The following is a 211,133-nucleotide window of genomic DNA, read 5'->3' on the forward strand; positions in this document are numbered from 1 at the left end:
CTGACCACCCACCTGACCCCAACCATGTGCAGAAACCCATCGCTCACACCAGGCCACACGGGTCCGAGGGGCCCCCCCAGGGTGGTCCATGCTGGGGAGACCCTCCACCATGGGAAAGCCCCCCCTCCCCCCCCCCCGTTGCTTTATTTCGAGAGCCCTCCACCACCAGGCTTCAAGGAAGCAGCTCCCCCAGCCCCGCTCTGGGATTTTCCATGTCCATCAGCCTTATCGGCTCTGTCCGCACGCGCCAGGCTAATATCCCAAATTACCTCCCGGAAAGTGCTGTGACCTTCCCTCCCCTCTGACCTCCCCGGCCCCCCTTGGCTTTCAGCGCCCGCCGGCCACTCCGGCTCCCATCCTGGCACAATTAATGCTCGAAAATCCTCATTACCCTGGAGAAATCTTAATTAGCGGTTCCTGCCGTTGCTCTGGGGGTGCTGGTGAGGTGGGTGTAAAAGCATCCAGGCATGAAAGCATCCGCAGTGCCAAGTCCCCTGGGGTACCCGAGCATCCACGGGTGATGGCAGGCAGCCATCCCACCCACCCCCAACACAAACCCTTCCCGGGGGGGGGGGGGGGGGGGGGGAAGAGGGGGGAGGTTCAGCCCCCCACCTCACTCCATCCTCTAGCGAGGCCTTCACGATACAGCCCCCAGCCCCACCGAGCAGCCCACCCAGCGCCAGCTCCCAGCACCGAGCCGGGGCTGCTCCAGCGCTGAGATAGACCCCGCGCTCTGGGCCCTAATTCGCTTCAATCTTCATCTAAACAGCCCCAGAAACACACACGAGCGCCGTAAAACAGACACGTTTCCCCTCCTCTGAGCCGGACCCTCCAGAGGGGCCAATTTTGTATGTTTTGTTTTTTTTTTTCCCTCCTGCAAATTTTTTTTCTCCTCCAAGCAAGAGCCTCTTGAGGGGCCAATTTTATATTTATTTTTTTTTTTTCTCCCTCTGCAATTTTTTTTTCCCCTCTGTGCAAATGCAACGCCGAACATGTGTTTTGAAAGGGAAAAGTGTGAAGTTTTCCGATCGGAGAGGAAAGGGCCGGAGAGACGCAGGCTGCCTGTGGAATGTGCAAGTCGCAACGAAAATACCTGCTCGGGGGTTTTATGGCTTTCCTATTACAAAAAAAAAATGCTGATCAGGTGCTAAGTAATGCTATAAAGTAAAACCACATTTCCAAGGTGTCGGGAACGTTTATGCTTTTCTTCCGAAGGGGCCGGATTTCATTTTATTTTTATATCAGCATTTTAAGGAGTTGGGAAAGAAAAGGGAAAAAAAAACCAACCCACCCTTGGATAAGTGTTGGAGATCATGCAGTTAAAAAAGATTTATTAAGATGTACAGGGGGTTAAAGAAAAATAGAAATAATTGCCCCGAAGAACAAAAGGAAATTTGGGCAGCCCTGAATTTTTTCTGCAAAAAAATAAGCTTTAAAATATATGTAAATATATATATGTATAAAAAAAAAAAAGAGGTCTTCTAAAGCTTGAGCAACAAGGTTTGCAAGCGGACACGGCACCCAAAACCACTTTATCCCTCCTTTCCATGATCTTTTTCCCTCCTTTCCACGATCTTTTTCCCTTTCTCGTCTCCAACTGGCATTTCTCGTGCCCATCCCTCAGCTCGAGGAGGGATTTATAAAAAGCCCCGGCATTCCAGCCAGCGCGACCGAGCTGCACCGAGGGGAAACATTCGCTCTCTAAAAGGAGATTTGGCTTCGCCTTTCCCCGGCGCCGTACGTCGAGGGGCCACGGGGCAAGCGCTCGCCCTGGTCGCCTCTACCGGACCCCGATGCTGGGAGAAATGGGGGTCGCGGGGGGGGGGAAACTGGCTGTGAGCGGCACCGGGGGTCCCCTTACCAGGGTGAGCCGAAAGGTGTGGGGTGAGCACGGTGGGGGTCTGGCCACAGTGGTCCTGGTGGGATTATCCGTGGGGAGGGCACTGGGTGGGCACCGGGCCACACCAGAACCGGCCACACTTGGGCGGCTCTTGTTAACGGCTCCTGTGGGGATCTGGGGAGCATTTGTCCTCTTCCCTTCCACTGGTGCTGCGATCCCTGCCCCAATTAGCGCTCTTGGGGACTTCCCCGCTAATGACACGCGTGGGTTGGGGGTATGAGAGGTGGGGGGCCGGGACCCCGGGCCATGGCGGGTGCCAGGATGGCGGGAGCTACAGAGCGGTGGCTTTTCTTGGCGGCCCCGATCGCACATCGGAGCGAACATCCATCGCCTGAGAAATTCCCATCGTCAGGAGAAGCCAAACTTCCTGCTGCGGGGAGCGGGATCGCGGCTCCCCTCGCTCGGGCCAGGGGGGGAACAACGAGGCAATGGGTGGCACGGGGACAAATTGGGGTGTAGGGCTCTGTGGGGAGCAGGAGGCCCCTCCCACGTGTGTGTGCGTGTGTCCCATGGCAAGGGGGGACCCCCATCCCAGTGGGGCTGAGGCCGCCCACAGCTCAGCCCACAGGTGGCACCTCCCAGACCTGCCACCGCGAGGTGGAACCCCCGAAAAGGCACCACCGCAGGGCCCCCCCGAGGGGGATGATTTTTTTTTTTTTTTGGGGGGGGGGGGGGGGGATTCATTGTTCTCCATGGGGGAGGGAGCTCCCTATTGTTCTGGGTGGGGAAAAGGGGATTCATTGTTCTCTGGGATGGGGGACTGGGGGGGGGGGCACGGCTCTCCAGGGGGGATCGGAGGTCCCCCCGTTGTTCTCAGCGCGGGGGGGGCGGCTCAGAGGCTCCGGAGGGGGGAAGAGGGGTCACGGCTCCCGGGGGTGGGAGGGGGGTCGCGTGGGGAAGGGGGTCGCTATTGTTCTCCAGGCTGAGGACGGGGGTTTCCATTGTCCTGGGTGGGGAACGGAGCCGCGGGTTTCTCCGGGAGGGGGGGCAAGGGGGGGGGAAATCACCCTTCCCGGGGAGGGGGGGTCCCCTTCTCCGTGGGGAGAGGGGTACTGGTTGCTCCCAGGGGAGGGGGGGTGTCCCTGCTGCTCCCGGGGATGGGGGGGGAACAAAAAAAGGTTCCTCTATTGTTCTCTGCGGGGAGAAGCGGGGGGGTCCCGGCTGGGCTGCGGGCACGGGGCGGGAGGGGGGGTCGCGGCCGCCTGCCGGGGGGCGTTGGGGGGGGGGGGTGTCCCGCTGCCCCCCGCCGGGGGCTGGGGGGGTCCGTCACCGTCCACGGGAGGCAACGCGCAGCCCCGAGGTGCGCCCGGAGATGCCCCCCCACGGCTCCCGGGGCCGCTCCGCATCCCGGGAGCGGGGGGGGCCGCACCACGCGGACCGGCACCGCCACGAACCGGGAGAGCCCCGCGGGGGGGAGGCTCGGTGCGGCGCCCACCCCATCCCCGACGGGACACCCCCTGGTCGCCCCGCGCCCACCTTGCGGGAGCTGCCCGGTGCCCCCGGTACTCACAGGCGAGGGGCTCGGCGCGGGGCAGGCGCGGGCAGAGCAGCAACAGCAGCAGCAGCGGCGGCGGCAGCAGCGGGAGCAGCGCGGGCAGCGGCGGCATGGCCGGCTCCGGTGCCCGTCGGTGCCCGGGGCGGCGGAGCGCACCGGCACGTTCGGGGAAGTCCCGAGCAAGTCTGAGCAACCCCCGGTTACCAAAGCCCTAAATGCCGCCCTGGCCCCGCCCCGCCCGGCCCGGGCCCGCCCCCGGGGGGGCAGAAAGGCACCGGCCCCAGGGCCCCCCCGCCCCGCTCCGGTACCGGCCCCGGGACCCAGCCCCGGCACGCCGTGCCCGTCCAGGGCTGCCGCGGGATGCTGTGCCCCCCCCACACACCCCGCCTGCCCCGGGGCCGGTGTGTCGTCCCCCCCAGCCCCCCGGTAGGTGAGTAAGGGCCGCCTCGGGGACGCCGCCCCGCGGGTGACTCACCGGGAGCCACCACGGAGCCTCCCGCGCCCCCGGGGCTGCTCCCGGGACTGTCCGCGCCGTCGGGCCGCCCCCCCCCCCCCCCCCTCCGCCTCCATTCACACTCATTAGGAGACCAAATTGAGCAGTTTTTCAGGGGGTGAAACCGGGGATATCTTCTGTAAATCCCGATGGTTTTTATCAACTGCATCATCTCTGTTTTGTTTTTTTTTAAAAAAAAAACCCAAACTAAAAAGGTGGGAACGCCCCCCCAAGTGGCTCCAAGCCCCCGCAGGGTTGAGGCTGTTTGTCCCCGGGGGTCCCCAGCAGCCTGGTGCTGGTGGCATGTCCAGTAGTACCACCGGCATGGTGGCAAAGCCGTCCACTCGAGCATCACACCCTGTCCCACTGCCTCCTCTGTGTCCCCCCAGGACTCGGTGCCCCCAAGAGCTCTGCAGACCCCTGGACGGGTGGCAGAGCCCTGGGACAGCATGTCCTGTCCATGGCAAGGCCACTGTCCCCAAGCATGGTCTGTCCCCAGCTGCATGTCCTTTCGGTCAGGGTGTGGGATGGGTGCAGGGGGGGTGCCTGGGTCATGGTGTCCCCCCAGCAGAAGGGACATGGAGGGACCCGGTGACCCTGACCCTGAGGTTGGGGCGGGGCTGGGAGCCCCAAGGCCATGGGACCACTGTGGGGCTGAGGTTTGTAGGTGAGGCTGGGGGAGCATGGGGGGGGCGATTTCCAGTCCATGGGGACATTGACCAGTGCCTTTTCCCTGTCCCTTTACTCCCTGTCCCAGCTCTGCACCCTGAACCCACTTGGCTGCAAGGATGGGGACATTGCTCCCTGAAGGGAACAGGGCATGGGGAGGGGGAGACCCGGGGGTGGCAGGAGACACCTGGGTGGCCCAGAGTGCCCCTCCCAAAGGGGTGACACCATGAGCCAGCCCCTGCCCCATAGCACAGGGCGGGGGGCTTTGCCCCGCAGCCATGCGGGGACAGGGCGGGTGACATGGTGTGGGAGTCGCTGAGGGGTTCCAAGGTATCGGGCACTGGCCAAAGGGGCTGCAGGGATTAGAAAACAAAATAAAAAAAGAGAACGGGAGGGAGGCAAAACAATGCCTTTTCCCATCGTCCTGTTTTTTGGAAGCTTCTGATGTGTTTTTGTTGAAATTTCCCAAAAATGTCAGCTCCGGGAGCCACCCAGCCTGAGAAACTCGCAGTCTGGCCGAGTGAATCACAGCCGCCTGGGGGCTGGCGGCCGCCCGCGATCCTGACCCACCGCCCGGACCCCCCCGGGAAGCCACCCTGGGGTCAGAGCCAGCGGTGGGTGCTGGGGGGGAGAGGAGGAGGAGAAATCCCCCGCCCTTGCAGCCAGAGTGGGACCAGCAGCCCACCTGCGCTGCCTGCCCACACCGTCTCCAGCCGCCTGCTTCCCCCCCGCCGAGCCCCTCCGCTTCCCACCACAGTGTGGGATTTAGCGCGGCTGTTCTGGGAAGCACGGATGGGGGGGTGACACCTGCCCTGGCGCTGGCAGAGGGGACACGGCCAGCTCCTGGCAAAGGCATCGTCAGAAGACGGCTTGAGACTTTGTTGGGGGGTCAGGGGGAAGGTGGGGGGATAGTGGTGTTGGGGGGAGAGGGGACCGTCGGTCTCCACTGGTGTCATCCCCTGGGACGTGCCCAGGTTGTCACCAGGTGGCTCAGGGACATTCACCCTTCCTGACCCACGGCAGCATCCAGACCCAACACCGCAGGATGGGGACAGGGTGGGGGGACAGAGCCCACCCTGAGCAAGCCCCTCCATGCCTGCGGTCCCCAGCGGTGGGCAGTGCCGGTGTGGTGCAGGGCTGCGGCGGGGGGCAGCGGGGGGGCAGCCGTGATGGCAGAGCCGCACTCCACTCTGAGTCAGCGCATTGCCCAGGGACAGCTGTGGTCAGCGGGCAGCTGTGGTCAGTGGACAGCTGTGGTCAGCGGGCAGATGTGGTCAGCGGGCAGATGTGGTCAGCGCTGCCCTTTGGCCGTGACCTTTCAAGGGCTGCTCCCTCCTGCCCACCAGCCGCCGCACTCACAGGCACCCGCCAGGCTCCCGGGGGGCAGGATCCGGCCCAGCAGCCCCCTCTGACCCCCGGAGCAGGCTGTCAGCGTCAGCGCAGGGGTCCCCTGGGGCTGGCGCGGTCCGGCCGCCCCCCCCGACATGGCTTGGTTCCCAGGGCCTCTTTGCCCTGTTGCAGTGCAGGATCTGGCCATGGGGCCCAGCTCCCAAATAGCGGAGCCCACATGGCCACAAGCTCCCTGCTCTGCCCAGGCAGGATGTGACTCCCCCCAGGATGGAGCCAAGACCCCGGGGTGGCCCTGGTGACATCCCCAAACGTGCTGAGCATCCTCGGTCCAGCTTCCCACCAGCCATCACCTTCCCACCAGCCCTCCGTCATGTGTCACCGGGGCCAGGCCCAGCACATCTACCCTGAATTAGTCTAATTACTTGATTTCCCAGCCAGGGCTCACTCCATAAAGTCCTTGGACAGAGACAGCATCTGGCTCAAGGGCCAGGGTGTAAAAAACAAACAACAAAAAAAACCCAAAAAACCCAGAGAAAGCGGGAGGAGAGGCGCAGCGGAGCTGCCTCTGACTGCCTGCATCCTTTTAAAGTGACCTGAGGGAAAAATAAAGAGGCTAGAAATGCAAAGAATCCAGCAGTCAGAGTTTGCTTTATATTCCTCTCAGTCACATTTCCACATCCATGGGTAATTTATAACCCGCTTAACCCCTTCCCTGCCACCCCCCCCACCCACCCCCCACACAACCCTTTCGCTCAAGAGCATCCTCACAGCGGGCAGCCACACCTTCCCGCCTCTGTTTGCTTTGGGAAGCACAAAAAGTCCCGTGATGGAGTCTGCTGAACTCTAGAGGGGGAAAAAAAATGTGGTTGACGTCGAGGGGGTGCTTGAGCACGAGGGATGGGCTCTGTGGGGTGGGAACATGGGGTGACGGGTCCCCTGCCCACGGCGGGGGGGGACCGTAGGGATGCCCCAGCCAGCGTGGGGGAAGCCTGCGGCTTCATGAAAGGCTCCAGGGGAAAAAAATGTAGGTCAGTAGTGATAAATGCAAAAGGCATCGAGTGTTTCTGGAGAAGGGAGGAGGGAGGGCGGTAAATATTTGCCAACTGGGATATTATTGCCTGGGAAAGGGGGGTTTCTATTTAAAGGTGAGTGGATGGAGCATGGGCCGGCGCCAGGCATGGCCCAGGCAGGTGCGGTGGGAGCATTGCCCACCGGTGCTGCTGCCAGTCGATCCAGTGGATTTGGGTCCCCTGGCGGGGGTCGGGGCTCCGGCTCCAGCTCCGTCCCTCCCGGCCGATGGAAACCTCACCTGCGGTGCAGAGTCGTGATTTACGGTGACAGCTCCCAATCTATCCCATTTACTTGGCCATTCGTCACCGGTGCTGGACACGAGGCCGAGGGGCTGGCAGGGCTCCAGGAGGGGGAAGGGGGGAGCGCAGCCGACCTGGCAGCCCCGCCAGCCCGGCCGGAGCACATTTTCTCCCGGCCCTGGTTTGATTAACAAGATGAATAAGCTGGCGGAGCGCAGCGGGGCGAGGAGAGGCCCCACTCCCTGCTCCCGGGGGGGCATAGGGCTGAGCTCCCCAGCCACCTCCCAGGGGGGACCCGGCCATCCCCACCCCTCTCCCCCTTCCCCAGGGCACAGAGCACCCCTCAACCCTGAGCTGGGAGTGGGAGACCCCCCTTTCCCCATGCCGGGGTCCTGCCATGTGTTCCCCATTAGGGCTGGAGGTTAGCGAAGCCCCCAGCCCCCCTCCTCCTCCTCCTCCCCCCCCCGGGCCCGCTTTGGGGTGCTGCCATAAATAAGGCTAACGGGCAGGGCAGCGGCGAGGCGGCGAGCGCGGGGCCAAGCCTGCGCCTTTTATGTCTTTTAAACCCTGGGAAATCGAAGCTGTAAATCTGGGGTGTCAGGGAGAGCCCAGCGCCCTGGCTGAGCGGGGCCCTGCGGAGCCAGGGTGTGGGGGGGGACCCACCAAGGTGGCTCCGGGAAGCCCCCAGGAGGGAGGCACGCCTGGATCTAATGCTGCCCTGGGGGGCACGGTCCCTGGAGGGGTGCTGGGCTGGGGGGCAGTGAGACTCCGGGGCTGCTACTCGCTGGTACTGGTGTGCTCCCAGTGCCAGGGCAGCCCTGTCTCTGTGCACCCCTGCTGCTGTGTGCCCCCTGGTCCCCATGGCCCCCTCGGTCCCCATGGCCCCCCCAGTCCCTCTGTGCTGCTGGTGTCAGTGTGGTCCCAGTCCTGCTGCTCCCCTAGCCCTTTGCATCCCCTAGTCCTACTGCACCCCCTTGATCCCTCTGCATCCCCTGGACCCCTGCATCCCAGTGTCCCCCCGCATCCCAGTGTCCCCCTGCCCCCCTCACTGTGTCCGCCACACCTTCTGGTCCCTGTGTATCTCCAGGTCCCCCTGCATCCTGTACCAGAGCATCTCCTGGTCCCCAGGCCCCACCTTGTCCTCCTACATCCCGTGGTACCCTCGCATCTCCCAGTGCCCCTGCACCCCCCCATACTCCCACACCCCCTGGTGCTCTGGCACCCTGCATCCTCTTGCACCCTCCAGTGTCCATGTACCCCTGTATCCCCCTGTGCCCTGACACCCCCATCTTCCCGCACCCCAGTGCCCGTGCAGCCTGCATCCTCCTGCACCCACGGGTACCCGAGTACCCCCCTCTCCTCCCATACTGCCGGTGCCCGTGCACCCTGCATACTCCAGTGCCCGGGTACCCCTCCATCCTCCCGCATCCCCAGTGCCCGTGCACCCTGCATCTTTCTGCACCCCCAGGTACCCGGGTACCACCCCATCCTCCCGTACCCCCGGTGCCCGTGCACACTGCATCCCCCGGTGCCCGGGTACCCCCATCCTCCCGCCCACCCGCTCCCAGCATCCCCGGGCAGCGCTGCCGCCGGTGCCGCTGGCGGGGGCTGCCGGTGCCGCCGGAGCTGCGGCAGGCTGCGGCGGCTCCCCCCGCCCCCGGCTCCCCCCGCCGCCCCCGCCCGGCGCACGGCGCGTCACGGCGGGGCCGGCGGCGGCGGTGGGTGCGCTCCGCTCCGCGCTCCGCGCCCCGCGCCCGCCATGGCGGCCCGGCGCCCCCGGGCCCTGCTCGCTCTCGGCCTGGCCCTGGCCGCCGCCGCCGCCGCCGCCGACCCCTTCTCGCCCCAGCTGGGGGACACCGCCGGGTGCCGCGGGCAGTGCGGCCGCAGCCTGCCGCGCCGAGCCGCCGCCGTGAGTCCGGCCGGGCACCGGGCACCGGGGGTACCGGGGGTGCTGGGGATACCGGGGGCACCGGGGTACAGGGGGTGCTGGGGGGTACCGGGGGCACCGGGTACCGGCCGTGCTGGGGGTACAGGATGTACCGGGGGTACTGGGGGCACCGGGGTACTGGAGGTACCGGGAGCATCAGGGTACCGGGGGTACTGGGGACACTGGGGTACCGGGTGTACTGGGGGTTCTGGGGGTACGGGGGGCACCGGGGTACTGGGGGTGCTGGGGTTACCAGGGTACCGGGGATACCGCAGCACCACGGGTACGGGGTGTACCAGGGGCACCGGGGGCACTGGGGTACTAGGTTTACCGGGGGTACGGAGGGTACGGAGGGTACTGAGGGCACCGGGGTACTGGGGGCACCAGTGGTACTGAGGGTGTCGGGGGCACTAGGGGCACTGGGGGTACCAGGGTACCAGGAGCATGGGGAGCATTAGTAGCACCAGGAGTGCAAGGAGCATCATGGGGGACCAGGGGTACTGGGAGCATTGGGAGGAACCGGGAGCACCAGGGGAAACTGGGAGCAGCAGGAGTATCAGGGACACTGGGAGCAGTGGGAACAGCTGGGGCACTGGCAGCAGCAGGAGTATCAGGGACACCAGGAGCACTGGGACCAGTGAGGGCACCGTGGGCACCAGCCCACCCTGTGTGGGCATTGCCGCTGCACGGCCACACACCAGCCCCCCCCCCCCCCCCCTTCCACAGGGAGCACCGTGGTGGGCACCGGGAGAGCCTCAGAGCCCCGGTGGTCTCCGCCGCCACAGCTTTGGGTGCCCCCAGCGAGGGCACCCACTGCAGTTTGGGGTGCCTGCAGTGGTTTCGCCCATCTTGGCATTGGCGTGCCCCCCAGTCTCACCTGTGCCTGGTTTGGGGTGCCCTTGGTGGTGGCAGCCACCCCACACTGGGGGTGCCCCCCAGCCCCCCATCACCAGTGGCATGGCACAGCCATCCCCAAGAGTGGTGGCATGGGGCCAGTGGGGCCAAGGACAACCGGGGTGGCGGGTGACACCGTGGTGACAGGGTGGGCCAGCACCACGTGCTGGCAGCGGGGACTGAGATGGAGCCGAGCGCTGGTGGCTGGACCCGGAGCATCACGGAAAGGCCCGGATCAGAGCTGCCGTGGCCGTGCCATGCCAGGGGCTGCCCGGTGGCCCCCATCCCCGAGCCCCCACGCGGGCAGGGCTGTATCTAGGCCAGTGCCTTGGCAGGAGCCAGTGTGGCCGCCGCTGCCATGGGTGGGATGAAGTTGTTTTCCCATCGGGGCTGGAGCTGCCTCCCTGCCAGCACCCAGCCCTGCCTGCTGGCCGGGGCACCCCGCTCCCCCCGAGCCTGCACACGCCGTGACCCCCACATAGGCTCAGTGCCCTTCCGTCCAGCCCCCCAGTGTGTTCCCAGTCCACCCAGTGCATGCACCTCCCCCCATGCACACCCCCCCCACCCCCCCGGGTGCAGCCCCCACCTGCTGCCAGCCCACGCCAGGGCCTGGCAGGTGCCGAGCTCCCTGACCGAGGCGGGGGGACCCGCCACATCCTCGATGGGGCCGGGGCCACGTGCCAACCCCACCCTTGGGTGCAAACGGGGGAGCGAAGGCAGTTCTCCCAGCCTGGGGGATGCCGTCACCTTGGGTTTTGGGGTGACAACCCAGCAGGGGTCCTGCAGGAGAGCCACGGCGCCTGGTGCCCCCCAGCTGGGTGCAGGGGGCCGCGGGGGGGGGGCCGGCACAGCCACTGGGCTGAGCTTGGTGCCAGCTCCACGCTCCCTCCTCCTCCCTGCAGGATGCTGTTCTCAACGCCTGTTACCGGGGCTGCCGGCTGTTCTCCATCTGTCACTTCGTGGATGCGAGTGCCGAGCTGAACACAACCAGAGCCGAGTGTGAAGCAGGTGAGGAGCCAGCGGCCGAGCGGCCCCTGCGCCCCAAAGACCATCCCAGGGGTCCCCCCCACATACCACTGGCACCACCATGACGCTTTCCACACTCCCGAGCATCCTGCCTCCGCTCAGCCCCACGCTGTGCCCCAGGGCTGCATCCAGAGCCTGCTGCAAACCAAGCAGGTTGCAGGTTTACACCCACTGGGTGTAAATCAGGAGGGGTAGGGGGGTGCTGGGGGTGCGGGGCTCATCGGGGGGATCGAGCCCCCCCTAAATGACCCCTCCTCCTGCCTTGCAGCGTGCGCCGAAGCCTACAGCAACGCAGAGGAGCAGTTTGGCTGCGTGACAGGGTGCCGCAAGCAGCTGCCTGAGGTGGAGAACAGGAAGGAGAAGGTGAGGGGCGGGGGAGATGGGGAGCCCCTCTTCCCCCCTGAACCCCCTAGCCTGTCCCTGGTGCCACCGGCCGAGGCTCTGCCCTGTCCCTGCATGGAGCTCCATCCTGGCTGCTCCGTCCCTGTGCCATCACCCCATGGGACTGCCGGGGACTGGTGGCATTTGCCCCCACAAGGAGCCTGGAGCCATGGAGCCTTGGGGGTGGCTTCTCCAGCAGCCTCGTCCCTTGCCTGACCCCCAGCATGGGGACGTGGGGCATCTTGGTCACCCTGAGCCTGGCAGGGACCAAAGGACAGGGCAGAGCAGGCAATACCAATGCAATGGAGACCCTGCTGAGCCCACCAGCCACCCCCTGCCCGGGACCCCACGGGGGAATGCTGGGACATGGTGGCTTGGTCCTTGGGTTCCACTTCAGGGAGGACTTCTTCCTCCCATGGGAGCTCAGCCCAGTCCCTCCTCTCCCTGGGGATGGAGGCTACAACACCCCACACATGCAGCCCATCCCTCTGTCATCCATCTATCATCCCTCCCTCCCTCCATCCATCTGTCATCCCTCCATCCATCATCCATCATCCATCCCTCACCCCTCCATCCCCAGCACAGGCATCCAGCCCCATCCCTGCCTTTGCTGCCTCCTGGCCATCCCCACCAGCAACCTCATGTCTTGGCGAGGTTGCTTCGGTTCCCCTCGATGCTTTCCCAGGGTGGCTCGGGCCCAGACCTGCTCCCTGCATGCTCCCACCACCCGGCACAACCCACGCCGCAGGATGCCTGCCGCATCTTGCTGTATTTTATGTCCCCCATTATAGGTGCCCCCACGGAGGGGTGCCGCGGGGGTGCCAGAGGGGTGCCAGGGAGACACGAGCCCGCTGCTGACCCGTCGCGCTGCTTCACCCAAAGCACATAAAATGGATTAACGGGGCTCGACCCGTGCTGCCACTGGTTTCGGCCAGGCAGGGTGATTATGCCAAATTCCCAGGGCGAGAAGTTCTGGCTGGTGACTGTTGCAGATTCCCCCGGTTTTGATCTGTTATCCTTCCCAGCAATTAGCAACGCTTTTTCCTCCTACATTTAATTAATTCAGCTTTTGCCCAATTAATTAAATTAGACTTTGGCCCAAGGAAGAGGCTTTTGGCTTTGTACACGTGCAGATGAAGATAAATTTGTGCTGTAGAAAGCTGCGGCTCCTTCAAAAAACCGCTTTGCAGCCGGTTTTTAAGACCTTCCTGATCCCATTTCCCAGCCCCTCTCCAAGGTCGGGGACGAGCCTCGGGGGGTGACCGGCTGACAGGGAGGGCTGGCACCCCCTTCACCCCCCCAAAAGCATTTTTCCTTTGGGTTCCCAGACAAGCAGGCAAAGCAGATTTAGCATAATAATTAGATACAGAATCTGACCTATTTATTTCCTGTTTGCTGGTTTGACCGTGCAAGGGGCTGTCGGAAAATGTTCGAAGCCAGTGGCAGGGAGCAGCCAAGCGGATTCCAGCAGGGATGCTTTAAAAATAACAAACTGCCGCGACGGCCAAGAATCCAGGGCACCGAGAGGCTGCCAGGAGAGGAACGCCCTCAGCATCTCGGCCTCTCACTCCTATTGTTTCAAGCGCTGGTGTGAGCGCAGGGCTGCTGAGGGCTGGGTGACGGCCCTGGGGACCACAGCCCCAAGCTTGGTGACCCTCCTGGGGCTGGAGCACAGGCCCTGCATGTCCCCATCCCCGGCAGAAGCGGGCTGAGCCCCAGACCTGAGCACCCAGCTCAGCCGGGACACAGCCTTGGGGTGGGACGTTGTCCGCTGGGGTGGGTGACAGGGGGCTGGCGGTGACACCATGTCCCTGCTCCTTTGCAGAGCCTGGAGCTGAAGGTGCCATCATTCTCCGTGTTCGATTTGGTCTCCACCTTCTGCAACGACATCGTCAGCTCTGCCCAGAGCTTCATCTCTTCCACCTGGACCTTCTACCTGCAGGCGGACGATGGCAAAGTCGTGGTGTTTCAGGTGGGGGTGTCCTGTGTCCTCTCTCTGCTGGGTGCTAAGAGGAGTGAGGACCCACTTGCTCACCATTTTCTCCCTCTTTCCCTGCTGACCCACCAGTCCCAGCCCGAGATGGAGTATCCAGTACCCGAGGTGCCGGAGGTGCAGCCAGCGCAGCCGGGACCAGGGTCCAGCCCCCGTGTCCTGCAGCCCCACACAGGTGCAGGGGGGTCCGGGCTGCTGGGGGGGCACTGGGAGCCTGCATGCCCTCCTGGCTCTCATCCCATTTCTCCAGAGCTAAACAAATTACCCGCTTCTTGGGTCTGATTAGCTTCCCACACCCCACACCCACGCAGGGGGGGTGGGTCTGGATTCAGGACCCACTCCAAGAAGCTGCTGGGATCGTCCACACCCCCACCACAGGCGGAGGGTCCCCGTGGGGGAGAGGGGACCACCCGGCACCCCTGCACCCGGTCCGGTGCGGGCAAGGGGCAGGCATGCCCACAGCGGGTGCCCGGGCTCAGAGTCGCCTCTCCCCCGCCAGGCCCCCGGGTGAAGGGGGAGAAGCCCCCCGTGAAGAAGCCACGGGGCAAAGCCAAGGCACAGCACCCGGACCCCCCGCAGCCGGAGCACGACTTCCTCGGCTGCATGTCCAAGTAGGTGCAATGGGGCTGCGCGGGGCCGGAGGGCCCTGGACCTGCTGGAGCAGATGCTCTTCCCCCCAGCTGCCTCCCCAGCTCCCTGTGCCCTGCTATAAACTCGTCCTTTTTCTTTGGTGGGGGGTGGTGGGGTGTTACAGGCGCTCGGGCCTTCCTCGCTGGATCCTGGCTGCCTGCCTCTTCCTCTCCATCATGGTGATGCTGTGGCTGAGCTGTGCCAGTTTGGTGACCGCCCCCTGAGCAGCATGTCAAGACCCAGGTATGGGTGTGAGCGGTGCTCAGCGCAGCCCGGGGTGGTCCCACGGGGGTCCCTGACACCCTGTGTCTCCCCGTTCTGGCTGGGTGAATCTTGCGGGGTGAAGATGTGGCCGTTCAGTGCCTGTGGTCCCCGGCCACCGTGCTGGGCATGCTGGCATGTCTGTGCTGTGTGGTACGTCCCCAGCCAGCCCCGCGGTGATCCCAGCCGGGGGACAAGAGGGTCCTGTCCCCTGCTCTGGGGCTGCATGGTCCCCTCTGCCTCTCTTCCAGCCTCTGAGCATCAACGGGGACAAGGAGTACCTGGAGGACCTGGATGGCCCAAGCACCTTCCCCCTGCCACCCGTCATTGCTGTCACCCTGTGCCCTGCGCACGGTGGTGAGGATGCGGGGCCACTGCCCCTCAAAGTCGACCTGGACAAGACCGTCCTGTAGTGCTCCCACCCCTTCCCGTCACCTCCACACCACCTCCCTGTCACCTTCCCCATGGCGTCATCCCCGGTCCTGCTCCGCTGCCCTGTGTCCCTGGCTCCTGGCGGGGCATCTCTGGCTCTGGCACGGAGGGGACCGGGGGTGCGATCGGGCTTGGCTCCGCTCTTCTCCCCAGGGATGGCCACTGCGGAGGAGGCTCCCAGGAGCCAGGCTGCGGCTTCGCCTCCTCCGTAGATGTTCTGTTTTCTGGGATCCTGGCTGCCAGCACTCAAGAGCCAAAAGAGGAGCTGCCAGAGTGGGGAGGCCGGGGGGAGCCCGTCCTCATGGTGGGGCGGTCTGTCTCCTCCCGACCGGAGCCCCCGGGGCCCCGCAGCCCTCCGGGCATGGGTCCAGCGCTGGGCAGGAGGGAGCCGGCTGCAGTGGGGGATGGAGAGTGTCTGCAGCGTTCTGGGCTTTGGCTCGGCACATCCCCGGCCTCCCACCTTGGGCTGAGCCTCCAAGGCGCCGTCTCTGGCCCTGAGAACTCCCTTCCGCTGGCCGGAGCCGATTGCCTTGGGGAGCCGAAACGTGGCGAATGGATTTGGTGTTGGCAGCTGGAGAGAAGAGCAGATCTCGCTGCCTCCATGCCCACGCGAGGACCCAGCCAGCCCCTTCCTGGAGCTGTGGAGGGGCCCCGGGATGGCTCCTTCCCCTCCCTGCTCCGTGATGCCTTGCGGGTGGCTGGCCCCAGTGCCGACGGGTTGCTGGGACCAAGCAGGGGACGAGGTGGCGTTTCCCTGCCTCGTGCTGTCATGGCGCATTCGAGCTTGGGCAGGAGGTGGGAGCTGCTGGGATGCCTCCGTCCTGGGCTCAGCATCCCTGCCCGGAGCCGGGAGCAGCTCAGCCTGCGGGGCTGTAGCTGATGGCAGGACCTAGCAGCAGCCAGCCTCCGGGTCCCCGGGCTCACAGCCCTGCCCTGGAAGTAGGGGGCCGGCCCTGGGGTCTCCCAGCCAAGTGGGGTCCCCCTCGGCTCACCCCAGCACAGCCCCTCGGTGTGGAGGGGTCCCTTCCCTCCCCCTGCTCCACAGGGCTCTGCCTCTGCAGCCAGGCTCAGTGCGAGCTGGGGCATCTCCCCATATCCCCACCGTTCTCCATCACTTGACTTCATGCGTCGTTTCGTGGTTTGATTTGCACCGGCATGTGGTTCATCGGCCCCCGGCCCCCCGTGGGGCCACCCCCGCGCGCGGAGGGATGGCTCGGCGGTCCCTGCCAGCCCCGTGTCCACCTAACACAGTCTGTACAGATTAACTTATTGCCCGCGACTCCCCACCCTTGGGTTATTAGGCTCCCTCCCTGTGCTGGCTGCTCCCCGGCGCTGAGCGGTCTCGGGGGGCCATGGCGTGGTGGGGTGGGGGGGCTCTGGTCCCTGGTCCCCATCCCCGCCGATTTTGTGCTGCTCCATATCACTTTAACCCGTGCAACATATCTGGGGCTGGGGAAACTGGGGGGGGGGGGGGGGTGAGGGGTCTCGTGTACATTTTGGGGTACACTTTTCATTGTTGCTTTTTGGCCGCTTGGCTCAGTGCGAAGCTCGGGGGGTCTGTGGTGGCTGTGGCCTGGGGGGGGTGTCTGTGTCCTGGCCACAGCGGCTTTCCCCGTCCCTGGGTGCAACCGTGCCAGGCTGCGAGCTCGGGGGAGAGGGCAGCCCTGGAGCCCCCCCAGCTTCGCTTCCAAAGGGCAAACCCAGCCTCAAGCTGGCTGGGCAGTGCGGGTGGAGGGGAAATAAAAGGTTTGTACCAGATTTGGATGAGTCGGTGGCTTCACGGGGTGCCCATCACCAGCTGGGGAGCAGGTTTGAACCCCCTTGTGGGGCTGGAAGGTGGGTGCAGGTCAGTTCCCATCTTGCCATCCCATCTGTGCAAGCTGAGCCAGGATGAAACCTCTGGCAAACTGGAGAGAGGTCCCCTGTCTGGGCTGTTTTGCAGGGATACGGGGCGATGCTCCCCTCTGCTGCAAGCTGCAGATTTACCGGATCGAGAGATTCAGCATCAAGCGTAAAAGGAGATGCTGTGTTCCCTGGAGAGCTGGTACCGACATCAGTGGGTGCTGGGAAGGTGCGGGGTGGGTGGGGGGCTGTGCACCCCAACACGTTCACCCAGCAGCTGTGAGGAGGAGGAGGCTGAGACAGGGCACTGCGGAGGGCTGCATGCACGTGCTCACATGTGCCTGTAAAGACAGGCTGGGGAACGAGGGCTTTTCCCTCTGGAAACTGCCCACTGAGACCCGGGCACCCGTTGCGAGGAGGGAGAGTGCAAATTGGGCTGCGCACACGCGTGACACGTCAGCGTAACACGCCGCAGCCGCCCGGGCTCGAGGGCTGGGACGTGCTCACACGTGCGTGCACCCACCTTTCCCCTGCGGCTTGTGTTTTTCCTGGCGCAGCGCCTGCGTCCACGCCACAGTCGAGCTCTCCCCATGCCAAGCACGACACAAAAGCTCACGCAAGGGCCTGGAGGCTCGTTTTTAGCACTTCAGTAGCTCAGCAGGGTCCCATCCTCGGAGCCAGCAGCGACACGGGGCCCCTGAGAAGCCAGGGCTGGTGCTGGCCTCAGCTGCTTGTTTTCCCTGGGATGTGGAGCCGGGGATGAGGAGGTGCTGCCTGACCCCTGGGAGGGCTGCGGATGGATGCTGGGGTGCGCGACACGAGTCGCAGCCAAAGAAGGATCTCCAAGGGGGATGCAGCGCCTGGTCCGCTGCCTGCCAGCAGCCTCTCCTGCCGGAGCACGGCCCCCGCCTGTCCCTAAATTGGGGCTGCGATGTCCCCTCCACGCAGCACGGCGATGCTGGGGGCTGGAGGGGGATGCTCTACTCTGCTGGGCTCAGCTCGCCAAATGGAGGGGAGAGGGATGGTGTTCTCAGCGCACTGCCTGCCCTGCCTCTGCCTGTGCCGTGCGCAGGATGCTCTGGGCAGCCTTGGCTGTGCAAGGCTGGCATATCCCATGGCTGCATTGCCCGGGTGGTGGGGTTTGGGGGCTTGCACGATGTCCTCAGCAGGTTGGGTGCCTTAGGGTGCCAGGGTGGGCAGGGGGGTGTTGGGGGCTGGCAGGACAAGCAGGAAGAGCTGAGAAATGGCAGCCCAGTGCTGGGCAGCCTTTGGGGTAGGCACAAGCTCATGACCCAGAGCCCCCTGGCCAGGGTCAAGGCACCAAGTGCCCCCTGGAAGGCATGTCAGAGGGTGTCTTTCTCCAGCATTTTCCATAGGTAGCCCAGGACATCAGCGCTGAGCCTCATTACAGGCTAGGTGGGGGTGCTGGCAGCTGCTCGCCCCCAGACACCCACTCTGCGGTGATGGAGCAGCAGTTGGGTGCAAGCAAGAGCAAGCAGAAAGACCCCAAGATGGTGCTGCCTGGGGCTGAGACCCCCAACACAGGGTTGTCTGCATCTCCCTGCCACGGGCTGGTGCAGAGGGAGGGGGCAACACACAAGATCGGTGCGGACAGCTGGTAAACCCTGCCCGCTGCGGGCAGCGCTCCGAGTGGGTCCCCTCCTGGGATGGGAGCCGGGCTACAAACCGTGGACAAGCTCCTTGCCTTTAAACTGGAATCAGATTCCGTGTTGCTGGCTCGGGGTGCAGGAAACCGTGCCCAGGAGCAGGTGAGGAGGGACCCCACTCCAACAAGAAGGAGACGCATGAAATTAGCTGGTTCCACTCCCCGCAGCAGGCAGCCGGGGTGTTTTCCATCCGACGCCTTTTCCTTCTCGCTCCCTCTTGTATTTTTTCACGGGGGAAGCAAAATTCATGGTGTGTGGCCCCATCGGCAATGGGCAAGCCAGGCTGCGGCGGAATCACACCCTTCAGCCCATGGCTGGTGATCAGGGCACGGGGGACCATGAGCCCATGGCAGATCGTGTCCTCGTGGCGAGCATCTGTGCACCCACACTCGCCTCAGCATGTCCAGCCACAGGTCAGCAAGAAATCACAGACTGGTAGGTGGGGACTGTTAGCCACGCTGCGGCAAGAAGTGGCCTCAAAAAGTGGGGGAAGGCCAGCAAGCTGCCCCCCACACCTCCACCATGGACCCCCGCAGCATCTCCCTGCTGAGGAGATGCCATCGCTTGGCCTCTGTGCCGGTAGCAGGTGCTGAGGGTCACAGGGGGTCTTGCTGGCTGTGGTTGGGGTCGGCAGCGCCCCCGACCCTCGCCGCTGGCTCTGTGGCTGCGCTGGGCTGCTGTTCTCACCTCCAGAAAATGCCCCCTCCTTTCTCCACCCCCCTTCAAATCTCAGCTGCTGGGAGCTGGCGTGGCTCCACCGCTGCTCGCACACTCCAGCTGAGGAGCCAGGCCACGCGGCGAATGCATTTGTGCACGGATTTCCCTCCCCTCTTGCCGTCTGCTCCCAATGGTGTCGTTTGCCCCTATTTCTCATCGCGCTCTCCTGTGCTGAAGATGACTTCAGGAGCACTCGCAGCTCCTTGTCCCACTGCCGGGTGCCTGGAGCCCTGTGCCGTGTCCCACTGGGATGTCTCTGCTTAGGAAGAGCATTGGGGTCCAGGGATGCCGCACAGGGCAGAAAACCCAGAACTGGGACAGCAGGACTCCGACAAGTCCCTGCCTTGTGCAGACACGCCAACCCACACTTTTATGCTTTGTGACCAGTTTCTCCAGATTCAGAGTGGACATGGTGTTGGTTCACCTGGGTCTGAACCTGTTGCTCTCCTTCGCCCTTTCCCACTGGCAGCCCAGGGAGATGCTGCTGGGCACGAAGCAGCCGGGGGGTGTTTCTTCTTCTTGCCTCATGTTGGAGGAATGAGGGTCTTTCATGAGAGTCACAATCAGGGTGAAACAGTGGGTTTGGGCCCTGCCAGGGCAGGGCTTTGAAGATGATGGAAAAAAGAGCCTGGGTTATCTCAGCTGGGGAAAGGATATTTTCTAGCTGCTCCAGCTGCCTCTCGCTGCCCCTGGCCTGGCTCCTGCTAGCACATGTCTGCAATCCGGTGTTGTCCTGACCAACACACAGAGCTGTAAATTCAGCTTTAATCCCAACGGAGGTAAGTCTCCATCCAGAGACGGAGCGAGGATGAGGATGCAGGGTGGAGAGTTGGACAGGGGTTCCAAGTGAGCTCTGGCAGCACCGCTGGCTTGCAGCACCTTCCCGACGCTGCGTGTGGGAGCTGAGCCCTTGCCCTTACAAATGCTCCTTCAAACTGTGCCGGGCACCATCCTGGAGCCAGCAGCAAAGCTCATGTGGCCTTCAAAGATAGAAATCTCATGGTGCTGCTGAAACCAGGCAGCCAGGCTGGCGGGGGAGCGTGGTGCTGTGGATGGGCACCCGGGAAAACACATCCATGGGTTTCCTCTCCCTGTCCATCTTCCTATGACCTACCCCAAAGAAGCGGAGCCACGGGTGATTCAACAACAACAAAACCAAACGAAAAACAATCTCCTCGTGCTAATGGGATTGGTTCTGTCCCTACCACGCACATTCCAGCCTGGCTCGAGGGACCGCTCGGGGCGGGGGGGAAGGGGAGGCTAATGAAGCCAAATTATTCTCCGTCTTCAAATGTCAGAGTTCAGCGCGGTGCCGCTGGCTGGACCTGGCGCAGCTGCTGTGCCGTGGTGGTGCCGTGTGGAGGCGAAGCACCCTCTCGGCAGCCGGCACGGAGCACTCGCACACATCCAGCCCACCGCCAAGTGACATACATTTTCCATTCCCTGGGCTTCATTACTTCTTGGAACGCAGACTTCGCTCGCTGGGCCATGAGGGGCTTCGCTTCCCTCCGTGTTTATTTTCGCTGCTGTGTGTTCTTCTGCCAGGTGAGGAGCACAGCCAAGCTGGTCAGGGAAAGCAGGGATGTATGGTTGTGGTTTGGCTGGATGGATGGGAATCGGGCTCCCTTAAGCACCGATGAGGCGGTGCGGTGCAGCACCTGCTCACCTTCAGGCGCTGGAGCCATCCCACTGATTTCACGGGGACGACACGTGTACTTAACACTGCAGCACGTGCAGAGGGGATTTGCTGGATCGCGGCCTTGCACCAGTGCCGAACAGTGCTGGGGACAGCCAACGCCTCCAGCTGGTGTGGGAGCCGGCTCCCGCGGGTGCCGCGTGCGTCAGCTCGCCTTGCCATGCGTGGGCGTGGAAGAAGCCCAAGATTCATAAAAGAAGGTGCGCAGCCTTCCCCCAAGGCAGACCCCACGTGGCTCTGCTGTCTGCTGCCTGCTCACGCCTGCTCCTCCTGCTCACTCTTCAGTGCAAGGCACAGCAATGCCTGTGCCTCCCAGCACATGCGCGCAGTATCTGCGCAGGATGAGATGGAACCACTGCTCCAGGGTCTGGGTAACACTGCCTGGAGCCATTGTTTCCATCCCGGCAAGGATGGTGCTCAGCTGGTGTGTTGTGCCGGAGCCTCAGCAGCAGCTGCTGTGTCAGTTCGACTCTGCAGCAGGAGATCGGGGACCTGCAGGGCTGCTCTGTGCCCTGGGATGGGTGGGAGCCTACAGTTATCTGTGTGGAGTTATCTGTGGTGGCAACTGGCAGAGGTGGTGTGCAAGGTGGGGAAGAGGGTGTCTTACCTTCACCAGCCTCCCAGGACAACGCCTCAGGGAGGTAAAACACATCCAAGCCTGAACACAACCATGGGGAGATGCAGGCAGGATATCCTGATGGGGCAAAATAAAAGGGAGGGAGAAGGACCAGTGCATGCAATGCCACGGCCCATCCTTCCACGGAGAGCCCTGGCTCTGCCAGCACACGCAGACACACCCCAGCCCGCATGCTCGATGCCTCCCTGGGCTCACACGCTTGCCGGGATTACACGGGGATTAGCAGAGAGCTGTCTACCAGAAATCAAAAGGGAGTAAAACCAGCCAGAGGCACAGGCACTGAAAAAGCCCACAGCACCCTCCAGACATGCATGACAAGCAGAGGATGGAGCAGTATGGGTTGCTGATGCTGTGCGGAGGCAGTGAGCAAGAGGGAGGTCACTCGCAGACTCCTCCATAACAATAGCAAATAAGGGAACGGAGAGTCTTTGTTGTGCTGGGGAAAATCTAGCAAGAATTGGGAAAAAAAAAGCTCGTTGCAGCCAGCTGTCTGCCTCCTCCACCCAACACAAACTGCGTGGACCGATAGAGCTGCGAGGAATTCCTGTTTCTGAGCGTTTGCAGGATGAAACGAAAAGGTCGGAGGAAAAGGCAGTGCTGCCAGCTCATGATTTTGTCATTAGTCTCACAGTGTTGGCCGCAGATTTTAAAGCCCCAGCTGTGGGAGTCGTGGGATATGCGAGAGCTTGGCTTGCAGTAAAAGGTACATTGATAGACCTCATGTTTTGGGGGGGGGGGGGGGGGGGGGGGGGAGAAGTGAAAATATGACTCAAATACATCCTGATGGCTTAAAATGAAGAAAGAAAAATGTAAATACTTTGGAGTTTATTATTTCTTTTTTTTTTAACCTAGTAAGTTAGATCTGTGATTTTACAGGCAGACCACCGCTTTCCACAGTAGGAATACCAGGACTGCCTTGATAAACTGTGTGCGCCAGATAAATATATTAAAGTTGTGCAAGTTGCTCAGATGCTGTGCTAACACTGGTCGTAAAAATCACCTTAGATATAAGGCAGGCTCCTTGGGGAAGGGGCTAAGTGCACTCAACAAATAATGAATAGAAATAAAAATAAATATCAAATGGCCCATAAAATCAAACAATAATGGTAACTAAAAAGTTCCTGGATTTGCTGCCAGAGATAAAATCCCATCAGCAGTATGAAATAACAAGAAATACCCCCTTTTGGTTCCTTCTCCACATGACAAAAGTCAGCACGCCTGGTCACCAGAGTAGTTATGGAATACATCTCCTTTCCAGCATCTTGCAAATGCATTTTTCATGCTTTGAGAGACCTTCTGGGGTTCAATTTAACTGGGATCTGGGGAACATGTGAAAGGCATTTACAGCATGCAGCACAGCCTGGTTTTTCCTGCAGGGGAAGCAGAGGTGTAACGTTCACAGCTCCCATCCACTGACCCACCTGGGACAGAGAGGTCCACAGCAAGCGGGCAGCCTGGCTGGGCTAGCTGTCAGCAGGGCTGCTTTATTACCATGCATTTACTGAACTGAAATAGATGCACTTAAAATATCTATATAGACCTAAAAATAATAAAGGGAAAGCATTTATTTTAAACGTTTTAAAGAGCGGGGCATGCCACAAAGCTAAAGCGACAGAAAGCAGCCCCAGGAGAGTGTGGAAGGTATCAAATGAAGCAGAGCTGGTGTCTGAGGAAGCAGGACAAGTGCGAGGCACTGGAAAGGAGGGGCAGGAGCCCTGAAACACCAGCCAAATGCACAGAGCAGTGGTCAAGGTGGGGGGAGAGCTGGGGTGGGGGCCATGCTCGCTTCTGTGGCTCCGTCGTGCGGGCAGCACTGCCCGGCAGAAAGGGCATGGTGGTGAAACATCGGGGATGGACTGCTGCGGGCTGTGCTGATGACTTACGGCGTTAACGTTCATCCGCTGCCTCTCATCTCCTCTTGCTCTCCCCGTTCCTCGATGCGCTGACATCTCCTCTTCTGTGTAGGTCAGGTCTAAAATAACAGGGCCCCGAGGTCCTGGCTGGGGTCTCCATGCGCTGCAGCAATACAAATAGCAAATTAATAAGTACTGCTTCCTTTTCTCCCAAAGGTTTTACAAGGCTTAATTAATGAATGTCTGTAAAACGCATTTGGAGCTGGGAATGAAATGTGCTGTGGAAATGCCAAATATTTTTAATGCTCCAGCAGATTTAGAAGATTTAAATAAGAAAAATACACAGCTTCGCCTCTGAAACAGATTGCTCTCCTTGAAGCAGAGGGCTCCAGAACATGAAGTTTTCATCAGGCTGACTTGAAAGAGTATTTTCACGGCTTTCCAAGTGCGTTTATTCTCATGTATGAATTCCCCCTTTCCCTTATACAGATGTGGACACCAAGGCATGGGAAATCAAAGAAATTTACCCCCGGTCGTTGGCAGAGCCACCGCTATGAATAATTTCCTGATTTCCACTGACGACTGGAATGCCCTCTAGACCATCCGCTCTCTCCAGATGTGTGCCGGCTTTAAAAATTACATGGACCCTGCGACGCTTGGCCTTGTCTCTCCCGGTTGTTTTGGGAAGAGCCAGGAGCGACTCTGATGCCGACCATGTGTGGGGACGCGGGGCGGCGAAGGCATCTTTGGCACCAAGACTGTGCAGCGGCAGCGTTGCGATCTCCAACGACAAGACTGCACCCTCTGGAGGGTACTGTTGCTCTTGCACAAAGCACTTATGGCAATAAAATCCTGGTCCATAATCATCCAGGTGGTTTGGTGGGAGGTGGCGCCCCCAGGACGATGGGGAGCAGGGTTGTCCCCGCAGTCCCGGGCTGGTTGCACACAGGATGGTCCCTGCAGGAGACATTTTGAGTCGCACGTGAAATGCCGAAGGCAAGCGTGGAGCGCTGGGGTGCTGGCTGCGGGCAGGGGCCGGCGGCTGCCCTTGGATGGTGGTCGGCTGGAAGGTGCTGGCATGAGGAGGCCCGTGGGGTGGTGACAGACCCATGGGACCCCTTAGCTGTGGAGCAGTGACAGACCCCCCCAGACCTCCGCAGCTGTGGGGTGGTGACAGCCCTTGGGACCCGTCAGCTGAGGGATTGGGACAGACCCCCAAGTCCTCTCAGCCACTGAGCAGTGACAGCCCGCAGCGACCCTCTGGCCATGGGGAGGTGACAGTCCCCCGGGCTTCATGGTCATCGGATGGTGACAGCCCCCAGGCCCCCTCAGCTGTGGGGCAGTGACAGACCCCCCAGGGCCCCTTCAGCCACGAGGGGGATGACAGACCCCAGGGCCCCCTCAGCCACGAGGGGGGGTGACAGACACCCCAGGGCCCCCTCAGCCACGAGGGGGGTGACAGACACCCCAGGGCCCCCTCAGCCACGAGGGGGGTGACAGGCCCCGGGGCCCCTCAGCCATGAGGGGGTGCCAGCCCCCTGGGTCCCCTCAGCCGTGGGGCAGCGACAGCCCCCGGGCCCCCTCACCGGCGGGGCGGTGACAGTCCCCGGTGGCGGCGGGGCGGCGCCAGGCCCGGCGGGAGCGGAGCCGCTCCCCGGTCCCTGCCGCCCGCCGCGGGCCCCGCTCGCTCCTGCGCCTTTAACGCGGCGGCTCCCGCCGCCTCCCAGCTCGGGGCCCGGCGGCGCAGCGAAGATGGCGGAGTCCGGCGGGGCCGAATTCACCGCGGAGCGGCCGAGCAGGTGAGCGGGGCCCGGGCGCGGCCTAGGCCGGGGGTTCGCGGGCGGGCGGCGGGGCGGAGCGCGGGGGCCCGGCCCGGCTGGGCCGCGGTGGCGGGCGGGGGCCGGCTGGGCCCGGTGGCGGCCGCGGCGCCTCCTCGCCTTCCTCCAGCGCCGGCAAGCGCCCCTCTGTTCAGTTATTTTCCCTTTACGTTCGGTGTTGCGGCTGCCCGGGGGTCCCGGCGAGGCGGGAGGCCGGCCCGGGGTGCTGAGGGGGTGCGCTGAGCAGGGCCCGGCGGCTGAGCGCCCTCTGAAAGGTAACGCCGGTAATTAGTAACCAGGCTTTCCCAGGTGGAGCTGATGAGGAGGAAAGCTGAGGTTTGAGGGAAGCTCTACGGAGAATATTGTGAAGCACACCCCGACCCCGCTTGGGCAGGCTGCGGCGCCAGCGGCTGGGGGGGTTTGTGGACACCCCTTTTGGGGTTACAGGGGCGCCCCAAGGTTTTGGTGTTTCAGGCCCATTCCATCGCACCCCCCAGCCCCAGCCTCCTCCCTGGGTCACTGGTGGTGGTCCCGGGGTGTGACTCGGCCTTCCAGGGCAGCGCGGGGTCGGAGGTACCTGGAGGGGTCTTGTGGCGGCGGGCGGCTGTAGGGGTGCCGCTTCGGGGGGGTTCTCCATTCCCAGGGCTTCCCTGTCTTTCCTCATCCAAAAGTTGCCCTGTTGGACACTTCAGAAAGTTGTGTTGTCTGTCTCTCGGGTGTCATTGCTGTCAACCTGTGACTTGGCTTCAAAGCATCGTTTGTCCTCATCGTAACTCTGCGTTCGCTCCTGAAATAACCACCCTGTATGTCGGAGAGGGAGAGCTCTCGCTGTCATTGTTCAGCACTGGCGAAGCCTGTCTGAATTCTCACCTTATATACTGTGGTGTTAAACCACGGCGTGTGTATATATATATATATATATACTTTTTTAATTATTATTTTCCTCTAATGACCCCTTGTGTAAACTCTGTGCTGTGTTCCCTGGGGCATTTCATTTTATCTCTCTGCACCTCTTTTTTCTTCCCTCTCAGAACAGGAACGGCAGCGCTTCTTTCACACGGGTGTCAGGAGGGCTGCTCGCTTGCCGCTCCAGAGTTTCTTGGTTCTGGGTGTGTAGCAGTGAGAAATGGAAGTAATTTGTTTCAGGGCTGTGATAAATCACCCAGGCTGAAGCTGCAGCCGTTTTGTTCCCTGAGCTGTAGCTCCGTCATGCTCCCTATCGCTGCATGTTTATTTTCTTTGTAAATTTTAAAGTAAAGCCCCTTGAAGTTTGGATACTGTTTCTTGTTGGTCGTTAGTCTTCTGTTTTAAAGGATGTGTTTATTGGAATATCCAAGGGGAAAACCTGATGGGGAGCATTGGACGTGCCACATAGTCTCTCTAGAGCAAGAAGAATTAGAAGGGCATTCCCTATCAACACTGGTTCCTTGTTAGGTGCTTCCACTTCTGACTTCTTTGCATTTACTGAGTATTTACTCTCTAAGGCAAAAGGACAAAGTCCTCTCTTGCTGTTACACGCATGCCATTTCGGTGGTGCACTGTTACTCAAACAGCACGGACAGAATTTCCATCTTTGGAATTGCTACTGCATGGCTGATGCTTGTTACCCGTAAGTATGCTGGCTTCCCCAAAGCAAGAAAATTAACTTGTCTGCTGGGGATCCTGTGCTTTCATTCGATAAGGAACCTGCTATGCAAGATGGGATGGACAAAAGGCTTTTGACACACTGATGGCATGAGATAAGGCTGTTGCTGTGTGTTGAAAAGCAAATGGCCCAAATCTTCCATTTTGAAACAAACTTGCCTGCCTTTTGTTTGTTTCCCTTCCTCTTTCTTCCTCAATGGATAGAATTTCATGAGTTACAAATGGGTTTCATATTTTACTCAGCCCTCCGTATCATGCTGAGGCTCACTCTGTAATACTGTGCTGCTCCTGAATATATGCTTTTTGATTAGTGAACAAGCAAATACAGAGGAAATGGTGAAATCCATTGGTACCCTTGGTAAGAGAAGCGCCCTGTGCTTTAGACTTTTTAGTGAGGTGTGTGAACTCTGCTGCAGTGGTGGTGAGGCAGGATTGTACAAAGCAGGGTGACGAAGATCTAGGAAAATCATCTCAGATGATAGAGAGGATGTTATCGTGCAGACCTTTAAGCAGGAATAAAGGTGTCCAGACGAGTTGTTGAGGAGAGCTGCGTGTCTCTCAAATTGGGAATAATCTGTCGAAGCAAGGAAGGCAGCCAGGTTGTAGAAACACTTTTCAAAAACCTCCCCAGTATTGTTACACACTGGCGTGTTTGCTGAAAGCGGTCCCACCTGTCAAAACCAGAATGAATGGTCAAGGGAGACCTGCAGGTCTTCCTTATCTCAAAGTACATATGTCTGTGTTCACATCAAGAGAAAGTCGACCTGAACTCCCCTAACCTTATTGCTTCTGAAGAAAACGGTGGGAGAGAGAGAAAACTTGCAGGAGGATGGAGTAAAACCACGTTGGGGGAAGATAATGATAAGGGCTGTGACTCTGCCTTGCCTTTGTGTTTCTGTAATCTTACATAGCTTCAGCCTTTTAGATTCACCCCCCACTCCTTTTGAAACTGTTTGAAGTTTAGTTTTGTGTGGTTTCTATGCTCTATACACTGCCACATGGCAATTTGAAAACAGATTTAGTTGTTAGATCTGGTAGACGTGGTGTAAATGTTTACACTCTAATTGAATCACTGTAAAAATAACTGCTGCTTTCTTTTTCAACGTTGGGAGACTTATGAGCTGGAGGCTTTATTTAGAGCAAAAGTAAACTTAAGTGATTCTTTAAAGGTTCCTGTCTTACCTCCAAGCGTTGTGTAGCATTAAGTGCTTTGTAAGGAAAAGCCTTGCATCAAGGGACAGTGGCTAAGGCGTCTTTTCCAATTTGGCATTTACATGGAAGATAAATGCTGAACTTGCACAGAAGTCAGTGACCTTTTAGAGAAGCCGTTGTTGCACTTCTGGTGGTCTTGGGTTATTCTGTTCAGGTGATCCAGTGAGGGTGGCACGAAGCCTGTGCAGAACTGAACTGCCCAAGGAGCCGGGAAACATAATGATGTTTAGGATGGGCGCAAGCCTGTCAGGAGGTAAGTGCAGAGGATTTAGGTAATGAGGGAAACAGGCTACAAACAGCTGCGTCAGTAAGAGGATTTGATCCTGGAACTGAATTGGAATTGGTGTTACGATGCCAGGTGCTGAGACAGCTGCTCGCATCTGCGAGAAAAGATGTTTTCTTTAGTTTGCATTAAAGGGATGGTGGGTTTTTCTTCTGTTGTCTGCTGTTTCATCATTTTACGTTGCTTTTGCTTGAGATCCCTAGCAGCTCTGAGGCAATAATCTGGAGGGTGGAGGTGCAGGGAGAGGAAAGGTGTGCTGTTGCTCACTGCACGCTGTAGTACCTACTCTGCATTTAACTAGTCCTGTCGTTTTTATTGCAACACTGCCCAGACGATGCAATCGAGTGCCGCAGAAACAGGCTGAGACAAACAAGTACCTCGTAGTCCGATTTTGAAGTTTTTTGAAGTTTCTTCCGAGTGTGGAGCAAAGAGCCCGGTATGGTTGTGTGGGAGAAGGTAGCAGAGTGATTTGCTTGGTGGGGGGAACTTTCTGCCCTGCTGGGAACTGCTAGTGGAGCTGAAATGGGCTGTCCTCAGCGGGAACAGGACCCAGGTGTTGCTGACCTGTGACGAGCCAGGAAGCTGAGACTTTTTTGGACGAAAAGCGGCGGTAGCTGTGCCACGAATCAGCTTTGCTCTGTTTCCAAAGGTGAAAACATGATGGTGGAGCGGGGTGGTATCTAGAAGGCCAGCAGCAAACAAGTGCTTGGGGCTGGGCTGAGTGTTCCTTTTGGGGTGGCCTTGGTGGCTCTGCCGTGCTTCCCCACACCACTAGGTGCCTCTCGGCCTTTGCACAGCAGCTCTGCCACGGGTGCTGCTGGGAGGTGCGCAGGGATGGCGGCAGAAAACACCCACCACCGCTTCTGCCTGCTAGAACGACTCTGGTGGTGTGTTGTAAAAGGAGGATTCTGCTTTTTGCCTGTGTTTTGTTTTGGTTTGGTTTTTTCTTCTTTTTCTGGATACAACTTCGCTGTAGTTTTCCTTTTTCCAGAGCCGGGGGTTGGCAGGGTTTGACTGTAAGGGCAATGTGGTGGGGGGAACATGGAACTGTTTAACGCAGCGCTGTCAGCAGGAGTATCGAGTGTATAAAGAGCCTGTACTTAGCCATGTACTGTGGATACACAGGCTAATTTTACGTGGTGTAAAATCCACCATCCGTCTGGGGGTCCTTGTGTGGCTGGCTGAGCTCGGGAGCAAGAGAGCAGCTGACTTTTTCATTGCTGTGATACTGCCTGTGGCTGTCAGAGTAATTTATATGCTTAGAGTGATTTTTATATTTGCTCAGTTTGTTCCTGGCTCAGTGGGATTAGGCTTGGGGCTGACAAGAATATAATAAGGATAAAGTTTGGGGTGGTGAAGTAGTATCTTCCCGTTCTTGGTTATTGTAAAAATACAGGTTGAGGTGGTGGAAAGGCAGGGTGGTGTTAGTGCTGGGTGATGTGTGTCGCCGTCGCCTGCTCCATCCTCTCTGCTGCTGGAGGAGGTTTGGGGCAGGACTGAGGGTGCCCCAGGAAAATCCCTGTACAGGACAAGGTCCCCTGCAGTAGCTCTGTATATGGGCAGAGAGAAGAGAAATGGCAGATCCTGGTAAATAAATGATCTTCTCAGCCTGACACTTTGTTTCCCTCCAATATCTTGATGCTACCAGTGTGCAAATTTGGACTCACGGGTCCCTTACCTGAGAGCTGCATTGGCTGCTTAGGGTGCTGAACAGAGAGGACCATGCTACTTTTCCCATTTGTCCTTGCACCAGCATAAAGATGACGCTGGCTCTGTGACAGAAGCGTTTTTAAGAATCTCGTTCTTTTTATTTTTTATTGTTGGTGTGTGTCCATTCCCGCCCCCCCCAGTTTGTCCTGGGTACGGCGTGTACTGACCAGTCCCTTACGTTGATACTCCATGAGGTTGCACAGAGTTTAATGTGTTCAGGTATTTCACCCTCCACTTTTTTGTTGCTCCAGTGCTCCATTTTACCAGGCCAGCCAGCTTCTGACAGCCATCCAGTTTTATTAGTGCTTTTAGCAGAAACCAAAATCCCACCTCCTCTGGCTTCCGAACAACCTACTGATTGAAGCCTGGGAGCAGCATGTATTTGTGTGTGTGTCCGTGTCCGCTGGGCCCTGTGTGAGTCCAGCTCAGGAAAAAAAGAAAAACACGGATTTGGAAATGTGTCTAGGACTTCTCAGGGGACAAAAAAATAATAATAAAAAAAAAAGCCTCTTGCTTCAACTTGCTGCCTTACCTTTGGGTTATAGGTTTTCCTTGGTTCCAACCTGGGAGAAGTGGGATGCAGATAAGCAAATAAGATCAGTAGGACCTCATTCAGAAAGCACTTAAAAATGAAACATGAAGGTACCTCTTGCCACCTGTGAAATGTCTTTAGCTGCTGGTTTCACTAAATGCAAGGCTGAATCAGGCGTGGGTTGTCCAGCAGTGGAGAGCGTGGGAGCCCAGCAGTGCCTGGTCCCAACCCAGCATCGGGCAGTCCATTTCTTGAGCCCTCAGTTCCCTCTTTGTGAGCATGACAAGCCTGTTGGGTCGCTGTAACACAAATTAAAAAAAGAGCTTGGTTTGTTGGGCTTTGTTCTTTTTTTTTAAGTAATGAATGTTACTTGTTCTCCCTTTATCAAATGTTAACTTTCCTTTTGTTTTGGGACTCAAAGTGTAAAAGACAAAAGGCGAGACTTTTCAAACTTTACGATTCAACTTCAGGCATTTTACAGAAGACCATTTTTTTCACCTTCTCTAACTCAGACCCATTTATAATATCTTATTTGAGCAGTCCAGATCGCTAGTCACTTTTAAATAGAGATATTAGTCTCAGGCTTTCTACTTGTATTTATTGCCTTTGATAAAAGAGGGGGTGTCAGGAGAGGAAAATGCGTGGAGGCCGAGGAGAGAAATAAGAAATTAAGGGAAGGAGGTGGAAAGGGGAACAAAGAAATCGATTAAATGATTTTGCTTGTATATCTTTCCGAAGGATGATTATGTTTCTCTGCAAAACATCCCCTTCATTCCCTGTGTTAATATTTAATTAGTTGCTGATCATTAAGTGCTTATTGTTGTTGCTAATTTGGACAGGGAAACCATGGTAAATGTTGTTTCTGATGGGGTGCTGGTGACGGTCTTGCTTGCTGCTGGGAATGTAAGTAGGTTAACAGGGCAGGTATTTTTAAGTCTCATTGCCTGGGAGCATCTCATCTTTCTTGCACCCAAACTTCAAGGAAACCTCTTGATGTCTTTTTGTAAGGGGGTGCAAAGGCCACGGGAGCGTTGTCCGAAAGTCCCAACAAGAGCCCATGAGACAGCAAATCTACAGGAAAGGGTTTAGCCTTTTTTGCCCTAATGTAACATTTGTTAGTGTGAGGTGCTGAAAACTTATTTTCATCATTTGGGCATGTGATATAAAGCCTCAGGATCTGAAATATTACAGTAACCATGGCTACCAGTGACTTATCTGAGGGAGTTTGACTTTTGTTTTGATTTTAAGTGTCTTAATTGTAGTTTAAAAATCAGAATCTGAATGTGTTTTTTACTTAGGCATGAAACTAAAGGCATTAAATGATTTGCATTATTAAAATATCTATAATGCTGCCTTTCAAAGGTTCTCAAAGAAGGTCCTTAATATTCATACCCTATGTTCTAAATAAAGTTACTCTTCAGCTGTATGTTAGTTCTGCTGCTCTTGCCATAAAAAATTTCTTGCAGGCTTGAGTGCTCCGGAGGTGCCTCGCTGGCTATTTTGCAATCCCAAGTCCTTTGTTTATCCACAGAAAAGCTGTGGCACTCCGTACTTGATGCATGCGAACACACACACATGCTGCTGCTTTTCCTCCCTCCTTTTTTGTACCCCAGCCATGCCCCGCGGGGTCCTACCTTTAGAGCTTGTGTTTACTGTAGAGGCTGGCTGTTGGAAGTTTGCCCTGCTTAGAAATCTTGCCAACCTCCTTGAGTTTCTCCTGTATGAAAAATTACCGAGCACCACCTGCCCAGAGAGTGGGAAAATGTGGGTGGATATTAGCAAGGATGCTGAACTGGGATGGAGAGCCAGCCTGGCTAGCACTGAACTACCCCTCCTTCCAAAGAGGGCTGTGTTATAAAAGAAGACGACAGGCAGCTGTGTAGCAAGAGATTTTTCTTATTTAATTCAATCAGTGAAATGTTATAATCTGGCGTGGTATAATTCTCTCCATTTGTACTTGTGCAGTAGTTGCAAACATGCTGAAATACGAACTCATGCTTGGTAAGCCTTTAATTCCAGCTTTGATGTTTTTAATCATCAGTACAGATTTGGTAAAAATGATTCATTAGCTTGAAACGCATCTTGGATAACACGTGATGTTGTGGAGAATCAAGGAGGCAGAGCCAGGGGACGGTTGTTCTTTGGGGTGTTCTTTGTGCCCCATCTGAACTGTTCCTTGAAGTATGGCCCTTAAATGTCTCTCAGCCCATCAGTTTTAGAGGCCTCTTGGGTGTCCAGCCCTGCGATCAGATGCCTCCTCGCTGCATCTGTTTCTGGTCAAAGATCAAGCAGCCCTTGCTCAGAAACATGTCAGCTAAGGATGTGGTCAGCGTGCTTGGGGTGAGGATGAGCACATGGCCAAGCTCCTGCAATAGGTGCAGCAGCAGAAGCAGAATTTCTGGGCTTGTTTGCTTTCCCTGGCTGCCTGCTGGCTGGAACCACTCCCTTAACCCTTTGCTTTAACATTTTTGCAAGCCTGCGACATGTGTACGGTTTTGGGCTGATTTTCTCCAAGCTACGGTCACATACACCATGCTGAGCTTTATCCTGCGGAGACTGGAGAGGATTGAAAGCAATCTGGCTTCAGAGCAGTGGCTTGGAGACAAATCCTCAATCCCATTACTCGTTCCCTGGCAGTCCCTTTTTGAAAAGCGAGTACCGGTGATGTTAGCAGCCTTTGAGGCTGCTGCCCAGAATGGATTGCCCTTTGGAATCAGCGTGTCTCTTGAGTTCCAGCTGCCCCCACCATTCGTACGATGGGTGCAGTTCCATGAATATAAAGATGCCTTTCACCACTACGGTGATTTCCATATGGAAAGTGGGATTTCTGTTGCTGTGAAGTCACCTTTATACCAATATATTCATGTTACGATCATGTAAACACTTGCAGATCCCCTTGCAGATCACTGCGAAGCCTGTGGGATGTGCAGTGGAGGTGCTGCTTGACATGGGTTTTGTTTTACTTTTTTTTTTTTCAAAGGATAAATTTGATGGGGTGCAGCCAGACACGCTTGACCCCGCTCCAAGCCAGCACGCTCAGCCCCTGCCGAAGGTCGCTCCGGCCACAGAAGCCTCTGCAGACCCCTGTGGTGGGGGAAGTACTTCACACAGTGCCGTCCTTTTGAGGACAAAGACGAAAAACTGAGGAAAATACCAGAGGCTCTCCAGCCCTCCCTCCATCAGCAAGGGAAGGGGGGAAGGAGCAGAATAAACACTTTCTCACTGTTGTGTGATGAAAGGCTTTTATCTTGAAGGCATGTTCTGAACTGCTGAGGAGGGGATGCAACTCTCCCGAAGTTTGTCTGCAAGGCTGTTTCTTCTGTAACAGATTGTTAAGCAACAAGTACAGGGCATATTCAGATCTCAAGATAGGGACAGCTTCACAAAGGCACTTTCAGATGTTCAAGGCTTCCTTTTGTGCTTTATTTTTTTTTCTTTTTTTTTTTTTTTTTAGTCTTGACATCCAGCTGCTGCCTCTCTTCTTCCTCTATTCCTAATGCAGTGCAAGGAGAGGAAAGCAAGGCCGTGTGATGTGATGCACGCCACTGCACCCTGTGCCACAGCACCCTGGTTTGAGCCAAGCCTGCTTTTATTACAAATCCTTTTTTATTAAATGCGGTGCAAACAGTGTTTGTTGTTGTTTGCTTACCTCTCCTCCTCCCGCTTTGTTTTTTTGTAAAACCTCTTGATTTCTCATGCTTTGTGTGGATTTTATTATGCTTCCAGCTTGTATGTTCTAAAAATTCTTTGCTTCCAGACTGAAAAAAACGGGACATTATTAATGCTTCTCTTAGTATTTAGTTTTGTTTTGTTTTGTCGGCCCCCCCCAGCCTTTGGAGGATTGTGTAATCATTGGATCCTTTTATTCTATACCTGTAAATAGACAAAGGAACTAGTACAGGGAGTTTTTCTGAGGTGGCTGTTCACAATTGCCTATTGAAATGAATTGCACATGCAAACACGTTTATTCCAGCACAGAAATATCTACCCGCCCAGATTCAGTCGTCCATCTACTTTAAACTTACACTCTGGTTATTAACAATGACTGTAAAAGTTAATTGAGAAAAAGGAAAAAAAGAGGAATATTTGTTCGGGTAAAGGTTGTTTGAAGAGGGACCCGCACTGGAAGGGTTGTGGATAGAGTGAAAGTGATTCTATATGGGTAAGCCCTTAGGCTGGAAAAAGGAATATTTTAAAATTGGTATGAAAAAAATGCTGAAGGAAATTCCCATGAGAAGAATCCTGCAGGAGATCGCATCTAAATGAAGTTACGGTAAATCTAGGAGTTGCCATCTCCCAGATGAGCTGCCAGAGCTGTCTGTGTGTGTATGTTACCTGTCCAGTGTGAAGCAAAATGGGTTTGCTTGGTGAGTGATACTGTGTTCAGAGGCAAGATCCATTTCCTTGCTTATGCTCAGTGTTTCCTCCTTTCGAGTCCAGCAAATCCAAGCCATTGTTCCAGAGAGGAGAGTAAAATGAGTTTGACATGATGAATATTCATGCACTCCTTCCCTCCAATCTCCTTCCTTTTTCGCCATGGGAAGAGCTGGAGCAGAGAGACGTTTCTTGGCTCGCGGAGTAATGGATAAAGGTCTTGTCATCAACTGACTTTTTGCTAATCCTTTTTATTATAGGAAGGATGTTGGAGTTTGGACTCCACTCTCTGAACTAAGATTTTTTAGTATGCTTTGACTTTAAGGTAGAAATTTCAGATCTCTGCTACAAGAAGCACAGCTGACTGGTATCAGTCATCCCAGTAGGAACTTGTATGAATATTGAGGCATGTTCCCAGGGCTGAGGAGTTTTGAAACGGATTGCAAAGATTTGATATCTGCATCCTGCAGCATCCCAAAGAGCTCTAAAGCTACTCACATAAAGCGGCTGCCCTCTCAGTGCTCTGATGAACATCGCAGATTTCCCTTAACTCGCCTCTTCTGTAAAGCTTGCAGGAAATTGCAGTCCGATAAGTTAGGCAAGTAGCAGGTCCTGTCCATTGTTCCTTATTGTTTGAGGATTGTTTACATCCCCTTTTTTGTTATCCCATCTCCCTGACTCTTCTCTGACCTTGCCTACTTTTTTCACCCATTGTGTGTGGCTCTTGTTGTTTAGGTAGTAAACTCTTAGGGACAGTTGTTAGCAAATGATGGGATTATGCAGCCCCTAGCACATGGGTAGCTAGTCTCTGTACTGCTTTTTTTTTGGCTGTGTTCATATATTCTACCTAAATAATAATACTACTCTTTAAGTACAGTACTAAGTGCACTCTCCCACTGTGGCCTTGGGAGCAAGTAATGCAGCTTTCCAGATTCGGTATGATCTGCTTGGGATTTTTTAAATGTTACGCTTCCATAAAATATTTTTAAAATACAAAGACCAAATAGCAGGATGCTTCTGAAAATATAAACCCCATCCTGAAGAGTGGTCCTTATGTGTGTTTTCTTCCCAGAAGGACCCAGATCTTGATCCTGAAAAGTAGTTCAGAATTGGATTAAATTTGCAAAGGAATTTAGGATTTCATGCTTCTGATGGTGTGAGCGGTCCCTGTTTGGTGGACAGGGTGTGCTGATCCGCTGTCGCCTTGCTCAGGAAACCTGCAGCATAATTGCAGTTATTTTCAGAGGAGCACAGAGCATCTAATAGTCTTTTCCACTTGTGCAGAGATAACTGCTGATGTTCACCTCCAAATGCAGCGTTCTCGCTGACAAGTGCATCTGAGGCCAAGTGAATCTAAGAATGATGCTCTCTGCGCTGGGGAACATGTGTGAGAGGCATTGGGAAAACCAAGGAAATATTTACACTGGGAGGGGACTGTTTACAGTGTAGTTCAAACAGCTGACGTTATTTAGAGCAGCTAGTGCTATGTAATATTTTGCTGTTGCTCTTCTCATGAGGGTCAGGCATAAGGAAAGGATCAAATAGGGCTAGCAGGGCTGTCCCTGGACGGTGCAGAGTATCTAACAGCTGCAGGCAGAATAGGTGGTGAGAAGAATAAGCAACTGTGATCCAGTCTCGTGGTTGAAGTCAAGGTCAGGGTGGACTCTGGGGTAGTTGTAGTGTGGGGACACCGATGTTCGTTGGAGGCTTTGGCCCCGCTAGCTGATGTTTGGAGGGTCTCTGAAGCCCACGTGTGCTGTGGCGTGACGGGTTGTCAGTAATGCGAGAGTATAATTTAAAAATTTGGAAGTCTCTCTTGTACTGGGAGAAGGGAATACGAGGTACTGATGTCATGATGTTCTGTGTGGCGATTGAGCTGGGAATTTGCGTTCAAACTGCTTCATGTTACAGTGTCTTCCCCAGCATGCTTTGTAGGTATACCACATATTGTTTTAATTTAAAACCAGCCTGTCTCTCTTGTTCTGTTTTTAGCATGGCTGACAAGAACAGCACCCTGAAATGCACGTTCTCTGCTCCTGGCCACAGCACCACTCTACTGCAGGGACTGGCCTCGCTCCGAGCTCAGGCTCAGCTGCTTGATGTCATCCTCACTATAAATAATGAAGTGTTTCAGGTTCATAAAGTTGTCTTGGCTGCCTGCAGTGACTATTTCAGGTGAGAATCTGACAGGGAAGCAGGCATTTTTACCTTTCCCATTGATTTTCTGTTTCCCCATCCTCCCCTACCCCAGCCTTCCCACCACTCCCTGAAATCACACCCATGCACAGCCCCTTGGAGGTACGGTTTGCCCCACTGATGTCGGTGGGGTTACCTGCAGGCACGTAGAGGCTCAGAGTCTGTCCCTCTACACGCAGATGAAGTTTGTTCGACTACAGCAGCTGGGCCAAGACCCAAGTTCAAGCTCAGGTCTTGAACCCACCTTGGCGGCCTCAGTAGGTGCTCTGCCTGTTGAAGGAAACAGGCTTTTGCCCTGGAGCTATTTGAGCTGATTGCGAAGTGGCAGCAGGGCTCTGAAATGAGTCATCCCATTGAAGGATGGTGCCCATTGTAAATACACTCCTGTTATCTTTAAATACTACTGATCTGTCTCCAGTGCTCACGGTTCTCAGCCTGAGGAGTATGAAGCGGTTTGTGTGTGTGTTCCCCAGGCTTCTGGTAGGTAGGGGAGAATTGTCCCGTCTTGTGTGGGTAGAAAAGTGAAGCACGGGGATGAGATTTCCCAGTAAATTAATGCAGAGTGAGCCATTTGCAGAGCAGGAAATTCAGTTGTAAGCGAAAATATGTATTCATCCACCTTGCCTCTGTCAAACTCTTTTGTAATGGTTCTCTGGCTTGGAATGACTTTTGAGTTAGGGATTTTTTTCTGGTGGTGCCAGCAGCAGTGTCAAGTGAGGCCCATGCTGGAGGCAGTGGGTATAGGGAAGGTTCGAAATAACAGAGAACTTGACCTGGGTGTTGTTCTGGACCGCAGGTCGTAGCAAGTCAGGGTGAAGGGCTCTTCAGCAGGGTTTGCGATCCCTTGATGTGTAGGTTCCTTACCAGAGCAGACTGGTTTGCTGAGCAGGTAACCAGTGTCCCTTGGCATATCTCTTGTATCCCTTCACCCATTTCTTCAGCTGCTCTGGTGGCACCCGTCTTACCTACACATTTTCTAGGCTGTTCCCTTCTCTCTCCCTTTGGTAACATAAACCTTCCAAGCTTATCACTCTCCCTAACAGGCATGCAATTAATGATGGAGCTGATCTCCCACCAAATGCTAATAGCACTATTTGTATTCATAAATGCTGTATGCAGTGCCACTGCTAGTGTGTTTTCACTGTTGAAACATAATTGCTGAGTAGGTTTCTTGTTATAACTTCTGTGATGCTAAGGAAGGTTGTCCTGGGGAACAATGGCAGAATAATCTAGCTTTTGAAAATACTCTGGTTTTATGCAGAAGGGGGGAGGGAAGAGAGTGAAATTGAGGCATTTATATAATCAGCATTTTAGAACCATAACACTTTTTAAAGGAATTGCATTTTGTTTGATGATTTGTCTTCATCATGGCAACAATAATGCTTTTCTTTCCTTATGCATGTTCAGCTCTGTGTAGCTAATGCATGAGTACATGTACGTCTGCATATCCTCTGGGGCAGGGGATCAGGGCAGCATGCTGTTCTGTGACATGGGATATGCAAGGGGGTTTTAGCAGAATGCTCTCATCTGCTACATGGACAAATAATTGTGAACAGTATTGCTGGTCACTCGGTTACAGAAAGCTGATTTCCATATGCAGATACTTCCTTATTTAGGTCATTCAGGATTTCTTGGGTTTATGCTGGGCGGCAGCAGGTTTTCTAGCCTGGTTTGGACAGGAAACTTGGAATTCTTGTCTTTCGACACTGTTCCCAAGATATTCCTTTATTCCTGTGTTGATGCAGAAGAGCAGGGTCTGTTCAGCATATTTTTTTTTTTATTTCTCTCTGACTAACTTGCACCTTAAAGTCACTGCAGCTTCCTAAGGCAGCCCTACATGCCTTCACGATGAATTCACCTTTCTGATGGAAAAGAGTAGGTTATCGATGGTGGAAAAACCAACCCAAAATGTGCAGGCAGCTTCCAGCAGTTTGAAAGGTCTTTTGTATGGCGGGCTGTAGCCTTGCTGTGATGTGCGTACGGTGGCAGTGAATGGCGAAACTCCGTCTCGCAGTTTTTCCAGCAACCTGTTTTGACTTTGGCTTCCCCAGAACTGCTCTGCTACCGCTTGTTGAAGACTACACAGAGCACAAACCTTTGCCCCTGAGCTACCCATATATAACAAAAACTGCTGAAATTTAATGTAAATGTATAAAAAAACCCAAATGTGCAGTTATGTCCCCATCACGCCTACAGGCCTTGTAGCTGGGAAACACAGCACCGCTCTAGAAGAGTGGTTTACGAGATGTCTGCGCACAGTCCTTGGCGTGGTATGTGCTTCCTGTGGAATTTAGAAGCCTCCCAAGGAGGTGATCTAGGGCCTAATCTCTGCGTGGCCTGGTCAACTGGTGTGCTTGCAGCTGTGCTGTAACAAAATATTTTTTTTTTTAATTGCCTGTTAGCCCCCTGCCGTCGTACTGCAACATGACAGAGGTTTTCTAAAGTGGCTGCAACTCCTATTTTCTTAAGGCGTTGCGAATGAACCTTGGAGGGCAGGTTCTGTTGTGATTACCAAAGCTGTTCCTAAGATGTGTTGCATATGCAATATTGAAGCCATTTCATAGCTAGCCCGCGATATCACAGACCAACTGAAATCTGTGCCTAAAGGCAGAGCTGCAGGCAAGCTCAGAGGATTGATGGCCTCCTAAACACAGGTTTCTTCGGAGGTGTATTTTTTGTGCTCACAAATACTGCGTACTTTAGGGTATGGTTACCAATCTCTGCTGGTACAGGTCCTGTAGTATCCTTTGGTTGTTGAATATCATGGGTTTGTTGGTGTCCGGTGTACTACACTCCATGCTCTGGTAGCTCTGCTGACTTCTTGAAGCTTGTGGTCCTCTCTTACTTATGCTGCCAACGGGATTGAAAAATTTAACTTTCTGATAGCTCTGAATGTTACTTCTCAGTGCACTGTTTCTGCATGCTTTATGTAAGTAATTGCACGCTCAAATTTCTCGTGGCTTTTAGAGATTTAGCCTTGACTTATTCCCCCCCTTCCCCATCTTCCCTAAAAGAATCAGTATGTTTTAAAAAAATAAAATTCTGAAGTGATCTGTCATTTTACATGTATTTAAAAAGGGGGAAATTTTTTGTTTGTGTTCTTGACCTCCAGGGCAATGTTCACAGGTGGGATGAGAGAAGCCAGCCAAGATGTGATCGAACTGAAAGGTGTATCTGCAAAAGGACTGAAACACATAATAGACTTTGCATACAGTGCTGAAGTGACTCTTGATCTTGACTGTATCCAGGATGTGCTGGGAGCTGCTGTTTTCCTCCAGATGGTGCCTGTCGTGGAGCTCTGCGAAGAATTTCTGAAGTCTGCCATGAGCGTAGAAACATGTCTCAATATTGGACAGATGGCCACCACCTTTAGCCTCGCATCCTTGAAGGAATCAGTAGATGCATTCACTTTTAGGCATTTCCTCCAGATCTCTGAGGAAGAGGATTTCCTCCACCTGCCACTGGAGCGCCTCGTTTTCTTCTTGCAGAGCAATAAGCTGAAAAGCTGCAGTGAAATAGACCTCTTCCGTGCTGCCGTCCGCTGGCTGCAGTATGACCCAACCCGCCGCGCCAATGCCAGCCAGGTCCTCTGCCACATCCGCTTCCCACTGATGAAGTCCTCGGAGCTGGTGGACAGCGTCCAGACCTTGGACATCATGGTGGAAGACGTCTTGTGCCGGCAGTATTTGCTGGAGGCGTTCAATTACCAGATCCTGCCCTTTCGCCAGCACGAGATGCAATCCCCTCGGACCACCATCCGCTCAGACGTCCTGTCCCTCATCACCTTTGGTGGCACTCCCTACACCGACAACGACCGCACTGTGAGCTGCAAAGTCTACTACCTGCCGGACGCCAGCGTGCGCCAGTTTAAGGAGCTGACGGAAATGGAGGTGGGCAGCAGCCATTCTTGTGTGGCCGTGCTTGACAACTTTGTCTACGTCGTAGGAGGGCAGCACCTGCAGTACCGGAGCGGCGAGGGAGCTGTGGATATCTGCTACCGTTACGATCCGCACCTGAACCAGTGGCTGCGCATCCAGGCCATGCAGGAGAGCAGGATCCAGTTCCAGCTCAATGTCCTCCACGGCATGGTGTATGCCACGGGTGGGAGGAACCGGTCAGGGAGCTTGGCCTCCGTAGAGAAGTATTGCCCCAAAAATAACGAGTGGACTTACGTGTGCTCCCTGAAACGCAGGACGTGGGGGCACGCTGGAGCCACGGTAGGGGACAAATTGTACATATCAGGTGGGTATGGCATTTCAGTAGAAGACAAAAAAGCCCTGCACTGTTACGACCCTGCTGTGGATCAGTGGGAGTTTAAAACCCCGATGAATGAACCCAGAGTTCTGCATGCCATGGTCAGCGCAAATAATAGGATTTACGCTCTGGGAGGCCGCATGGACCACGTTGACCGTTGTTTCGATGTTTTGGCTGTGGAATATTATGTGCCTGAAACAGACCAATGGACAACGGTGAGCCCGATGCGTGCAGGTCAGTCAGAAGCTGGCTGTTGTTTACTAGAAAAAAAGATTTATATCGTAGGAGGGTACAATTGGCATCTGAACAATGTTACGAGCATTGTGCAGGTGTACAACACAGAAACGGATGAATGGGAAAGGGACCTACATTTTCCAGAATCTTTTGCTGGGATAGCATGTGCTCCTGTTATACTCCCGCAGGTAACCACCCAGAGATAACTATGCATGACGGCGTCGGCCTGTGAAGTCACCTCCTGTTGCATGTTATCAGGATGCTGTGGTGTTTCTTTGTTGTTTGCAAATGGTATTGTGCATTTTGTGGGTGAGGGAAGGAGAAAAATAGCTTGCGTTCCCTCCTCCATAAAGTCCCTCCTCCTCTTATGTAGTGTTCTGGCAAGCATGTTTCATCAGAAGCACTTGTCAGCTAGTTAGACTTCACAGATGTTACAGCTGGAAAAAGCCTTTCTCTTTTTTTATTTTTTCCTTTTTTTTTTATGGGGGGGTGCATTTTGCCAGTTTTTCATATTTTTAACAATGTTATACATTGCAAACATTGACAGCTCAGGAGTAACTTAAGTACTGTGGTTTGTTTAAAAGAGTTCAGGTGTGATTTTTATTAATAGCTCCGAAAATCATTGTATGTTGCTTTGTTGTTTTTTAGCAAACAAAGAAACCAAAAGCTATATAACATACTGACCTCCAGAAGCAATAAAGGGACAGTGGGAGCTAGAAGAGCTCAGGTGCTTGGATTATGAAAGCATATTCTTGCTTTTCAAAGGTGACTTTGTTTTTGCCTCTCCTCCTAAAAGGGGAATATTTATCCCTGCACACCTCTGGTCTCTGTTGGTTCTTCATTGCTTGTATTACGCTGCAATTCCAGATCCCTTCCTCACCACCCCCAGACAGCACCGTGATGCTCTAGTCCAGAAATTCTCCCTTAATCGGGGCATTCAGAGTTTGCAACACTAAAGCCATGCCGATAGCTTGATTACATATCAACAGGCATGATTTTTAAATATTTTTTTTAATAACTGCCAAAAATTTATTTGGCTTCACTGGCAATAAGAGGTCTGGAGCTGTTCGCCTGGGCTGCCCCACTAAAGCAGAGAGCCCCCCCCCCCAGTTTCTGGTTTGGGACCCCGTTGCCTTTGCCTACCCCATCGCTGCACCAATACGCATTCATCCGAACTCTTTTCGTATGAAAAGAGTAAAGGAGGTGGGTGCTACTTGCTCATAAGCTTGAAGGTTTTCTCCCTTGACTTGTAAATAAGACACTTGGCATCATAATACGATGGAAATCCAAGTGGAATGGGTTTTTTTTGTTGTTGTTGCCAGTGGGTGTTTTAAATTAAGAGATTCATTTTAAGATGACTCTGTCATTTTTGTAAAAATCTGTGTTTACTGCACAGAATACTGTTACTTCCTGAACTTTCCTTCCTTCCAAGCCATTTTTTCTAATTAATTTGACTGATTAATATATTGAAAGTTTCTCCTTCTATCAGGTATTCTGTTTCAAGGGCTTTGTTTTGTATCTGTGTAAGTTTGATTTTGATGTATGCAGTCTTCTTTTTAGAGAAACTGTTGCATTCTGCTGTTAAATAAATACTGTGCTGTAACCTTTAGAGACAATATGTAACGTCTGTTTTGCTAATGAATCATTGAGCAGGTCTGTGTAAAGCATGAACTCCATACCTCGGATTCACTGAAAGATATTTTTTCTGGAATAATGAAATTGAAGCACCTTTGGATATTATATGGTGAGAGCACATGCACTCTCAGTTAAGCTCTGCATTCTAAATTTTAGATAAAATGATGCATATTTTCATCTGTTCCTACCTATTTGCTGGTTTGCCAATAATAAATTAATGAAAAGTACTTGTTGTTGTATAGTATGCTAAAGTCAGTGGGCAAGCTCTATGTTCTAACTCTTAGGCAGTTAATTTACTCCATTCTCTGTTCATTTGGTCTGGCATAGAAGCCAGAAACACTGAAGAACAGTCTTGGCAGATAACAAGCAAATTTTGAAAGGATGAAATGTAACTCAATACAAGCTTCAAAGTTACAAAATAATGGATTTTCTTCTTTTAATGCTTCCATATGTTTATTGAAAGGGTCCTTTCTTAGGTTAGTAACAAATAGAAGGTTACTTCCTTTCCTATTTGCAGAATACCATTCATCCTCTGATGAGCGTGTCATTCCTTCATCATTGCCTTCCTGAAATACTTAAGTATTCTTCCCTATTTTATTTAAATTTTCTTACCAAAAGGATTTCTGTGGCAGCAGTTGATGCTTTGGCTGTTCTCTAATAACCTGAGTTTTTTTGAACACGCAGCCATAGTGCTCATAACCCACACCACATCAGATGGCGGGAGAACCCATGCAATGATCATAGTTGGCATCTCTTTGTAAGGAAGCGGTGCTTTATTTTTTCACTTCAAGCTTCTAAGGTACGTGTGTGTGTCGGGGGGTAAAGGGCAAAAAAGAAAAGAAAAAAAGCAAAAATGAAAAATGAAAAAGCGTGTTTTGTATTGCTTTTAAGGTCAACCTTGCAAAACCAGACTTCACCTCTGTATTCGTTCATACTGGAATGGTAGCTTTGCAGGTAGGAGGATACACAAAGCCGTTCTATAACTGTATTTAAAAACAGAACAACTGTTGCCTGCCATGCAGCGAACTAGCCTGGTACTCGCATTCCCATTCCCTGGTGCTGCGGAGTGGGAGCTGGGAAAGGCTTCCAGATTCTTTCGCTGAGGCTTGCGACAGAGCACTGCTGTGTACCACCTCTCTTTGTTACTGGAATGTTCTTTTTATAGCAATATAAATAACTATTTTTCATAATGTTAGCTAGAAATATTCTAGCTGTTCTATCGCAGAGACTGACTAAAATATTTGTGGAAGTGCATATCATCCATATTGCTAATAAAATTTGTTTTATCCCTGTGAAGTATGTAGTTGTGGTTCTGGGCTGTTCTGTGCGTAACCCATCCGTTATTCTGAAAACAAATGGGTCTGATTCTTCTGCTCTATTGCAACAACTTGACTGCTTAGATGAGGGTCTTCACATAAATATCTTGTGCTTTGGAGCCGGGATGAAGAAAACACTTTATGGGATGCCCCACATGAAAAGCAAGTGGTCCTCTTCAAGAATGAGCAAAGCCACATAAATGTTTGATTGCACACGGAGTCATTTATTAGTCTCGGAGCAGCAATAAACGTTATAGGGGTAAACCTGATTTGGTACAATTTAAAATACCCTTGAACAGATGGGGAACAGTAAAAGTGCAGCATCATTAGTTCTAGGTATTTGCAGAGTATGCATGTCCCATTAGGGACTCCTGTCATGGCCAGGATAATAGCTTCTGTCTTCTCTGATGTTTTATGGGCCAGAAATTATACTTAAAACTATAAAGAAAGAAAGCACTAGAACTCTTGGCAGGGTGCAGAATAGCTAGAGATTGGGAATGTCTGCATCCTATTAATGGTGTCATTGACCCTTTTCCAGAGGGTCTTTCGGCTCGGCAATCTGACTGTCGTTTCTCCCTATCCTAGAACCTTGCTAATTCACGCAGACGTGTCCTAGCTTTTATACCAAGGTCTTGGAAGTTTAATAGCAGTGGAAAATTTCATTTCTTTTGATTTACAATGAATGAAGGCACTCCCGCTAGCTCTTAGTACGCTGGTGCTGATTTAAAATGATGCTATGCAACAGAACTGCTCGGGACCTCTTGTAAGCCACATCAAACCCAGTCAGACGTTTCCACTTCCATGTCTGTGATAAGGTCTTTAGTTGCTGAAACTCTGCAAACTTTAGGGACATTCATCATGCTAGGATTATTGAAGCCAGACTACTGTCAGAATAAATAAAACATGTTTCCCAGTGCAACTCTAATTATGATTTTTAGCCAGTTGTGTAATGTGCAGAACTTTATTTACAATAAATCTTCCAGTTGCTTGCATAAATGAATGAGATTTCATCACTTGTGACTTAAGGACCAGGAAAAGTTAATGTGGCTGAATAAATTTACAGTCTAGCCTGGGTGTGTTGGCATGTCAGGCGAGTGAGGGAGCGGAGCCGGCTAGCGTTGCCTTCCTAAGAGGGCTCAGCTATCTTGAATTTCACCTGGGAGCATATATATATCATATAGACATCTCTCCCTTCAAGTTATTTTTTACAAAGACAGCTTAGATTCTACTTTGCATTTTAATGGCGAGTAGGCACAGTATCATCCCACAGACTCCAGAACTTTTTGTTTCTCATTCCAAACTAATAACTGAGTTTCAGTATACACAACTTTGGCACTTTTCAGTTTCATATTTCAACTTTAGGGAGTTTCACAGAGCAGTTTTACCATTTATTTGTGGGGCAGGTACAATTTCAACTGCTCCAATGTTGAACGTTCCATTAAATGAATACAAAATGTGCTTTCTGCTTGGAAACAGCTGCTGGTTTAGCGGTGCAACCTGAAATTACCCTCAGATTGTAAGAAAAAAGGGTAAAGATTTAGTTGAGGGGGATGGTGGGGGCCTGCAGGAGGGGCAGCATTGGAGTAGTGTGTGCAGTTTGCAATGGAAAGTAAGAAAAGCTGTTAGAGCAAAAGTTTTCAGAAGGTTTTATAAGCTGTAGAGAGAAAATCAAAGGTTCTTGGCTCGGTCCCTGAGGCTTTGCAGTTGCTGTTTCACACCCAGGCCCCTGTCACGTAATTAGCTAGAACTAGTTTATATGGCTTCTTAAAAAATGAAAATCTTTTCTTGCTTGTTTACGCAGGCTAGCAGCCAGTCTGCTCCTGGCTACACTGCTTTATATCTAGAGCAATTCCTTTGAAGTCACTGGAGTTGCACTACATTAACACTGGAGTATCTGGAGCAGAATTTAAACTTTTAGTCGTGTTTAATATTTTTGATGTATATTTTCCTGTCACAGTGCTTTGAAAAATGTACTAAAAACTATTTTACATATGGTTATCTGACATTTGTAATCAGGTTGCTAATCTGTGTCTCCCTACAAAGTTTGTAATTATTAGATTTAAATCCATTCTTCCCCCCCCCCCCCCCCCCCGTGGCCTGGGGTCTTATTAAAACATGTGATCCTCCTTACAGATGCAGATTTACTCTTTGGCAGTATCTATACTTGCGTTCAGTATTACTGCCTTAAGGATAGTGGTTTACAACTGGATTTAGAAGGAATGTATGAATTTTACTGAGCTTTGGAAGAGACAAATTTGCCCTGTGGTGCAGTTAGCGTGTCTGGACCTTAATTTTGCATGCTTCAGGGTGCTGGTGTGATGAAAGCTTCCTTGTGCCAAAAGCGTGTACTTGTTATTCTTTAGGAAGAAAGGGAGAGCATGTGTCATGGAAGGGGGGTCAGGTTTAGTCCTCGGATGAATAGAGACGCTCTCCACGTGCAAGCACATGTGTGTTTGCCCATGAGTTGTGCGGGCTGGGGCAGCTGTCCCATGCTACTTGCAACAGCCTTCCGCCATGTTCTGTGGGGTTGCACCATGCTTGGGGCTTTTTCTTGTAGCATCCAAGTCTTTCTGAAAGCCTGCTGCATTCTGTTGGACTGCAGCTGTGCTGTTACAGTGGGGGTAAGAGGAGGAAGGAAGAGGGTCCCTGTCCTTCTCGCTTTTATTGGTAGTAGTAGCCTAGAAATATGTCCACCCATTGTACCATGAAGGACCATTAAAGCAAACCTTGATGCCTGGCCAGATGTTCGGCAGGTTTTCGGCTGAAGGCTTATAGCTTGCAGTGGAGAACCTCCCGTTTTCACAGTAAAAACCAAGTTGTTACATTCCTTCTGAGGCTTTTTCGGGACAGCAGTTAGAGTTCAAGCAAATGACTCACTGCTGCTATCCAAGAAGCCTGAAAGGAACTTCTTAGAAACGCACTTTTCTTGAGACACAGACCCTTCGTCTGCAAAGCCCCAAGGCTCGCAAGCAGGGCAAGGCACCTGTGAGGCACTTCAGGGGGTATTTCAGTCTGGTGTAGAGTTTGCTGTTAAACGTACGTGTAGGTATTTTGCTGAAATAAGGTATAACCATGTGTTGGAAGTTGCCGTGTACTGATGCGTTGTGCTGAATTGCAGCCTTAAAATGGCTACAGCCAGCAACCAGATCTGCGCTACAGACTTTGCAAGAGAAATCTGCCAGTGTCCCTGAAAAATAAAATTTCATTTCTCTCCTGTCAAACTGTCCCATTTGGCAGGTTTATCAACACAGCTTGTTTTGCTTCAGTAGCAGGAAGAGGGAGGGAGAAAGGAGGTGCTTCTACTTTGCGGCTACAAAACAGTTTGCAAGCACGATTGTACTGTAGAAGAAATGCTTTGCTGTTAGGGCACGCTGCTGTTCCTGTCCGGAACAGTCCTCATAGCAGTCATAATCCAGAGCAGTCCTTGTAGCGATGTAAGCTGTGCTGCATTTGCACCCCTTGTTCATTTGGTGTGCAAATGCGATCTGTGTGTGTTGGGCAAGAGAACAGTTCAGTCCCAGAAGCCACAAAACAGGGACTGCCGTGGAGGTTGCTTAGTCTCCTGCTGAGAAATCGACCTTCTGTAATGCTCCTACTTCAGAGTGAAATGACTGAAACTCGGGATGTGCCTGAATTTGGCTGGCATGTTTGTCTAACTGTTCATCAGGGTTTCATGCAAAAATTACCATACCTGCAAAAAACCCATACTGAATTCTCCTCCGCCCTTAGATAGACTGATTTATTTTTAATACCTTCAGCAGGACAGTCGAGCCTTTAACTTGTAGGTAAACATCTGTCCCAAGGCATGGAAATAGCAGAGGTTGGTTTTGCGCTGGGATGTGAAGTGGAGGAGTAGGGAGGTAGTTGACTCTGTGGAGCCTGCTAGCCACGGCTGAAGCTCATGGTTCATGGTGTTGTATTTCTGCTGCTTTGCAATTCTGCTTGGTTATAGTAGGAGAGAGCAGGACAAGGCCTGATGCTTGTGTGGTTTCACACCAGGGATTTTTGCCTACCATAAAGCTGTTTTAATATACACGAGTGCTCAGAAAATGTCAGCAAAAGAAACCTTTGGATTTTTAATCTGTCACTTGTGACCCTTTAGGCACGCATCTCTGAAGCTGAACCATGAGATTTAAAAAGAAATTATTTTCTGCTACTTTATATATAGAATATCACCAAATTCTCTGAATTTTGATTTGACAGGCGGCTATGGAAGGAAACATCTTGCTCTCTGACATGCTTCTCTGTCTGATCTACAATTTGATTTGCGATGGTGTAATCTTATAGTGGTAAAAAAATATTTCCCGGTTTCCTGTTTGTTTCAGTAAAGTGCATGATTCTTACTGGTGCCGCACTTCTTAGTGCTGACTGTGAATATACCTGCATAGAAGACTTTGCCTACCATCCAAATGTTATCTTTGGAAAGACATAAACTAGCTGCCGCTTTACCGGCTCACCACATCACCTTAGCATCACGGGAATACTTCTTGCTTCAGTGTGGCGTGAAGCCAAGCCTTGATTCTGGGAAAAATAACCGTAACAGAATCCTCTGTGTGGTTGCCAAAGTATTTCAGAGCACCAGAAGATATGACTTGTAGAAATAAGAATAATATCTTCTAGTAGTCAGTGTTTGCTTGCTTTCTGTAATTGTAGAATTGACAGGGAATGGTAAAGAAACTAAACTGGAAGGATGACAAGGGAATACTGGTACAGACAGCAGAACCAAGCCTTCTATGCAGCTGTAACTTGGTTTGCTTGGAGTTCGCGTCAGATTTGATGAGTGGTGCAGAGAGGGTAATTCAGGTGCTTTTATCTGCCCTCGGGAAACAAGGATATCTTAAAGAAGTGGTCACAGATTCAGAGTGAAACAAGAGAATGTTTTCCTGAAATACATTCCTGAAAGCACAATTTGGAGCTCAGTTCAAAACAGCACTGGAACTAGGGACTGTGGACTTTGCAGGGTATTCTTCTCTGAGAATAATGGGAACTTCGTTGCAAACGTCAGCAGGAACATTAAGTAGGAAGTGAGAAAGATCAAAATCTTTGTGTCTGTAGGCAAAAAAAAAGTCAGCTTATTTGTCGATCAAGGCATAATCTCATGCTGTCTGTTGTGTAAGTTCTGCAACCTCGCACCTTCCTCTGAAGCCTCTAAGGGAAAATACAGAAGTAGCTGGATCTCTTCTGTCCGAGCAATTCCTAAGGACCTGGAGGATAACAAACAAGCAATAAGTAAACACGAGTTCCTCCCTAAACCCGCTTGCTCTCAGGCTGCATCTGCTCTAAGAAGCTGCAGGTTGCTCAGTGAGGAGTTGTTTGCAACAAAAGCAGATGTGAACACCACAGCCCCGTCCTCCAGTGACTCTTTGTTTGCTTCAGAGCAAAGCTCTGATTCTCAGTTACAAGAAACTTTTTCATAACACGTCTGGAAGGCTGGGGGAGATAGAGCTGCTGTCTCGGGGGATCCCATCACAGCTTTCTAGTGAGATCAAGTTGTTCTCACATGGCTCCATATGTGCTCAAGGTGAAGACGGCAGGAGACATAAATAATACTTATGGTATGAGCTCATCATTTTGTCAAAAGCATGGCATATCTCCTTCGGTGGAGGAAGAAGGAAACCTGGCACTCGCCTAAAATGTCTCCTTGCCAATGCCTTAATGCAGTCAAGATTTACATTGTCTGCTGGGTCATGCACTTAGCAGCCATTCGGATCCACCCACACCCCAAAAAGTGGAGCTGTGAGTGGGTGAGACATTCCAGAGGCAATGCAGCAAACACAAATGTTGTATTGAAGAGAAAGAAGTTTGTTATGCAAACTGTTTTAAAATCAGAGAATTTAAGAACAGAAGCAGGGTCCAGGTTGCACACTGGAATTTAATCTGATAAAGCTGCACAGGCAAAACAGTAAGAAAAGGAATTTTCTTAAGGGAGGAAGCTGTAACACCCCCCGCCCCCCCACCTCCCTGGCCATCTGCATTCCTTCCCTGCGAACCAGGAGCTGTCAGAGGGGAGATTTCACTGTCTTCAATCTCGGGAGATCCAAGAGGGTAAAATCTATCAAGTTTCATCTTAGGCACTTAATCTTTTGGTGCTACAGATGAGGCAGAGTGGCAGCTGGGTCTCTAGATGTTTGATATTACCACCTATGGTATAAAATCCAGGATAACTCAACAAACTATTTATCATCGTCTCGCTTCTTGAGCAAAACCAACACAGATAATAGGTATCTTAGTGTTGAATCTTTATGATTTATATGCTTTTAGCATGACAAGCCAATTTTGCAGGTCATACGCTGTTCATGTGCGCAGCTAGAGGGTATTTAACTGAATATGTGTGCCGGTTGTTTATTCCTGGTGAAAAATGCAAGAAGTGGTTAGACTAACATCTGTCAGGAATGACAGAGGAAGGGCTGATCCTGGCAGGGCCTAGATGATCTTTTAAGTCCCAGCTCTGTTTTCTGCGATGGTATCTCATACCATGTTATAAACTTCAAGTGCAAGCTGGCAACTAGAATTTAGGGTAGGACGTGACTTTGTGGCTAATAGTAATCCTCACAGTTGCTGAACTAAGTTTCATCCATCCATCTCTAACAGTCTTGCAGTGGTGGATAATTATAAACTCTTATTTTTATGTGGGCGGGAAATGCTTATAAATGACTGGTAAGCTGACTGAACCAAGGCCACAAAGGTGATCAGTAGTGGAAGTGAGAACAGTCTTGATTTCTTTGATCTGATAGTTTAACCATGACAGGATTTGGTTACTGGAGTAAGCACCATTCAGGGGCAGAGCGATGCACCAAAAAAGGAGAGTGTCCACTTTCTCTCTGTCGCTTTGTAAAAAAAAAAAAAAAAAAAGCGTTAAAGGGCAACATGTGGGTATGGGGAAGCAGTACTGTCAGGATTTATTACTGCCTAATGCGTGTGTCCTGCATATCACAGTGCTTTGCACTCATCTGACGTTAACACAGCTGGAATCAATGCATAAGCCTAAGCTTATGTTTTGAAATGGCTGTACTCCCTAGAACTGCCCGCTCACATCCCAGCAGGGTCATCCCCGCCTGTCATCCCGTCCCTGTGGCAGATACGCTGCGTCCCACACACATCACTGGCTCGGTCAGTCAAGGTCCTGACTCCGTGGGGAGGGGGGAGCAAGTCTCTGGTGGTGTTGACGTCGAGTTGGGGTTTGCTGGGAAGAAATCTGTGTCTGCGGAAGGCCATGGGAGAGGGAGCAGGGTGGAGCTGGATGTGCTCGCAGGAGTTTGGCAGCAAAGAGTCGCTTGTGTGGGAAGACTGCGCCGTTTTGTTTCTGCATAGTTTAGAACAGAGCTGCGGTAGCATCTTCTGCTTTGCTGTACAACACACCTAAATGGTCTGGGAAAGCAGGAGACTCTCACAATTCCTAAACCTTTCTTGGAAATAATGCCTTTACTTGGTATCTTGGGATTTCTGCTGTACAGGTATGGCTCATCTTGGAGCTTCACATATCTTATCTTCCAGGAAGAGGCAGCAATCGGAAGAGTAGGAGCTGTTGCTTTCTTACAAGACTTGCTAATGAGTTTGTAAGTTGTTTCCCTTTCCCTTTCTCTGGCTGCTGCACATGCTGCTCCCTCCCTCCCAGCACTAGCAGGTGGAGGAACAGGAGCTGGATCTTAGACAGGAGCTGGACCTTTGTCACCTCATGCCTCAGCAGGGCCCGACTGGATCCACCTGAGGTGCTGGGACAATGGGTTCGTTCAGGAAATTCTCCTGCCTCCCATTTTGTGAAGCAGAGAAAAGCCCCTTTGAAACAAGCCCGCTAAGCTCTCAATGACTTAAAAAAAAAAAAAAAAAAAAAGTAAAATTGAGGATTTAAATTTGCTGGTTACAAAATACCTGGGGTTTTAGAGGTTTGGGATTTACCTCCCCCTCAGGGGCAGGCCTGGCTGTTGGTGCGCACCCCGGGGCTCAGGCCCCGCCGCATTCCGGCGGGAAGCGCCCTCAGCCGCGAGGCGCGGGGGCCCACGGAGGCGGGGACACCCGCCAGCACCAGAGGGTGATGCCAGGGCCCTAAAGGCGGAGAGCCCGGGGGACGTGGCGGCGGGGCAACGGCAGGACCGAAGGGAACGGGAACCGGCCCCGGCGACGCCGCCTCAGCGCGCCCGTGGCGTCGGGGGAAGGCCCCGCCCTGCGCACGCGCGCCGCCCGCCACCGCCTCCCGCGCGCGCCGCCCGCCGCCCCGCGCATGCGCCCCTCCGCCCCCTCGCCGCCCCCTCCCGCCCCGCGCCGCCGCCGCGCAGGCGCCCTGCGCCCCCCCGCCCGCCCGGCCGGCCCGCCCGGCGCATGCGCCTCGCCCCCTCCGGCGCGGGGAGGGGGATGCGGACGGGGGAAGATGGCGGCCTCGAACAACCCGCGGAAATTCAGCGAGAAGATCGCGCTGCACAACCAGAAACAGGCGGAGGAGACGGCGGCCTTCGAGGAGGTTATGAAGGACCTGAGCCTGACCCGCGCCCACCGGGTGAGCCGGCGTCGCTGTCCCTGCGGCCGCCTGCCCGCCCGCCCGCGCGCGCCCCCGGTGGAGGCGGGGGGGGGGGGAGGGGCGGCGCCCCCCGCGGCGGCGCCCCCCGCGGCGCCCCTCGGTCCGGGGGCAGCGGCGGCGGGCGGGGCGGCGGGCAGCGCCCCCTGGCGGGGCCGGGAGGCGCCCCCCAACCCCCCCTCCGCCCCCCCCCAGCCCCCCCTCCCGTTTCCCCGGCATCGGGCCCGGTGCCCGCCGTGGGCCGGAGCATCCTCCGGAGAGCGGCACCTGCCGTCGGGCGGGCCGGGCCGGGGCGGCGCGGCGCGGGCAGGTGCGCGCCGGGGGGCGGCGGGGCAGGGCCTGCCCGGGGGCGTCCTCGGTACCTCCGTCGGAGGGGGGGGCTCTGCCCGCGGCGGGCCCCTCACGTCTTCACGGGTGGGGACTCCTCAGGGCTGGCTTGGGGGAGATCCCCTCTCCCCTGGGATGGGTCTTGAGGGGCGAGTCTCGGTTCCTCGCCCCGGGTCTGAGGGGGGTGTCTCGGTTCCTCACCCCGGGACAGACCCGGATCTGAGGGGAGGGGTCCTTGTTTCCTCACCCCGGGTCTGAGAGGACGGGTCCCGGTTCCTCACCCCGGGGCAGACCCGAGTCTGAGGGGAGGGGTTCCCTGGTCCTTCACCCGGGTCTGAGAGGACGGGTCCCGGTTCCTCACCCCGGAACAGGCCCGGATCTGAGGGGTCCCCCCAGTTCCTTCACCCGGGTCTGGGGGGGTCCCTGGTCCCTCACCCCAGGACAGGCCCCGGGTCTGAGGGGGAGCCCCAGCTCCTCACCCTAGGGCAGGCCCTGAGGCTGAGCAGGGGGGTCCCACTTCCCACACCCGGGTCTGAGGGGATGGGGTCCTGCTCCCTCAGCCTGGGACAAGCCCAGACCGGGGCGGGGGTCCCAGCCTGCGGGGCAGGGGCTGCCAGCCTTGCAGCTGCCTGCTGAGGAGCGCTTCCCTCGGGGCCCTGCAGCATCCCCTGCTCCGTCAGGGGCAGGCAGGGCAGCCCAGGCCCCAGGGGAAGCCCTGGTTTCCCTGAGCTGCCGGACTCGGTGTCACTAATGTTGTTCGTGTTATACTCTAGTTATCATAGGTGCTAATTGCTGCGCTTCCAAATCCTCCTTGTCTTCTGATGTCTCTGCAAAGCCCATCAGCAGAAATTCCCGGCATAACAAATGCGCTTCCAAACATCAGAAGCCTTTTCTGGTTTAGATACAGGGATATCAGAGCTTTTCTCTATGATCATCCTCTCACCTGCTTGCTTGTCAACGCTTTTGTTTTTCTTTTAACCGTTTAAAGGAAATTTAGGATCTTGTTTGTGGCTGAACCTTCACAGGAATGGGAACAAGTGAACATGCAGTTGGATTTGCAGTAAAATGTTTCCTCTGTGTTGGGATAGGTTAAACATCGGTTCTGGATTGGTGCTGCTGCTTGCTGGTCAGGTGTAAGAGAAAGGCACACTGCTTCTGTCAGCTCCTGCTTGGGAAGGTGTGAGGCCAGAGCTTTTTTCGTGCTAAACTATTTGCTGATGTTTCATAGAGGATGCTGGTAGAGTTACTGTTAGTTGAGAGCAGAGTGAGGGCAATATAGAGATGTTTGCTGTCGCTGGAGTCATCCTGTTTCTTGCAGCTCTGTCGTGCCTGTGCAGCTCCATAGCGTGGGGTTTTGCCTGTTGGTGGTCAGTCCTTGGCTGCTGCTTGAGAGCTAGGCGTTCTTGAGAGAGAGATCGTTCTTGAAGTCTGCAATTACAGGTTGTCCTTCAGTTAACTCTTAGGTTTAACGTTCACCTTCCGCAAGATAAGTCAGAATCCTGTTTCAGTTTCTACTGAACCTGAGTGTTCCTACCCCAGGTTTTGCAGACGGAAACCCATCTTGTTTTCAAGAACCTGGTATTGAGAAAAGGACCCAAGATGAATAAGTTTTCTGAGGATTCTGGGTACTGAAGTGATGGAAACACTGACCAAATAGCTGAGTAAAATGTCCCCTTTGTAGACTTTTTCTTCTAAATTCCATGATTTCATCTGTGTTTAAAATGCAGTATAAAAGCAAAAAGGGGTTAAGCACAACTTTGCTGTTTGCTCTCATTTTCATTTGGCAACCAACACTTTGCTGTCAGTTTGAAAACGCGTTACTCAGTTTGTGGAAGCAGCCCAAAATTTCTGTTGCCTTTTCATTATTAGTAATTGTCTTTTTGCAATGTTTACAGTTTTGTCTGTTTTATTGTTAGTTACTGGTCCTAGCAGAGGCAGAGAACTACTGTTCCACCATTTCTTGTGCGTACACATGCTGTTTCTGAGCTTGCTTTCTGACTTGGTAATCTTCCGCCTATTTATACTGTTCAGTTCATCTGAGATTTTAAAGTCATGATAGGTCTTTCTTGCCCAGGACAAAACAGAGCATGATATTAACTCTTTCTTTCTCTCATGCCCTCACCATTCAATTGATTAAAAAAAATAATAAATCCTTTGAAAAAGAAATCGCTTTGGTTTCAAACGTGTTCCCCTATGCTCAGGAGCAGCAAGGTGCTGTTTTTCAGCTGGCAAATTCAAGAATGCATTTTAGCCTTTCTGGGAGACACAGACCTTGCAAAGAGTCATGGAGGTGGGTGGTCGGTAGAAGCACTGGAGCTGCTTAATTGTCTTGTGAGTGGGACCTTCGTATTCATAATCCAGAGATTTCTGTGAGTCCCATAGTAACAAAGTGGGTGAGAAGAGGGGGAGGTTTTTTCGCTGTGACATTGACTCTTTATATTTTGCTTGTGGTTGTGCTCCTTTCCTTTTTTTATGTGAAGCATGAAATTTTAGAACTGCACTGATTTCTGTGTTTTAAGCATGGGTTGTTTACTAGGGCCCACTCTCAATTTCTCTTGTAACATAGCCCAGTGATGCTTGCTGCGTTGCATGTATTTACTCATACAAGGCTGTCGCTGCCCTTTAAAATTGTAGTTAACAAAACATTAACATGCAGATAACACAGATAGTGCAGATCTTTTCAATGTATGACTCTCCATATGCTAGAAAGTCTTAAGAGTTTTAAAGAAAATTTGGGCATAGCTTGTGACCTGCATTTTAAAGGTGGGTCTTGTTCAGTTAGAGATGTTCTCAGGTTTCTAGGATTGGGGTTTTTTGTAATATACATTGTTAAAGTTACTCAGTTTTGAGGGATTTCATCCGGAGCTGTGTTTGAGCTCCCTCTTATGGACCTTGCAGTCTTACCTTAAAAAAAGAAAAAAAGCCCTCCCCCCCCCCCCCCCCCAACCCCTAACTCCAAAACCACACCAACTAGTGCTGTCTCCCAGCCCCACCTGCCTGGAGAGCTGCGCTGATGCTACTGGAGTGAAAACAGGGAAGAAAACTGAGGTTAATGGTGATGTTTGGAAACATTCTGCAAAATTCCAGCACCGCTATACAGTCTTCTGCACGCAAAGACCCCCATGCAGGCAGCTTGCAGAAAGTGCCTCAGTGAGCCACTACTAACAGCACTTCTCAAAAAGAGGGTATTTAGTAATGACCTGTATTCCTCAGTGATACAAAACTTATTTTCTGTGTTGCCAGGCACATAATTTAATGCTTTGTCAATCTGTACGATGGTGCTGTGACAAGGTTTGCTTGCATTTTTTTAGGTGCTACCAAAAGTTGTGTATGCCTGCATTGCTTTTCTGAGTTCTTGAAAGCTATGTGAAGAGTCAGTGTTTCTATTTTAAACCTGAATATTTTTAATGTGAAGATCCTGTTTTAGTTTATTTTTTTCAGATGGAATATATTGTAATAGCATAGCTATCCATAGGTGTCCATTTGACTGAAGCGAAATTAAATAAAATCCAAGTGAAAGCCCCATAGTTTGTGTTTGTGTGTATGTGTGTGTGTTAAAGAAACATACACAGGCACACACCTCCCTGTAACAAAACTTGTACTTACATATGAGACAGTCAGTCATTTACTTGCTCCTACTGGCTGTGGAAGAACTCAAAATGTCTCTTTGTACATTCACAGATCATCGTTCAATGTAGATAGGATGCAAAACAGTATTTAAACGCTTAGTTAAATCAGGAATGCTAATCTGTGGTTGTAAAACTGAGAAACACTAATGATGATACAGTGTTGCAATGTTTCCTAATGTCTTCAGCATGTTTTTATTAAATAATTTGATAAAAAAGGAATTCCTGACTATGTAATAGTATTTTTGAATGTTGGAAAGATATTAAAGAAATGCATCAAAATCAGGACTGAGCCATCCAAGCATGGAAGTTAATGCTTTCAACTGGAAGTAGTTTTGTTCAAGTTAATAGTATCATGAGTTTCTCTCAAAAGAGAAATGTTAGTTTTTCAAGTTCTAGCCGGTGTTTTTCTTCTTTGTTACTTTCCCAGACAGGGTTCGGGCCCTGAATGTGCACATTTCCAGACAAAGAAATAGGTCGCTTAGGCTTCATCTGTGATCTTCCTCTAGTTTCTCTGATGAAGCAGGACACAGAACCAAGTCAGTTGGTTTCCGTACCACCAGACACGCTCCCCACATCGCAGTGTCTGTACCACTGGCAGTGGGCATCTTCATTCTTGTGACAAACACAGGCTGAAATAATGGTGCACTGTCATTAATTCTTTGAAAGAATTATTGTAAATCAGGAGAGTGAAAATGCAGAGGTGAGCTACTCGCAGGCGCACAAAGAATCTCTTGTCTGTGTGCCCCACGCGGCTTTCCTTAACTCATCTGAGCTGTCCAAGGTAAACATACAAATCGGCTTCTGATAGGCCATGCTGGACAACTCGCATACTTCAGTTAGCAGTGTGACGCTGCTTCTGGTAAACCCAGTCAGGTTTTTGTTGTGGTTATTTTTTCTTTTAAGGAGACAATGACATTTTTATTATTATTATTACTATTCCATCATTGCCCTGCATTACAGCTGCTTGTTTCAGCTCTCAGTCTTTTTCTGTGCAGTGGCGAAGTCCATCTGTTTTAATGATGTAGCAAAGCCATGAAGGAGCTGTAGGCACGTGAAACTATGATTGTACAACCTCTCTGTTTCAGTGTATTAATTGTAATTCACAAGATGAACGTGTGGAACTCAGCTCAGTGTGGTGCATTTCAGTTTTCTTTAGCTTCAGCGGTGGAGAGCATTTGCAGTAATTTGCATTTATAGAAGCTGCTCATTTAGTAAGAGAATACATTCTCAAGGTTATGTACAGTCAGCTCTTCCAACTCTTTGAGGGTGATTTGGGGTTTTCCCTCAAAGAGAATTACTGAGCTGCAAAGCCATTCTTGCAGAGGTGAGCTTTGCCTGGAGTTAAGATCCTGAAAAGTTTTACATCCAGATACTGATTTTCTTGGTTTTGTATTTGCAAATTGAAGTTTTGATGCCTTTCAGTTATAGTTGCCAATATAGGAGCTAAAAACCTCCTGTAGAAGTTACAGACATGGCAAAAACATCAGTCAACAGGAGGAGTTGTTGCTGTGATGATCTGAATTATGTGCTGGCATCAGTAGAAGGGCAGAGGTAAACGAGTGTTCTGTGCTTAAGTAAAGCATTAGACCACAAAACAGTACAAGAGGAGAATATGTTATACTGAAAAATTATTTTAGTAGCAGTGTGGCTTAGGCACAAGCTTTCTTCAGTACCCGTTAGATGAAATGGAAAAGAGCGGCTCTTTACACAGTGAAAAAAAAAAAAAAAAAAAGAGAAAAAGAGGGGGAAACCCCTAAGCCCTGGAAAGCCCATAATATGATTGTGTAAGGATGTGGTGTTGAAAACCATTTTTAACTGTAGTTACGTTTCTCAATTGGATTACTTTTTATTTTAATTTTTTTATCATGTAAACTGCATTTTTATTTTCCTAACCATCTTGCATTACCTGTGCTGATTTTGAAACAACATTTATTTTAATCTGTTCATCCAACTGCTCCTTCTAGCACTAACCATGTTTTCAGTTTTATAATCAATTTATTGATGTCATTGATTTTAGTTATGAAGCATTTACCGTCCCTTATCAAGATCAAGACCCTGATTCTTTGCTGAGGCAGCAGCATTGTGCACATTTAAGCTCCTGTAAGCTTTTCAGTCAGTGCGAGCTCTGGCATGGCTCAGCGGTGGGTTGCATCAGGATTGGCCATATTAAATCAAACCGATGGGTTTGGGTTTGTTTTCAGTTTGGTTTTTTTTTGTTGTTGGTTTTTTTTTTTTTTTTTTAAGGTGAGCTTTAGGCCAGGCAGGTTCCTGCTCTGACTAGCTGTGTAAGTTTTTCTGCAAGAAATGATCAGGTATTTCTAGACACTTTCATTGTAGCGATAATAAAATACTGATTTGGCAAAAAGTAGACATCTTCTCAAAAATGATCAATAGAGATTTAAACAAAATGTCTTAAAAGCTAAATATTTTTATTTGGTTTCTATTATCTATCTCTAATTGCAAAGGAGTGTTTTCTTGGGCTGTGTTATCGTGGTTTTGTTAGTCTCCCTGACAGCATCGATCAGTCTCTAATGGTATGTTCCACACTGACATCAGTATTTTTGTACCTGAGGTAGGATCTGAAACTCAAGTGTACTTCAGGGCACTTTTCAGCAAATGTAATACTGTATCTTAAAAAAAATAAAGAAAATAAGCTTTTCCTTGTTAAAAATAACATTTCTGGTTGCGATGGCTAAAATTTTACCCCAGTGTTTTTGTAGACATGCTGGAGTAGCTGTTGCTTTGTAGTTGAGGGTATAGGGTAGCAGACAGGATTGGAGTAAGTGGGTGAAAAGAAGCAAACTGTCAAAATCTGGCAGATTTTTTTGCGTGTGTGAACATCAGCTTGCAGCAGTGTTCGTTTTGTGACAGTGACTGGTTGCGACCTCAGTGCTGCTTCCCCTTTTTTCTTTTGGTCTAAACTAATTGCGTTTCAATAAACAAACGCGGTCCCAAAGGTTTCGGTGTAAAATTGAGGTGGTATTCAAACTTGTGAGCCTTTGTTTAACTCATTAGCTAAGATCAGTGTATCTGATAGTGCATAGGAGTTAATACTTAAAATGTCACTTTGATTTGTTTTAAATCATTTGTGTAGCATGTTCAGTGCTGTGTAAGTGATATCCAGGAACAAGATTTCTGTCAAGATCTCCATTGGTACTTGTCGAGCCAAATCAACATTGCAAAAGTGCATATTTGTTGACCAAGGATGTTTTTGTATGATCTCATTGGTACTTTATAAACTATAAAGTTGTAACTGAGTGTTGATAATAGTCTTGTTTTGCAAATTATTTCTTGGGGACTGAAACTTCTTCCCCTTGTACCAGAACAAGCCTTTGCAATAAAACAACAACACACACCCAGAAAAAAATGGGTCTTAAATAATGAAGTAGAGAAAGAAATGATGCATTCTGGCTTTAGGCTTCAGTAATAATTCTGCAGCACTTCACAATCCTGTCTAAAAGTCTGTATTTTACAGGCAGATGTTCTCAATGTGTATTACTTTCTTGCCTGCTCGGTCCATCGCTTTTCTTGACGACTGGGAAAATATCCTCTGTGATATCCCTGCTGGGCTACTAACTTGTGTTTTTTAGTATGGTTACTTATCACTACGTAGTAGTAAGATGTGTTAATGGCTGACTGCAGTTCTGTTAGATGAGTTTTCAATTAATTCTGATACCCAGCTATTACTATTTATGTTAGTATTATTGTCCTTGGACAGCCGAGGTCTCAAAGGGGAAGGAATTTGAATTGATTTTCCAAAATACGTGTATTTCCAGGCAGATGGTGATAGTTCTCAGCTCAGAAAGCATATCAGTTATTTGTGACCTGCCTTTCTGTACGTCAGTGCCTCTTTTGACCTGTTGTAGAAGCAGCATCTTGTAGCGATATGAAGCTGTGCAGAAGATTTTTCTAGCTCTGGAGTCCTTAAGTGGTGTTTCGACATCTGTAAGCTGGATTAAGGGGGGAAAAACTCGGTGGCAGAAGGGAAGACGAGTGATTGTTTCATATACTGACTTCTCACCTATTCTGTGCAGAGTCTTAATGGGGATTGTATTCATGGCATCTGTTCAGCAACCGCTAATTATTGGAGTGGTGTCACTGGGTTTCTCTTGGTTTTGTCTGTACATGCAATGAGCAAGGATTGTCTTTTAATCACAATTCCATGAGACCCTGTTCCCCCCCTTGTCACCTCTGTGGCTTTTCTCCATTAGTGAGGGAGAGCAAAATAGTATCTTAAGTATTGTTAAAGTTTCCATCAGCCTACTCAGATTCAAATGTCTTATTGACCTTCTCATTGTAATTAGATTTTTCTTTTGTGCAGTGAATGATTACATTGTAAAGCCTTTTGCATTCGAAGAATTTTGACTCTAATGGCAGATATTTTTAATACCTAGGGAATTGTCTGGTGCCTCATGAGCTACAAACAAGTTCTTGAGCTGTAATAGAAGGGCTTAAGGTTGAGCTGCAGTGGGAGGAATTGTTGGGAGGGAAGAACATGCTGCAAAGGCCATGGTGGTTTTGGGGACTGGTGAAGTGTTATCTTGGTCTCATGGGCTGAAGGTCAGCGTGAGATGGCTTTCTCTGCGTGTGCACCATCAGGAGACTCGGCAGCAGCTAAATTGTGCATTTATTCTGTACAAATAGGTTTTTAACGGAACCAGCTGTGCTTGTGGCTGCTGTCAGTGCAGAGTTAGGTTCTCTCCTGGTCGCTGATAAACTCCAAAGAGTGCAAACATGCCCTGCTTGTCGCCTAATTTACGAAACTTGTAGGGTTACATAACTGAATTTTCATTCTTCAGCTAAAAATAATAAATGGAACATAAAAGCTATTTTTATCTTGCTTAATGAGGGCATCTCTGCTTTTATTTCATCTTTTCTGAGACATTTCAATAGAAGGAATGGGGTTGGTTTAGGAACTTTTATACTGGTCATTCATTGTCCATCGTTCTCTGAAGTCTTGTCCATCAACCAGCAAAGAGAGATGTTGGCCTGCTCAGAATGAGTGTTTTCTTTAAAAGTACCTTGTTAGCTAATAATGATTATTAAAATAAGTAGATTTTGAGTGTGTTATGCTAAATTTAAATACAGCAAAAAGAATTCTTTGCCTTCTGGATATCAAATAATCAATAAGCTTCAAGTATGAGGCCTCTCTGATGTATTACATTGCATTATCAGCAACATACATGCCTCCTTCTTTTTGGAAACCCTTTCAGAAAAGAAGGGTGGCATTTGCAGAAGTGACATGGGATCTGGTTTGTTTTTAAAAGCAGTGCAGATTGGGTTTGGTTCATATTGTAGCTTAGCTTGGCTCTCTGCCCGGTGATAGAGCAGAACTCTGAAGAATAGTCACTATTTTAAGTCTCTAGTTGTGCTGTATCCTGTTTTTACTTGCTACTCAGTTGTGACTGTTAAATTTTAAACAGTAAACCTTTGTTCACCAGAAATAGCAAAGTGTTTTTAAACACAGAGTGACAGCCCATGTATTAAATGTTACTATTTATTATTTATCATTATTACTTTATTTATTCAAGTTCTGCGAGGTGGCCTCTGACCAGTTCTTTGCCCTCCAACCCCCAAAATATCAAATAGTTTATATCAGTTCATGTTTTGGAGAAAGTTAGATGCAGCTAATGAGTGAAGAAGTGCCACTGTTTAAAAGTTCTGCTGGTGTGAAACAAAGAAATAATAATTTTTAAAATTGCAGCATTAAATGCTACTACCTTCTTCCCTCTCGCCTCCTTTCTCTGCAAGTTAAACATTCTGGTTTGTTCTCTTCGGGTTCACAAGAAAAAGGATTTTTGATTTCGAGTGTAATGTGGGTTTGGGTGGTTTATAAAGTGTAAGTGTACGTTAGGGGGTGAGAGCTTTTCACTTTCACATGAATTCTAGAAGACATCTGGGGGTAGAGGTCCGAGTATGTGCATAATTTTTATAACCCCGTTTCCTCACGGTTTTATAGCTGAGGCAATCTGGGGAGTTGGTTGCAGCTCCTGAAGGAGAATCTAATGGTGCCTTGGAATTTGTAGATGACTCATAACAGGACAAAACAATCCAGTTAAGCGATTTGAGGTCTTAAATAATCTCTCCAACAGGAAGGTGAAGAAAACATGAACTCATGAGTAATAATTGGCTCTCTCAGAGTGCTAGAAGTGCAGTGATGGCTAGTTGGCAGGGATTCAGATGGTTCCTCTTTAAGCTTCGCTGATCAATATATTTCTCAGCTCTTATGAATGAAATTTATTTGACTGGACTGTAGTGCTTTTAACAAAGCAGTATTACGGTTACCAGTTGGGAGAAGTTTATTTTAAGTTGGTTTATAGCAGTGACATGTTGCGCCTCAGCTGCGTGGGATAGGGCTGTATCTAATCTTTTTGGGTTTGCTTTTCCTCCTGTTCTCTGCTGATCTTTTTGGGTTTGCTTTTCCTCCTGTTCTCTACTCACTACAGGAATCGGCCAGGTGACAGGACAGTTTTTCGATGAAGAAGAGCCTGCAATAACGGCTTTCTTTCCATTTTGTGGTGCAGCCATCTTTGCCTTGGCAGTTCTTCATGGACATGCTAGCTACAAAGATTAAATGGTTTTAGATAATCCCAAAAATAAACCGATAGGAATACCTCCCTCAAATGACTAGCATGGCCATAGAAACTGGAGAAAAGAACTTACTCCATCGTCTCCTTTCTCCTTTTTGAAGCACAGAATCATTCAGGCTTGCTTTAATTTTGTAGGGGCTTTTATGCAGCTGCAAGGAACTCACGCAGGTGTTCAGTAGTTGTACACCCTTTGAGACCTCACAGTTGTACTGGTAAGCAAGTGGAACTGCAGCATATATGTAATACTATCAGGTAACCTTTAAGCTTAATCAGGTTTGTAAAATTTTAAGTTAGCTATCTTGCTGTCCCTGTTCCTCTGAGTAGCAGTTTTCATTACTCTGGTGATGAAAACCCCTTCTTCTGATTCCCAGTTTGTTTTTTCACGGCATCTGGAGAGAGCTCCTGTTTCATGTCAAGCTCTGGCTCCGTGAGATGGAGGGGGAGGATTCTGCTTCCCCTCCCCTCTGTGCAGACCCTGGCCCTGAGTTCCTGTGAGCTGGGACCATTGACAGGCTGTAGCAGAATCCCCTTGGTTCTGGTTCTTGAATATGTGGCCTTCTGTTTTGTTGTTAATTTCTGAAGTCTTTGAGAAAATTTGGGTATTTCAGTGCATTGGGAAAACCCTTGATCCTTGAACAGTATATTTGGTAGCATACTATAGCTATCCACTGGTAAAAATCGAGTGCTGGCCTTGCGTTTGCAGCTCTACTATGAGTAGAGAGTTGGTTGTGAAGTGTCTCAGTGTGGCAGGAACAACGCCATTGCTCTTTTGTGGCTGCTAAATTCCAACATATTACAACAGGTTCCTTCCCTAAAAGGCAGAAAAAATGGATTTCTTTTTCTTTTCTTGAATTTTTCTTCTTAATGACTGCGTTGGGCTGGCCTGCAGAGTTTTTCTGTTTGTGTCCTGACATGTCCGTGCGATAATGGAACAAGTGCTTGAAAACGACTTAAATGATGTTATGTTGATGGAAGAGTAAACAATGATGTAGCAGTTCTAAAAGCATGGGTTCAAATCCAGTTCATACCATATGTCTGAATTTTTTTGTCATAATTTTCACTTGGTTTGTAGTAGACATTTGGCTTCCTGTTTTGGCTTGGTAGCACTTTTCTCTGCAATATTTATTGCGCTAGGATGCTAATAGCATTAGGCCAAATATGATTGGCAGAGGCAATGAGGGAAACTTTTGCTCGGCTTGTCTGCACTTGTCTGTTCCTAGCCAGTGTTAAAATCTTCACTTTTATGAAAATAAAAACATACTAAATTTTTTTTCAAAAAACCCCACCATTGCAAACATCTTGTTACAAAGCCAATGATGGAATATTTTAAATCCCAAGTGACCCAGACAGAGCAGCTGCTATCACTGCGGATTATACCTTTCCTCTAAACTTCAGACTTCATTTCCTTTACCAGTCTTCCTGGGAGGAACAGCTGTGCCTTTGGATCCACTGCTGCGGTTGGATCAGTACTTGAAACTGCAGGAAATAAGTTAACTTTAGAAATCTGGCTTGATGGTGTTTCTTCCTGATTGTGACAGCCCAAATGAGAGAGAAATGCAAGGGATTCTCTTCTCTTTTTCTTTGATAAATTAGCCTGTGTAGTCTGTCTCCATTAGCCAGGAAGGTTTGTGAAGGAGCTAGCTATGTTTTTCTAGCGTTACTTTGTGCACCGTGTTCGCTTTTTGTTGTTGCCACGAATGGCTGATTATTCAGAAATAAAAGAATGGTGTCACTTGCTTTGCAGCAGGCACGTTTAAATGTGTTCTGATGGTGAGAGGAATGTGGCTTTCTGAGTTCCCTTTTTGTATCTACGGCGTGCATTAGCTTTAAGGGGCTGATAAAACCACCTGTATACTTGTAATTCTATATATTTTTTTATCTAGCTCTGTGGTCAAGACTTTTCCTAGAGAATCAGTGTCTTTCATCAAAGAATTTGAACAGCAGTTTCCTGATACCACATCTTTTTCTTTATATTAGGTAGAGTAGCATTAGGTGCTCTGAAAGACAATTTAAAAGAAGTGGGTTTACACCGTGAGGTTTATTTTACCCTATCTCATAGGGCATTTGTTGGATTGAGGAGAAACATCTATCCTATACAGACTTCTGTGGGCGCGTGCTCAGATGAAAGGGAAAGTATTGATGTTACTAGATTTCATCATCTAATTTTTAATTATTTGGTAAATGAAAGTAAATGGCTAAAATTTCAAGTAGACATCCATCTCTTCTTTAGCCCCCTATTCAGCTATTAGATAACATGCCTAGGTAGATTTTAATCTGTAATGTCTAAATAGGGGAAGTTTTTTTTTTCATTATTTGCAATAAATGGCTAAAAACCTGATAGAACTATGAAAATGGTCAGTATTAACTTAGCAGTTGTACTCAAACTATAGAAGCATTATATGGATTAAAAAGTCAAGCATTCCAAAAGTCTTTCCAATCTTCATTCGTCTCCTTCTGTGTGAGCAGTATGATGGTCTTTAACTCATTTATCGCATCTTCCCCCCTCCCCTAGTGAGACTGAAACCCCAGCCTCTTTCAGCACTGAAATGGATAATGGTGGTTTACTGGAGGTTGTAAAATATCTTGATTTATCCACATTGTTCCGTGTATAGCTCTGGGCCTTGGAGTGCACCCGTCCAACTTTGGTTTGCTGATAGGATAATTAAACCCCCAGAGAAGTGCTCCGCGCCTTTAGACTGTTGAGGAGCCTGAGTAGTTCAAAACCAACTTAATCTTTACAATATTCTTCTGGTGTGATTATTCTCATTTTATAGGAGGTTAACTTAGATGCGAGCGGTAAAATAGAAGGAATTGATACTCTGAATGTCCAATTTGGTACTCAGGAGGAAAACCCAACAGCAGGTCTTCAGTTTTTAAAGTGCTTTATCCACTCACAGCACAGGTCCAGCTGACTCCAGGAGTATAGTACTTTAGACCCCATTCAGTTAACCTGAAAATTAGCAGCTGCCTCTGAAAAAGTCCTTAATTGCTCAGCTGGTGTCCTGAGGCACTTTGGTAGCAGAGGGAAGACAGAAATGCCGGGGTGCTGTAACACAAGGCCTGTTCTCTTGTTATTCTTTTCATACCTTCCAGCTTCCGTGAGAGTGAAGATGAGGTTTGCTCAGGCACCACTTTCAGTAGGCAGCCCTGAATCATAGTGTGAGATCAGAGTGTCCGGCTGAGTTAGTCTGAACGTTGAAGAAATCATCCTTTTTGTGGGCTCCTACTCTTCTCTCCCATTTCCCTTCTACTATCAAAAATGCATCTGGTTGTGGAGTGAGCAAGTTAGGAGAAACCAAGCTAACCCACAAAGTTTCTCTGCTAGTTCAACCTTCTTTAACCAGATTTCTTTCAGGTCATGAGAGTTCTGGTGCAAGGAGAGGGGCAAGGTTATACAGCTTCCCTGGGAAAGAAGAGGCAGCCAGAGCACTGGGACTGTGTTCTCCACGGTGCGATCTGCTTGGTTGTGTTATAAAACTACATCCTCCGTTGCTCATGAAACTTTTTTTCTGCTAATAACTTTCTGTGTCTTCTCATTATTGATATTAATTTTAGATTCTTGGCTTTAATGAGATTGTGTCTGGGTCTGTTGATGTAGAGAGGGACTGGCAGCTGAATACCTGCTTATAATTAATGAAATTGTGGCTAACATTTAAATTTTCTTTTCCTTGGCTTACTAGGATTCTCTTTTATTGATTTATGAATCCTTCCTCGTTTAATTAAATAAATTCTAGACAGCTTTCTTGAAGGGTGGTTTTAGTAAATGAGCAGCTATTTTGATGTATATTAATTTTAGAAATTGGTTGGGTAGCAAGTGCAGGGTTTATAACATTCAAATTCTAATAAGAACTTTGGAATATTAACAGAAGAGGATTAGTGTGAGGGAAGGGAGGAGCCAAACTCTTGGTGGCCAGGGCAGTTATTTAATTGTTGGATAGTTTTTGGCAACTTGGACAGAGACATAAAGAACATTTTAAATATAATAGTTAGATGGGTAATTAGGTGATTTTTAGCTAGCGGCTATATTGCCACTAACTCTAAATGCAATAACTATGATCATTAAATTGATGTTAACTTATCTTTCTTTTTAAGACTGTGTTTGTTTTTCTTATCAACATGAGGATTGTGAATGGGAAGAAATCTCCCTTTGAAGAAAATACTTCCACTGGGATTCCATTGAGTAACTGATGTGTCTTGAGGGTTTGCTTGACTTAGTGTTTAATTTCACGTAGGAGAAAGAAACCAGATTAGTTTGGGAGACTCTCTGCCTTCTCCTTGCTCACAGAAGAGGCAGAGCGTGCACACTTAACTTGGAAAGTTTCTCTCTTGTTGCCCTACCTGTGTAACTTGAAAAATCCAGTTGTGAAGATAAAAAGGTGCTTGGTCTCTACTGTCTATCTTTGGCGATTCTGCAGAGAGGCCAGGAATGGTAATAGAAGTGCCTTTTCATTGAGGCAGAGCTTACTAGCAAGAGTTGGGCTGTGAGTTCTTTCCTAGGGAGAGACAGAAAATAGCAGTGACATACTACTGAGGATGCCAAATCGATCTGTCAGTTTAAAAACTCCAGGCAACTGTCTGTTCTTTTCTGTGGCAGGTCCTGCCTGTGGTCGATTTAGGAGAAATTTCAGACATATCCAACTGGGAAACTTTGAACCGATTTGAACAATAGGATTTACCTATAATGCAGTCTCTAAAACTTTCAGTTAATCCTTTAAACAGAATTTAATTTCCAATTAAGCTTTAATAATACATTTCCAATTTTAATCTGCACTTATTTTTGCTGCTTATTAGCCTCAACATGCTGAAAGGAAAGCTTTCTAAAGTGAAAAGCTAAAATTTATAAGAAAGCATGGTATGGAAACTGCAAGACGGCAAAAGAGCAGTTATCATGAAATCTTACTTCCTGTATTCATCAGATATCTTAGGGTTTTTTATCAAACGGACACTCCACCCTTTTATTACAGTTATGGGAATCAAATGTTTATGTATTAAAAAGGGCATTTAAAAAGAAACTTTCATAGTGGGTTTTGATTGACTTAATTCCAGTATCAGATTTGCTGTTCAATTACAGTTAAGTTCTGTCCATAAGATTGTAATTTGTCCAGAATTTTTTTGGAAGAATTTGGAGAAGTTGAAGCGTTGAATTTTAATAAATACTTCCTTTGATTCCCATCTGCATATTTTGGACACTTAGAAAGTCTGTAAGAAAACTGGATATGCTTTTAGGGATATGTTTCTCCCTCTCTCTCTTTTTTTTTTTTTTTTTTTTTTTTTTTAATGTATTGTATAACTTGAATCTCTCCCTACAAACACAGCTGTATATCCAACAAACTTTAACCCAGTCTAAATGGAAAAATTGAGGTAGTTCATAGAAATGTGTTCATATAGAAGCTAGTATCTGGAAGAATGTTCCATTGTTAGCCAGTAATTGTGTTAAATCTAATATTTTTTATTTCTTGCCAGAGTTGTGTGTGTCTTTACTTCCATTCACCAGAGTAAGATCATGTCATGTTACTGAGCTGTTAGCTGGGTTAAGAATGTAATTGCTTGCAGATTCCTAATTACTACATGGAAAAGTAATGATTCCTTTCCTGTTTGCTCTGAAGGTGCTGCTACTGCCTCGCAGGTACCTTTGCAGAAATTTATTTGTTTTAACATAACTTCAAATCTGGTGAACCAACAGTGTGTCAGCCTTTTATTTGAGAACATTTTCAGCTATTCTAGAAAACTGCTTGTACAGAAGTATTTGATTTTTAACGATCAAATTGGATTTTAACTTAAAATCTTCGGGGTTTTTTTTCTTTAAGTAGCATAAGAGAAATGCTGGTGGAGGGAAAATTACAGATTCAGTTAGGATCTGTCATTTGGGAAACATTTCTTCTGAACAAGAATGCCAAGCAGAAATAAAATGGTTTAACAAGCAAAAGCTTTTTCCTTACCAGAAGCTTTCTCAGGAAAGAACCGGAATATTTAGCAATATTTTCAACTGTCAAGGAGCTATTATCTTGGCCACATAATACATAAATGGAAAAGCTGTAATGTAGAGTTGCTAAGTTCTCATGGTTCAAGAAATTAATATATCTGGTGAACGCTAAGTAATTCATTATTGTACTTCACTGTCTAAATTCATATAGAAAGCAAGTTTGTTACTAATTGAATCTAACCCCAGGAGATAAAAGCTAGAGTTGTCATGAGACTTGTTAACATTTTAAGAGTAATCTGAATTTTTCTATTAAGAAAAGGCACTCTTTTTTTTTTTTTTTTTTCCCCTTGTAAAATAAAACCCCACAATCTCCCTCTTCAGACCTAATCCCCAAACCCCAAATTGTGCAATACACTTAATTCACCTCACTAGGTAGCTGTACAGAAAAAAAAAAAAGAGGAAGTGTTCATTATAGTCACAGCCGATGTCTGTTTTCATTTCCAGTGCTGCTTTTCTTTGTGCACAGGTCCCCTTAGTAAGACTCGAGACTCCTGAGTTACCTCAAAGCATGACAGTGAAATTTGCAGGTTTTTTTGCTGATCCTCTGCTTTGAAAAATGTGAGCTGGTTTTGCTTGAGGTCTTCCGTTGGAATGACAGTAAGATCTAACGTCGCAGTTATTTAAAAATGCTTTCTTCCCAGCTGAAAAGCTGGAATTTTGAGGCACTCAGCAAACTGGCCTGCTCAGCTTACGCTTGATCTTCATAGATTGCAAGTGGCAGTTGTTGATGGTCTCTAATAAACCGCGTAGTCTGGGGGCCGCTCGTTGTTAAAAGGCAAGGAGGCTGGAGAGAGGAAGAAATACAGATCTACACGCTGGTGTAATGATATATGATAGCAATAACAAGCAATCAGTTTTCTCATTTTTGGCACAGATCTCCAAAAGTGTTTATCGAAGGTAGCGTTACTAAAATTAATGATACAGCAAAGCCATTTAACAAGCTCATTTCTGAGAACCGCTGTAGTTCGCGATCTCTTGTGTTTCCTCGTTTCCATGTTTAACTGTAGTGGAAAGACAAATGGTCGTGACCTCCCTGTTACATTATGCTTTGAGGTAGGTATATACCGGGGAAGGCCAAACATAAAAAAACCCCAAAAAAACCCCCAACATAGAGCACCCCCACCCCTGGGTGCCTTATAGTAGGTTCTTTAAAAGAAATCAACACCTGTTGAAATAGTTACTTCAATGTTTGGCACGAATCCCAAGCAAGCCTTTTTTAACAACAAAAACATATGTATGGGCCAGGCAAAAAGCACAGCTAGTTCTGATATTGTGCTTTTAGCGATCTGCAGCTACAAGTTAGAGGGGCTGTGACTCATTAAGTGATAGCAGCGCCGAGCGTTTCTCTAATTTCATGTATGGCTTAGAGAGCGCTGGATTGTCATTGCATGTCAAAGGATAGCAGAAGGAAAGCTGGGGGGGGGGCTTTCCTGCTTTTTAGATGGGCTCTTTTTCAATTGTTTGATACAGCACACTGTGAATCTTTTATAGGTCTTGGGGCTGGGGGGATTTACCTGCCCTTTTGTTAAGGAAAGAACCATCAGCCGCTATGTGCCACATAGTTGAGGCTTTTGAGAGCGCCCGTTCCATAGAGAGGTTTCATCTTGAAGAGCCATCTTGTAAGTTTGGGATTTATTTGGTCCCTCAGCTGAAGCATAAAGATTTTGGCTGTCTGTATATTTGGAAATTGGTGGCTTCTAGGGGAGATACTGCAAATGAAAGGTACTTGAGTTGCTTTCCTAGGGATAGTTTTAAAGTCAGAAGAATGCATGCAGTTTTCCTTGGGGTTATGTTGTTTTCTCCCCCTCTATTCAGGGACTATTTTAATACATATCCCCCTAAGTGTTGGCACGATAACAAGCAGAACCGTCCCTTTTCTCTCTATCCTGTCTTGGTGCTATCAGCATGCAGCGTGGTGTCTTCGCTGTCAGCACTGCTCAGCATCCCTGCTGGTGTTACCACTGTTTTAGCAGAGGACTCTGCATAGATCATCTTGTCAACACGGAAAGTACTAGCTCTTCCTTCCGTTTGCTAGGAACATCTTCACTCAACCTCAGGGCCTTTGTGGTAAAACTGAGGAGGCAGGGCCACTTCTTTCCATCCCTCCGTTTCCTTTGCTTGAAGAAAGTGTAAAGAAAAAAAAAAACAAACACCCATGTAAACATCCCGTTTTGGGGATGCCACATTTTCTAGTACTTCTTCCAAACTTTGCTCTTCAAAATTCTGGCATTGTGAGGTGAAGGCTTTCAGATCTATTTGAATGAAACTAAACCAAGATTTGTTGATGTACACGCTAAAGTACCTTAGCAACCAACCTGCATCTAGTCCAAGATCTGAACATTTAGTCTTTAAACAATTCTTTGCTACCAATCTAGAAATGTTCTTGCATTTTAGAGTGCAAAAACAGCCAGTTGACATCTAGTGAGGAACAACATACATTATAAAATATGTACTCCTCCACAGTGGGAGGAGAAGGAGCTTATGTAAGCTCATTTCTTTGCTACTTTAATTGTAGTTTCTTGAGTCCTTGGAAGATGCATCCCTGGGAGCAGGATTGTTGTGTTCAAATGATTGCAAATTCTGCTTTTTCAGTGTAAAATAGGGCTTTGGTGGCAGTGTGTTATTAAATCTATATGTGTTTGCTGTGAACATTACAGAATTGATGGAGAAATTATTTTAAATATTGGTGCTACTATGCTAAAAAATCTATACAGGTCATTAACAAAAGATTAATCAAAAATTGTAGCTCTTAATAAGAGCTCTTGAGACAGTATAGCCTTCTGAAAGAAGTGACAATGAAAATAAGTGGATGTTTGAGTAGAAAAGAAACAACTTTCTCTTGCACACTGTTTTTTTGTACACCAGAAATGTGTACAGCTATGGGAAAGCATACTAGAATATTCTAGTAGAGAGGTGTCATTCAGAACTAAGGAATGATATCTGGCATTTATTGAAACTTTGTAGTCTGTAACGTTTATTTTCCTGTATACCTGTTCAGTAAGGAATTCTTCACTGTGGGTTTTTTTTTTTGTTGGGTTTTCTTTGAAAACCTGTGTCTCCACACTTTCTAGTCTAGAGAGCTTTTCCTGATGCAAGAAACCAAAGCAGTTATCTAATGGTGCAAAGCTACAACGTACTGTAACATCTCTGTTACCTGGGCTGCTAAAAGGTTGAATGTTTCTTTAAACAGTATCCTCAAACTAAATCAAGATGACTTTCTTATTTCTATATCACACACGTAAACAGCTGGCTAATTCTGATATTAGTGTCATGATCAGACTGACACAGGTTTTTTACATCCTGGTTTTCAGAATAGCAGCTGGTGGAAGAACGGTGTGGTTTCGCATGGTGGTTATTTGTTGGAAATTAAATACGATCGCTGACTGTGGAGTTGATTTTTCTTCCATCACTTTACACTATCACACAAGACCCAGCGTGGCAGTTTGCCAACCGTGCTTTGTGGAGAAGATCGACGTTCACTCACAGCAGTTGAATTTGTGCTGTTTGTAGATAGTATCCATTCTTGGTGATAACGGACATGGTGTCAAGTTGAGTCAGTTAAAACAGTTGAAAAATAAATGACTTGCCATAAGTGACTTTACCCTTATGCTTTCCTACTCCTTTTCTTTTAGTTACAGCTGCAGAAAACCCAATATTTGCAACTGGGACAGAGTCGTGGCCAGTACTATGGTGGGTCACTGCCAAATGTGAATCAGATTGGAAACAGTGCCATGGATCTCCCCTTTCAGGTGAGTTTAATAGGGTATTTCTTTCTTTTTGTTGATTAATGCTGTGCCTGGGTACTACTTTTTCCTCACAGGTCACCATGAACTAGCTGCTGGTTCAGAACATAGCACCACGGCCTCAGCAGCTCACCCTGTTTGCAAAATTTTTGCTCTTTTGGAGTGGAGTATAGTTGCGTATAGGATGTGTGGCTATTTTTGTATTGTATATATCCAGTGGTAGATATTAGTTCTCCTGTCCCTGGTCATGATGCATTTGTATCAAGAATACACAGAGGCGATGCAATTTCTTTTTGTCAGTGAATATTCATCGTGATTGGGGTTGTTATTTTTTGTTCAGTACCAAATTCATAATGAAATCTTCTGCAAAGATACTGTAGATTCAAAGCAAAAGTGGAAGCAGATAATGCAAGGTGATGTGGAAAGCGCTGGGAGATGGGGGTGTGGAAGAAGGTTCCCCATAGCGTGTTCCAGGGGAGTGATGTGTGGATTTCAGGAGAGGAGAAGGAGGAATGCGGTACAAACTGATATCAGAATAGTTGTTTTTCGTTGGGCTGGCTGAAAAGTAAATGTAGGGATGTACTGGCCTTTTTTTCTTCTTTTTTTTCTTTTTTTTTCTTCTTTTTTTCCTTCTTTTTTTTCCTTCTTTTTTTTCCTTCTTTTTTTTCCTTCTTTTTTCCCTTCTTTTTTTCCCTTCTTTTTTTCCCTTCTTTTTTTCCCTTCTTTTTTTCCCTTCTTTTTTTCCCTTCTTTTTTTCCCTTCTTTTTTTCCCTTCTTTTTTTCCCTTCTTTTTTTCCCTTCTTTTTTTCCCTTCTTTTTTTCCCTTCTTTTTTTCCCTTCTTTTTTCCCTTCTTTTTTTCCCTTCTTTTTTCCCTTCTTTTTTTCCCCTTCTTTTTTTTCCCTTCTTTTTTTTCCCTTCTTTTTTTTCCCTTCTTTTTTTTCCCTTCTTTTTTTTCCCTTCTTTTTTTCCCTTCTTTTTTTCCCTTCTTTTTTTCCCTTCTTTTTTCCCTTCTTTTTTTTCCCTTCTTTTTTCCCTTCTTTTTTTTCCCTTCTTTTTTTTCCCTTCTTTTTTTTCCCTTCTTTTTTTTTCCCTTCTTTTTTTTCCCTTCTTTTTTTTCCCTTCTTTTTTTTCCCTTCTTTTTTTTCCCTTCTTTTTTTTCCCTTCTTTTTTTTCCCTTCTTTTTTTTCCCTTCTTTTTTTTCCCTTCTTTTTTTTCCCTTCTTTTTTTTCCCTTCTTTTTTTTCCCTTCTTTTTTTTCCCTTCTTTTTTTTCCCTTCTTTTTTTTCCCTTCTTTTTTTCTCCCTTCTTTTTTTCTCCCTTCTTTTTTTTTTCCCTTCTTTTTTTTTTCCCTTCTTTTTTTTTTCCCTTCTTTTTTTTTTCCCTTCTTTTTTTTTTCCCTTCTTTTTTTTTCCCTTCTTTTTTTTTTCCTTCTTTTTTTTTCCCTTCTTTTTTTTTCCCTTCTTTTTTTTTTCCCTTCTTTTTTTTTCCCTTCTTTTTTTTTTCCCTTCTTTTTTTTTCCCTTCTTTTTTTTTTCCCTTCTTTTTTTTTTCCCTTCTTTTTTTTTTCCCTTCTTTTTTTTTTCCCTTCTTTTTTTTTTCCCTTCTTTTTTTTTTCCCTTCTTTTTTTTTTCCCTTCTTTTTTTTTTCCCTTCTTTTTTTTTTTTTCTTCCTGCTGTTGTGACTCCAGAGGTGAGGCACTATAAACAGAAAATCAGTGTTTTGTGTGAAAGCTTTGCTGTTAGTAAGCATGTTTGGACAGAAGATGCATAGTGGATAGGATTACGTGATGGATACTTTGGGGCTTCTGATTTCTGTAGTTAGTTGATTTAGGGGTTTTAAAATAATTAAAATTTCTGAATTAGTTTTTTTGAGCAGTAACTTTTACGCTTTTATCTCGCAAGGATGGGTTAAGAATTAAATTTTGCAGTTTGTGGTTTTCTGATGAAAGCTGGCTTTAATAAATATGGAGAAACTACTGTTGATGTCCTCTGACTAGGCCTTTTGAAATACACGTAGACAGCTGAATTTGTGGAGGTTAAAAGCTTGAATCTTGTGCAAGAGGAGAGGCAAATGTCTATTTTAATCTGGTTGCCGTAAGGGAACACAGTACAGAGGTTTGTAATGTTAGTATTATTCCACAAGCATCTGGTCTCTTCAAGATTTTCTCTTCTTTTTAAGGAGGTTCATGGTTACTGTTCTTTTAAAGCAATAGTATTCAGTATTTTGGAGCTTGATGGCCATTACTGATGGTTATTACATAGACTGTTTTAGTCCTGAAACTAATAGAGTGCTTGAAAGTGAATATTCAAAAATTTATGAATGGTTGGAGGAAGATTGTCCTTAAACTCCACCTTTCTATATATTGTTTTTCACACACACTCTCAGAAATCCAAAACTGTTACAGATAACAAATGGTGACAAGCAACAAAATAAACCCATGTATTTGTGTCAGTGATGAATGCTTTCCAGGTTTTTCACTTTTAAGCTAAAATACGATGAAATTGCCAAAAGATATTTGTATGATGTGCCCATCAGGTAAAGCCTGTCTGGTTGTCTCTGGTGAGAGCGTTAGTGTCTGAGAATCTTGGTTCTTTGCATTTACAGCACAACGGAGCTCTGGCAGAAGCCTTTGGAGCAGTTCCTGTCTCTTTGGTAAACAAGTATTTAGGTTTGTGCAAATACGTATTTAGGACTGGTGTACTGTTTGCCCAGGTAGATACGTATTTTAGCACATGTTACACTTTTTCTGGTATGCGCAGTATTTATTTGATTCACCGTCCCAGCTCCAAAGGAGTTATGGTCTGTCACATAAATACAGGTTTTGCCATGCATCCCGGTTTGGAACATGCATAATAATTCCTATACAGACTTCCTGGACTTGCTGTGATCTGCCATGTGATTATTTATGATTTATGGGGGATTAATTTGATGCAGACGGTGGTTTATTTGGCACTGTCTTGGCCTGTGATTAAAGCCATCTCTGAGCATGTGCACTTAGCCTGCATGTTGAACTCCATCGGGAAAGGCAGAATGATTACCCAAATGCTGCTTGTCACCAGGAGGCACTGAAATGTAGACTGTCAGTAGGTACTGCTCCTCTCTTTCCCCCTCACCCGCCTTGCTCGGTTTTATTTCTTAATGTCTTGATAAATCTTAAAGGGACACTGGTTCTTTAGAGCACTGAGCTTTTTCCTTCCTGTCTGTATTTAGCTGCCCCCCCCCCCCCCTTTTTTTTTTTTAATGTTTTGTGGAGTTTTGGTTCTGATCTCAGATCCCTGAATGTTTTTCAGGGAAGCAAAACAGTTCAAGTTCTTAATTTTCCAAATAAAATTGATGCTTGGATCTGTTTGGGTGGTTTGGGGTTTTTTTTGTGGTTTTTGTTGTTGTTGTTGTGGGGTTTTTTGTGGTTTTTTTTTTTTTATCACAGTTGTTTATTATAGTTAAATATCATGTGCCCTGCAGCGATGGGGTTTCTAATGAAGGCGTGTTGCCTGGTGTTTGGTCCAGAGTAAGTTTCCTTGGATAGTTGCTGTGAGAGAAGCCAGACCTGTTGGAGGTGATACCTTTTTTCTCAAGTGTTTGTATTTTCTGATTTCCCTAAGCAAGTTAGGGATTCACTTGGGGTCTTTGTTCCTGGAAAGCCAGAAAACAGCATTGCCCAAAAATTCCTTGCTCTATAAATTGTGGCCTTGTGATGGGGCATGGTCCATGTTTACTTGTACCACTGTTGCACTCAAATCAGATTTTTGTTGTGTTTTTAATGCAGAAGTTGTGCCTGAAAAAGGGAAGACTTTTTAAAAATTACTATTTTTGAGTTCAACTTTTTTGTCTGTATACTCATATGCATACTCCTTTTCAATTCCAGGTGAGGTCTGCATTCTGTATGCTTCAGGCTGGCTTCTCCTTTTTTAGAAACGTTGTGGTTGAGACCACTGGCATAGGAAATTGCTTTTCCTGTTGACTGTCCAGGCACGCATATATTTGCAAATTTTGCTGCCTTTTGGGGTAGATCTGATGTAACAGCAGTACGAGGAAGAGTTTGAGACCTTTTGTTGTTGTTTTGGAAGTATGAATATTCCTGGTTCTGTAAACAAATAGATTGCTAGTGTTTGCAGCAGAGATGAAACCAATGTGTTTTAATGTAAATTATTTAAAATTGAAGTGCTGTGACTTGAGGTTTCTAAGGCTTCGTACAAGAAAGTTATGCTTGCTAAGGAACTGAAGCAAAACACCACGATCTTAATAGCCGAGAGTACAGTAAAAAGTCACTGTGCTCTCTCTAGTCCCATGTTGACTTAAGCAATACTCTGCTGCATATAAAGTGTTGGCCCTGAAATGAGAAAATAAACACCACGGCCAGTTTGTATCCATTTATATTAACACAGGTTATGTGTGCATAGAGGGAGAGGAGTCTAATTGCTTAAATAGAAAAGAGTTTAAAATAGTAGAAAGATTCTTAAAAAAGTTACTGCAAACAGAACATTTATAAAACTTCTTAGAAATAATAATTTAAACAGCCAAAGCCAGATACTTTAATCTTTTTTTCCTTCTTTTTTTTTCTTTTAATATGGAAGCCAGATGGTTTCATGGCTTGGCAGACAGGACAGTGCATTTGCCACGTGCAGCACCTGAATGGAGGAGGAAATTTTGGATTTGCAAACAGATGGTGTTGAGGGACTCAGCAAAGCTGTTCACATTGGCAAGGAGTGGAAGACTGTGTAGCTTTTTTTTCCCCAGAGACCCATATATTGCTGTTGAAGTATGAGTAGAGGTTGACCATTCAGTACTTCCTTTTTCCCCCCCGCAGGTATATGCTGGGAAAGGCTTTTGAAAATGTAGAAGTTTTCCAGTTTAGCCTGGGAACTCATCATCCCCGTCCTTTCTCTGCCATCCTTATTCTCTGAAATCACTTGCTGACAAGTAAAAACTCTCAAGTTATTGGTGCCAATAAGATTCAAGGTGGAATCAACGCACCTAGGTTCACTGCGCAACCTAAATGAAATGAAAATCACTTAAATATCGGATACTGAAACTTTTTCTAGACAGAGGAGGAAGGAAACTGCTTTTCTTTTTCTTTTAATTCTATCAGTGTCCCCTGTTAAATAATGATGTTGAAAGGAGGGGTGAAAGGAAGTTTTGAGAGAACATGGCATATTCTGGTGAATGTTAGGCTCACCGTGCATCTTCTTCCTGCATCTCCTGCCCTTGTAGTTTAAGCTCTGGTTGCCAGCATGTTCCTTCTGGATGCATGCTGCATGTTACACCAAGGGAATGTAAACAGCAGTTGTCAGTAGGCTCCCTGGCACACTCGCTTGTGGTATTTTAGAGACACAAAGGTTGGAGAGCAGTGCTGATTTATGAGAGGGCAGGTCTAGCATGGTCTGCCTCCGCTTGTCTCTAATCTCTGCCTGGAAGAGATAGCCTCGGTAATTGCTTTCCATGGCTATAGTAAAAATGTTGCTGGGGAAAAAATTTACATAGTTACACTTGTCCATGGCTTTTTTGAGTTTCATTCCTTGGAATAATACAGCCTTGCATACAATATGAATAGGTTCTGGGCAGACTGCTTGCATAGGTATTTTTCTGCTTATAACTTCATGTGTGTCTCTCAGACTCCTTTTCAGTCATCGGGGTTGGACACAAGCAGGACAACTCGGCATCATGGTCTGGTGGACAGAGTGTATCGTGACAGAAATCGTCTCGGCTCCCCGCATCGACGCCCTCTCTCTGTGGATAAACATGGAAGACAAATATCCTTTGGTTCATGAGCTGGCAGTGAACACCTATCTTTCCAACAATATCACAGTTTTCAGTTTTTATAGTTCCCTTCTTCCTCCCCTCCTCACCTGTCAGCAGAGTTGCTTCCCATCTCAGTTAATGTCATCTGCTTTTTCTGAACTGTGATCTAGTCTATAAATACCTACTGTTCTGTAAAGTAAGCATTTACCTTTCTCAGTTTCCTCAGCTCTAATTGGGGATAATGATACACGTGAGGCTGAGAGGGATTGAGATCCTTTGATTGATTGGTGACAGCGAACACGGCTTCGCTAAGGGCAAATCCTGCCTGACAAATTTGGTGGCCTTTTATAACAGGGTTACGGTGTTGGTGGATGAGGGAAGAGCAACTGATGTCATCTACCTGGACTTGTGCAAAGCATTTGATACTGTCCTGCACGACATCCTTGTCTCTAAATCGGAGAGACATGGATTTGATGGAGGGACCACTTGGTGGGTAAGGAATTGGCTGGATGGTTGCACTCAAAGAGTTGTGGTCAACAGCTCGATGTCCAAGTGGAGACCAGTAACGAGTGGCGTTCTTCAGGGGTCCGTGTTGGGGCCAGCGCTGTTAAACATTTTCGTTGGTGATACGGACAGGAGGATCGAGTGTACCCTCAGCAAGTTTACCGATCACACCAGGCTGTGCGGTGTGGTCGACACGCTGGAGGGAAGGGACGTGACGCCATCCAGGGGGACCATCACGGTGTGAGAGATGGGCCCGTCTGAACCTCGTGAAGTTCAATAAGGCCAAGTGTAAGGTCCTGCATGTAGGTCAGGGCAATCCCAAGCACAGATACAGGCTGGGCGGAGAATGGGTTGAGAGCAGCTCTGAGGAGAAATACTGGGGTGTGTTGGTGGATGAGAAGCTCAACATCATCCAGCAATGTGCATTTGCAGCCCAGAAAGCGAACTGGATCCTGGGCTGCATCAAAAGCAGCATGGCCAGCAGGCTGGGGGAGGTGAGTTCTCCCTCTCTGCTCCACTTGTGAGACCCCACCTGCAGTACTGCCTCCAGCTCTGGGGCCCCCCATGTAAGAAGGATGTGGAGCTGTCGGAGCAAGTCCAGAGGAGGCCATTAAGATGATCAAGGGGGCTGGAGCCCCTCTCCAGGCTGAGAGAGTTGGGGTGGTTCAGCCTGGAGAAGAGAAGGCTCCGGGGAGACCTTATAGCAGCCTGCCAGTACCCAAAGGGGGGCTACAGGAAAGCTGAAGAGGGATTTTTACAAAGGCACATAGGGACAGGACAAGGGGGAATGGCTTTAAGCTGAAAGTGGCGAGATTTAGATCAGGTATAAGGAAGAAATTGTTCCCCGTGAGGGCGGTGAGGCGGTGGGACAGGCTGCCCAGAGCAGCTGTGGGTGCCCCATCTCTGGCAGGGCTCAAGGCCAGGCTGGATGGGGCTCGGGGCAGCCTGGGCTGGGGGGAGGGGTCCGTGCCCATGGCAGGGGGCTGGAACTGAATGATCTTTAAAATCCCTTCCAACCCAGACTATTCCATGATTCTATGAAAAGGCAGGGCAGTCTTGGTGAAACTGAGTTTCTTTTCAGAACTGAGTAAATCCAAACCAGAATAATTCTTTGCAGTTCATTGTGTGTTTTCTTACAAGTTGATTCATCGGTTTAGTATTTGCCAAGTGCTGTTTCTTCTTGCCGTTTGTGAGAGTGAATTAGGTTATTATTTCTGGCTGGCTTAAAATCTGCCACAATTGGATGGCTTGATGGAGCTAAAGGGAATGTATGTGTGGGAGAGTGGAAGGATGATGGCTTTTCAGGGAAGAGTTAGATGCTCAGAAAGGGAAAAGAAGGATTGTTGTCCTGTTGCTCAAACATTACAACAATCCCGATAATACTTTGAGTGTCCTTTTAAAGTCAGTGTGTTCCCTGTAGGGAATCCGCTTGCCTTTCTCTTGTGAGCTTAGTGGTTCTGACGGGGCAATTTGAATTATTCCTTGGGAAAAGAATTCAAATAAGCCTCCTACTTAAATGAGAAAGCAATGTTCTTCCCCTTAACTGATGGAATCACGTGGACAGCTGTCCGTATGGCACTGTGTATCTGTCACCTCCCTCAGACACAAGCTGGAGAAGGTTAGTGGCACAGTTGTGTGCATGTGTCTTAGTATTTGAACTGCATTCTCCGATACAGGCTGTTATTGTTCCTCACAGGAGTTGGCCATCCGAGTTGCCATGCCTTCCTGAATTTCGAAATTGGGTTTTTTTCTTCTATTATGCTTATTCTTTTAGATGACCTGCTTTTAAAATTAAGATGTCAGCTCATGTGATCTGTGTGAAGGTAAATCTTGCCAGATGGTCGAAGACATACCCCCAAAATCATTGAGTGGTAAATTGGTATTTTTGATAAATTGACTTGGATATTTCTCATGGCACAGAAACTGGGTTAGTCTGCCCTCACGAGCGTTCCAGTGGAAAGGAACAGAGTTGCCTGTTACTGCCCCTCGAGCTCCTGACACTGGAGGTTCTGGCTCGCCTAGGTGGTGGCCTGCGTTCCCGAGCGAAGGACTGTTCGTCATGAGAGATGTGTTGACCGTGGAGGTTCCCGTCTCCACGTGCATCCTGAACCAGTCATTTTCCCTCCCTATGAAACAGGGATGCTTGCTTTTCAAAGACTAGTGTAACCAAAGTATGTATAAGCAGCTTTCAAATTAAAAATTGCATTATTTGATCATGCATAATCTTAACAAAGCATATCAAATTATTTTCTAACAACGGCAACCAATTTATCCTGTATTCCTCTCAATCCCATTATTGAAACAATTGCTCTTCAAACTTGAACTAATTTGTTCTGTGAATTGATTGTTTCACAAGGAAAATTGTGTCTGGTGTATGCCATATATAGATTTTGGTTTTTTTAATGCAGAGTATTCAGGTTTTATTGAGTTGGTTACATTTGTCTGGGGTTAAGCATTCTTTTATTTAGAGAAACTGACAGTAATTTATTTTTTTTTTGCCTTCCTTTCAGGACAAATTCGGATTCTGCCTTGCACCAGAGTACTATGACTCCAGCTCAACAAGAATCCTTTTCAGGAGGGTCACAGGATATGCAGCAGAAGAGAGGTAAACAGAGAAAACCAGTAAAAATATTTGTAACTATCAAAGCATTGTACTTCAGATTACCTGCACATGTACTGGTGTTAATCTCTTTCTATAAATACACATGTACATAACACTTCCTAAATTCAGTTACACGGGAATTGAAACAAAGGACCCCATTTACTCTTCTGGGTACTGAAATCCAGAAAAGACTACAGAAATCTAAGACAGAACATTTTCCTGAACCCTGTTTTCTGTTATTCTCAGACCTATGGGGAAAAGTAATCTGGGCTTGTGGGACTCTGGCGGTTAGACTTGCTCTCAGCAGTACTAGAGGTTTGTGATAACTTCTAGACAAATGTAGAGCTCACAGGCATTTCATAGTTGGTGAAACAATATCGTGAGGTGGCAAGGCTTCATCTAGGTTTTATTTATGGCATTGAGGCCACCAGTGGATATACCCTCTTGGCTGCAATGCTTACAAACGGGTCTCTCCAGTAACATTTCCAGTTACAAGCTGGAGCAGCGCAGCCCTGCGGCACTAACAATTCGGCTGCCCTCTGCTGGCCTCTGCTCCGGCTGTCTGTTCCAGAAATACCTTAAAAGCTCTTAAATCTGTGTGGAGAAATTTAATCGTTCAATAAGCACCCAGAGACAGGTGAACGCACAAGTTGGATGCATGTACCCTGTACTGCAGCTCTTCCGTATACTTCTACAACAGCAAAATATTAAACAATGATCAACTTAAGCAGTATTACATAAATACAGATTTATGGTTGTTGTTGAGAAAGGCTTCTGTTAGATCTGACTGGGCTTCCTTTTGATGTTTCTTCGTCACCTTGATGTTAGCATGATGACACTGTTGTTTGCTTTGAACAGACATACTTGGAATATGGAGAAATAACAGCTTTAGAGCATTTCTCTTCCCAGGGGAGATGGTCTGGATTTTTCCCCGCTGGAATTGTCCTTTTGGCCACCTGTTAGATATACCAGGTGTATATATATCACTTGTGCAAAATTCAAAATATAGGAAAAACTAGGTCCCAAGATACACTTTTCTATGTAGATCTGAGCAGACTATATTGGAGGCCAAATTTTTTTTCAGTATTATTTGTTTTTTGTTTTTTTGTTTTTTTTTTTAAGCCGATAATGCCTCCTTGCTAATAAATACAATTTTGGTCTCTGGTCTTTGATTTTTTTTTTTTATTTTTTTTTTTAATTTTGATCTCGTAACAGTAGAATGCCACTGTTTCATATTCATTGATATTAGATTACTTAAGAGTTTTCAAATGGTTAGATTTCAAATCTGAAAATTTCTTACTGAGACACTTAATATTATATTATGATTCCTTTTGTTCTCATTTCTTAGTTTTATTACTGACTGTCCCTGGAATGGAGGAAACCACCTCTGAGGCAGACAAAACCCTCTCTAAGCAAGGATGGGACACTAAAAAGGTAGGGATCTCCCATTTCAAAGTGTAAAGATTTTATTTTCTGAAAGTATTAAGTAAATTAATGCTCTGAATATTGTCAACCAAAACAAACTACTTGCAGAGATTAGATTAAATGCTGTATTGGAAACAAACCACTCAATGTTAATTAGATCAGAAAGGCACTTTATATGTATGTATGCATGCACATGTTTGATTATATCAGGAGAAACTTGAATTTGAGCCTTGTTGGGCCAATAAAGCAAAAAAGGTGACAGATGTCTTCTAAGAGCTTCACAGAGCTCTTGTGTAGAGGAATAGCTCTTCTGTAGAAACATGTTAAATTGAGTAAAACTTATTAATTGAAGTATATCCTAAGCATTAATCTCTAGCAGTATCTTTGCTTTTAAAAACATCTTCCTTCTATTTTAGACTGGGTCATCAAGACCTAAATCATGTGAAGTTCCAGGAATCAAGTAAGTTTTAGCAATTTATTTTAAAGAGTATTGAGGTCTTTAAGAGAGAATGTTTTGTATTGAATGTCCTCTTGCTTGTGAGGTTTCTGAAAAGTTCTTCGATGGTGTAACACTGCAATAGATACTGACAAGCCAAGCCAGAACCTCTATAAGTGACCCACTGGCTATTACATCTCTTATTAGTTTATCCGAAATACAATATATAGTTCTGTATATGGCAACTTCCTTTTTAAAAAACAATCTTATAAAAATCTGTCCAGACTGAAATATAAATTGAGGTATGTCTTTTTTTTTTGTTTTATTGTCTCTCCCTTATTTAGCATCTTTCCATCAGCTGACCAGGAAAACACTACAACACTGATTCCTGCTACGCATAACACGGGTGGCTCCCTGCCAGACCTGACAAACATCCATTTCCCCTCCCCTCTTCCAACACCGTTAGATCCTGAGGAATCCACATTCCCAGCCCTGAGTAGCTCCAATAGTACTGGAAATCTTGCTGCCAATCTGACTCACTTGGGCATCAGCACTGCCAATCAGGGTAAGATCATAACACTCAGGTGTTTTTGCAGATTGTCCGTAATATGTCACTTGTCTTAAATTATGGAAGTTCCCTTGCTGAATATTACTGTTTTGTCTGAGAGGTAATTGCATTTTGCTGTTGATTGACGTTTCTTTGTAAACAAGTTGTATCAAGCCATTTCTGTACAAAAGAGTGAGACAGCTGTATTTAGTTATATGACTTACAAATTGTCTTTCATTTTTCTGATGTTCTTGGTGCCCAAATCTGCTTTTTTTGTTGTATTTTATGTATAAGACTACAGGAGAGACTAGCATCCAAAGTGTGCCTCTCTTGTAATCCATTGTACTTAACACCAACAGCACTTGTGTTATGGAAACATCTTAGAGTAGGGCTTTTGTTTTCGTTCCTTTGGAATGTTGGGTTGTTTTTTTTCAGTGTGAGGATTCTTTTGGGGAGGGAACACTGCTTGCTTCATCTGAAGCAGATTTTCTCATTTGGGCATTTAAGAATGATATGGAGCCATTACAAAGTGTGCTGGTTGTTGTGAACTTGACTGCTTAAGTTTTGAAAATACCCTGAATATTCAGGCAACATAATAAGCAGGGCTTTGGGAAATAATACCAAGTGCACACCTTAATTTCTCAGAGCTCTCGCTATGGTGCCTTTGTGTTGAAATTGTTGCCTTTCTAGCAGTGTAGGTTTTGTTACAAATTCTTCTCGTGTGCAGTTGCTGTTTGAGCTGTTCAGCGTGGTGAGTCTGAGTTGTGGTTGTTGGGGTTCTTGGACTTGGGCAGTACTGATAATTTTTATTTTTTACAAAACAACTCCACAAACCAACAAACGTTTGTCATGCTGGCAATTTATAATATTCATACTGATCACCTGATAATTTCAGGACACATTAACTTTATAGGCAAATAGCCTAAACTGGCGATGGCTATTTTTTAAATAATTTCACTGGGTCGTACTGTAATAGTTGTGAAGTGGGTTGCATTCTTTTGTTGTCGGTGACAGTTGCAGTCAGTTGATTCCTAGAATAGAAATGAGGCATTGTATCCAAAAAATGCCAGTGTATTTCCTGTGTTAGGCAGGATTCCCTTACCCACTTAAAAATCCTCTCATATATTGGGAAAAGGAAATAATTCTAATCACGTTAGCATAGTGTTACGACTGAGCAGTTATGTCTAAGAATGAAGCAAGAAGGTGGTTTAACCATTTTAAGTACAGAGTAGGGCAGCAGCTTTCAGCATCCTGTGACAAGTTTTCTGGTCTCAAAAGAGACTGTGCAGAGTTTCAGAGATGGGCTGTTGCTCAAGTAGAATTTAGCGAGTCTGTGCAGACAGAACTGTTGTTTGTATAAAAAGAAACAAACTACTTGCATGGAGTTAAGCCAGATCGGGTCACTAAATTTTTTGCTGTACCTATAATTAGCAGAGTAAACGGTATAAAACCAAACCGGTAAGTATATAATTGCTTTGAAAACATTTCCTGATCTATCAAAGACTAACAAATAAAAAAAAATATACTCATTGATGATTTCGCTGCTTCTCTTTGGAGACTATCCCATAGTTTAACCATTGGCATAGTCACTGTTTGGCGCTTTTTTAAACTGATTTCTTCAAGCTTTCCTTGCCCTTCTTCTAGCTCTTCAGCAGAAAGTGTAAAGGCTTTTGAACCTTTTGCAGGAGCTGTGTGCCTTGCACAGGCATGCCCTCAGCAGCCCCAAGAAAAGGTGGGGGAACAAACACCTGCCCGGTTACAAAGAACTGCCAGCAATTTCAGATTACACATCAGTGCCTTTGAGTTTGTCAGTTCGCTGACATGTTCCGTGAGACAGTGTTGATTTTGAAAACATCGCAGGGGAAGCCAGGCAGTCTTCAGAATCTGTGCCGTTTGAGCCAGTTTGCCTGCTGGCTCCTTGGCAGCCCGGACTTCCTGGCTCCCTGGCAGCCTGCCTGGAAGCCTTGAACATTTGCCAAGTGCCTAGGAGCTCACAGGCTCTTGTGAATTCCTCCTTTCTGGCAGCTCTAGAAGAACAGCTCACCAGCTAGATTGTCCTGAAATCACTTTCCAGGGTGTCTCGGTTCCTCTGGGGTGAGGCAGAAAATAGAGGAGGTTGCAAAACTTGCAGTTTTTTGTCTTGAATTTGAACAAAATTAAAATGCTTGAATTGTTTATCCCGCCCCCCTGCTAGGTCATGGATCTTTAGAGTGTGAAGGATGTTTCCTGCCTTCCTGTGCATTGGTATGCCGTTAAAAATGGAGTACTTCCTGTGCAACCAGTTTTTCTTCTGCATTTTCCATGAAATAGGTGTTTGCTTTTATAATATCTCAAGTGCCCTCTGATTATTCTTGTTATATGGTCTGTTATCTTCTTTCTGAAGTTTGAGCCCTTACGAATAGAGCAGAATGTGCTTTTCTGGGTTCAGTGCGTGCGGCCCGGGAGGTGTGCGAGAATGATACCTATTGTTTCTGTAAACCGCTGAAGCTGCTCTGCTTATTTCAATTTCAAGTCAGTGTCTGAACGAACCTGAACAACCATGACTGGTTTTGGTCCAGGATAAACCACAAGGATCTTCCACTCATCCTACTGCTCTTCAGCCTGACAAAATTAATTGCAAATTAGCTAGTGAGTTCAAGCCTGATTGGCCAAGGTGCGTTCAGTGCTTTGCATTAAGTAGTTGTCCACTCACACCGTTAATTTTTCATCCTTTAGGTAATCACCCCTGTACAAGTATCAATACACCATTGCTCTGTTCCCATTTAAGCTGGTTGGTTTGTTCCTGGCAGGAATGACAACGACGCCAGCCCCTTCCCAGCAGCACCGCCAGCCAGCCGTCAGCCCTCTCTCCTTGAGTGCAGACTCAAGACGACCACAGTCACAGCAGATGTCTCCTACGCTTTCCCCTTTGTCACCGATTACTCAGGTAGGACCTTCCTTGGAGAGCTCAAAGTTTTCAATCACAGATTGTTTACTGAGGAGAAGCTGGCTGTAACTTCATCTCTCTTTTTCTGTAATTTTCTTCTGTAAATGTGTTCGTTAATTCAGAGCCCTAACAAGGGAGAGCTTTGTAGAGGGGACAGATTTTACTTTTGCTTTTCTTGAACCGTGGTAAAAAACACCTGTTAGGACACTTTCCTGCAGCGTTGTTATCCCAGAGTTAGTTGTGAAATTTTGAAGATACTTCTCTGATTTATGGGAGAAACTCAATTAGATTTTTAAATTGAATTCCTGAATGTGAGACTGCCGTTGACTGGGTTATTGATGTCTGACCTGGACATTCAACTGGGCTTTTAGAGTATTTGCTTAGTGTACACTGGAGGTGATACTAAGCCTTTTGAAACCTGGTCCTGACTGTTTCTGAACCTTTAGGAAACGTTTCTTTAAATGCAAGATGAGATTGACTTAGTACAGTTCCCTTGGTGTGAAACTTGATGGGCTTGAAAATGAAGGGAAATTACCTGCCAGCATGGATGATTTTGATTCTTCTTTTTAAGGCCGTGGCTATGGATGCATTGTCTCTGGAGCAGCAGCTTCCTCCATATCCATTTTTCACCCAGACAACTTCCCAACAACAGCAGCAGACGCAGGTGGCAAGTACCCTGCCTCAGAATACTCCTTTAATGCAGACCTCTGGTTTACAGCGAGGAACACAGCTCCCCCCACTCTCTGTCACGGTACCTTCTACCATCCCACAGTCACCTCCTGGTAGCCAGACCCAACCATCAATGGGAATAGACATCAACTCGGTAAGCTTGGGCACAGCTGGAAATGATAGAGCTTCCATTTCCTGCAGCGTAGTGTCAGAGGTCAAGCTGGACAGCCCTTGTAATAATTATACTTTTAGGCAGAGTCTGAAGCAGACTTAGGATGGTTTTGGTTGAATCCACGTTTAAATGTTTTATAGAGGAAAATTTGGTTTTCATGTGCGCTTAGGGTGGCTGTATTTTCATAAAGTGGCGTCCCTTACCACTCCACGTTTGATTAGAGCAGCTTAAATAGATCAGCGTTTATTTAGTGCCTTGCCGCTGCCGTGGCATCGATACGTTTGCCGGCTGTTAAGTGTAATGCAGCCCCAACACATTGTATGTTACACAGTGTGCTATAGCCTGGAGGAGGTAACAGAGCTTCAATAAAGAAACCTGCTAGCAAGCATTTTCCAAAAGTTGAGAGAACCAGGTATTTTCTATACTTTTTAGAACCCTTTCATTTTAAGGAATTTTAGAGCGTACGTTATGATCTTCAAAAACTGGGTTTGTGGCTGCCTTCAGATGCCCAGAGGAGGTAGACTGTATACATACATACACCGATGATTTATGGACAGGTTTCTTTTTCTTGCTTGTTTTAACATGGTCTGTTATGAAATGTTCTGTCTGTCTCAACATAACGAAAATCTGAAATGCAGAGCAAGGTCAGAGTTCCAGGCTATCGAGGGAAGAATTTCACAGCTCGTTCTCTGCTCATCCTGCCCTGCTGTGTAGGATCTCTGGTGTTGTCTGACCTGTTGTGTCCTCCTGGCAGTGTTGTAGTGACAGCAATTGGTTTGAGAATGAGATGAAATCGTTGTCTAGTGATCTAGCACTTGATCGGGGGTTTCATTTGTGGATCTAACTTTTAACAGTTCCTGCTGATGAGTGCTTCTTGAAAGAAGTTGCTTCCCTTTCAGAATTGGAAGGGGAAGGGGGAAGGACAAACCCAGCAGTGGAAAGGATACCAATCCGCTCAAAATGTGTTAGAATTAAAACGCTGGGACGCTTCTCATGTAGCTACTAGTATAGATGATTCTGATTTTCATTCTTTGCTTTCTGTGTTGCTTTCCTCATCCTAAACTTATTTACGACCTTAACTTTTAGGGTGCTGTGCTTATCTTTTTAAAGCAACTGAAACAATTCATAAATAAATGTAAGTTTAAAGCTAGTTTATCAAAAAGCCGTTGGAGCTGTGTTACGGTCTAACTGACAACTTCTGTGCAGTTTTTGTAAAGCAATATTGAAATTCTTTTTGCTGTAGTTTGGATGTCTGCTTAAAGTTTGTAAGGAGCAATGCATAGCAGGAAGGGTTAAGACACATTTTCTTGAGATTTACAGAATTCGGTGTTGGGAAGCATTTGTAGTACAGCGTTCTCCCACGCTGCAAAGCTGTCTGATTAAATTACTCCTTTTCTTAGAACTACTGGATTGCAGGTTTTCCTCAATCATCTGTTAATTTCTAGAGGAAGTATGATGAGAAGAGCTGTACTTACTATTTATGCTAATTAGTGCAATATTCCATTAAATGCCAGTAAGATTATTAATTTGCTCAAATCCAGGGTTCTTTATGCCCCCAAAAAGGTAAATCTTTGAAAGTGTGTTCTCAAGATGACTGGGAACAATGGAAATGTTACTAATATAAACCTGCAAAACACAGTGTGAATTCTCAGACAGTGTCTGTTCCATGTCCTGGGGTAAAACGCAGCGTTGCGAAGGATTCCAGCCGGGTGTACACTTCCATCTGGATAACGCACCCGGGCTTTAAGACTAGGCAGAGTAATAGGAGAAGGATTTCTAGAGCAATGTAAACACAGGTTAAGAATGTGTGGGTATGGCAGTTGAAGAATAAATTACATTATTTTTGAGTTATTCCCAGCTTTCAAGGCTTCTTTTCCCTAAATCATTGGCTGACCAGATTTTATTTTTTATTTTTTATTTTTTATTTATTTTTTTTTAATTGAGTGTAACTGAGAACAGGGAGGAAATAGTTCCGCAGTTTTGCTTATACAACAGCGCTGCCCTGCTCTCAGCCCTTCAGTCAGACCAGACCATGCCACGCTGATACCTTAACTCTCTCCTTTTTGCGGCATTGTTCACAGTAATCGTGTCTTCATACATAGCCAAGAATTGCTGAAGAGGATGGTTTCTCCCAGCTTCCTCGAGCTGTATACGCCAGAAGTTTATAATTTTCCAACCTTCCATCAATCCCATGGTCTTTAATTCTGTGTTGTTCTGTAGGCTTCACTCCAGCAGTACCGCAGTAATGCTGGATCCCCAGCCAACCAGTCTCCCACCTCTCCTGTCTCCAATCAAGGCTTCTCTCCTGGCAGCTCCCCTCAAGTAAGGGACTCTGTGCTTCCACAGGCCTTGCTTCTTGTGTTTGTTTTTAGTTGAGTCTCTCCATTACTGACCCATAGTTGTCTCACTGTAATTGTATGTGCCTCATACATTACCGATGTCTCATCTCGTCTGCAGTTCCATTCAGTTCCAGAGTTTTTCAGTAGCTGGTGAATTGCCTTTTGATTGATCAAAGCTGCTATTTGAATGCTCTTAAAACTCAGTTACCTCTTTGGGGTGTGCCATGGACAGAACCTCCAGGTAGACCCCTTCCAATTAGCGGTGTCGGGTAGGAGCTGAGGGCTGAGGTTGGGAGGGCAGGGGGGAGAGAGAGAGAGGGAAAGGCAAGTGCCTCCTGCAGCAGGATAATTCCTGTGGCACCAAATACCCCTCGTGTGGCCAAATGCATTGACATCAGGACCTTTATTTTACATGGGAACGTAGACTTTGACAGAAAACACCAGAGAAAACGCTCTTAAAAATTAGCAGCTGTATCTTGTGGCTTGCAAGTAGTGGATTAGTAAACACGCTTTCTTGCATGGTAGCTGGTTTTTCTTCCTGTGTATGTATCTACTCATACATCCACATGTCCTATATGCAAGTCGTAGCTTGGTATGTGTGTTAATCCTACGAAGGGAGATTTTTATCTGCCCGCAGCAAGACAGTTAAGCAGCCTTTGGGGGTGCCCCTAGCGTAAGGGAGTGAGTGCATTTGCAGTGCAGAAATAATCTGACACTGCTAAAAGAGCTCCGTATGGCTGCCCTTTTCCTAAATCCCACCTGTAGAAATAAGGTGCAGGAAATTCTTTCAGAGCATCACAACAGAGTCTGAAAATACATTTTCTGTTTCATCATTTAACGTTTTAAGGCTGTAAGGAGGATCCTATCTAAATAAGTTCTGCCCCTTCATGGTTCCAAAGCAGAAGCTTCGTCTCTCCTTGCCATTAGCCAGAGACAGGTCACTGGTAAGCTCAGTAACAGATCCGAGTGTCAGGACTGTCTGGATTTTCTTAACCCTTGCTTAATTGCTTCTTAACTTCTCTCTTCTGCCTGCTTCTGTGACTTCTGCTGTGTTCTGTGTGTGGCTCAAAGAAAACAAGCAAACTTACTCCTCTAGGCTGTCATGTAGAGCAAAGCTGTTGCCAAGTCCTGCTGCAAATTCTCAGGTCCAGTTCTCATTTGGGCAGTGCATCCAATTTTGATTTTTGCATTGATTTTTCTTTCCCCCTTGACTTCTCAATAACTCCTCCTTGGTTTTGTCCCACAGGCTTGTTGCCACTGGTCAGTCCAAAAGTACTGGAGTGCTGCAAGCGCTCCCCAGTGGAGCACACACTTGGCTGTAATTTTTCCTGCTGGGCCCGTTTTATCCTGTAAAGCCTTGCTTTGGTTTTGCTATTTTCAAGTGGGATGCCATAACTGAGTGAAAGGAAGAGGTTTTATTAATGCTGCTTACTTTAGTATTGGCCACTTAAAAATACCCACACAATTCTTTACTTTCGCTAAATTAAAAATGAGACAGCTTTCCTGCCTCCGTCAATGAACCAAAAGCTAGTAGTGCCGAGCGAGCTATCTGTGGTAGTCGTTGCAAATATGAAGCGTGGAGAGAAGCAATGGGGGAAGAAAAAAACAGTTTGGAAGAAAAATTTGGGTTGGTTGCAATTATGGGGGCAGCTCCCAAATAGCAGGATCCATTAGACTGTAGAGTCATCTACTGCCAAGCATAAAGGCAGATTGGTTCCAACAGCAGAACATGCCCGTTGTGGAACAGTCTGGCACTGGCTGACAAGAGTGGAATAAAGTAGGTGTGACCGGGTAGGCGTCCTCCGCTTGTTCCTGTTTCTCTGATTAATTTTAGGTTAAATCGTTCTGCAGCGTACCAGTATGATGAGTGACACGCTCTAAAAATAGAAATCTGTCGTTCTGATTTTTATCACATACGGTTCATTCACCAGAAGTTATTTTTCATCTTTCCACATCTCCAAATCTATTTGCTCTTCTGTTTTGGATGTGTGTTTGTTATATGAAGGTCTTCCTGTTCAAACACGAATTGAAAAGCTCTGCTTGTAGTTCTCAGCTTTGTGTTTGCATGGCTTTTCATTGACAGTGGCTTGTTTATTACTACTTTGCTTTTCTCCTCTAACACCTGGCATACTGTTCCAATTAGATAGAAATCTGTTTTTTTTAGTAGACTGGCTCTATACTGGATAATATGGTATGTATTTTTAGATTAATAATTTAAGCCAGGGGTTTTGTGGTTTGGGTTTGGTTTTTTTCTTGCAGTCACCACATCATTAACCCAAGAAGATGTACTGTTGACAAAACAGACCTCATCTCGCGTTTCTGGAGGAGATGGTGTTAGCAAGATGTTTTTCACAGAGTTGTCGATAAATTATTCTAGGGCTCTGAAGTGTTGAAGTAATGACATTTCCAGTTGATTTCCTTTGGGAGTTTCAGTGCTTACAGATGTAATAGCCGGTATACTTCAGAGCTGAGGGATAAATATGGGCTTGTATGTTTTGTTAGGAGTTACTAGCCTAGACTTGCACAAATAGATTTTGGTCTCCTGTTTATTATATTTCATGTTTTCCACACTTTTTAGGATGGGAACAGTGCTTAGTGGCATGCAAAGGTTTTAGGTTTTGCCCTAGTTCTGAAAAGCTCCTCCGTGAATGAAATGTCAGAAGTTAAAGGAAGAAAAATACCTTGATCCTCGTTGGAGCTCTCAAATAGCGATTGTGTTTCTAGTGTTGGTCCGAACTGGCTTTGATTCATGTTGAGGATGTGACATCCCGAAGCGCAGATTTTTCATTAGAAATTGTTATAAAACATCACACAGCTCCGAAGCCGTGCCTTGTCGCTTAAAATAGGAACAATTTTCCTGTGATAAGAGTTAAGCCTGGCTGGTCCTGATCGGCTTGCTTGAGTCAGCTCTCACTTCTGACTCTGTTTTCTTTGTTTTTAGAAGGAAGTGTCACATGTAGCAGGTCGAGTAATGCCGAGTTTGAGTAGTTGTTCAACGTGTGACTGGTCAGCAAGCAAGATAACAGTGATTTAAAGAAGAGTGAAAAGTGTGGTGTTTTTTTATTTATTTAAGTAGTGCTTTGCCTTTTCCCTGATGAGGCATGAAGCGGCTCTTGCCTGTGATGTTTGATGACTTCCTTGTAACCTGGTCTCATGTGAGGGATAGAGCAGCGACAATAGTTTTGAGGACCAGATGATAAATCCGAAGACCCGTTCCAATTATAATCGTTTTCAGTTTTTCCCTGCCTCTAAGGAGGGCATCAAGTAGGGTGTTAAGCTGCAAAGATGCCGTTATTGTTCTGTGGTTGTAGCTGTGACAGATCATAAATGCGCAGGCAAGTGAATCAAAAATCTTAATCTTTTGCCCATAAATCCCTCTTCTTGGCTCAGGCTCTACTTAGTCAGTCTTAAGGATGAGCTTCATTTAGTCAAACCATTGCTTACGGAGAAGTTACCGTGTGACCTCTGATGAAGATCTGGAGGCAGCTGTCTGCTCCTGTTTCTGCCTCTGCCAGTGTCTTGCTCTCCCACAGCGCGGTGGTGGTCCGTCAGGCTTGTGTTTCCAGCGTTCTGATGTTACCCAGCAGCGCTGCTCCGCAGCAAATTTCTCCCTTCCTCAAGGGCACTCAAATGGTACCTGCACCCTCGCCTGCAGCCGGTGGAAAGCGCTTCGCGGCGGTGCTCAGAGCAGTTCTTGGATCAGGCAGGATCTGCTCAGCGAGGAGTTTTGTAGCACGCGCAGCGTGTGCTGACCTTTCAGCCACCTTCCCCCATGGGGTCTCGTTCTCGAGCTGTGAATTCCTCCCTTTGAATGCCACATTTATCCCAAAGCATCCATATAACGTGATAGCCGAGGATTCTGGCTGAAGGTGGGAAGGTTTTTGTTTGCTTTAAAAAGAGTATATTGTTGCTTCTTTCCTGGTAGTCCCCTCTCCTGGAAGTTGTGGGCAATTTAGTTTTTCTTTTATACGAGACTTCCCTTCTTTTCCTTGCATGCCACCTGCAAATAAGCTGTGCTGAGATATGCTGCTGATGCAGGAGGGAGAATGTTTAAAATGGGATGTTTGCTGAAATGTGGATGTTCACTGTTGTGGACATCGTCTGCTGGTTTTTTGTGTATCTTAATCTCTGGCTGCGTTTAGTGCTTTTAAGTGGTGGCTGGTATAATTCTGTTCTGATATTTCCTAGGCTTTTGTTGAATTTCATGTGCTGCTTAGGTTTTTAAGGAGAAAAATTGTAGCCTTCCTCTTTTAACGTGTAGATAAAGCAGCTGGAAAACGCTGTGCAAGGTATTGAATTATGTTTTTTAAGACTGATACAAACTCTCCGTGCAAGTTGTCTTTTAGAGACACCATCTGTTACAGCTGCTGTCTTTGTCAGTGGATGTTTTTTCAGCTGGAATATCAGGATTTGTGACAGTTTAAAATAAGAGGTGATCTCTCTGTGATTTCTGTTATATCTGGCAATTCTTTGGGACAATATTGAATAGTATTACAACTTCAACATCAAATTCTCGGTCACCTTTAGAATAATTGATAGAGAATAACTGATAAATGCTTGTTGTGCCAAAGGGGACAGTAAAATAGCAAGGCTGAGGGATGCCTCCTGAGATTCTTGCCTTCAAACTGCTGATAACATGCTTTCCCAGGCTTTCTCGTTAACTTTTCTGATCCGCAGCAAAAAGAGAAATGACTTTACACTGTCAGTTTGGCATGTTGTTGTCTCAGTGAACTGGCTGTGCCGTGAACACGAGGTTGCAGAGGCAGTGAGCTAGTCGCTACCTGCGTGCTGGTGAGCAGCTTTGCATTGCATTTTGTTTTTAACGTGCAGTTTACTTCTGTGTGGGGTTTGTCTTTCACACACCCCCTCAAAAAAAAAAACCAACCTTCACAAAAAAGCTGAAGTTGCAGCTTGATTGTGGTTTTTTCTTTGATTTATTTCTTGTGTTACCTAGCGCACTCGTCTGTTTTCATAAATCAGAAGTTTTCTGTGTTGTATGTCCTCCGTGAGGAAGTTTGTTTGGTTTACTTGACTGTGTTTTTGTGCTTACCAAAAGGCAGCGTAACATGGAAGGATTTGCGTGTTGCAGGGAAATACCGAATGTTTGATGAATTTGCTGATGGTTAGTGGTTGTTAATAATAAAGGGCACTGCTAACTAACATTGAGAAGAATCAGTTGGAAGGCTCGAGTCACTCGCACACCGTGGGTACGTCTGTTTGTGAGATTTTTGCACCATAAAGACTCTGTTTTGTTTTCAGCATTCTTCCATTCTGGGGAGTGTATTTGGTGACTCCTATTATGATCAGCAGATGACAGCTAGGCAGGCTAATGCCCTATCCCATCAGGTGAGCAAATTCATCTCAGATTTTCAGCTATATTTCGGCCACTTTCAGCTTAAAATAAATACAGATCAACTTTTGATTATTTTATGTGAGATCACATTTTGTCCATATAGTTTTACTTCTGTTATTTTTAGTTTGCAATACTCTGGGATTGCTTTTCTTCTGCCTTCCCCCCCCTCCTCCCCTGCCTTCCCCCTTGTCCCTCCGCCATTGCAGCAGATGTTTTTAAAGGTGTTCTGCCAAGTTTATTGGATTAAAAATAATGAAAATAAATTTTAAAACCCCCACGTTTCTGGCCGTAGTTGCATTTGGGAAGGATTTGCTTGTAGGTGGTAACAATATTTACTCCTGAATTTGGCAAACAGCTCGTGCACGGTACCAAAACGCAGCGAGCAGACCCGTGTGCCTTCGTTAGTTTGGCCAGGCAGCGCAGTGATTCATTCAGCTATGAAATACACGCCGCTAGCGGGAAAACCCGAGATGGCTTCTGAGAGGCAGTGCTTGATGGGCAGATACCTGAGTTAGTAGCATGAATTACGTTTGGTTTTTTTTTTTTTATTTTGTTCTAAAGCTACCTTTTCTTTTGTTGTTATGGTATCAAAAGCAACACTTTTATTTTTGCATCCACCCTCATTCCCCTGCACTCTGGATTTGGCAGAAAACTATTCTGGAAAGTTAAGTGAAAATAGACCGTATTTTGACCAACGAAACCTAAAGATGAATTTGTTTGCCTGTCTCGATATTGCTTCCCGTACTTGAGCTTTGTAAGTTGTTTTGCTGTTCTTTCCTGATGGTTAGAAGTAATAATTCCTTTGTGCCTTGGTCTTCAGCTTGAACAGTTTAATATGATAGAAAACGCCATTAGTTCCAACAGCCTGTACAGCCCTTGTTCCACCCTTAACTACTCCCAGGCAGCCATGATGGGACTTACCGGCAGTCATGGCAGCTTGCAGGACTCGCAGCAGCTGAATTACTCCAGCCATGGAAACATCCCCAACATCATTCTTACAGGTAAGAATCAGAGCCTGAACCGGCAACCAGACCATGTCGGTGTTTCTTTGTTGTGCAGTGGCTCGCTTCGAGCCGAGAAAGGAAGAGGGTGTCATTGCATGTGAAGGTTTTGTTTCACCTTGGGCGAACGCTGTTACCGGTGTGATGTGTTTCCCGAGTGCCAGCGAGCGCGATGGCTCTTGTTTAATCCCAGCAAACTGTTAGAGCTGCAGTGGCAGCGCTGATTGTCTTATAGACTTCCCCTGCCTCTGAATTTACAGGATCCTCCGCCACAGCAAAGGAGAAGCTGCAAAAGCCAAACTTCTTCCTCTGCTGCTCTGGTCGGGCTTGCCAACAAAGGGCTTTTTGGTGTCACATATGGTGGCGAATCTGGTCACAGTGGGATGTTTGGAAACAATTTCTGCGCAGGCCACTGAGAAAACCATCATTCAGTCCGTATTTCAGCCAAGAACTCTTGCTGATTAGAATGATGCAAATGAAGGTTATTCCTCCTAAAGCCAGAGGAGAGAAAAGAGACTCGAGTGATGCCACTTTGTGGCCCCCAAATGTACATATATGATTTTTGCTTTTTGTTAGGCCGTTACAATGGCTTTGAGATGCGCTGACAAATCTGTAATTCCTCCGGCTGGAAACGAGGATAGATGTTGCTCCCCTTAGTTCGATAAATCGTTCCAGAATTTTTGCAAGCTGTTTTATCCCCTGACTGCCTGGCGAGTGTGTATTTGCTAAGCCCTGCCAACACCTTTCTCTTCCTCTTCCCTGCAGTGACAGGAGAATCTCCTCCCAGCTTATCAAAAGAACTGACCAGCTCTTTGGCAGGAGTGGGAGACGTCAGCTTTGATACGGATTCCCAGTTCCCTCTGGATGAACTCAAAATTGACCCTTTAACCTTGGATGGACTGCACATGCTGAATGACCCAGACATGGTCCTCACCGACCCCGCCACAGAGGACACGTTCAGGATGGACCGGCTGTGAAGTGCGGACGCCAGGAGCGTGGGAATGACGCTTGTTCCTGGAGCCCAGCCGAACTAGAGAGTCCAGTGGGTCAGTCGTGTCAGAACAGGAGCTGCCGAGAGCAGTAGCTCTGTCCTGTACAACATGTACAATGAGTAAAGCTTGTCGTTCTAAGCTTGCAGCGCTGCAGACCCCTACTCCCTGTCGCGCCGTATTTCACCCCTTATCCGCTCATTGCCATTAATGAGTAAGGAGTTTCCATCAGCCTTTTCCTCTCCAGAGCCCCCCCCTTTCCCCCCACCAAGGCTCCAGCGTTAAGTTGTCAGTTTATCCTTTTGCACTAGAAAAGGGGTGGTTTTGGGCAGGCGAGGAAGGTTCAGAGCCAAGGGCAAAGAGATTCTGTCGAACGAACCACGCCGGTGGCTGCTGTTGGAGATGGGGAGGGGGACGTGCCGACGGCACCCCCCCCTCCCTCCCCCCGATTCGAAAGCAAATCTCTGCATTGGCACCTCTGGGAGGGGCTGGGGGAGCTTCGGCGGTTTTGACTCTGCTTTGTGACACCTGCTTTGTAGAGTAAAACGCTGCTTCTTCCCTTCTCGCTGCGCCATGTTTGTTTGCAGGTTTGTCTCCTTGACTGTTGTCCTGCACCCGCTGCCTCTTCTCGTGCCCCGAGCAAACTCGCCCGCTTGGCAAAGCGGCAAAGCAGCCTGGCAGCCCGATGGCCTTTGTAGCTGGCCAGTCATGAAAGGCGACTGTAAACACTAGTTTCAAAGCTTTTTTTTTTTTTTTTTTAATATATATGTAATATATATATTTATATATATGTATACATATATATAGCATTTCTGAGCACACAAAAAAGTACTATAATTCATTACTTGATTAGCACGGAGGAAGGATCGGAACATTTTAAAGCAGCTAGAAGAATATAGGAGACTAACGTGCAGAGCATATTTCTAATTTTACTTTGTGAGAGATTCCTGGGCAACAGGAAGGGCATTTCTATAGCAATGCCTGGCTCAAGTCACGATGACTATTTTTTATTTTTTATTCTTATTCATTACTTATTCTGTTACCATTATTTATGATCTTTTTGGTTTTTTATTTAAGTATTTGGATATTAGGAAAGTAGCTAAACTACATACAGCCAATTGAAGCACTCTACATAATACTTGTACAGTACATCTTTTTGTGTTTTTATTCCAGAAATATATTATATATATTATATATATAGGTATTTTTAACTAACTGGAATTTTAAACAGATGTTGAGCAGAAGGAAGCCTAAGGCAAGTCTAGATGTTTTCCTTTTATATAGTCAAAATAGGGTGGCAGGAACTTAGATATTCCTTCTTTCACCCTGGGGAAAAAATAGCTTGCTCCACAGCAAACAGTACTGTATCCTCAAACAGGTTGAGATTCTGTTAAATTTATAATAGACTATTTCTGTTAGTCCTTGTTAATATTCTGTGCTGCGGTATAACGGACCGGTGAACAACACTTTATCAATGGAAGATTAAAAACAAAACAAAACACCCCAAACCCACAAAACCCAAACCATCCATTGACTCCAAATTGGTGGTTTCACTTAAATGTCATGGCTGAATTGATAACGATTCCCAGTGAACTGATAATGATTCCCAGATCTCTGCGCTTGGGGCTCTCATCACATTTGACAACACAATTAAAGATTTATCGAGAGCCCACCAGGCTTACAGCAGTTGCTAAAAGGTTGTCTTTGTTACACTGGAATCTGCACAGTAACAGAATCTAAGTCCAGGACCCTTCTCTTCAGTAGAAGTTACAAATTAACATTATTTTTAGGCTTAAATTAAAAATTACGTTGGGCCTAACACCCCAAACGTGAGGTGATCGAACACCTGCTAGAGGAAGGCATTTCCACGCAGCAGGGGTTGAACATCCCCATCTATTTTTGTTAAATACAGCCTGGATAAAAGAGCCATTCTAGTCTTCATTTCAAGACGAGTTGCGTTTTGTTGGTCCCCCCCCTCTGGCATGGTAGTTCCACATCTGCTCTCTCGGCTTGGTCTGCATCAGCTGGATTTGCTTTTTCATATAAAAACCTGTCCGTTCTCTCAGCTCTCATGACTTTCAAGCAAAAAAAAACAACAAAAAACCACAAAAAAACAAAAAACCAAACCCAACCAACCCCAAACCAAACCACCCTCAGCACTTCCACCCGCGCCCTTCCCCTGGCGGCAGCTTTGCCTTGCTGTTCCCCGCTAACGAAGGTCTGCGGAGGAGCTGGGCTGCTCTTAATGAGTTATACTAGGTTTCTGTGTGCTTCCAGAAATCCGTGGGACGCTGTCCTGAGATTCGGGCAAACACTGCTGAGCAGAGTCGTTGTTGGGATCTCTCTAATCTGGGTGCGTGTTTGCTCACATTTGTGCCATTAGTTGACCATTTGCACTAAAAACGTTTTGGTTTTGTTTTTGTTTTTTTTTTCTTTTTGATCTCTTGGCTTAACGTGTGTCTTTTCTTTTCGTGGTCCTCCCCATGCGATTGAAAGTTTATCCCGCATCTTCGTTGAAATTTGGGTTGTTTGGGCAGGATTTAAGCCCAGTAGTACTGGTTAACTCCTGGTGTCTGCTTGTTTCGGATCGCTTAATGCTTTTTCAGTTGAAGAAGGCAGAAGGGAGAGGTAGCTCGGACCAGGAGGATACACCGGGAGAACCGGAGTCCTTCGGGCATGGGTGGCTCCGAGTCCTTCGCTTTGGACAGCCGAAGGTGCAGTGCGAGTTCAATCCGCTTCTTGCAGTTTGCGTAGTTCCTGGATGGGATTTCTGTCTGTATCGCGCTCTCGTTCAAATGACTCTCATGCATGTACATTCTCGTTTGTGATCTATTTTTTTAAAACCAGAGTCACTTCGGAATGAAGCGGCCAAGCAGGAGATGTGATGCCTCACTGGAGACTTTTACAGGGAGCTGTTGCTAAATGCTACCTTCTAATTTTTTTTAAACGACATGTGTATATAAGAGATCTTGTTTATTAGACTTGTAAGTAGACATTTAAAATGGCCTTAATTTAAAAATAACACGTCTGGATGCAACTGTCAAAATTAGGGACCATCTAGTGGAGAGAAATCCAGGTTTTGTTCCTTTCCTGCGGGGCGAACGGTGAAGGGTGCTCTGGGAGTGGGAAGGCGCGAGCCGGAGTCATCCCGGGAAGCAGGTGACGGTTGTGTGGGACAAGATGCGCTTCACCCCCTGCGCCCAGGAGTGGGCAGGGAGAAGCTGCTTTGGGTACCGACCCTTTGAGAACCGGAGCAGTTATGGCAACAGCGCTTGCGTTTTGCTTCCCCGGCTTCCCGACAGTGTCGTGTGGGAGCTGCGCTTCGAGAGAGACGTTTCTCCCCCTCTCCCCATCAAGCTGATGGTTTCATAACGCGTGTTTGCGCGAGGCTGATGCGGAAGCAAAACCAGGCGCTGGGGTTGTCGGAGGTGAACGGGGAGCGGGTGCCCTGGTATTTTCAGAACCTGTAATTGTGATTTGGTTTGAAAATATAGTAGCGCCGTTTTCATGGGAAACGGCGCGTGAAGGGGTGAGAGCTGTTGGGAGCGGCTGGCCCTCCCCATCCAGGGACGGATGAGTGGAAAGAAAAACGATCACTTAGCAAAAAAAAAAAAAAAAAAAAAAAGAAAAAAAAAAGAAAAAAAAGTAGTATTATTTATAACTTTTTGAGTTAAATGATATTGAAACTGTCTGGTGTCTCAAAGGGTTACTGTCCAAACATACCTGCTGAGTGAACCCTACCCCCTCCCTACAACGTGTGTTTTTATATCTCTCTCTCTCTCTCTATATATATATATAAAAAATTTCCCAAGCTAGACTGTTGCATTTGCCAATACAATGGGGAAATAATAGGAATAAACCTTCGGTGTATAAAATACTGTGACTTTCAACAGAAAACCCCCGAAGTCCAGCTGTCGGTGGCAGTGCGGGTGGGTGGGAGGGGGGAGGCTCTCGGTGTACATAGCTTCCTGCATCCCCCCCCCCCCCAGCCGCCCCGAATGAATCTGCACAGGCCGGGGTCGGTCCCTCCCGACCCTCTCGGCTCACTACTGCTTCTGCATGGCAGTGACCACTCACCCAGCGATCTCTAACTGTGCAAAACCTTCCCTGTATAGAGAACCTGTCATTATTTTTTTTTTTTTAAAAAAAGGAAAAAAAAAAGAGGGGAAAAGGTTTCCAGAAAGAGGCTGCGAATTAATTTCAGAAATTGTCAATTATTTGTACGTTGTTATACCTTACTTTGAATTTAATTCATCTTAAAAAAAAAAAAAAAAAAAGTGTGCCTGAGACCCTCGGCACGAACCCAGAACGCTTACAGACGAACCTGCAGCTCAGAGAACAATCTGCCCTCTGCGTTTGCATAAAAGCAGCATCCGATCACTTACGGAATCATTTAAACTCCCCTCAGAAATAAGGTCTTGACTGCGCTTGCTTGTAAAAGCTTGGATTTCTGTAGAAACAATAATTAAGGCTCGAGATCTTGTCCCTTAATGAGCATGGTACTCCCCCTGGAAACCCCCTCTGTACAAGAAGGAAGAGGAAAAGCCCCCTCATCATCCCGTAGGTTACAATGTACGCTGTGCTTTCAGGAGGAAAAAAAAAAAAAAAAAAAAAAAAAAAGCAGAAAAAAAAAGCGGCGTTTATTCCTCTGAAAAATGGAACCCCCGTCACTGTGATGGCAATGTGAAAGCGCAGGTAGCGTTTGTTACGTGTGTCTGTTCTTTTTAAAAAAGAAAAAAGAAAAAAAAAATACAAATTTGTAGTGTTCCTGTTCTTTGTATTTTTAGTTGCATATTATTTATACTGCGCAGTGTAGGCATGGATTGCATGTCAGTTTTCTATGCGGGCACCATGATGACATTATAACTGTGTATTATAAATCATTTTTACCTTTTTAAACAGAATCATTGTGTGGAATTTCTATACTGCAAAACAAAAACACTACATTACGTACTATATTCATTTGTGTTATTTATTTTATTATTTTGTGGGGGGGGGAGGGGGGTGGTTTTAACTGTGGTGTATATTGCCTTATGTGGGCTTGACGAATTTTATCAAAATAAAGGCCTAAAGGGGTAAAATAACGTTTACTGTTTTCTTCGGTAAGTTGACTCGGGGAGGCAGCTGTGGAAAACCACGCGGTGGAGCGCAGGAAGGGAAGGGGATCGGTAGCGCAGAGGGACGGTGCGGAAGGAGCGTGCAGCCGAGTGCCGTGTTAACTGCAAGCAGGGAGGAGTGCGCGGCTGAGGGGGGATTCGGGTCTTCGTGCCACTTGGACGTCGGTAATCGCGTCGCAAGGATGAGGAGCCTTGTCAGGCCCGGCCACGTCCCTCCTACGGGTGCCAGTGTCTGAAGGGGCCGTGGCACGGCCGTCCTGGGGACCAGCCCTGAAAACCACCTCCCACGCCCTCGCCCCAAAGGATTTCACGCTCCCAGCGCCACTTGGAGCGGGGCAGCGCAGGCGCTTCGGGGAAGATCCCGATGCTCGTTCTCTGTCGCAGGTTCCCCGCTTCTGCGAGGCGAAGGGTCTGAGTGCGGTGGCTGTCTGAGGGTCACAGGTAACGAGACCACAGAAGAGGGCAGGTGCCTGTACCCCGTGTTCCGCGGTGCTGGCGGCGGGGCCCTTGGTGGCCGCTGGGTCCTGGCGCGGGAGGTGCCGTCGCGCCAGCGCTTGGCAGCTGCTTCTCCCCGCTCGGGTTCTGGCCCCGCCGTCTCAGAACCAGCTGAACCTGTTGCTGCTTTAAAGTTGCACGTGTCGTCTCGTAACTAAATAGTAGGCAAGGAAAGGCCTAAATAGCGTTGGGTTTGGTTTATCTCAGTTCTTTTTACTTTCAATTTTGCTGTTGAGTAGCTACAGGAGAATAAAAGTAAACGCTACGTGTTGGATTTTTGATGTAGGTTTTCTGCTTGCTGGAGAATCCCAGCGATCTCATGTTCGTGTTTGCCACTGTGTACGAAGGTCCTGTTTTGTTGTGGTTTAATTTAGTAATTGGCTCAGCTTTAAGGCGACATAATTTGGGGCAGAAAACCCACGTGGAAAGTAGCACTTGTTTTTTGGAGAGACAGAGGGAGGAATGCTCATGGTTCCTGACCTGTCTCCGGCTGTTTGCTGTCATGACAGACCTGCTGGCCCTCAGGAGCTGGTTACTGGTGTCGGTTTGGCTGTTGGAAGCGGGTCGCTTTGAGTTTATCCAGCTGCTTTTCCCTGTTTCCGAAGAGCAGCCGGGTAGGGGAGCACTGGGACCGCTGGCGGTCGGCACAGCGAGGCTTTACAGCGGCCCTTGGGCTGGAGGGACGGGCCCTGGAGACACGGTCGCACCCTGAAGCTTTCCCACTGTCCCCCTGTCCTGCTCTCCCGTTATCCCGTTATCCTGCTGTCCCGCTGCGAGGCACCTGCGGAACCTGCTGCTGCAGCGCTGGGAACAAAGCAAACACCTCGGGAATCGCTGCCTCTGGCGTCAGCAGCAGCTGCTGGGGACCTGTCACTGCGCGCTCTCTGCGCGCTCGCTGAGCTTCCTGACACGTGCCGCCTGCCACAGGGATTTCTGTCCCCACTGGCGCGTACGCGAGACTCTGCTTTCCCAGTGGCAGCATTCAGATGTTTTCTCACAACGTGACAATCGGATGGGAATGGAGGTGACAGTTTAGATGATTTTACTCTTTAATTTTGCCTGCCCTCAGCCTGTACCGGCTCCCAGACGCTGCTACTTTTATTTTTTTTTTTTTTCAAATGTGCAAACAGTATTTCCCCTTGGTGGCGGTTGATGCGTTCAGGCAAAAGGGATAAACCCCTCGGTGAAAAAATGAACCATAGTGGTGGTGGGAGCTGCCTGCGGGACAGCGCCACGTTGGGGGTAAATCACCTTTTGCCATCTTTCTCGGTTTTGGGAAGCTGGGATCTGCCATGTGAAAGCGGTTTGTTGTGGAGCATGGACACGTTGACTTTTGTTGCTGGTTCTAGTCTCATTTTATTGCGCTCAAAACTAAAAAAAATCATTTGAGCTGTCGGTCTGTGCCCTGGGAATGTTAATTACCTGTTTCCGAAAGCTGACACTTCGGTCCGTGCGCGGAAGGGATGGCGTTTCCCGAGCTGGTGGAGGGATTCCTCCTCTTCAATAAATGAGTGTCCGTAATGGCAGTCGCTTTCCGTGCCAGTGTGGGCTGGAGCCAAGGGTGCTTTTGTCGCAGGAGGCGACCTGGGCTACTTCTGGAGGAGTTCGCCGGTGCCGCTGTGGCAGAAACCTCCTAGGTGGGAACTTAATCCGGGTTTATTGCGGGGAACCCGGGCAGACGTGCCCTGGCTCTGAGCGAGCAGCTGTGTTTGTGTCAGCCTGGCTTTTGTCGGTCTTAAAATTGTCAGGTTTTTAGTGTCTGTCGGATCGAGGTTTTGTTTTATAGTGTTTTTCTTCATGTTGCATGGTGGATGAGGCAGGATGAGCTGGGCTTTGCGGCGCTGGGACCTGCTGACGGGTGACGGTGGCAGTTGTGTGGCAGTCGACGTGTTTGCTCAATGTTTTCAAAACCCTGAGAGGCTGAGGGGACGCACGCAGTTAACTCCGCTCTCACCTTGCTTTCGCCTCCCAGCTTACCCGAGCCGTTAGAGAATCCTTCGATAAATAAATGGGGATGAGCAGAGCTGGGAGGGCGCCGGGGGCGCTCGGCACGTGGGTGGAGAGGCCGCGTCTGCTCCCGGCTCTTGTCTTGGAATATCCGTTCTTTGAGCAGAAGCTGTTCAAGCCTCGTGACCCCAGTTAACGAACAGGGAGGGCATCGCTCGGCTTTGAAAGCATCTTGAAAAAGGAGACAAGACCAAAACGGTTGGTGCTTCTGCTGGAGAAACGCAGCTCTCGGGGGCGGAGGTGTTGTGGAGGCTCCTGAGTCCGTTCTGGCCCCGCTCTTGTCGGTGGCAGAAGCCCAACTGCTCCAGGCACTGGCACCGGGGTTTTGCCGGAGCAGAACCGTTGGCTTGATGTTCTCTGGGGCCAGTATTTGCCGCTGCGGTGGGTGGTGCTGCCTCCGGGGCCAGGGCAGGAGGGGATCGATCCGTTTGTGTCACCGTGAGGCCGCTGCTCTCGGAGCTGGGGGACGGCGCACGCGTCACATACAGATTTCCCCGGCTATCGGCTCCGGTTCAAACTTTCGGTATCGAATAGAGCTACAGCCTCGTGCGGATAAAGCTTTGCAAGGTGTCAAGGGCGCCCTGTTCTGCAAGTGAAATGAAAGGGTTTTTTTTTAATTGCGGTTGAGATTTTTTTAACGAGGGAAAATGCAGGGAAATGTGTGTTCTGCCCCTGGGAACGTTACTCTCCACCACATGCAACTTGAGCTACATCTTTAAAGATGAGTCCGAGACCTGTGCAGATTCATCCACCCTTCAGTTCTTCCCTTAATGTGCAATAGAAGGGGGGGGCTTCCCCCTCAATACATGTAAATTTGTCACGACTGAGTAACGGCGAAGGGGAGCCTCGGGTAAGGCTTCGGCTGGTGGGCAGAGGTTTCTATTTGTAACAAATCTCGACGAAGCTGTGGAAGTAGGGCAGGGGCTGCGGCGGAGGCAGTCGGAGCAGGGGTCGTGTAGAGCGAAGGACAAAGCCAGGTGACAGAGCGCTGTCGGCTCTGGGGAGGCGCCAGCTCTCAGCGCGCTGCGTCGCCCTCCGCCTTTGGAACTGCTCCATCTGTACGGGGGGGTGTAACGTTCGTTTGTACGTGTGCTACGGGTTGTTCGATCCGACCTTTTTATACCGTGGTTTAGGAAAAAAAGGGAGGAAAGGTCTCTGGTTATAAATTAAGAGCTGGTTTCTGGAACTGGAGTCGTGGAGTTGTCGGAATTTCCTTCAGCAATTTTACAGGCTTCAACTTGCTCGTAGCAATTGAGTTGAATTATACCCTACAAAGGGCAAATTTTTTTGATTCAACAAAATCTGCTCTGGCTATTTGTCGAGAAAGAAGAGCAAGCAGCGCTCCCACAACCTTGCTTAGGTGTAATGTCCCGAGCCTCCCTTTCGAAAGGAAAAGACGAAGCTTGGGCTCGATTTTGGAATTTCTAAGACATTAAATATAGAGAAGATAAATAGGTAAACCTTCTGTCCTTGCAGAGTAGATGATGAATATAAGAGTTAGATGATAATACTTGCGGGGCACAATGTCGGGGGGGAGGGGGGGAGGGTATAGGGCTTGCTTAAACAAAACTTTCGTTACTTACGGGATCCTGACTATTCATGGCATGAGCATCAACCCCCTCGGACGATAACCGCGTGTACCAGTATACCCTGTACACATCCACCAGTCTCTGGTCGGCGTTATGCAGCGTAGTAATTAAAATACTGTATTTCAGTTAGCTAGTAACTAATAAGACAGTAGGTAATGAGGTTTTATTTTGGGGAGGAATTAGAACTTTTAGATACTTTTTCTTCAGACCTTAACGGAGCCCCCATCTGTGGAAGGATTCCTTGTAGAAGAAGTGGAAGTTAAATGTAGTAGTACTCATGAAGGGAAAGTTTGATTTTAATAAAATTAAATACAGCTGCTTTTGGCAGCTTCTCTCACAGACTGGCAGCTAAAACAACTTTGTGTAGTTCATTGAGCTTGGGGAAAAATGTCAGATTTATGCATTTTCAGAGACAGTATAATATACTGTTCTTTACAAGCTAAACTTTTTCTATTAAAATAATTTGTGGATTATTTCACTGATATATGCAATCCTATATTCAGCTACAGCGTTGGTGGCACAGGAACTCTGGAAAAGTTGTCCCTGCGACATAAAAGTTTTATTTATTGTGTTTTTCTATAGGTAAAGTGGAAAACTGAAGTTGGCTTTAAGTGTTTGCAATCTGAGAAATGATGTGAAAAAAGCAGCTCAACTAAATGTACATTCTTTTCAATCTTTTCTTTTTTGTGTGAAGGCTTTTGTCTTTGTATCTTTGCATTATTTGTAAATGAAATGTAATAAAAGTTCAAATGTTTTTGTCTCTGGCTGCTTAGCTTTCTCTTAGTTTCATTTGTCGTTTGTTTGCTTTTTTTCCTGATGGTTTTCAGTGTCGAAATATTGGTTTTCAGTGCTCGTGGTTGTAAAGAAATAGCGAAACGAGATTCTTTTGATTAGCTGGGTTCTTACAGCTAGGAGAACTGCTCTGGCTCGCTCTTCAAGAGGGAACAGATGCAAAGCGTTGTGCGAAGGCTCGGGATTTAAACCATCTCCTGCACTTTTCCCCGAGTCCTGAAGCCCCGGGTGACGCCGCGGTGGCCAGCTCTGCTCCGCTCCGCTCGGGTCAGAGCCTGGCCCCTTTCTGGGTGTCTTTGGAGCTTTCTGGGGTACGGGGAGTCTGTCTGTTTGAGTTGCTGGATTTTTGCAAGAGAAAATGAGCACGTAGACGTTGAGACTTGCCTAATTAGCCCGTCATATGTGCGTGCTTTAACGAACTGGGTGTAGATTTCACCGCATCTTGCGTTAGGTTGGTCAGCGATGAAGAGTTCTGTGTTCCTAAGGCAGCCGGGAGGGAACGGGCAGTTCCCCCTCTGCTCGGGCCGTTATTTTGAACGGAATTAATCTTTTTCTGATGCTGTTTTATGCTTGTCTGTTGGAAAGGTGCATTTGCAATCACTATTGTGAGCCGGGGCCGGGTTTGCTGGGGAGAAGCTGCCCTCAAACGCGCCACCTCTGCCCTTACCCACTCTGGCATCGGATTCTTACAAGGGATAGAAGGGCCCTGCGGTACGTACAGCACCCTGTGGAGGACGTGCTGTACTCTGGCCTGCCTCATGGCAGAAAAAAACCTCTCTGGGTTTTTTTTTTTCCTCTTGGGGAAAGAAAACTTGGTGGCTGTTTTCCTGACAGCCTTGGAAGGGTGAAGGGAGATGTGCTGGATGTGCTGTGATCACAAGCAAACAGCCTCTGAAGGAGCCAGTTAGCGAGACCGGGGTTCCTTCGGCAGATCTCTGCCTACGCTGCTGCCTCCGGAACGGGAAATTCAGATGCACGGAGCTGGGGAGACCCGCACTGGGTGAAGTGCAGCTTCTGCCATCAGCTTGCCGAGAGGAGAGGAGAAGCTATGTTCACACTTGGCTCATTTGGTAACATCAAACAGAAGCAGCGCGTCCAGTGTGGGGTATTTATCGCTCGGCCGCCTCCCGGAGCGAGCTCCTGACTCCCCGGAGCGCGCCTTCAGCTACTCAATGGGAGCTGCCTGCTGAAACCACGAGCAGGTCGTCTCCTGAAACCATGAGCAAGTTTCAGTCTCATTAAGGTGAACTGCTTACCTGCAGCATCTTGCCCAGTCTGGCCTTTCCTGGCTCTCTGGGCAGCCTGGAATGCTGCTGGGTTATTGGTTACCTGGAAGAGACGGGCTCACAGCAGCTTCGAGGCGATGGGATCACAGCCCCACTCTGCCTGCTGCTCCCAGCTCGGGAGCACCCGCGCTGCTACCGGCCTCAGCTTTCCCAGTTCCTGGGCTGTTTGTGGGAGCTCTGGCATGGTGTCGTAGGACAGGTCAAGCATAAAGCTTTCACTTATCGCTCCAAAACTGCCGCTTACAAGGAGGAGGTAGGACACTAACTAGAGGGAGGGTCTTGAATGACAAAGCGGCCCGTGCGTGTGCGCTGTGAACGGAAATGTTGATTCAGCCGAGGGCTCTCTAGCTGTGCTATCACTTTCAGCTTCTGAGAGCTTCTCTGTTACACATCTGTACCGGAAAAGTTTCAGAAGAGGAAAAAGCAACATGCATGTGACCAAGGAGAAGTCTAGTATTTATTATCCAACATTCCAAGTATTTATTATCCAACATTCCAGAACAAAGATACTCTCCTTAAAGTGCTTTTTTTTTTTTTTCATCTTTTGTGAGCAAGTCGTACACAGGCTGCTCTCTGTGTCCTTTTCAGACTAGTGCTGGGTTTGCTTTGCAGTAGGTCTCAAAATGGAAAACAACATTCACACTCGAGAGAGCCTTGGAGTAGGGAAGAGATTCCTGGGAATCAGCCACACTAAACTTACTCGAACAATTCCGGCTACTACAGGTAGCTTCTCAGCACATCTTTTTCCATGTAGCGTAGAAAACTAGTGTTTACAGCAGCACGGGCTTCTGTTCACACTTGCTGCCTACACCTCTGCCGTTCCAATAGCTTTTCGTAGCGTTTAAAGAAAGTTGCTGTTGTAGGAAAGATGCCAGATAATGCGTTGGCACGTGGTGCTGTGCGGAGGGCAGTGGTACGTTACTTACAGTTCTTCATACCAGAGCAATAGTGGGGCAGCTGAGTACAGTTTTTAAAGCAAGTTGGGCTGGACAGACGTTTAAATCTGAGGTTAGTCTTGCTGAACTCTAAATGTTTCATAGTCTTCTGGAATGGTGTCTGAGGAGGACGAGATTAAAGCAAATCGAGATTAGAAGTAGAACCAGAAATGAAAAATACTGTAAGCTATGTTGCAGATGTACGTGTAGGCTATCCATGAACTAGTGAACGTCTGGAAAGCACAACGGCAAAAACTTCTGCACCTGACTTTCCAAACTAACTCACCATTGCAGCGATAACGCAGGTTTGACCAAATAATGTTCTCTTGGGAGAAGCAGAAGACTCCCAGGCGTCCTCCTCGCATGGTTGTATCAAGGACAACTCCAGTGTCTGCTACTACTTCAGGGCCTTCATAGAAGCGAGCTCTAGGGGAGAACAAGCACATGTAGGACAGGAACAGAAGACTGATGCACCCTTGTAGAAATCATCCCTCGGTCAGACACTCTCCCTTTACCACAGGACTGCACCAGAGATGCTGCTTTTGCGTGTGAAACTTGCGCTCAGCCGTGCAAAGGTAAACCCCTCACCTGATGTAGCCAACTTGCGGCCGATGCTGCAGGAACCAGCGGTAAGATGTCTTGTCCTTCCAGCCAGAATTACGAGGGTCTTTCCACAGCAGTTTGACCTGGTCCGTGGTGTCTCCGGTGTGCCAGAGAGAGTTGCGGAGATACTCACCGGGGCCTGTTTTAGACTTCACTGCCTAAGACAGGGAAGAGACCAGTAAAATGTGCAGATAAAGGATTGACTGACTACAGCTCATGCCCCGCTGTGTGTGTCTGAGCAGCACAGCTAAGGGAAAGGCCAGAATCCACTACTGAATTCTTTTTCAGTGGCTTCTATACCTTCAGTTGAATTCCAGGTTCTGCTACTGCTCGGAAGGGGTTTGCCTGCCAATATGTCTGTTCCATCTGCTTCCACATGACCACGTAAAAGCTGGAACTGTCCTGGTAACCAAATATGAAGCCAGCGTAGTCATCATCTGTGGCAGTGTTGACGTGGAATGTGCCCTCAAAGTCCACTCCATTGAATGCCGTGTAACCTGTAAGTGGTAGGAAAGACAAATACTTTGTGTTCTAAGACAAAATGTAGATCCATTTCTTTCTGGGTTCAGATGGGGGAGATGGATTTTGCTATGCCAAATCTGGAGACTCTGCCTACTACAGAAAATATTTGCCCAGGAGGTAGATGGAATCATCAAGTAGGGTCTGAAGTATTTGTAAAAGCTGTACCGAGAAGTATGCAGTTAATAAGTGATAATTTTCCAACAGGACAATACTAAGTGCCTCACCTACAGCCAGGCCAGGATCGCTGTTCATGGTCTGGACAATTTCCATGCCCTAAGAAAGAAGAATGTTGACTCGTTAGTGTAGTTCCAGACCTACTACCTTAACTTTTGTTAAGTGACCAGGGGAGAGGCTTGTTTGGTACAGGCTTGTTCCCACTGGAGCCAGTAGCCCATCCTGGAGCAGGCTCCTACCTGGTTGAGGACAATCCAGTTGGGGTCAATCTGTGCGTCGCCCTCAGGGTCCAGCACAACTGTCTGGAAGGCCCGGAAGTCTGTGAGTGTCACTTCTGCGTTCTCTGGGCACACATCGATTCTGTCAATCACCATGTCTCTGTCAAAGTCATCTTCACAAAGGTTTCCCACGCCATCACCTGAGAGCACAGGAAGAGAAAAGGGAGTCACAAGCTTTCACAAATTTCTCCTACCCCTTGTACCCAAGTCTTACTCAGCTAGCCTTTGGCTAGCACAGTTTAAGGTAGCCATGTCTATGCAAGGTTAGGAGGTGTTCAGAGCACCGGTACAACTTCCTTTAACTCAGTTGCAAAGTAACTCTGAGGCTTCTCTTGCTTGCAGACGTGTTGTGAACAGAAGAAAGACCTCAAATTGTAGACACTTTGGGAAGAGAACTTCTCCCAAATACAGTGCTGGTGTCAGGGTTATTGGACATCTGAAAACGATGTGGGACTGTCTCGAGTCTATGCTTAATTCTAAAGTCTTAATGCTTTTTGTCTAAAGTCTAAATTCTAAAGTCTAAAGTGCTTAAAATTCTGAACTCCTCTCTAGCTCTAGAGGTCAAACCGAAAGGCATTGGCCACCAGGAATGGACCCCTCCCCCAGGCAGAGCTGATGTGCATCCATTTCCCTTACCATCTGAGTCTTCTTGGCCAGGGTTAGGGACAAGCCGGCAGTTGTCAGGACCTGGAGGTCTCTCATCTGGAATCCCATCATCGTCGTCGTCATCGTCACATTCATCTCCCAGCCCATCGTTGTCTGTGTCCACCTGGGAGCTGTTGGGCACTGATGGGCAGTTATCCCGTGAATCTTGGTGGCCGTCCCCATCACTGACGGAGAAAATTACAGGGAAAGATTATCTGCTGGCACGTGCTTTTAAAAAAAAAAAAGGCATGCAGCACCTTTCTAGGAGCTGGGATCCTCAACAGTAACAGCAGCTGGTGATTTTAGCCTTATGGAAGTCTTAAGCTATCAGTTATACCAGCAACAGATCAGAAATATTCCTGCTGTATGTGTAGCATATGAACAAATCTGCAAGCGGCAGCTAACGACAAGCAAGCCTGCTGCCAGCAAGCTTACCTCCGTGAGCTTTCGGACGTACTGGCAAGTTCCTGAGGTCTGAAGAAAATTCCACCTCCCTTAACCTCTCTTTTTATCGGATAAGGCAAGCCAGGCTGTCACAGCGTTGCCAACGCATGCCACCTTCTCCCTCCATCCCCAAGATTTCATGCAACCTAAGCGTAATTTTTGCAGCTAGCTCTCACCTGTCCTGGTTGGTGTCACAGACGTCTCCCACTAGATCGTGATCGGTATCTTTCTAGGAAAAAAAAGCAATAATAATTTACACTTTCCATAGATCAAGAGGAGGATTAGGCAGTAAAGAGAGCAGAGAGGTGTTAGCCTCAGTGCCATAGCCATTCTGATTGAGGACAGAGCTGGCAACAGTGGGAGAGTTCCTTCTGCAGGATTTACAAGCTGCCCTGATGAATTCAAGCAGCGCTATTTCTAAACACAGATGAATGGGGTAGGAAGAGAGACGTCCAGAGTGCAGCACTTCCTCTCCGAGTTATGCTTCCACATGCCAGGATGTGTGATCCCGGGGGGGGCTGTACCTTTTGTACTGCAGGCTGGCAGCTAAAATTGGCAAGAGGCCATCTTGGGTGAGTTACCAGGTACGCACGTCTGAGGCAGACGATACTGTCTTCAGTGAGAAAAATGAACCCCTAAGACTGCAAAATGGGAAGTGCTTACTTACCTGGTCCGGGTTACTGACTGTTGGGCAGCTGTCACACACATCTCCTACTCCGTCACCATCGCTATCTTTTTGGTCAGGGTTAGGAACTCTTCTGCAGTTGTCCATTGGGTTTTTGATTCCTGTAAAACATGTGAAGGGGACCCATCAAGGCAACAGGGCTAGTAAGCTCTACGCAGCCAGATCTCTTGGGTCTAAGAGATGGCAAAAATCTAGGACAGCTGAATTCATGTAATAAAGCAATTTCAATTTTTGTGTATACTTTACACAGTTTAAATTACATCTAGCAGTTACGGAGGACAGAAGAGATCAGCAGCAACTGATCTTAAAACATGCTCCACCAGACTGCATTGTGATGGAGCGCATGTGATCTGAGCGTGCTGTTGCACATGGCCCTGAGAGGAAATGTCCTTGCCTGCATTCCCTGGGGAAAGCCAAAGAACTGAAGAACATGGCTCCAAACTGGGATCCTATCTGTGGAGGAATGAGTGGCCAAGGAAGATGAAGCTGTCTGCAGTTCCCTGAACCAAGACTGTCTTTTCCTCTGTAAAGCAGATGTCTATATAATTATAAGTCAAGGTTAATCAAGGTTAATCTTGGCTATTTGACATGGAAGATGTAGACGGTGCCTTCTCAAGGCCCGAGACAGGACAGGAACAATCTAATTGGCAACCTGTATGACTTCGCTTCCTACTCCTCTGCATTTACCTACTACACCAGCAAGTCATGCCAGCAGGGAGCTACTTGGCAGGATGTAGCCAGACCCAAGCAGCCCTAGATGCACTGGAAATACTCTGTAAACAAATAAGTACATCTCAGACCAGCAGCAGTTTTGATTTCTGGCTTTTGAAAGCAGGCTTTGTGCAAATACAGCATCAGTAGTGCACAGACTGTTTTCAAAGCCAGCTAGGTGTTTTTTTGCCCCAGAAGACACCTCTGACACATACTGCCTTGAGCCAATAGCTGCTAACAACTCTGGTATTCCCATACTTCTTCATAAGTTTAAATTGCAGCACAAAGTAGTGTCCTTGTCTGGACTCAGATCAGTTTGCATGGTACATCTTTCTTAAGTCTGACACAGGTTTGATGTGATTGTGCTAATAAAAAATTGTTAGCACCATCCTGATGATCAATCTTTAAACCCTGCAAGAGCTGAACTGTGAAGGATGCTGGGTTGATCTTGGCATCTGAAGAGCTGAGCTGTGCTTCATCCCATCAGAAATTAGTTCCGCTCCTGTAGAGCTGAAGCCTCTGAAGGCTGGCACCTGCCACAAGGCTCTCCAGCTGGGTGCTGGATAGCTCTCTGGTTCTTAGGTCAGTACATCTGCTCCTCTCTGAGGATGCCCTCCAGCAGCTCTTACCATCTCCGTCCATGTCATCGTCACACTCGTCTCCCTTCCCATCGCCATCAATGTCCCGTTGATCATTGTTCTTCACTTGGCGACAGTTGTCACAGGCATCACCAAAGTTATCCTTGTCCGCATTGCGCTGGTCTGCATTGCGTGTGTACACGCAGTTGTCCTGTGGGAGAGAGGGACTGGCTGAGGGGAAACGTTTGGCAGCAAGCATGCTACTAAGGAGTAAGAAAGATGAAAGTTCTGAGGTATGTGACCAGCTGCTCTGAGAAGTTGTTTTGCAGGACCTCTGGGTACACTTAGGTATGGAATAGCTTAAACATGAGAATTCAAACCTCAGCATTCAATATCCCGTCTCCGTCAGCATCATCATCACAGGCATCTCCAATTCCATCCCTGTCTGCATCCTCCTGGCCAGAGTTGGGGACAGTCACACAGTTATCCTGAAAGGAAAGCAACAGAGGGCCTGCTGGGAAGCTCTGCATGTCCTTTAGCCTGAGTTCTGAAGGTTGGGCAGGGTCTCACCAGCACCCAAGGCCCCCCCTCAAATCAGAACTGCCCCGTTCTGGTTAGGCACTGCTTCCAGCTAAACAGGAGACAATTACCTTGCGGCACTTTTTGTCAGAGCAGCGTTGCTTCTCGTCAGGGACTCCATCAATGTCCGTATCCTTCCCACAGACATAGCCGTTCCCTGCCCACCCCACGAGGCACTGGAAGACAGCAGATAAACAAAATGAGGCTACTGGTGAGTCCCCTGATGGCAGTATGCCTCCAAAATTGAAGGCTTTCCATGAGAACCAGCACAAAGCATTGCAAATTCAGGTACGCAATGCTCTACAGGAAAAATATTATCTGGAAGAAAGATGGATGCTGTAAATAGCATTTTAAATAGCTGAGATACAAGCTCTGTGCTTGTTCCTGAGATTATAAAGACAGATGCAGCAGCAAAAGTTCTTGGCTCCAGCAGGTTGCTGAACAGTGCCTCTCCCTACTCAGCCGTGTGTAATGTTTCATGACTGACAAATATATAGCGCTTCACGGAAAAACAAACAAACAAGCAAACAAATAAATCCCAACAAACAAACAACAGTGGATCTGAGGTGCCAGGAGCGGTCCAGCTTCCCCGGAGAGCACGGAAAGAGGCCCTGCCCTGGCTCAGGTGGTGGTGGGGAGCAGGGCTGCGCAGGGAAGGCATGCTCTCCAGGAGAGGGCAGTGGCAGACCCAGGAGAGCGAGCACAGCGCGAGGGAAAGGGGAGCCAGCAGCCCCCAGGCGCAGGGAGGTTCCCCCCAGGCGCAGGGAGGTTTGGCCCTTACCACGCAGGAGAGGGACCCGTCGCGCTCCACGATGCACTGTGCTTTCTCGTGGCAGGGACTGATTTCACCATTAGGGCAGCGCCTCACTGTCTGGCTCTTGCAACCAGTGACCTGATCCCCAACGAAGCCAGGTTTACAAGCCCCGCACTTGTAGGATCCCTGCAAGAAAAAGCAATAGGGAATTAACTAGAACGTCATTCCCAGCAAACCTTTGCTGTAACCTTCCTCAGCGGCTGGACTGCCACAGCTAACAGAGGCCCCAGAGCCTGGGGAAGAGACACCCATGTGAGGCTTTCCCATAATATTTACCCGTGTATTGATGCAGATAGAGTTTGGGACACAATTTCTGGCAGCACCTGTCTCACATTCATTGATGTCAGTACAGACCTGTCCGGGAATGATAAAATAGACATTAACTTCACTCTTAAACAGACACCACATCAGATTAGAGGATTAGGGCATCACTAGATGCAGAAGCAAAGCTCCTGTCACACCTTGCTAGGACCCACAGCTCAAGGTTCTCCTTCAGACCAGCTTCAGTCAGATCCCAACAATACTCCTACCCCCCAGCAAGCTGGTCACCCTCTACAGAGTCACCAGAGATTTTAGCCTGGCAAAATAGCTTAGCTCTGAGCTGAGCTGTCAGAGTATCTCCTTACTGTAAAAGGACAGAAGAGAGTCAATGGAGCAAGAAGGTCACAGACTGTGTCCTATGACCAGCTAGCAGCTCTCTAAATAACACAAGCCACATGCCGTTCCTGCTTTTGGCAATATATTCTTATAAACCATACTAAGACTAGGCGGTTGGGTGTTTTGTTTTTTTTTACTTTAATCTGCCTACAGCTGTCAGGGAAGCGTTGGGGCAGGGGGGGCGGGCAGTAGCTGCACAAACTCTTCTGTATCCTAGTGCGAAGGATTCTCCAGTCTGGCTTCAGAGCCACAAATGTGTCAGAGACGTAACATTCTGTCCAGCATAAATTCAGCAGAGGTAAGGTCTTGGAGTAGAGGGCACACTGCTGCTGATGTGCTGGGACATCGTTGGCAAGCCTCCTCTCACTGCGTCAGGCTCCCCCCCAGCACAATGCAGTCATCTTGCATTTCCCTCCCATTTCTTTGAAGGTGCCAAGACCTTTGCATTACAATTACAGAGGGGAAAGAGTTAACGGCTTCTGAAGGATACAGAAATGTTTCTGAGCCTTACCTGTTTGTTGGCCCTGGCATAAGCTAGTCCAACCCCTTCGACCATTTGCCCAGTGAAGCCAGGAGGGCAGGGATCGCAGCGGAAGCCAGGGGTGGTGTTAATGCACTGGACCTTTGGGAAGCAGGGGTTTGCATTGCACTGTAAACAAGAAAAAGGTTGTGCAGAACTGTGAGGCAGGCTCGTTCCACGCCAGCTGTGAAGGCAGCTCAAAGCAGGCCTTGCTGGGTGAGATCCAGCTATTGTACTTTTATTTTTAAAGAATAAACCAAAAATGCATAGAAGTTCCTGGCTTTCCTTGCGAGTGGAAAATGCAGTTTCCCCATCTCAGTTGTTCTCCCAAGTTCCAGTATGTGCAGACAAGTAAAACAAATCAACTTTCAGGACTAATTCTTCTTAGGTGACATCAATTGCCCAGGCAAAGAGCTGGCTTCACTGCACACTTTCCTTCCTGGCAGTCTCTGAATCCAGAGAACTGGATAATTTCTTACACTGGTTTTGAAAGACAAGAACAGTTGTTTGTTTACTTCTCTGGGAAGCAACAGTCTTTCCAAAATTGCTATTAATGCTTGCTTTATTTTCTCCAACACTTCATTATTTTCACTGAATACTTATGCTCCGTACCAGCAGATGCATTACAGTAATACAGTGGTTCCCACATTTTGGTGACTAACAGATTATCATCAATCTCAAAATCTCTCATGGACCCTTTTAACTTCAGCAGGTTTTTGAACTGAAGTGCCATGGAGGTTGTATGGTTTTGCAAGGCACTTAAGAGTTACTTGGTGGACTAAGCAGTGAGCACAGGACTATGGTCTGGGAACCACAGAACTAAGGAATCTTATGGACACGCAGAAATAATGGTTGAGTAAAACTTTGCAAACATGCAGAGAGTAAACTTGACAGAATGCCACACGTTCTAAAAAAAACATAAATTAAACAGTATCTGCCTCACAAGGTTTAAAGGCAGAAGTAAAGCAAGTAGTGTGGTAAGATTTATTGTATAAAGGACTATTCGGGAAGCTTTGATTCCATTCCACACATAATAAATCTTATCTCTAACAACTCATCAGCCTTTAGCTCAAAAGATTGTAAGACCAAAAGGGACTGTTCTGGTCTTCCAAACTCGCCTTCCTGTGTGGCACAAATGAAAAGATTTATTTTGTTGGAGCCCATGTATCTTTTAGAAAGAAATGCCTAGCTAGACTGGATATAAACCCAACATGGAACAGAGCTTAAGGAGGGCGAGATCCAGACTTCCTTCCATTGAAATGATGTTTCTGTTGAACTTCACCTCCTAAGGGAATTGCAAGACTTTTCTTTACAACTACAAGATAAACGTGCAACACTCCAACAGGAGCGAGCCAGTTTTGTAACTCCCAGCCTGTTCTACTCGTGTTTTACCTCATTGATATCTGTGCAGTGGGACCCATTGCCTGAATAACCTGGGGGACAGGGTCCGCAGCGGAAGCCAGTGCCAGTCTCAGTGCAGGTCACTCCAGGGAAGCAGGAGTTCGGGAGGCATCTGTTAAACTGTGTCACAGTGATGACAGGGCCTGTCACCTCAGTGTGCATGCCTACAGGACAAGAGGAATGTTAAGAACAGAGCTGTCTCTGCCAGAGGCTATCATCAGGTGGTCCCATTGTTTCAGAAGATATCAGTGTGCTTCACACCCCAGACATTTCCTCACAACCTTTCTGAGAGCTGAGCAGTTGTAGCACTGTTTTGTAAACAAAAATGAAGCCAGAAGCAGCAGTTTGACAGATTTCTGAGTCAAAGCAGGCAAAAAATAGATAAGCAACCCCAGAAGTCTTAGCTCCCAGTCCAAAACTCTTGTTGTGCCACCCTCCTCATTGGTGTAATGCCCTTGCTTGTGGAGTCCAACAGAGATTGGTTCTCTCCTTGGTTCCTCTATAACTACACCTCAGTGGTGGCATGGACATTTGGCTAAAGCAGAACCCACACAGGCTTAAATCTGGGAAGCATTGTGGAGGGCTGTCAGCCAAAATCTCCGCTGTAGAAGGCAGGCATGTTAAACAGGTCAGCTTGGTTCGTAGCAGGAATGCACTCACATCAGGCTCACGGAAGGCTCTCATGCCATAATGTTATACATAACATGCTACCTGCTGTCTCCACAGGACTAGGAAACCTCACATCATCCTGACAGATGAGAAATCAATCTGTTATGCAGACATTCTAGGCTGGAACACAGCAATGTGGTCTATCTAAGCCCAAAGCATTATGTGTGATGTGTAGGAAAGTGTAACCCATGTAAAATGCTACTGTAGTCCTATCCAGAAGCACTCTGAACACATCGAGCCTGTCCCCACACTGCTGCACACCAGCCTTCCTTAAAGGTTTCAGGCCAAATGCCAGGTTTTTGTCCTTATCCTCATGATAAGGACAGCACAAGAGAACTTGCAAAATTAATCTGTATGAGATGCAGAACTTTACTGACTGTGAATAACTTTCAAGACTGTGAATAAACTTTCCCAGCATCTAGAATTGTCACGAGTCTCCCACACCCACTACTCCAAGTGGCAAGGACACTTTTTGCTCCTACTTTCTCCAGCTTGAAAGCCCAACATAAAAAACCTGAAACAAGACAAACCAAACCCCAACACTCCACCACCGCCAGCTGCAAAATCTTCACTAAAAGCAAGGCCTCCTCTCTTCATGCTTCTCTTTCTGAGAAATAACGAGAGAAGCACACAACTGCTGTGAGTCACATTGTTCAATGCATGACTAAAAAAGGCTCAAATTCTACAGTAAGGAGTACAGGAGAAGAACGCATATAAAGCAGAACAGCAAGTGGGAAAGGCAGAAATCAAGTAACAGAGAGAAAGTTCAGGACAGTTTTATGAGCAAATTATTAAAACAATTGCTGTGGATGAATGCATTTGTGTACTGCAGGTCCCAGAAGCTTTGGCTAATCTCTTTTCCAGCAGAAGTACAATCTCTCCAAATGCAGAAGTGGTTATTGCTCCACCCTTTGAGTGTACTGGCAAATAATAGAGCATCTCCAAGAACCATGCTTTCTGAAAGCCAGATACACTGGAAGTAAATTCCAGTCTAGAAAAAAACCCACACATTTATTGGGGAGCACAGGGCAAGACTTATATGGGAAAATTTATGACCCTGTTTCCTGAAACCTCTGTAAACCTCTGCTTGGATGGTGGCAGCACTAGGATGGAAGGAATAGCGCAGCAATGCCTCTTGGGGGTGATGTTCTCTTCCACTTGCAGCTCAGGAGTAGCCAACTATATCCCACAGGATACCCAGTGTGCATTCCCAGGCAGTTCTAACATCAGCCATGGGCTGGCTTATTAGGAGATGTGGTTGGGCAGCTTTCCGCACTAGAATGCGGCTACCCTGAGAAGTACAGCGTGGTATGGCACACCACCACTAACAAAGCTTACTTCAGAAATAGTGGAAGTAAGCAAATGCTGGGTTTTGCTGGAAGGAAAGATAAGCTTTTTAAGGCTACTTCTGCACCCCATGCTCAGGGAAGGGGTAACGGCTTCAGCTATTGAACCACAAGAACAGCATGGAACACTGGTCCATGTGTGCAGAATGCTGTGGGGGGAAAAAAGCATCACTGAGTATTACCCTGTGACACTCGGGATAATTGTGAAACAAGCCATTTCCTTTGGGGAGATGGTCACAGGTGGCATTTTACTTTTGTTTGGACACAACGGCACAAAGGACTTGGAGGAGGCAGCTGAACATAGGACTGGGCTCAGTAACTCACCACAGGCATCACACTCCATGACTGTATTCTTCAGGAATGTTATCTCCTTAATCTAGAAGAAAACAAGAACCACCAAAGGCTGAGTTTTGTTCCCACGCAAACTAATAGCCCCACTGTCAGAAAACAGGGTGTCTCTGTGAGACTGCACAGCTATTGACAAACAAATTAACTCGTACCCCAAAATCTGTGTTGCAGACTTTCTGGAAGCTGAGGTGGCTTGTATTCCCTGCCATAAGTCACTCCCTGGTGTAGTGTTTCTACAGGCTAACTTGATAATAATATTCTGTCCCAGATGCAGGAAACACTTGACTTGAATACACAGAAACAAGTGTCATAGAGAAACACGAATCTACTTCATTTGGTTCTTCTACTCTAGAAGATGCTGAACTAGCAGTCCTAGAGAGGTCTGCTTTATCTGCAGTCCAGGCACTGCGTAAGTCAAGTCAGGAGGAGGTTCCCCTGTGAGCCATTTTTGCAGATACATGAATAACCTAATCTGATATTGCTTATGTTATTCTTTGGCCTTAATGCCCTTGCCACGAGGAGATTTAGAATCTGTTCATGAAAGCTCCTCCCTCCAGACTTCCTCTGGTCTCCTCCAGGCTCCTATTCCTTCAAGCTTGCTTCAGTAAAGCAGTGCAAAGATGCTGTTCCTTTGGTGAAGAAAGGAATACGGGACAGGCACAACTAAGCGTGTCAGTCTCAAGCTAACATTTATCCCTAGCATCTTAAACAGCAACCCCAGCCGACTTCTGTCCTGTAAAAGCCTCACTGGCTATCTACAAGTGATGCTCAGGACCACCCTTCCACACCCTGTGGGCTTTATGTTTTCACGATTGTCATTCCAGTTGGACAAAAGCTTCTACTCACGCCTCTCTGCCAGCTCCCAGCTTTAAGGGCAAGCTTTCTTTTTATCTTAGATTCTCTCTTCTCTTCAACACCGCCTGGGGTCATGTATTTTGAATAGTTAATGCAGAGACAGATCTAACGAAAATCCCCAGAACATCTCCCATCAGAAGTGGGTGACAGAGAGCAGAGTAGAGAATTTGGAGCACTGCTAATGAATATCAGCGGTTCTTTTGTGCCAAGAATCCTTCGGCCTTGGCTCAGGAGAGTCGATCTGGCCTTTTATTGTTATGCCTTTTGCCATCCTTATTGCCAGCATCCCAAGATGCTGAATCAAGGAAAAGTAAGTTTTAGAAAACCTTTGCATAGATTAAGAACTTATGAACTGCCACCTTGGCTCTCCAGTTGTATGTGCAAGTTTGTCTTCCGAGGAAGAGTTGTCTTGAAAGTGCTGTTGACAAAAAGGCCATGGATAAAAAAAAAAAAAGAAAAAGTAGGTGGCAAGAGTGAGAGAAAGAACAAACAGAAAACCTGTATGGAGAAGCAGTGCTAAGCTGGAAGGGAACACTGGAAATCATTGCTGGAGGCTGCCAGGAACCATGTCTGACCTGATTCCTAGTAAACACTGGGTATTTATGCAGCAGCCTGAAATGTGAGAGTAACTCCATGCAACAGATGTTTTTGCAGATTAGAGGCCGCCCAGTTTGCACTGGCACAGGGACCTGTCTGCCATTCCAATTATCTGGCAGGCAGAGGCTGCTGCCCTCAGCTCCCAGAGTGGATCAAGGGAGAATGGAACCTTTTTCTATACTTAAAAGAGAGTTGACCAGACAAACCACCATCTCCTCGTTAAAATGGGAAAAGATCTCAAGCACCCAAGAAGTTCCAAATTCCCTAAGAAACTACCAGAGCCAGAAAGGCTTTGGATTAAAAGAAGAGGAAAGAGTGAATACAGAGCTTGTTTAGACTCCATATGACTTCCCTTTCCAGGACCCTAATAGATGGCTGAAAGGTCTCTTCCATCTTCCAAGTTTGGACTCTTTACTGATTTCATGAGCGCACAAAACCAAGGAAAAAGTGACTTGTTTTTTCAGTTAAATATATACCCACTGTGTGTGCGTGTCTTTATTTTTTAAGAGTTCGTGCTCCATGTACACTGTTTTACAGCAGACACAGTTCTGAGCAGCAGAATTTGGAATTCAAATGAATCCGCTGTATCTCAGAATTATGAATCTGACTAGGAGACCACCTCTCAACTCTGGTTTGCAGTGCAATAGTTCTATTGCCCATTTCACTTAACACCAGAAGCAGCCCCCCCCCAATTCCAGAACTCAGCACGTGTGGCAGAGGATTCAGAGATCTTTCTTGTGCAGCATAGAAGGAATTAGGTCCCTTTCTCACCTACCTGCTGTTTCAACAAGTCTCGAACTTCTGTAAGCACACGGTTAGTTTCTCTCATCTCTTCCAGCATTTCTGGCCCAACTTCACCTCCTAAAAAACCCAAAGTGGTTGAGAAAAACACAGAAGAGCCATTAGCAGTACAAAGCAACTGATACTATTAACTTCAGCTTAATACTAAAGACACAGGCTCCTCCACACCAGTCTCTGCCAGTTCCTAACTAGAAGATTGTTGGAATTAACCGACTTGCACATGGGGTACAATTAGCTCTGGGCGGGACAGGCAGTGATAATCAGCCATGCTTCTCAGGTAGGTAACAGTTACCCCTCCGCAAACAAATTGGCCTGGCAGTCTGGCAGTTGTGGTAGCTGTTAATCTGGCACGGTCTCTGCAGTTCGCACATAGGAAGGCTTTGCTGCCAAAAGAAGCAAATTAATAATTCAGTACTGTGGAAGCTGCTGTGAAGGGCACCACTAAAGTAAAGCTGTTTGCTGAGTCTATCCCAAACGTGCTGCCAAGCACTGAACGTGGAAAACCAGCACATCAGCCGTTGCTGGGCCTGTTCTCAAGGTACCAACTTTTTTCTTGCTGGAGAGGGGTTCTTTTCACACAGCGGCAGTTTCAAATTGCTGTGTAGTGGCTTTGGGACACAAAGGATACATCTGCTCATCCATGCAACATTGCAAAATCCTGTTTAAGCTATGCTGAACAGAGGATATAAATCATCTTACAAGGTCACCTAGAGCAGATTAACATGATTTTTCCCTCCCATCTGCTACATTCTAGACTTGCCTAGTCGTTTGTGACATGCTAAGAATCTAGTCTATGCTCCAGCTTTGCTCAAGAAGCATGAATGGAAGTAGCTCATTGTTTCTAGAATTATGTAAGTTTTAAGAGAACTTGAACCATTTAAAAACAATTGGACACGAAGTTCAACTCTGGTATTCTCCTATCTGCCATGAGAAAGTACCACCTCATTTCTCTAGTTTTTCTTAGGTTAATCCAGCCCCTAGCAGAAGTCACACCATGCCTACAGTGCAAGCAATCCTTTATGAAGAGAGAAATAACATTATCTTCTACAAACAGCACTGTGCATCCAGGGGAAAATTAACCGGAGTTAGGGGTCTGCCTCCTTGAGCATGAACAATTTGCCAGTGCTGAAGGCAGGATGGGAGTTCGTGCTACTGACTTAGTACAACAACTTCGGCATTCTCACGTAACAAATGAGCCAGAGAGCCTCATGGATCTTCTCTGCACAGAACCAAGAGGACTTCATGAATATTTGTAACGTCTCCAATACATGTTGGTTTGGGAACTAAACTGAAGCCACAAATGTGTCATTCTAAGATGGAAAGACTGAATTAAAGTGGTGTTTCTTATTTTATTGAAAACAAGGAGCTTGCACATGATTTCTGACTTCAAACAGAGGTTTTGAATAAGCTCCGCATGAAGGCTTCAGGCAGCTTCCGTTATTCTTGGGAAGAATTTTCCATCCCTAGTAGCAAGATGTAAATGAAAATAAAAGTTTGGGTTTTTTTTTAATATTCAAATTCACAATAATGATTCAACCACTCAGGAGCGATTTCCAAAGGAAATCTATGCACTTGCAGACATTTGCATTACTATGTGTCCTTCTCCACAGACTCATTCTGTCTCCACAAGCAAACACCTGACTCTCTGGTCCACAGCCTAGGTCTGCCAGATCTCACGAATGCTCTTCAAGTTGAGCATTCCCCTAACAAGCTGTTCACAGAAGTGAAACTTTTCTAATGAATTTAGTATGGCTACATTCCTAGAAGTCAAAGCTTCCCTTAGCTCTGTGTGCACAAGCAGAGACTATCTAAGGATCCTGATATAGGACATTCTGTATGGTCTGGTTTTTTAACTTAAATCACATGAAAAATGCAGATTAATGTAATGTGATGTGTCTCTTGCAGGTCATTACAAAACACAACACAATTTCCAGTTGCCCTAGAATAAATGCTTTTCTCAAAAAAACCTTCACTACACAGGAGTGGAACTGGGGAAAAATGTAAGACTGAACATTCAAACAGTTAAGCTTCGTGTTTCATATGAAACTACAAAATCCCTAAACATTGTTTTTAGCTTTCAGTAGATACAATTGAAATGTTACCTTTTTCCTATTCCCTTCTGCAAAACAAAATTTTTGTAGGAGTCTAGAAAGCATACAAGTCCAAAAAATATAGACATAATTAAAATTACTTACCTGCTCTTCTCTGCTGATATGATGAAAAAGGACAAGAGAGGAAGAGGAGAAAAACAAAGGCTTGAGCTGAAATCATCTTTGAATCTCCAGGCAGTATGGATGTATGGGCTTCTCTTGCAACGAATTTTTAACCTGCAGGTTTGCCTCTGCTCCCCATTAGTGTCTGTGGTTTGCTATTTATGAAGTTGCATTCCTTCCTCTGAAGTTCTTATTCTCTGATGCTGGACGAGGGTGGACGTCATTTCTGGCTGCTAGTCCACAGAGAACGTTGCAAAAGTAAACAATATGAGAAACTCATCAGGAGAGTAGTTTAATTTTTTTTTTTTAGACCAGCTTGCACCAAAATAGGTCAGAAAATTCCAGAATTAAATGGATTCTTTTTGGATTGGGGTTTTTATTTCTTCTTCATGAACACAGGATAGACGGATGATTCATAGCTGTATCCGCCACAGATTTTCCCTCTAAAATTGCTCACAAGATCACAAAAGCTATGAGACATCTGGACTTCACTAGAATTTCAGAAAAGGCTCTTTGAACTCCCAAAAGACAGCTTCACCACTCACTCTTGGGGCAGAATTATTGAATCATCTTCCAGCTCCAAAGAGGAGCGATCACATCCTATTTCGGAGAGGGATTGGGCAAATGTATGAGCCCTTAGAGGCTGATGTTCTTATTACCCCCCACCCAGGCTTGTTTAAAGGAAGGATACAGTGCACAAGTGACGGCATGAAAGGACGGCAAACTTTGTCGTTTCTTGTCTGCAAAGCAATGAGTCTCAATCCAGCATTTTCCATCAGTCAGTCTCAATCCAGCACTTTCCAGCAGAAGACACAGAGCGGATTGAGAAATCCATCTAGAGCAGCCAACGTAAATCTGCCCAAAGAAAATCTTAAAGCTACTACATCAAGGAAATTGCAAGTTAAACTGTGACCTGTAAAAAGGGTTAGTCTGGAGATCAGTGAAGTTCTTGATCACACATTCTCACTGTTTGATTGTGAAATCTGTCAGTATGTTGATCATACAACACCCTTGGGGACACCAACAGGAAAGCCCCAGGAAACAGTAGCTCAGTCTTAAAAGTGTTAGAGCAGCAGGATCCTTGGATATTTACATAAAAGATTTTTTTCTCATTTTGACCTCAGACCTCCCATGTTCAGGAAGAAACTTCCTATCCCTGTGGCTGTGCACAGTTCTCGAAGGTAACTGGGTGCAGTCTTGCAGGCGCTGGTGGGCATGCATGTTCGCTACAGTAAGCAAATAAATATTATTAGTTTTATTATACAGGAATGCTGCAGCAGACAGATTTTACACTTTCTTGCAACAAGCAAATTTATAATGAAAACAAAGTAAATCTGCATGAGTTACCTAGGTGGTATTTGCATGGTTCTGCTTGTCTGGCACACATGCCATCTCATGTTACACACCGCAAGTGACTTCCCGCTGTCAACCCACAGGTAAATCAGCTTTGAGGGTTTGATACTTGTGGTAAGCTGAAGTGGTTTAGCTGGAACTCAGAACAACTGAGTTTCCCAAGTTTTAGCATTTCTGAGTACTTCTGGACAAATCAAAACCATGGCAACCGATTATATTAAAGATAAAATACACTGGTTTTTGCAGTGATGTTCTGGGAAATATTATTTACAAATTTTATTTTATAGCAACAAATGGGGAGTGAATGAAAAATGCCCTGTCACACATCCCACAGAGACCAAGCCTTTCACCTGAAACAGTGACAGCTGATGTCCATCCAGCTGATGTTTGAAGATGCTGTTGGCAAGGGGTGAGAGAGGCATTCAGACTTCCCAGACTGCTCAGTCCAGGACCCTGATAGATGGCAAGCAAGGAAGCCCATTAGTACCTGTTATGGTAGCAGAGAGTTTTAAGGAAAAAGCATATTACTTCAACAGAAGCCTGATAGGTCGTTAATAAAGGAAGGTTCTTGCCAACTATGTAAAAAAAAAATATCTGGTGGTTTGTTTTTTTTTTTCAAGTAGGGAGAAGTAATAAAACTCGAGAAAGAAAGAAATGTAACTCAAATGGAATGAAGAATGGACAAGGGTCACTTGTGAGGTCACCTCGGAAACAACTGACATCATCTTTGCTTTGTATGGAGAAATATATGTCCATATAGAACGATGAGATAATCAAAATCTAGTACTACAAAAATAGAAACGGAAACAAAAAAAGGAACTATTCAATATAAGGCAAATAAAATATGTATGAGCAGTAATGATGTTTTCTGCTATCTAAGCAAAGTATTACTCAGTGCTATCAGGACATAAACCCAAACAAACCCACATAAAAGAAAACAACCCTTGAAGTCAGACACCTAATAAAAAAGTTGCTTGAAAGTCCAGTATCCAGCTAACTGGATACTTCTGTGTTTCTAAGTTTTCAGGGGCCAAAAACCTGCCAGTTTTTGATAAGAAATTGTAGGCTGACTAGAAACAACCATTTCTGAGGCCACATGAAATTGGCTTGTAAAACAATGTGACCCCCAACCAGCAAGGGAGCAGTATTTGTACCTAGGAAGAGCTCTCAAACACTATCCAGAAAAGTCCTGCTTCCTTGGTACAGAGTTCAGTGTTTTTCTGAACACTTTCAGCTGCCAGAATCACATGCCCTTTTGTAATACTATAAACTGGTGATCACATTGTGTGTAAAATTCATTATATTTTCTAATATGCCTATTATTTAACATCCAAATTAACTCATCAAAACCATTATTATAGAGAAGTTAGGTAATTTTCTTTGGGTTTGCTAGGAACTGAAGGAATCCAAATAACTGATGTTAAAAAAAAGAAATGTCCCAAGCTCCTGGAGTCACTGCAAAGGCAAAGAGTGAACCCCTTTCTTCTGAAGAATACCTTGTATTGACAAGCTGCAAGTCCCCAAAGTAATTAAAACATTCAGGGCTACCAGCAGCAAACCTGGATCTCTCCACAGGGATGAGAAAAAGAGGACTTTGGTAATGTGGACAATCTGCAAAGTGGATGATCTACAAATACGTCACCATCTCTGTTCTCCTCTGCAGGAGAGTCACTAATAATAAATTTATTAGTGGAGGCTGGAGAGTACATTAAACTGGCTCACAGGCAGCGCACGTTACTTGTAAGTAACTTTACAGTTAGCTGAGGTGTTACAGCACAAGAGGGGAAACTGTGAGTATGTACTTAAAAGATGCAAGTTCTCAAACTCAGTAAAGTCAGGAATGTTCACTGCTAAGAAATGACATTCATTTCCCTCAGCAGCAGTTAGTGTAGGGCAGCATGGTGACAGAGTACTGCTTGTTATTACTGCTGACTTATTCCAAATGAAATGAACCAAAGCATATTAAATCTGCATTACACTAATTTTATGTATCTGAACAAACAGGTCTTCTGCATATTAAGGTAGCGATCAGTAAGTCTTTACATTATTCTAGAAACCCAAAGCCATTTCTCGTTAGTCTGCAACAGTTTCTGGGATCATTTCCATTTCATTGACAGTAGCAAAATAACTGTACAAATTAAAATGTAGCTAGTTTCTACAGAGCTTTCTGTAGTTGAGCAAGACATGGTGTCTCCACAAGGTGAGGTCATTCCTACCTTTATTTTCTTTGGACTCATTTTATACCTTTCTATATTCAGATCTGGGGGCTAGAAATCCCTGTAAATCACTACTTTAACACAGCTTAAACACATAGTAGCAGATCAGAAAGTGTTTGGTTCATTATTTCTGGATGCCTGTGTCTGTCTGAAAAGGACAAATTCAAAAGTACCTGATTTATTTGAACTTGTTATTTGATGGGGAAACATCTTCCAGATTTGTCAATATCATTTTTTAAGCATTACTGATTTGAAAAAAAAAAAAAAAAAAAAAAAAAAGGTGAGCAGCAGATAGTGTTTATTTGGGCTTCAGTGTTAAAGTTTTTCTGCACTCTGTGCAGTGCCAGGTTAGTTACACCTTTTTCCCTGACTGGAGTTGACATCACAAATGAAACAAGCACACAAACAAACAACAAAAAGAAAAGCTCATACTAGTTTAAAGTTAAAATACTTTCCATCTCTGTGTTTTTAACTAATCTTTGCCAAGTGAAGGACAAAAGTCAGAAGGAAAAAGTTATTTTTCAGTCTTGTAAGGTCAAGTTCTAAAAATAAGTGAAAAACATCTACACCCTCTGAAATGGTATGCTTAGTGTTTTACAATGTTTCTTATATATTTATGGTTGTAAGAAACCAAAGTATATAAAAGATGAGCAGTGAGGACTTTTTAAAAAAAGTCTCCTTTTCCTCCCAATACAGGATCAATAGTACTAATAGCACTCTTCACAAGTACTTCTCTACCCTGTTCTTAAATACTTCCAGCAATTGAGACCCCACAACCACCCTAAGCAGCCTTCCAATGTTTTATATTCCCACTGCTAGAAAATGTTTCCAAGGGATGCTATTTATGCTATTTTGCCTCTTTTCTTATTCACCGTGGACTCAAAGAGCAGATTACTCCCTTCTTTGACCTAGCACTATGTATTTGAAAACTTGTGTTTCAATTCTATACTTTTGTAAAAGCCTGGTAATGTACGCAGCTTCCAAGTTTTATACAACCAGTATAGCAATGTGGAGACGAAAAACGATCATAGTCATTGCAGACTGTCAGCAGTTAGTTCTAAGAGAAATAAAAGTCCTGAAGTCTCAACTAAATCTTCATCAGTTGTGTTTTTTCTTAATTGTCACAATACATAAACTATGACTCAGAAGACACATCATCTATTGTGGTGAACTGCTAGATTATAACTGAAGTTGAACAAACATTTCACTCATGAGTAGATCCGTAAGAAGCCCAATACATCAGAATTTCACAGCAGTTTTTTTCAGCTTGTACTTATTTTGAATGCTATTGTCTAACGTTTGCCAATTCCAAAGATACACACTGTGAGAAGGACTGGATGCTGAAGTCTGAGGCTTAGCTGCCAGCAGAATCTTCAGCCTTGTCCTACCTTTCTACTATGTCCTTCCAGACGAAACAACAAACCTACTTTCAAAAGTCTGCAAAACATGATTTTACAGCTTGATTATGTACAAATACTTATTTCATCCGTTGCTAAAACACAATCTCAACAAACAGGATTCCTAAATGACCTAATTAGAGCTATTTGCAGTGCTGAAGTAACAAAACTAAATAATGTAAAGAATAGCACCAATGCTTTATGGGAGACAGATTCGTTACTTGACACAAACACCTAATGCAAATATTACACACAAAATCCATCAGTCAATAGGTAAGAACATTCCTATCCCCTCCCCATATACCTCATTCATTGCAAGATGGAATAATCCATTATAGGTTGTGGTTTGTTACATGTTTGAAGAGTTACAACTTGCTGCAGTCTGGTTTATGTCTCTAACTTTGAATTCCTCAGGAAAGCAAGCACTGAAGAAGACCTTTTGTAAGTATTTTGATGTTTTTTTTCATTTAATCAATGACAAACTGCAATGTCAGAGAATCCAACCCGCAAAATGAATGGACATGGCTCTGTTGTGCATGACGCTAACTTTACCATTCATTCTTCTTGTTTTCTACCCTACTAAGGGAATGTGACTAATGTTAATAAAGCCATTTACATGAGCTAAAAACACAAGTCACACAACTTGCTGTGGCAACAGGCAGAATGACATAACGCTGGGCCGTAACCACGATATCACAGCAGTTGGCACATTGTGATAAGGACGTCTCCTGCAAGGAAGCTACTGCCTTCCACCACAGAAGCATGGCGCTCCTTGAAATAAGCTTAGAGTTCCAGAGGGTCCAACTTTCCTGCTTGCTCCTTCAACGCTTCTAGAAATTTGATGACTTGTACACTTACTGCATATGAAAAGCTGGCTTTCAAGGGAACATCATTTTTATCCTGGGCATTTTCTTGGAGTTCTGAATGCAACAAAACACAAACACCATAACATTAGTGTACAAAAATAGCTGCAAACTGGTTTCTGAAAAAAGGCACAGAGATGCCTTCCAAAGTCTGAGGGAGGAATCCCACAAAAAAAGACATTGATGAGCCAAGAACACATTCAAACTCTTTGTTTTATCCTCAGCTCCTAACCCCCAACCAAAAATAGAGGGAAAATAAAGATGCTAGTCCAAAAATTTCTAAACCATCAGGACAGACTCCCTGAACCTCTGGACCTGACCTACCGGTAAGAATCGGAAGCAGCTCCTGTCCTACAAGGTTTTTTGATTCTTCATCTTTCTAACGAGACTCCCAACAAGATAACCATTTGTAGCAACCATGAGAGAGTTAAATGGCCTGACTTTTTATTGCCACATTATTCTTCTGAGGAAGAAAGAATCCTGCTCTACAGACATGGAACTGAATCACTCTGAAGCTTGAGCTGGGTCACACCATGCAAGTAAATTGAACCTGGAAGCCCAAAGCTCATGCCAGCACTGTAATAACTAAACCGTCTTTCTTCTCTGAAGAAGGGGAATCTTCATTCACAAACATTGGCAGGGAAAGATACTAAAATAAAAAAAAGCACACAGACATTCATCTAAACTAAGCGATACTACATATCGTCTGGGCAGCCTTACCACCACGCTAAGTGGCTGATCTTCCTGGAAGTGACATATTCTGCCCACACTGGCTAAGAGAACGACACACGATGACACAGGAACTCTGAGGAGCATCAGCAAGAAAGGCTGTACTTTTACAAGAGAAGAAAATATCCAGCAACTATAGGCCATAAAAAGTGTCTAAGTGCATGGCAAGAACACTGTTCAGTTTCATCACAGATGTGATAGTGCACTTCCAATACTCAGAGAGCAGCAGGAAGTACGAATGAGGCTAGCCTAGACTGTTCAGGTCACCTAGATTACTTGATTACTTGGTTACCAGTAGGTACATCCAGGGACTTGACTCAGGATCAGCAGGAGACAAGGCCAGTGACAGGACTGGTGACAAAGACACAATATAGGTCCAAGGTCTATCCTGAGACAGGGCTAAAAGACCACGTTGAACGTTGTTCTTCATTTAAAATATAGCCCAAAACTTCCCAGTGGCTCAATGAGTTTTAATACTCTAATACGTTGTCTCTAGAAAGGTCACAGCACTGTCAAATATTCCACACTCCAGGGTTCCACACTGATAAGCTGACCCCTTCCAAAATGCCTGAGACATTGTGTCAACATAATCCTGCCTGAAGAGAACTAAGACACCTGGAACTGAAATGCTTTGTTCAAAACTGAGGGCAGAAGGCCAATCAAAGGGCCCACAGATTTCGTGTTGGTCCTCATTCAGCTTTGCCTTACCTCTCATTTAAGCCTGCCAAAGACAAACCATAATGAAAGAGAAGCCCAAGGGGCTGAAAAGCAGCAGCACGTTCAGATCAAGAAGAGCTGTCTCCCATCCTTCCCGTCCTCTCAAGCAGCTCGCTGTAATGAGGCGTACAGATGGGGGTTTAAAATGCTGCCAGAGCTCCTTCTCCCCACCGCCACCCGGCTCAAAACTGTTCCCCAGCATATGTCGTAATCATACACCCAGAAGGGTTGTTAAAACCTTACAGGAAACATCTCACATTTTTTCCTTTACTATTCATGCCATTTTCTATTAGGGACAATAAAGACTTCTAACACTGGATTAAGCTCATTTGCAACAATGAGCTACTATTGCTCCAGGAACCAGTGGGAGCTCAGACTTGTTGAGGGAACTGGGAATAATTAACTGAATTGTACTGGAAAAAAGGAGAAGACTGAAGGCTGTTTTGACCAAGAGAGAAGCAAACTGATGCGATGGTTAAGCCATCATGTCTTGCTGGGAATTATTGGTGGGAGTATCGTTAGAGTATGCAGGTTTTTTCAGTAAAACTGCTTTGGCCATGGTCTCCCTTTTTGATTTTTGCTACTAAAAGACACCTCCCAGAGTCATAATGACAATAACACAGTTTTACTGATTGCTTTCACTCATTGCTTAGTATGCACTAAGTCACTTCCCCGAACTCTTAGGTATGGCAAACCTTAAAAACAAAAGCTTTTCTTAGCAGACTGGTTTTTCTTTTCCCCTAAATGATGTATATAATTCACCTCCATGGTCAATCCTTATTGTGTAATCCAGGGGTCTTCAGCAAGAGTGTAAACAGGAATTGTCTCATTACAGAAGGGACTGGAAGTGCTCAGTGCTCTGAGATCACACATGTAGGTGGGCAGACAACACGTACACTTTTTAATAGTCTAGGGACCTCTCTTAGGGAGCACTGACTTGGTTTTGATCACGGACCAAGACTTATTAACTCAAAAGAAACATCTGGCATTGACCCCTTCACAGGCAGAATACTGAACCTAAGGGACCCTGGAAATCTACTCTGATACGTTGCTGGAGCTGTCTGCACATGATTAGTTCGGTAGCTATACATAAATGCACATACTGTATGAATAATACTATTTCTGTATCACATATACAAGTATTACATAGATGAGTATTTGCTGTCCTCAAATTACTGCTTTCCAGCCACAAGTTGGCACATGCCATTAGCCTTTTGACATGCAGCTTCAAAAAAAGATTAAGTTTCCATCGTTCCTTTCAGCAAGGAGGATCCCAAGGAACTTGACAATCTATTCATACCTAATACCACCAGAACATAGACACCTTTGGGACAGAGAGCACAGCCAAATACATAACAGAGTGCAGAACAGCAGAGAAAAAGGGAAACATTTGGCTTAGGACTCCAGAGAAAACCTTGCTGTTTATAGAGAGAGCCAAGGAATGGTTAGCATCCATTCATGGGAGACAGAACTGTGCTTTCTATGGTCACATCCCAAATACCCACAGAGAAAATTTGAACTTCACAGTTTATTCTGCCTCAGCAGTATGAAGTGGTAAGTTACCTTTCCCAACAAACTGGACCAGTAGTTCTAATAACTGCGTTCAGACAGACCACAAAGCTGTCCTTTCTGCGGACATCTCAAGGGAACATCAAGAAATTTTCCATTCCAGAAGTTATATTAAGCAGACCTGTTCAGGTCTCCTGGATACATGCAGCAAAAAGTGTAGCTTTTTAATAAGTGTTGATTCAAGATTAATGGTAGTTCTCTTGACACTTCCTCTCTTACCAACTGCAACAGGGGCCATTTTTTCCTTCCCATTTTCTCTTTTTAACATAACCTTTCCATAGCAATTAGCTCTACCGCTTACATTAAAATAAAACAAACAACACACCAAAAACCAGAAGGAAGATATCTAGTGTGATTTAACAGCTGGAAATAAGCAAAACCAGCACCAAGCCATCAGGTCTTTTCAGGACACCAGTGATCAAAAGACCACTGTTGAGGTACTCTGTAAAAAAGTAATTTGCAGTCAGCTGTTTGCAGGAGACACAAACTTTTTCGCTACTGAAAATCAGAGTTAACTTGTACGGAGGGGAAAAAAGGATAGAACACTCTGTATTAATTCCCCCTCACATCTTCACTGGCTGTGGGGATGCTGAAAGCATTAGGTCAGAAGCCTGACCATTGTTTTTTCCAAACTCAACTCTTAAACATACTGGATGGAACTGAGAAAGGGGGAAAAGAAGTCAGTCACTAAATGTCACTCTTTGTCTCGTCTCAGGAAGAGGCTACACACACATTCAGCTTTCATATGAGTAGTTTAACACTTGCATGCAGAAATATGAATTTTTCTTATACAAGGGAAATGCAGAAACAAGCCTTTAGGAATTACAATGAAAATTATTCAAGTATACATGCTTTCTTCGATTGCCATGGAATCAGGATGACTAGGACATTCATGAAGGGCACAAAGATACAGGAAGCACCAGCAGATTGTCAAGGCTGTTCTCTAAAGTGGTCTCATTATCCATATGTAAAATGAGAATCCTGAATATGAAAAAAGAAAATGGGTTTATTATTATATCAGAACCTTAGTATTCCACAAAAATAATTCTTCTTCTTATGATGGTGGTAGAGCAGAACATTGTCTCGACCTTTTTTGCTTATACCCTGCTTCAGCTGATTAATAACTTCTGCTAGATTTCAAGCAAAGAAGAATGAATCTTATTCCTGGAAACTATCTTTTATGCCTTCATTAATTGTTCCCAAAATCTTGACCACAAAAGGATGCCAGCTCCTCAAGAATGACAAACCCAGTATCTTCTAGACAGACCCCATTATATCACAAGGCAGTATATTCTCCACACTGCTGTCCCCTTTCCAGTGTTTGCCTGAGGCATTCCATAGGCTTTCTGTCAAAGATAATTATGGCTGTCATAGGAATGAATAGACGGAGATGTTCACTGGGCCCACGCTCTGGGGGTGGGCAAGGACAGGTATCGTCCTCAGAAGCCAGGAGCACTTTGTCTCTCTCAAAAGAGAGATCTCATACAATATGAAGTTGAATTTTCAAACAGAAATAATAGCACAGAGCCAGGCAGCTGAGCCCTTATTCACATTTGGTTAGATAACAACGTTAAATACTCAGCTATTCGCACGCAGAAGTCTCTCCCTGCTGAGGCCTGAAAGCGCACAGGTATGACTCAAAAATATCTGAGTTGCAGCTTTCACCAAGCTAAAGGGAACGTCTGTGCTACCTCGTCCAGACTACTAGAAAGTTATTAACAGCTGCAAGTCAAAAGAATCAATTCAAGAGGCATATTAGCCTTAAACAGTTGCACTTGTGAAACTGCTTGTTTCACCAACCCCACAGATTGTGGAAACTGAGAATTCATACTTCTCCTGGTGCACATACTGTCAGCTCATCTTATCATACATCTCTTTTCACATGCACATTTTGTTTTCATAAGCTTTGAGACATTACAGATTACTGGCTTTATCCAAAAATTGTGCTTCTTTGTACGTCATTTATAAACTCAGAGGAAAATTCAACATCATCCAGACTATGGGTTGGGGTTTTTTTCACCCCAGAGAAATGGAAAAATGGCGTGTACACAGGCTCACAAGTGGTGGGAAGCTCTCCAGAAAGATGGAGCCTGGAGACTAATACAAACCTCTTGAGTTTTCAAGAAAATATCAGACCAGAAATCTCACAGGAATGAACTGGCTCTGGAGATTTCTGGCAATTCCTTCTCCGGACCCCACCCAAAGCTGAAAAACAGCCACAAAAGCAAATCTATTATTTTTCACAATATTGTTCAGTATCATGGTCTGTGTAAAGATTCAGAGTAAGTCCTTGCTTCAACTAAATTGCTCTTCTCATACCTAATTGTGATGGTCACAGCATTACTCTAATTTTAATTCCACATGGAAACTAGAAGTTTGATCCTCTGTATTTTTGCAATACTCCCTTCAATAAAGGCCAATTGCTTTTGGCTAGCACAGCAGCCAGTTTCTTCCATTAACCTTTATTCAAGCCAAAACACTTTGGGTGTAAGCAACATTGAGTTCCTGAGACAATGACGGCCAGAGAAATACCTATCATGAGAGTGGAATCCGAGAGCTCTCCCCAAACTCCAGCTGCTTTGTCTCTCCTTGACATCTTTTTAGTCTTTGAATGCTTTCTGCACAAGCCATTACACCCTTCAACACTTCTTCCAGGAAAGCGCACACAATTCCAGGAACCCCACGCCTCAGGTGAATAAATAGCAATGACAAAAGCAACTTTCTACTGGCAAGGCAGGAGACAATGTTGAAACTCTGAGCCTCTATACACAAACGCAGTAAAAGCTACCACGAAGGCCAATATTTCCCAAGGAAATCAAATATCAATGCATGGTTTGAATAGGAGATCTTCTGGAAAGAGTAATGAACATGTCTAACCCTGTACACTCAGCAAAATCTGATCTCACAGCCTGAGATCATTTGCTGGCTTCAAGGTACATCTGGGAGTTACTCCGAACACAGTGGGAAGAGAAGTGGTTTCTAGGGAGATCCAAGTTACACTTCTAAATCTCCCTACAAAACAGGAGCTTTTGCCATTTAGTGCTGCAAGTGCCCCCTTCCTTTCTTCCCCGCGCCCCCCCACCCCCCCACCCCCAAGGTTTGTGCTGGCCTCTAGCGGAATATGGAACAAATAGTATAAAAAGGAAAAAAAGCAGCAAGGCACATGCAGCCTCCTACAAAGCTGACCAGGCCTTCAGCTATTCATAGATTAATTCAGTGGGAATTCGTTTAAAGCAGTACATACTTGCTAGTAAAGGGCAAACCTTTATACCCTAGCCTGAGAGTGATCCATCAATTCAGACCACTCGCAGCACCATAATGGGTCATTCTATAAAGAAAACATCTGTAACAACACAGTTCTTAAATGATATCTTTGGTGTTTCCCGATGCTCATCACATCATCAAGTCCACAAGAACAATATCCCTTGTTTTGTTTCAGCCTTTCTGCTTCCTCAGTAACAAAGGTGGATGCAGGCTACAACTGGATTTGGTTTGGGCCCCAAGAGAACAGCTCCAGATCAGTCTGGGATCCAGCAATCAGCCTGTTCCACTACTCCAGCTACCCCAAGATTTGGCTTCAGACCTCAAGACACATGGTCTGATCATGAATGAGTACACTGTTTGACTAGTTATAATACCATCCTTCCCTCCATTTCCTAGTAAGCCCTCATACTCATAGAAAATACTGGGTTATTTATCCTGCCACTCCTTAGGATTATTCTAATCTGGCTTTTCCATCATGACCTTGCATGCTTTGGACTTTCCATGAGCTCTTTATTACACTGTGCAACTTCTCCTGCTGTAGAAGTTCTGCATCTTGGCTAGCGGCCCAGTGCTGCTCTTGATCCAAAGGAGTTCATCGTCCAATGTTTAACATCACTTTTTTGTTTAACTGACATCATTACTAAAGCGCTACTTAGAATTATTGCCCTCCAGACCTTCTTCATATCCATTTTGCAATCACCTCTTCCAGCAAAGTCATACACTAATCTGCTGCCAGGAAGGTGGCCTAATATGTTAGTATCTTGTCTGAGATTGGAATGCCACTTACTTGCCAGAAAGCTTCCCATAGCACCTTTGCTCCGTCTTTACGTTACAGCTGAAATAGAGGCTGTAGGATCTAGTTCAAAAATATTTCATTTTGTTAATAACATTTGCTAACAACTACATTAAAAAAAAAATAATCTGTGTTCTGGGTTTCCTCCATATGACATAAGGCTCATGGATTTCTGGACCAGAATTGAGAAGCTGTTTGAAAACTTCTGTTTGATCATAAATCAAGGCCAGTAATTACCTTTTTAGTAAAAACAGCCTCAGTTCACAGTTTCCAGACTTGATGGGTCCATAGCGTTGCCATGGGCTTTCCTAAGGGTCCAGGAATTCAAGCAGACTCCACTTTCATTACAGCACCTGTAGCAGCTTCTGCAACATGAATCTCGAAAATGGCATCACTTGATAATTGCTGTCTGCATGACGCTGGAAGGAACAGTATGGAAACATTCCTTATCTCTATTTTTTCACAGCTCTTCCAGCACCTTTCCATTTATTTACTCACTGTCACACTGGCTGCCTTCCACAGTGGGAACTCTGCCTCCTCGCACAGCACATGGAAAAGCCAAAAGCAAAGGCTAGCTGGGTGGTTCATTTGGAAGTGCTGTTGAAAATCTGGTAGAAGGCAGATTGGATCAGGTCTGGAGAAGATCCCGAGGTGTTGCCATCAGGGTGCTGCTGCTCCCCAAGGCAGGTCAGTGGGTCTTAAATGGTCCAGTCTGAAGAAGCCTCAGTAACCAGCACCACCAGGCTGGGGTGAGAGAATCGCTTTCAGTGTTAGTGGAGTAGAAAGCCAATCCATAGCATGGTTCCTTTTGAAAGCTAGGTCTCTGGTAAGTTGAATTTACTAAACTAAGTTAAAATCAGTTACAAAGGGGGAAAAAAGCGATAATACCCCACACTAAATCTGGGCCTGGTCATGTTTAAAAAAGTTTATTTCTTACAAAAATAGTTTCCAAGCTGTAAACTATGATGCCAAAAAATAGGTATAACACTACAGAGATCTATTAATTAAACCAAGAGTTTTCTTTTGCTAAAGCCAATGAGTAAACTACTGAGGGCAACAAAACACTGGCACACCTCTGCCTGCTTAGCAGCTGAGGAGCAAGCCATGAAACTGTACTGAGAAAGGGAAAACCAATAACCCTTAGCAAAGAAACTCCACAAAACACTCCTTAACATCAATCTGATAGTGGGAAACCTTGTTTTAAGCAAGCAGGGGCAAATTCACTGCATTTTAAGCCCATTGTGTTTAGGAAGCAGGTGTGTTATGAACTGAAAGGTTCATTTTCAGGAGTACTGTCAAAATCTGGGACCCCACTGCCCTCTTAATCTTTCCATATGCTGTTTGATGAAATTCTGCCAGTGGCCTGGGTACATTTCCAAGGAACTCATGACTTCTGGGAAGGCATTACAAAGCTACACTGGAACCATTCATGACCTGTGTTCAGTACTGGCTTGGTTCCTTCTCAAATCCACAACATTTTGCAAAGAAAACATTCTTTCCACTTCAAGCAAGCTTCTCCATCCAGAAACCAGTCTGGTTCAGGCACTCAACCTCTTCTCGCCCTGCCCTCACCCCCAGACATCAGAAACACAAGCCTTCTAAAGGAAGGGCTTCCATGATGGCAAAACAACTGCAACACCTAATACATTTGGTCTCACTCAATTCTAGATCTGGGTTTTTTTCAGACAAAAAATAAAGGAAAAGCAACTGTTAACATAACTAGCCTTACCTATAGCTGCTACTATCAAAGTATGAAAGTTCTTACACTCATTGTTCTCTGAACCTTTAATATTTGCAGTGAAAAAAGAAGGCCTAGCTGGTGAACTCTGTTTCACATCCATAGGAACTGAGATGTTCATGGAAAAGCCAGAGAAGATAATTTTTAAGAGCTGGACACCAGAAAATGAAATGGTTCATATTTCAGGACAAGGACCTTCTTGGATGCAGATGTTTAGTCCAGCAGGAATCTGAACCACTCCTGTAAGTCATGTAGCCACATTATATGGCTAAACACACATTGTTACATGTGTGTTTACAGACACACACACCCCTCAGCAAAACCCAAAGGGCAACACACCTAATAGATGGATTGCTTACATTATTTCATTTTTGAGACAAGTGCCCAATTAACAAACTTCTCCCACAGCAGGAGGAAGGATTTACTTTATACGTAGAGAATGCAAGTATGTTATTCACTTAAACAAAAAGCAAATAAAAAGATAGGGTGGGACTCAAAAAATACTGGTTTTCAAATGATCCATTCTCTTAAGATACTCTTTACAAAAACAGCTTCATATTTAACCCTGTGCATGCTACCTTCCCCAGAAGTTAAAAGCATGTTTGTAAAGCAGTAATGCTTTGAGAAGAAAGCAAGCTGCTACCACATCAGAAGTCCTGTTGCTAAAACTCAAAGTATTTATAAATTTAAATGAGACACCAGGGATAACCTGAAAACTCAGCACTCTTCTATTTTCCCCACTAAAACTGAGGGAGGAACACCAGTCCACAAGATTCAAACACACATCAAAACCCTTTGTGAAGTACTGGATTTTACATTATACCGAAATAACCTCACTGCTTCTCCATCTGCCTAGGATGACTGCCAGAAATTAAAACAAAGAGGCATATACACTCTTTGTAGTCAATCATGAACTTCAATATTTGTTTTTAAGCTCAGATACAACATCTGTTTTGAAGAAGCCCCATTTAAAGAAACGTTGATGCCCCTTTAGAAACAGTATTTTTAAAAAGTCTTCTCCTTCCAGACCTCCTACCAAAGATTTAATAGGTAACAGATACTCTCAAATATCTTTTTGAATATATCCATCAATTCCAGCAATTTTTTTTCTTGGATTTTAGAAACTATGCCTTTTTGCTTGCGATCTTTAACTTCTGTGGTCAGTTACAGAGAAGTAGATCACTTCACATAGTACTTTTGCAACCAAAAACCTACAGAAAGCCAGAAGCTCTGTTAATAAAAAGATCTCCCCCCTACATTAGTTCCTTGAATTCAGATTCTGTGCTAACGTGGCATTGTTTAGGATGAACACACACTTCAGCTGTTTTCAAGGAGTGGGAATTAGAAAGGATTTTAATAGATTTTTGCAGGGAAGGATTTCAAATTTTAGATTGAAACAAAATATTTTTAATTAGTATTTTAACATTGTTACCTTTTCATTGTTTATTAGCTTTTTAATATCCACTTACCTTAAGACAGCCAAGAAAACTGGTTTACAGCATAGAGTTTATAGCTAGTTTCATTTACTGGCTTTCATATACTGCTATTATCTTTTTATGTCAATCATCACCTTAATATATAAGTACCTTCTTCCTTCAAGATCACTGAAGAAATGTCAGTATCTTCTCCTCTTTTTCCTTCATTAAGTTATCTATCCATGACTTGTTTCAGGAATATTTTTTAAAGCCACAATTGAACCTGCAGGTAAATGAGTTGAAACAGAAATATTACACAATTTGCTGAAGGATAAAAGCATTGAGATTCCCTTGATAATGAGTAATAGCCCTTTTCTGTGAATTTTCTATACTACGTTACTTGTACTCCTGAAATCAAAGCTGGGTTGCTGTTAGATTTCTGGCACCTTAGAGAAATTCTTACATTTACACAATAATACTTTTCTGATATGCTTTTAGCTTGTGAAAATATTCTGTCCATTAAAGGCCTTTTCAAAAATGACCACTCAATCTAATACCACTCCACAGAGATCTTTTAATGTGATGTTAAAATATCTGTCATATAAATGTAAGCATTAAGACTGAAGCCATAAAATCATAATAAAAAAAAAAGGGGTTTTTTTTCCCATCTTACTCAGAACAGCTCTTTCTCCCAGTATTATTGTTCATATTCCATAAAGCAGCATGCTCAATTAATGATGCGTCTGTCTCACCACGGCTGGAAGTAAAGCTTTACTGACATTAGGGATTAATAGACTGCATATCCTTACACACACATGCTGCATTACTTTCAATCTAGTGCATATTAGGACTGTGCTTTTTAATTCCACAAGAGCCCAATAAACCCTTCAATATTTACTCAGGGAGATTTTATGGTCTTCTTGTTTCATGAAGGTATTTATATGAGCTCTGATCTTACGACATTTGCATCATCAGCCATTAATTTATAGAAATTAAATAGAAATAAACAAAAATAGATCCATAACCACCTTCTCCAGATGCCTACTCAATGCTGCAATATTTGTTGGTCCAATACCTAGATATGGAACAAAAATACAGCCAACCCAACCGCTCCCTGTCCTGACGCTACTACAGACATTCCAATAGGAAAAAACTGAGGAAAAATTACGAAGTTCTGGGAAAAGATCCATTTTAGCTATTAAAGCTTATTATCACATTTTTAAGGGCTATAAAGCTTTTTAAAGATTATATGGGATGAAGGAAGCTATAGAAATGTTATAAACCCAGAAGATCTTCCTAAACAAAAGGAAAATGTATGTTGCTATGAACCTGCTTCAAGCTGTTCTTTTGATTATTTTTTTCCCCAGCGCTACATTAGCTTTCCTTCTATGTCCCTCTTGTGGCAACTGAGAAGAATTGTAACATCCGCAATGGAATGCCCAATTCATAGCCTTCAAAAATTTTTGCTTTGTTGCTGCATTTTTGCTGTGTTTTTTTTTAATAAAAATTTTTGTTTTATTGCAGTTTTGTTGGTATAGAGGAGAATAGTTTTTCTTTAAAAAACCCAACAATAGGTATTCTTTGCTTTTCCATCTATTAGTACTCAGGCTAGGTAAACTAGGTAAAATTGTATGGAATTTTCATTTGAAGGTTTCTTTCAGGGAAAAGGCAAGCAAAAGAAAAAACAGAGACAAATAGAAAATGAAGCACTTTTAAAACAATATGAGCTATCTGAACATTCAACAACAATGAAGAAATACAGATGTGAAGTGAAATAAGAAAGTGGTTAAATATGCATAATAAATTTGCTGATTGCATTTATTGTTCTAGAATATGTTAAATGCATTGCTAACCACAGTACTTATGATACAGATACAGATGTGTAATGTGTGAGCATTCCTTCAGCATGCTTTCTCAAGAACATCTGATCTCCACTTCATACTCGTTTTCCCCTAACCTGAATCGTTTTATCCCAGGATAAAAATACACATATTTTTTTTTATCCAAGCCTGTCATTTGAAGTAGCAGTTTTGCAAAGATTCCTCACACTCAGTTTGATTGGCTCTGAACCTCTCACGTCATGATGACACTTTCCAGCACTATCTCCATGGCTTGGAGTTTGCAGAGACCAATCAGTTCATTCCTTTTCCTAACAGCTTGTTTTCAGCCCTCTCTTGTGCAGTCCTGAGTGGAGGATGTTATCAAATCCCAGTGCTAGCATGTCTTGGAATTGAAATGAGTTTCAAGGAAAGTCCTCTGGCAAAGCCAATTATTTTGAGTCAGGGCTGTTATTTCTACCAACACCTGAACTGCTGTATGCATCCCCTTTACATTCATAATGATCAGGAACCTTTATTATCACCTCGTCAAGATAATCACCTTAAACTTTATTTAGTTTGCTGGAAGCAAGCAGAAAGCATCTTTTTTTAAAATCAAATTCACCCACATTTGTTCTCTTGGATAGCATCTTATGGCTAAGTATGTCCTGCGAATTCTAGCTTCTAACTATGCATAAAAATGGTAAAGTAACAACATTTTCAGAGAATGTGTTCCAGTTTTCTGAAGTGTTACCTTTTAAAATTTCATACTGCATGCACGACAGCAAAGACCAATGAGTCAGAGTGCCATCTCTCTGCATTAGCCTAGATTTAAAGGAGAAAACTCACAAAAGATGGCTTACTCAAAAAATATTGTCTACGAGCTTTGTAGCATGGCCTGCATATGTCCCTCCATGTTTATCTTTCAAAGCACCAAAGTAGCCCACAGAGTTTCCAGCACGCAGTGCACTGCAATTAATAATGTCATGAAAGTCACATGTACCCTCTTCACAAGTCATGCTTCTACGTTGGCATAAAGACTATTTGCAGTCTCCATTTTTACACACAGTAACCAGGAGCCCAATGGCCACAACTAATTGCCAGTTTGACCCCTTGTCAAAATATATGGAAGTGAACTGCAGGCCATCCACCCGACTTACTCTGGTTTTACTTTTGCCTGGCATGACCGAGGAGCAGACCATATGGTGTGGTGGGGGATCTCCTTGCAGCCCTCCAGCTTCAGCACCTCAGACAGCAGCATCATCTTGCCCACAAATGTGGCCAACAGTCCTTGGTGCCTCCATATCAGAAGACAAATTTACCTTCTGATGGCAGAGCGAGCTAAGGACCTGCAATTTTCAGCAAGTTTTCCAAACAACTTCCCTTTAAAAGCATTGTTATGTTCTGTTTTAAGTAAGTGAGAGGGAAAGAAATCCAGCAGTGCATCAAAACTTTGATCAGTTTCCAAAACTTTTGAGGATTCTGTAAAGCAGCCAAATGGTGCAAGTACGTTCTGTTTATTAATAAGTAAGTGTTCATACCAAGCAGCCTACCTGGTTTTATAAATTTCTTCTTCAATTCCACTTTCATCCTCAAGTAGGATTTCATATTTTCTCACAGTTACACTTTTTTCTGAACTACGAAACAGTTAATTTGCTGTTTGTTTTATGAAAGCACCAGTTTAGTTCATCCATGGATGCTTTCCAACCAAACTTCTGGTGGGCTTTAATTCAGTTGTATTTCACCTTTAGGAATCTAGAAGAATCAAGACATTATAACCGTCTCGTGACACAGATGAACCTAAGTATGGGTATACACTGGCTTATCCTGATGTCACCATGTTAAACTGGAGCTGATGTGACAGTCACAATTCAACAATAAATTCTCCATTCTGCCTTTTGATTTTAGTGGCTTGTTGAATTAACCTACTTTAATCTGAATCCTGAATTAGGATACATTTTTGATAAACTACTGACACAGTCTATTCTTCCTAGAGGCTTAATGCTAAAGATGAATTCAAACAGTCTGTGTGCAGAAGTGATGACTCCTGTATTCTCTTGACTTGCTCTTTCCCTTCCTGTATTTGGTGTGCAGCATTCCTAGGACAAGGATGCTTTTCAATCTTCATCTAGATCTTTTCAGCCTACCAGCTGCAAATCTGGTACATGTTGTTTCAGTTCCAGGCTTTATCCTACACGAAAAGCAAAAATAAAATTAAAGTTACTTGTAAAAGAAGATACATATTTGCATCTTATAGTTGAAGGCTTTAGTAGGGAAGAGGGATTGAATATCTAACCTTTCATATCGATGTGTTTCACAACACACAGAAGTTATCTTAAAAGATATTTGTTGTGTGCTAATAAAAGGATGTTGAAATAAGGGCAACCAGATCCAAAACTTTGTTTATTTATGGGTAGAAACATGTGCTACTCGCCTGCTCTGCACAACCCAGTCATTCATCTTCCCTGACCTCAGAGAATCTCCATGGCCAACTCCACTACCCTCACCTCACAGCAACACAGCTTTCTGGCTCTCACAGTTTTATTAGGTATTACAGGTATAATAGGTATTACGGCTAGAACAGGTATTACTATAATACCAAATCCTTCTTAATTACCATGTCTGCCTCAAAACACTTCAAGCCCCTGCGTAACTCCCTCATCCAGGCTACCTCTCTGTTAGCCCAGACTCTAACCACTCCTTTTAATCAGGAGCACGAGGCCGACAGGCCACAGAACGAGCAGCTGCAGCTCCAGGCTCGCAGCAGCCTCTAAGGAGCTAAAGGGCCCCACACTGCCTCCACAGGGGCAACCACCACGACACCTCCCCTCACACGAACCTGGTACCACCAGCACCACACAGGCTGCAGCCTCCACAGAGCCCATCCACCACCACAACCCTCCATGGGGGTCGACAACCAGCACAGCCTCTCTCCTCCCTCCAACCTCCTCAGGGCCCTTCGCCACAGGAGGCTCAGGGGTTTACCTTATGACTCTCTACAATTACCTGACAGCAGGCTGCAGGCAGGTGGGGTCGGCCTCTTCTCCCAAGTAACAAGAGACGGGACAAGAAGAAACGGCCTCAAGTTGTGCCAGGGGAAGTTTAGGTTGGATATTAGGCAATATGTCTTCACCGAAAGAGTGGTCAAGCATTGGAAAAGGCTGCCCAGGGAAGCGATGTAACCACCGTGCTTGGAGGTGTTTAAAAACCGCGCAGATGCAGCGCTTAGTGATGGACCCTGTGGTTCTGGCTTAACGGTTGGACTTAATCTTACGTCTTTACCCACCTAAACGAATCCACGAGTCGAAGTGCCAGCCGCCTCCTCAGGGCCGCCACCGCCTCCACAGCCCGCCACCGCCTCCACAGCCCGCCTTCCCTCTTCATCTCGAGGATCCATTGGCTGTCAGAGCCGTCAGTCATGAGAAGGCTCCGCCCCTCACCGCGCGGCGGGGGGGGTGGTGTCGGTGAGGGGAGCGCCTCTGACAGGGACCCCCCTCCCCGCCCCCGCCCGCCAGGTGGCTCGCGGCGCCTGCCCCGCGCCGCCCGCGCCCCTTCGCGCCTTCCGCGGCAGCTCCTCCCCCTCGGCCGCCCTCCCCAGGTGTGTGCGTGCTACGTCACCCCTCCCGCGCGTACGGGGCGTGCTGGCGTCGCCGTCCTCCGTGCGCTCCGCGTCACCGCTCCTGGCCTGGCGCGCGGCGGCGGCAGCAGCGGCCGGACGGTTCCGCTCGCAGCGCCTCGGGGTTCGCTTCTCCGGCGGCGCCCGCCCGCCGCCTCGGCCGCCTTCCTCCGCCGTTGGCTCCGGGCCGTGCGGGACCCGCCCGAGCGGGAAGGCGGCGGGCTCGTTGGTGGCCGGTTCGCCCGCGCGGCCTGGTGCGCGCGGCGGATCCTGCCGCTCGCGTAGCGCGGCGCCCGGGCTCCCTGAGGTGAGGCCCGGCCGGCTCGGGCTCGGGCTCGGGGGTGGAGGGGGTGGGGAAAAGCCGCTGCTCCTCGTCGCCGCCGCCATGAGCGTGGAGGCGTACGGCCCCAGTTCGCAGACCCTCACCTTCCTGGACACCGAGGAGGCCGAGCTGCTCGGCGCCGACACGCAGGGCTCCGAGTTCGAGTTCACCGACTTCACTCTCCCCAGCCAGACCCAAACCCCGCCCGGGCCCGGGCAGGCGGGGCCGGGACAGGGCCAAGGGCCCCCCGGCGCGGGGCAGGGACCGCCGGGACCGATCGAAGCGCAGGTGAGTCCGCGGCCGGAGGCGGGGGAGGGGGGGGGGGCCTCAGGGCGTCTCCGCTACTGGGGCGCGGGGGGGGGGGGGGGGGGTCCGGAAGGGGCGGGCGGACCCGGCCGTGGGGCCGGCGAGGGGAAGCCCTGGGCGGGCTGCGGGGCTGGGCGCTCGGCCCCCGGCAGCGCCGCACGGGGAAGTGGAGCCGCGTGTGGCTGCTCGCCCGCCCCGGCGGGAGGAGGCTGCCGGCGGCCGGCACACGGCGGGCCCTGGCCGGCCCGGGGAGCGAGCCTGGCGGCCGGTTCTGCCCTGGAAGCGCAGGGGGAGCGCGCCGGGGGCAGGGCTGAGCCCGGCCGGCGGGCTTCGCGGCCGTGTCGTGGCAGTTGGGTCGCTTTTCCTTGCGACGTTGAAGTAAGAAATCAAAAACGCTGCTGGGTGTCATTTCAGCTTCTTTTCCTCTTTAAAACAAGTACGGCCATAGGTAGTATTTGGTTATCAAGTCGGGTACTGAAGAAATTAAACGTTACTTCTAATTTCGTCCTTCATATGACTTAAAAACAAAATAGGCTTTTAATTTGTTATTATTATTGTAATCTTTATTTCTTTGCCACCTTTTCTGCTGCACAGTTGCAGCGCTGGTTTGTTTTGGGTTTGTATGGGAGTGACGGTTGACATGGCCTGAGATTTAAGTTCAGATCTGGGTCTGGTTTCCCATAACTTAAACGGGTGAATTTTTTTAAATATAGCCTGTTGGTACCTACATGACAATTAAATTGCATTTTTTCAACAATTCACAAAAGTGAAAGTGAAGAAGGAGCTAGGGTTATGTGCTCGCAAGTGAAGTGTTGCCAGTGAAGATACTGCCTGTCACTGTGCTACATCTTGACTGTGTCTATAGTAAAAACAAAAACCCTGAAAAACTGTTCCTTTAAAAAAAAAAAAAGCCGGACTTTTCTCCATTTAAAGATCATGAAATGTTCTGCTGAGTTTCATTACATCTGGATAAATACTCATGCAGTCCCATTATTAACAATTAAATGTATGTTATCTATGTTTTAAATATGAGTGTAACAAGGAGTTGAAATGCTTTACATAGGTTTTTAACCCTGAACCAAACATAGTTTGAGTGGGCTTGATTTTGCCTTTTACTTGCAAAACCTGATGTATCAGGGCTGGTAAGTGGTACTGTGGGTGCAGAAGTGAGCAAACTGGAAACAAGCCAGCATGTCCAGGCACTGAGAATCTACAGGTGTGCAGTGCAGGACTGAAGGTGGTATTATCCCTACAGTCCTACCCGTATCGGGTTTATCCCAGGGCAAATTGAATGACTTTTTTTTTTTTTTTGGTACTTGAAAGTGCTCAGTGTGCAGCCTAGGCGTAGCTGCTGCGCAGGGACCTGCTCCAGGTAAGAGTCTGGGATAGAATTGGAGATGTGACCCCGTGGGCTGTTTGTGTATTTTCTGTTTACTTACAGCTTCTGAGTTTGGGTTTGGTAGACTTTATCCAGTTTGAGCATTGAAATATTAGTGTTACGAAGTAATAGTAAAATCTTGTCTGTGTACGGTCAGACTATACATTAATTGATTAAAAAGGCAGATTTAATAAAATTTCAGTTTTTAAAGCTTTAGTGGGTTGTGAGCATTCCAGAACTCACAGTAGAGAATATGTGGCTAAAAGAAGAAAAGGCACCCCAAAATAAGCCTCATAAGCTAAAAGACCAGACAAGAGGATTAATTTGAATTTTTTGTCTAAACATGTTTGGAAAGCCTTTGAAGTAAAAAAAATAAAAATATCTGGAGAGCACATTCAGGTACTAGTATGTCTGTAAGATTTTTATTTTTTTTAAAGTGAGTGCATTTGTGATGTTTCCGCAATTTCTTGTGGTCATCCTGATCTTCATTTTGACTTCAGAAATGTGGGTTTTGGGGAGGGTGGGGAGAGGGAATGGACCTATTGCAAACAAGAACTCTCAGAAGTGCAGTAAGTATAGTGTCCTTCTGAGCTGAGGTACAGCAAAACCCAGATCCCTGGATCTGTTTAGACTTGTACATTTCAACAGTCTCATGAGTGATAAGATCAGAAATTATGGTTTTTAAAGATTCTAGGGAAAACTTTGCTGCCTTCAAGAAATAATTTAAACTTATGTCTTTTGGCAGGGGACATACTAGATAATAACTTCTGAAGCACCAAAATTGATCACATACATTTTGCTCAATTAAAGGTGGTCACTGTGATCATAATTGAAGCGACTTAAATAAATGCTCTTTTATTAGAAGCTGATAAACGTTGGAGGTGTATACTTCTACTCTGCTGTTTCATTCTGGTACTTTATTTTGGTGTCCTAGTGTTTAAAAAGATTACTTGAGCAGTACAAAGCACCCGGTTTCTTAAAATGTGATTGATTTAGGCAGTCTACAAGAGCTTCCTTTCCCAACATATATTTAACTAATAGTTTAAAAGGATGTTGTTACAGTTGATTAGTGTCCAATTGATGAAAGATAGCAAGAGGTTAGCAGCGCAGAAACAATGTCTACTGTTTTCAGAAAACTATCTGTTGTTTACATATAATTAAAATCAAACATAGGAATACACTTTTCTAAATATTTTAAGATAGCTTCTGGTTTCTGTCTTATTTTTTCCCTTTTCAAGGCAAGGGCTTAGTTACGGTGCTAGGAAGCAGTCACAGGCTCGATGAGTGTGGTGGACGAGGCACATGGTGTTAGTGTGTTAGTTAAGCTGTTCAAGTGGTTGAGGGAGGCTGGGTCAGCTATTAGATTTTTGGTCTAGACTATGGGGGCTGGATTTAATTTCCAGTTCTAACAAAGACTGTTTGTCTTAGCAAAATGAGTCCTTGTTGCTCAGGTCCCCATCTGGAAATACAGTTTAGTGTCTACGCTGCTCTGGAGGTGTTGTGGCAGTGAATGTTCTCTGTAATATCCCCTTCCTGATTTTGAAAGGGAAAGCAAATCTTTATAAGAGATTATAATAAAATACCATAACTAATCTATAGCTTTAATGTAATATTATATACCTCTATAAACACCAAGTGCTTGGGTTACCCATACAAGTCCAAAAGTATGTATTTTTTCTAAAGCATGAGGGGAAAATTACCTAGGCTGGGACAGTGTGACTGGGTGTCCTGCAGTTACTGTGCAGTGTTGAAGTGTGTTGCCATGATTGATTGGACAGTAGTCTTGTAACGCTTACTCTTGTAGCAAAATACCTACTTAACTGCAATTAGTTTTCTTGTTACAGCTTGAAATGTGCTACTTGAAAGTAGAACTACATAAAGCTGATGTAGCTGCGTTCACTTGTGGATCAGCTTCTGATGTGGGTGGGGTACATTAGCTGGAAGCACTGGGAGAAACTGAGATGGTAATACTCTGTTCCTGCTGATTTTGGGACTCGCTTATACATGGTCAGTAGAAGCCACAACATAGTCTGGTTTACGATTCTGTAATTCAGCTCTCTCGACTTTTACTGTTGTCTCTCGACTGGTATTTTAGACGCCAGGAAAGGAGCAAGGGAGGGACCAGTACCTTGGTGGTAGTTTTGGAGCACCTCAGTGTTTAGACTGCTGTAGCTGTTAAACTTGCTGTGCTAGAAGTTTCAGTCAACACTTTTTAAAATAGAGGAGGCCTCCCCCCTCCTTTATACAACAGTTGATGGTGCCAGATTTTTAATAATATGCACATAGGCTAACATCAGAGTAGGTTTTAGAACAATAGTTGAGTCACTTCCTCATTGTGTGCCTGCCAAGGCCTAGTACTCGCTCACTGCCGGATTTTCATAGTAACAGGTGACATCATTCCTGCCTAACTCTCTGAAAGGGCAGGAGCTCCCCAGGGTGTAACTAACACAGTCACCTGGTGCAGAAGTACAGATAGCTTGCAATCATTGTAGTTTCTTGGTTTTCTGCATTATAAAAAAAAATAGTTTTATTACTGTTCAGTAATGTTAATTTTTTATGAGCACCCAAAAAAAAGTATTAAACTTGTCAACTGATGTGTATAATAATGTGTTCTGCCTCTTTGGAATAGACTGATAGAAATGCACTGGTGAATGCCTGGTATTTGTGCTTCTAAGAAATTCAGTTTAACTTAAGGCTTTGGAATTCCACCTGCTTCATGATCAGTTAATAAGTTATCTTTGTATTTTGTAAAATGGCATTGTATATTTAAAAATGGATGTTTATCTTCAAACATCAGTGCAGATGCCATTACACATTGAGCTGATTGGATTTGGGTTCATCATACTAGTGGGTTGTTGCATGCTGCTGCAGTTTCTTTCAGGTTTTTTTTAATCTTTTCCCTCTGCTGGTTTTGCACGTTCTGGGCTGACGGTTCCTCTTGGCTGATTCTTTCTATTAAAAGCCAGTACTTGGAGGTAACATCATACAAAGTCATGCTATTTAGACTGTGTTTTGCAAATGAGCCTCATTTCATTTGAAGATAATGGAACAGAGCTTGTGTCATTGAGTCCAATTCCTTACTGCTGAGGGCAAAAGTGAAGCGGCTTACACTTATTTTTAAGTTTAACTCTTGCAATTGGCTGTTAAATTTTAATGTGCAATACTGAAACTAACTGGCATGGAATCTAAATGAGACTTTCAGAGAAGTAAGCTTGTTTTGATTTGCCTATGAGTTACAGCTATAAAATGCTACAGCAACTATTTTTATCAAATTTCTTTTAATAAAGATTTAGCGTTCTTCTCGCTGTGGACAGCTTTCTCTTGTCAGAGAATCATGTTACAGATACCAGATAAATTGCATTACAGTGTCTTAAGTGCAAGAGTTACTAAAATACTACGTTGATAGACGAAGGCCTTGAGTGATTCTTATGCTGCCATTTATTAGCTAGTTTGAAAATTTTCAGGAATAAATTCATCTTGTCTCACCCAGTACCTTTAAAAACATTGTGTGTGGTGGGAGTATTAATAAATCTGATGATTTTGCTGTGATAGGGAAACTACCTCACTGGGCTCATCTCAAATGTTCTATTAATAACCACTGCAGTCACTGTGGTGGTCCCTTTCCCACCTTTTTCCACTCAAGGTTTCTGTGAATTATGGCATGCTTATCTCTTCCCACGTTTTACTGAGATCTTGGCTGAACAAGTCAAAGAATCAGGTAGCTGAGTGAACAACATTTTGGGGGATGTGAGGATCTGGCCATCTTGGGAGGTTCTTGACAGCATGGTGTTAAGGTGCTAAGGCTCTCCATGGCTGTTAGTCTGTGCAGCAGTAGAATTAAACAAGGAACACCTGTGAGGCCCAAGGGCCAGCAGCTGTACTAGTCATGTCGCAATCTGATTTGTGACATGTGTGCTTCTTGATGCTCCTTCCTGGTGGTAAATGCACTTTACCCAGTATTGCCAAAAAGGACTTATTTTTAGCATGAGAAAGGGTTGGTGTGTGAAAGTTGCTGATGCAGCACCAAATGTTGCAGGAGTTGGTGGTTCTGGCAGTTAGTGTATCCTCAGTGGAAAGAGCGCACCTGTGCTTGTATGCTGTTAGTGCACTTGATCTCTGAAGTGTGTTGCTCTGAAAACTTGGGCTGCATTACTGGTTTTGATGGACTTTGGCAGCTTTCTTGGGTAACTTAGGCCTCGTTTTTTAAAAGGAAAACATATTGTAGCTAACCCAAATCTAAAGTAACACAATAGTGACTGTCACACCGGATGTATTTTGCAAGTATGCTTGATTCTGTGTGTAATACGGTGTTGTGGTTTAACCCCAGCCAGAAACAAAGTACCATGCAGCTGCTTGCTTCCCCCGCCACCATCTTGGGTTTGGAAAGGAAGATAGAACTTGAAGGTGGAAATAAGAACAACTTAATAATTAAAACAGGAGGGAAAACCAAAACAACAATAATAACAATTATAATGAAAAGGGAGTAGGGGAGAGGAATAAAACTCAAATGGAAGGGAGAAAAAGAAACCCCAAGTGATGCACGATACAAGTGCTTGCCACCTGCTGAGCAATGCCCAGCCAGTCCCCAAGCAGTGATCAGCAGGCCTTGGCAAACTCCCCCCAGTCTATATACTGAGCATGATGTATGCAGTACCCCTCTGGCTACTTGGGGTTGGCTGTCCTGGCTGTGTCCCCTCACAATTTCTTGTGCCCCTTCAGCCTTATTGCTGGCAAGGTCTGAGAAGCTGAAAAGTGCTTGACTTGGTATGAACGTTACCTAGCCACAACTAAAACCACCAATGTGTTATCAACATTGTTCTCACACAAAATCCAAAACACAGCACTGCACCAGCTACTAAGAAAATCAACCCTTATCCCAATTGAAAACAGGACATAGAGTTGGTACATCTTGAACAAGTGATACTGCCTGGAGAGTTAGAGACTCAGCTGAAAACCAGTTTCTTTTCTTTCTTGTGCTATTTCAATCTTTTTTTTTTTTTAATTTGGCTTATATGAGAAGAGCTTTCTTGATTACCTGCTCTGTGTTGGACAAGTGGCATGAAGTTGTGCTTCTGATGTCTTTGGTTGGGGGGAAACATGGATTTGGTGGATGGAGACCTGCAGAATAGGTGGTGAAAGTCCTGTACAATAAAGATTCTGCTTTCAGGTAGATTTCTGGAGTAAAATCAAGGGTGAAAAAAACCCATGTTTGATGCTGCTGGAACTGTTTAAACAGGATTTTGTGCATTGTGTAAGACTGGGTGGAAAGACATAATTGCAGAAAAGCCATCTCCTTTCAACTTTTTTCTGCTTATCAGTTGGTGTTTAAATAATGCTGTAAGATAGGAGCTAATGAAGCAAGTATTGATTATATAACTGGTATGTGCTCCAGCTCTTACCAGCATTTTTCTTTCCTTTTGAGATTTTCTACATTGAACACAAATTTTTGCTTTGAGGAGTAGGGGTCACTGTCCTTGGCTTTATGTTTTGGAGTCTGTTTTGATTGTATAACTTAAGCACTGACCTTGCATTTCAGGTTAATGGACCTGATGGCATTCTACAGAATGGAGCTGTGGATGATAATGTGGCTAAAACCAGCCAGCTTCTGGCAGAGTTGAATTTTGAAGAAGATGAAGAAGATACCTATTATACAAAGGATCTTCCTGTGCATGCTTGCAGGTAAGGCCTAAGCTTTGCCCCAGGCTTATTATTTCCAGGGGGCAGGAGCACTTTGTGTGAGTGAAAGGTGGATGCTTAGAGGATTTTGGAGACAGCCACATTATGGGTAGGAGGGTGGTGCCCTCTGGTGAGCTCTTATAGAGACTTAGAGCTGCTACATCCAGCAGGTCTTTGAGCTCCCTTGAAGAATAAAAAGGCTAAGCCAGCCTAGGGATGGTAATGGTGGGAAGTGATAAAATACTTGTGACTCAAAACAGAAGCTCGTGTTTGATGCTTTTACCAACACTCATGTTCCCTAATTTTCTGCTTCCCCTCACTTTTGTATGCTACTAGGGAATTTAAATCTTGTGTTTGAATTTTCCTATATGCGAGTACCCAATCGCTTCCCATTTTTGCTTTTTTTAATTCCAGCTACTGTGGCATCCATGACCCTGCCTGTGTGGTCTACTGTAACACCAGCAAAAAGTGGTTCTGTAATGGGCGTGGAAATACATCTGGCAGGTAAATGGTCAAATGATGGAAATAACAATGACAATCTTGTCTTTAGAGTGTGTTGGTTTTGAAGTGGTATGATGGCTGTGACTGACATTTGGTGATAATCTAGGTCTAGTGACTTAAATGTGAACCTCCAGCTGCCTCTTTAGCTTTTCTGCTGTTCCCAGCTCAGACCTCGATTTCAGCAAAACTTGAATCACTTCTGTGAAGTCAGCTTGCTGCTGCTTCTCCTATCGTGAATTCCTGCAAAGCACAGTAGAACTGATGCTCTTGACCTGTGGAGCTTTGGGAGGCTTCTTTCAATTATCAGTAACATTGAAAGAATAGGAAACATGTAAGAAATTCTTTTACATTCATCTGCCTTTAAAGTGTTCATTCACTGAGAAACCACCGAAACTGCAGTAGCAGTGTCTTTGCTTGGATGAAAAGAGCAAGATCTTGCCAACGTCTGCCACAGTGTAAATAGATTTTGTGTCTTTTAATAACTGAGTTGACATATCAAGTTAGGACTAAATGTGGTTTTCCTGTTAACTTAATATAAATGTATGTCCTCTTTGGTTTCAGCCACATTGTTAATCATCTTGTGAGAGCGAAGTGCAAAGAGGTGACTCTCCATAAAGATGGACCTCTAGGAGAGACTGTCTTGGAATGTTATAACTGTGGATGTCGTAATGTGTTTCTCCTTGGCTTTATTCCAGCTAAGGCAGACTCTGTGGTTGTTTTGCTGTGCAGGTGAGAGAATGCCTTTGTTGGCATGTTTGTGTCAAGTCTGTTGCATAACCTTGTTTCTAAAGGATAATGCTTGCTTTCATTTGGTACCGAAATACATTTTATACTCTTAATTTGCTACCGTTCTTCCTTTAGATGATCATATAGACTTCATGCCTTGTGTAGATAATGCAATAACTGAACATTCTGTTATGTGGGGCAAATATCTTAACTCTATAGAAAATGAAGCAGTCCTTAATGGAAGAAACGTGTGGTTTTCCTTTTTTTTTTTTTTTTAAACTGCTTTTTCAGATTTGGAAGTGTAACAGATCAGTTCAGAAAATTACTCTGGAGTGTTGCTGGAGTAGTCCCTCTGTTACTTAGTGCGTTTTTCTGTCAGCACGTAGAATCATTTGAAGATGACAGTAAATCAGGAGTTGTTCTCTGACAGGTTCTATCAGAAATCATGATTTCATAATTGTATGCATTTTAATTAAATGCTGTCACCATGTATTTGACAGTAGAAGGTGTGTTTCTATGGAATGAGTTATTCTATTTGTTTAAAAAAACAGATGGGAAGTAATCCTGAGTGTTTTCTGATATATTGTATGTGTGCATAATCTTAATGGACTGTAACCACTTCCAAAGGTGAGTGTCATATATAATATTTTAGATGCTGAAACTTCAGTTCTAGAAATGCCCAAGAAATGCTATGTAGGATACTGAGCCTTCCCAGTGTTGAAGTAGCAAATACAGGAACTAAAAAATTAATTGGGCCGGTAGGCTGGGGTGGTGGTGGTTGGTTTTTTTTTTTCCTTTTAACTGAGATACTGGAGTTGTTTTAAGAGCCTATTTTTACATTTGATATGATAGACTTTTTCTTACACCTGTCTAATTTAATAATTTTTTTCAATGTTTTGGTTGTGCAGGCAGCCATGTGCCAGTCAGAGCAGTTTAAAGGATATTAATTGGGACAGTTCACAGTGGCAGCCTCTTATCCAAGATCGTTGTTTCCTTTCATGGCTGGTAAAGATTCCATCCGAACAGGAACAGTTGAGAGCACGTCAGATTACAGCTCAACAGATTAACAAACTGGAAGAACTTTGGAAGGTATGTGCTGCTTTTCAAGTACTGGTTATATTTTACAAAGTGCTAATTTTCTGGCTTTATGAAGGAGGGACAAGGCTGTTTTAACAGCTGTATAAGACAGAGGACATACTTAAATTACATGAGGTTTAAATCCTGCAGATTTGACAAGCAGTGTAACTGGAAATTGGTCAACAGAGTCAGAGTCACGAAATTGTTTGTCTCAGTAGGAAAGTTTCACCCTTGGGTTCCTCAGCTCTGTTCAAGTTGCACTGTCAAGCAATCTGAAAAAACAACTTTCCTTCCCCATTTCGAGTCTTTCACTTGTTTCTGCTTTATGTGGTGACTAGCTGAGATGGGAACAGTTAGTCCATGCTTGGTATTCAGTTAATGCTTTTTGAGAGGCTTTTCTGTACATCCTTTAAAGCATAACAGACCTGACTGGATGTGAGTGTAGTTTTAACAGGTGGTCATACCTTGATATAACTTCCCATAATAGTAAAACATGGTATTACCAGTCCATTGCACAATGAGAGCTTATCACTTGTTTGTGCTTAAAACCTTGAAACAAAACACTGGTGCTTTACATTCTAGGAAAATCCATCTGCAACCCTTGAGGACTTAGAAAAGCCTGGTGTTGATGAAGAACCACAGCATGTTCTGCTTAGATACGAAGATGCTTATCAATACCAAAATATATTTGGTCCTCTAGTCAAGCTTGAGGCAGACTATGACAAGAAACTCAAGGAGTCTCAGGTAATGTGCTTGAAGTACGCTTGTTTGAGGGGGCTTCTGGCTAGTTCTCAGGTATCAAAGCACGTGGTCATTCTCAACAGCATAGAACAAAGGCCCAAATGAAATATATGTCTTTATTACAGTACTGTCGCATCATAGTAATTGCAGTAGTAATGGTGATGTATGGTAGCAGGGAGAGGAAAGGAAAATAAATTGAGGTTTTAAAAAAGAGCTTGAAATACTTGGGAACTTCCACCTTTGTTCAAAGTTCATCTTTCCAAGAACCATGTTCTATCATAGAACTGCAGTTTGGCCACCTTCTTTTATGTTGTCATTGAATTTTGTGAGGTCATGCAAGCACTTACTGAATGTTTTAAAGTTGGGGGTGAGAGAATAATAATGCAAGTGGTGATTACAACTTCATTTCTCATTAAGTAACTTTCGTAGAACAGAATTATCTTCTGTAGATGGTGTGAACTCAGTCCGTAGGAATAAATACAGAGATTTGTCTGTACTGTGACGTTGGTACAGCACCTTTAGTATTTCTCTACTGTTTCAAAGTATAGGACAGCGAGGGCTGTCGTATCAGCAAACAGCTCTTTAAGAACATAATAGATGCTTTTTCTTTACCATTAGACACAAGATAACATCACAGTGAGATGGGACTTGGGCTTGAACAAGAAAAGGATTGCTTATTTCACTTTGCCAAAGACTGATTCAGGTAATGACAACTCGATTATGTTTTGTCGGGGTTTTTTGGGTTTTGTTTTGTGTGGTTTGGTTTTTGGTTTGTTTTTTTTTACTGCCCAGTGAATAACAAAGTTTTTAAAGAACTGTGATCTGGCCTGGGATATAAGATAGTATTGTAAGGGGTTTTTTGTGTCGGGGGATGGTTGTTTCTTGGTGAGTATTCTGAGTGTGGGTTTTTTTTCCTTCCTTTGTAGATATGCGTCTTATGCAAGGAGATGAGATCTGCTTGAGGTATAAAGGAGACCTGGCTCCTTTATGGAAAGGAATTGGTCATGTTATCAAAGTTCCTGATAGTATCCTTTACTTAGTGAGCCTTCAGGAAGGCTTAATTGAAGGTTTAAGTCTCTCCAAGAAATCAGTAATTGTGTACAAAAGTAATTTTGAGATAATTTTAATTTGTTGAGGGCGGGCGGCTGGGTGTCTGCTAAAAAAAAAAACCAAATCAAAATTGGGGAAAATAAAATTCAAATTTTTGCTATAGATTACTACTTAACGAGGTTCTACAGATTATGGTGATGAGATAGCCATTGAGCTGAGGAGCAGCGTTGGAGCACCTGTGGAAGTTACTCATAACTTCCAGGTGGATTTTGTATGGAAGTCAACTTCCTTTGACAGGTATTGAGAAAGCACTTAACCTTTGCAAATAGTGGGTGCAGTTGATGTGTATATTTTCCTTTACCTTTGGGAATTTTTGAACAAGGAAAGTTGTATTGTTTTGTGATGCTAGCAATCAAATCTGAGTATGCCCAATGTATCAAGTCTATGAACATGGTAACTGGTTCATAGAGCAACAGGCCTAACTTTTACTAGAAATGGAATTAATCTGAATGCCATCAAACTACCTTTTTTCTCATTTTGAAGGGATGCTTAGGGTTTGTTGCAAGTACATCAAGGGGGAGAAACTTACCTTATGTCTAGTAATATTTGGAACGTATGAAGAAAAATTGTTTTGTAGTTCAGCTTCCTGAACACTGCTCCATCATGAAGTATGCTCTGATTTGAGTTGACATTCTAAACTTTGAGTTACTTTAGCTGAAATTTCAAGGCATTTGAATCTGCTGTGGCGTCAGTAAGCTTCAGACATGTCTGTACTGCATTTTGTTAGGAGTTTTATTACAGTGGAAGAGTACACATTTTCTTCAAATCTTGCACCTAAAATTACTACTGCAAATTCTTTTGGAGGCTGGTGCTTCTCTGTGGATTTTTCTGGTTATAATACTTTGTAGTATTCACATAGGGAAAAACAACAGCGGTGTTCTCAGGGTCTAATGTTCATCTCTTAATTCTATTAGCAGGCATTCTACATTGTTCTTTTTCCCCAAGGCATTTGTGCCTGATGTCTGATTAACCTTTGTGTAGGATGCTTGTGGATAGTTGTATTTGAAGTCATACTGATTTTTTTTTTTTTTCTGTCCTTCCCTCGTTTCAGAATGCAGAGTGCTTTAAAAACATTTGCTGTGGATGAGACTTCAGTGTCTGGGTACATCTATCACAAACTGTTAGGTCATGAGGTAGAAGATGTAATTATTAAATGCCAGTTGCCAAAGCGCTTTACAGCACAAGGACTTCCTGATCTCAACCATTCTCAGGTAACCTCATCTCCTTTTTACTACACACAAAGAATATGATGAAGAATTTATAAATAGAGGTTGAACAACTTTGTAACTTCCTATGCATAGAATGTTAAACAGCAATAACTTTTTTTTTTTTTTAGGTTTATGCTGTGAAGACTGTCCTGCAGCGTCCTCTGAGCCTTATTCAGGGTCCCCCTGGTACTGGAAAAACAGTGACATCAGCCACAATAGTCTATCATCTGGCTAGACAAGGCAATGGGTAAGAACTGCTCTCCCTAAATCTTTATGTATAAGGTTACGATATTAATGGTCAAAGAATCAACTTGATTTTAAAAACTAAAATAACTTGTATCATTGAGCTAGTAAGGTTTTCTAGAAGTATATTTTTCTGGGAAGATTTGTGCTTATTTCAGAAAATGTTTTTCTGCAGCATGTTTTTAGGGTGTGTGTGCCATAACGCATGGTTTTATTACAAGTCCATTGGAAAAAAGTTTTACAGTGCATTGAGACTGACTTCTTGCTTTATTTTTGTCAAGGCCTGTGTTAGTCTGTGCTCCAAGTAATATAGCTGTCGATCAGTTGACTGAGAAGATCCATCAAACTGGACTGAAAGTGGTTCGTCTGTGTGCTAAAAGTCGTGAGGCAATTGACTCTCCTGTCTCCTTCTTGGCATTACATAACCAGATCAGAAACATGGATAGGTAAGAAGTGGTTGAGGGGGGGGGGGTGGGGGGTGAAAAATCAACTGAAGTGTTGTGGTGGGCACAACTGATTAACTCTGTGGTGATGGTGTGATACTTGCTTGATGTGATAACTTTTTTGCTTCTATACATGTGTCATATTTAGTTTTACAAATGAGTTCTGCTGTAATCCTACCCAGTTCTTAATTAGGCTGTAAAGCAAAATTCTGGTTTTTTTCTTTAGCATGCCAGAGCTTCAGAAACTGCAGCAGCTTAAAGATGAAACTGGAGAACTGTCATCTGCTGATGAGAAACGTTACCGTGCACTGAAACGAACAGCAGAGCGTGAATTACTTATGGTAAGGTTCCCTCGCTTCTAGCAGCTTGAATAATTGCCTTCTCCCAGTTGAGGCTTAGCTGCAGTTTGCTGGTAGAGATCAGCGTACAACTTAAATTTTGGGAGGATTCCTGGGATGGTATTGAATATACTTCGGTGTAGAAATACTGTCTGTTGATAACCTACTTGACTAATTTCAGTTCTGTTTCTGTTTCAGAATGCAGACGTGATCTGTTGCACGTGTGTGGGAGCTGGTGATCCAAGACTTGCAAAAATGCAGTTCCGCTCCATTCTGATTGATGAAAGCACACAGGCTACTGAGCCGGAGTGCATGGTGCCAGTTGTCCTGGGAGCAAAACAGGTAGGAGCCATTGGATTTCACTAAAGAAAATGTCATTGAAGAAAGAGTTTATGAATAGAGGAAGTAGCATCAAGCAGTAACAATCACAGTGTAGGCATGTAAGGATACAAAATCCTTTCCTTTCATGGAAGGTGGTTCCATAATATAGATCTAAATGATTTTATTTTGTTAGTCCTCTTAGTTTTCTGTTTCTGTGGCATAATCTTTGCCTGGAATATGTTGGTGCTGTTGGAACAATGTGGAGACCAAATAAGATCTTAATTGAAAATGATCAGCTGAAAAGCTAGTGGATGCTAAAGGTTTATAAGCCTTAAATTAGATCTGAAGCTTATTACAAGTCAGACTGATTACTTGGTAGTATATTTTATAGTAGGATACTGCTATTGTTCTAGCTGTTGGGCCAGTTTCAGAAAATAACTTGGAAATCTGCAACCTTCTTTTTCCACAGCTTATTCTTGTGGGTGACCACTGCCAGCTTGGTCCTGTTGTGATGTGTAAAAAGGCTGCAAAGGCTGGCCTGTCTCAGTCTCTCTTCGAGAGGCTTGTGGTGCTGGGTATTCGGCCAATTCGCCTACAAGTGCAGTACCGCATGCATCCTGCACTGAGTGCTTTTCCATCCAATATCTTCTATGAGGGTTCACTCCAGAATGGTGTTACTGCAGGTAAGCAAGAGTGATATGCCTGCGAATTATTTTCTTTTCCATTCATTAAGGATCAAAGGCAGGCTTCTTTAATCTAGATGAGGGGTTTTTTTAATACATTTGCCTAAAAAAAGAATTTCCACTGCACTTAGTGTTGAGTCTTTACAGTGCTTTGATATGAGAATAAGTATGTTTGCTAGTAAAGCACAGTGCTAACTGTTTTTTTTACTTACTGGTTTTGTGCTCTTCAGCGGACCGTGTGAAAAAAGGTTTTGATTTCCAGTGGCCACAGCCAGATAAGCCGATGTTTTTCTATGTTACACAAGGACAGGAAGAAATTGCCAGCTCAGGCACTTCTTACTTAAACAGGTAAACAAAATTAAATGCTGAGATATAAACTTAAAAAAAAAAATATATTTTGTCCCAGTGCATCTCAAATGTAAGGGAGATTATTAACAGATCCATTTAACAGTCTGGTGACATCTCTTGGAGACAGTCACAATTAAATGAAGTCAGGAGAGTGCAGTGTACAGTTCCTGCTGCAGACCAAATAGCTAAGCGTTTCTGTATCCTTCAGAATCTCCGCAACAAAACTCAACAGTATGCTGTATTCACTGTGACTTGTGGTGCCTTGCTGTGCGAATAAAGGCGTAACAGCTAAATAAAGGCTTGTGTTCTCAAAGAAGTTACTTCTGTTTCTGTGAAGGTGGTATCTCTGCTTCAAATGAGCCAGCCCCCGACCTCAAATGTGTTGTGTGCTGGGATACAGTACTTCAGTGTTATCGATTCTTATGTTCTGCAGTAGCTCTTCTATAATTAATAAAACGTTGTTTCCTATTAACAGCTATGATTGGAATTGCTTGTGTGCTGGTTTTTAATAAAAGCTGCCATCAGGGATAGTGCAGGCTGAGCTGCCTTTTGGAGTCGATTTGCCCTAGGCTCCCTTTACAGTAAACAAAGAGAAAAAGGCATCTGCAATGGGAGCAGTTCAGATCTTAAGTGGGTTTGAATTGTTCTGTGGAGATGTGTGTTTTCCTTCACTAGTAGTATAAGGAGCATGGGACAATTAAGTGCCTAATATGTGGAATGAATTTGGGCCAGCGAGTCAACTGACTGCAGCTGCAGCAGGAAATGCTGATCAAGTTGCATTTTGAGGCCAGAACCCAAATAGCTCCTGAAGCAGAGTCCTAATTCTTAGACTTTGGTGGGGTGCGAAAGGAATGGGAACTTAATTTTCTCTTTTCTACCCCCTTTTTTTTTTTTCCCTGCACTTTCCACGTTTTTCAGTTAGTGAGCTTAAAACACCTTATTCCTCTTATTTGTATGTGTGTGTTCATGTGCCTGGAAGGGAAACCAGCCCAACTTAAGAAAAATATCTGCTGCGATATTTTTAATCTGTCTGTTTCATGAACAGCATGTGCAAGACTGCTGAATGCAGCAAGCCAGATTGTGCACACACAAATGGCACAATAGTTGGCTGACAGGGAGACTGGCATTAAAAACAGTCTATATTTAAAACTAGAAGATAAAGCAACTGAAGGAACCGTTCGCACAGTGGGATGGAACATTTTTAATGATCTGGCTCATAAATGTACACATGTACTTTTAACTAAGTAGTTCCATCTTGGAATAATAGCCACCGTGAATTTAATTGTTCCAGAAAGTCTAGTTGTGTAGCTCTGAGAAGGTGGAGGTCTATGTAAGAAGAAATTTCTGTGTCCTTCTGAGACCTTTTTTTTGAGATGTTGGCTTTTGCTCATATTCCTCTGGCTGAGAATATCTTGTGTCTGGCCTAAGTCAAGAGGTGATTAGTGGTGAATGCTTAAGCAGAATTAATCTGAGTGCTTGAGCGGTGTAAAATTGATCTTTTTCCCGAAGTAGCCTTTCTGACAAAAGGCTAGCACAGGGTACATGGTCAAGTTTTTTAGACCCATTAACTTGCAGAAAGTTAAACCTAATGCCTTGATTCTCCTTAGATAAACAAATCTCTTTTTCTAGGACGGAAGCTGCCAATGTGGAGAAGATAACTACAAAGCTATTGAAAGCTGGTGCCAAACCAGATCAGATTGGCATTATTACTCCTTACGAAGGTCAACGATCCTATCTGGTGCAGTATATGCAGTTCAGTGGTTCCTTGCATACGAAACTCTACCAGGTATGGAGTTGTTACACAAATGAGAGCACTTAGATGCAGAGAACCTAGAAAAGTCAGATATTGTGAAACTTTACAATATTTTCATTTTTAGTCTGGCTTTTTAGGCGTCAGTCTGTGTTTATTCTTAGTCATTTTTGAATTTTTCAGTTGATTGTGGTTAAAATAGACTGGGGAGAAGAGTTTAAGAGGTATCGAGTGCCAGGAAGTGTCAGGGGAGCAGCTGGCCAGATAAAGGAGAAAGCTCTAAGGTCTCTGTTGGAACGCACTGAAGCCTTCCTTTCTCCTCCGAGGACTCACGGAGGCACAGAAGGGAGAGGTCATTAGTGCTTCAGCTATGGAAAAGCTTCAGTCAGCTTGTGCCGTAGGATAAAAGAGCCATGCCAAGAGACATGCAGGAAACCAAGCTCCATAAATTCTGATGGTCATACTATTTATTTGCTTGGGAACATGTCCTCGCATCAGTAGAACTCCTCTACCAAACATGAACATTTGTTGCTACAAACAAGATGGTTGTATGTTTAATGTCGTCTGTTTTGCAATATTGAGAACTTGGTCAGTGTTTTCACTGAAGGAAAACTTAGTGGAAATACTTTTCCTTCTGCCAGGAATGATCTGTCCCTCTGATTCGGGTTTCTCGGTAGCTGGGGGCAGCAGTGCTCATTTGGACCCATCTTACTACAAGGTTTTGGAATACTCAGAAGTCTTCTTGGCAAAATACCTAGAAAAGGAATGCTTTCCATAGTGCAAATGCCAGTTTTGGGGAGGAAATATGAGAACCATAAAGCAGTGAATATAAAAGTAATTTGTCCTAAACTGAGACTGTCTGTTCCTCTTTAGGGAAACTATTTACTGACCAGTGGAATTACTAAATCACTCATCATTTAAAAAAAAAAAATAACATTTTTTGTCAAATGATGGGAACTGCTAGTGCATGGCCCATGCATTTTGTAATGCCTGTTGGTAGCGTAACTGTTTTGCACTGTGCTTCCGTGATCTACATGTTTTCCTTCTGTTTCAGGAAGTGGAAATTGCAAGTGTGGATGCCTTCCAGGGACGTGAGAAGGACTTTATTATCCTTTCTTGTGTGAGGGCCAATGAACACCAAGGAATAGGGTTTCTGAATGACCCCAGGCGTCTTAATGTAGCCCTTACAAGAGCAAGGTAAAGTAAAATCAAGCAAACTTATCTATTCTAGACACAGAATTTGGTCTGCTAAAGCATCAATACAGCCCACCTAACAAAAGGTCTGTGTTTTGTGGGTAGCAGGCCCGTTCCCCACTCCACCTGGTTTAAGGGAACCTGAATATTTCCACATTCCCTACAATTTACAGGAGCAATCTCAACCTAATCAGTGTCACCATGTGGCATCAGTAGTTAGCAGAGGCCGCCATGTCGTTCCCCTTTGTTTGCAGGACAGCACTCTTCCCTTCATCTGCTGCTTTATCCCTTCCAGCAGCCATTTTCCCATTTTGCTTCTCTTAATGGGTTTGATTACTGAGAAGAGTACAACACTATTTGGTTGGCTTCCTTGGTTTCTGCAAGCTTGCAAACCAGTGCAGGGTGGTGGTTGGTTGGGTACACAGATGGGTTTGGTAAGCCTGCAAAAGGAAGCTTGTGATTATTGAGAAACTGACTGCAGCAATCTCCTTTCAAGTCTTTTGTCATACTACAGAAATCATCTGCTGTAAACAAAACAATTGTATCGGGGTCTCCCACTGTCATGGGCTTCTGTTATGTGCCTTGATTTACTGCAAAAGAGATTGGCTTCAAGGCTGTTCTGACATTAATATGTAGCATGGCTTTATTTTTAGTCAAAGTTAATTTTAGTTTCTCTGTCTGCTGTTGTACAGGTATGGAGTAATTATTGTTGGGAACCCAAAAGCACTGTCTAAACAACCACTTTGGAATCACCTACTGAATTACTACAAAGAACAGAAGGTTCTGGTGGAGGGACCACTGAATAACCTCCGGGAAAGCCTTATGCAGTTCAGCAAACCCCGGAAACTTGTCAATACCATCAACCCAGTAAGTTGACATCTTCTTCTCTCAGATGTTTGTGGCATGAAACAGTTGGGGATCGATTGATCAGTTAGAAATGGATGGAATAAAGTCACCTACGTAGCCTCAGCCATGACTTTCCATTTTTGTTGCCTAGTGAATGATGTGTGACTCAAGTCAGTTGCTGCTTCAGCTCTTTCCAAGTTGAGCACTCGTAGAAAAGCTGTTTTAGTGTGCTTTTTAAATTATTGCTCTTTATTTACTGCAAAATTTTATGAGAGGGTAACTTCTGAGGTGAGCGAAACAAAGTAACTGTTTTCTGTAGAAATGGCAAGCTCATTAAGCACGTATACTTAATAGCATTACACTATAATCTTCAACCTGTAAGTTTTATACTTAGTCCTTTAACATAAGATAAGTAGTCGTTTGCGGGAGGAAGGTTGTCCGCCATCACAGGAGGAGAGCGGCAGGGATGGAGCAAGGGGAGAGCTATGATCAGAACCTTGGAATGGACTGAAAATTCATCCGGTGTTTCACAGTTTGAGATCAGCTGCCTGTAGAATCTTAACTTCTTTTTCTTGTTGTCATGATGAAGTTGAAATGATCATTGGATGTTTTCTGTGTATTAGAACTGGTTAGTTTCCTCAGCACTTGTAAAGTAGGTGTGATCTGTGGAGTTTTTCTGGATTTTTACCCAAAATAACTTACATTGAAGTTGCAGTGCAAAGTTTTCTGTGCAAAGGCTTTGTCTAATTCCTATAATGTTTCCAGGGTGCCCGTTTCATGACTACTGCCATGTATGACGCACGCGAGGCTATTATTCCAGGATCTGTCTATGACCGGAGCAGTCAAGGTAAAGGAAGCCATCAGAATTAACGCTTTCATAGATAACTTTTTTTCCTCAACTAGTCCTTGGGGTGTGGTACGTTACGGACTTCAAACTGCTAAACGGTTGAAGAGCCACTCCAGAAAAATACAGAATTTGAGAACTGAGAATGTTGATGAGGTGCCTGGATTTTGCTCTCTGTGTATAGAAGCCCCTACAGTCTTAACTTGATGTCTGCAGAGCAAGTGAAAAATGAGGGGGAAGGGAGCGTGTGTGTGTCTGTGTGTAAATGTTTCAAGAGTCTTAAATTTTACAAATACAGTAAAAGTATCTGTAGGGAGGAACATGTGTTCGCCAAGTCTGAAATTTTCAAGTGTGGAATAATTGGTGAACTGGAAATACTGGTGGTTCTTGGCAGTGGTAGACTTGTCCTTTCAATTTCTCATTCTGATTTATCCTGCTTACAAATCCTGCCTTACTGTTAAAAGCAGAAATATTAATTGATTTCTAAATATTCAGCGGGCCTGAAATCACTGTGGCTTTCCTCCCCTCCTCAGGGCGCCCATCCAACATGTACTTCCAAACCCACGACCAGATTGGGATGATCAGTGCTGGCCCCAGCCATGTCACTGCTATGAACATTCCTATCCCTTTCAACCTTGTGATGCCACCGATGCCACCGCCGGGGTACTTTGGCCAGGCTAACGGACCAGCTGCAGGTATGGGGGCAAGGGTGAATGGTGCAAAACCTATAATTTGGGTCTGAAGTTGAAGAATGGGGGGTTTTGCTACTCTTGCAGCAGCGCTGATGAGAGTAGATGATGTGCTTCAGTAGTAAGTCTTAGTGGGGAGCGCTACAGCCACTAGCAAGTGTCCCTTTGCTGCATCTGCACTGGTGGTTCTGCCTTTTGGTTTCTCTGCACCTGCTATGTTGATGACCTGTAAAACGTTGTGTCTTGCAAGTGGTCAAGTCTTTCTAGAAAGTTAATTCTCACATGTTTGCATGTGTAAGACTTCTCACTGTTGGTTGGTATAAACGCTTTTCCAGGACGTGGGGCGCCAAAAGGAAAGACTGGTCGTGGTGGGCGCCAGAAAAATCGTTTTGGGATTCCTGGAACTAGTCAGTCAAACCTTCCGAATAGTCAAGCGAGCCAAGATGTGGTGTCCCAGCCTTTCTCCCAGGGTCCACTGACTCAGGGGTATATCTCCATGAGTCAGCCATCACAGATGAGTCAGCCTGGGCTCTCCCAACCAGAATTATCACAGGTAAGCAGGATTTGATGTATGGTGTGCCCTTTTCCCTGGGTTTTGTGTTGATCTTTGTGTGTGCACATCCTTGTTTCCTAGTACTAAGGAAAATGGAAACTAAAACCATTTTCAATGACTTGGCCACAGCATTTCATACTCCTCCATTTGGTGGGCTCTCTAAGTACGCCTGAGAATAAAAGTGAAATGCTGCATGTAGAGACTTGAACTTGAGCCTTAATGTTGAACTGCTTGCCTGTTCATTGGCCAGCTATTGCAAACCCCTTTATGCTTGTGGCAATTTGCAGCAAAAAAAGTAGATCTAAAAAAAAAAATAAAAAAAAATCAACAGAACACAGTTCAACAAGTCCCTGACAAACCCAAACCTCTCAGACTTCTTTATTAACCCTGGCTGCTAGGCATTCTGCTTTGTAAGGGAGGACTTGAGCTTGATAATGAGTTAAAGGCTTAACACCCACTTTCATTTTCAGGACAGTTACCTTGGTGATGAGTTTAAATCTCAGATTGACGTGGCGCTGTCACAGGACTCTACTTACCAGGGTGAACGTGCATATCAACATGGTGGAGTGACGGGACTGTCACAGTATTAGAGTGTAAGGCACTTGAGGTTCACTCCTCTGCTTCTTACTCCCCGATTTAAGTTCACAAACACAGTGTCTGTCTTAAAAGCGACATCCCTAATGCAGCTGTTGTTTTGCTTTCTTGCTTTCAGGTTGAGGAAGAAGAGCTAAGCTTGTGTGGAGCTTAGTTCATCAGCATTTTATTCTGGGTAATAAAAAAAATAAAATAAAATGGATACCTGTTTTCCACTGCTAAAACTGAAGCACCACTGTGTGAGAGCAACAGGAGAAAGAAACCAACCAACGGAGAGGAGAGAGAGAGAAAGGAGCGCGCGCGAGAGAGCCCACTGCTAGCTCACTGAGACAAGGAGACTGACCGGAGAGGAGAGAGCGCACTGAAGGACTGGCTGGCGCCTCACTGGGAAGGCAACTCACCCTGAAATGAGTGGTCAGCTGAGTCCCTGCTCCCCCAGTCAAACAAGCTCGAGAGAAGGGCCTTAAGCAGGTTTCACTTCATTCCATACTTCTCTTTGCGAGCAGGGCATTACTTTTCAGAGCAGATGGGGAGAGGAAAACCCTCATCTCAGAGTTGTTCTCGTTTTAAAGGGGTACTATATTTTAGCAGTAACTGTTTACATTTTAGAAGCAGAGTATCTGAGAGAGAGAGAGAGAGAGAGAGTTCCTAAGTGACAGCAAGCCAAGCAGAAATCCAGCAGAACATAGCTGATGCTCAACTCTGAGATGCAGGTTTTGTTGTCCAACACTGGCTCTGAAATCCTAGTGTCATCGTGTCGCCCACATTCTGAACGGGTCTTTTGTGACAAGGTGGTTTTAAAGAGATTCTTTCAAAGGAGCACTGGATTTTTAGAAGTTTGTCTCTGAATTCTTAGTGGTGGACCTGGGAGATCCTTGTTCTGAGAAGCTTACAAAAAGTTTAAAACAAAACTAAATTAGAGCACCAACCTTGAGAACTTTCAGTGTGATTTTAAAGTTGCAGCAATCAGCCTCTTCTTCCTACATTGGATAGCAGTTAGAGTGAAAGGAGCCTGCGCGCTCGAGCAGGAGGAGGGTTTCAAAGTGTTTTCTGTATGCTTTAATTGGCTACTGTCTGGACTCTACTCTGTGAAAAACAAGCCTTTCTGTAAGATGAACTTTGCGCTTGAAAGGGGATGGGTTCCTGTGCCCTTCGGCCCTGGAGGAAAAGATGCTAACAGGCCTGCTTTACTTGCTCCCTCAGACCTGGGGAAGAAGTAGTGGAAACTGGGGATTATATTGGTTTTGAAGTAAAGACTCTACAATGTTAACCGAAGAAGGTTGGAAAAAAATGGACAAAGCAGGCAGTTGTTGGAAGGTGGCCTCTGATAGCTGGGTATAATTAGAGATAATGGGTTAGGCTTTTGTGTGGCTTCTTCAGTGATTAATGCAGATAGCTGAAAGATTCAGGTGTTGAAAACCAAACCCGGAGCCTATTTTTCAGGTAGTGGACACGGCTGTGCCATCAATGCTGGCTTGAGAAATAGCTGGAAGTCAAAAACAGCACATAAGAGAAGCCATCCAATTTCTAAGTTGTACCCATGTCTTAAATAAGTCATATGGGAACACTGGGAGCATTTTATTTCTGTCTAAACCTTTTTAGAAACGGCGCAGAGAATTTAAAATTCCTACAGACCCATTTTTATCAGATCCCTAAATTAGACTAACCTCTACCTCCTAATTGGCAAAGAACAGTAGAGTGTGATTCACTAACCTCGGTGTTTTTAAAGTTTGAATTAAGTTAGCTTTATACTCAAAGGGCTCCAAGTGTTTCTAGTCTTTTTTTTGGGGGAACTCAAAATACCTCTCATATGAATGTACTTAAATGACGTAAAACCCACTTTTTGTAACTGGGGGGGAAGCCCTTTCATTACTGTCCTTTCTGTAGATTGTTGACCGCTTTCATAACCTGTATTTGCTGTAGTTTTTCAAGAGTGTCTCTCCCCCAGTGCAGACCTGGTGTAGCATACCCACAAACTGTGAGTAGCATGCACATAAACATGGAACAGGTGTTCAAAATTTTTTTTGTTCGGTCCTGCAGCGAACATAGTTTGAGAACTGCAAAAGAAACTTTCCAGAAATGAAACCCATTCTTTTCTCATAAAAAGCCTCCAGAGTTTAGACTTCTAAAATGTGAAAGAATGGAGACACAGGCCACCTTCCTTCCTTGTAAGATGGACTGTTTTATTTATTAACATTGCCGAAGGGCTTTTTAATTTTTTTCCTTCCGTAGACTGCGTAGTTGCATAGATTTTTCTGATAGGTTTAAGCTGTAACCCTCTGTGCAATGCAATCCATTGAGTAACGTAACCCCCTCCTCTCCCCTCACCCCTTTATTTCACTGACAGGAATGCTTGCCTCTGCTTTGTGCTGTTTTTTTCCTTTGTAGCAGTTACTCTGAGTTTTATAAATCCAGACATCAGTGCTAGCACGGTGTTACTCTTTTTTTTTGATTTTGTCTCAGTTTGTTTTAAACCTGTTTGTCATCAATAAAATATTAATAAACAGCTCTTGCATTCAAGGTGGCCCCTACCTTTCAATGATGAAACCATGCAATGTTCATTAAAACTTAGTCTGATTGTATAAACTTCAAGTTTATTACTTTTTTTAAACACAGACTAGTACAAAAGTGTGGTGTATGCATAGTGTACATGGGTAAGCAAACGAAGTGTGAAAACGCTGTTAGATGCCCTACCTGTCCTCCCTCAGGCTCAAAGGGGGGTACTGCAAGCCCCAGCACGGTGCTCCCAAACCCTGGTTGTAGGAGGTGACCAGGCAGGCCTGGAACATCCCCCTCCTGCTTCCCCTGTGCTGCAGTAAACGCAAAACAGGCTTTTCCCTCCATTCCAGGTGGCTCAGCCTGGCTCTGCCCACCCTGCAGGTAAGCTCAGCACAGCTACACCAGGGCTGGCTCCTGCTCCCACCGCTGCGGTGCTGGTCAGGGTGCTGGGGAGCCAGGCCCTGAGCCTCCTTTCCACGTGTTACATGAGCTGAGCCCTTCAGCCCCTTTGTCTGCTGCAGCACAGGTACAAAAAAACCCTAATACTTCAAGGTTTTCTTAATTCTGCTCATTTTAAGTAGCTGGCTCCTGCTTGCCTAATGCCGACTCTAAGCCCTTAAGTGGTTTGAAGTGCTTGAGGTGGTTTTCAGCATAGCTCTTCCCTGGCGCTGTTGGGAAACGCAGTTGGACGTGGAAACGGAGGGATGTTACCACACAGCTGAAGCACTGGAGCTGCTCCAGTCTCGGGGTTCAGCTACATGTTTCAGGGGTGTTAGAAAAACACTGTTGCAGGGGACAGCGAGACGTTTCCTCTGCAAAGCCAGCAGTGGTTAAACCCTCAGTGTCGTTCCCCCCCCGCCCCCAGGCAGGGGTCCAGCTTGGCTTGGCAATACTTCATCACGCCTTGAAGACAACACAGCATCAGTACAAAACAAACAAAAAAATATTAATCTATGCTATGTTGTCAGGTTCACATTTAAAGAAAAAAGACAAAAAATTCAAGTCTAACTCTTGATTCCTTTTCTTTCTCCCTGCCCCCACTCCCCCAAAAAAAACCAACCCAAAGCTGCAGGTGTGGCAGGAGAGCCCAGCCTGGAGCAGCTGGTGCTCAACCCCGGCCCCACGGTTTGACACGACACAGGGAGCAGCTTTGGAGCTTGGCCCAGGCTTTAGACCCCCAGCTGCTGCAAGGCCCCGCGGAAGAAAAGCAGCAATGCTCCCGTCGGTGACCACCGTGCTCGGAGGGGCAAAGCTGGGTCCCCGCTGCACAGTGCTGCTCCGCTGGCTCCTGGTAGTGGCATTAAATGAGAGCACAGTCACGCTACTGCGAGGGACTGAGCACCGCAGCCAACAAAAAAAAATTAAAATATCGCTAAAACGCACAACCGCGTGAACGTGGTGCCTGGTACAGCAGGGCTGCCGGTGCCCGATGCTCGGCTGCCATCTGGCTCCCGCTGCAGCTGCCGGTGAGCAGGGACAAGCGCACACACAGCCCCGTCTCATCAATTTGCAAATGAGGTAAATTAAATACTGACCCCCAGCAGGCTGGGAGGGAGCGAGCCTCCACCACCCCACCCCGCGCCCACCTCAGCCCCCTGCTTCACCCTTACCCTCAGCCAAAACACCCGTCGCACAGCAACTGGCCCCACAGCTCCCAGGGGCCGTTCCGGACAGAACCACGGATGCATTTGGCCACGTGGCACCTCCGAGCCACGCACAGCCCAGCCCCAAACCGCCCCATCACCAACCGCAGAGCAAAAATTGTTCCACAGCAAAAGAGAAAACGCTGCGGGAAGGGATTCAGTCACGGAGCCGCAGCTCCTGCTGTGACATCATACCTCTTCCTGCTGCACCAACTCCTCCCGCCACGGCCACGCTGCAGCTGAGCCCTGCACCCAGGACACAGGAAACCACCAGCATCATTTCACCAAAAGAAGGAATTTCTTTTTTGCGCTGAGAAAGCTGCAGCATGTAGCCAAAAAGGCGAAAAATACAGGCCCGCTGCTGCTCTCCCAAGCGGGTGCCTGGCTGGCACCAGCAGCAGCTCGGACAAGCACGAGGGGCCTGGGATTCACAACCTGCTGCTGCCATCGTCCGTGGAGAACGGCACAGACAACCAGCACCAGACCTGATCATAATCCCTCGGCCGATGGCTGCACGCAGGGCTGAGCACCCTAATCAATCAGTCACAGCTCCAGCACCGCTCCCCCCGTGCCAGCCCTCCTCCCCAGCAGCCCGGGGGAAGCTCCAGCGCTCAACGCACCACCGGGAAACCAGCACAGAGGGGATTTAACACACTTGCATTTATTCCATCAATCATTCAGTGCTTCGGGGACCCCAGGGCACGCGCTCCCCCAGCCACTCCGCTACCTGCAACCACACTCATCCACCACCATGTCCTCGTAGTGCCTCAGCACCACGTTGTCGTTGTTATCATAGTAGAGGATGGAGATGGGGGACAGCCTGACAGGGACACAGCAGGGCTGGGGGGTGCCCTCCGGGTCCAGCGAGTGCACCATGGTTTGGAGGATGGCGTGGTTGGTGCTGTTCAGCTCCGCTGTCAGGGGAAAGGGGCACTCGCCCAGGCAGTAATTAGCCATGTAGCCCTGCGGGGCGATGATCCAGTTCTCCCAGCCAACATCACTGAAGCTGATGTAAAGCCGCCGCGGCTTGCAGAGGTTGCTCGGAGTGACCGGGGTGTAGTGAGCACTTCTCCTCCTCCTGGAAGCCTTGCACTGCTGCTGGCTGAGGGTCACCACCAAAAGAGAGGTGTCCAGGAAGGAATCGATGCTGGCACAGAGGCTCTGCAGTCCCATGCTTGCCAGGGCTGATGCGCCACCGCCACTGCTCACCGAGATCTCCAAGACCAAGCCCAGATTCCTGCTGTACGTTCTCCAGTCCTTCGCCACCCCGCTCAGGTTGAAGAGGAGAGACTTGTGCAGCTGGGCGAAGGACTGCTCCACCAGCAGCTTTCGGCTGCCCTCCTGCGAGGGCATGCCCCGGAGAGACAGCTGGGAGGTTTGGTAGAGCCTCAGCTCAAAAACCTGCCCCTGGCTGGAGGTGTGGTAGGAGTTGTGGCTGAATTTGATCTCTAGCTGAGCCATCGTCAAGTGCTCGCTCTCCTCCAGCACGGAGAGGTTAAAGTACAGGCGCTTCTGCAGGCACAGCAGCCTCGGGGGCTGCCCGTTATGAATGAAGTGGCCTGACAAAGGAGAAACAGAGATGGTGGTGGTGGTGCGGGATCAGCCTCCCAACACTCCAGTTTAAGCTCTTGGCTGTGCAGCAAGAGGAAGATGGTGCGGACAGAGGCGGGCAGCCAAGCCTGCAGTTGTCGTATCAAGATGACTAGGCTGCAGTAAGGGCTACCAGCTCAATGGTCTGGAGGCACAAACACTAGCCCAGGCTCCAGCCTGCAGCACCGGGATGCTACAGCCATCCCAGCGTCTCCTCTATATGCTACTTAACCTCTTGGTGTGTTATTTTTCCCCAGCTGTGAACATCTACCCCCCCCAGCCAGGCTGTTGTGGGTGCCGGCTGTTTGGGATGGAGGGGAAAGGAGGACAAATGGCAGCAAAGTTTAGGAGCGGGTAAGCTGCCTGCTTTAGCCAGCCCAAGGTTTTCATGGAAAGCTGGAACCACAAGAGAAGCGAGCTCCGTGGTGTCCCAAGGCCTAGAAGACACCAATCAAACAGTTCCCACATAACTGAGAACATGGCTCAGAGGGGCCACAGGCTGAAGCAGCCAGATGTGCCCCAGGGTCAGCCAGAGGCATGAGGACAAAAAGGAGGAGGGGGGGACACAGCCAAATGGCCAAGCATCTCATCCCTGCCCGAGCATCTGGTCCCTGCCCTGAGCTGGGTGCTGGTCTCGCAGCTACTGCCCAGGCAATGAGTCACCTCCACTGCCACAAGCCCAACGGGCCACGCCGGTCACCCAGGATCAAACCAGCACCTCCGGACTGCTTTAAGCGACGGCAGGACAGAGCCCGACAGGGCTCCACACCCTCACCCTGCCACCTTGCCCACCGACGTGTTTCTAAACCCTAAATAATTGTATCTGCAACATCCAGAGGGACCAGAGCCTACAGAGCAGTGACTTCTCCTGGAGGGCACTGCCCTGTCCCCCCCCAGCCTCTCCTGCTGCACCCCAGAGATGGAAAAGGAAGGACTGGAGGAAAAAATCTCCCAGCCCAGAGATCAGAGGGGCTTCCCAAAGTAAAGGGCCCAAACTATGGCGTTTCTGTACCTTGGTCAGCGAAGACACGGATGATGTTCCCAGGGACGTTAAATTCCTCCACCCTACAGCCATCTGCCAGGTCTTTGTTTGCCGAAGGCATCGTCTTTCTCTTCTGGAAGATCCGCCAGAGCACAGAGGGCACAGGAACGGGGGATTTGGGGCTGGGCTTGGCGCTCAAACCCAAGGATTTTAAGAGCAAACTTTCCTGCAAGCTTAACTCGGTGGCCAGAACGGTGGCAAGCAGAGCCCAGGCAAGGCTGGCCCTGAAGCTGGGGAGAAGCCCCATTGCTGCTCTCCCTCCCGCAGACAAAGGGCAGCCGGGGCTGGGACCTGAAGCCAGGGGCCAGGGGGGTGTTGATGGCCTGATTGGAGCCTTTGATCTGGTTAGTGCTCAATTAGCACAGAGGGATTCCCAGGATTGGGCAGAGGATGGGAGCAGTCCCTCCAGGCTCCCCCGGACCTGTTAACCCTTGAGGCTGCGCGGCAGGAGGGCAGCTGCCCTCCTCCCTCAGAGCTCCCACAACCTCTCCCGTATCTCCACACCATCGAGGGCCAACGACAAAGTCCTTGGTGGCAGGGAAGAAGCCACTCTTCCCCACGCAAAAGTACCAGCAAGTCCAGCCCTGCTCCCATCCACCACAGACATCCCACCTGGACCCAGGGGGAGACACAGATCTGGGTCTCTCCTTTCTCCCTCCTCCCACATCAACTTTATTTCTTTTTTCAAAATTCCATCGCCGCATCCAACACTTCTCTCAAGGCCATCAACTTCCAGCACACCAAATCATCCGACCCTTCAGCTCCCCGCCGCACACACCGCCCTGCCCACCAGCCACACAGCCCCAGGGCCAGGACAAAAAGCCACCAGCACCCCCCTGGGCACGGGGTCCCTGCCCCAGCCAGGCAGAGGGGCCCCCCTGTCCCACAGCCCCTTTCTAGCCCTCGCAGCTGCAGGCAGCGCCACTGATGTTAGACACGCACGCGACACTGGCCAACGAGTTACCACCAAATGCTGAAGCTGGGCAAGCCAGTACCGCAAAGACTCAGTTTACACACACACGTACTGCCCGGGTGCTGCTGTCCCCCCAGATCGGTGCCGTCACTACCCCGACTGCCACGACCAAGCAGCAAGAAGCCTGGGATATCAGTTCCCTTCATTTTCTCTTTCCTGCAAACCCCGCTTGAAAGCCAAGGAACTAAAGCACCGAGATGCCAGGCGATGACAAGCGAGGTGACAATGCCTGCCACCGCTTGGGACAGCTTCCATCAGCCCCAAGTCACGTTTTCCTTTCTGCTTACCAAGGAACTTTCCCCACGGCTCACATTGAATCAATTCAACAGACCAAACAAGAAAAAAAGAACAATTAACCACCATCTGATGCCTGGAATTAATGCCCTGAATCCCCCCCGCCACCACCTGCTGCCTCAGCCGGGAGGGAGCTCCGCTTCCCAGGGAGGACCCAGGAGCTGCGGGTCCCAGCCCTGCCAGAGGGAAGCAATGGGGCAGGCTTGGTCTGGGGGGGCTGCGAGATCCACAGGGCTTCCCAGCACCGGGACACAGCCCAGCGCAGCCTCAGGACCCTGCAGGGCTCCGGGCCGGTGCTGCCTGGAAAACCAACCCTGGGAGCAGGAACTATTTATTCGTTACTTGAGCAAGCGCAGACGTTGCTGGGTGAGAGAGACCCTGCAGGACTGGGACCGGCTTTTTAAGCAACTTAAATCTCCTGGCCCTCATCCATCAGGACAGGAGGCTGGAATAATGCTCCAAGGGCTGGGCTTCCAGGGAGACCCGCTCACAGGACCTGTGCTGTGCCCCCAGACGTACGTGGGCAGCTCCGTATGGGTGACCCCTCCTGAGGGGGAAGGCTCAGGGGGGGCACGGCATCACCTCCCTCGTCCCTCTGGGCAGCTACAGAGCTGGCTTTGGGCTCCCCTTGCCTGGGACCACCCAGTGATGCCAACGGAGGAGAGGCCGCTTCCCTCCCCTGTTCGATGCTGGGTCAGAGGACCCTCCAGGGGCTGCTGAGGAAGGGTCGGCGGGAGGGTCCAACCATAAAGAGAGGAGGAATCACAAAGGGGCTGAGAATAGCCAAGGGACGGAGCGACAGAAGAAACACCAGGGGACCTAAAGCCAGCTCCAAATCCTACCTGGACCAGCAAAGTCACCAGCCTCTCAACTGAACCAGCACAGGCTGGCTACAGAAACACGGCAGCACAGGTGAAGCCTGGTCACAGGCAAGCCCCAGGAGGGGCCTGATCCTGTCAGTGGCATCTCTTCCCCAGCTCCGGGCAGGGGATGGAGGGGTGTCGGGGATGAAGTTCTCCTTGTGCCTTTCATTTGCTGGGTTTGAGTATAGGGTCCTGGGCCAGTCCCCAGATCCAGCCAGGCTGCCCAGGCTGCGGCGGCCACGCTGCCCTTATAACCGCTTGTCTTTCACAAGTCCGTTCTTCAGGTGCATCCTGCAGAAGAGACACGGCAGGCAGTGAGGCTCGGCCTCCGTGCCGACTCTCCCTCCCTTACTTTCACACATTACTACCCAGGTCAGCCCTCTCGACAAGCTCACAGTTTGTCCCCAGTCAGCCAGACCTGCCCTGTGGGATCCATCCTGCCAGACTTAGTCCTCACCCCACGAAGCGCAGGTGCTGCTCAGAGAGAACAGGCTCAAGCAAAGAGCTGGTCCTGCAGGGTGAGCAGGGGAGGATCCACAGGACAGAAAGATGGAGGGACGCACCGCGATGCCCAGGCATGGATACACAAAGCTCCTGACGCCTGCAGCAATGTTTTACACTCTGCATCAAGGCATCCTGCTCTTCTGCCTTCCAGCCCGGTGCTGAACCCTTTGACAGTGGTGCTGGGAGGTCTGCCAGCATCTCTTACCCCAGCCCGCAGATGCTGTACACGTGTCACCCCCCCACGGCCCACATACCCTTCTTTCAGAGCGTTGGGCAGCTGGAGTCCAGCCTCTTTCTTCTTGGCCATCGTGGTTTTCTTGCTGTCCTCCACGTCGTACTCGCGCACGTCATTCACCTCCTTCATCTGCCCCATCAGCACCTTGGCCACAAACAGGACGATGTACTGGTGGGGGGAGAGACACCGTCAGCCACAAACTCCGAGCCGCAGAGCTGTTCCACCCAAGCTACTCGCACCCCACTGGCTAAGGGGGACCTTCCTCCACTGTCTGTAACCCCAAGAAGGGCAGGGCAGGTCCCTCGGGATGGCCAGAGCCCTGGGACGTGGCCGATGACCCACAGCAGGGGGAGGCAGCACTCCTGCAACCACGCTTCACCGCTTTCCCCCCCCCAGATGATGAAGCCTGATGCCATCCTGCTCTACCCAGGGTCGAGCTCACCGCCCTGAGCCCTCCAAGCCCACCCCTCTCACCCCCTCCCCAAAGCTTCAGGGGATGCCGGAGCATTGACACCCATATCAAGTTCCAGCCTGCGCCAGCTGCTGTTATCGCTCTCTCCCCATGGATCCCCCGGGGGTGGGTGGGTGAGAGACAGTCTGAATTCCAGCACAGAGGAACCCCCCGGGCACTGACACCATCTCCCTCCTCCCCTCCATGCCACCCCCCCAGTCTTCTGAAGCATCCTGCCTCCCTCCAGCTGCCCCAGGGCAGGCAGGCAGCAGGCGCCCTGCAGGAGCAGCCAGGCAGGGGTCGCTGAGCCCCCCTACTCACCAGGAACCAGTAGATGTTCATCAGAGTGAGGATGAGGAGCAGAGCATTGAAGAAGAAGTAGAAGGGGATATTGGGGACCGACTGGAGGCTGGAGTAGCAAGTGGCGTAGAGCACCTTGAGGGGGAACCAGTAGAGACGGAACCAGAACCTGCCAGGGCAGAAGGAGCAGCGTGGGAATAATGGTCCACAGGGATCCCAGGGGGAACAGGGTGGGAATAATGGTCTGCAGGGATCTCAGGGGAAGAACGGTGGGATTAACGGTCCGCAGGGATCCCGGCCCACAGGGATCCTGGGGGGAGCAGGGGGGCATTAACGGCCCACAGGGATCCTGGGGGAGCAGGGGGGCATTAACGGCCCACAGGGATCCCGGGGGAGCAGGGGGGCATTAACGGCCCACAGGGATCCCGGGGAGGGAGCAGGTTCCCCTCGCACAACCTCCTGCCCCCAGCAGCCCCCCTCGCACCCAGCTGTCCCTGCTCTGGGCATCGGGCCTGGGTTCCTGGGTCCAGCTCTGGGCAGGGCTTCACGCAGCTCCCGGGAAAGGAGAATGTGATTTCTGTGGGACGCGGCACCTGAGGCAGGTCTGCACTGCAGGTTGCCTCAGCTGGATGGGCGGCAGGAGGGGAACATAGCTGGAAGGTTTTCCTACTCCAGCACCTCCCCACTTTATCACCAAACACCTTCACTGCTCTCCTTCCCTCAAACTGGGGGCTCTTGCTGCTACGCCCGCTCTTCCGAGCAGCCCGTGGAGCGGGAGGAAGGAGACCAAGGCACAGATTAGGAGCGACAACCTGTTACCTGTCTACTCTTCATCTTTTTTTCTCCTGCCTTGCCCCAAGAGGAACAGCAAGGCTGGAATCTGGGACAGCCCTGCGTCCCATTTCCTTCTTGCAAAAGCGCTTCTGACTGCTAAAACCAAGAGAGCGGGGAAATGGGAACAGCTCCTCTCCCCCGGGGTCATTTGTCATGCTGCAAAGCGACATTTCGCAGGCACTTCTGTGGTGGCAGACGGCAAAGTGACTACAGAAGGATTCCAAGCTCAGCATGGGGTCAGGCTCTGCGGGAACCTCTTCCTGAGCAGTTTTGGAAAGGGCTGGTTCCCATGCGCACAAAGCCAGAGGTGCTGGGTACCCTGAGGCGCTGGAGGGACCACAAGAGCTGGCAGGGACAGTTGGAAGTGGGATCACACAAACTCACCAGCTGATGCTGAAGGTGAGGCAGCCGATGTTGGAGATGATGTCGTTGAGGCGATGATAGACACCCCCCCGGTGCTTGAAGTAGACGTTGAGCTTGGTGAATTCCAGCTGCACGTCATTGACGTCGTGCAGGAAGAGCACAAGGATGCCCACGTTGTGGTACCTGCAGGAAAAAGGGGCGCAGGGAGGGAGATGTGTGGGATGCGGGTTGACATCAGCACCCAGCACCCACAGTCCATCACACCAGGAGTGGACTCGCTCCCTGAATAAACCAGACAGCCAGACCTGGCACGGCACAGCGTAGCAACGTGCGTAGTGGTGCAACAGCTCATGAGCACCAGGATTGCTGCGGGAGCACGGAGGCAGGGGAAGCTCCACGGCAACCCAGCCGGAGTCCTCCTGCTGCGTGCCCACCAGATGCACGTGAGCACAGAACAGCTGCAGCTTGTGCTGCGTAGCTGCCCGGGAGCAGCGTCACAGCAGGGACCTCACCTGAAAGCGTAGGAGAAGGCTATGAGGGTCAGCGTGACCACGTGGTGGAGAAGCATGACGACAGAGTCCTTGCGCCACGTGTCCATGTAGGCGGTGGCATAGATGGAGTGCCCGTAGAAGCTACACTGCAACAGGTAGGCGATGGCGATGTCCGTGGGCACATCCATGCCCTTCTTCCAGTCTGGGGTGGGACAAGAGACACCCGGGTGAGCCCAGAGCCTCCTTCAGCGGCAGAGACAGGGGCACGAAGAGCAGCGAGCACGAGCACGCAGCCGCCAGAGCTGCCCCAGCGCTCCAGCTCCCTTTCAGGTCATCACAGACCCAAAGGCTGGAAGGGAACACAGGTATCCTGGCTCCCACACTCTGCCTTGGGCATTAGACCCACTCCCCCCCAGACCTAAAAGGGAAGCCTTGGTTTACTTCTCTCCTGCTTTAACTACTCAGTCCCTCTCCCCTCCTCAGCCGACACATCCCAGCTCCTGCCACCTGCAATAGCCACTAGATGACTCTCTCTGTAACGAAATGAAGGGAGACAGCCTGTTGTGCCTTTCGGTACCCACAGCACCATAAAGGCAATTTAGAGGTTCAGTCTCCTCTTTCACCCCAATTCCCATTCCCTTGGTCAATCCAGGTGCCCTACGACCCTGGACACGCTAAGCCATACCCACTTCTCCCTGGTTCTTTACCATAAAAGACAGATGGTGGGTCGTAGAAGAAGGGGTAGTCGGTGAAGAAAAGCAGGTAGATGCCATATGACCAAGATAACGTGTAGAAAAAGAACTTCCAGGCACTCTCGGGCATCTTGGCAGCATCTTTTGGCTGCAAGTTGCACCACTCCCCGAAAGGCTGTGAGGAGAGAGGAGAAATATCATCAGACAGGGCGAAAAGTCAGGCCCTGGAGAGCCCAGGGCAGCTCACCCGGCCTCCAAGAGATGTGAACGCTGCGTGTGCCACCAGACAGGGAAAAAACAGGCTCACTAACCCCATTTTTCTGGCCTTTACAGCACAAATAAGGAGGTCCAAGAGAGCCTGGAAAAGCAGGAGGCTGGAGATTCTGCCACTCAGCCTTGGCCAGGGTGGGAAGCTGTGAGAGGAGAGCCTCAGAGAAGGCAGGAGCCGACGGCGCGCACCATGGTCCGGGCACCACTCCATCACCCTCGCTCCGGGAGCGGCTGCCCACAGCCAGCTTTTGCACAACAGAGCCAATAACTCATAAAATAAAACCCGAGTCCTATCTGCACAAGGAAACCCAGAAGGGGAAGCTGTAACGAGACTGCCCTACGTGTATGGATCTTGCAGCATGGCCAACTCCAGAGAAGAGCTTTCCCAGTGAGAAAGCAGTGGCTTTGCAGAGTTGTAAACACCCGGCTGGTGCAAGATGCCCCTGCATGTGCAACCAGTGCTGGGGGGGGGGGGGGCAGCTTTTTGCAGGTAATGGAGCACTGGGACCTCTTGCTCTCACCCTCACCCACGTTCCCAGAGCAGCTTTTCTAGCTGACCAGTGCTGAAATGCTGCTGGTTTCCCCCCTACTTGTGGTTTGCAGCACCCCTCCCACCTGCCAGGACTCAGAAACAGGTTGTGAAGTCTCCCCAGATCCGGCCAAAGCGAGGGAAGGGAGGACAAGCAGTTCTGCAAACGGCTCGTGCTAATCAGAACGAAACTTTCTCACCCCGATGTCCCCACAGTCCCGTGGCTGAGGAGCATCACCCAGCTCTCCCAGCACTCACGCTCTGCAGCTGTGGGAGAGCTGGGCCACCGAGAACCGGGACAACTCGGAAATTGTTGCAAAAGCAAAGCCCCAGCACTGAACAGCAAAACAGCAGCCGACGCTCCCCTTCGCCTCAGCCCACGTGCCGGAGCACGGGCGATGCTGCACCCCGAGCATGCCCAGCCTGGCTGGGGCTCCAGGCGTGGATGTTTTCCCTCCGTGGCAGCTGAGCAGCAACAGGCAGCGTTTCTGCTTCTCATCACAGCGTGACAGAGCCCTATCAGCCCGGGGAACCTCCTCCTGTCAACTGCAGGGGAGCAGCCGGCACAGGGGAGCGCGTTGCTCCAGGTCCGCAGGGAACCATCGCTGCCCCAAACACGGATAACACCCAAAGGCACCCGGCTGAGAGCTCCCCGGGGAGAGGCCAGATAAGCTGGAGATGAAAACAAAATGCCTGCAGAGTAACCGTACCCTGCCCCAGGTCAGCACTTTTTTCCGGCTCCTCCATGCCCCCAGGCTATATTAAGACCCCAGCTGTCCCCAGGCAGTGGCTGCTCTGGCTTTTAGCCCCTCTCAGCATCAGATTTTCAAAGGACTTCACTCGAAGCATTGTCCCAGCCTCCAAGTGCTTTGTTTGAAGCTCCCAGTTTCCCAGCATTGGGCAGACCTGGATGCACCAGTCCCACACAGCCCTGCCAAAGCGGTCCATATCCCCTCCAACAGCTCCGCTCGCCCCTACGCGTCTGGCATGCAGAGCGCGGCCATCCTCATTGAGACCAGGACCGCGCTGCTGCCAAGGCTTCTTCCAAGGTAGGAAAAAGAGGAGGAAGCTCGAAGGGTGAATAAATAATGCAGAGACAAAGTCCTTAAGCCCAGAAAGCATGAATTATTTGTGTCTCCATACAGTGGAGCATAGAAGCAGCTCAGCTATGGGGACAGCTCACCACACTGCCATGCCAGCGAGTTGCAAAGCCCCCTGCCCCCTCAGCTGGGGCTGGATTTAGGATGCTGAGCTCAGTCCCAAATCCCTGTTGCAGCCTTGCCGCCCATCATCTGCCAAGTCATTTCTCTTCTTCTTTGTGCCTCAGTTCCCTGCCTGCAAAGGGGAAGGAACACCACATGTCCACCCCGGGGAGACAGAGCTGATGGCAAGGACCATGGCCCATGGGGCAGGCACACGGTGGGAGACACCCCGCATTTTGCAGGTGCTTGGACCCTTGGTGGAGATGGCAGCAGCACAGTGCATCGCTGCTGGGAGCCCGCCGGCACCGCCTGGCGAAGGGTCCACCGCCAGCATGGCAGTGGCTCTCAGTCCGGAGCAAAAGCAAAACCCAAGGAATGGCTACCCCACTGCAGCGTGTGGCAACTAATGCTCAGAGAGGGTTTAGCCCTCGCTGCGCATATGGCTAATGACAAGCCCTGGCCAGAGCCCTCCTCCTGCCTTAGACAGCCACGGGGCATCCCCGGCTGTACCCCGAGCTCTACAGAGATGGTAGCTGGCTCCGGAGCAGACACAAGGAGGGAACCAGCAGCACCCAGCAGGCTGGGGGGACAAGTTCATGCCCGTGGGGAGGCCCCACCGAAACCTGGCTGGCTTGCACGGGAAGCGCGAGCCAAGGAGGTGCACGGAGCAGCCCACGCAGGAGGTGTGTGAGCCCTCTCCCTGGGGGTGGGAGGTGTGCGAGGTGGGGGATGTCCCCCTGTTACCCGGCTGCCGTTCCCACGGCAACAGCACAGAGATGCCCTGTTGCTAAGGGTGACGGATGCTGCGGCGGGAACAGCGGATCTGGCTCCGGCTGAAAGAGCCCAAGGCTCTTGGCAAGTGATGTAATGGGGCTTTGCTTAAAGGGCAACCAGCTCTTCCTCCCTCCTCCTCCTCCCCATTTCCCCCACGCAAACCTTCAGAGGCACCTTCTGATTCATTTGCAAAATTAACCAGCCAGGGGGACGGGACTGTTCCCCCACAGCCCGGCCCCACACCGCGGGAGGGGGGGAAGGAGCGGAGCAGCGGGTGAGAGCGCGCTGCGAGAGCGGTTTGGAGCTGGAAAGAGAAACCGAATGGAAACTGTCGCTGCCCACAGCTCTGCTGAAGTGTCAAAAAAATACTCGTAGCAAAAAGCAAACACATGCTCTCTCCCTTTTTGCAGCCTCCGGCACTAGAGGAAAGCTGCCAGCCCCCTTAAATCTACAACCAGCTAAAGCAGCAGGACACCAGTCCTCCCAGCAGCCTGGCAGGCTTGCAGCGATGGGCTATGAACCACGGCTTGTTACAGAGGAATCGCAGCCCCCAGACCGCCCCCGTCGCCGCTGCCACCTCCCCAGGCTGGGGACCAGAGCCTGGCCAGATCCCAGCCGTGCCCGTCTGGTCCTGGGCACAACGCGTTCCCCAGAGAACACAAAGGACTGGCTGGCACGACGCAGCCCCGGCCCAGGGAACTGGCAGCTTTACATCAGCTTTTACTCCATGGGGATGAGAACAACGAGCAAGCAGAGCTCCGAGGCCAAACCTGCCATGGCAAACAGCTCCTGCCCCTTCCACCGCAGCAGCACAGCTCCCTGCGGCACCGTGCTGTCCCCCCACAGCGGCAATGGTGCCTTTCCATCCCAAGGGACTAAATCCCCTCCGGACCCAGCCTGGACACCGCTCCCACCCCCTGCCACTGCAGGGATGAGGTGCAGAGCCTGCAGAAAGACCCATCACTGGTCTCTAAACCCAAAGAAATGGGTCTCCTGGAGCCTGTGGACCCGAGGGCAGCAGCCGTCACCCTGCTACAAAAGGGGACCGAAGGGAGCGTGGCATGGAGAGCTCCAGCTCTCACTGCTCCATCCCTACACCAGGGAGCAAACTGCTCAGTGCCTCAGTTTCTCTGCCCACCCAGCAGCTAAGACACTGGGAAGCTGCGTTAGGCTCTGGACAAGACTTCCCAGATAAATAGGTAGAAAAAAAGCATTGTGACAACAGCAACAAACCAAGAGACATTATTTCCTCCTCTGCAAGCGGTAGAACGTGCCCCTAAGAGCAGAAGACAACACTCTTTGAAGACAAGACGCATCTGCCCGCAGGGTGCTGCGGGGGCTGAGTAACTCCGGGTGCCCAATGCTGACGCAGCAGCACAGGGCGAGCAGCCCCCGTGCGCAGCGGTGGCAGCTTCATTCCCAAGAAAAGACCCATTGTTGTGGCTTTCTCCCCTCCCGCTTCCAGGGTTTGTGCTTGGAGCAGCAGGACGAGCCAAGGAAATGCCGGCGCAGCAGAGCCTTCTCCCACCCCTGGGCTGGGTCGGGGTCCTTGGCTCCCGGCAGAGGTTGCATTGGGTGGCCAGTTTTCAGGACAGCAGTAATTCCTGCCTCCAAGTCGCACGCCCGGCACTGGGGCTTGGAAAAATGAGTCTTGGCAATACTGTAGGGTGGAGAAAAGTTGCATAAATCACTGACAGGGATAAGAGAGACCCTCACTTTCCAGCTTCCACGGGGCTACACTTCACACACCTAGAAGCCATGCTTTCCAGAGCATATTTTTCAATTTACACAACACTTCTCCTTGCAGACGACACTGCAATGCCCTACAAATTTTGACAGCAAGCTGACTAGCGGCTGGGCCAAAACCAGGAAACATTCACCCAGTGCAGAGAAAAGGCAGGCGGCTCTTAGGGACGGGGGCGATGCCCGACAAACATCACCAGCTTCAGAAGCAGCTTTTACACGAAATGAATTTTTCTCACTCATGGATTTACACTTCGCTGACTTTGGGGACTTTAACTCCCAGCAGCAAAGGTGGCTCAGGGTAGTTTGGCGCCTGCCTCGCCTTGCCACAGTTATGGGGGCTCACCTCCGTGCATGAATCCAGGGGGGCTCTTAGACCTGTTCGGGCTCAGCGCATCGCTTGAGACCTGCTGGTGAAAGGAGCCAGCTAGGGCAGGCTCGCCGAGCTCCAGCCACTGCCCCAGCCTCTCCCCAGCGGCACTTGGCCTCGGCAGCGCTGGGCTCAGCTGCCCTCCAGGGTGTTTAATGAACGCAGAGATGCTCAGGTTGCTGCTTTTTAATCAAACTCCTCAGAGCCTGGCTGCAGCCGCACTCCACACAGGGGACACAGCAAGGGCAGTGGCTTCCAGAGACCAGCAGAGCCCAGATGCTGGTCACAGCAGGGGGACAGGGGACACAGGCTGAGCGAGGGGCTTCCAGGGGTGGGAACACTCACCTGGAACCAGCTTGGTCCCCATTTCTGAAGGTGGTCAGCAGCTCCAGCGAGCTCATACCATCACACGTGCCCTGAGTATCATTCATGTTTGTGCACTCAGATGTCAATGGACAAGGAGCAAAGACTCTCGGGCCAGACCCCAGAGGGAAGGATCCATCCCTCAGCCCTTACACGGATGCCCATGCCCCCATTATAGCTGACTGCGGGGTCTCTCCCTACCGGGTAACCCACACCTGCTCAGGTTAAAACCAAGCATAACTCATAACTGGGATCTTTCCTACACCAAAACAGCTCCTTTCCGTGTTTGCACCAAGTGAGGATTTTGTGAAGAAGAGGCAATGGGCCAAAAATTAATCTTTGTTCTAAGGATGATGGGAAACCTGCGTCTAATGCACAGGGACCGACCCAACTGCTGCAACAAGCGAAGGTCCACGGTACCAAATCCCAACCAGACCTCTCCCATCACAGGCACAACCTTCCCCACTCCTGCAACCCAACCACAAGACCCTTTGTGACACAGATGGCACGGGGTAAATGCTGCTGTGGCCCTAGAAGGGAGCAAGGAGCCCACCACCTCTCCTCTGGATCCCGCTGATGAAAACAGGCCATGCAGGCATCGCGGGAAGAGGCGTACAGCTTTAATGCGCTCGTTTCTCGGAGGAGCAGCCATGGCCAGAGCTAAGTAAGGTGCACTTGACCCTCCGAGCCTTGTGGTAAGTCACTTCTTCCTCAGATGCAGAGGATCACAATCCAAGAGGCAAGATTTATTATTTATAAATAACGCGCAAGAAGGCAGCGCTCTCCAGGCACCGAGTGGATTCATTTTTGTAACTGTGTTTCAGTTCTTGCAGGGAACATGAAGAGATTCCAAACGAGGAAGGTGGCTCGAGTCTGCACCGGGAAGCCGAGTCCCGAGCACGGGACCCTGGAGGTCTTTTTTCTCCCCGACTTTCTTCTTGAACAACCCCGACTCCACCGCTGCCTGTACAGGGGCCACGCAACACAAACCCATTTGCTAAATGCTGCCAGAGGTTTTAGAGGAAAGCCACAGCCTCCATCTTTTCCCATAGCAACTCCAGCAGAACAAACAGAGAAAAACTTCAGATCCTTTTAAAATACACAGAGTTGTCTCTCCCTGCCACTACCCTTCCACCTATTCGCCGGGAGAAGACCAACGCTATCACCATTTCACCCGGCACCTCTCTCATCACTATAACACATGCAGATGTAGCCACAAGAACCAGCTCTGATCACCCCCACCCCCCCTTCTGCAATTACAAGCGTGACCCATTTCTCCGAGGGAATGGTATCTCTGCGTTCGTACAAGCCACCGAGCATCCTGCTTTTCTTCACGCTCTGACCACCGCTCTCCCCGTGACGCTGAGCCTTATGCACGGGGCAACTGCAGCATGAAGGAAACAAGAGGGCGTTTGTCACGACAGACCCAGGGTCACCTCCAACCTCGCTCAGCCCAGCGGCAGCACCGCACGCTGCCCATCGGTAGCCACAGGCAGCCGGGGTACAGGTAACAAGGAGAAATTCGGTCCCCCCAGACGGCCAGCGTGCCACCTCGCCGATGTGCCACTCCAGCAGCTTCAAATGACTCCGGGGGACTGAGCCTGGAACCTTGCACAAGGTCAGGATCCACCTTGTGTTACCGGATAAGCAAAGGCAGCTCCGCACAGAAGGAAGAGGCAGTTTGAAGGCAGGTCGGCAGCAGACAGGGCAGAGGGGACAGCTGTCGCTCCCCAGAGCCTAATTCTGGGATGCAAAGCAGCTGTCTTTCAGAGATGCTGAAATCAGAGATCCCTGAAATGGGATGCAACGCATCCGTGAAGCAGCCTCCAAAGGAAGCCATTCACCCAGGGAATAAGGCCTGTCCTGCGTAGCTGCAAAGAGCCACACGTGCTCTTGTAGCTACTCAAGGCCTCTCGCCTACTCATGGGGAGGTGAGCAAGGGGTCGTCTCCGAGAGCCAAGGGCTCTCCCCTGACCCAAAACACTCCATCTCCCTTACTTCTGCCTTCCGAGTCCTGTGGAGGCCAGGGTAAGCGCGGAGCGAAGCGCACAGCGTCTCTAGGAAAGCAGCGTGGAAGAAACCGCCTCATGAGGCGCGGACGGAGCCATCGGGAGGAGAGGGGAGCTCAGTTCCGTTACCGACGCTTTCCACAGGGAGAAATTAAACAGAGCTGCTCTCCACTCCTGGGTACCCCCCTGCTCGCCCTGCCCCTGCCAGCACACCGCGGGAACAGGGAGGGGACGATGGGCAGAGACCCCTCGGAGGCTGCGAGGTTGGGGGTTCGCCTCCCTGCGCTCCCAGGAAGGTCAGCGCAGCGCTGCAGCACCGCAGCCACCCCCACGCCATCCCTCCCCACCGCCGCACCGGGGAGGGAAGCGGGGAAGGCCATTTTCCCTGCAAGCCGCGGGTGACACACAGGAATGTGGTCCTTTCCTTTCCGTCCCGTCCCCCCCCCCCGCCCCCCCCCAAGGAATCCTCATGGAAATACCACCCCGCAGCCCCCGCGGGGATGTGGCTGCGGGGGGAGCGCTCCCGGTGGAGGGGGATGCTCGTTCCTCTAGGATGCTGCCCAGGGGGGTCGGGCAGCCCTCCTGCACACCCCCCCCAGCCCGCGGGGAAGGGTCTCTCCAGGGCGATGCAGCCCAAGGCGGGGGAGACGGGCATCCCTCCTGCAACATCCCCACCCCCCGGAGAAGGGGCTCTCCGGGACGAGCCTGCCGGGATGCAGCCCGGGGGGGGACGCGCATCCCGCCTGCGACCCCCCCCGCCGCCCGGGGGAAGGGGCTCTCCCAGGCGACGCAGCCCCGGCTGCCGCCCCCCGCCGCCCCCCGCGCCCCCGGCCGCACTGACCCGAAAGAGGCGGCGGGCGGCGGCGCGGCGCAGCGCGGTCCAGGCCAGCGCGCCCAGGGCGCAGAGCAGCACCTCGGGCCAGCCCAGCCGCGCGTTCTCCAGCCAGGTCCGCCGCGCCAGCTCCCAGCCGCAGTCCCCGCAGCGCCGCGCCGCCGCCGCCAGGCTGCCGTAGCCCCGCCGCAGCAGCTGCCCGTAGCCGGGCATGGGCTCGGGAGGCGGCATGGCGCTGCCACCGGCTCCGCTCCGCGCCGCTCAGCGCCGCCCGCCCATGGCCCGCCGCGCCGCGCAGCCGCCGCGCAGCCTCCCGCCTCCCCCCGCCGCTACCGGCGCCCCCAGAGCCGCCCCCCGCGGAGGAGGGGCAGCGTGCCTTGGGGGAGGGGGAGCGGCGCCTCATTAGGTGCCCGCTAATCAGCACTTAATCGACACGCAGCGGAGCGCCGGCTCATTAGGTGCCCGGCCATCAGCACACTCACTGAATTCAGTCATATGTATATCATTTATACCGTATTTATAGGATATAAAGACATATATGATTCTTATTCGATATATATAATATTATATATCATTTTATCAAACATCATATACCCTAGAAATACGATATAAATAATATAAATTATTATTCATCGTATATATTATATGTATAATTTATATCAAACAACAATCATATACATTATTTATAACCTAGAAATACGATATAAATAATATATGATTATTATTTGACATATATAATATATATAATTTATAACAATCATATGCATTATTTATATCCTATAAATAGGATATAAATTATGATTATTCGATATGTTATATATCAATATATGTCAAATAATAATATATATTGCTTATATCATATTTATAGGATATACATAATCATATTTATATAAAAATTATGCATGTGTTGTATCATTATAGATCAAATAATATTATTTACAATATTTATGATAGAAATAATACATTATTCTTCTATATATTATATATGATTTAATCATTATACATCGAATAATAATCATACATCGTATAAATGTGATATAAATAATATATATGGTTAATATTTGATCTATATAATATATGTTATATATACTGTTATATACAAGCTTCTTACGCAAAAGGCAATGCCACTGCTCTCCCGAGCCGTGACAACAGGCTGCAGTCTCTCCGTAGCACGAGCCGGACACAACTACCAACACTCTGGGATCAGGAGATGACGACGGACGATACAACGACAGCAAACTGCTCTGCCTGACCATGGTGCACCTTTGGGTGGCCCTGGGGGTGCAAGTGGCCCGCAGCGCTTTGGCAACACTGCAGTTCCTGCAGTTCTCCATCTGAAAATGCCCAACTTAAACATTCACCCCTAAGTGTTCAAAGCGAAACGCTGCTCCACATCTTTTTTTCCATACCTCCCAGCAAGAGTCTCGAAGCAGCGGAAGATTCATCCCTTCCCCACAAAGTGTTTCAGGGTGGAAGCACCTGGTGACCTTCCACTACCACTACAGCTCAGCTTCGGCACCTGTTGCAGCTTAGAAGGCTCTGGAATAACAAGATGCACCTGAACGAATACAAACACACGCTCCCAAAAGGTCACCCCTGATGAAATTTTTACTGAACGCCTCCTCCAGAAGGCAGGCAGTGTGCGCTCCCGCTAGCTGCTGATTCATAGAACACAAACCTTGTTCTGTATATGTTTAAAATTAAAAGTGATAGACCTACAGTCACGTAGACAATTAAACATCTGGGTCATTTGGAGAAGTGTGAGTTTAAGATGGACATTGCCCTAAAACTCCAACACTGAAATTGTCTCATGGTGAGGCACAGCAGGAACCTCGGAACGGAGGCGCTGCAGCAGCGCAGCCGGGGTTGGGATTCAAGCACGGAGGGTCCAGTTGTGTCCTAACGCACCAGGACAATCAGCTAAATCGCAGCTGTGGGATCCCTACTGCTGGAGATGGAGAATTATCAGCACCATCATCACAGGCACTCATGAAACTGGAACTGGAACCAGCTCAACAGGGAAACAAAAAGGCAAACCGCAAGTTTTATCTCATTTCTAGTCACTCCTCTGACCGCAGCCATTCTGTCTTCAGGTTCTCTGGAACCTCTCTAATTGCTCGGGGGGCAGCAATGGGAAAACACAAACTCTTCCCCTCAGATCCGAACAACATGTTCCCCTATTCTCACACTGACAGCGCTGGCTCCCGCTATGCCACTTGCTTTTATTGTTTACATTTTTAAGTCAATTTATCATGGCCCATCAAGTGAGTAATGGCTGCCCTGAGCACACAAGCCCCTTTCACGTCTCCCTCAGACAGCTCCACAAAGGAAACATTCATTCCAAACTGGACCATGAATAACCCCTCATTGAAAATAGCTGCTCGCTAAACAAGCCAAGGAGAGAGACAATGAGCCCTTTCAGAGCGATCACGGCTGAGGTGGGCACAAAGGAAATGCCAGTTGGACACATTTACAGCGTAGTATAAACCCCTCTTCCCCCCCTCCCCAAAACCCAAATGACAATTCAAAAGATAATTCCAATATTAGAGGAGGTCCCAGCCCAGGGCTCCGCTCCGACAGCTGCTCTTTGCATCTGATACAACACGATCATTCGACACACAGTCTGCGACGCTAGAGTCCAAGGCTACAGAAAAGCATCATCTCATAGCATTGATCACGTTCCGTCCACAACACATGAGGTTCAACCACCACCAGGCTTTCAGAAGCCACCAGTGACGAGTGCACTGCCACACGTACTGCAGGATGTACTTTCCTGCCTCCAGGACACGAGCTACTGCACTTTACCAATTTAAGATTAAGGTTGAGCCTATTACAACCGGATTATTTTTATTTTGGGGAAGCTTTCCCTCTCACCAGCAGTAACCCTTACAGCTGCGTGTGCTACTTCCAGAGGATGCTGAAGTTAAAGGAGAAGCCATTGCTCCGGCTGGAAGAAGATCCGTAACTCAGGGTTCATCCATGTACTGAATGCAGATGCTTAAAATTAACCTTCACACCCTTCCCACATCTGTACCCTCGGGACAGCTGAGCGGGCTCAGTTCCACAGTGGGATTACTCCAATTCCAGAAATTAAGGGGCACACAGCTCCAGAAAAGGCTTTATTAGGAATGTTTAAGGTACAGTGTTGTGTATTGATTCGCACTGTATTTTAAACTGAGTTCAGGACCCAGGCGAGCTGGAAGACGGGCTTTTCAGCTCCCAAACTCAAGTAGCCACGTGTTATATACAGGTTTAGCTCTGGCTTGCTGGACTGCCAGACCCTGCCTCAGCCAGACTGACCCCCAGAAGGCATTTTTCCATGTTACCAGGGAAGCTTTGCACATCAACCCCCATTCCCAAGGTACCACAGAGCAGGTCCGCAGCCTCGTTCCCCTCTCCTCACGCGCTGGGGGCATACTGCATGGCTAGCCGGTCAAAGTCATTCTCCTTCAAATCAGGAACAAAAACAAAATGAACAAATCTTGAACTTTACTGGTAATTGAATAAAACCTGCGTTAGCTGAAGAGAACACGACTAGCACAGCTCACAAAGGAAAAAAAGGAATTCTAAGCAGCAAGATTGCCTGTATCAGTTCTCAGTTTTTTGCAAGTTGTTCCATTTTCCCTTTGCTACTACCTTTCTTTCCCCCTCCCTCAGTTCTCCCTTTCAGAAGGACATTTCCTCTATTTACGCATCACGTCTGATGGTAACAAACTTCTGAAGGATTCAGAACCCGTATCTCAGTGCTATCCTTTCAAGATGTTACCAGGTGCTGGTGCATGACCCCTTTGTTTACTACCTGGCTCTCGTTTCCCAACATCTCCCACAAGGGGCAGGAAATTTGCTGGTAAGTGATGTAAGGGAGAAAGAATGCGGACCCGCCCCCTCAGAACTGCAATCATGTAGGGGTAAAGAATCCGCTCCCCCCATCAGACACGGGTATGAAGCATGATAAATTCAAGTGTATATTAGAAAGCAATTAGTACCTTTGCCTGATACTCCTTTATGAATGGGTGATTTTTATGCGCATCCTTCAGCTGTGACAAATAGCGATTCGTAACCTGATGAGATGAGATAGATAACTTTAAATATTGAGATTAATTATTGAGAAGCCAAGAGTTTAAAACACCACACTTCAATGTGTGTGTTTACAGTGAGTAAAGACCTGATTTTCTCAGTGTCCTGAATGGTAGAAGCCCCAGTTAAAACCAGTAAGACTTGTCCATACCCTCCACGTAAAAAATAGACCTTAAATAGCAGGTTCAAGAAATGACTCGGTGAGAACTGAACACAGAACTCAAGAGATTCCTTTTTCCGCCCAGGCCTTCCTCTCAAGTATATATCCTTGTCTTCACCTGTATCTACAGAAATTCTTTATTGAATATTGAAGAAATGAGCTCCCCGCACCCCAGAACTATTCTGTTGTGTTAATGCCAATCCTGATGGGAACACTTAAAACTGCAAAACCCAAGCAAAGCTGCCACCTGCACCAGGAACACACAACCTGTCCTCAGCAGCAGAAGGGGTCAATTGTTGCCGCTTGCTGAGCACAAGGACACAAGCCTCACCTCTGGTGGTTTGCCCAAGTGCTGCGACAGGACAACAAAGTTGATCAGCGTCTCAGGGTGGCCACTGTCCTGAAAACAAGAACAATCACCTGATGTAGCTGACCTACCCCCACCGTGACTGAAGTGTAGCAACCAGGACAGTGCTGCCCACACCCACAGCTCACTCTACTGGAAAAGGCCAACTAGGAGAAAAGGCAGGCGCTAACAGTGACCACCCTCAGCGATACGTATCAAATTACTGGTATTTTCAGGAAGTTTATCAGTGAAAGTCTTTGCTGTTTTACTCTATAACACCCCCCCCCCCAGCCGAGAGCAAATCTGCCTGGCAAAACCAGAAAGCACCTTGTCCAAGGCCTCCTGAAGCACTCCCTCTGCATCGTCCCACTTGCCCATAGCCATGTAGCAGGCTGCCTGTCCGTTAAGTAGGAGGAGGGTGGAGGAGCATTTGTCTGCCATCTCTTGGAAGATGTAATAGGCATCCTGCAACTTCTCGCCACCCTGCAAAGGGAGAAGACAAACACCCACAGTTTCATTATGCGTTGCTAAGAGGCCTGTACATTCTTGCCGTGGTTGCAGGACTACGCACAAAGTTCATTTCCAGGTTATAAAGCACAGGTATGAAACGTGTAAGAACAAATGCTGACAGCTGTCGGCATTCGTGTGATCTCCTGTACCATGCCAGATCACCGTCAGCCCACAGATGAAAGAAATTAAAAAATATTAAGAACCACTTAAATGATCAAAAGGTTCAAGCTTCCATTCAAAAAGAAACAAACACTTCAAAAGAACCACTTCAGATGCCTGATGTAATAAAGGATTACAAAATGAGATTTTTATAATTAAATGCAGGTATGGACACCTGGCTTTTCAAAAAGTTCCAGGTTCTACATGCAGTGGCTTCCACCAATTAGAGATGGGATCCCTTGTGCAAACTCAGCTCTTAATGAAGATCTAGCCACACACTATTGTACGAGAGATTTCATAAGAAAGCCAAATGAACGCTAAAAAAGAATTCTTAACAGTGTAACAGGTTATTGGCAAGCATAACCCTGAACTTCACTGAATTTTAGGAGACTACTTATTTTCAATCACCTGATTACCTGGACTGCCACACAGTGTATGTTTCTGACTTGCAAACATGCTTGTGAATGTTTGCAAAAGACTGAAAGTCTGGTCTAAGCAGAGAATTACGTTTTTTTCTTGGAGTTTAATTGCAAGCTCTGGATGCCAGTAACACTGCAGCCTTCCATTTTGTATTATAAGGTTTTGTGAATTATTTAAGTGGGGTTTAGCTCTTCCCTGTGTGATCTGAAGGCTAAGGAGCACAGGTGAAAGACTGACAATCCAAAGAATCAAATAGTTTGTGAAGCCAGCTACCAATATTTTCTGTGTTCTTGAAGGAAGGAAAAAAAAACCCCACCCCAAACCCAACAAAAACCATGGATACTTTTCTGAAAGTGTGATGGGAGAAAAGCAATCAAGCAACAAGACACGGAGTGGTGTTTCTCAGATGTTGCCGCCTAGGGATCCCCATTTAAGATACTCACTACGGCCAGGTTCACCCAGGCAGTTGCCAGCTGAGTCAGAGTCGCATCCTCATCTTGCTCCTGCATTTTCTTAAGTTCCTTGCTGCAGAAACAAAAGCGGGAGTCGCACAACAAAGACAAGGCAACTTCTTTAAGAGAGACACAAAAGGTTGTAGTTTCTTCCCTCAGCTCTTTCATCGCTATAGCACAACAGCCACAGCAAGCTGGCAACACGGCCCAAACACCTCCTAATACTTTACTGAAATGATCTGTCAAAGACCTCCCTCGTTTACTTCCCTATGGGAAGTTAAAGAAATTCACATGGCATCTCAGCGTGGCCAGGGTGGGAAGGGGCCTCTGGAGCCCCCCAGCCCAGCACCTGCTCCAGGGCTGGATGTCTCCAGAGGAGACCCCACAGCCTGGCTGAGCCCTGTCCCAGCACTCTGCCACCCTCATGGCAAAGACATTTTTCCTCATATTCAGACGGAACTTCCCATGTTGCAGTTTGTGCCCGTTGCCCCTTGTCCTGTTGCTGGGCACCGCTGGGAAGAGCCTGGCCCTGTCCTCTCGACATCGCCCTTAAGGTGTTTGCATGCATTGATACGATCCCCTCTCAGCCTTCCCTCCTCCAGGATGAGCAGCCCCAGCTCCCTCAGCCCTTCCTCATCAGAGAGATGTTCCAGCCCCTCATCATCTTCATCGCCCTTCGCTGGCCCGTCTCCACCAGTCCCCTGTCTCTCTCGAACTGGGGAGCCCAGCACTGGACACAGTAAATCACATCCTATCAAAGGTCAGATTAAACCTAGAGGTCAGTCTCTTCCTTTAGCTGTACCCAGCTACTGCCACTTGAATGAAAACATTTTGCAGCACACCCACACCTACACACAAGTTGTTCTGTCCACTGCAGGTGTTGAAATGCATCGCCCAGGGAGGCTGGGGGATGAAAATTCCTTTATCAAGACCCACCCCAGAAAAACACCATCAAGAAGCAAAGCGACACAAACCTACCGAGCCAGATCAAGCCTGTCAAGCTTCAGAAGAATCTGTATCATCATGGCCATGCTGCAAGGAACGAGAGCAAAGTGATTTTCACAACTGCAGGCTTTACTGCTCCCTGCGCTTTGCCTGGGAGCCTGCTCCTTAGCAGAGAGAGTGGCCAGTGCCCAGGGACCCACCTCCCTGCTGCAGGGAACCACTAGTGCAGGCCCCAGCAGGGGGAAACTTGCTCCCAGCTCCCAAGCGCTCCCTCGCTGCACTGAGGGACATTAATGCTCACCTCAGCGATTCTGAACGCACGTGAATCGATAAAGCAGGATCTTAGGTTTCACAAGGGAGCAACAGACTTGGCATCGTAGGTCAGGCACCAAATCATTTACTCCAAGGTAGCAAACCTCAAAGTAGTTTCTCAATGGTTTTTAAAGGGTTTTAGACATAAGCCAGACCTCAGGCATTTCTAGGGCACCTCTCCCCAGACGAGAGAGGCTTTGCTAGCACACACCTCCACCATGTCAGGCTGAGTGACACTTACCATTCCAAGCTCTCCCCTTGATGCAGAGTACGCAGAGCCGCGTCAGGATTTTTGTCGTGGAAATAGATGGAAGCAGCCATCAGCAAGAAAGTAGTATTGGCTATATCGACGCTTTTTGCCATTTTCTTGTCCAAATCAGCAACAATTGCATCCCTGTGAAGAGCAAGGGTGAGTATTTGGGAGTGTTTCATTACCACGCAAGACAAAAAGATCCTTCCTCCCCATCAGTTCTGCCTTTTTGAGATTCGCTGCAAACCCACAAAAAACCACAATAAAGACCACAATTCTACAAGAAACTTTCCACATGGAGACATATTTCCTGTAGGCCAGGGCTTGAGTTCGAACTTATTATCAGACTTACCTTTGATTCTCACTTGAAAGATATTCTGCAAACATCTTCACTGCCTGGAGCTCAGGACTAGCATTGGCTTTAATTTCATCCAGGACAACACCATATTTTCTCTGTAAAAGACAGTGAAGAAAACCCTGTGACTTAATTTTTCAGGACACAAGAAATACACGCTTACTTCCTAAAACCACAGTGAGAACAACACCATCAGGAACAGTAGATTTCTACTTTATGTCTCACATTGTACTCTATAAAATGCGACCAGACTGCATAACCCCAAAGAGGCCTATTTACCCATGTGCCATTTTAAAGACAATAAAGCACCTCTCAAAGGGGTCTCACCGGGTCACCCTGACCCTACATACAGTGAGTTGCGATCACAATCGCAGCACGGTCAGGGAACGCATTACGTTCCAGTGCTGAAGGGGGAATTATTACCAAACTGTATAACGCTGTACTCACAGGACTCCCGTTCACGACCCCCTCGACACCAGCCCTGCAGTCAGATTGTGCTGCTGCAGACACAGCACTCACCTGGGCAATGTAGGCGCGGAATAAGAACACATCCCTCTCCACTTCCTTCTCCGGAGTGGACGGCTGAAGGGATGACAGAACATAAGACTCACCCGCAGGGATCCGTACAGCCAGAACCCAACCCCGCAGCAACACCTGAGGCTCCTGCAGGGAAACGATCCCCGCCCCCACCCTCTCAGGGCCCACGGGAGCTTCCCCCCCACTCCCGCGTCCCCCTGCTGGAGCGGGGCGGTGGGGGGCCCCCCAGATAGGCCGGGACGTGGCGGCCAGGATCGAAGGGCACTCGGGGAGCCCCAGGCTCAGGCCTTGAGACGCCGGGGCGGCGAGGCCCAGGGAGAGGCCCGGGGAGAGGCCGCCTACCCCCGAACCGCTCCTACCTTGACCCGCTGCGCCTCATTGATGGCGGCCTGATAGGCCCCGATGTAGAAGCTATTCTTCACGTCGAAGAGCTCGTCGGCATCGCCGCCCTGACCAGCAGAGCCCGCGCCCGCCCCGGACGCCATTTCCCCGCCCCAGACACGTCTCCGGAATCAGCCGAATCGCGGCGGCTGCTGGGAGCCGCCGTCTCCATGGCGACCTCCCGCGCCAGCCAATAGACACGCAAGGAGCTAGAGACGTCAGCAGAGCGCCGGAAGCTGCCTGCCGCGCAAGGCAGGCTGGGTGGGGCGGCAGGGGGTAGCCAATGAGGGGGCGGGCGCTCCTGGTGACGTACGGCAGGAAGCGGCGTGCGGCGCGGCCATGGCGGCGTTCCGGGCTCTGGGGCTTGCGCCGTGGCTAGCGGAGCAGGCACGGCAGGTGGGGCTGAGCCGGCCCACACCCGTGCAGGCCGCCTGCATCCCGGCCGTGCTGCAGGGTGAGTGCCCGGGCCCTCCCGCGCCCGCCGCCGCCCGCCGTCGCCCCCCGCGCCCGCTCACGGGCCCCGGCCTCCTCTCTTCCCCCGCAGGTCGCGATTGCCTGGGCTGCGCCAAGACGGGCAGCGGGAAGACGGCGGCCTTCGTGCTGCCCGTGCTGCAGGTGCTCTCTGAGGACCCCTACGGCATCTTTTGCCTGGTGCTGACACCCACCAGGTACCGAGCAGCCCCGGGAGGGCGCTGAGCGGCTGAGCCGGCCCCGGGAGGCCCCGCCGCCGCCGTCTGCCCTGCTGCAGTTGTCTCCTCCCCGGCAGGGAACTGGCATACCAGATCGCCGAGCAGTTCCGCGTCCTGGGGAAGCCCCTCGGCCTGAAGGACTGCGTGGTGGTGGGCGGCCTGGGTGAGTGCTGCTGCACAGGGCTCGGAGCCTCCGGCCTCCCACTCCAGCCCTGGTATGGCAGGGCTGGGACAGAGCAGGGCACCCGGGGAGGTTCTCTTTCCACACGGTTTGTTTTCTTCACACTGAGGAGCTGTTCCCCAGTGCCCGAGGCAGCGGAGGCTGGTGGGAGTAAGAGAGCAATGCTTTACAGACTAAATGATTTTAAGGTCAGTGTCGAATATTCCTCGGCTCTGTGGTCCTCGTTGCAGACATGGTGGCGCAGGCGCTGGAGCTCTCTCGTAAACCCCACGTTGTCATCGCTACACCTGGCAGGCTGGCGGATCACCTCCGCAGCTCCAACACTTTCAGTCTTAAAAAGCTAAAGTTCTTGGTAAGACAGTTTTATTTTTTAAAATTTTAATACTTTTAAGATTTTTAGGTATGCATGCAGATGAGCTCAGTATTTTTGACTGTGCCTAGGTTTTGGATGAAGCTGACCGGCTGTTGGAGCAGGGCTGTGCTGACTTCACGGCAGACTTGGAGGTGATTCTGGAGGCCGTTCCAGCGCGCAGACAAACGTTGCTGTTCAGCGCCACGCTGACTGATACGCTGAACGAGCTGAAGAGCCTGGCTGCGAACAGACCATTCTTCTGGGAGGCTGTGTCCGAGTAAGTCTCCACCCACTCTACTGAGCGGATGAAGAATCCCGTTTCCACTTCGTTACCTTGTCTCCTTACTGCCTTTCATCTCCCTTATGTTCTATCTTCAACCACCAACTGGTGCTTCACCTTCCCCTCCCGACAGGGTGCGGACGGTGGATGAGTTGGACCAGCGCTACTTGCTTGTACCTGAAGCGGTCAAGGACGCGTACCTAGTCCATTTAATCCAGACTTTCCAGGATGAGCATGAAGACTGGTCTATTATTATCTTTACTAAAACCTGCAAGTGAGTGACATTGTTCCTCCCGATTGCTCCTAACGTACACGTGTCTTTATGTTTCTAGTTCAGATCCGATTTGGACTGAATGGGATGTTAGTCTAGGATGGTATTTGCTTCCTTAGTCTGTTCTGAAGTTTGGTAGAGAAACACCTTTTCCTTGGAGCGGTCTGGGGATGAAGGGCCTCCTAAAAATCTAGCACGCTAGAAGGTTGAGGTGCTTGACCTCCCTGCATCTTCCTTTCCTCCTGCTGATAGATATTGGAAAAGCGAGGGGGGAAATGGCGCTGTTGAGGAGACAGCGCTGTGCTGCTCCCTCCCTTCGGTGGTTCAGGTGACCGGGATTGAGCCCTGGAGCTGGTGACATTCCCCCGAGTGCAAGTGGGAATCCAGTCGCTTTCTCTGGGGTGAGCGGGTGTCCTGTTCCCTACTCCTGTCAGAGCATTCTAGAACTAACTGCATTGTGGGAATTGTAGTGTGAGGGCTTCCCGAGAAACCCCAGCTCTGTCCTCACCCATCAGCTTTACATTTCCCTGTTAGTTTCTGGTAATTTACTTTTTTTCCCTTCAAGGGACTGCCAGGTCTTGAACATGATGCTCAGGAGATACAGCTTTCCTTCTGTAGCTTTGCATTCCATGATGAAACAGGTGAGTGATGGGCAGATCTGGGAGATGGATGCTTCCAGCTGCATCCCTGAGCCAGGCATCTGTCCACATCGCCACATCCCTCATACAGCCTTTTCTCTTTACAGCGGCAACGATTTGCAGCTTTAGCAAAGTTCAAGTCCAGCATCTTCAAGATTCTCATTGCCACTGACGTTGCTGCCAGGTAAGGGAAAAATGTGGTTTTTGTTGCCACACCTCTTAAGCCTGCTTTCTAAACACCAGAACCACTGTGGAGATTAGGGTGGGATTTAGGGATAGGATTAGGATTTAGCAGGAGGGTGAGCTTTAAATTCCCCCTGCTTGAGTAGGACAGGGTTGTTCAGTCCTGTTGTAGACCATCCCTGAGCTGTGCTTCGGAGCCTGTTTGTGTGGGGGGTAGCTCTGATCCCGGCTTGTTTTGCTGCAGCAGGGAAGGGGGCTGTTCTAGCAGAATCATTTCTCTGTGGCTTAATGTGTTTCCCGGATCTAGGGGGGACCTGCAGGGGGAAAGGCAGCGTTGTGTTTTTTGGCTGTTGGGGAGTTGCACGAGGAGGGAGTTTGTCCTAGAACCAGCCTGAGCCAGTAAGGATGATATTTGTTAACATACGGGGCTCTCGGAGAAAGTAGAGGACAAGAATTTAAACTGCCTCTATTAAATCAGCCTTTCTCAGCTGCTGTTCCTTTTCCCTGCATTCCAGAGGTTTGGACATTCCTGCAGTACAAGTCGTCATCAATCACAACACTCCTGGCCTGCCGAAAATCTACATTCACCGGGTTGGCCGGACAGCCCGTGCAGGTGAGCAGGGGAATCCGATTTTTTTGGCTGGCTAAAACTGGGATCCCAGTGTTGGGGCTGAGCCCTGAGTGGGTGCGAGGCAGCTGCAGCGCAGCCTTCCCAGTCAGTACCAGATATACTGGGATCTCTGGCTCAGCATCCCACCTTCAGATTGGGCCGATGGCTCACGCTGACTTGTGTCTGATCTGCGCCAATGGTTATCTGAATTTTCAGAGCAATTAAAGACCCCTCTGAGCACCCTGACCCTATACTGTGCTAGGCTGACTCATGGGGACGGATGGAATTTGGTGTGGGTTAGGCTTCCTCTCGCTCTGCTTGTCAAGATTCATGTATCGCTGTTTTTTCATCATCCAGGTCGCAAAGGAATAGCTATTACACTGGTGACACAGTATGACATCCACCTCGTCCATGCTATTGAGGAAGAAATCAGTAAGTGCCACTAAAATGGGGGATCGTAGATGCTCCTTGGTGCTTGTGCTACTGGCGGCACTGATTTCATCAGTGCAGAATGTTAGGCTCGAGATCATCGGCGTAAAGGTTTCTCTTCCCTGCGTGGCTAAGGCTTGGAGCAGAGCAGGAGCACTTGAACCTCCATCAGCTTTGATTTTGCTCCTGAGTGTGCCAGGCATCAACATCTTTCTCCTCCTGCTATTTCAAGTGGAGGAGAAACCGCCTGATGAGCTTTCTCTAACCTTTTATAAAAGCGGCCAGCTTCTTCCTTACTGCCTTTGGTATTGCCTGTGCGGATGGGGACAAAAATAACAGGTTGCCTTGCATAGGTTCAGGCTTCCTATTTTTTTAGGAAGTAGACCTAATAAATGCAACCTCTTGTGGTATGGGCAGTTGTAGACACCGGGGAGGATTTAATCCTTTGTTGTAGGCTGAAGAAATCGGAGCGATCATAGCATATGACAACAATTCCACTGATAATCATTGGAAAGATATTAGGTTTTTTACTAGTTGAGAACCCACCCCTTGATTTTGTAAGCAACCATGGTCTGCAAATGTCTCACCCTGATTTAGAACTGAAGCTGCAGGAGTACTCTGTGGAGGAGCAGTTTGTGCTTGACATCCTCACCCAAGTGAACGTCACCAGGAGGGAATGTGAAATCGTAAGTGTGCAAGTGTGAAGCGCCTTTGCTGAGAGCACTGGAGATCCTGCGCAGCTGCATGTAAGCAGGAGATTTGTCGCAGTCTAACATGCGGCTCTGGACGTGCAGATTTGCTCTTGAGCATATAAGTAAGAATTTGTGTTCCTCTTTCTGCTGGAAGCGCTTGGATATGTGTGTATGGAGAGTTGGTTTAGTTACTTTCCCTAAGTTTGCTCTATTATTGCACGTTTTCACAGCATTTTTATGCTGCTGCGTGTTGAGGTGGGTACTTTTGGGGGAAGGCCTGCAAGCTACCGAAAATGTGTGTGCTGGGAGGTTCCTCCAACCCTCCAGAGCTGTCTTTTCTATGTGTCACACACAGTGCTCTGCTGTATTTTTCCTTTGACAGGAACTGGAAGGAATGGATTTTGATGAGAGGAAAGAAATAAATAAGCGGAAACAAATGATCCTTGAAGGAAAGGTGAGAGCTGCTGCTATATGAACTATTTTGATTAGTAGCTGGTGTAATGCTGTCAGCGTGGAAGAAGAAGGGCAGTTTCTCCCTCACTGCTGTGGTGTGTCTGCTCACTCCCCTTCAGGGTGGTGAAATTTTATCTGAAAGGGTGACTAAAAGGTATTAAAAAGTGCATTGGAGCAGCCTCTGACTTTTCTAGCCTGTGACTGGGTAGGAAGGCAAAGGGGCTTGGAAGGGCAAAGGGGGTGGCGCTGTCCCTGGGCATGTCGCGTGTCCTGACATTTGCCGTTGCAGGATCCAGATCTGGAAGCAAAAAGGAAGGCAGAGCTAGCAAAGATCAAGAAGAAAAACAAGCAATGCCGCGAGAAGCTCCAGCAGACACTGCAGAGGAAAAAGCAGCTGCAGCTGAAGAAGAAACTGCAGAAGAGGATGGAGCGGCGGAACAACCGGCGTGCTAAGGAAGAGAAAGAACAGCCCTTGGACTGACTTGCTTGGCTCAGACAGCCCTGACGTTGCTGCCACTTTGGGAATACCGGGATCTAATGTGTGTTAATCTGGACGCTTCTGGGGAAGGTGGGTGAGGGGAGAAGGGACACTTTGATAAACTGCCTCTGTTATTTTTTTCTTCCTTCACAACCCTGCTGGCTTGGGCCATTCCTGGCAGCTGGATCAGACTCCTGGAAGAACACCTTTCAAGAGCATGTTTCCTTCCTCCAGCAAAGGAGAGTCCAGACCTGGATTCTTGGTGACGTGAAGGGAAATAAAGATCCTTTCTCTCTCTTCCTCCTTCATTCAGTCATTGCTCTTTCTCTTTCGAGGGCTGGTGCTCGCCATCACACTTGTTTATATCAACAGATTCTCCCCTGAGCCAGGGTCTAAAAATACTGTTGACAAAATGAGCTCAGCCCCTATCGGTGCCACAGCCCAGAGATCTCTGAGAGGAAACATTCCTGGAACGCTTTGGGGGGGTTGTATTGTGTGGCTGGTCCTGGGGTTTTCTTGGGCTAATTCTGCTTTCTACATTTACGTGAGACGTGAGCCGTCTGCCTTGGCTCAGACTCCAGCCCTGGGCTGCTGTCCCTACGGATAGCGGAGTCACGGTTTGGAGACCGGGGCTGCTGGGGACTCTTTTCTGAGATGATCAGTTGGTTCAAGGCCGGTTGCTGGCACAGAAGAGCCCCAGGAGGAGGATTGCCTTGTTTCTTGTGCCATCCAAGAGTAACCAGCGCAGTTTGTATTTGGGTCTGCTCTGCTCTGTAGGCTGCTGGGCCTCCCTATGTAGATTTGCACCACGTGTGCGTGGAACAGGAGCTTGGTTAGGCTGGAGGGGGTTGAGCTCTCCCAAGAAACAGTTGTGGTTCCCTGTGGAGACAGGATTTAATATCCCAGAGCAGCTCCGGGCAGAGTTTGGCCAGCTCTGTTCTGTGTCAGGTTTGATCCTCAAGTGCCTTCTTCAATGTTCAGAGCTTTCTATGACTTGAGACTGACAATCTGTTATGTCTGTTCTCTGGCTTACGAAAATAGTTTCTGTGGTCAGTGCCCAAATAAATTATTTATTGCAACAAGTGACTGGATGTTTGACTTCCTCCAACACCCAGGGGAGTTTGGGATCTTGGGGGCAGGGAGCAGTGTTTGTGTGGGCAAACAGCTTGGGGATAAAATCTGTTTTATTTCAAGAGATGAGTAAGGATTGAGCTGCTTGTGGGTGTTGCCGTCCCTCAGTCCCTGCACGCAGCCTGAGCCCAGCTCCTTTCCTGAGGCCACACATCCCTGCGGTGTGTTTGCCTGACTCGGGTGAGGTCTCGTGGAGGAAAGCTGATGTTCCCCACAGGGGAAACTCCTGCAGCCACGGGCAGCAGGGCCTCTGGGTGCCTCCTGGCCAGGCAGCGCTGGCTCAACCTAGGGAGATGCAGGTCCACCTGGCCACGGGGTTTTGGAGATGCCTGAATGTGTTCCTCACTTCGTCCTCGTGGGTGAAAAAACACTCCACAGCCTGCCTGGCAGCACAGCTCGCTGTCGCTGGTGGCAGCTGCTGCAGCAGCAGCGAATGGGTTTGTATCAGGCTGATGCTTTCTGAATACCAAACGCTTCTACAGCTTTGTGCATGCTAATTTGTGGAGCGAGCCTGTTAGCTGTAAATTAAAAAGACACCCTGTCTTGGACAGGCTGCTCCTGCCCTCCTGGGGGGGCTGATCCTGCCTTTGAGTGTGGGTTGTTCCCCTCCCTCTCGCAGACACTCCTTAACCTGCTGTCTGAAGCCTCTTTGCTTCAGCCTGGTGGGGGTTTTTCTCTGTGCGACTTCTGCATGTGACGTGTGGGGTTTGATCAAGGCTCTTGTCTCGAAGCTTTATTCAAAATTCCTTTTAATACACCCTTTGTCTTTCTTTGAGCAGCCTTCTGTGTGAGGGTAAGACACGTGCCGGAAATAAGCACTTTCTGTAGCGCTGATTAGATGTTCTCGCTTCAGATCATCAGTTTTGGGGAGTGGCCGAGTAAAAAAAGAGGTTGCTGTGCTAGCTGGGATGTAGAAAAATGCCTTAAATTCCCAGATTAGGAATCTACATCTTGCCCAGGGTTAAAGGACATGGAGTGATGTTTCAGATTTGCTGTCAGTACTGCCCCCAAGCAGGCTATTCCAGTCTGGGGTTTATAAGCACTGTCATAAACCTTTGGGATCCGCCAGAAATACAAGGACTCCCTTCCCGTCACAGCCTAGACTGTGTTTTGGGTGGAAAAGCTGTTGCTGCTGCCCGTGGCCCTGCCTGCCAGCCCCCCAGCGGTGCTCGCAGCTTCCCTGCCCGGGGTGTGCAAGAATGGCCCAGCGCACGGCTGCCCTGCTGTGCCCTGCCGCACCCATCACCCATCGCTGTGCGCCCATCGCTGCGCACCCTGTGCCTTCCGCAGGCACTGCTCTCCCTGCTCCTTCAGCCCCAGCTCCGATGTATGTGGGGGGGGGGGGTCTCCCTGGCTGGGTTGCCATGGAAACTCTTCCCAGTTCAGCATCTTGGATGGCTGCCTCTTCTCTCACCTGGACAGTGTGTGGCTGCTGAGCACCATGCTGGCACGAGGCACAGCCGGGGGGGGTGTGGGGGGACAGTCCTGTGCCCCTGCCAGCCCTCCTCATCCTCCTGCCTCCTCTGGGTGTGGAACCATCTCCAGGCCCTGTGGCTCCGAGAGGCTCCTCCATCTCCCACCTGGCGGGGCAGTGGGTCTGGCCTTGGCACCGCTGGCTCTGCGGGCACGTGCCAGGACCCCAGGACTGGCTGCCTTCACTGAGCTTCAGGAAATACCTGGAGCATTTCCCCCATCTCTGCCCCCCTTACAGAGGAACACACACCTCTGGCGCGCGCTTCCCAGAAGTTTTGCAGGGAGAAGGGAGAGGTGAGGATCCTCCTACGTGAGACACGCAGAATTGGATAAATCCTCTGTGCTGGCGCTTCTGCTGAACAAGGAGATGTGGAACGCAGGGGTTGGTCACCTTTGGAGCTGCCTCCCCCTGTGTGTGGGGGTGCTGTATCAGGCAGGAAAGCTCTGGATCTCTCCAGGGAAGAAAAGGCAGCTGCAAGGAAACAGTCTGGGGTAATCTTGGGGCCAGGCTTTGGATTTCTCTCCACTGAGGCAGCAGTGCTGCACTGGGGCTCGTGTTCCAGCTTTGCTGCAGCTGCAGGTGCAACCAGTGCCAGCTCTCCCCTCACAGGGGCTGTACTTGGGGCACCCCCCACCCCATCTCTGTGCCCACTGAAAGCAGCTGTGTAGCCACGTAGGTTCTCCATGCTGTCCAAAATCCCACCAGTCCAGCCCTCACTCCGTCAGCTGCTGCTTTACCTTTGGATGCTCTTTGTAAACAAAACCTCAGCTGTTTGGAAAGCCTTAAGAAAAGCTGCTTAACAAGCTTTTCTGCCACTTTTTTTCTTTTTCTTTTTTTTTTTTTTTTTTTTTCCCCTTTTTCCCCCCTCCAGGCCCTTCTCCTGGGGCAGCCCCAGGGACCTGTCAGCATAGCCGGCAGATGGCAGCTGGTGTGCTCCGGACAGCCTCGCTGCTGGCTCTGGTCCTTGCTCAGAGGGAAATGGAGCACAGGGCTCCCTGTCTGGGCAGCTGGGTGCTCAGGATTTGGTCTGAGAAAGCCAGGAGACAGCGTGGGGACAGGCAGGTGTCCCCAAGCCTTGCCCATTGGGTCAGGCTCCAACTGGGTCAGCACGTCAAGCCTCAGCCTTTTCCCTTCCCTTGCAGAGCAGGTTGATCCTTCCAGCCTTTTCCCTTTCCTTGCAGAGCAGGATGATCCTGAACCCTGCAATGCTCCATTGTAGTTACGGCTGCTCTCCGTTCTGGGTCTCTCCTCCCAGACCCTTGCAGTTCCTTTGTTGAACCTTCACCTTCCCTGCTGCACCTTAAAGCTTTTCCCTGCCAGTTTTCGGTGATTAAACTCCTTGCCCATGGCACACCCTCCATCAGGAGGTGCTGCCCAGACATGTGTCTTCACTCCGCGTATGACACGCTTGACACCGTAACTCCCCTAGTTCCTCCCTGCCAGCATCAGAACTCCAAAAATGGGACAGAGAGAAGGAATACCTGGGTATTTTTTTTCCTCCCCTTCTGTGCTAAGAAAACCTCCCTGCTGGCTCTGTTTAATTCATAGCTGTCTGTCACTCCCTGCAGCAGCTCGTCTCCTGGGAACGCATCCCTGCATGACTTGCTTTGGATTCCTGTCACCTCTGGGAGGGGGAGAGCAGTTGCCAAGGAGCAGAATACTCCGCTCCAGCCTTGCAAAGAGAATCTGCGAACACAGCACTAAACCTGTTGCAGTGGCTCAGCCCCATCCTTTCATCTCTGCTCGGTACTTCCCAGTATCATTCTTGAATTCCCAAGCCCAAACTTCACAAGCTGTGCTGCTCTCATTGAGAGCACCGGAGAGGCAGCACTCATGCCATGGATCTCCAGGCTCAGACACTGTTTTCATCTACCCGTAACAAGGTCTGGACATGAGTATCTCCAGCCTGTAAGGCTAGAGCGAGATGTTTTCTGTCTGCTGCCTGCTGGGATTTGAAACCCTGTTAGCCCAGCATCGGTGCAAACAGAAGGCAGAGCCTATATACAGCATCCACGCTCGTCGTTCCTCCAGTCCTTGGGAAAAATAAGCTAGGAACAGGGTGAGGAGCTAGTGCTGAGGCAAGAGGCTGTCCTGCTCTCTCCGGAGCGCAGTGTCACCCCCGTGCAGCCCGCAGGACAGGCTGTGTGAGGTGGGTGACAACTCACACCTGGAGCAGCTTATGCAAGTCCCAGTAAACTACAAAGCGGATGTATCTACTGGGATAGCTGGCACTGTAGACTGCAGAGCCCTGCCCTGCACACCATGGGGACAGGTGGACCAGCCTCCTGCCCTGTTCCACCTGGCACCGCCCTACGGAGGCAGCCAACGGCGGCATCCGCAGAAATGGAATTTGGTACCTTTGATTCTCACTGCCCAGGCTCGCACGCCAGAGCCCAGGGAGCCGAGTGGATGCAAGTGATGCGTCAGCCGCGAGCCAACCGGGGCCTCGCTCCTTGGATTCCCTGTTGCTGGAGCTGCCATCCCTCTGGAGTGTTGCTTGCTCTTACCACAAGTGTCTGATTTCCAGCGTTACTCCAGCCGCTGATTTTTTGGAAGGGTGGAGGGAAGCTGATGGAGGAGGCAGGACCTTGCGCACAGATCGTTAGTGCTGTAGTTCGTGGCCTTTTCCCTTGGAGCAGAAACTGCCTTTACACACCACAATCTAATAACGATAACAATTATAAATGACTCTGGGAAAGGGGACTGTGAACCTCATCAGATTTGGGGGGGGCTTTATTATGCGTGCATGGACATGTTCCAAAACACACATTTAATTGCCTTCTCTGGCACACATGGAAATTGTCTCCCAGTGTGTGCATGGAGAGGCGGGGGTTACACTCCTGGAGCACGCTTGCCTGTGCTGTCAAGTGTAAACAGACCATTTCTGAACTAAAAATAACCTACCCTCTGAGTAACAGAGCAGCTGATCTCTGCAGCCCAGATGCAAGAGCTCAAAAGGGTTAGGTCACCTATTTTTCACTAATGGCACTATTTAATTACAAGTTCCCCCAGGTTTGATCCTTCGGAGATTTGAAACAAAGTGCCTAGTTAGCTTTCCCTCCATCAAGAATTTGCTTCTCTCAAAACCGCAGCTATCAAAGACAATCTGTTAAGTAACTTTGAAGTGAGGCCGCCTAACAACACACGCATTACCGGGGTGCTCTGCAGCAGCTTTTTGGGGAAAAGAAAGATTTTTACTTCTTGTTTAACATCACTCAACAGACTTAAGGTATTAACCAGCCTGGCCTGTGTTAACCTTTTCTTCTGGCTCTCGGGGCATCTTGTAGATGCTGGTAATCTAAGTCGAGCAATCCTTGGGGGAGGGTAATTACTTGCTTTGTGAAGGAGGGATCCAAGCCCAGGCAGGTGAGCAGGCTGCCAAGCTGGTGGTGGTCCTCCAGGTCTGGACTGGCTTTGCATCCCTGCTCAGCCTGGAAGGTTTGTATTGGCATCTGTCAGATGGTGTTTGCATCAGGCACATCCTTTTTCTGAGGCTCTATTATTGGCACGTCCTGGAATAGCAAAGCTTCGTTTCCTCTGGCTGAGCTGGTCAGAAGGAGCTCGGCTTGGGTCTGGATTCGGAGCGGAGGATCACACCTTGCTGCTCATCATCATAGTCAGACAAAGGGGAAGGTTGCAAGATTATTTTTTTTTTATTTGTTCAGCCTGATCTCTTATGTGAGCCATTTCCCCCTTTATTAATGTTCTGTCTAGGTTTTCTATGAATAATTAAGATTCTAATTTGCCAAAAGAATTAGTTCTCTCAAGGTACCTGCAATCAGTAGCATGTCTCCTCCGGTAAGGAAGCCACTGTTATTTAATTGCTGACGGTAATTGTTGTTGTGAGACAGAAGCAAACATAAACCTGCAGCCTTGCCACTCAGCTTTTGTAACACCATATCTTCTTTTGAAGCAAAAGCAGCACAAAGAGGGAAGGGGTGAGGCTTGGAAAGCACGTGGCCGGGATGTGTTAGGGCGCTACTGTTCTGAACCACAGTTGAAGTCCTTTTTAAATGCTCACTAGCGTGGGGCAGACGGAATCAGCGCTTTGCTGCTCTACCGTCTACAGTAGGATTGTCTCATCGCTAACGGCAGATTTAGGGCATTTGTGGCAAGAGCTGGTGATGAATGGGTTTTCATTAGTTCAGAAGAGGGGAAGACTGCAACGGAAAGTGCCTCCCAGAACCATCCATCACACCACCCCGTGATGCCTCAATAAAGGCTTTTTTTTTTTTTTTAACAAATGCTGAGCACAGGACAGATCTCATCAAAAAGCCGCTATTCAGATTATTCTGGCAAGGAAAAGAATTGCAACTAACACCCGTGGGGAAGAGCAGAAAGGAAGATGGCTTCTGTTCACGGTTCCTGACAATGGAAGAGCAAAGCAGCACAGGCAGGACCGTGATGAGCTGTGGGTGATGCACAGCGAACGCATGCGAAGTACCGCTGCCTGGAGGTACACTGCACGCAGTGGAACAGCGTCTAGCAGCATGCCAGGGCCAGGGCAGCTCCGACGGCAAAGCTTCCAGAGGTGACAGCACCATTGGGCTGCAAGGAACAGGCTGCTCAGAGTTTAGTCAATGAGCTCTCTTGGTTCCCAC

At 47.7% G+C, this 211,133-nt stretch overlaps 10 protein-coding genes across 25 annotated transcripts; 5 read left to right on the top strand and 5 right to left on the bottom strand.

The window, feature by feature from the left end:
- The first annotated feature begins 8,836 nt into the window (after positions 1-8,836).
- On the top strand, positions 8,837-16,175 carry TMEM59L (transmembrane protein 59 like). Its single transcript, XM_056337472.1, is given in 9 exon segments — positions 8,837-9,126; positions 10,941-11,046; positions 11,333-11,427; positions 13,271-13,417; positions 13,514-13,613; positions 13,938-14,049; positions 14,193-14,286; positions 14,288-14,311; positions 14,581-16,175. Coding segments are annotated over 9 exon segments (990 nt in total). The 5' UTR covers positions 8,837-8,976; the 3' UTR covers positions 14,743-16,175.
- Positions 16,176-22,161: 5,986 nt separating this feature from the next.
- LOC130148605 (uncharacterized) lies at positions 22,162-24,284 on the bottom strand. 2 transcript variants are annotated; one of them, XM_056337404.1, is made up of 3 exons: positions 23,701-24,284; positions 23,204-23,336; positions 22,162-22,690 (listed from the first exon to the last, which is right to left on the bottom strand). In XM_056337404.1, the coding sequence occupies exons 1-3, from the start codon at positions 24,282-24,284 to the stop codon at positions 22,598-22,600; spliced, it is 810 nt and encodes a 269-aa protein (XP_056193379.1). In that variant the 3' UTR covers positions 22,162-22,597. The 2 variants fall into 2 exon arrangements, with proteins under 2 accessions (XP_056193379.1, XP_056193378.1); XM_056337403.1 differs by having other exon boundaries at positions 22,162-23,336.
- Positions 24,285-24,712: 428 nt separating this feature from the next.
- KLHL26 (kelch like family member 26) lies at positions 24,713-43,032 on the top strand. Of its 3 annotated transcripts, none has more exons than XM_056337336.1 (3): positions 24,714-24,972; positions 36,738-36,920; positions 40,054-43,032. In XM_056337336.1, the coding sequence occupies exons 1-3, from the start codon at positions 24,926-24,928 to the stop codon at positions 41,633-41,635; spliced, it is 1,812 nt and encodes a 603-aa protein (XP_056193311.1). In that variant the 5' UTR covers positions 24,714-24,925; the 3' UTR covers positions 41,636-43,032. The 3 variants fall into 3 exon arrangements, with proteins under 3 accessions (XP_056193313.1, XP_056193311.1, XP_056193312.1); XM_056337337.1 differs by lacking the exon at positions 24,714-24,972 and adding an exon at positions 25,989-26,599; XM_056337338.1 differs by lacking the exon at positions 36,738-36,920 and having other exon boundaries at positions 24,713-24,972.
- Positions 43,033-52,686: 9,654 nt separating this feature from the next.
- Positions 52,687-99,361, top strand: CRTC1 (CREB regulated transcription coactivator 1). Of its 5 annotated transcripts, XM_056337323.1 has the most exons (15): positions 52,687-52,871; positions 73,051-73,167; positions 75,765-75,812; positions 78,773-78,910; positions 80,960-81,021; positions 81,914-82,008; positions 83,354-83,439; positions 83,847-83,890; positions 84,211-84,431; positions 87,203-87,339; positions 87,911-88,162; positions 90,401-90,502; positions 95,779-95,865; positions 96,693-96,873; positions 97,639-99,361. In XM_056337323.1, the coding sequence occupies exons 1-15, from the start codon at positions 52,746-52,748 to the stop codon at positions 97,848-97,850; spliced, it is 1,908 nt and encodes a 635-aa protein (XP_056193298.1). In that variant the 5' UTR covers positions 52,687-52,745; the 3' UTR covers positions 97,851-99,361. The 5 variants fall into 5 exon arrangements, with proteins under 5 accessions (XP_056193298.1, XP_056193301.1, XP_056193302.1 ...); XM_056337326.1 differs by lacking the exon at positions 90,401-90,502; XM_056337327.1 differs by lacking the exon at positions 90,401-90,502 and having other exon boundaries at positions 96,774-96,873.
- Positions 99,362-109,581: 10,220 nt separating this feature from the next.
- On the bottom strand, positions 109,582-146,972 carry COMP (cartilage oligomeric matrix protein). 6 transcript variants are annotated; one of them, XM_056337307.1, is made up of 24 exons: positions 146,681-146,972; positions 146,401-146,555; positions 144,555-145,585; positions 141,749-141,860; positions 127,227-131,409; positions 125,506-126,749; positions 123,285-123,370; positions 121,034-121,085; positions 118,686-118,858; positions 117,285-117,422; positions 116,393-116,470; positions 116,084-116,242; positions 115,374-115,478; positions 115,104-115,211; positions 114,775-114,934; positions 113,417-113,535; positions 112,926-112,978; positions 112,297-112,490; positions 111,622-111,800; positions 111,433-111,481; positions 110,987-111,183; positions 110,672-110,844; positions 110,370-110,509; positions 109,582-110,204 (listed from the first exon to the last, which is right to left on the bottom strand). In XM_056337307.1, exons 6-24 carry the CDS (start codon positions 125,579-125,581, stop codon positions 110,158-110,160), a joined length of 2,286 nt encoding a protein of 761 aa, XP_056193282.1. In that variant the 5' UTR covers positions 125,582-126,749; positions 127,227-131,409; positions 141,749-141,860; positions 144,555-145,585; positions 146,401-146,555; positions 146,681-146,972; the 3' UTR covers positions 109,582-110,157. The 6 variants fall into 6 exon arrangements, with proteins under 6 accessions (XP_056193282.1, XP_056193281.1, XP_056193278.1 ...); XM_056337306.1 differs by having other exon boundaries at positions 127,227-127,329; positions 144,948-145,585; positions 146,401-146,972; XM_056337303.1 differs by having other exon boundaries at positions 144,948-145,585; positions 146,401-146,972.
- A 120-nt stretch (positions 146,973-147,092) lies between these two features.
- On the top strand, positions 147,093-171,421 carry UPF1 (UPF1 RNA helicase and ATPase). 2 transcript variants are annotated; one of them, XM_056337283.1, is made up of 24 exons: positions 147,093-147,620; positions 154,553-154,695; positions 155,107-155,196; positions 155,755-155,922; positions 156,828-157,008; positions 157,579-157,740; positions 158,356-158,440; positions 158,664-158,762; positions 158,967-159,084; positions 159,899-160,058; positions 160,184-160,302; positions 160,580-160,744; positions 160,968-161,082; positions 161,278-161,421; positions 161,870-162,083; positions 162,314-162,431; positions 164,061-164,217; positions 165,236-165,378; positions 166,068-166,242; positions 166,987-167,068; positions 167,599-167,760; positions 168,090-168,307; positions 168,778-168,900; positions 169,020-171,421. In XM_056337283.1, the coding sequence occupies exons 1-23, from the start codon at positions 147,396-147,398 to the stop codon at positions 168,895-168,897; spliced, it is 3,363 nt and encodes a 1,120-aa protein (XP_056193258.1). In that variant the 5' UTR covers positions 147,093-147,395; the 3' UTR covers positions 168,898-168,900; positions 169,020-171,421. The 2 variants fall into 2 exon arrangements, with proteins under 2 accessions (XP_056193258.1, XP_056193260.1); XM_056337285.1 differs by having other exon boundaries at positions 147,094-147,620; positions 158,976-159,084.
- On the bottom strand, positions 170,735-175,952 carry GDF1 (growth differentiation factor 1). Its single transcript, XM_056337402.1, has 2 exons — positions 175,646-175,952; positions 170,735-174,602 (listed from the first exon to the last, which is right to left on the bottom strand). The coding sequence occupies exons 1-2, from the start codon at positions 175,920-175,922 to the stop codon at positions 173,767-173,769; spliced, it is 1,113 nt and encodes a 370-aa protein (XP_056193377.1). The 5' UTR covers positions 175,923-175,952; the 3' UTR covers positions 170,735-173,766.
- Positions 175,953-176,090: 138 nt separating this feature from the next.
- Positions 176,091-192,211, bottom strand: CERS1 (ceramide synthase 1). Of its 3 annotated transcripts, none has more exons than XM_056337410.1 (7): positions 190,879-192,211; positions 181,691-181,850; positions 181,005-181,185; positions 180,514-180,675; positions 179,317-179,464; positions 178,564-178,712; positions 176,091-178,096 (listed from the first exon to the last, which is right to left on the bottom strand). In XM_056337410.1, the coding sequence occupies exons 2-7, from the start codon at positions 181,803-181,805 to the stop codon at positions 178,054-178,056; spliced, it is 798 nt and encodes a 265-aa protein (XP_056193385.1). In that variant the 5' UTR covers positions 181,806-181,850; positions 190,879-192,211; the 3' UTR covers positions 176,091-178,053. The 3 variants fall into 3 exon arrangements, with proteins under 3 accessions (XP_056193385.1, XP_056193384.1, XP_056193383.1); XM_056337409.1 differs by lacking the exon at positions 190,879-192,211 and adding an exon at positions 189,849-190,104; XM_056337408.1 differs by lacking the exon at positions 190,879-192,211 and adding an exon at positions 189,777-190,103.
- A 662-nt stretch (positions 192,212-192,873) lies between these two features.
- Positions 192,874-198,809, bottom strand: COPE (COPI coat complex subunit epsilon). The gene is made up of 10 exons (XM_056337426.1): positions 198,650-198,809; positions 198,273-198,335; positions 197,751-197,851; positions 197,390-197,542; positions 196,870-196,923; positions 195,883-195,964; positions 194,678-194,833; positions 194,336-194,404; positions 193,754-193,828; positions 192,874-193,214 (listed from the first exon to the last, which is right to left on the bottom strand). The coding sequence occupies exons 1-10, from the start codon at positions 198,773-198,775 to the stop codon at positions 193,167-193,169; spliced, it is 927 nt and encodes a 308-aa protein (XP_056193401.1). The 5' UTR covers positions 198,776-198,809; the 3' UTR covers positions 192,874-193,166.
- Positions 198,810-198,967: 158 nt separating this feature from the next.
- DDX49 (DEAD-box helicase 49) lies at positions 198,968-204,235 on the top strand. Its single transcript, XM_056337370.1, has 13 exons — positions 198,968-199,125; positions 199,216-199,339; positions 199,438-199,523; positions 199,772-199,893; positions 199,983-200,170; positions 200,307-200,447; positions 201,010-201,085; positions 201,190-201,266; positions 201,781-201,878; positions 202,233-202,307; positions 202,902-202,990; positions 203,379-203,450; positions 203,739-204,235. The coding sequence occupies exons 1-13, from the start codon at positions 199,011-199,013 to the stop codon at positions 203,928-203,930; spliced, it is 1,455 nt and encodes a 484-aa protein (XP_056193345.1). The 5' UTR covers positions 198,968-199,010; the 3' UTR covers positions 203,931-204,235.
- The last annotated feature ends 6,898 nt before the right edge of the window (positions 204,236-211,133 follow it).

This window comes from Falco biarmicus, chromosome 4 (assembly GCF_023638135.1).
Source record: "Falco biarmicus isolate bFalBia1 chromosome 4, bFalBia1.pri, whole genome shotgun sequence".
Classification (NCBI taxonomy): domain Eukaryota; kingdom Metazoa; phylum Chordata; class Aves; order Falconiformes; family Falconidae; genus Falco; species Falco biarmicus.

Excerpts from the sequence above, each read along its gene's own strand:
- GDF1 (XM_056337402.1), bottom strand. The coding sequence starts at position 175,922 with ATGGGGCTTCTCCCCAGCTTCAGGGCCAGCCTTGCCTGGGCTCTGCTT. Across the intron at positions 174,603-175,645 it reads CCGTGTCTTCGCTGACCAAG|GCCACTTCATTCATAACGGG; the intron begins GTACAGAAACGC and ends CTCCTTTGTCAG.
- UPF1 (XM_056337283.1), top strand. The coding sequence starts at position 147,396 with ATGAGCGTGGAGGCGTACGGCCCCAGTTCGCAGACCCTCACCTTCCTG. Across the intron at positions 160,303-160,579 it reads CTGGCTAGACAAGGCAATGG|GCCTGTGTTAGTCTGTGCTC; the intron begins GTAAGAACTGCT and ends ATTTTTGTCAAG. Across the intron at positions 162,084-162,313 it reads CCAGAATGGTGTTACTGCAG|CGGACCGTGTGAAAAAAGGT; the intron begins GTAAGCAAGAGT and ends TGTGCTCTTCAG.
- CERS1 (XM_056337408.1), bottom strand. The coding sequence starts at position 189,998 with ATGCCGCCTCCCGAGCCCATGCCCGGCTACGGGCAGCTGCTGCGGCGG. Across the intron at positions 180,676-181,004 it reads GCCTTCTCCTACGCTTTCAG|GTACCACAACGTGGGCATCC; the intron begins GTGAGGTCCCTG and ends TTTTTCCTGCAG. Across the intron at positions 178,713-179,316 it reads TGAACATCTACTGGTTCCTG|TACATCGTCCTGTTTGTGGC; the intron begins GTGAGTAGGGGG and ends TCCCCCCACCAG.
- COPE (XM_056337426.1), bottom strand. The coding sequence starts at position 198,775 with ATGGCGTCCGGGGCGGGCGCGGGCTCTGCTGGTCAGGGCGGCGATGCC. Across the intron at positions 198,336-198,649 it reads ATGAGGCGCAGCGGGTCAAG|CCGTCCACTCCGGAGAAGGA; the intron begins GTAGGAGCGGTT and ends TCATCCCTTCAG. Across the intron at positions 196,924-197,389 it reads CAAGGGGAGAGCTTGGAATG|CATGGCCATGATGATACAGA; the intron begins GTAAGTGTCACT and ends CGTTCCTTGCAG.
- CRTC1 (XM_056337323.1), top strand. The coding sequence starts at position 52,746 with ATGGCGGCCTCGAACAACCCGCGGAAATTCAGCGAGAAGATCGCGCTG. Across the intron at positions 73,168-75,764 it reads CCATGGATCTCCCCTTTCAG|CACAACGGAGCTCTGGCAGA; the intron begins GTGAGTTTAATA and ends TTGCATTTACAG. Across the intron at positions 83,891-84,210 it reads TGTGAAGTTCCAGGAATCAA|CATCTTTCCATCAGCTGACC; the intron begins GTAAGTTTTAGC and ends TCCCTTATTTAG.
- LOC130148605 (XM_056337403.1), bottom strand. The coding sequence starts at position 24,284 with ATGGGTCTGTCACCACCCCACGGGCCTCCTCATGCCAGCACCTTCCAG. Across the intron at positions 23,337-23,700 it reads GGCTCTGCCAACGACCGGGG|CGCATGGAGACCCCAGCCAG; the intron begins GTAAATTTCTTT and ends GTATTGCTGCAG.
- DDX49 (XM_056337370.1), top strand. The coding sequence starts at position 199,011 with ATGGCGGCGTTCCGGGCTCTGGGGCTTGCGCCGTGGCTAGCGGAGCAG. Across the intron at positions 201,086-201,189 it reads TGCATTCCATGATGAAACAG|CGGCAACGATTTGCAGCTTT; the intron begins GTGAGTGATGGG and ends TTCTCTTTACAG. Across the intron at positions 203,451-203,738 it reads AAATGATCCTTGAAGGAAAG|GATCCAGATCTGGAAGCAAA; the intron begins GTGAGAGCTGCT and ends TTGCCGTTGCAG.
- KLHL26 (XM_056337336.1), top strand. The coding sequence starts at position 24,926 with ATGGCGGAGTCCGGCGGGGCCGAATTCACCGCGGAGCGGCCGAGCAG. Across the intron at positions 24,973-36,737 it reads ACCGCGGAGCGGCCGAGCAG|CATGGCTGACAAGAACAGCA; the intron begins GTGAGCGGGGCC and ends TTCTGTTTTTAG. Across the intron at positions 36,921-40,053 it reads GCCTGCAGTGACTATTTCAG|GGCAATGTTCACAGGTGGGA; the intron begins GTGAGAATCTGA and ends CTTGACCTCCAG.
- COMP (XM_056337307.1), bottom strand. The coding sequence starts at position 125,581 with ATGATTTCAGCTCAAGCCTTTGTTTTTCTCCTCTTCCTCTCTTGTCCT. Across the intron at positions 117,423-118,685 it reads ACTGCACAGATATCAATGAG|TGCAATGCAAACCCCTGCTT; the intron begins GTAAAACACGAG and ends TCTTGTTTACAG. Across the intron at positions 110,510-110,671 it reads CCGCAAGTTGGCTACATCAG|AGCTCGCTTCTATGAAGGCC; the intron begins GTGAGGGGTTTA and ends GTTCTCCCCTAG.